The 288,358-nt window shown below is 40.5% G+C and overlaps 6 protein-coding genes across 34 annotated transcripts in view; 2 read left to right on the top strand and 4 right to left on the bottom strand.

Annotated features, from left to right (window-relative positions):
• The window catches only part of LOC121871773 (metalloendopeptidase OMA1, mitochondrial-like), a 19,400-nt gene extending 6,741 nt beyond the window's left edge, over positions 1–12,659 (top strand). For 13 of the 14 annotated variants that reach the window (XM_042374227.1, XM_042374230.1, XM_042374228.1 and 10 more), the window contains 5 exons: positions 1,307–1,480; positions 4,219–4,326; positions 4,591–4,794; positions 8,966–9,154; positions 12,416–12,659. In XM_042374227.1, coding sequence (XP_042230161.1) covers positions 1,307–1,480; positions 4,219–4,326; positions 4,591–4,794; positions 8,966–9,154; positions 12,416–12,562 — 822 coding nt within the window. In that variant the 3' untranslated portion in view covers positions 12,563–12,659. The remainder of the gene's footprint in view (positions 1–1,306; positions 1,481–4,218; positions 4,327–4,590; positions 4,795–8,965; positions 9,155–12,415) is intronic. The other variant, XM_042374239.1, reaches the window with a different exon arrangement.
• Positions 12,660–28,727: 16,068 nt separating this feature from the next.
• On the bottom strand, positions 28,728–57,897 carry LOC121871772 (cyclin-H-like). 5 transcript variants are annotated; one of them, XR_006089945.1, is made up of 11 exons: positions 57,834–57,897; positions 53,652–53,791; positions 49,319–49,369; positions 48,824–48,987; positions 47,039–47,240; positions 44,279–44,386; positions 42,595–42,721; positions 40,756–41,000; positions 35,594–35,735; positions 33,563–33,746; positions 33,137–33,372 (listed from the first exon to the last, which is right to left on the bottom strand). XR_006089945.1 is itself a non-coding variant. In XM_042374224.1 (9 exons), the coding sequence occupies exons 2-8, from the start codon at positions 53,766–53,768 to the stop codon at positions 40,771–40,773; spliced, it is 999 nt and encodes a 332-aa protein (XP_042230158.1). In that variant the 5' UTR covers positions 53,769–53,791; positions 57,834–57,897; the 3' UTR covers positions 28,729–28,935; positions 40,756–40,770. The 5 variants fall into 5 exon arrangements, 2 of the variants coding, with proteins under 2 accessions (XP_042230158.1, XP_042230157.1); XR_006089944.1 differs by lacking the exons at positions 33,137–33,372; positions 35,594–35,735 and adding an exon at positions 28,728–28,935; XR_006089943.1 differs by lacking the exon at positions 35,594–35,735.
• Positions 57,898–69,401: 11,504 nt separating this feature from the next.
• Positions 69,402–142,798, bottom strand: LOC121871770 (carnitine O-palmitoyltransferase 1, liver isoform-like). 5 transcript variants are annotated; one of them, XM_042374218.1, is made up of 19 exons: positions 142,690–142,798; positions 136,077–136,176; positions 129,382–130,171; positions 125,623–125,777; positions 91,451–91,573; positions 89,858–89,998; positions 88,877–89,033; positions 86,037–86,133; positions 82,950–83,089; positions 81,727–81,911; positions 80,081–80,220; positions 79,059–79,138; positions 77,644–77,763; positions 76,481–76,634; positions 75,289–75,422; positions 72,694–72,792; positions 70,854–71,010; positions 70,589–70,708; positions 69,402–69,615 (listed from the first exon to the last, which is right to left on the bottom strand). In XM_042374218.1, the coding sequence occupies exons 3-19, from the start codon at positions 129,507–129,509 to the stop codon at positions 69,412–69,414; spliced, it is 2,334 nt and encodes a 777-aa protein (XP_042230152.1). In that variant the 5' UTR covers positions 129,510–130,171; positions 136,077–136,176; positions 142,690–142,798; the 3' UTR covers positions 69,402–69,411. The 5 variants fall into 5 exon arrangements, with proteins under 5 accessions (XP_042230152.1, XP_042230155.1, XP_042230153.1 ...); XM_042374221.1 differs by lacking the exon at positions 125,623–125,777; XM_042374219.1 differs by lacking the exon at positions 136,077–136,176.
• A 5,433-nt stretch (positions 142,799–148,231) lies between these two features.
• LOC121871769 (peptidyl-prolyl cis-trans isomerase G-like) lies at positions 148,232–189,997 on the top strand. Of its 2 annotated transcripts, none has more exons than XM_042374217.1 (12): positions 148,232–148,403; positions 150,886–151,019; positions 152,345–152,497; positions 155,786–155,873; positions 167,962–167,991; positions 168,373–168,524; positions 173,039–173,162; positions 180,485–180,746; positions 183,634–183,735; positions 185,799–186,088; positions 187,246–187,304; positions 189,128–189,997. In XM_042374217.1, the coding sequence occupies exons 2-12, from the start codon at positions 150,893–150,895 to the stop codon at positions 189,754–189,756; spliced, it is 2,016 nt and encodes a 671-aa protein (XP_042230151.1). In that variant the 5' UTR covers positions 148,232–148,403; positions 150,886–150,892; the 3' UTR covers positions 189,757–189,997. The 2 variants fall into 2 exon arrangements, with proteins under 2 accessions (XP_042230151.1, XP_042230150.1); XM_042374216.1 differs by having other exon boundaries at positions 185,640–186,088.
• Positions 189,998–196,866: 6,869 nt separating this feature from the next.
• On the bottom strand, positions 196,867–227,362 carry LOC121871765 (retinol-binding protein pinta-like). 2 transcript variants are annotated; one of them, XM_042374206.1, is made up of 7 exons: positions 227,267–227,362; positions 220,440–220,623; positions 219,139–219,298; positions 211,462–211,720; positions 201,130–201,240; positions 198,526–198,631; positions 196,867–198,005 (listed from the first exon to the last, which is right to left on the bottom strand). In XM_042374206.1, the coding sequence occupies exons 2-7, from the start codon at positions 220,585–220,587 to the stop codon at positions 197,854–197,856; spliced, it is 936 nt and encodes a 311-aa protein (XP_042230140.1). In that variant the 5' UTR covers positions 220,588–220,623; positions 227,267–227,362; the 3' UTR covers positions 196,867–197,853. The 2 variants fall into 2 exon arrangements, with proteins under 2 accessions (XP_042230140.1, XP_042230139.1); XM_042374205.1 differs by lacking the exon at positions 211,462–211,720 and adding an exon at positions 217,481–217,739 and having other exon boundaries at positions 227,267–227,360.
• Positions 227,363–232,554: 5,192 nt separating this feature from the next.
• Positions 232,555–281,163, bottom strand: LOC121871766 (retinol-binding protein pinta-like). Of its 6 annotated transcripts, none has more exons than XM_042374212.1 (7): positions 281,068–281,163; positions 277,284–277,467; positions 275,985–276,144; positions 266,334–266,592; positions 236,586–236,696; positions 234,207–234,312; positions 232,555–233,698 (listed from the first exon to the last, which is right to left on the bottom strand). In XM_042374212.1, exons 2-7 carry the CDS (start codon positions 277,429–277,431, stop codon positions 233,547–233,549), a joined length of 936 nt encoding a protein of 311 aa, XP_042230146.1. In that variant the 5' UTR covers positions 277,432–277,467; positions 281,068–281,163; the 3' UTR covers positions 232,555–233,546. The 6 variants fall into 6 exon arrangements, with proteins under 6 accessions (XP_042230146.1, XP_042230144.1, XP_042230145.1 ...); XM_042374210.1 differs by lacking the exon at positions 266,334–266,592 and adding an exon at positions 248,187–248,445; XM_042374211.1 differs by lacking the exon at positions 266,334–266,592 and adding an exon at positions 242,423–242,681.
• Positions 281,164–288,358: the final 7,195 nt, after the last annotated feature.

The raw sequence follows: 288,358 nt of genomic DNA, 5'->3' as shown, positions 1-288,358 counted from the left end.
ACTGGCCATCTTGGACACAAAGGGAAGCTAAAATTAGCTGCTAAGGGCGTAGGTGACAACGAACGCTCACCATCACAACACGCTGTCCCCTTTATCTTCCTCCCTCAGCGCTGCCACGGAAGTTTCTAAAGGGTCAATATATAGTTTTTCTTACTTATTTTTTATTGTTTAACCCTTAGGCCCCAGATGACATTCCAGAACGTCCGATTAGCGCGGCCCGGGTGACGTTTCAGAACGTCCGCCTTTTTTTTCCGGCAATTTTTCTTATTACAAGGTACAGTATTTATTTATTTATTTACTTTTTTTATTATTATTATTATTTTTTTTGGAAAAGTTGAATTTTTTTCGCAATTTAACCCCACGGGGGGGGTACTGCCAGCAGCACCCTAACCCGGGGCTTAAGGGTTAAAAAGGTTAACAATTATTTTTGGAAAAGTTGCTTTTTCTCGATTTACCCCGCGTGGGGGATACGGCCAGCGGCACCCTAACGTGGGGTTTAAGGGTTAAAGTTTGGTGCCTGATTTCTGCTGAAGTGATTTATTGTAACTCTTAACAAAATTGATGATAGGCCAGTGGAATCTTTTGAATCAAGCTCCATTCTTTGATAAAACTCTCCAGGAAAATTACCAGCAAGTGAAACAAGCAACAGTAATATCCCTAGTGATAAGAGACCTCACAAAGCCATCACTTTATATGTTAAGTTGGAGGTGTTGAGGCTGGTGTAAACACAGCAGCCATCAATAAGTTATAGGACTACGTATCTCTCATTTGACTGTGGCAACTACCGTACAGTGCAATTTTTCTTCAAATGTTGTCTGTATATAAGTCTGTTATATTTTCACTTTTTATGCATGCAAATATTTAAGTTGTGTTGTAAAGTTGTTGTTTCTTTTAGCATATATCCTGATTTATAATGGTAATCAATGGACAATTATGATTTAATTTACAATTACTGTATTTGTTTTACAGAATGGTTGTCAAGAATGTCTGTACAACCATATTGTAAGTCATGATATATATCCACATTACAGTGTACAGTAGTGCAGTTGAATACAGAGACCCGTAATTCCCTCACATAAGTTAGCTTTAAAGTTTCATTTTTTAAATATATACTGTACTGTACTGTACTGTACTTCTTCTTGAACTTTACACAAGATAGAAGATGTCTTCTTTACTAGTTGTTTACCATGTTAAAACTTTGGTGTGCATTAGTTATGGCTCCCAAAATGTTACACTATACTGTAATTTATTCTTCTATATTCGAGTAAGAGAAACCCCAAAATTATGTTATTTACACTTTTGACAGGAATTAGCAGAATATGGACATCTCTTGTTACCAGAAAATCACTCCATGGTTGACAGAGTGAGAAGGGTTGGTAACAGGATACTGCAGGCCAACAACACCATCCCACAACTGTACACCAAAGAATGGACAGTTACTGTCATTGATCATCCCATGGTCAACTGCTTTGTCTTACCTGTAGGTCATTTTACTTTAAATTATCATTCAGCCATTACTGTAGATTCCACATCAGGGGTTAGAAAATATTTATGCACTGAAACTTATTTGATAACAGTACTGTATCCCTTGAAAATATTCCAAAGGTCTTATTAATGAGTCTAACTTCTCACTTTAACACTGTTTTTATTCACTAACCTAATTTCCCTTTGGTGAGATTTTGTTTATATTGTTTGTATTTCAATAAAAATATAAGCCTAGTTTAGCTTTATAATGAAGGATACTATTGTAGAATTATGTACAAAAGAACCTTGATGAAATGAATTGCTTATGACTGAAGGAGATTCAGAGAACAGTATAGGAATACTCCGGTTATCGCAGAGTACTATATGCGTTCCTAAAAGTCATTGTGAATAACAAATTTGTGAATATCTGGGCAACTTCCCCCATAAAAATTAATGTAATTAAGCTGACAATTTTCACCATACTGTATATGTTTTTATATACAGTACTGTACTGTATACTCCTCATTATCCGAAGCCATTAGGGATCAGTACCAGTAAATGTGAGGAGTAAATATCAATTATACTCATAAATAAAATCAAAGAAAAAATACTTCATTGCCAGTTGACAATAATTTCACTACACGCGGGACATGAGAGGCTGGAGCGGCCGAGATCCTCAACACTGCTCCATCCTCCTCCCACATTCTGTGGACTAACTATCGTGCACGTAAGAAATGTTTATTCATTTTTTTTATCTTATGATAATCATTTTTTACTTTTTTTTTTACACACACTGTATGAACAGTTGTGTGTAAATGAAACAGTTTAAAAAAAAAATTAATAAAAATACATATATCTACCCAAAATTAGGAGTTAAAATATAACAATAACTCAGCTCACAGCTTGGCCTGGTAGGGAGAGGCTGAAATCTCCGATGTCGCACCCCCTCCCTTCCCCTCCCACAATCTGCAAGCTAAATACCGCAGATTAAGCCTCGGCCCGGACACACGTGAGAAGGGTGTTATACAGTGTGACCTTCACTACCAAACACCACAGGTTTCCCAGTCTCTGGTTTCCTCCTGTACTAACACTGGATAGACAGCCCAAATGGCTAGTAAGGTGATAAGTGGTTAAAAAAAAGGGGGGGGGGGGCACAGAATTTTTTGGAAAATTCCAGAGGTGGCAAAAATTTTTCGAGGGGCACATTTTCAGTTAATTCTAAAAAAAAATCTGGTACCTGGAAAATTCCTGATATGGGGGATTTTTTCCAACTTTGAGAGAGAGATTACTTTTAAGCACATTCTGTGTGAATGATTGAGTCTGCATGTAACAGAGTAAACAAAAATTGAATAAAATTATGCAGGTAAACCCTTGATAACTCGGCATGCGATATCTCGGAATTTTGTATAATTTTGGCATGTACAGTACTGTATATGGTCTGGGAATTTATTATAAAATAACTTGGGGAAATGAGTTATATAAAATTATCTGGGAAAATCTTGGCATATTTAGGTAACACTCGCTGCACTTGGTCAGTCTGGTGTTTGTTATTGTTGTGGTCGGGTGCCGCTGGCTCACTCCACCCAGTACATGGATGTGGGAAGGGAGGGTCCCTGCTGTAGCACCCCAATATTTTGAGTATAAAGTACTATACATTGCACCACAGAGTATCTAAGGCACCAGAGTTAATATTCATCACTCCTTGGTAACATTTGGTTCCTGTGGTACTAACACAGTAACACCCAACAATCTAACCCAATCACGTCAACCCAGCCACTGTATGGAGAATGTCTCCACTATTACGGTAAATCAAATGTCATAGACATGAAACTGTGATAAAATTTATGCTAACGAGTAACTATTGAGAGTAGCACTTAAGGTAATTATGCTGTGTCAGCCTTTCTGTACCATCCCTGTTAGGCAAGATGGCTCTAACACTTATGATAAACTGTCACTATGTTTACAGTTACCTGGTAGTGCAACTCCGCAGATTTCATGGAAATTTTCCGTTAATATGAATTTTTCTTTCTGTCTTTTTAAATTTCTTTAATGTTAATTTCTATAACTCGAGCTTCTGCACCTTGACGGATATTGATATTTAGGTATTGATCAATGCAGCTGTGTTGATTATAAGGGGGAGAAGGAAGCAAGAGAGCACTTTGAAAATAATGATACTTTACATCACAATTTTTTTCTGTAATGGCTATGATACATTCTGGCATTTCACAAGCTAATATACTGTACATTAATTCCATCACGTGTTATAGAGCATCCAAATAGGAATAAAATAAAGTATGCACTCATCACACTTTCATCTCACATACATTACCGGTAATACAAATCCCACAGTTCGTGTAGATGTGTGAAATAATCCTTCACAGAACCAAGCTATCACTATTTTCTACTACATTTAACTTTTCTCTACCTAGGAGAGGAAAAAGTCATTTGTATGCTAGAGTTAACACAAAATTCATTTGGACAAAAGGCTAAACAGTATGATAGCAAAGGAAACACAGGACCAGAGAAACGGTTTTACTCCTGATGTTGTGTTTCCTTTGGTAGCATAAAATCATTTGGACATGTTACTTGAGCACTAATCATCAGGTTGTATCATTAATAAAAGGTGGAATTATGGATGAACTTATGTTGAATGTGGGTGTGTATGTGGAGTCACATGACCCACTTAATAGCTTGCATCAATAATTACACCATGCTAGTATCTTAAATTAACCCCTTTACCGATTCTTTGTCTAGAGTGGAGACATTGTAATGTTTCGAGGAATGATGGATCTTCTTGAGAATGAAGATCAAGTGGCTTTTGTTCTGGCACATGAAATGAGTCATGCTATCCTTGAACATTCTGTAAGTACAGTATTACGGTTTTGACAATAGGGAAATTGTTACCTTGACCTAAGGTGTATGAAAATTTATTATGTAGATGATACATGATTATTAACAAAAGAAGTGAGGATGATTCCCAATATATTTGTAAAGTAGTAAATAGTCATGCATTACTTGTACAGTCAAGGATTTTTGTAAATCACATCGTGATTTTTTTTTTCAGCATTATCCTCATCTAGTATTGACAAGACTGGTAACTACTTTTTGCCCCTTTTATCTTAACAGGCTGAACAACTCAGCCATGGATACCTTTTAGATGTCCTGATACTTATGCCATTGGCTGTGATCTGGGCATTTATCCCCAGTGATGGCCTGGCAGTAGTCACACATTGGTTCTTAAATCAAGTAGTTCAAGTTCTTCTTCAGCTGCCCTACTCAAGATCTTTAGAAAATGAAGCTGACTGTGTTGGTTTACGATTAGCTGCCAAGGTAAGGAAACAAATGTAGTTTTCCAGCTGTATACTGTATCTCATTTGAAAAGAAGGCTAAGAAAATATTGTCCTTCTTACAATAAATCAAGATACTGTAAATATATGCACAGAACTCAAATATTTACCTACATTACTCCTTTAATATCTTCACATCTTTAACCCACGTGATATTTCTTCTGAGGGTCTTATCCCACACGTCCTGGGGTGCTGACCGTAGGACCCTCTTAAGACTGTACTGTACCATGCTGTCTTGAGGTCAAAGCTGGTGTATGGATGTGAGCTGTACTCTTCAGCCACATCAACCAGGCTAAAGACCATAGAAACAGTACATCACGCTGGTATCCGTTTGGCTACAGGAGCCTTTAGATCCTCCCCAGTAACCAGTGTTCTGGTGGATGCTGGAGTACCACTACTGGATATGCATCGGCAGTCCCTAATGGCCCGCTTCTGGTACCGAGTACAGCATCTACCTTGATCTCCAACGTGGGAGGCCATATCTGATAAATCCGTGGAACATAGATTTAACTCCCCATCCAAACATTCCCTGATCCTTTGGCTTTGGAGTCCGGGAGCTGGTTAACATATTATCTCTTCCCCAACTCTCGGACACCCCAGTGAAAGTGCCGACCATGGCCCCATGGAACCTACCAGAGGTGCACTACTGTCGTTACTTCCCAGGGATCAAGGCTGATGTTAATGAAGTGATGGCCAGGATGTATTTCCAGGAATATGCAACTCAGCACAATGGCTCAGTGCATGTTTATACAAATGGCTCCAAATCTGACGCTGGTGTAGAGTTTGGAGTCATCTTCCCTGACTTCAACTGCATTGGGGAACTTCCCACCTTTGCATCTATTTTTACTGCAAAGTTCTCTGTTATATGCCTAACCCTTAAAGAAATCAGTACCCATAAGGCTGGGAGTTTTATTATTTTTAGTGATTCCAGAGCAGTACTGTCTTCTCTGGAATCTTTTAATCCCATCCACCCTCTCATTTCAGATATTTTTAACTGGCTAGTTAGTGGTCCTCTGTCAGCAGGGCCATAATGTGGATTTCTGTTGGGTTCCTTCCCATGTCTCTACAGGAGGTAGTGAGAGGGCTAACAAGGTGGTCACGTCTGCTGCCTCTCGTCATGCTCCTTATGCTCCCTCCCTCACAGAGATTTCTTTCCTGCAGTCAAGTCGGTCACCCGGACGTCCTGGCAGTAACAAAGGGACAATTTATCCGTTCCCAACAAGTTAGGAGAGATTACAAAAAAGATCTATCCATGGGAGTATCCTTGGATGGCCCGCCGCTATGAGACTGCCCTTACCCGTCTACATGTTGGACACTCACCTCACCCACAGTTTCCTTATGGCCAGAGGACCACAGCCTCTATTGTGATGACGACCTGGTACCACTGACTATGAGACAATTGCTGGTAGTGTCTAGGTCATGGGTACTTAAGGAGTCGTTTTTTGGCAGAGTGTCAGCAGGGGGATGGATCTTTTTCCATCTCAAAGGTGCTCAGCAAAAGAAGTTCAGTACCTGATGGTGGACTTTTTAAATTTTTACTTGCAATAAAGGTACTTAACCCCTTGTATTTTTAAATAAATACAGATTTTGATATATTTTAATTTTGATATTTAAGCTTAATAGGATTTTAATTTATTTATATCATAGTTTTAAATTATAAGTTTCATTTTCGGCATCAAATTGCCACAGGCTCTGACGCCAGACATTTTACCCAATCAATCAATCAGTTACAAGTATTCATATTCTGATTGGTGAATATTATTCAACCCCACACATAACAATAAAATTATGTATTTGTACACCATGTTCATATACACTGTCAACCTTAGCAAATTGTGGAGTAGTTAATGCTTATGCATTTAACTTCTAAAAAAAAAAAATCCGCTATTTGTTGACAGATTGTTTCCTCTTGGTTCACAAGATGGAGTAGGCTGATATGATCTGTCACCCTGATTTGAAGTACACCTACTGTAATTATATTTATATTTAAGATAAATACTGTGTAGAGCACACACATATTCATTCACTATGATATTGGGATATATTGCTGATGCAATGTATAACTTGTAAACACTGGTTATATTTGATTTAACGGATTCTGCAAACCTTAGATAACTTGTGTTATGACACATAGTCTATAAAGTACAGTATAAAAACCCGGGTCTGAGGACCACGGAGATGTGTGGTTGGTGTTAATTAGAGTAAGTCTCAAGTAACCAAAATTTACTCAACTACTTTTATACCGAACTGCTCCTCAGAGTCCAGTATGTATTACCTCTCTATTCCAAATGAATTTGCTGTACTCTATACCAAACCCTCTACTGAACCCATCCTCAAATATCTCGTATATAATTCTGTAATACAATGCTTTATGTGACTTAGGTATAAATAAAATATAATATAAAACTGTAAAATAAGAAAAAATAAGAGTGGGAAGTGAATTTCTGTGGGAGATGGGCAGCAAGGTTGGTTGCTGGTTGGACTGAATGGAAAATACCCTCCCTCAGGACCAACAACCCCTTTAAATCAACATAATACAATTTCACCATAATTCCCATATTATTTACTGTATTTAGGTTCATTTGGTGCCGGGCTAATAAATAATTATTGTAAAATAATCAGTTTTTATGAAGAAAAAAAACTCATACTCAACTAGGTTAATAGACTAGATTAGGAGGGGTTAATATCTCCTTCCATAAATTCATGTCACTGTCCAACCTCAAACTAAGTTGCTTTTAAACCTAGACAAGGATTAAATGAATGAATGGGCAACATCCATTGTAAAATGGACATTACCCTGATTAACAAGAAAGTGCAGCAAAAGCCCACAACTCAAGAGTCTACTTTAACCTCCCCCAAGTAATGATGAAAAATACTAAAATACTGCACTTGTATACTGTACTACCAATATTCTTACTTATTTCCCTATCTTCCTTCAGTATTCTCTAACACTTGCAATGATATTAAGTCTACAAATAAGCTTTCAGTGTGTCATCATTCTCATACAATCATCATACTGTATGAGGCACTCAGAGCCAGACTCCCGAGTCAGTCAACCCCCAAGTTTCCTGGTTTGTGTTTGAATATGTCCACTAAGCATTTCTCTACCATATCAGAAAGGGCCGGAAGATTTGTCTTAGCATAAGGTAGCTTCAGAGTCAGACTGACAAATAAATCTACAGGCAAGTGTAGCCAACCACCTGTGCAAAACAGCATGATGTCACATGTTTAGCCAGTTTGTCAAAACCACGTCTAACAACTTAGCTCGTTAGGCCTATTTCAGTTTAAACACAAGCATTTTGCATGCAACTGTTCTAAGTTTACTTTATCCTCTTCATCACTGATTGTCAGGTTATGTTATGTTTAGTTAAATTTAAGCTTAGCATAAAATAAATATTTTCTCTTATAACACCTGTAAATATACTGTGGCAATCACCTCCTATCCCAGTAGCTATACAGGTATAATGTAAAGGAAATATAAAGGTGTTGGGCCGAGATTCTGTATGTTGTTATGTATGTGCCGTAACTAAGAGAATATCACATATATGCCTGGCAGTTGTAATTGATCATTACATTAAACAACATTAGGTCTTGGTAACATGTTATGCTTGTCTGGAATGGCAATATAGGTTATGCTTGTGTATTCTGGATTTTTTTTTTACATAAACTGCCTTTGGGTATGAATTTGAGGAACTCGCCAGACTGTAAGCAGTTTCTAACTTCCTACCGAGACAAAATATAAGTCAAGGAGTCTGAATTCAATGGTTTTACTGTGTTTTTGTATAATTTTCATGAAATATTAGTTATTTAACATACCCACTAGTGGTCATTATCTGAGGCTGTATATGTGATTATTCTCAAAAATATCTCACACCAGATTCATAAAACCCACCTTGAGGATTCAGAAGATAATGAGAGGTAATCTGGGTTACAGCTAAAGAAGTACATAACCTGTATATCCTTGGAAACAAATCATGCAAGCCAAACTTGTAAAAAGGGTTGACTTGAGGTTGCATGATCATATGGCAGCAGGGTCCACCATTAGATAACACGTTATGCTTCCAATATCTTCCCAGGTGGTAGTACCTCCCTGTTTGATAGCTGTCTACTACATCATCTATAGCCAATAATGACCCAATAACTGTTATCTCCAGGCTTGCTTTGATGTACGAGAGGCCAGTGCATTTTGGGGTCAGATGTCAGTGATGGATAAACTCCGGGAGGCACGTGGTGAGGTAGGCGAAGAGCCTGCTTGGCTCTCAACACATCCTTCACACTCTGACCGACAAGAAATGTTAGATTATCAAATGTCTGAAGCTCTTATGCTACGAGAGGCTTGTCAAGTAAGTTATTACATCCGACTTTTGCGTTCTGCATTTTCAGCGCAACTACTGTACTGTATGAATTTACATGAAATATTTGAATGTTTGTTACAATGTTTCATTATGGGTACACACATGAGAGAGAAATATATAGGGTGCATACTCACACGGCGATATAATTTGAATCATTCATTACATTATTATAATATTGTGAATTTTGTTAGAGAAAAAAAAATTAAACCAAGTTGATGCCACATTCATTGTAAGCCTTAGGTTTTGCCTCTGTCCTTCCATTTGTACTAGTTAGCTTAAGCTTACTTGAGTTCCCTGATCCAATGTCAGTCATAAATGATAAATTGATCCTGAAATCTTATTTTATAACCAGAATGTTTTGTGCTGAACTGTGACTTACACCATTATGAGCCAGAATTTTCTTGCCACTGTTTTAAAATTGTGCTTGAAGAGTAGTGTGTCATGTGAAGTGAAAATTAAATTAAAAATTAACACTCATTTTTGGGTGAAGAATGCATCTCCCTTCAAATCTATTTCAGCAATCAAATGAGTTGGGAACTAAGGGTAATTGATCCTGGGGCCTAATTTTTACCCTTTGTGGGTCACAAAGTTCATTGGGTCACAAATGTAACCCTGTCGTAAACAGAGACCATATGTAGAGGCCCCAGCCCATCCCCCTGTCACCCCTGTATTAAGTAACAGTTACTTAGGTTTCAGCAGGAGGAGGGAAGGACTTAAATACAACATGACCGATGCATGTGTGTGCAACTTGGGGGAGGGGGATTGTTTTATCACAGTGGCCTATTATTTCGTAAATTATGGATAGTAAATATGCATACAATGGTTCAGATCTGTAGCACAAGCTGGGAATATTACCCTAATGTGTGGTAACATATTCCATTCATGATTTGTGATTTTTCCTACATATTTATATCCTTGCTTAATATATCCTGTGTTGTAACTGCTCAAATCTCTCACCTCACTAGTGCCCCCCACCCCTGATCTCTGACCTTTCACAACCCCTGCATTACCCCCACCTCCCATTCACACACTGGCTCCAGTCCTCCAAGGCTTCCCTCTCTTCCACACTTGTGAATATTTCTGATCCAAGAGTCGATACTCCCGGGGTTAACACCACATGTTGAGGGTGGATTGAGAACACTGTTATAGTTGGAAGTGGAAGAAGCTGTACAATAAGCCCTCCCCCAATGTGGGGTCAGATTCTTTGAGAATAACGTTAAGCAAATCTGTGTTGCAGAAACTTAACACTCTCTGGGTCGTACACATGTAAGTGGCATTTTGATATAATGAAAATGAAACTTTTGCCTCGCGATCAGACACACCAGTATGGCTTCTTTTTTTTTTGTCTCCTCTAACTTAACCCCCCCCATTTCAGACACCACCTACACACACCCCAACATGGGAATTAAGACAGCAAGCATCCAGTGAGGGGTCTTATTGTACGACAAATTTGCGTGCGTGTGACTGCGTGGTGGCGAGTTAAAGATCAGCTGTTCAGGAGCGTTGGCAACATTGATGCATGTTACCAATTCTTTCCACTCAATCTCTCTAATCACTCACACCTTTTTGCTTTCTCACTCCATGTTTTAAAATATGATGTAATGTAATGTTGAAGGAATGCAATGTTGATCATTTATATTTATATGTACTTACTACAGTCTCCCTCAAAATTACTTTGGCTTTTGTCTTTATTCAAGACATCTTCAGATCATGACCACTAATCCCCCACCCTACCTCCACCTAACATTGTGTCAGTTACATGAAACCCACTAATCCCCTACAGCTCCATGGGTGTGAAAAATAGCAGTCTTCGCTGTAACACAGCTTCATTCACAACCATATCATACAGATTTTTAGGTTTTAAATGTATTTCTTTAACCAAACTTTTGGATAAACTATTCTGGATTATTCTAGTAAAGAAATTGAGTTTCTAACTTGATTAGAATTGCTTTGACAGAGTCGGGTAGTTTAGACTCTCAGAAAACATTCCCTAGCACCCGGAAACATTCTGGGGATGTGGGCTAGAGTCTGTCTGTGCAAGATGCTTAGTTTAGACACTCGAAACATTTCCCAGTAAACGGAAAAAAATCCGGGGAAAAGGATTTTCTCCAGGTTTGAGAAAGTCGTCCGGTCACCCGGAAATCTCTCATCCCCGGAAGTCCTCTGCACCAATTGTTCTGGCTAATAGGGATATCACTGTATAGTGAAAAAGAGTTACATTCATCCTTCCCTTCCTTCTTTCATGATTTCCCTGCTTTCTGATGAACAACTTATATACCCCCCCCCCCAAAAAAAAACAGCCTTTCCCCCCCTCCACCCAACATGACTCACCATGCAGAAAGGACCCAGCAAGGCACAGCAGGGATTAGGTGGTGGAGTAGATGATTACTTTTGATCGCTACTGTACTGGGTAGTTATCGTTCACTGTAAATCACCCACAAAAATGCGTGAATTTTAACCCCTCAACATTATTACGTGTACGTACAGTTATATAGTTTGACCCCCTACCTTTTGCATAAATATTTTATCATAAAAGTTCAAACTCTACTGGCATATACAGTATTTAAATATACACACTTTCCTTCTTATTGGAGTCATATCTATTACATCTGGCATATTGATCATAACCGGATGTAAACTATACCAATACTGTACAGGGTATTTATATTTCCTTAAAACATGAGAAGTATTCATTATACTTACGAAACATCAACGTAGCATACTTGCTGATATTCAGCATGTATGGGGCCTCATTATTATCCCCCACACTCAACCAAAGCACTAGAGGCCAGCAGTTAGAATAGTCAGTACCAGATTGATTTGGGTCAGTCACCTTGTCTAAGAACCAGGTCCAGGTAGTAGATTACAGTATTGACCTAAGGTGAGTTCTTGCTCCTTAGCTGAACTTAAGCTTAACTACAGTAATTGACTACAGACCGGAAAAATTTATAAATTTTGGTGGTGTTGAAAGGTCTTGAGCAAAATTACAAAACTGAAACATGGAAAAAAATTCTTAAGATACCTACATCACTAGCTGTAACACAACTCCTTAGAGTATTATTTAGTACTTAAAACACTAGGACAGTACCTGATTCCCATCTGGTCATTGCCTGTGCAGAATCCTTTATCATTCACGGTATTATAATTGAACTTTTTTCTTTTTTAGTTTAAGATTCAAAAGAAAGTGTTATAAATACCCATTATCATAACATTTTCACTAAAATTCTACACTTTGTATTCTACTTTTAGTGTCCACGGCTGACAAAAAGCGACCCTAGACATTCCATATGGATGCTGCAGAAGAACTTGATCCATACATCATCAAAACAGTCACCTCAAGAATCAAGTGGCCCTGATCATAAAATCAGGACAAGAGAGCCAGCCAAGATCCAATAAAAATGTAGAAACTGTTTCTACACAATAGAAACATTCATATAAAAATAAGAAATTATAGCCACAGTGCCTTATTTATATATATATATATATATATATATATATATATATATATATATATATATATATATATATATATATATATATATATATATATATATATATATATATATATATATATATATATATATATATACTGTACAGTATTTAATATTAGAAAATGTCACATGATACAGGTATTTACTATGTACTTATTTTTTAAACATGTATGTTGGGAATAAATATTTTGCAGTTGTTATGATGGTAAAATTTGAGAAAAATATAAATTATCCAATGGAATATTGTTCACTTGGTTTTGACAGAAAAAAAGGGGATACATTACACAGGTATTTTAAACAAGGGTATGTCCATCTGCCTGGGTGTATGTACAAACCTTACCCTGTGGAGAGTATTACTATTGTAGTGACATTTTATAGACTAAATTTAAATCTATATCAAAGGTCAAGATCATAATTGAAGGTCAAGTGTCAAATCTACAAAAAGGCACACAATGTACGGTGTTTGTTTGTGTGGTTTTTAAGTACCTAATGTTGGGTACTGATACTGTATATAGCTTTCAGTCTGATTTACATTAAATAACAATAAGCCAGTTTCATTAGTACAAATTGGGATTATGTGACTCTCAATGCTTCCTAACATGTAGACTGGTCTTACATAGTTTTCTATTTCTCCTTTATTGTAAATATTCAGTGAGTACTCTTGGTATTATACTACAGTAAACCCCTGACATAATGGACTAATTTGGAAGGGGTAGGCCGATCCATTGAAGCCAAAAGTAGGTTATATCTGGATTCAGAAAAATGGACTTGGACCAATATCGTCTGAAGTGGCCATGTGGGTCACTTTTTACCACCACCAACAATCACCAACACTTATCATGGCCACTAACATTCACCACCACCAACTGGTGTTTACAGGATGCGAACACACAAATCAGTCATATAAAGAGTGAGCGTGTCAAGTAAGTTGATTGTTACCGGGAAATTTTTTTTGACACTGTGGTGTGGTGGATGTAATCCAGGACAAGGTTCTTGAAACTCCAATAGCACGAGCAGTAGGTATATTCAGTAAGTGTACAAGATTGGGCGTGATAGCCAACCGATACAGGAGCGATTACTAGGGACCCCGGACCGTAGGTAGGCCGAGGCCGATCTGAGGGAAATTAGCTAGCCAGGCAAAGAGAGTTGCTAGACATTCCTAGGACAATAAATGAGGTCTTCTAATTACTCGACTAGCGCGGTACAGACATAGTACATCGGGACATAGTAAATGAACATAGGCATTAGACATAAGCATGGACATCAGACATGCTATAATAATATGTAGTGATACAGACATGCGAATAAATGGTACAACGAATGGTAACAAGAGTCCTGGTGTCAGGCGCGTTCACACATCTTGGTATGTACATATCTATACACCTCCCTCCCCCTTTACGCTCGTAGTGCAATCTCGAGCGGCTACGGACTCTTTTTCCATGAGTCGGGGGGAGCGGCGAGGGACAATGGGAGGATCAACTGACGACCTTCGTTCCTGGTCTGGGCAAGGGGACACAGGGGACGGGGAGGAAGGTTCGTCACTAGAGGATGGCACTGGGCGGAGGTGGCGTCTGTTTCGCCACCACACACGACCACTGGGGAGGCGGACTTGGTACGAACGAGGCTCGCCACGGCCCATGACGACCCCGACCTTGTCCCAGCGGTGTGACGTCGGGTCCTGGATTCGTACTTGCTGGCCGACGGCCAACCTGGGAAGGGGGCGGGCTTGGGCGTCATAGTGGCTTGTCACTTGGGCCATCCGGGCAGCCTCACGGCGGTCACACTCGTCCGCCTTGATCTGCCATTCATCTAAGAAGGACTGGGGGTGGGCAGGCACACAAGTACGAAGGGGGCGGCCATACAACACCTGGGCAGGAGAGCGTCCGGCAGGGGTAGGGGTGTTACGGAGTTCCAGTAGGCCCCTGTCGAACTCCTCGCAGTCCAGGTTCCCCGTCGGTGCTGTCTTGAGGATGAGGTATTTTACGGACTTTACCGCTGCCTCGGCGTGGCCATTCGCCTGCGGGTAATGAGGGGAGGTGACGATGTGGTGGACGCCCCAGCGTTCGGCGAAGCTCTTGAACTCGTGGCTATTGAACGGGGGCCCACCGTCGGTTCGGAGGCGGAGAGGCACTCCGACTTCCCGGAAGAAGCAACAAAACATCCGGATGACCCTGGAAGAGGTGGTGTCCCGACCACAGGGAACTACCACGGGCCATCCAGAGAGCCTGTCGGCGACCACCAGGAAAGACTTTCCGGCCACATTAAAGAAGTCGGCGGACACGGACTCAAAGGGCCGCTTTGGGAGGTCATTGCACAGGTACGGCTCTTGTTGCTGGCTGGGTTGGAGTTGCTGGCAAGGCTCACAGGCCTCAACCGTGCTCTTAATATCGGCGTCAATACCAGGCCAGAAGACGGTCTGACGGGCTCTGCGCCTGGTGGCTTCAACGCCGCGGTGGCTGTCATGGAGGCGGGATAAGGTGCGCCGGCGGAGGGCAGCGGGAACGACGATCCTGGGGCCGTACAACACCAGCTCTCCGTCCGCATAGAGGCTATCCCTTAGCTTCCAGAAGGGGAGGGCGGAGGCGTGAATGTCGTAGCGGTTGGTGGGGAATCCAGCGGAGACGTAGTCGAGGAGTTGGACGTATGCCGGGTCTTGAGCGGCGGCGATGCGAAGCTCCTGGAGAGTCCTATCGTCTTCGATGGAGGGCGTCGTCGTCGTCTTGTCAGCAAGAGAAGTGGCTGTGTGTGTCACTAAAGACCGAACGTGAGCAGCGGCCGTGGTACAGTCGACTTCATCTTCAGGTGTGGGGCGACTAACAGGGGCTCGGGAGAGGGCGTCTGGTATGCACAGAAGCTTCCCGGCGCGCCACACAGCTGTAAAGACGTAAGGGGCGGTCTTCTCTTTGAGACGTTGGAGGCGAGGATTTTCGATGGCGTCCAACGTGTAGTGATTAAGAATGGGTATGAGCGGGCGATGGTCCGTCATGAGGGTGAAATGCCCAAGGCCGAACAGGTAAAGGCGGCACTTGGCCATAGCCCAGGCGACTGCCAGCATCTCTAGTTCAATGGTGGCGTATCTGGTCTCCGTGTCCGTCAAAAACCTGGAGCCACACTGAACTAAGCGCAGTCTACCCTGGCCGTGGTCTTGAAGGAGGGCATATCCGAGGCCGTATAGACGGGAGGCGTCGGTCTGGAGGACCACTGGTAAGGACGGGTCGAAGGGTGCCAAGGCTGGGGGTGACAGCAACGCCTTCTTAACATTCCTGAACGCTAGGTCGTGGTCAGGAGTCCAGAGGAACGAGCGCTTGGGGCTCATGAGGGGGCGTAGAGGTTGGGCTGATGTGGCGATTTTAGGGGAGAAGTCGGCCAGCTGATTTACCAGGCCCATAAATGAGCGAAGGTCGGTCAGGTTCGCTGGAGTAGGGAAGTCCCTGATGGCCTTGACCTTCTCCTCATCAGCTGAGATCCCCTCTGGCGAGATGTTGTAGCCGCAGTAGTTAACTTGGGAGGCGGCGACCACAAATTTATCTTTGTTCAGGGTGATACCATGGGCACGACATCTTGTGAGCATCAGATGAACTCGGTTCAAGTGGGCCGGGAGATCATCGTCGAAGAGCAGGATGTCATCTACGACCTTCACGCAGTTGGTGACACCCTGCAGAGCCATATCCCCACGGAGGCAGTACGCATCCCCCGTTGCTGCGAAGCCCATGGGTCCGCGGCAGTGTTGGAAGCGGCCGTAGGGCGTGATGAATGTAGTGAGGTGGCGATCTTCTTCCGCCAGGTCGACTTGCCAGTACCCATGTAGTGCATCCGCCGTGGTAAAGAACTTTGCAGACGGGGTGACGCTGCGGACTGCTTGGATGGGCGTAGGCGATGGATGGGCGGGACGGGAGACCTGCGAGTTGAGATGGGTGAGGTCCACTGTGATGCGAACACCTACAGGCTTGGGTGCCAAGACCATAGGGTGGCACCACTCGGAGGGCTCCTCACCGGCGTGTCTGATGATCCCCTGCTGCACCAGAGAATCGAGCTCCGCCTTCACCTTGTCCCGTATGGCAAAGGGGATAGGCCTGGGTGTGTGGATGGCGAAAGGCGTCGCGCCAGGCTTGAGGTGGATTCTCATCGGGGGGCCTGTCATCTTCTTGAGCGGCGTCTTCTGGAGGTCGGGCTTGGAGACAAGGACGTCGCTGAACTGACGAAAAAAGAACTCCCGGGCGGCAGCAGGTGTGGTCATGGCTGAAACAGGTATCTCTGCACACCTGTTGAGGTGTGTCACAGCGAGGATGGGCTTTGGGAACTCGGATGAGACGATGGCCAAGTCCTGACAATGGCCACATGACAAGAGAGGGGTTTGGATGCCCTCATGGACGTGGACTGTGGCAAGGCAAGACTTGGGACTGAGCTGTAGTGTTGCCTTGAAGCAACCCAAAGGTGGAGACATCGGGGACCCGTCCGCTGTGAGCACGTCGTTCATGGCTGTGGGTGACAGGCTACTCCTGGGGATGTTGAGGGCGTCCAGGTGTGTTGGTCCAATCACCGTGATGTCCGCGCCCGTGTCAGGTATCATCAGGAGGTTGGAAGAGTTGGTACCGTAGGACAGACGAACATTGACGGGCTTGGGGGACCTGTCACTCGAGGTATCATCCATGCGTCGGCATCCTTTGTTATTCTTGGGAGACGGTGGTGTGGACGTTCTGTCGGGCTGTGAAGAGACGTTTTGACCTGGAGATGGAGGCTTCTTGGTGGACCTGCAACACTTGGCGAAGTGTCCTTGCTTGTTGCAAGCGTTGCATGAGACCTTGTTGGCAGGACATCGAGGTGTGCGGGGCCAATGGCCTTGAAACCCACAGTTTCGACATGTACTATCAGCCGCAGGGCACTTTCCTGGACCATGCTGGTGCTGACAGTTTCTGCAGGATTCGGGAGAAGAAACTGGTGACTGTGACGGGGGCTGTGGAGAGGACGTCGTCTGCATCTGGCGTTGATTCCTCTTGTAGGTGGAGACGGCGTGGACTTGAGATGGCGATGAGTGTATAGCTGAGGCAGCCTCTCTTGTGGCCTCATACGACCTGCAACAGGTGACGAAGTCGGTGAGGGAAGAGGCGGTGTCGAGGGTGAGGAGTTTCTGAAGCAGGTCCTCGTCACGTACACCCATCAGCAAGATCATCTTGAGCTGGATCTCAGCACAGGTTACAGGATCGCCTGTACATAGGTCCACCTCGGTTGCTAGGTCCTTAAGTCGTGCATAGAAGTCTGAGAATGATTCCCCAGAAGCTTGTTTGCAGGATAGCAGTTCCCTACGACGCAAAGCTTCATTGCGGAGGCCACGGAAATGACTCTGCAAGGCGTTTAAAACCTCTGTCACTGACCTGGGGGAGTCAGGGGGGATGGCTAGCGTGTGCTCTAGGAGGCGTTGAACATCGAGGGAAATGCACGATCTTAATTGGATGAGTTGTTTATGAGGGGGCATTCGGTAGAGGTCAGACATAACAGCAAAGTCTTCGAAACGACGTCGCCATTGACGGTATACTTGATATGTTGCATCAGATTGAAGAGGTGGGGGGCTGGGAACTGAAGACTTGCTGTGCAGGGGTGTACTCGAGACGGCAGGCGGTGGAGGAGGCACGGAGAGGTCGACGAGAGTTGAGACTGGAACGGGTGGTTGAGAAGACACTGAGGCATACCTAGGGGAGATAGGTGACGTGTGAGGAGGCGTTGTCTGAAGGATAGATGAAGAGGCTGAAGCTGGCGAATTGGTTGTGGCAGCTGGTGAAGTCGTCCTCGTTGCCAGCAATTCCAATAGGTCCAGGAATTTGCGGTTATCAGCTTGGTGTTGTTGTTGAAGTTGAAGGCGGTAAGCTGATTCCTCTGACTGTCTTGACAATTCCTCTTGACGTCGTTTTTCCTCCTCTAATTGACGTCTTTGGGCTTCCTTCTCTTGAGAAACTTGTAGGAAGTGGATTAACCGACGTATATCCTGGCTCCCATCCTTTGAATTTGGCGCGCCCGGCGTGTGAGGCGTGAGGGGGGGTGGGAGGGTCTGTGAGGCGTCGTCTTCCTCATAATCCTCATATAAATTTCCCAGCAAATCGTCGTGGTCAGACATCTCGTGCTTGGTATTGTTGCGATGGGAAAGACAAGGAGAATAAGGTGAAGTGCTATATTTTCGCCAATGGATTTGCTTAAGTGCAGGAACTGGCTGGCAAGTAAAAGAGTACTGACTGTAATATTTGTGAAGTGAGAGGAGGCGGCTAGCGGCGGTGTATTCCTCCGCGCGCCCGGGCGAGATGCTGGTGATGTCAGTGGAGGGGACGCGGGCAGTGGCTTGCGAGCCTCCGTGGATGGGGGGTGTATGCCGGAAGTGCTGTCTTGGAAACTGGGCTGAAGGCGTGTCTGCTACCTGTAGGGCCGCAGAAACATAGCAAAGAGACATGAAAGGCACTGCACTTCACTTAGGGCACTTCACAAGGTCACAAAGCACTTTAAATCCAGGGGCACTGTGGAGTATATCTTCTGGGCGGGAAACAGACGAGGCCGGCTCTTGAGGCTTGTAAACTGTCGTGTTGGAGCTACTCAAACTGCGCCATGTGGTGTGGTGGATGTAATCCAGGACAAGGTTCTTGAAACTCCAATAGCACGAGCAGTAGGTATATTCAGTAAGTGTACAAGATTGGGCGTGATAGCCAACCGATACAGGAGCGATTACTAGGGACCCCGGACCGTAGGTAGGCCGAGGCCGATCTGAGGGAAATTAGCTAGCCAGGCAAAGAGAGTTGCTAGACATTCCTAGGACAATAAATGAGGTCTTCTAATTACTCGACTAGCGCGGTACAGACATAGTACATCGGGACATAGTAAATGAACATAGGCATTAGACATAAGCATGGACATCAGACATGCTATAATAATATGTAGTGATACAGACATGCGAATAAATGGTACAACGAATGGTAACAAGAGTCCTGGTGTCAGGCGCGTTCACACATCTTGGTATGTACATATCTATACAGACACGAGGAGGAGAGCAGACACTATAAACAAGCATGGCCACGGTCGGTGAATCCTGAGTGTTCTGTCGTGTAATTTCTGCCTTGTATAATGGATTTTTTATCATTTTGTTTTTGTTTTCCAGGAAAGGGCCAAAGAGCTCTGTAACAAATCAACATTATGCAGGGTAGGACTAAATGAGGTATGACTGTAATTGTGATAATTTGCACACGAATGGTCTGTTATTTTTTACTTAACGGACCCGAGTCCGTTATACTGTATGTATATGATCCTAGTCCGAACGGGTCAGAGTATCCACTAAAGCCGAGGTCTGATATAGACAGTGTCCATTTTATCAGGGATTTACTGTATTTAGTTACTTTATTTATTTAAAAGGTTTGTATACTTTCTCTAACATACTGTATGAACAGTTCGGTACAAAACAAAGAATACACTAAAGCAAAAACAAATTTTTAGTTTTTGTAACCCAACCAATCCCATTTTTGACCACAGATCCTAAAAATTTTAACCATGTATAATTAACAATGCTGTACAGCAAAGGTTTCATGGTGCCCTATCAATAATCCTTTAAAGAAAATAGGAAGATAATAAAATATTTTCTCTCTACCAAATTAAAAGATAAAGTAATGTGCAAGGGGGTCCCCGACTTACCGACGCCCACCGATACGAACGACGTCCCATAAGTACAACAAAAGTACAACTGGTTCATAGTAGTTACATACGAGAACTAGTTTGCACGGCGAAGAGGGGAGGCAGATCGGTGGGTGGGGAGTGATGCGGTGCACCCAGTCACTCGCCTTGGGGGAGTGGGAGCGTCAGTACGCTTTATCCTCACTGCCTTAACGTGCATGATCAAGTGCAAACTGTTATTCTTTGCTCACTAACTCTCTTTTTCTGTCCTCATCATGGCTCCCAAATACAAACCTGATGCAAGTGATAGTAGTGCATCCAAGAAAAGGAAAACAATTACATTGGAAGTGAAAGTTAATGTTATTAAACATTCTGAAAAAGGCAAAACACCCTCAGAGATTGGTAAGGCGTTGGGTTTCAGTCATGCAATAGCACGACATAGAGCTCCTTCCACACTCAAACCATCCACTGGGCGACGTGACACTGTTCAGCCAAACAGTCACCCACCGGACTCATAGATGTGGCTGTTGCCGCACTGTGTGTATGCCATGACATCACATTGAGGCAAGGAATATCTAGCTGGGGGTTGGGAGTCAGAGAGCACGGGGTCCGGACAAAACCCCCTTGGGTTAGGTTAGGTTTTTCAAGGGGGTTTTGTCCTTCGGGGGTTTTTGTTCTGGGGGGGGGGGTTGTTCTATACTCCAGGGAGCACAGCTGGGCCCTGGCAACGCAGATGCAGCCTACTGTCTCAACAAATACATTCATTTCACTCTCATAAACACATAAGCTTTTAAATTATCTTATTTTATAGTTTTATATTATATCTTCTTTATTTCTAAGCCACATTAGAATATTGTGATTCTTTTTTCACAACCTTTATAGTTTCATTACATGTAACAAAGGCAACATGACATCTCAAAGGCCACCTCATCCCCAGTTTTTCCCCTTCCCAGTAAGTCAAGAAACTGAATTTTGACCTAGAGTTAAGTATGTAAGGGTGTCAATTTTTTTTTATCACTAAACCAAATTAATGCTAAACGAGGGACACCTGTACATTATTGCAAATACAGAATGAGAAGTACAGTACAGTCAGTCCCCGACTTACGACGGGGTTAGGGACCGACGACCGGGTCGTAAGTTGAAAATGCGAAAATAATACATATAAAATCTAAAATGGGTGTCTCTTTTTCTTCTCAGCACCACAAGAACTCTCACTTTTACACTTGCCAGCTATTTTAAAGGGAATTACAAACGAAAATTTTGTCAGTACACAGCGCAATCACTAACGTCGGGATTCGAAAATACGTACAGTAATTTGAAAAATATTTTATACGACTGCAGTGGTCGTATGTCCGGGTGGTCGAAAGTCGAGGAGTACCTGTATTTGTACTGTTTTCCAAATACTGTACTGTAACAGCACAAACTCGCCTGTTGTGGAAACTCCAGCATCTGCAAATGTTGCCACACAATTGTCATTCTTTGCAGCAATATTGTTGGCTAACACTTTTCTTCCTACCAGCATTTTCAATACAGTAAATCAATGAATGCTTCAGATTCTACAATTCTAAAAAGTAAAATTTCATTCACAAGTATAATTTCAAGACAAGTTTGTTAACCATTTCTGGACTGATTTTATTAATGTGTGTCGCCAAAGGATTGCCCAACAGTAAGATTTAAACTTTGTCAGTGAAGCGGAGTCTAGTGGGGGAGAGTGAGGCAGCCTGAGACAGCCAATCACAACCTCCTTGGTCATGGTTGGCCAATAGGAGCAGTGCACGGGTGGATCACATGGGGAGGTGGGACACTATCTGGTCAGCATGTATGCACACGTAACATGCCACTTGTTGAGACAAAGATGGTACCAGAAAATAATTCTTAATACCAGTACAGGAAAACAAGAGATAATTGGGAAAGAATACCAGAACATTTTCTTAATTCCGGTTATCATAGATTTCCATTACCCAAAATTCTGTTATTGAAATATATTACTGTAAACCTCTATTTACGATGTCGCCATCTACGATAATTTGCGTTAATGATGCCAATACTGTATATAAAGGCCACTCCCCTATTTGTGATGTAAACACACCAACATTAACAATATTCATCATCCTGCCAACTTAGAATTTGAAACACATCACTTAATTCATTGGTCAGTTGAGGCATCATCTACCCGAACAGACATACTTCTTTGTTTTATATAGATAGATGGGTGGACCTGACACTGCATCAGGTCAGGTCAGTAACATAAGCCCCATTAATCCTCTACCGTACCTCCATCGCAAGTGTTAAATTGGTTGGTTTTGCTGGCCGTCAATAGCTCAGGTCATTACGGCCGTAGCACTTGTTAGGTTGATCTTTTCCTCTTCTTTTTTTCGTTTTTTTTTGACACTCCACACTTGATCTTGTTCACACAAATATTGTTCTTCTTTTTCTTGTTCTCGTTATCCATCGTTTCTTGTTCTTCTGGTTTTTGTTTATTCTTTTCTTGGTGTTTCTTAACTACAAGGAGAGCCTCCTTGTAGCTATGTCATTTCTGGATTCCCTGCACTCCTCCCTCCAGTTGGGACACCCTTGCTCAGAGGAGAAGTGAGGGCCGCCACAAGCTGGACATTTCTTGTTTCATTGTACACGTGGTGTGCTGGTGCCCGGTGGTCCTGCACATGGTGCAGACCTCTGGAGCCCTGCACGTTTTTGCTACATGGCCATAGCGTTGACAGTTGTAGCACCTCATTGGTCTTCGTATGTACAGCTTCACTGGGAGTGTCCCAACCCAGTGTAACCGTCTCTGGTATCTTGTGGAAAAAACCTACCAGAGCCGAGGTGGATTTCCGGTTTCATTTTTTCATCTTCCTCTCCACACATACTGTACACAAGGGCGGTGACCCCCCTTTTCATCAGAAAATTTCAATACTTTTTTTTAATGCATTATTGTACTCAGGTGTATTTGTAAGGTAAAAATAATTAATATTGACTTCAGAATATCTCTTAATATCAAGTGAACATGGCTCGCCATGTTCCCCCCACCCTTTGATATTCCTGGATCCGCCTGATACAACTCCAAACCTCTTGAATTTCTCGTGTTTCCAGGTGTTGTAACGCGGAGTGGGAGATATCTCCCTGCGCTGCGTTATCACTTCCACCTGGATGGGAACACCATTGATGCACATAATATTCTTTAGTTGTTGGACCTACCGCCAGTCACTGAAGGTAACCATGAGGCCACCACTCGGCCGGCAGACAACCTACTCTTGAAGTAAACTTTTTCGGAATGAGGTTCAGCGTCTGAGGAGAGGTTGAAGACAAGATACATCCCCACCGTCTTTACTTGCTCCCACATGACTTTAATGGCTGAAGTCTTGTCTCGGAATATGAAGTGTTAAAAGACTCAAAGAGTAATTAAAGTTACGCAGGAGATTGGACAGTGTACTCCTATTGTACGCTTAAAACGTCAATAGTAATGTACATTATTTGTTTATTTAGAATATATTGTACGTGTACAGTGGTGTTTACATAAACAAATACAATTCTTGTGTCCGTGTGAGATGCAAGAGCTTAGACTCTCAGGGAAACTTTCCCCAATACAGGATGGAAAATTCCACAGTGACAGCGAGTTGTAAAAAGTCCCTGACTGTTACTTAAATAAAAGTACTCTTTTGTTACATTGGCAAAATGTTACTCAAGTAAAAATAAAAGTGGTAAAATTGTTGTTTAGATCTAGAGATTTTTAATATATATTTTTTAATCATCGTGGTGATTGTGCTGGCATATCTCGTGTGTGTGTGTGTGTGTGTACGATTGACGGCTTGCGCAATCATGTCTGACGGTGTGTGGCAATAATTGCGCAATCATTTTCAGTCTAGTTTCTAGACTCTAGTACCAGCCATCGTGGCTCTCATTTGTGAGTTTTGGTATTTTCTAATGACACTCCTTCGTGCCCACTTCCACACGATAACTGACGATTGCACAGTCTCGTTATTAGAGTGTGGGCAAAACCAATAATTGCACAATCGTCATGATTGTGCAAGACCGTCTATGGGGAGTTTCGACACCTTTCTTCTATGGCATTTTGCCCGCTCATGATTACTCAAGAGAAAAAAAATCTAAGGATTTTTTCAATGTTTCTGAAGTTGAAATTATGTTTTCCCGATGTTTTTGATGCGTTTAGAACGAAGTCTGACCTTCATTTCTACCGCTAATCACACCAAACCTAACCTAGGCAAAATTAGCGTTACAGTTACCCGGCGATTTTTAGGATTTTAAGTTTGGGAATCAGTAGTGCTTTCCTTAATTAGACTCAGAAGACTGTGAGATGGGGTCATGGGCACTTGATGACAGTATGATGGTCCCATACTGTTACAATATGCTACATGATTAGAAAGTGAATGTTGAAAGATATATACTGTGTTAATTTTTGAATGTACTGACAGCTAGAGGTCAGGTCATGATTAACAACCATAAACCTAGAGCCTTGTGCCTCGTCTCTCCCTCAAAACCTCCACAATAAACTAGAAAAGTGAAGTGAAACACATACCTTCTGGAGCCAATGATTAACAAGTAAAATAATTTTCCATGGCTCCAGATGTACACCGTATAAAAATGTTCCGGTAAATATTCGTCCCTTTGGTTGCCCTCAGATTTTAAGACAAAAAAAAAATATATATATATATATATATATATTTTGGTGTATTACGGTGTTTTACTCAAATCTGACCTTCATTTACCGCTAATTTGCACCAAAATGGCAGTCAGGTTCGAGTAAAGCACACCATAAATCACCAACCCAAACCTCACCTAACGGGACGAAAAAACTGCATTAATTGAGCCAATGTGAATAGGACCTGGGAGTGTGTGTATGGTGACAATGACCCGAGGTTCTCGGACCATTACGAGAAGGTGAATTAGGCAACTGAATTATTAGGTCTTATAAGGTCGTCCAAGAGTGGGGAGCTTCCCTGACTGGAGTACTGTCACCCTATCTGGTCCCCAAGATGTACTAGGGACTGTCAGTTGATTGCAAATATACAAAGAACCAGACTTGACCAACACTGGAGCAGGTTCAGGTACATTCAGGAGCCGGTACTTGCCAACAGTGTGTAACAAGAGACATAACCGGTCACCCAAGTGCCTAACGAGCCGGTCAGTGGTGAAGAGGATACAAGTAAAAAATAAAAGTAACTTAACCATTTTTGGAGCTTACCTGCTCTTGTGGTGGAGGTTACCGCTGGGCGATCTAGTATTATTGATAGACAAGAATTTCTGCATTTTTTTTTTAATAAATAATTTCCACACATGACAGTCTTGATGTTAGTAATACACCGTGAGCTTGTAATATCTGGATTGCTTCACTGTTGTTCTGATAAACTCGCTTAATAACAGCTAGATAAGGGAGAGAACACTTTTTGCACGCCATCACTAACCTTCCAAAAGGCTCTCTCAAAATGATTGGCCAACCAGGTCACATGACACGACACTTGAAGATCATTGGTTGTTAGGTCGCAAAGACTATCAACGAAAGATAGGAAAGTGACTTATCTCTACCATTAAAAAAGATGTGCCGTCTAAATCCACGACAGCGCCATCTATTGAGCTGGTGCATCACTATACGGGCATTTAAACTGTTGCTAACGTGTCAAATTTTCATATGAAATATGCTTAAGATATGTTAATAAAACCAATTTTATATTTTCTCCATATAATACACATAAAATGTATAAATTAGTCGTTCACCTTGCTATGTTATACTAAGTTACTAGGAGAATTACTCCCTTTACTTTCTATTCATGTTTTGAACATATTTTTGCATATTTTATGTGTCATATAAATATCTTATTTCATGTATTCATTTCAGTCAACTGAATGCCAACTCATTTTCTAGGCTTTAGAATATAAAATATTACATTGTATTTTTAGGATCATAAGAAAGTCAGTATTTTGGGGGTGAAGGATATACATAAATAGTTTTATGGTTGATTTTCCACAAAAAATATAAATTTATAAATGTGGATAATAAAATAAAGTCTATAGACATATACAAATGTAAATATATTTATTTGCAATACTCTATATGATAATTGACATACTGTACATAATATAACACAATCCTTGGTTAATATCTGGACCTGCATTTTTACAAAGCCTTCCCTGCAGTGTGATTTCCTTCAGAAAAATGATGGCTGCATAATTTCGTGTTTTTGCTTATATTTTCTGAGCTCTTCCCTTTACGTTTCTCAAGCCCCAGTACAGGTCCTTGTACTTGTCATATCTTTTTACTTTTATCCTCTTCACCACCGATCGGCTCGTTAGCCGCTTGGGCGATCGGTCACGTCTCTGTCACGCACTGTTGGCAAGTACTGGGCATGCACCGGCTCCTGAATGTACCTGAACCTGCTCCAGTGTTGGTCAAGTCTTGTCTTGAAAGAGCTCACCCTAAGTGCCGTCACAACACTCTCTGGTAGATTGTTCCAAGAGCTTACAACCTTCACTCCGAAAAGGTTTGCCCTCAGTTTTCTGGACTTGCGGCTTCTTCAATCTTGAGCTGTGACCCCTTATGGGGCAAGCGTCCTCCAGCTCCATGTAAGGATACTCACATGAGTAGTGCCCCTGAGATGCTTATACACCTTAACTAGGTCCCCCCTTGCCTGTCTGTAGTATAAGCTAGGCAAGTTCAGGCGCTCCAATCTCTCAGGGTAGCTGAGGTGCCAAAGTGCAAGCCCCAGTCTGGTGGCCCTCCTTTGAACATTTTCAACCAACTGACAGTCCCTAGCATATCTCGGGGACCACACGGGGTGACAGTACTCCAGATGGGGAAGCACTTCACTCTTGAAGATCGTTACGAGGGACGGACCGTCTAGATATCTGAACGACCTTCTTATAAGACCCAATAATTTATTTGCCTGGTTTACCTTCTTGCAATGGCCCGAGAACTTCAGCTCATTGTCAACATACACACCTAAGTCCTTCTCGCATTCAGTCTCAATTAGTGCATTTTCTTCATTCCGTTGGGACATATGATACGCCTCCTTCCCGTTGGTACGCCCCAGGTGCATCCTCTTACACTTCGTGACATTGAATCTCAGCAGCCATTTCTTCGACCATTCCTGGAGCCCACAGAGGTCCTTCTGCAGCTCTTCACAGTCCGCTTGGTTCTTAATTTCCCGAAATAACTTGGCGTCATCAACAAACATTTATAAAGAGGAGTGTACAACGTCAGGCATGTCAATTATGAAGCAAACAAACAACAGCGGGCCCAATACACTGCCCTGTGGTACCCCTCTTGTGACAGGTACGGATGACGATTTCATGCCATTAATCACCACATACTGCTTGTGGTCATGTAGAAAGTCTTCTATCCACGCTAGGACATTTCCCCGAATTCCGTACCTATCCAGTTTGATTTTCAGCCTTTCATGGCGTACACTGGCAAAATCTAGGTAAATATTGTTGATATTACCACCCCGTTCCAGAATATGGGTCCAAATATCCAATAGCATGAGCAGTTGTGTTAAGCAGGAGTGCCCCGGCATAAAACCATGTTGGCAATCCTTTACAAGGTTGTTTCGTATTAGATGTTCCATTGCGGCATCTCTGATAATACTCTCAAGTACTTTACATATTATGCTCGTCAGGCTCACCGGTCTATAGTTATTCGTGGAGTGACGATCGCCCTTCTTGAAGATAGGACTCACATAAGCCACTTTCCATTCACTGGGGACCATTTGTTCATCCAGGCATTTACAAAACAGGATCTTCATATGTATGTAATTCAAAACTGTGCTCCAACCTTTCTTCATCCTTTGGAAATGAATGGTATACAAATTAGGGATGATCTTTCTTGGTTCTGTAGCATAACATGCATGGGTGTCCTCTTGCTGCCATTTTGACAGTAAATGAATTTCACGGTTGTGGAGTTATGAGATATTGGTTCACACTCAGGATGGGATGGAGAAAGGAAACTCACAATGTGCTCACTGTATACATATTGTATTGGATGTACAATGCAGCTTGTTGCTGGGTTGGTAGCATGGTAATAAGCGTTGAGTAGAGAGAGCTGGGTGGTGAGGGTGCCCAGAGTGAGGGCACGAGGCTTGAGGGACGCCAAGGTCGCTGGCGGGAGCGGCAGCCGCACGGCTGGCGCGGAGGAGGTGGTGTTGCTTGCTGGTGGCACTGTGTAGAAAGAAGGTGGTCACAGCGGTGTCAGGCCTTATAAGGCGGGAGTAGGCGTGGGTAGATAGTTGACCCCCGCTCCGTGAGCGGCGCTGGAGGCGTAGGCTGGAGAATTCGAGAAGGTTCGATGCTTGTAGGGGAGGAATCCACTACACGGTCACGTGACGTAAACAAGCACCGAGTGTGAGCTTATTCTAAGGCCAGACTTGACCATCACTGGAGCAGGTTCCAAAATATTTAGAAGCCGGTGCATGCCCAGTATCTGCCAACAGTGCATAACAGAGATGTGACCGACCGACCAAGCAGCTAACGAGCGGATCAGTGGCGAAGAGGATAAAAGTAAAAGCGTGACTACAGATGCACACACGCAGCAGATGCAGGGAGTCGGTTGTTAAGCTAGAGTGATGAGATCCATAATGTTGGGAAAGACTTCAGTAGCTCCATTCCATCCTCTTGGCATGCCAAGTAGCCCTGAAAAAGGAAATTTAGGTCCAAACATCCAGTACCTTGAGTAATTGTGTTAAGCAGGAGAGCCCCGGCATAAAACCATGTTAACAATCCTTTACAAGGTTGTTTCATTTCTCTAACACAATCACAGCAGATGTTGTTAACAAAAGTTTACACACTTTTTTGCTAACCATATATATATGTATTCGCTATTTAGCTTTAATCTTTATTAAAGACATCTTCAGGTCATAAGACCCACATAACAAAAGAATGGAGGAAACTGGAGCGGGCCTATTGGCCCATACTGGACAGTCCCGTTTACACCCAGCCCCTATTGCTCATATACCCATCCAACCTATGTTTAAAATTATCCAGCGTATTCGAGTTAATGGTGATGTTTGGTAACTTGTTCCACTCATCCACTACACTTATTTCAAACCAGTGTTTACCTATCTCGCGCCCAAATCTAAATTTGTCTTATTAAAAACCATTGCTACGGGTTCGTTTCTGGTTGGATTGTTCGAGTACCTTTGTTTAGCGGACTTCCATTTATACACCTCGATCACATCGCCCCTCACTCTATGTCTCTCGAGGGAGTGCAAATTATGATGCTTTAATCTGTCTGTGCATTCAAGGTTCCTAATGCCCAGGATTAGTCTTGTCATTCTTCTCTGAATTTTTTCTAGGAATTCTATATCCATTCTGTAGTACGGTGACCAGAGGACAGAACTGAACTGCATAATCCAAGTGAGGCCTCACGACCGCAAACCATAGGTTTAGGATATCCTCACTAGTCTTGTAAATAACACTCCTTTGCATGAACCCAAGTACTTTGTTAGCCTTGTTTCAAGCAAATACACATTGTTGTCTTGGTTTAAGATTCCTACTTATCATTATACAGTACTCCAAAATCTTTCTCACAGTCGGATTTCTCTATAACAACGTTGTTCATCTGATATCTGGTTTCTTCTTGACTAAATACAGTTGCTCCTCGACTTACGACAGGCTTAGGGATCCAAATCCAGGTCGTAAATCGAAAATGCGAAGATAATACTGTACATAGAAAATCTAAAATGGGTGTCTCTTTTTCTTCTCAGCGCCACAAAACTCTCACTTTTAAGCATGCCAGCCATTTTAAAGGGAATTACAAATGAAAATGTTGTCAGTACACAGCGCAATCACTAAAGTCGGAACTCGAAAATACGTAATTTGAAAAAATTTTGGTACGACTGGGGCGGTCTATGTTCTTCCTGTAGTTTTGCGGAGTCCTCGTCAAATTTAATTACACGCCCTATTTTAGCGTCACCAGCAAATTTAATTACGTTGCTGTCTATGCCAATATCTATGTCGTTTATGTATATAATAAATAGTAATGGTCCAAGTACTGTACTGAGCCTTGGGGTATCTCACTAGTGACATTACCCCAATAGGATTTAGTGCCGTTAATGCTTACTCACTGTTTCCTCTCCTGTAACCACGCCCTAATCCATTTTAGAATCTTTTCCAATGCCATGAGCCTCCACTTTTCTTATTAGTCTTTCGTGGGGAACTCTGTCGAAGGTATTGCTAAAGTCGAGATATACCACATCATAATTGTGCCCGTCGTCCACCGATTCGAAAACAGCTGAAATTTTTTTTAATAGATTACTCAGACACGAACACCCACTTGTAAGGCCATGTTGGGAATCATTGATCAACTTGTGCTTCTCCAGATGATTTTGAATACAGTAGTTTGAAATTATTGCTTCCAGCAATTTGCCTACAATTGATGTTAAACTGATTGGACAGTAGTCAGAGGATGGTGATCTATCTCCCTTCATGAAAATCTGTATCACATTTGCTATCCTCTAGGATTCTGGTACTACAGCCAATTTTAATGACATGTTAAAAAAATTTGCTCAGGGCACACTAAGCTCTTCCTTACATTCCTTTAATACTCTGGCAAATATCTCATCGGGACCTGGTGACTTATTAGGCTTTAGCTTGTCTATTTGCTTACTAACATCGTTACTAGTCACTACTATCTCGCTTAAACTATTTTCTTCACTATCTCTGTATATAGTCGGTGCCTCGAGCATCATGTTTAAATTTTCGGTGGTGAAAACTGCAGAAAAATATCTGTTCAGATTATTGTTCATTTCTCCATCGCTATCAGTTAGCTCGCCGGTATCTGCCCAATCTTGTCTCGTGTTTTAGTTTAATACATTTGGAAAAATCCCTTGGGGGTTTGCCTTTGCCTCCCTTGCTACCTTCAACTCATTATTCCTCTTTGCTTTTCTTATCTTGGTCTTAACCCTACCGGCCAATACCTTATAATAATCTTGAGGTAAACTTCACCACGATTTATTCTCCTACCTGTAGCTTTCATTTGTCCAATAATATTCTTTAAATAATTATAACTTATCCACTAATCCCCCACCCTGACATGGGTGACCTGACATTGCATACCATTCATCCCTCATCATCTTTTAAGTCAGGACGAAGGCTACACCTCCAGTCCCCCCTCTTCAGACTCCCCAAAGTCTGTGTGAGACTCAGGTTGATGTCTCCACTCCACCTCAAGAGGCCCCTTAGCCTTGAAGGATACATGTGATAACGACCAGACTCGTTCTTAATGGTGTGGTGAATGTTGTTTGTTTTGTACTGAGAGTTGTATTGTAGCATATTTTTTTCAGTGATACATGTGGGTATCCGACTGGCCAGGAACCTATCCCATTGAACCCCATGTATAATGATCCTGATTTATGATATTTCAACCTGCGATGAAGATTTCGGGAACCTAACCCCATCATAAATAGTTGTTTACATGTACTATCATACCTCTTAACAATGCCTTAGCTTTATGGATTTTTATTTAACAGACATAAAAAAAAAAGTAATTTAACAAATAATATACTGTATACCTGTAATTGTAAGTACAGTATACTGTAGTAACATTCAAGAAAAAATAATCAAACATCAGTGAAAAAGAAACAACAAAAAAGTGCACTGCCACCTCTGTTGTTTGCATCCTCTAAGCCAATCAGTGATCATCTCAGAAAGTATACAGAAGCTTGCAAATATTCATGCTAGTTCTCTTCATATTCACTATCTATGTTAACTTTGTGAACATTTTATGCTCATCAAGTCTAGGAAATGGCCAGCAAGTACCGGTAAGCATGTCAGTAAACCAGCCAAGGTGCCCAAGAAAGTCATTAATATGGACATGTAATTGACATGAAGGGTTGAGGTACGCTCCCTTCCTTTAAAGCATCTCTCAAAAAATATCTATTGTATAAGTATTAATATTTCTTGTAACACCTACTATATTTACAGTACCTGCTTTTATTGTACCATCAAAACCGTCTTATCGGAAATTATCATGATAAGAAATTCCCAATGCAACAAACATAATTGTCAACTAGACATAATCCTGACAGCTCTGTCCTCTTGTTCAACCTTAATACTGTACAACCCATGTAGTACTGCTTCCCCATTATACTTATGTTTTTCAATTCCACTGTAATTTATGTATATACTTATAAAAAAATAATAAACTAAAAAATAAAATATAATAAATAAATAAATATTGAAGTGATAACCGCAGTAACATTATGAGATGTCCTTATTACCACCATGCTATTGTACTTTTCCAGATGATACTAAATGTTACAGAATACTTCCTTGAGATAAATGTATGGTATATATCAGGTGCCTAAAAGAGAGCTCAGGTTCTCAACTGGCTCAGCCATGTTAATACTGTTATTATTATCCACTCTGTATCTGTGTTTTTCCGGCTAAATAAACTGTTTCAATTCAATTCAATTTGTTTGGCTTGGCTTCCTCTACTGTTAAAAGGATACAGTAATCAATAACAAGAAGACAAAATAGAACCAGCTCATCTATCACACCCTTAGAGGATATGAAGGTTTCCCGCACAAGGAATAATCTGCTAGAAATGATGAGCATGTGGATGGAAGACCCGAACCAGCGCCACGTGCCCTTAAGGCAGCTTATTATGGAGAAGGCAAGGAGCCTTTTTACCTACCTACAGGAGCAAGCAGACAAGGGATCTTCAACATAAACCTTCCTGGCCAGTCGAGGCTGGTTTGAGAAATTTAAACAAACACAATTACCTCAACATCTGGGAGGAATAGGTTCCTGGGACACCCAAGAATGTAGAACTTTGCAAGTATAACATTCTTTACTACCCTATTTTTAATATTAGTTTACCATAAATTTGGGGAAAATAATATATAAACTTTATTTAAGCCCTCTATACTAGATAGGTATGTACAGTTGCATTTTGTGTTAATAAGAAATAAATTAAATGAGAAGCATATAAATGTGGTGTGATATTAGGGAAGTCACTGGATTGCAGTAGCAGCAAAGCGTAATCTGCTGCCAGCTTCACATGGACAGTACCAGTACCACCACCGCCACTGAGCCATCAACACACGAATGCATGCCTGACACACAGTGCTGTGAATGAAATTGTGTACATACTAAATACAGTATTAGGTTTTCCTGTAATAAACTTATGACTGGGAAGAATATATTCATTTATCCCAGTCATCAGTGTAATATAAACATTATGGGAGCAAAATAATGAGCAGTGTTACTTATGTACAGGTATATAAGAGTTACTGTATGTAAAGTGTACTTTTCTTACTTCATAATGGCTGCTGTAGAAGTCTCAGTAATGATACTGAAGATATTACTGCTCCTCCTTTAAGACCTCTGAACTGGGATCATCCAGAATGTCCGATAAAGGGCTGGCAGGTGAGGAAGCCATATCAGTAGAGTGAAGAGGAGAGGCAGGCCGTGAGCATGGCAGTGATGCAGAAGACTCCGGGCTGGTTGGTGAGGAGAGAGACAGGAGTGGAAGGAGAGTGGAGGGGTTGGATCTCAGTGCACTATGCATTATGAGCAACATAAATTCAAATTTCCTTGTCTTTCATCTTTATGGAACGAATAGTCGGCTCATTCACTTTGAATAACAGTTGACACACTCATGCCACTATCAAATTTATCTAACACTTCAATTTTCTGTGTCAGAGTCATGACTTTCTTCAATCTCTTTGCACCAGATGCACTACCACCAGTTAATGGCCTTTCGGGAGCCATGATAGTTATAATTAACGTTAGAATTGCTCTGACGAGACTAGCTGGCGATGTGGGAGAACACAGATGCATGGGATGCAGCATGATACCATGAAGTCACATCATGGCAGATGCCTGGGTTTTTAAAATAAGCACCTTACCTTTTCATGTTAATTTAACAGACAAAAAACCTCTGAGGTTCATTTTGCAGATAGTCAAATTCGCGAGTTGAACTCGCATAAGTCAAGGTATTGGTGTAACAGCAACCTGCACAGCATCCATATCACAGGCAAAGCTGCAATATCTAACGAACAAGCTGTCCATGATAACCCCAACACATGTAAATAGCTCATCCAGCAAGGCAATTTCCCACTAGAGCTTGTTTTTATTATGGCCAAGACGGGCTTGTATTAGAGGCGAATGTCATCTCACACATTCATCCCATGAGATGAGACATTTATCTGGCTTCAAAGCAGCAAAGGACCAACTGACACTTCTGCTAGGTGGCACTGTGTTGGGGGATTTTAAATTCAACCCATGCTTGTGGTTCACTCCGAGACCCCGCAAGCACTTAAGGGGTTGTCAAAAGAATTCCTGCTTGTTGTTTGGCAAGCAAAGAAGAAGGCTGGGTGATGAAGGAATTGTTCCAGCAATGGTTTACTTCCTATTTTTGCCTTGCTGCACAGCTGTATGGTGAGGAGAAAACCCTCAACCTCAGAGCTTTGTTGTTGATGTATAAAGCTCCTGGCCACCCACAGTCCTTAGACAGCTTAACACTCTCGGGGTTTTCATATGCAAATTTGCGTAAGTCAGAACTTAAAATAAAATAATTTTATGTTTATGTGTAAACGCTAGACATGCAAGACGCACATTTAGCAATGTCAGCGCGATCTGGCAACTATGTAGACAGCACTCCAAGGTCACCACACCAGGCTCCCTTTTGTGTTTAAAGGACCCAGGATATAACATTGACCCACATTTCTCACACATTTTCTTGCAGTTTTTGCTGATTTCTCGTGCATCACAATGATTCATTTATTCATAACAGTGTTGTGAGAGTTTTGAACTATGCCTCATGTTGCTGGTGAAGATGGAGTGGGAAAATGTAAAATGTGCAAGGAGACTGTACCATGTGGTGCCTCCTGAGGCCTCTCCCAGTGTCCCTGGCCCTTCTAGTGTAAGTGATAGTTTGTCTGGCCCTTCAACAAGCAGTCCTAGTGCTATGACTCAATTTGTACTATTAACTTTTGCACCCAGAGGGAAAAAAAAATTAATAATCTGTACTTGGCCTGGGCGCACTCATCAGAACACAAAATCTACACCACTATTACCGAGCGAAATATTAATTTTTTCACAACCTTTCTTCTCCAACTATTTTTTCCTAAATATGTACGCTTTATATTGGAATAAGGTTCATATTACAATCAAGTGAAATAACGAAGGTATAAAGTGAAGTACAGTATAAAGAGTTTCATTAAGCGTAAACATAATTTTTGTGTTCTACTTGTGCTTAAATGTAGAAATAATTATTCTATTGTGATTACTCATATAAAGCTGTTTGTAAATAACTCATTTACAATGCTAATGCAGCACATCCCACCTTTTTATTTCAAATAGCAAGCTTGCTATGTCTCTGCTCGGGCATCAAGATGTGCGTGCCAATTTTTAAAATACTGTCCTTAACGCTCCCTAGGCCTTAGCCACTCACGATCCACTGTTCCGAGCGACCCTCGCATCACTTCCTGCCAAATTAGTGCATCAGTCAATGTTTATCAGGGATGGATTACATATGTCCCTCAACCTCTTGTGGCAGCTTGGCCACACCTAGCACTCCTCCATGTAAAAAATATCGACAAAAGTATCATACTGCTGAGAAAGCTGCTGAAATACTACTGAACATGAGTGATAGTGAAGAAAAAAAGAAATTGCAAATATCACAAACCAATCTAACGAATTTGAAGAATACAAGTGGGAGCGAGAGTGAGGTGGGGGAAACTGGAGCCCCGGTTCAAGGAACTCCTGTGATTGTGTGGTCTGATGGCCATGACTTTATACCAAAGTGTATGATTTTCATCATAGAAAACAGACATTCATGACCTGACGCCTCCACTCAACACCCCACCACAACCCTTCCTCCCAACCCCATGCTCACTCAGCTTCACTCTTCTGTGGTACACTCTCAAAGTGAGTTACAGCTTTTATACTCTGTATTTTATTTATTCTCATGCATATGTAACTGTGGATATTATCAAAATAATGCGCACATGAGGATGGGTCCCATTGATATAATGCACAGTTAAAGGGTTAAGGATGGTCCTGCCTGTGGGGGCTTTGTTGCTACCACCTAACATGACTTCCCTTATTCAGCCAATGGATCAAATATAATGCCACCTTTAAGAAATATTACCTCCAATGCACTTTCAGGCAGCTGTTCCTCTTACCCATGGTCCCGAGCAACAGTCAATCGCCAAATTAAAAAATACAAATAAATATCAAGAGTCTAAGGAACATGTTAGCAAAGCATGGAAAGAAGTGGCTGTAACCTGTATGAACAGTGCATGGCGGGTTGTGTGGCCAAGTGTGTCACAACTTCACGGGCTTTGATATGGAGGAAGGCACCACAAGGGCCATGGTCCAGCTAGCCACTCAAACTGGACTTGATGAAGTAAATGTCAACAATGTGGAGGAGCTGCTGACATCACATAGGAGCAGCTTAACAAATGAGGAGTTGGATGACACCATGCTAGTGAAGAGGCCGTAGATACTGAACCATAAAAATTCCTCAGTAAAAAGATTTTAAATGACACCTACCAGATGTTGTGATGCCCTGGAACTATTACCGAAAATAACCCTCGATATGGAGCAAAGCACAGAAGTGAAGAGAAATATTTAAAATGAATTTGCCCCCTAGGAGGAGATGCTTCATGAGAAGAAACGGAAAGGAGGAAGATGGGTCACAGCCTGGTCCGTCATCCCAGGAGTAGCTACTGTCTCTCATCTCCCACTGCTGCCAGGAAGGAGTAGTTGGTGTGCAGCAGGAGCAAGGCAGCAGTGGTAAGCTACACATCAAGCTCCAAAAATATTAACTGGAGAGTACTATTAAATTTAGTTTAATATATTATTGATGTTAACAAAGTTTTCATCTGAATTGTACAAAGTCAAGTACTGTCACCTATATCGATCACTGCAGCCATTTATGTTGTTATATTATCAGTGTACTGGAGTTGTTTGCTTCCCACTTTACTTTTTGTACAGAGACGGTGGTGGAAAATCATATTTCACTGTAACTGCAACTTATGTTTAAGACATATTCTGACATGTTTAATAATTTTTTAGTCATTTAGTAAAAATATAATAGTATTTAATGACATTTATTTATCATTCTGACTGACTTCAATATTAAGGAAGACCCCCATCTCCTTAAGCACCATGTGACGACCTCTTTTACCAGATTTTTGGCCGAGTGAACCAGCTGCTAGAATGTGTCATGTACGTTAAAAGATGTATGATAGTTTTTAGTCCACAAGAGTATACATCATCACTCAGGTTGATGTTGGGGCCATAACCTTATTATCCTGGAAACCAGACCTTTAATTGCACCCTGGAATAATTAAACACATAAGTACTGTAAAATATCACTTTCTTAGTTTTTATATAATTTCAAACTATCTTTTATAAAAACTAGATTTTTTAGACTATTATATCAGTATACTGAATCATAAACAGGTTCATTTTAATTTTACACACTGAACTGTACAGTACTGTATCTTCTACAGTTTCAAACATCCCCATCCAAATCCATGTCTAATACTTTAAACACACACATACTTGCACACACTTCCATGCTTGCTTTTTTCTATCATCAAGCAGTCATAGTGATCTAAGAGGCTTAGTCACTACACAGTCTGAAAAAGAATGGAAAGTATAAGTAAGGATGACATTACAAATACAACTGAAAAGGACATAATGGTAAACAGTAAACCGTCTCTACATGCAACAACGACTTAGGTCACTTGGGACACCCACGCCAGAGCTGAGGACTATCTACAACGCCTTTATTCTCCCCAAACTAATGTATGCGTCACCAGCCTGACCGTCTTCTCTCAACTCCACCCAACAACGTCGGCTAGAGAAGGTACAGAAAAGGGCCTGCAGAATCATGCTCGGCACAGAATACTCCGGCTACATCAACACTCTCTCCACCCTGGATATGCCATCCCTCAGTGACCTCCACCACCAAGCACTGGAAAGGTTTGGCAGCCAAATAATGCACCACCCTCTTCATCGCCACCTCCTGCCACCGGCAGCCCCCCACCCACCTCACGCAGTCCGCCACTACAACAAAATTCAGCCCATACGAGCCCGCACTGATAGATATAAGAATAGCACCATCCTATCTATTGTTAAAATAATAAACAACTCCTGATTTATGTACTGTACAGCCCTGTAAATGTATTCAACGCATATTAATATCATTATGTCTAAATCAAATGTAAGTCTGTATATTTTCAGCCACCGGCTGCAACTCTACTGTATTAATAAACCGTTTATTATTATTATTATTATTATTACTATTATTATTATTATTATTATTATTATTATTATTTTTATTATCAAAAGTTAAACAATGAAGAGGATTTTAGAAAACACATCTCTAAAATATTTTGAGGTGTTAAAACATTTCTTACAATATTTTGGGACTTGTTTTCCAGAAGCAACTTTAACCCCTGATCTTTGGGCTAAGTATGGTTTTCTAATACCTTTACTCCAATACAATTAAAAAAACAAAAATTGTTACTTATTACATACTCCAAACAAAGAGTTTTAATGTCTGTGGCAAACTAACACATATTTCTTCATTAATTAATTAATTGTTAACCATAGTAAAAAAAATGTATGGGGAGACACCATGAGGTCTCGTGAGGTAAGGTGAAGTTAGGTCAGGTCAGGTGGCAGTGGCCATGACAGCAGATTTTTCCTTTGATCTTCTTGTGTCCATTAGCACCTTAACCACCCACCTCACTTAGCTTACCCTCTTATCTCCCCTCCCCTCCCCCAGGGGCTTGGTCTCCCCATTAGACGTCAGTTGCTCTTTGCATATAACTGTACCTAAAATGAATTTCAAAGAGGCTGTGATTCTAAAATGCTTTACATAATTCCATCTTGGATGTAAAGCCTGTACCTATACCTATGTATCAGATGGAGGGTATTTTAAATTTTTAAATTCGGCTTAAATAACTAAATACCACTGCCCCCAACACCCTCCAGGTGTTACGTGGTGCAAAAAATTCAGTCACTCGTCAACTGGAATCGAAGAGTGATGTCACCACAGTCACACCCCAATTAGAGGGACAGTTCACTGAATCATAGTTAGACTCAGTCACTATGGAGGCAACATTCATCCACAAACTCCTCAACTGAAGGAACTTGATAGCTACTTGGCATGGCCAGGGGATGGAATAGAGCTACTGATGTCTTTCCCAACATAATGTCTTATCTCTCAAGCTTAACACCCCACTACCTGCATCTGCTGCTCGTGAGCTTCTGTTTAGTCCTGCTGGGCTTATTTTTTATTTTTTAATTAATTTATTACACCCAAGGGGGCGGCAAGCCTAGTCACAAGACGCTAATACATTGGTACTCATGTCTCGCAGGACACGCCATGACTTGTAATATGGAGACAATATTGATATGATTTAAGGACAATGGGAGTTAGCACCCACCAAAGTGTGGGTACCATACAAGAATTAAATCTAAATTATTACGAATAAGTTGATGGTGACATATAGTGGTCAGTGACTCTCCCTATGGTAGGAGGTCCCTGACAGTGAGACAGTCAAGGCAATACAGTAGTGTTGAAGGGTGTTAGTGTTGGGACAGTTACAGAGTTAACAGGAAGAGAAGTGTGGGTCCTCCCCCACCTCAGATACTTGACAGATAGGTCTGTATCCTAACCTAATGTGAGCAGAGACAACATTATATCTGTGGACCATAAGTCCACGTCGACGATACTTGTGTGGATGAGGAAGAAACTGATCATAGTGTTGGACGGATATACTCTCAGCTCGTTCACTATCCTTGCAATGGATTGTAGGGAGAAGAGCGGCTGAACGTATTCTCTTTCAGTAGGTCATGCCGGGCTTATATTTAGGCCTAAAAGATCCTGATTGAACAGCCATAATTTTAAGAATCAGTTATTGATTAATCTCAATAGAAATAGTTGCAAATAAACATGTGTGTAATGCAATGTGTCTTTTACTTTTATCTTTAGTTAATTATTTTTTATAATTTATTGTGGATTTATTTTAATATTAGACAAAATAATTTTGTTGTTACTTTTTACTTTCAGTACTTGAGTACTTTATGAATGAGAGACTTTTTACTTCTACTTGAGTACATTGATCTTTGGATACTTTTACTTCTACCTGAGTAACATTTTACCAATGTAACAATACTTTTACTTAAGTAACAAAGTCCAGTACTTTTTACAATTCTGCTAAGCTATGAGGCTAGTTCTTTGTAGTATTTTACCCCACATTTTCCCTCTAATGATTACACAGCATTATTAAAGATGATTTTTTGGACAACTGTTAATAAATATTAAATGACTCGGTGAAGCAGGTTGAGACATTAGTATTTGACCAAAGGACTGAAGTGAAAGCCTATTTTACCCTGATGGATTCACACAACTAACCTGAAAATGAAAAATTTGTATAAAAAAATTTATCTAGTAAATTTACACAACCTTGAAAAATCACTTACTGTAAATATCAAGAGTTAGTAAGTTGATGGTGATCGAATTCTCTCTACCCCTAAACCTATATCATCATTAAATGGTGAAGCAGCAATAGGTAAATCATCATCATCCCACTCAGAAAAGTGTGCACGATACTGTGATGAATTGGGATTATTTTGCTGGTTACGACACTTTTCCAGCTTGGCTTCTATTTCACGGCGGACAGCATCTGCCAACGGAGGCTCTGCATTCTTCACCATTTTCTTAATCTCTGCAAATAAACGATGCATATTATATTTAAAGTCCACACTGAAATAAAATGTAAATTTCATTTTCCCCAGTAAGCCTTTTCCCACTTAAGTGCACAGTGGCCAATATTAAGAGAACTGTAATATATTCAGTGTAATTTAGATGCAAACAATATACAGTGGAGTCTTGATAAAGTAATTCATGAAATACAAATTCGCCTTCTTAAACTTACGGGTACAGGTATAGTCTCGAATTACGACGACTCATATTAAAAAACACAGTTAATTAAGGACCTCATCCAATTTACATCATTGTCACATTTTATTTATATTTACTCCAAAAATATAAAAATATAATAGAATAAAATTCCATTTTCAGAAAAATAAAAACTAATACTGTATAGTATTGTACAAATATTAAAAAAAAAAAAAAAAGTCACATTGCGCAGGCACCATTCCGGGCTGCCGGGATGGCAACGTCGCCAACATAAACAGTTGCGCTAGGCGGGCTTTTCTTTTCCATGTTTATGAACCAGATAAAGATAAAAAACTTTTGCAGGTACGTATTTTACAGCATTTTTGTGCCCTTTTTCAACATGAGCAAGAGAGTAAGTGATGGTAGTGCTGGATCAAAAGCTAAGAGAGAGCCTGTCGCTGTAGGCGCTTTGTCGTCATCTAAGTGAAAACTCAGACAACATTGGTTGTGTCCTATGTTTTTGGCTTCATCACCATTAGTGAGTAGGATTTTTGTTTTACACTCATAAACATTAATTAAAACAAATATCGTATGTACAAAAAGTTCTCGCCTGCTCTAAGGGTCATAAAGTATGACAAAACGAACGAGAAATCTGATTACTCCCCGAGGAAGTTTTATTGTAAATACTATAAAGACGATCAACAAACTGTATATTATTACAAGTCACTTTACAACGAGGCATACCAACCATTCTGAGATGACACGAGCCATAGTGTTCATTCTGGAATCTGTCATGCTCGGCTGTTGGAGAACTTTTTGTGGCGTGTTTACATTAATAAACAGTAATAGGTGTTGCTTTCATATTCTTATGGAGAGAAATGATGCTATGTTTACACGTGTGCATACATAAATGCGTTGGTCTTCTGCCATCCACCTCAGCTTTTTTTTTTAACCACGAATGGTTCCAACTTTTGTTCTCTATACATTAATAACATTAATTAAAATATACATTTCATTTTTACATTAATTTTACTACAGCTGCAACCAAGGTCTTATCTGATAAAGTATCTGATGAGAAAAGCTGCAAGAAACCATGCAGGTTGGACAGCTGTCATCAAGTAATATTAACTAACCCACACAAGCATGGAAAATGGCCATAAAATGGGGATAATGATGAATATCTACAAAACTCAGTGTCCAACTTAAATGCAGGATGGCGCATGAACATAACTGTACATAACAGCAGTAACTGAAATAATACATCGCCAACATATAAAACAAAATGATAAAGGTAAATGACGAATGAGATGACATGGCATTTTCTCACTACTGTACTATGTATACTCGTACAAATTTTTTTAAATAATACAAAGCATTACCTGATGAAGAAACTGTTAAAATTCCTGGTTCTTGTAACTTACTTCTGACTGCTTCAATAAGAACTGAGAGATGCTGCTTCTGTTCATCTGGGAACAGTATATCAGTCACATAATGATCCAGGTTCTCTCCCAATCTGCTGACTGCATTTGTAACTGCTGCCAGGGCAATCTGTCAAGTAATTACACACACAGTACAGTATTGTATTGTATTGGACAGTTCATTTAAGAGGAGAAGTTAGCTTCCCTAATGTATGTCCTATCAATTACCCTATCATATTACAGTACAGTATATGCATTTTTTGTGTGTAAACATTATTCAAAAGGAAAATATGGGGTTAAAGACTAATTACAGCAGCACCCAGACCCAAGGTACAGTACAGGCAATGACCATTATACAAAGGGGTCGGGACCTCAAAAAGCCATAGATAAGTAACCGAGTATGTATCAATACAGGTATTAATAACTTATTGGGAAAAATTGGTTCCGTTCCTGAGCCCCTGAAGAGCCCAAACAAATTTTATATCCTGCTGTTATAATGATTAAATAATGGCTAAATAACTCAAATTATTTAAAATCAGACATAAAATAAAAAATCTATACAAAATAAAGACAAACAATAAATTTACAAAAAATAAAATTTATTTAAATTTTCCTCCAGCTGTCACTACAAGTATTATCAGGTAGACAGACTCTATGTAATGTTCTTAATTTTTGAAAACTTTGTTACAGGCACACAATCTTTTATACAGAATGTGCAAAGAAAACACATAATGGGACTCAACATTTCTTACATCCCCAGGAAGGGAAGGAGGGCGTGGGAGGAGGGTGAAAAGTCAGTATCTCAGCCTCACGTCAAGCTGTAAGCTGCATTAGTTATTTTTCTACTCTTATTTTTGGGAAGAAACAGTATATACTGTACATAATTTTTTATTTATTTTTTTACTGTGACATGTACACACACAATCATTCATACACAATGTGAAAAAATAAATAAATAAAAATAATCAAAAGATCAAAAATGTGTGGGAGTGAGCACAGAGAGTGAAGGAGAGAGGGCGCAGTGTTCCCTCACAGCTCTGCTGTCTCGTGTCAACACTGCCAAATGGCAAAACAGTATTTTTTCTTTTTTTTTATTCATAATATATGAGAGCCTTAGAATCACAAGGCCGCAAGTGCCATTTTTTAAAGTGAGAAACAAGCCCCTTAAGTTTATCGTTTGTTACTCCACAACCAATAAAGATATCGAGGTGGGGTTTGTTTTATTTTTAAAAATTTTTGTTGTGAAAGTTTTGTGTAGGCATGTCATGCATCACGGCCCATGTGCCCCAGACGCGCGCCCATCGGCCGAAGCGGGTCTACTTGCTGCGTCATTGGCTCAGCTGGGAGGTGTAGCGGGTGAAGCGCGCCTGTCATTGGCTGCTATGTGAGTTAAAGGGATGCGGTGCCGTGGGGTGAGATTTGCAGCCTTGTGTGACGAATGTGAGTTGAACACGGTCCTTTTAGGTACACATACCAATGTATTTCATTGCTATTTTGACCATGTGAGAGTAACACAAGGCTGAAAATCCAAGTTCCACAAGACAGAACTCAACTTGGCGAATACATTGGCACCAATAACTCCATTTCCCCCGTGATGGCGCTTGCGGCCTTGTGCTTCTGAGGCACACACGCACACACACTGTATATATATAAATGGCAGTCCTTTTCCACAAAAAACTGTTCTTACCTGCCCTGGAGCATACAATAATATGGCATCTGTAAGATTGACCTTCTCCAAAAACTCTTCTATGTATGGCCTAAGTCGCTCAGGGTCTCGCAGCTGAGGAAACCTTGTCTGTTGGTGACACAAGTAAGAATAATGCATGAATAAAATCCCCAACATTTTAATCATCTTAACATACAGTACATCAGTAATCTACTTAAAGAAATCTCTTGGAATATTTTAGTATGTAGAAAAAAACTAATCATAATCAAACAAAGACATTGATTCAGGTACACTGTCTAATAATTACTGTCATTACTGGAGACTGAATTATCTACTAAAATGGGGAAAGACCTCTTATAGATCATAAATTTTTCCTGATGACTGACACCATATAACAGTCATTGCAAAACACAAAATCTGAATATAGTACATAGCATAAAATGTTTAACAGTACATTACCAAACTGTAAATATTTCCTTCACTGACAATTGTGATTATCAAACAGTATAAGAAAATTTATTGCATTACCTACGTACAGGAGTGCTTCAATTTATGAAAGGGATACATTCCTGAAAAATCAATGTACGTAAATCATTTTTTTGTAAATTGAAGGCATTTTTCCCACTGACTACCATTATATAAAGGGAGATACATTCCTACCCAAAAATAAAAACAATTCCTCCAAATGTAAAAATACACATCACTGTCAGAGTCCTCCCTCCTGTTGTACTGTCCCTATGAAAAAACACTAACAGCATTACAGCACGTCCATGGTCACAATCAAGATCATTGGGTGTATCACATTCATTATCAAATTCCTCTTGTTGTTATGTGGGGCCTAGTAAACACCCAGAGCAATTGATGGCTATTATCATTATTATCAGCTGTGACATCAACAAATTCTTCCCCCCGTTGTGTGGGCCTCGGGTTATGGTCACTGTCATGGTATTGTTGGTATGTGTGAGACAGAGACATAGATTCATCAATTTCTTCCTCTATTAAAGCATTATTGAAGTAATTAGTTATAAATTTTTGCCTCTTATTTGGTGGTCAGTTCGCTATACTTTTACATCTATATACAGTAGCATCTACATATGACATCTTATCTATACAGTATATGTATATACAGGAATACCTCACTATTTGCAACCCCACTTATCTGCATAACACAGGCTAGCCTCAACTCTCCTATTCCGCTGTAAGGCCTGCTTCACACGAGTGGGTTTTTTACGCACGTGAGAACCCTTGCGGTTAATAAATTAATGAAGTTCAAAGGGAAGGTTCACACGGTGCACACATGTGAAAATTAATGCACAGGAGACGTTCACCCCACGCCTATACATGTACTTCCATGCCACGGAGTAAAAAAACACTGAGCATTCTAGAATTCTTCATATGGCAATGATAATGCTAGTTGATTAACTGACTGACTGTGGTACTTACATCTCTGGTAACACACCAACTTAGGTCATATGTCAGTGAATTAAAATAGAGGCTAAAAAGACTAAAATAAAATAATGCAAGGTGAAAAACATAAGTAATAAATGACATAAAACTTTCATAAAAACATTTAAACATTAATAGCGGTGAGGTGTTAAGGTTGTTTTTCATCTCGTATTTTTGGGTAAATATTCGTAACTTTCATTTATTTTTACTCGGTTACATGCACACACCATCCTTCATACAATTTTGTGTAATGTATATTTTCAGCCTTCGGGCTGCCAAACTTTTTCAATGAACCGTTAATTATTATTACATAATGTGAAAAAGTAAAAGAAATAATTGCCCAAAGGGTAAACACATAAAGGGAATACTATACATTTCTTTGCACACGAGTTAGCTGGCTCAGTGAGGGAGCGGGAGGAGGTGAGCCGTGTGTGGAGGGGGCATTGCTAGGGAATCAGTGGAGGTGGCATCTCCGTCACTATGGTGAACCAGGGGGTATATGCAAATGGCGACTGTGTTAAACTTTCATATGCTTTTTATTTACTGGTTTGGCAATACTGTACAGTATTTTTTGTTCTAACTTATTTATTGGTATTATTTTTATTTATTCCTCACATTTACTGGTAGTAAGTCCTCGATATACCTATGTGAGGGAGGCGTTCCTGATAACCCTCACATAACTCAAAATGGCATATATTGAATACTGTACTCCACTTAGTTAAATGGGGAAAATAGGATGCATTCCATATGCTGACTCGCATATAATGAGGACTTACTGTACACAGAATGCCCGGATAATTCGCAGATTTTTATTTTGTGGCCTTCTATTATTCACGGATGACACCCTGGACGTACTCAAGAATGTCTGTGGGTAGTTTTAACGTTGCCTCCATTTTCACGGCCGGTACGGGGAGCACGTGAGTTTTGTGGCGTCCTGCAAGGTGTCTCTCTTGTGATACAATTATGATATATAATAACTAGGAGGGGAGTAGGTTATACTACAGGGCATTTCAACATAGTGACAGTGCAAAAAGGTATGATTGGTTGGGAGTGAATACACTGGTTAATTACGAGTCGTTGATAATTTTTACGATGGTTGGGACTGGGCTGTTCTTATAGTGTGTATACAATACAGGTAAAAGAAATAATTGTCCTAAGGGCAAACACATAAAGGGAATACACTATACATTTCTTTGCACACAAGAAATAATGCCCCCTCCCGGTCAGCAAATGTTATTCGTGTCTGGTGTCAGGAGTTAAAGAAATACCCGGCAAGGGGAAGATGTATAAATTTTGTCAACCACAAATAATGCAGAAGAGGTCATTTTTACATACCTTAATATCTATAAGTAAGCCTTCAACTGGTCGGAATGGTTGATGAATAATAAGATGAAACTGTAATTCCTGTGTGAGCTGAAGTTCATTGTTAAGAATAATCTCAGCTGCTTTCTTCTTGTCACCTCGTACATTGTAAACAAAGTCATTGATAGTCACAAAAAACTCCTCAATTTTACATGCAAGATACACACAAGTCACTCTGAAAAACAGAATAATAAATTTAGACTGAAACACAAATACATAAATATCCAGTACACTAATAATCAAAATATGTCATGTAATACAAAGAAAAGTACAGCTTGAAGCGTTGTGGCAAATTTGCCAAAACACGCCCAAGCCCTTGCGAAAGTTCAGGCGGATGAACCCTTGTTTGGCCAGCTCATATTCGCACCGCTCGGTCAGCTGCACCTTGATGGGGCATTTTGTTTGCAACTTGCCATTGATGGGTACTGATGCAACGGCAGTTCTTCTACACTCCCCCCAGAATGAGGTTCAATGAAGTTGGGGCACCATCAAAAATTCGTGAAGGAATCAGTCACATGTGTGGCGAAGGCCAAGGAGTTGGCTTGCATAATTTTCAAGAAAGATTAAAATTCTTAAAAAAAAATAATTTCATCTTACATAAATATGGGCATGCAGGATAACGGGAAACAAAATATTAAATTTTTAATCTACCTCGGTTAAGCCGTAGTGAAGAGCTGAATGTTGTCATTGTGGTGGCTCAAACTATATACTGTGTGCAATTTTCAAGAAAAATGAAAGTTCTTAAACAAATACTGCATTTTCATCTTACAAACATATAAAAGTATGTATGCAAGCTTATGGGAAAAGAAAGAATAAATCATTTGTCTAGTTTGATATAGCCGTGAAGAGCTGTACGGTCGGTGAGAGTTTCACAAATTAGTCCATTATTGGGAGGGTTTACTGTGTGTGTGTGTGTGTATCAGTGTTGGGAGTAACGGCATTATGTAATTGGGTTACCTTTAAAGTAACGATTACAGTAATGCCGTTACTTAAGAAAATAGGTAACGATATTGGTAACGGCATTAGTTTTGAGGACAATTTCAATCATTACTCGTGACTTTCATATTTGAATAAATAAAAGTATGTCAACAGTGGAGAGTGCAATAACTCTGATCTCACAACTTCACCTCCTGCAGCACTCAACAACATTTCTGGTAATTAAAATTTGAGTGTTTTGTTCATTTATTATGTTACATCATGAATGACTCATTGTACGTTGTTAAAATCATTTGATTTCCTACATATATGTGCTTGTGTCACGTTTTTGGGCCTCAAAAATTTTTCCGTAGGAATGCATCTCAACTTTTATTATGGAAATACTGAATATGGGAAAAAATGGTTCCACATTGCAGAACCCTTCTATAACCCAGGGGATGCTTGTATAATATGAATTATATTAAGATACTGTACAAGAATACGTTTGGGTGCATAGCCCGGGAGAGGAGCAGTGACAGAGGAGGGAAGCGAGCAAATCACCTCTCGTACTCATCAGCCCATGATGCCTTTATAACAGTACAGTTGCACCCGAATGCCAACACCCCGTTGGCCCCCCAATTCGCATAACCGACGATTACATATAGGGGAAATACCCTGCAAGTTTAGTTGATACCCCGGAGATTCAACAATCGGCAAAGCTGTTTTGAATTTGACGGGTGGTGGCGTGGTATGAATTCTTGCCACCAGATATAAATTAGGCAATTGGTTTTATCAGCACATCAGTAATTTACCAAAGTATACAATATAATAAACTTTACTCACAGAATTTCTTTAGGATGGTAATCCATGACGGAGTTGTACAGGTAAAATCTCTTGAAATAATGCTGTGCTGTTGTTGTTACTGACGGCAGCATTCTGATGCGACTATCTCTTGGGTCTCTGAACTTCTTGCAAAATTCTCTTAAAGAATGTTCATATGAACGAACCTATGAAAAGAATTAAAATAAAAGGCATGTACTACTGTATACTATACTTGAACATACAAACTAATATGTATATACCAACTTTCATTTCTTTATGTCTCAACTATTTACTCTAACTAGAATTATAAAAAATTGGCAAACTTTCACCTTAAGACAATGGTATATACTGAATTTATAACTCATAATATTCTGTATTTTGTTCATCCTGTTGATACGTGACTCTCTCCTCTAGAACATATTTACTCAAACCAGTAATCTATGTGCTTCTATCCTCTCTGCTTTCCACATATTCCAATAAATACATCACTAGGAGAATTATTAAACTGATCATTACCATTAAATGCTCCTCTTCCGTGGTGAGGAAGTGTTGTACTCGCTCCATATTCTGTAAAAGTTAATTATCTTTTCAGTGAAAGTTATACTAAGCAATATATATGAAAATTAATTAAACCACATTTTTAAAAATGCATGCCACATTAAATATTTTACAGACTGTGGAGAACTTTTAATTATTTGCTAGTCTACTACTGGTACAGTATACAGTATGCAATTGTCAAGTATCCACCAAAATCAAAGTTTTTGCCAAGTGCTGTATGAGGTATACTTGATATTACCTAATATCAAAAGATGGTCTACACTGTGTATACAATGTGGCTAGAACCAAGAGCCAATCAGCCAGTATTGCAGGAAACAAATTTTACCAGGGGAGCTGAATATCAATTCTGGTGTCCTTGACATTCTTTGGTGCAATGTAAAGCACCGTATACCAAAAATATTAGGATGCTACAGAACCCTCAGCAGCCCCCTTCCCATCCATGCACTTAGCATTATGTTCAAACATTATGTTTTATGACCATGTTTCGGTCTTTTGAAAGTTCATTCTGCTCATACAAACACAGTTTTTTCAAACATAACGTCACTGAATGTAGAAAAACAAACACCACACAACTGTACAGCACATTCCATCTGCACATAAGAGTCCTCCTAAAATTCATTTACGTACTTCATTTGAGTGGTGCCAATCACTTTTTTGCAGTGATCATTTATTTGTTGATTTTTTTTTATGATATTAGCCATTAACAATGGGTGATACGCATGAAGCAAGTACCAATGACCATGGCGAAAAGAAGGTACAAAGCAGTTGTCTCTTAGAAAGGTGATATAATTAAACGTGTTGAATAGGGGGAAGCTTAGCTAAAGTTGGCAGGTCTTTGGGAATAAACTGCTCCACCATCACAAATGTGGTTAAAGATAAAGTGCAAATTATGAAACAGGCAACAGGTCCCACACCAATGCAGATAACAAATATTGAATCCCAGTGATTAGGAGGAGGTGGGGCGGAAACGGAGAAGTTATTAGTGTTGTGTTTGGAGGACCAACATGAGAGATGTAGTCCATTAAGTCTCCAAATAATTCAGGTGAAGGAAAGTTTTCATGAAGATCTGAAACATAATATGGGTGAACCCAATGATGCTGGACTTTTATGGATAGCCATGGCAGGTTTAATAAATTCAAGGCCAGGGCTAATTTACATTACTGTATATAAAAGTGAATGGGGATGCTGTTAGTGCAGACATGAAGCAGCATATAGCTTCCTAAGTGAATTGGCTGCAATAATTGAGAAGAGTGGCTGTAGTTGCAAAAATATCTTTAACTTGGATGAAACTGGCTCGTTTGGGGAAAAAAAAAAAGCCTGAGAGAAGTTATATTACTTGAGAAGAAACGATAGTGCCAGGGTTTTAGGATGCAAAAGACAGATTAACCCACCCTGGTAAAGCTGCTGCTAGTGTGTCATAGAGCAAATTCCAGAGCCTCAGAGGGTATTAGTAAACCTTATCCTCCAGTGATTTAGAGACTAACCCAATGATCTAGATTACTGGTGCTATGTTTGAGGACTGGGATGCTAATATTGCACCAAGAACAATTTATCTTTTAAGGCATTCATGATACTGAACAATGCTACTGGACACCCTACTTATTTAAGAGATCTTACCACCAACACTACTTTATGATGTTGCTGACAATATGTGTATTGTATGCATGTGCAGGTAATCATGTGGCTCAGCAAGGCTGGAAATGCTCAACATTGAGGACATACTGTATCTCTGGACTGTGTTGATGAATTTTACTATTTAGGTAACATGATCAGTGCTGTAGGTGGTGCAGAAGCAAGCTCAGGTGCAAGAGTCAAAAGTGGCTGGAAGAATCTTTGGGAGCTATTGCCTCGAGTGTATTCACATCTAGAGAACCCTTTCTTCACTTGAAATAAACAAAAACTTGCATGTAACCTGTATAAGAAATATGTTGTATGGCACTAAAACACTGGCAGTTAAAGAAGATGATATACTGTATATAGACCAAATTTAACTGAAATGATGATAATGTGATGAATGTGTAATGGGGCATTGAGAGATAGGATACCTTATTCAGAGCTAAGATGGTGACTGGGTATTTAGCATTGGTAAGGTTTTGTGTAGATATGGACTGAGATGATTCAAACATGTTGAGAGAATAAAGCAGAACAAATTGTTAAGAGATGCATGTATTTGAATACAGAGGAGGAGGAGAGCTAGGAGTCGGCAAAGAATGGCATACAGAGAGGTTGTGAGAAATGTGCTCAGGAATACACATATAATACAGTACTGATAATAATAATAATAATAATAATAATAATAATAATAATAATAATAATAATAATAATAATAACAACTGATATTCAATCAATTTGACTGAGGAGAGGTGACAAAGCCATGAGAAGAATGCTTCCAGTAGAGTTCTTATGCCAGCAGCATCTGGTGATCTTAGGGCCAGGCAGTTGCCCATCCAAGTACTAACCAGACCCAACGTTGCCTAACTTTACTGGGGTGTCTGGAAACCCTCTTTCATTAGAAAATTCCAATACTGTACTTTTTCTTTAATGCAGTATTGTACTCAGGCATTTTTGTAATTACTATTGCCCTCAGAATATCTCCAAATATCAAGTGCACATGGCCTCAAAATGCTTATGATATTGGTCAGATTTCAAAATATTTCTAGGGGGGGTCTTACAGCGCCCCCCAAAACACCCCAGTTGGGTGGGCTCGTTGTGCTCGCCATGTTCTCTCACCCACAACTTCTTGGACTCCCCCTTTTGATATTCCTGGGTCCACCCCTGGTTTCCAACGTGTTACCTGTACTACTAACTAGAGAGGTTGTAAGAGATCATGCAACCTGTGGAGATGCCATCAGGTAATAATGGCTAACCCACACAAGCATGGAAAATGGCCTTAAAACATTGGTGATGATGATGATGACAAATGTCTCATGATATTTTGTTAAGGGAAATAAAAACTAAAATGATCCAGTACAGTAATTTGTTTAGTGCATGAAAAGGTAAGTTGGAAGATGGAGTAAATAGTAAAGTGCTCAAGCCTACAAGATATACTGTACTTAATCTGACAAACAACATTGAAATTAGCAGTCGATATTGAGCAAAATATGATGAATAAAACTAATACCATTTTAGGAAAGAATTACACTACAGTATGTTCCAATTTTACAAGGAAGATGGTTTAGTGCCCCTCCAGCACTGACAAGTAGGAAAAGTGCATAAGTTGCCATAAGTCTGCATCAAGGAATAATAGCTTTGACCTCTGGGTGGATATGAAAATATAATTATAGTAAAAAAAATGAGTGGCTCAAACAAGCAAAAATCTACAGTAATATGTCCCTTCAGACTATACAACTCCTTTAAGCAGCTAAAACTCTTCATATTCTTCTATCTTTATTCATCCCTTAACTTTGCTCTTCCTTCCAACAGTCTCATGACACTCACTTAAAAACTTGTTTCTTCAGTCTTCCCATGTCTGTTTTGTATTAAATATCAACATCACCTTTATTTATTTTTCTCACTTAAGCAGCTACAGTGCTTTGTCAGGAGAACATTTTCCCAGTTATTCATTTTTCATTCCATTCACTCTCTTAACATCACACCACTCACTTTTTGTATCATTAGTAATGATTTAATTATTATTAATTTATATCTGATTGAACATGTCACAGTAGAGACCGTGTCGGAAATAACCACACTACTGACCTGACCTCTTACTGGACTGAACCACCTCACTCCCTGTATTATATGAAACTTATAGACAGGCCTTTAAGTAATCTGAGTTCATGATACAGAACTACTATACTGTATGTAAGGCAGCAAAGGTTATTATACAAATCAAGATTTAAACATTTGCAATTGACTTTATTTATAATTTATCTGTTACACACAAGGGTACACATCTAATTTTACAGTGTTTGTAAAGCAGCAAGGAAGGCACTGTACTAGAGAATATCATGGTCCATCAGAGGAACTAGTGAAGTGAGTCACTGAATTTCATTATATGGAATATTGACGTTCTGTAATAAAAATCAGTGAGGAGTTGTATGTTAAGTGGGTATCAAATGTATCAATTAGGTTTTATATATTATTATGTACAACTGAGTAAATTGTACTCATAAGTCAAAAATACTGTTAAGAAATAAAATTAGGACCCATTGTTTGGTGAACCTCTATTTCCTTTTGTCTCTTAAAAGATTCATCCATACTCTTTTAGTACTGGACACTCATACTCAGAACACAAATTACCTTATAAACTAAGCTCTGTGTGTACGATCTCTTAGAATGTAATACTCACGGCCATATTCTTTCCAAACTTCTCAATGAAGTCACAGTTGACCTGAAAACGCAATTTTGCCAATTCATGCTCATCCTTAAATGTCCAGCTCTGAAACTGGGTGCTGCTGCCATACATCTTGTCTTTTGTAACAACAGTACCTGCAAAAATCTTCTAATAATATTCTAATACAAACAGCCGTTACTGTATCCTAAAATCTTAACTTGTTTCAATCTGTTACGTTGGGGAAATAATATTATAAAATAAAATTATTAAATTAAAACACTGCTACAACTTTGGCACATAAGTGGAGAGGTTTCACAAAAGATAAATACTGTACTGTACTGCATGTAAGGTGACTCTGCAGACTTAATGGGTTATATTTTGGGGAACCTCTATAAAATGTTAGATTTAACACAGCATTTAATTCTGGGTAGAAGCAAAGATATAATTACTTTGACTTACAAGGAAAGAAATAATTCACTTAGAAAATAGCAAGCAGGCCATACCCTCTGCCAAATTAACAAAAAGGATTACTTTCATTTGGTAGAACAGCCCTGTAATATACAGTTTTCATAGTTCTTCCGACTAAAATATGATAGTATATACTTCAGGTTAACCAGGAACTTTAAAAAATTCTATAAAATATAATTTATTTCTTACTTTTCGGAAAAAAACGAGGATTTATAATTTCTGTAATAGAATAAGAGAGATGCAATCCTTAAAAAGTGTTCATTAGAAGAATTCTCGTTTGACGGGTTCATTTTCCCCATGAGATTCCTTGTTAAAAGCCAAGGTGCGTTCCAGACAAAAATCATTTGACTTAAAACCCCATGGCATAAACTTACCCAGTAGATGTGCTCCAGCCAAAATAATTTGACCCTGCAATGTGTTACCGGCTGAAGTGCCCAGTAACGAAGTATCTGAGTACTTAGAAGTGCATTACATTTTCTGTACAGTACTTTTACTTAAGAGGAGATTTTGTCACCTCACATATAGAGCCACTCACTTTACCTCACATGTAGAGCCACTCACTTCACCTTACACGTAGAGCCACTCACTTCACCTCACATGTAGAGCCACTCACTTCACCTCACACGTAGATCCACTCACTTCACCTCACACGTAGATCCACTCACTTCACCTCACACGTAGATCCACTCACTTCACCTCACACGTAGATCCACTCACTTCACCTCACACGTAGAGCCACTCACTTCACCTCACACGTAGAGCCACTCACTGACTTTGACTATAAGGCATAACATAATAACTGATATAGATCACCTGTTATATGAGTGAGTAATCCTGGTATTGTACTGTACACTGCTGACAGACGGCCCATTTAGACATTACCGGTATACCAACTGCTATTGAAACTTAAAGTGAAGGTTTCGTAAGACTTTATCAGTGACTGTACAGTACAGGAGTGTAAACTGTGGGTAGGTGCACTGTGCTGTGAGTTATGATGGTACTGCCTGGACTAGGGATGCACCGATATTCCTTATATACTTATTCCAGTCTGAAGTATAATATTTTACTCTAATCTGGTCTTATAGGAGGAAAAGTCTAGCTATCCTTACTACAGAGATTGTTATTGTAAATATATGGTTGAATTTCTCGTTAATCATCATCATGTTTCACGATAATCAACACCTAATGGTAGACCCTGCTGCCGTATGAAATAAAAATTTTTTTTTGACCAAGTCCCAGGTTGCTGATCTGTCTTTCTGCCCCATTTACACACAATTGCAGGGTCTCAATTGTTTATCTTACTATTGACAACACAGTACAGTATACATATATAATTTCTCACTCATGACATTTTTTAAATTCTTATTTCTGATTCATTATTATTATTATTATTATTATTATTATTATTATTTATAATTTTTAGTGTTAGTATTTTCTTTTATTATAATTATTTATTTATTTTATTTTATTATTATTGTTTCATTATATCCTCTCCCCCTCCACCCCAAGGCCTTGACGTGGGTCATTAAAAATGACCTGTGGCCAGGTGGAGCTAATGCCCATAAAAAAAAAAAAAAAAAAAAAAAGCACGAAACAACACTCACTGATTTAGTAGACCTTTTGCGTTGTATTTACAGTAAACAATTAATTTTATCACCATGTTTTACCCTGCAATTTCTGTCATCCTTCATGCTCTGCCCACTACAGGTTATTTATGATTGTAGAGGAAAAACAAAGAATTAAAAAATATATAGGTACGTACTTATAATTAATATAAAAAGTTGTCGCCTCTTTTAAAATACTTACTACAATGATAAGAACGCCAGTGGAAAAAATGAACAAAATTAAACTCCTCAGCAATCTTAAGCTTGAAACAATGTGTTAACGAGCTGTTTTGTACAATTTCGATCATGGTTTCTATTGCAAATGAGCTGTTTTTGAGTTATCACCACCTTTTCTGTAACCAATGGTTGACAAATAGAATGAATTTCCAAGGAAAGAATAGCCTTCAAGAAGTGCCTATATAGTCGTAAATGTACACTTCTTTCTTTTCAGGAATTTTAAGTACTTAGTACAACATGAGATCGAAGAAATGTCACAGAGTCTGAATGGTATTATCATCACTTTGGTCAACCAGCACTTTTGTAGGTTAAGTTAGGATTCATTTGAGGAGCAGCGCTGTGACCGATTTTTAATGATAGGTTAGGTTAGGTTAGGTTAGGTTCCAAATAGGTGGATGACTGAAACGATAATTTTACCATCTGAACTATCATGAAACCTTATGAATGCAGCCCAATAATGTAGATCGCATCCATCATTCATGAACCATGTTGATTATGATTCAGACTTAACCACTAATGGCACCTACACCCATACACACGTAAATTATTCCCAAAGTCTAGGAATCAAGCCCGTTCATTGGTTCAATAAGATGGGCAGAATGTCCCTTGCGCCTCGCCTGAATGCCGTACCAAAATTTTTAAATATCTCGCTTACATGTAATTTGTAATAGAAATGTCATAGAGAAACGTGATATAGATGGGTGAGATCTACCAATAGCAACCATTCATTTGCTAATATCTTTTGAGAGTCCACTTGTAAAATAATACCAGTTTATTTAGGTTGGGTCTAGTTAAGTTACGGCCTTTTTTTAAATAACTAAGCTATGTTTTTCCAAAGGTTTTTGGCGTGATTAGACCGTTTATGGGTATTAGTATTGTTTTGGTCATCCAGTGAATTTCAGGGGGTCGCAGGGAGAAGGTAAAGCCCCCTGGTTAGGTTAGGTTAGGTTACGGGTATTATTTCACTTGTAGCCACTCAACGAATCTAGAGAATTTTATAGTTGCAATCAGCAATTTTTACAATTTCAAGACACTTTTCTTCACTGGCATTTCTGACCCCAATTACATATAAGAGAGATATTTAACTTCTGGGTAAATTTTTACTTAAGGACATGAGTCCCTAGGGGTTGACCTATATGTTTTTCTAGTGTATTTTGGTGTTTTAAACGAATCTGACCATTTGGGGCAGAAATTTCTAGTTAGGTTAGGTTAATTTGGATACCTAAACACAGGGATGACAAACTATAAGTTTACCCATTAGTGTTGTAATTCACTCTTTGTGTGATTACCCGGTAAATTTTTACAAGTGGACAACCATGGATTTAAATTTCGGAAAAACACATTGCTCAACAACCAAAAATAACCTAATCTAGAGGTTCAGGTAAAATTGCAGATTACAGAAACCCAAGAATCTAATAATGCTAACTTACACAATATAACCTAACCTAAACCTTACTAGACCCCATTACTACCTAAACCTTACTGGACCCCCTTACTACCTAAACCTTACTGGACCCCCTTACTACCTAAACCTTACTGGACCCCCTTACCATCAATTTGCAAAGGAAGTGGAATATAAGAAAATGATCATAGAAAAAATAGATCTATCGAGTGAGTAGTTGCTGTTTACTGCAATATTACCGGTTGTCTACTAGTAAAAATATACCAATTTTCCCCCAACCTAAAGAACTTCCGGTCCCCACTAGGGTCTCACCTGGAGTCTTAGGGGTAATGGGGTTGATATCTTAAGTCATTTACATCAGAAGTTAAGGTGTAAAAAATATTTCAAAACACGATTATGGACCTTAAGGAAAAATATACCAAAATTCAGAATGGTGATCGAGTATCCAGAAAGTAAATTTGATGTAAAACCTGAACAAGTACTCACACCTCAGCCCTCACCAGCCCGTCTGACCAGTGTTGACTAAGAGACGTTTTCTGGGCCTAAAAGTTATTTGTCAATTTTATTTATAATTTGTAATTTTCCATCACTTATACGTGTCTTATTGGAATATTATGGTGGATTAATATGTGAATTTTCAAAACTCATAATTTCTATACAGTAATATTTGGACTTTGACTATTGCTTTGTTTGCAGGACAATTTTGGTCTCATTATTTTCAATACTTGATGCCTAATGCAATGAAGTTGAAAACCACGAAGTAAAAAAAAAACGTGTTTTTTTTTAGTTACTACGACCATTTTCCACTGAAAGTCAACAAATATTGAGGAAACTGATCCCTAAATTGTGGAAATAAATGATACCTGAAAATGATTTTTGTTATGGAAATCAGTTTTCTTTGGCGAGGAAAGTTATCGACTGATGATAGTATTGTCCCAAGTTAGGGTAGGGTAGGGTAGGTTAGGTTAGGTTAGGGTAGGTCAGGTCAGGTCAGGTCAGGTTATATTTGACAAAGTTTTGATCGATCAAGTTAGAAACTGGGGGGTCTGGGGGTCTGAGCCCCCAGCTATGTTTCCAGGTAAGAATTAGCAACAATTTCGGTTTCAGTTTCCTTAATATTTGTAATGTAACAGAAAAAACTGCATTATTTAATTAGTGATTCTCAACTCGGTAAATATGTATAAGTGCACCCAACTCCGTTAGAAAGTAAAATAATAAAATTTTCTAGTGTATTTGTGTGTTTAGATCGGTTACGACCTTCATTTCCGTTGGTAATTGGCCGGGGGTTTTTTTTATCGATTTTTTTGGTGGGGCGTTTACCGAAAAAAAATAATGGCTAAGCGAATACAAAAAAAAAAAACTATAAAAACAAGCCAAGGCTGAACACAACGAGGTCTGAGTAGAAGCTCAAGACCATATTTGATGATGCATCTGAGAAAACAGTCTCTCAACATTCCCATACCCACAGTAACTCCTGGCCAGGGAAGGAAGTGTAAGGTCCCAGCACAGCCACTCAAGTCAGCCACCACTTCAATATTGTGGAGGAGTACCCCAGGGCCAAGGTGTATTACCCGTAAGTGCCACTGACCCATAAAATCCTCAGACGGCGGGGGAACGCCTTCTGACACACTAATCCACTCTTTCAACTACCTCACAGTTACTGCCAACTGGGTAGGCAGCATAGATCCTGCAGCTCACCAAGCCATACACACACTGTGTTGAGAAGGAAGAGAAGCTGAGAACAGAACTAAAGGTCTTCCACACCACCTTCCCATCCATGAGGGAGATGCTCGACACACTGAAAGCAAACAGTGGCCATCTCATATTCCCAACCCTAGTTGAGATGATGAAAACCTATGCTACACTGCCTGTGTTTACAGCCACAGTGGAAAGGTTCTTCTCCAAATTGAAAAAAAAGCAAACTCAGAAGCCTCTGTAGAGAGGAGAGACTCTCTGACCTTCTTCTATTGGCAATAGAAAGATACATTGAATTAAGTCACAGCGAGGTCATAAATATATTCAAATATATGTCAACAAGGAGGATGCTCCTGTGAATCACTGATTACCTCAAGTTACATCGACTACCTCAGTGAAGGAAGAGAAAGATGTTCCTTTATCATAGTTTAGTTTTCTTTATTTATCTGTGAACATATTGGCATTTTAGCTTAATCAGCTACTGTATATCATTTACAATGATTACCTCAGTGAAGTATGAGGGATAGGTATGTTTATTTTTTTCAAACTGAGGATGAAAGAAAAGAAAAGCATATATATAATAATTATAGTAAAAGAATATGTGAAATGTTCTGTGCTCACTGTCAGTACAACACTGAATGATTTAACTTGTTTTAGCCATGGTTGAGCTGTAAAGTGGCATTCAATGACCCTGTTCCTTTAGTTTATGTTGTAAATAAATTGTCAAATAATGTTATTGTATGGCATATGTTTCTTTTACACATGAAGTTGAAATGCATATTGACAACCAGTATTTCGTAAAGAAGCAGTATGCGTATTACTTTTATTGCATATTAGCTATATTTTCATAAAAAAATTATAAACTATACCAAAATTCAAGGGACATTCATAGCAACTGCATATGGCCTCAAAATGGCCATAAAGGCTCGCTTCCCTCGCCTCCTCCCTCAGGGGATGGTGACCTTTTAGCAAACTCTCAGTCCCCCCTCTGATAGATCCTGTGCACAGCTTTGATGCACCGGCTCCTGAATGTACCTGAACCTGCTCCAGTGTTGGTTAAGTTTGGTCTTGAAATAGCTCACACACGGTGCCATCACAACACTCTCTGGCAGGTTGTTCCAGTGTACTGACCACACACAGACATGTTAGTTCACGTAAAATCAGATGATTCATGTTACACTCAATAGCCAATAAAACATGTAGCTATAATTTATTTCCTGAGTTCCCTAAATGAGACATTCGTTTTCTGTTGTCCGCTTTAGTACTCTACTGAGACGTCCGTTTTCTCTATTGTCCATTCAAAATGCGAAGAAATCTCATGTTATGTTTGTATTTTCAAAATTATAAATGAATATGTACATGTGTTACTGTAAGATATATATACCTGCTTATAGCTGAAACATTCAAGATACATTGTAAGTAATGTTGAAAGCTTCAACTGTATTTACTTTTAGGGAAATTGTCAAGTAAATCGAGTGTTAGTTTGCAATAGGAATGAGGATCCTGTCATTGCCATGTGAGACATTACGAGACTTTGATTCACCTCTGAAGTCAGATTGTTTTGAAATTATTGTCAGTTTTGTATATAAGAAAGTCATTAATCATACGAGAGAAACCCGTCAACTGCTCATTGCAATGAAATTTAACAGCTGAGCACCAATAGGCCTCTGTTGTATTTATGCCTATTCAGCACAAAGTGTTAGTGCCAGTCCACACACTGTTTGCATTACAAACTCAAACACTGATTAGTTTGTAAGTGCTAGCCTTAAGAAATAGATGTGACCCCTGAAACTTATTCTCATAGCCCAATGTGTACTGCAACCGAGTCAGTTCCTCATTTATGTCAAATTATGCAGTACTATCTGATTATCATCCTGTATATGAACAGTATATCTAATAGAAAATGGCCCATTATAGCAGTATGGTATAAAAAATTTAGCTAACATGGCTGTTGCTGACAAGAATGTGTGTTGAAGGATAAGACCGTCAAGAAGAAAAATTTCCCACTTATGGGCCAAAACTGATATTTTGGAATAACATCCCAACAATACACACTAAAGCTCAACACAGTCATACAAATTCAGTAATTTTTTATTTTGTGTTTTTTCTTGCTTTTATATTTCTCCGTACTTTAAAGGGTCCATTTATTTGTCATAGTTACTCACCAAATATTGCATCCTTGTTAGATGATTACATTGAATAGTTTTATTTTCATATTTCTAGCTTTAAGTCTTTGACACTGTCAGACTGGCACTGATTCATTTGTGTGAACCACATACAAACCCACAAAATTTCCTGGGAGGAAATTTGGTTACTAGGTCTCCCCAAAACAAGCAAAGCTGTTCTAAAAAAAACTTGGAAAGCATCCCATATGCAAATTTCTGCTTTACCCAATAAAAATATTCTTTCTAGAGATAAAGTGTACTGTCAACTTCATTTTCAGAATTACTTGTAGTACAAGTACTGTACGTACTTGTTATACGTACTGTATAGTCTAAATGAACATACCTATACTACCTGTACTGTATAATATAGAGAAAATAAGTTTATCAAATGAATAGATAGTATAGTATTCTTTAACTGTATTACATGTGCCAATTTCCCAATAATTTAATTAAGATGAGTGACTTAGTCACTATTGAATTTTGATTTATTTCTCATATTTTTCCTGGGAAAAGTAGCTTTACAGAATTCATGAGGTACAGTAATAATGCATTGCACTAAAGCATTTGCATGGCAGCAAATTCCTGCAATCTGTATTTCTTTAAATATAACTGAAGAATTGAAGTATGAAATCCCATTTTATAACTGAAGGGAAGACATGGGTAACCTATGAAATCAATGATATTAGTACACCCTCTGGTCTAATCTGCCTAATGCCAGGCTGCCTCGGAATGTTCAAAGACGGGTCACATTATCCAGACAAACAAGGCATGATAACATAACTGCTGTAAGCAGCACTTTCTAACCTATATGAACCAAATCGGGTACAGGTTATCCCTTGCTTAGCGATCAGGATGTGTTCCTGAAAAACCAATTGTTTAGTGAAATCATCACTAAACGAGGGAAAATGCGAAATATTTTACTTTTAATTTTATCCTCTTTGCCACTGATTGGCTCGTTAGCCACTTGGTAATTCGGTCACCTCTGTTACGCACTGTTGGCAAGTACTCCATTAAGATGGCATGTAATTTTGTGACTCAGTTGCCGACTCCCCACCCAGTAGCATTCAGAGTAGGTAAGGCTGAGCCATGAGCTATGTTATTGTTCAACTCGTAATTTAGGGTAGATAGACACAATTCTCCATTTTCATTTATACAGAATGTGCACCCCCCGCCCCCCCCCCCCAAAAAAAAAAATCAACAAAATAATCATATGGTCAAACACATACGGGTAATAAACATTTCTTATGTGCTCGGCATTTAACCTACAGAGCGAGGGAGGAGCGTGGGGAATCTCTCAGCTGTTCTCCGACTTGTGTCCCATGAATTGATTGCCAAATGTTAACAGAACCTTACATCGACTGGAGCGAGGAATTATTATCGAGGCGACATCGCAAGATGTGAAGAGTCCTATTATTGGCCTTAACAATGAGGGTATATGTAATGCCGATATGGCACAGCAAACTGGGGTTAGCGAGCCCACAGTATCACGATGGGTTAGGTACCATGAAACAACTGGTGCCACACTGAAACTTACACTCACAAATGTCTTACTATAGGTGGGCGGGGGGTTCTGTTGCCTACAAGTCCCTTGATTTTAAACCTTATTTCGGTGTTAAATCAATGCAATTTATAGATCATTAATACGGCAGATCCCCTGTAGACCGATATAATGCTGTAGCTGTTCACTCTAATATCAAGTACTACAGTATTTGCTTAGTCATTTCATAAATCAGACACAACATGAACAACATGAGTAAGCATACAGTATACATGTACTGTATTGTGAAACTCAGTATGAATAAACTCCGTTACTACAATGACATAATGGTGAACTATCCATTTCCAGGTCTGTCACAGTTATGAAGTTCTGAAATATTTCCATTTAATGTATATTTCCGTGTTACTGTAATCATCAGTCAATGACTTGTTTACACATGCCTTTCTTCTACCCAGCATGATACATACTGTACATTAATATAACTCAATGGATTTCTTGTTATATTGAAGTACTGTAACTAGTATGCCATACAAGGACGACTCCCTCCCCTAATCTCTAGCTGTTGCTGATATGGCGAGCAGGCATACCAACACATGATGATGTACTGGGATCTTATCAAAGCATTTCGTCTAGTATTAAAAATTGTAGCGATGGAAAATCTAACGATGCCTTTTGGGGGGACTGTACAGTAGGCTATCAATTGAAAGCAAACCTGTGGAGTGATCTGTTAATGCCAGTGTCTCAACCCCAAAAAATAAATAAAATAAAATAAATAAATAATTAAATAATAAAAAATAAAAAAATAATAATAAATGATTAGAGATATCGGGGATCCATCAATCACAGAAAATTTAATAGAGAATAAGGGGATACGATAAAGAGTCATGGTAAAATAAGCCATTATAAGCATGGTAAAAATAATGAGAAGTTGCTATTGTGGGTTTTGGCTAGACATAGAATAGAATAATTATCAATGAGCTTAAGTAGCTTTTATTTCTATATATTAAAAATATTGGTGGGAATTTAAGAATTTGTAGGGTCTGGAAATACATTCCTAGTTTCTCACAGAACTTAGCTTTGATTACGACTGATTAACTAGACAAGACCTTTTGTTACTGAACCATGCAAGCTGACCTACTGATAAACTCAAAGTTAAATTAAAAAAATACCTATAATGTTAATACATGTACAGCGTATGGATAAAATATAACAACTGTACAGTGTAGTACACATAAGTAGCCAATAATTGCTTAAATCGCCATTGTTTGTTTCAGCTGTCTCTATGCTTGAAAATTGGTTCGTGGATCTTTTTTACCTAAGATTTTCGGGTTAGATACCGGGTAATATAAATTGAAAGATTATATTTTTGAAAAATCTTTGGAGATGTTACATTTAGGGGACTGCATATAAAGAAATCAAGTAATCAATAAAAGTTTGACACAAATTCTTCTTCATGCTAAGTCCGGTAGTTGTATCACTACTTTGGATGATTTGTCTTACACGGGACAAAAATATAACAATCTACACTTAACATAAAGCAGCCACTTGATAATGTAACATCCTACCTATGTTGATGAGGAATATAATCTGTGGACGCATCCATCCTAATTTTACTTATACAGTAAGGCATCCACCTTTCCTTTAGTGGCATGCATTAATTACTCCAGGTTAGGTTTTGTCAAATACAATAAAGAGTTATTCTTCGTAGTTCTGTTTGGCATTAACCCTAACTAAAAGTGCTGGCTTTAGAAGTAGGGACAATATGCCAAGGAAAATGTGTATGTGCACCCTCATACAAAATTTTTTTGTGCACTTAATCCACACAAGGTAGAGAAGAAAACATATAATAATAAAATGATAATGAAAGAACGAATAATAATAATAAAAATCAGCAAAGACAGTCAATTTTCATCTCATGATTCACTCTAAACCCTTAACTCAATATTAATAACACTAGTGTGTTAAGGTTTCTCAGAACAATGTTGAATGCTTTAACACTTCATCTCATAATTATCTGCAAATATGGGTGTCATGCAAATCTTGAATTCCAAGTATCCTGACTCTAAAAACACTCCAATTACAACGAAATCTTAGCTAAAAATGTGTTGATATTTTCTTATATGAATATACCATCTTAGGATTAGTGAATTCCTGCACAACACATGAACACATGAAAGGCAAATGGGTTTAATAATCTCTATACAGTAGTTCCATACAGCTACAGTACATCATTACTCAACAACTGTCACTCGTGATCAACCTGCATCATTTTGCTACTATGTACAGTAATTATGTAACATTTACTACTAATGAAACAAATATGGAGGGTAAAGAAAAAATTTCTTGAAAATTTACAATTTGATGGAATAATGATTGTAAGTCCATGCATCAATATACAGTAAAGGACAAAACTGTATTCATGTATATGCTTATTAATACAGTATAGTACAAGTAGAATAAATGTTTAAGTATAAACAGTTGCCTCCACACGAACTTAACACAGCCTGGAAGTGTGTGTGTAAGGGTTCGGGTACGACATGTGGCAAGGCAACGCCGTAGTCATGGCTGAATGATTGTGAGTGAAACGGTGAAATCACCCTGTTTGTGTGGCCAGACATCAATGCTGAAGAACACTTATCACATAAATGCCTCATTTATGTTTGCAGCATTGTTGTGTACCCACAACCAAGTAACTAAGAGACAAGGCAATCCATGGTTTCACACCCATGACTACGGCGCTGCATTGCCACATCTCGCACCTATGCCCTCACACACTCCCAGGCTGTGGTGCATTCATGTGGAGGCAACAGTACTTAAGCAAGACTTTGCTTACAAGTGTTCTTACATACATGTGTGGATTTACAAGTAATATATTGTATCCAATGTTAGTAAACTTGTTGCCAAATGGGATTGCAGTTATCGTACAGCTCCCTCCTCCTCCCCCACTTTTTCTCTTACCCTACTTTTTTTCCTGATGTTTGGATTAGTAAAGGAAGGAAGAGGAGTAAATAGAATAATAAAGAAGGTGGGAGTGAAGTGGAGGAAGGGAGGTGGAGGAGGGAGGGAAAATGCAGGGGTGGTGGGGGGAGGGAGCTGAGTTTCATCATGTCTCTGGATGCACAGTTTCAACGTTACCAGACCATTTTCGGACCTTATAGCTACAGTGTGTATACTTATTCCTGTGGCCGACTGTACATACAGCAAAACCTTGATAAATCGGACTTCAATATATATTGGAATTCGCTTTTTTTCAGACTCTCCGAAGTGCTCCGTAATGTCTCTCTATTTATCGGAAATAGTTTTAAAAATTCCGGGAAATTGTGCATCATTCCCCAGGTGCCTCAGTCTGAGTCCCCACATTTATACGTACTCGTATCACTGTGTCTCGCTACCCACACTCATTTACATGAACTTAGGTGATTAACTACAAACTTTTTGTGTTGTGATGGTTTACCCAACCCCATCAATGTCTCGTGCCTCTACAGTAATATTAAGTTCGTACAGTCAACATTAAGTATAGTTTGCTAAGTGAAAAGACCCACATACAGTACCTGTATTATTTAAGTTGTATATAGAAAATGATTTCTATCCAGTTTAAATTTTAAGTGCCAAACCATTAACATATTGTTCTGTAAAAGTGCCTCAAACTAAAGTGTACCTGAACATCATAAGTGTGTCGTCTACTTCCATTACTGAGTCTACCATTTAGAGCATCTAATAAGGTAAATAAAAACATCTTTATCAGTTTTATATATTTTGTTCAGTTTAACCATAAATGATGGCGAGCATTTTATGTAGAGTATGTATTGTATTTAATGGGGATACTGTACAGTGGTGTAATCAGATTTAATATAGGACTAACTAATAGGTACGAGACATAACACTTTGTGTAAACGTGCTGGAGGTGGGGAAGTTGGGACTTCCCATTGTCATACTGTATTTGCCAGTCAGTTGTTTTTATTCATTCATTCATCATTATATTCTCATATGATCAGCCTCTTATGGTGTATGTGTTATCAATAATTATATAAAATATTAAATAATAGGAAAATGTACGCAATATCATTTGCAATTCGACCACAAAATATAATGGAGATTAAGATGGACTGCAGCAGGTGTGTGTGTGTGTGAGACGTTATGCAGTACATGCTTATCTACCATTTTCTGTAGCTGAATGTGTGTTGAACTTAAAGCCTGGGCTGACATTTTGTCGATAATAATCAACATTTATTCAATGCTCGTGTACAATATTAATTACTACACGTCCACTCACCATTTTTTCTTGTGTCGGTGGTGCCTCGGGGAGTCAGCCGATGAATATTAATCAACATTCATGCATTCTCATACAGGCTGAAAAACAGTTCAATAAAAAACCTTTAAAAATCATAGGAACTACTTACGAGGTCTCCTTCACTTTTGCATGAGGAAGAATTATAACTCGCCTGACAAACTCTTGATTTTTTAAACTGACTCGCTGAAGTAGCTTTCACTCGTCAGGGGCGAGTACCCGGTATGATTGGGCAGCCCTGGTTGGTGACACACTCCTACCCAGTACACATGGAGAAGCACTTCTACTATTTATATTATGGGTAAACACTTTACAGTACAAAAGGTCACATAGGTGAAAACAGCACATTACTGTAATTAACATCCAGACATGTCTGATTTTCTGGAAACAGTCCAGATAAGCAGGGTTATGTCTGGACCCTCATAAATTTGTTTTTTACGAACTTGGGTTTGCCACAATTAGTTCGGTTTATCAAAGTTCTACTGTATTAGAACATTAGTGGGCACATGTGTGTATGTCATTGTATCTTGAAAATAATATGACTTCATATAATATCAAGTGTTAAAAAACTAGTTTCTATATACAGTACTGTATTGTATTCATCTTCATATATTAACACCCAGTGTAGAGGCAGTACAGTACTGTACTGTACTAAAATACATCAATACACACATAAAAATTTAAAATCACTAAAAGTCACACACACAAAATGGAAATTTTTATACAAAAAGTACAAGTCAAACCAATTAGTCATACAGCCTTTATCTTTATATATACAGTATATATATATATATATATATATATATATATATATATATATATATATATATATATATATATATATATATATATATATATATATATATATATATATATATATATATATAAGGCCTGACATATTCTTTTGGTACTTATCTCAGTTACTTAAAGATAAAAAATATTCTTTCTTAATACTGCACTAGTTTCTAGTATTCATGTGATGAATGACTTTTCAAATCCTGGTAATAAAACTTTTATTCATTAATTCTACTGACCTTGATGAGCAGCAGTGACTTTGGTCAAAATAACATTACAGTATTTAATGCATTATTTATTATTTAATATGCTTACTTTGTATATGGTCATAAGATGATATAGAATGAATGAATAATATTTGTACAATATGAATATAAAAAAAGGGATGAAATGTGTACAGTATATTATATACTACACTTTCCCATCATTCGGCACCATTCACTCATTCTTTGTCTTGAAAGATGTGTTCTAATATGGCACTCCTCATCCACAACAAGGCCCCTTGACCTATCACTTCCCTCTTCAGCAGCACATTCTTTCTGATATACAACTTGAAGCAATAGTCTCTGCTCACTACTTCATCCTGAATGTCCATGCTCCATTACCCCTTCACTCCATCTCTATCTTCGTTTTCCTGCCCCCTCTAACCATCCATCTCTGAAATATACATCTAAACCAATTTTTCATTTCCCATTTTCTCACGTCTCAACATGGTCACCTCACCTAAACAGTCACTGATCTGCGCTCTGCCCAACACTTCCTTAATTCTTCCTTATAAAATCTGCATTGGATATTTTGCTTTCTGCATCTTATTTACTCAAAAGTATTTCCCTCAAATGTATACAGTAATTTCTTTCATTTCTTATTTGCTCCTTCTTCTTTAATTCATAGTCCACACTTCACACCCATATCACAATGGTAGCTCAACAAATCCCCATCTTAATGTCCACCTTTTAATTTCTTTTCTTCCTCTACTCTGTGGTTCAGTTTACCATGGATCATTCCATCTGCTGATAAATCCACTTCCTTATATCTGGAACATTGAACTTTCTCCAATCTATTTTCATTGAAGTTAATAACTAATTCCTTCTGTCTCCCCCCCCCCCTTTTTACCTATTTTCATTACATTACTCCTAGAAGTTAAGTTCATATTGTTCATATTCACTATGAATTATTTTCTCCTACTATACACTCTTCCAAACTTAATCACTAAATTTTAAAATTAGGCAAGTAAAATATATATATATATATATATATATATATATATATATATATATATATATATATATATATATATATATATATATATATATATATATATATATATATATATATATATATATATATATATATATATATATATATATATATATATATATATATATATATATATATATATATATATATATATATATATATATATATATATATATATATATATATATATATATATATATATATATATATATATATATATATATATATATATATATATATATATATATATATATATATATATATATATATATAACTCAAGTGTAAGACACAAAATTACTCTGTCACTTAAGTAATGAAATAAAAATATCTGCTACACTACTCTTGACTTAAGTTACTTAACCTATATTAAGATTCCAGTGTTGAATTGTCAAATAAAAGACGCATATCATCCATGCTTTTGAATAATATATCAGCAAACTTCCTGGAATCAGTTGTTGAACATGATTTCTTGGAAGATACATGGAAGAAAATGTTATATTCTGTAGGAAGCATGTAGGAAACTCCATAGCCTTCATCTGACACTGGACCAAAGCCTCCACCAGGTGAACACTGTTGATAAAAACCATGATACTATTAACATCAAATTGTCTTCAACACAAACTAATAAAACCTGAATGTTGGGAAGAATCATTTTTGCGATCAATAACAATGAAGGAGTTAGTGAACAGCCAATCTAAATACTTATTTTAAAATGACAAATATCTGCAGGAGGAGGAGGTTCATTTTCCATACATTTTCTAACAAGTGTATACCCCTTATAGTTCATATATGAAATATAATGCTGTAATAGAAGAGACAAGGTATGTACTGTATAGTACAGTACAATAATGAGACAGGTAGGGTATGTAAAGGTATCCCCTGGTATATGTTTGCTTAATAAATGAAAATAAATTTTACTGAAGTCACATTTTGTCCCTTTTTTCTTTAAACAAAAGCAAACATTTGCTTTAACAAATAACAATCATATTTTGACACCCAATTTTTCTTAATACAAATGTAAACATTTGTTTTAATGAATAGAAATAACTTTTTGTCATCCCTTTTTCTTTGAAGAATGCAAACTTTTAGACAGTCACCCAGCATGCTGAGATGTGTTTATGCTCTACTGTACCTGCACAATATTCATCATTTTCAATGTATTAAATTTCATTCTTTTCTATTATTTTTAAAGGATGTATAGTGGTGAACTTTGTGTGAAAAACCTCAGTTGACTAAAATTTTCCTAATTGAAATTTAATCCCAATTAACACACAGTCAGATCTACCATTCAATAGAGGGTTACTTTCATTTCCTTGGAATGTAACCCCAAACATACAAGGGTTCTACCATCCCAATATACATTCTTTCACTTAACACATGCAGTAGATTTCCAGAAACAGAACCTCTTTGCATATTGGGGGACACCTGTAATAATGGGGTAAATTTAAAGTCTACTGTACTTTCAACAATTTCAACTAAATATCTAATAAATATCCCTCATGCTTTTTATCTTTATTTCAATGAATAAGTAGTTTTAAAATACCATTGTTCGAAAAGGTTCCAAGTTAATGTCAGGAATGTTTGCTTGAATCTGCTGTTGAGGTTGCTGGGATGTTGACAGCGTCCACTGCCTGCGAATGATGGATTCCAAAAACTGACTTTCCTGTGTTGAGAGAAAGAAAAATAACTATTATATCCCAGAACACAATAAACTGTAAACTATTCCTTGCATATCTTAATATGTGTTTAAAATATCAACAACATTAACAAATAAACAATTTGAAACATAAAACAAAAGAAAAACTCACATAGCCAAGTCCCTTCGAGACAATATAAAGAGCAAACAGATGGCGATCAATTCCTAAGCCATTCATCGCATCACGGTAGAGTTTCTGGTGATGATTACCTGCTGCTCTCAATAATTTTAGCAGTTCTTCTTTTGGGAGCTTCCCATTCACCATTGCTCTAAAAAGTTAGAATGTTTATGAATAAGGAAATTATTCACTCTTAAAATCAAATACAAGATGTCCCCAGTTTATTAAAAAAATAAAATAAATTATAAGTTGTTCGTTCGAAAGTTGGAATTAAATTTCTCAAAGACACAATGTTATAAATGGTAGTTAAGTTCCCTAACCAGCCCAAAAAAGCCTATTTAACCAAACATCTTTTCTAATCAAGCTGTTCTGCCTAATCATTGCCAACATATTAGGGAACAAATTCTGATATTAATTGTTGAGTTTCAAATGTCCAGCACCCCCCCAGCCCCCCATCACCAACCCCAGTGGGTGAGCAATGGCAGTCCCTGCCACCTGTCAGCAGGACCTCACTTTAGAGGTACCGGTAACAAAACCATCTAAAGGTCGACCTAGGTGTGTCTGTTTATTGTACAACAGGAATGAATAGCAGGAGCCGTGCTATAAGGTGTAACTTGTGTGAAGACTGGGTGCATGAAAGATGCGCAGACTTTGTAACAAAGAAGGAATATGAGTCTGTCACCGAGTGGTCAAATTCCCGACTTTGTATGCAAGATGTGCCTAGATGACCAACAATCTATACCACAAGTACCATCAAACACAACAACAGACCGTGAGGGGGCTTGCATCTTGGGCATATTAACTCAAGGTCATTGCTGTTAAAGATGTCGGAATTCAGAATTCTAGCTTCTAAAACTAGGGTCGCCGTAGTCTGCGGTATCAAGGACATTTATCTCCTCTTGTGCATTACCCATCACTGCCTCAATTTTTACACCTGAGCTATGTGGCATTTTAGCTGCACTGCAGTGATTTTTTAGGTATAATGATCATTTTAAACATTACTATTTTTTGTGATTCGCATAGTGCCCTACAGGAACTTGAGTTTTTTAACTCGTTTCATCCCCTGATCGTCAAAATTTTAGAGTGGCTCTTTCTACTCAAGCAGCGTGGGTGGGTGGTCCAGTTCTGCTGGGTACCTGCTCACATCAGGGTTGACGGCAATGTGGCGGCCGATGCGGAGGCAAGACGTGCAGGGGCGGCGGTAGGCCAGCCCCAAAAAAGGCCTTTCCCTCACTGTGACATCCACCATGTACTCAGGGGGACTGTCCATCGCTTGTGACAGGACCAGTGGGCTAGAATGGGGATAAACAAAATGTGGAAGATAACTGATGTGGTGCATCCATGGAGGTACCTGACGATGCCTCGCCGGTTGCAGATTGCCTTGACTTTTCTCTGTATCGGCCAAACCCGGTTAATACACGGGTATTTTATGGACAGTGGCGCGACAACTGCCTGGTCCCCTTGACTGTACCACACTGGTTGAGTGCCCCAGTCTGGGGGACCGGTGGCATGGGCACCTCTCCCGGTGCCGTGGGGGAGATGGTTCTTACACTCTGTGGTGCTGGGGGAAAAGTCATGCTGTCCGGGTGGTGAGACTCTTATGTTTTAGAAGGAGGCCGGCCTCCTATATCTTTTATAGGTTTATTTATTCTTGTCGTTTCCTTCCTGGTCGTTTTATATCAGGTTTTGTTTTATTTTCCATCACTTTAATTTTAGTTCAACATTTTACCATTAAATATCTCCTGTACCTTATGATCATGGCTGCTGCAGCACTAAGATAATACAGTGTATTCATAATCATTCATTCAATTCTTATACCCCAAAAAATTTTTACCTGACAAATGTTGCAGCGTCCTCTGTACAGGATCTTACTGTTTCTGTCCGTCCATTTTGGTAAAGCCGTGTTGCTGATGCTTCATAAGTTTGACAAAATCTGAAAGATTAAAAAGAATTAACACAAGATGTAGCTAATCAAATCTCCAGGTGATAAAAGGGAGTAATGTACGTGTCATTACATGACAGCAAAGTGAAAAAAAGTAGATCCCCTAAGCTTGACTGCCCAAAAGGGACAGTATGGCTACAGCACACCATAGAGCCAGCGCCTGGCTACAGCACACCATAGAGCCTGGCTCCAGCACACCATACAGCCAGCGCCTGGCTACAGCACACCATACAGCCAGCGCCTGGCTACAGCACACCATACAGCCAGCGCCTGGCTACAGCACACCATAGAGCCTGGCTCCAGCACACCATACAGCCAGCGCCTGGCTACAGCACACCATACAGCCAGCGCCTGGCTACAGCACACCATAGAGCCAGCGCCTGGCTACAGCACACCATAGAGCCAGCGCCTGGCTACAGCACACCATACAGCCAGCGCCTGGCTACAGCACACCATACAGCCAGCGCCTGGCTACAGCACACCATACAGCCAGCGCCTGGCTACAGCACACCATACAGCCAGCGCCTGGCTACAGCACACCATACAGCCAGCGCCTGGCTACAGCACACCATACAGCCAGCGCCTGGCTACAGCACACCATACAGCCAGCGCCTGCTTAACGTTATGATTCGTCACGAGGACATACATTAGGCAGTGTTTGCCTAATTTCCCATCGAAACTCATGTTATAAATTGAGATATGTCCCAAAACATTCACTCTCTAACTTTACTTTACTCTGAACCATCGCATTGAATGACAGGATGGTGAAATATAAGCACACACGATACTTAGTATAGTTCAAAGAGTAAGTACTGTATACAACAGGAGTGTTTTCATGTACAGAAAGGTCAAAGAAAATGTGTTATTTTAGATGTGAAAATGGATGCACTTAGATGCTTTAAAAATGGAGAATGAACTTTGGACATCGCTAGAGCCCAGGCTCAACATTTCACATCATTTCTGGTGTTTTTACAATCATATTCGTTGAAGATAAATTATCCAAAATCTTTGTTAGGAGTAAATCTCAACATTTCTCAAGGTTTTAAAATCATTCCTCATATTTTCATATCTTCTTGTTTGATTTCCTTTTTGTTCAAAGAAGCTCTGGACGTTTAAAATAATTTTGTGTGTTTTATTATTTCTTCTTTTGATTTTTGTTTCTTTCAAAAAACTTAAAAAAATTTATTCAAAGTTTTATATTTTTAAGGAAAGAACGGGACCATTTATGTGAGAAAAATATCATAAAAAATAACTCATACGAATGTAAATACTGTACTACAATTAATAACATACTATTGGTGCAGTAGCAGTATGATTGAAATATAGTCCAGAACATTCTCACCCTAGTTTAACCTAACATTCTCACCCTAGTTTAACCTGAGTTCTTACCTAAATTCTTGTCATCTCTAAATATTCTGATTTTTTTCTACTTACAATTTATAAAAAGTCAATAATCAATCTCAGCAAAGCATGAATGTTGACCAAGTATAACGCCTACGATGAAGAGAATGAGTTATAGTCACCACTGCCACACTAAGGAGCTCATGGATGATACCCATAACACAAGCTAATTTTGCCTCCTGAATGATTCCTGCAAACTCTAAAGAATATTCTGATACAGGTAATTTATCTTTTTTTTACCTTAAATTACTGCTTCAACTTGCATACTAGACACGAAGAATAGTTACAGACAAAAAGAGATATTGCTTGAAGGTAGAGGGGGGGGGGGGGCTTCGAAAGGATTATTTCAAAATTTTCATTAAAAGTAACAGTACGGCTTTTTTTTTTCATACTAAAGGTTAGAATGGAACATTTGATCACAATACAATACACCCTGTACAGTACAATAATGCTGTAAACACAATTATGATCCAAGTGAAAGTAACAGCAAAAGAGAGTGACGAGTATCAGTGAGCAAGTGGTGGTGGACACCTTTAGCAGGGTGCAATGTACATATTTATGGATATACTGTACTGTACATACATATGATTGGATATATGGTAACATTATAAAACACATGTAAAGTATCTGTAAAAGTACATCCATTAAATGAATGTTAAGTGGGTGCTGTATGTATATTAAAGCCTTTTTGGTATGCAGGAAGGCAGTATGGATGGTGCTGCACTCAAACGACTTCACTTCCCAACTTGTTAAGTTAGATACCCATTTACAGCTGAGTGGACTGGTAGTGCTCTAGGATCAAACCACCAACCCTTAAGACAGGGGACAAGCACTGTATCCACTCGACTGCTGCACCCCCACAGCAAAGCAGTCATTGCTAAATTACTATACATGAATACAATTGAATCCATACATCCCCTTCTTTTCTGAACAATACAGTAGAGGTACTGTAAACATTACTTGATTTTACTTTCATTTCTCATTCTCTCTGCAATAACATGTAATTTATCTGTAAGTGAGGTATATACAGTACAGGGGTTTTCTGAAACACATAAACTGCAGTAATAACGAAACAAAAGTATTTACCTGCCACTATGGCGATAATATGCAAGCTGAAGTGCTATCTGAATAAAAGCATCTGGGCTGACCCGTGCCTTCTTCATTATACCTTTGCCAAACTTATTGTGATTCACAATCTCAAGGTCAAGGTCATCATTATTCTGTAATAGAATACATATATTTTTAAATTTTCTTCTATGTACGGCTGCCGACAAAATACTCTGGACACGTCTGCAAGCACAACTGTACTCGTATGGACGCTCAGATCATGTCACAATGTTTCACTCTTCTATCTTGTGCTCTATAAAGCAAGGCACAGGAAACTGTTAATTATAAGCAGAATTTTTGGCCTTTATGTAAGTTTATGCTGTCTGTGTTTTCTCAGATGCTACCAGATGTGTTGCGAGTATTCTGTGGGCGACTGTATATAACTTTTTATAAAATTTAGTGATTTACATGAACTCTGAAGTTCACATTTCATCTTTGTTTTAATACATTTTGTTTCAAGACATTTCAATGCTTAATGTTCAGTGGCTAGAAGCAAGAGAAAATATACAAACAAGTTTTTTCTTCATTCATCTATGATTCTATACAATACTTACTAGTGTAAAATATGTGTTCTATTATGGGATTTCCCTTCCAAGCAAGGTTTACCCCTGTTGCTTCATATAAACCAGCATCATCTGTTGGCACTATATTTGTTTTCTCTCTTTACTGATACCGAAGAACTCAGAAACCACATGGATGGTTTGAAAAAGCTCATTCCATCAAGGAAAGAATTATTTTATTTTATTACATATAATTTAACAAAGTTAAGTGTGCAGCTGTGCCTCCTCTAAAATGGTAGTGTCTGCCTCAAAGGAAAATTCCTAAACACAAAGTGAATCTCCAAAGCAAATACACATGACATGCACTCAATGTTAACTCTACTCAGCTGAAATGAAGTGCTCTGATAAGAACAATAATCCTTAGGTTGCACATCAGCTTAAGAGAGGGTTTCTTTATTATTAAATAAAGAAAATCAATACAAACTATGTAGCAATCAAGCTCTGTAATGTTGACTCACAAGAGACACTAACCAACAAATTGATGTAACATCATGAGAGCAGTTATTAAAATAAACTCTCCTGGTGACCTTTCTAGGAGTTAGGCAATAGAGAAGTTTTATACACACACTTACAGTCACACAAAACTGTTAGGTGGGCCACAAATATCTTACCTTCTGATTGAAAACAACTGCTTTATTAATTTCTTTCTCGAGTGCATCTGTAATGTCCCAGATGATTCGACGTGGATAGGAATAGTTGCTCTGTTTGAAAAACTTGGGTGGAGGCATCACTTGTCCATTGTCTAGATATCTTTTCTCAATTACTCTGTGTCAGAAAATTTATTTCTATAAGTAGGATTGCATTGTTCACTTCATATTTTGTATATATTGCAGTAACTGTGTGTTATAATGCTATAAAGAAGCACACTTGTAACTGTCAATAAGACTAAAAGATCTTAAAATTGTTTAAGGAAACATTTACCTATTTTTGCTCTATCTAATTAATTTACAGAGTGCCTCAAAATACCTCGATGTATATCTAAACAAACTACCCATATCTGAATCTCATAACACTTTTTTTAATAAGACCAACATGGCATGGTCAGATGCCCTGAGTGCAGCTATGTTGGAGAATAGAGAAAGAGGTCAGTGCATACTTCAGAAATAGTCATAGAACCAATGAATGAGGGTGAAAAAGTTATGCTCAATGACGGAGCCAGTCAAAATTTTAGATATTAGAAGAGACTGAAGAAAGAATGTGTGGTTGTATTTATGTAAGCTGGAACCCAAGGAAAACCTGAACCTCAGCCTGGCATATGCATGGTGAGTGAGGGTAAAATTGAGGCAGCTTTGTACTGATGGTCTAGGGTCCTGGAGTAAGACCTGCCTAAATGACCATATCATGGTGCTAGCACCACTATATTGTAATGGCTACTCAAGTCTTGCATGGTATTTCAACAAATGAGTCAAGGCTCAGCCAAATCTATTACATATACTTTTGGCAGGAGTTATATTTTATCTAAAAAATAAGGATTTGCTCCCATATTCATCCTACTTCATTACAACACAATCAAGATGAAATAAGAGTCTTGTAAGATACATCATCATTAAGCACCACGAGGCAGAGTCTATTTTGTCTCAGGGTTCAAGTTTACACTGTAGATAAATATGGTTATCCTGGCATAAGGCCTTCTATGCCCTCTATTGGATAATAGCAGGTTCTGAATAAAAGTACACTACTTGGTAGTACTGTACTGTATTCGCAATCAACCGCCCAAATGGCTGATAAGCGGCGAAATGATAATAAAATCAGTAAATGAAAAACAGAAACTCACTCCATGGTCATAGCGTACTCCCATACATGACCCATGGCAGGGGCATCAGCCATGGAGTGTTCTACATTCAAGCCACACTGTCCATCAGGGAAGAAGCATATGTTAACACTCTTGTCACTCCTGAAAATAGAAAACATTGGCAAGTTTTAGGCCAATACATTAGTTAAGTTCACAATAATATGCTATCCAAACTTGATGAGATAAATGCACTTATATTGGTTCATTCTCAAGAGTTGGACTGAGTCTCTAATATTCACGGAATAATAAGTAAGTAATGACTAAATAAAAGAAAAAAAGATGCATCAAATCTCCTTCCTAGATCATATAACATTAAAGGTTCTCGAGGGAGATGGATGATGGAGAACACAAAGGTCTTCATGTACAGTAATCTGTGCCTTAAATAACATTCTTTAGTAAAACAAACTGTGATAAAGTTAATTTGGGATAAACGAGAACTACCTGTACAATAATTGTGATTTTTGTCAGAATATGTTCAGTCTTCACAAGGGTAATCCATAATAATACCTGTGTTGAGAAATTTTGGGATGAAATGATGGCAAAGACAGAGTATTAGAGTGCAATAAACTCGGTAAGTTCTCCAGCATCCTGTGTGGATAAGTGACATACATAAAGGAAGGTTATATTGAGGTTTGAAAGGTCATGAACCAGAGAGCAGGCCATAAACTGATAGGGAAGTTTGGATTTTTTTTTTTTTTTTTGGTCTGGGCAATTCCCCCAGTGTGAGTTCTAACTCCTTCAGGGGAATGATGTGTTGGAAATATAAGATAGAGAGGCAGACAGAATGATTCACAAATAGCTCACACAATCTCTGACAGATTTTAATGCAACTCTTAACCCTCCGGTATTCATAGCCATAGTCAGAAATCTCGCCCCCTTGCAGTCTTTCGGTGCAGGTTGTGTCAGTAACAGGAATGTGTTATCCATTTAATAAACACTGTATAGAGTTCACCTTTAGAGATGCATCTGCCAGCCCATGAGGCCAGTGGGAGGAACTTAGGTGGTTGATAGGGCCGGTCTACTGTTCCCGCATTTTTGCTTACAGGAAGGGTGCTCTAAGTGTGAGATATGGCTGAGTGGGAAGGGTTGTGTCAGCATGAGAATGCTTAGCGGCACAATTTGCATTGAAGGACCACGAGAGGGTTAATACTGTATTTGAAAATCTTCTGTTAAGCTTATCACAAACTGTTTCTCAAGATATCCTACGTACTCACTCTTCTCTTCCAAAAGCTTAGAAAGAACATTCCCAAGCTAGGAATTTGATCCACATTCATTCTATCCTTTAATGTATCCTTCATCATCTCACAAAGAAAAACAGATTTAAATTCTGCTTACCATTTTACCATTCTTGTTATCTTATTTACTCATCCACTAACATTAGCATACAATAGACTCACCATAAAGTGCGACCATCAGAATGTAGAAGTGCTTTGCCTTTACTGGAAATGTTCTCTGGACATTTATCAAACAATATAACCTGGAAAATAAATAATTAAACATATAAGATTTTTACATGCATGCACACATATAAGCAACTGCATGTATTTTAATGCATACGTGCTCACACATGTACTTGAAAAGAAAAAATATACAGTATTGCAATTTGCCTTTTCAAAATGAATTTTTTAGCATATTGATTGAGAAATGCATCTAAATGTATCTACTGTAGGTAATGGTTACCAGATGTTACTTCTTGTCACACGGGATTCCATATGACAGCTCAGAGCTGGATTTTGAAAGCATAATGGTTCCCTGACAGTAACATTAGTAATCTCCTCAACTACTTTCTTTAAAAGAACAGTGAATGTGGTAGTAAATACTTTGTGGAATATATAGCTAAACAATAATAGTACAATATTATTCATTCTCTATATGCTTTCATACTTTAATTGCTCTGCTATCTATATAAAAAAACAGTTTGCAGCACCAGCAATTCTTGGACACCCCTTTTGATAATCCTGGATCCACCCCTGTGTAGCCTACTTGATGACTTAAGGTAAAAGATGGATGATCCCAGGGAAGAAAATTGAACCTAAGACCAAAGAAACCAAAAAATCCTGAAAATTGGTTCAGTCTTGGTCCCAAAGGTCATGGATTCGAGGGTCTATACCTGTACTGATACTATTATAGCAAAATTTTGTCCATCAAAAATATGCATATTGAGACATTACTCTACCATGAAGAAAGACACTATGTATTCATTCTCATCCGAATGGTCTTTCTCAATGTATTGTAATAGACGCGATACATAATCTATTCCTAGCACTTCTATTTTCCCAATATATTGTCTCGATAAACCACATAGGTCATCAGTTTTCACTCTATGACTATTACTTTATAGCCAATTAAGGTTCCAAGTGGAAAAGCAATTTGCTGATGATAATTAACTCTTCTGACTTAAAAATAAAATTATGCTAACCAAGAGCACTGCCTTGTCGATGAGGTCCATGTTGTCTTTATTGATTCCTGATGTGAAGTATTCTTTCCGGAATCTTGCCCAGTCTGTTCGTGGAAGACCCGTCAGAGATGCAACACTTCGTTCGCTCTCACTCACACTCTCTGTTGAGTATATAAATGGAGGATTGTGGCATGATTGGGGTAGAGAAGATGAGCACGTGACTGGTAAGAGACAGCCCACTGCCGTGTGCTCTTGGGCAGTACAGTACAGGGGTACTTACCTTCACAACATTGATGACAATGGTGGATGAGCATGATGTGGAGGGAAAGGTGACTGTTACAAGAAGAGGCAGAGGCCACTAATGCTATACTCTCCCCACACATTAGTCTATGGAACACTTCCAATTTTTATTCCAGTGTCATTACTTCCCTTGCCATTTTCACCTCACCGTTATCACTCAATGAATGCTTAGGGGGCCATAGTTAGGGGCAAAATCATTATTATTATAGTGGGAAATAAGTGAAAGAATACGAAGCAGTACAATATGTAATCAAGCTACAAGATCACAACACTTAGAGAACATGGAGAACAGTGGCAGGAGATGGGACGCTGTGCAGAGAAATACATTAGACCAGGGAGGGATAAAGATGTCCTGCTAATCCGGGGATACATAAAAGTAAATGATGCTATTGGGGAAATGGTACAGAGTGAAAACCATGGATACATGGAATCAGTGGATGGGACATCTGTAGTTGGCGAGGGTCTTCTCTTATTTCCAGCCATACCCCCCACCTGTGACCTCTAGGTTATGTTATGTTATGGTTATTTTTTTAACTAGTAATTTGGGTAGATATAGGTACATTTTTATTTTATTTAGTTACATACAGTAAAACCCGGTAAATCCAGAATCCAGTCTGGATTGAGCAATAATTCGGATAAGCCGAGTCTTTCTGTATTGGTGGACTAATCTTCCAGCTGGTGAGCAAGCCAAAGCATGTCGAAACATTTTCGTAAGAATTTCGTTAACTGAATTTTTGTTGGTTAACCGAAATGAAGATTCTTCATTAACCGAAATTTCGTTAACCGAGGCGTTCGTTAACCGAGGGACCACTGTACATGTCTCAGGAATACACCACCAGAATATTTCCAAAACATCCTGTATACTGAATAAAGTTTGGCATTGGATGACTTTTTCAGATTTGTTTTCTACTAAAAAATTCCCTAAAATGAACTGGCTGCCCACCAATAATTTCAGCAGAGAGGTAATACTGTACTGCATTAGAAAATTAGTTTGCTATGTAAAATATACTTCACATAAAACTATTACTGAAGTTACACAAAAAAGTAATGACCGGAGGCAATAAATACACGGGTGATGTCGTGCATCTGGCAGCTCTGTCTAAATTAAGCGGCCTTTTCAATATGAACCAGTTAATACCAAAGAAGTTGCTATATCCAACTGAATTCAACATTTCTTCACCAGGATTGAGAACGTTAATACTGTACTTATCAATGTTAAAACTGCTATTATATAGAGTAGAAACATTTTTAATTTTGTAAAGTCTACCACACAGGGGGAGGGGGGCTGGTGAGAGGGTTAAGACTACAGTATGTCTCAGAAGCTAAAATTAAAATATTCACAAGATGGACGTTGTTTGCTTACTTACCCTTGTGCTTATCAGCATCGTCAATTATTTCTTGGAATAGTTTCTCCAGTAAAGCTACAGACAGGATCTGGTTCTTTTCATCATAGATGCTCTGTTGGTAGAAGAGCCCTTGACGCCACACTACAATGTGACGGGATTCAACCGAGTCAAAATGAAGTAACTCATCAATTTCTTCACCTGGTACTCTGTTAGAAATAGTAATGAAATAAAAATGTTAAGTGATGACTTATAGGTGGAGCTCAAGACAACAAAATAATCAGTTGCTGTATACAACAGACAAAACATGAAAATGGTCATTTGCAAGTTAATCTAATTTGTGGTAACCTATAAAATATCAAAGTTAACTTAAAAAAATAAATTAAAATAAAAAATCAAGCAAGCACCTCCATGACTGTATGTCCTGGAGTCTTATAACAATGAGATTTAAGCAAGTGTTGTAAATGGAGGATATGAACAAGATGCATACAGTACTTGGTGCTAATCCACGAATTCACTTTCAGAGAATGTGGCTATTTTTCTATAGCAGAGGAGACAACCAACCGGTAGAGACAACACATAACGGCACATTATTAAATTACCTATAACCCCTACACACACACACACATTTTCCCTGCATACTTTGTCAATCTTTCAATGTTCATGTGACTGATGTTGTTCAGGATGTCAATGTCATACCTAACCAGTGAGCATATATGGAAGTGGAAGGATCCAGCCTCCTCTGCCAAAGCCTGAGCTTCAACTTGAGCAATATTATACTATCATTGAATACCTGTTTGTGATCCATCAATACCTTCCTTATTTTCAGTAGAATAAAATCTAACAACCTTTATGTTTTCCAATCTCATTTCAATCCATGACTTCGAAGTCAGATTAAGGCATTTGTTCAGAATGGTCCCTTGCTGTATTGCTGCTGAGAAAAATTAAGTTTCTGGGCATACCAAAAGCAACCAATGCCATCATAATAATGACTAAAAGTGTGTATTTTGTGTGGGTGAGTGGACATTTAAATACAAAGAATTACAGCAGGGGGAAGGACAGCCTGAGGTAAACATATGAGAGGACATATCAATGAACAAATTTACAGAAATATGGTTAGCCTATACTGTACTGGAGTTAGTGAGGTTGTTGTGCAAGATGTATAAAAAGTTAAATGTATATGAAATACCAGTACTGTACCTTCATTATGCTTAAGATCATGAATTACAGAAAACTTGACAACTTACCGAACAGTGGAGAAGAGTCGCTCATATTGTGCCATACAGATGGGGATGGTGTTACGTAACAGGAGAGGAGGAAGCTCTTCTCGATCAATCTGACGCTTAATGTTCAGAATGGAATGGACCACATTCGCTGCTCTTGATACCTGTGAATATTTAATATGAACTGTTTTGAAAAGATCCTGGCAAAAAGTGTTAACACAAACTTCTCTCACCCTTATAGAATACCAAACAGAAAAATGTGACTGGTTGGATAAACCATCAACACCAAAATCATGAACAGCATGCCCTTACAATTCGCAGAATTTTAATTCATGACCTTCGATTATTCGCGGATGACACCCTGGATGTATCCAAGAATGTCTGCGGGTGTTTTAAAGTTGACCACATGTTCGCGGCTGGGACAGAGAGTGCGCTAGTATTGTGGCATCCCACAAGGTGTTTCTCTTGTCCCAGGAAACTGGCCCACGCTAGCTCATTCCGCCTCAGTCTGGGATAAACACTTGTCCGTCTCGTGAGTGTGCTACTCTGCTCTCTTAACAAATGTGCTCCTCATGTTTGTGATGGTTCCCAGACACCCTCAACCACCTTCATCCAGCCACAGGAAGGCGCCCAAACAAGTGATGAGAGAAAAGAAGGTCATGACCCTCGTGGACAAGATACAACTGCTGGACAAACTTAGGAGTGGCCAACTGGAGCAGTAAGGGGAGTGAGTGACTTTGTCGTCTGCTCTTGTAACTCTCCTTCCTCCCTGCCCTATTTCACTGTTATTATTAGTGTTTACTGATCGAATAGTGCTTAATAGTTAGTAATCATGGCATTGTACCTAGGTTAGACTCATCACTGTAACCAGCAGGCTACTGGGCCAAGCTGTGAGGTGTTATGGTTGTTTTTAAACTTATATTTTCTGGTACTGTAGATATACATAACTTTCTTCATTTATTTTTACTCAGTTACATGCACACACCATCCTACATACATATTGAGAAAAGAAAATATTAATTGTTGCAAGAATAAACACGAGAAGGGAATATACATTTCTTTGTACATGAGTTACCTGGCTCAGTGAGGGAGGGGAGGACGGTCACAGAGTGTAGGGTGGAAGCGTTGCTAGGGAATCGGCATCCCAGGTGGTTTTCATTACTATGGGGAAGCGGGAAGTGTGTGCAAATGGCGACTGTGTTAAACCTTCATTTGGCTTTTATTTACTAGTTTAGCAATACAGTATTTTTTGTTGTAACTTATTTACTGGTATTATTTTTATTTATTCTTCACGTTTACTGGTACTGTATAGTATATTAATTTAAGAAAACTTTGGATACAGAAAGTAAATACACACCAAATTTTTTTCCTAAATACTGTACTCCCTGCTAAAATGAGGGACGTGTCTTATATGCCGTAAAATACAGTACCTACAGTATTGTATTTTTGGTGTTTTTCATATCATTATTTATTTTTGTATACATTTAGTACATTCACCAGAAGATATGGACATTCAGTTTTTCCAGACAGGTGGTCCCCTTTTCAGTCTGGATCTTCGAGGGTTCACCATACTTGAAGTAATGAAAATAATAATAATAATAATAATAATAATAATGAAAAAAATCATTTTTTTTTAACATACATACGGAAAATGTAACCCCCCTCCCGTCAGCATATGATATTCGCGGATTTGGCAATTCACTGCCATTTTGAGACCCAAACCCCCGTGAATTTTAAGAACATGTTGTACAGTGTTTAGTCAATCTACAGCACTTCATTAACTGTATGTTTTCTAATTGAAGTTTTGCAAAAATGATATACAGCAGTGAATACAGTATATCATCATCATACCAGACAATGTAACTACTGTATCAATAAAATGTACTTTTATTTCATCTGACGACTAAGGTAATCAATTACGAAAATCAAGATCCTGAAGCTGGAGACAGATTTGCTTGAAAGAGTCAGTCAGTGGTGGTGATGTATGTAACCTTTGAGAATATGATAGATACTTCCAGCATATGAACATTCAAATATAAATAAATTTGTTTTAGACAAAGTAGATAACTAAATGTAAAAAAAGGAGAATATTTGTTTCTGCAAATACTGTAATGTACTGCATTACTATTTTGTCCTAATTAGAAATTACAGTACAGCGTAGATCTATATTATAATAACAAGACAAGAAAAAGCAATAATTGGTCTTCATAACATAAAGCATGAAGGAATGCTCTCATCTGTCTTGCCTTACTTGAGTAATAATAATAGCCAGTCTTCTGTTTCTCAAAAGCACCAGGACTTCTAAAGAATTCACTAGCATTCAAAACACTACAAAATCAAGGACCTGAGATTAAAATTAAATATTGTACAGTACTATAACAAAATCTGACATCAAGGATTTCATTATCTCCTCAATATCCTCAACATTTATTACCTTCACACAAAGCTGTGAATTATCGGCGAAGAAATGGTAGGCAACACCATGAGAATCCAGCAGAGATGCAAAACTACTGGTATAGACTATAAACAAAAGTGATCCCAAAACTGATCCCTGTGGGACTACAAACTTCAAAGGGACCAGGTCTGAAATGGTTCAACCAACCATCACACATTGAGATTATTCTGACAAATAAGACTCGAGTAGTGAGAGTGAGTGCATTCTCAGACACCAAACAACCAAAGATCCTGAAGCAACAGATGATGATCCACCGTGTTAAAAGCTACAGAGAGATCCAGCAAGACCAGCAGGAGGACTTTCCTGTGCAAGTGTTCATTACCAAATAATAACTGTATGAATTTTACATAAGGCAGTTTCAGTTGAATGACAATTATTCTTAGAAAGTTGGTGGTGTAAAGTGGTAGAATACTTGCATAGTATCATATTAAATCATGCTTCACTTCCTCCAAGCAGGGTGTCCTCTTACACACAAAACACCACACGATGTTTAAAATGTAATAACAATTTGAGATTAATACGAATAACAAAATATAATTTTAAAAACACTAATACAGTAGAGTACTGTAGTGTATATTACATTTTTAATAATAAGAATTAAAACGAGAAAAAGTTGAAAACAGACTCAAGTATCAAATTAATGCACATTTACTAACCTGTTTATTAGTTGGAGTCCATTTGTAGTGGTCTAAGGCATAGTAGTTTGAATTGATGAGCAATGGACATCGAGACATCAGGTACACATACTTCTCCCTGAGAATGGTAAAGTAATGATATCATACTCTTGATTTCAATGATACTGTATACTTTTTGGCTGTAGTCACAGTGTATCTTACTTGACACCTTACACTGTACATGTACTGTACTTTGTAACTCAATTATTTTTTTTTCTAATTTAATGTTTCATATTTTCTTACCATTTATTGGATTATATTTTGCTGATTTTATTTTCCCTTTATGTTTAATCCTTAAATTGTCCAAAACCTTACTGTTTACCATCATTGTATACCTGGACTGTCAAGGTAAAGTCAAAGACAAAAGTTGTGTTACCCAGCGTTATGTTCCTGAAACTCATGATGAATTTGGGTAAAGTGACAGTGAAGCTTTGAGTCTCACCAGGGAACTTTACCCAAATTCTTCATTGTAGGTTTCAAAGTTAAGGTGAAACACGACTTTTTTTTCTTTGACTGTATCAAGGAAACTACTGTATCCCTAGTTTAGTGATAAGGATGCGTTCCTGAAAAGCCAACCTCTAAGTGACATGATTACTAAATTAGGGGAAAACGAGAAATATCCCAAACGAGGAATAATATCCGAGATATAGTACATAATTGTGTAGCCTAGTCGCTCAATTGGCCAACTAGCCTCCCAGTAGTACTACAGGATTCAGGATCAGGTCAGTGGACCCCAGACCTGAAACTGAATTCTGTCATCAGGAATATTAACCCTAATCTCCTCCCTACCTCTACTCAGGAGACAGGTCATGTGACTCAATTCCTTTGTTCTATGTCTTTCTCCCTTGTGTTCTGTTAGTTGGCTGAAGAGGGTCCTTGTATACCAGCTATAAGATTTTGTCTTTCATTTCTCCAATGTGAGTTTTTACTTAATTTACCAGTGTGGCCATTACTCTTTTGGAATATCACCTCACAATGTACAGTAAGTGATATATTTATTTATTGATGTATTATTTATTTATTATCACTTTAACTGTTGTATATACTGCACAGTACTGTATTGTATACAATACAGCATTTTCTTTGTGTATTTATAAGCCACATTACAGTACTGTAATGATGTGCACTTGGAACACACAATCCCCAGTTTTTCCGACTTCCCTCCCAAATTTTTCCCAGTGAGTCGAAGATCACTAAACCAAAAACTAACAACTGTAAAGCAACATACGGTGTTGAAAATTATAAATCGATAAACAAAAATATCACTAAGTGAATGATCACTAAACAAGGGATGCCTGTACTCCCATGGTCTATGTACACCATATACTGTACCTGCATTGTCTATACGGTAACCATGCTGAACTGTATACAGTACCTGTATAGTTTATATACTGTACACGCCTATCCAATTGTAAACCTGAATGAAAATTTTACCGAATATAAATTACAGTATTGTTGTTATTACAAACTTCCAACTCCCTATCTCGTATATGCAGAAAATCAACTACGTACAAGTATTTAGAAAAAAATAAAAATTAATAAATTAAGAAATATTATTACAGTACAGTATTCTATATAAAAATAGAGAATATTAAAATATAAATTGAATTCCTAGCTTCCCTGTGGCATATGAATGACCAGAACCTGTGGTAATGAAAACTCTGAAACAGTAACCATAGGTTCAGTAGGAGGAGCAGGAGTAGGAAGGGTAGAGTTGGAATCATCTGAGGTGGAGTTAGAGGAGAATAAGGTGCCAAAGAGATTGGCTTTATCAGGGGGAGAGTTGGCTATAGAGTTATCAGGTCAGAAAAGAGGAGGAAAAAAGGGAGTGCAGAAGTTATTACAGATGTTTTTGGTTAAGGACCAGAAGGATTTACTAGAAGAAGAGTTAGTCAGGACCTGCGGTCTTTCTTTTTGTAAAATTCTGCCTGACCCTACGAAGAATACCTTACAACGATTCCTAGAAGTAATGAAAGAGGAATGAGTAACAGGAGATGGAGATAAAATTGGATCTCAGGCCGCGAATGTTGGAAAAATTAAGTGGGAAAAAAGTTGATCCTCCAGCAACCGCGGTGACTTCAGTTGAGGCCCCAGTAGTTTGATGATGGTCAGGTCGGCCCTGAGGTCCACAACCTTCTCGGCCAGTGGGACCATCCAAGAAGGCCCTGCTTTAATGTTAATGTATTGTCAACTGATATCATAGGAGAATAAAAGAATAGAAAAAAGAAAACAAATCAAGAGTGAGAAAAGATACAGTATGTATGTTGTGTTGTTAAAGTAGGAGAAACAATTGAGACCCTACAATTGTGTGTAAACCAAGCAGAAAGTCAGATCAGCAACCTGGGACTTGGTCACATATGGCAGCAGGGTCTACCATTAGACAACACATTATGCTTCCAATATCCTCCGAGGTGGTAATACCTCCATTTGATAGCTGCCACTACCTACTTCATTCACCTGTATGTAAACATGCAACATCTTTTGTGTTAATTTAATATTTTTCTATAAATTTGGACCAAAAAGAGGCATCCAGAGCATAACCCAAATTTGTCATTACTGTACAGGTTATCAATTGTAAAATTGGGTTTTATTTTATCCTACGTTGTGTTGTCCAGGAACGCTCCCCAACATAAACAAAGGGCTTACCTTTATCTCTTATTAATACATGTGTTGTGGCTGAAAAACTACAGAAATAAATTTTTTATTTAGCATAAAGTTTATTGTATATGGTGTAACTTCCCAAAATGTTCAGATGACTAAACTCTACAAACAGTTACTGTATGAGACAATATTGTAGTTCACATTAGACCTTATTTACTCACCACCAATCAGACACATAATTTGGTGCCCACCAAGACTTGAGGTAAAGAAGACGTTGTAAACGAGGGCCAATACTGCTCTCAAAGTCATTTGCTTGTTTAGCATATTCCTTAAATTCTTCCTCTGAGCACAAAGGCTTCAAGCTGTCCAACAACTTACCTAAGAACAAGGTGAAAGAGAAAAGAGAATAAATTTAAGAAAAAAGGCTAAAAAATATAATAATTAATTTCATTACAGTACTATTACAGTAGTGTACTGTGTAATAGACTAAGAGAGGTGGGTCTGGCATCACATATCACAGACAGGTTGAGAAAGAATATGAAAAGGTAAATCTCCACTATGGGGAGAATATTTGTGAGCCAGTTGGGTTTTTATAAAAAGCTGGTGGTGATAAGGTTACAAGACTGGTGATGGCTCACACCAGTTATCAATCACACTGTGTACAGTCTCCTCAATGGGGATTTGAATCCAGGGCCAATGAACCGTCAACCCAGTACAATAACAATTTTGCTGCCACATCCTTCTGTGTTTCAATTGTTGTGCCAAAAATTTTTTGTAGATCTATGGTGTCATCAATGAACTGAAGGGAGGGGTAATAATGGTGATAACAATATATTCAATAATTACCCAGAACATCCACCATATCCATTCTGAATAGATTCATGTCTTCCTCAAACTATACAGAAAGAATTATTACACTACACATGATGTATACACTCAGTATATCCTTTAACAAAAACAGGCTGACAGATGGATGAATCCCTCCACAATATCCTCCTCTCCATTGATGGTGGATGGGATAAAATTTTGATTCATAAATTAGTGGCAATTTCATTCATCACTGTTAATGTTAATGAATATTTACCATAATACAATATACAGTATAATCAAATACAACATATGCACTAGACTTAGTTATCAATAAGTATTAGACAAGCATAAATATTTATTTTGTAAACTGATGATTTTACTATTTAACTTACTGAGTGTCTCATCAAGTGGAGGCACTGGCATCCGGGGGAGGGAACGCTGGCAGGAGTACAGAGAAGGCTGGTACCCTGACACAAATTTCACTGTCAGACCCCACAGTTTGGTCTTCAGTGACACTTCCCTCACATTCTCATCTGTTGGAACAACATAAAAGAGTTTAGAATTACAAATTTCCCATTAACTTCTTTTTGTTTGAAAATTTCACAGAAGTAATCACTAAAGCATAAGAGAAGCAAAACTAAAATATAATCTACTTGGACAAAATAGTATTAGTAATGAAGCTGCACAACAACAATGTTAAAATTAAAGTGTTATCTAATTAAAAACAAAAATAAAATAATTTGGATGACTTCATAGAGATGCAAGGACCCTCTACTTCAACTAAACATTTAGGATTACAGTAGTATCAAACCTTATCATGAGCCTAATATAGTACTGTACTGTACTGTGCATTTGGCCCACCTATTGGTTTCAAAAATTTCACTGGCTACTGTAGGTCATTCAAGACAAATGTTCCTGTTTAAATTAAAAAAAATAAGCTAAGGTGCACCATATGAGTCACCTGGCACTCAATATTGAAACCAGGCTGGAGAGAGAGAGAGAGAGAGAGAGAGAGAGAGAGAGAGAGAGAGAGAGAGAGAGAGAGAGAGAGAGAGAGAGAGGGAGAGAGAGAGAGAGAGAGAGAGAGAGAGAGAGAGAGAGAGAGAGAGAGGGAGAGAGAGAGAGAGAGGAGAGAGAGAGAGAGAGAGAGAGAGAGAGAGAGAGAGAGAGAGAGAGAGAGAGAGAGAGAGAGAGAGAGAGAGAGAGAGAGAGAGAGAGAGAGAGAGAGAGAGAGAGAGAGAGAGAGAGAGAGAGAGAGAGAGAGAGAGAGAGAGAGAGAGAGAGAGAGAGAGAGAGAGAGAGAGAGAGAGAGAGAGAGGAGAGAGAGAGAGAGAGAGAGAGAGAGAGAGAGAGAGAGAGAGAGAGAGAGAGAGAGAGAGAGAGAGAGAGAGAGAGAGAGAGAGAGAGAGAGAGAGAGAGAGAGAGAGAGAGAGAGAGAGAGGAGAGAGAGAGAGAGAGAGAGAGAGAGAGAGAGAGAGAGAGAGAGAGAGAGAGAGAGAGAGAGAGAGAGAGAGAGAGAGAGAGAGAGAGAGAGAGAGAGAGAGAGAGAGAGAGAGAGAGAGAGAGAGAGAGAGAGAGAGAGAGAGAGAGAGAGAGAGAGAGAGAGAGAGAGAGAGAGAGAGAGAGAGAGAGAGAGAGAGAGAGAGAGAGAGAGAGAGAGAGAGAGAGAGAGAGAGAGAGAGAGAGAGAGAGAGAGAGAGAGAGAGAGAGAGGAGAGAGAGAGGAGAGGAGAGAGAGAGAGAGAGAGAGAGAGAGAGAGAGAGAGAGAGAGAGAGAGAGAGAGAGAGAGAGAGAGAGAGAGAGAGACTGTTAGTCCCAACATACATCAATACAGTACTGTACTGTACCTACCATTGCTACCAGTACCCATATACCTGTAGGCCTTCAACTTGTAGCACTTGGTGATGTACAAAACATTCTTATACCAGGAATACAATGACCACCCCAGGGTGAACATACAACTATGCCAAAGAGCGGGAACTTACACATCCAACCCCTATAAGCCAGGAGGATCCTCAAGAGATACTGCCGCACTTTCATCAGTGTGATAAAGAATATAAAAGAGATGCCCATTGAGCCCAGTATATTGGCCAGCCATCGTGGAGTTTCTGTAAAGAAAGAAATACATTATATTGTAAATATTTACACTATGTATTATTTATTTATATAAAAAGACAAATTTATCTGTTTTGTAAATAGGCAAATGAGAAAATCAGTGGCAGAGGATAAAGTAATGCAGTACTGTCCTGTATAATTGACTGTACAGTAATTACCACTATTCAGTAATTCAGATCATGATTTAAAAACAAAAAACAATTAAAAGTAAAAATCCAATTCATTACCAAAATTTACCTTACTTCTGTCCATGTTTATCAATAAATACTGTACTGCACTCAAGTCAAAACAAATGTAATTCACACACAATTGTCTACTGTACAGTGCTTGGAGGTAACTAAAGTTGTTGATAAGGGTGTCCTCCAACTAGAGAGTGAAGACAGTGGGTGAATTACGAGTTAGAGCATAAGGTTTACTTGCCCTCAATATCTCCCCAATCCTTTCCCTCCTGATAAACCACGACAGTAGATAACACAACACACTAATGTGGTTGCAACTTTGAAGACTCAATGTTCATATACAGTACCTAAGAAAAAAAAGTACTTGTGCTTTGAAATTGCAGTCCAACAAATATAGTTTATTTGTCCATGATCAATTGAATAACCCACATTACTACTAGGTAAAAGTGGCAGGAGAGGTAAGGTAAGCTCTAATGCTCCATCATCTCACCTTGACCCAACATTGAAGTGGCTCTCTGTGTGAGGAGAGGCCTGGGGCACAGGTCAAGAGTCTCCTCTGCTGATAACTACATTGTAACAAATTACTCTTTTATTGTCATTTTAATTCTTTATATTTATTTAATTATACTCTTTCTTTTACTTATTCCTCTTAATCTTTTTCGTTACATTCGTGAGAGGTGGAAGTAATTGTTTATGATTGAGGTCGGCTGGTGATATACAATAGGCTTACAGTTGACCCTCCCATTAACACCCACACATCAACACCACCCACACACATCAACACCAACCCACACATCAACACAACACCACCCACATCTCAACACCACCCACACCTCAACACCACCCACACATCACCACCCACACATCAACACCACCCACATCTCAACACCACCCACACATCAACACCACCACATCTCAACACCACCCACATCTCAACACCACCCACATCAACACCACCCACACACCAACACCACCCACACATCAACACCACCCACATCAACACCACCCACACATCAACACCCACACACCTCACCACCCCACACATCAACACCACCCACACATCAACACCACCCACATCAACACCACCCACACATCAACACAACACACCACACCTCAACACCCACACCAACACCACCCACACACCACCCACCACACTCAACACCACCCACACACCTCAACACCACCCACATCAACACTCAACACCACCCACACCTCAACACCACCCACACATCACACATCAACACCACCCACACATCAACACCACCCACACATCAACACCACCCACATCTCAACACCACCCACACTCTTCTTGAGGAGATATAATCTACACCATATAACACTTCCTATGTTGTGTTGAAATTTTCTCCCCCAAACTGTGTGGCTGACGCGAATATGGCAACTCTTCCAAACACGTGACAACAGTGTTTATGTTATCGCTACTGTAATATCTAAAACAAAAATGAACATAAAGATCTATGCAAGTAATACCATTCTTTAATTATTAAGTCAGAAAGAATATTCTTATGCAATACAGAAATAAAGTTTCATGAAGACCGACCAATGTGCTCGTAAATAATAAGAAACTTGATATACAACTAAACAAAAAAATGTACCGAACATGAGAGGTGACAGGTAGAGTGAATGTTGGCCAAAGAAAATAATGAAATATTATAGAAGAAACTATGAGACATGAAGGTCACTGCTCAAGGTAAAACATATGTGTGGGCTTATATCACACTGCAGTATGTCAAAGTCGCGTGGATATAGTGATAACAATAATCTTAAGTGCGATAAAATGTGACTTAACTACTTTACTATCTTTCAAATCATTGACTGCGATATCTTAAGTACGTGTTGGACAGGTTAATTAGCCTCATTAATTTCACTTCATCCTTGAAACATTGAAAAGGGTTGATAGCTTCTAGGAATGTGTCCTTGTGTTCAGGTGGGACGATTCTCTCACTTGAGTGGTCGGTCCATAGTCCAAGTGACTTTATGATAGCACAACACATGTAAACAAACCTTGTAACCCCCAGTTTATCTAATCACTCCTACTGTATACGATGCTACTTGTATTAATATAATGTACAATGATCCTGTATTAAGACTTATGACGTACTGTACTTTCTTCAGTTATATTACAGTAGTATGTTACTGGTCAACATTCAACCAGCCTAGTAAGTTTCATTAAAATTAGGTCAAGTTTTTTTCTACAAAACTCTGCTCATTAACACACATAAGGGGTCACACAGATAACGGTGACTAATGAACACAAATAAAAAGAAAATAACTATTATGCCCTTTAGGCGATGTGAATAATTCGACATTTTAAAAGCAAGAGGGAAGTGAAATCTTTGAGGGTAGTGACGGGGCGAGGAGGTGGGGAGACACAGGTCACTCACTCCACACCGCGAGGACGGAAAATAATGTGTCATGTTGGTAACTCGGTAAAAACGTATCTTTCAGGAGGGTCCAATGAGTTGTCTCTCTAGGATTGGTAGGCGTGATTGTGAGGCATTTGCTACCTATTATGCTAGCTGGTAGGCTTAATTTAGTTATTTCATTCAAAATATACTAATAGTTCTTTGCATTATGATTGGTGAATAACAGTATGCCTCATGACCCTTTATTAAAACCTTCATGGTGTCATTTTGTTACGGCCAAGAAGTTTAAAGATAGTTTTTTACCGAGTGGATAAGTACCAGTGGGAAAGAATTTGAGACCATGGACGATAAATATTGGTATATGAGGGCTGTCACTCGTCACACGTAAAATTTCGGAGCATATCGACCCCCACCTGCACTGATAGTTGTTTTAGCTACTGTACAAGTTGATACACACCTGCCCTATATTGTCTCCCCCACCTCGACTCTCCTTTGTTACTTAACTTGAACACCAAATTTTGCAGTTTATGTTAATCTACACCACAAAGATGACGGACAACCATCTTTTTGAAGGGACAGATTGTATGAGTGTGGAAACAGAAGAAGGCAGAGCATTCCACAGTTTGGCTGTGTGAGGAAAGAAGGTTGTACTATAACGGGTTATTATAGTGTGACCGACAGCCACACAGAAACGGTGGGCAGCGCGGGTAAGACGATAGTTATGAGCCCACGGTCTTGCCGGCGGTACACAGGATGCCAAATCCACCGAACATTGTCCGTTAAAGTAACTGTAAAAGAGAGAGTGAAGCAACATTGCGGCGAAGAGAAAGGGAAGAGAGATATCGACTAGAGGAGGAGAGTTAATAAGACAAACTGCCTTTGATTTCACCCTATCTAACAGTTGGACAGGTCAAGTGTTTAAGAAAGTCGTCTCCTTTTTTTTTTTTATAATTCAACCATTTTAACATAATTTCAGAAGATTACTACTATAGTTATACATAAGAGGACTTCCTATGAGTTTTTAACGGCAACGTATAATAGTTACAATGATAAGACAGGAATACAATTTGCATGAAGATAAAGTAGACATAAGAGCGAGTGTGTCCTTACAACCTCACACGAGTGACCAAGTTTAATCTGAAATACAAGGCGAACTCCACACCACCACCACCACCACACTGTACCTGAACCTCTCCACACCACCACTGTACCTGAACCTCTCCACACCACCACACTATACCTGAACCTCTCCACACCACCACACTGTACCTGAACCTCTCCACACCACCACTGTACCTGAACCTCTCCACACCACCACACTGTACCTGAACCTCTCCACACCACCACACTGTACCTGAACCTCTCCACACCACCACACTGTACCTGAACCTCTCCACACCACCACACTGTACCTGACCCTCCACACCACCACTGTACCTGAACCTCTCCACACCACCACACTGTACCTGAACCTCTCCACACCACCACACTATACCTGAACCTCTCCACACCACCACACTGTACCTGAACCTCTCCACACCACCACACTGTACCTGAACCTCTCCACACCACCACACTGTACCTGAACCTCTCCACACCATCACACTGTATCTTAACATAATTAAAATATCAAAATTCGACCGTGAGAGTGACTGAACTAGGCACTCTCCTCATAGCACCAGTTTGGGGATAAATTTATGGTACAGAATATTTTCCAAAAGACAGTGTACCTTATCTTTGTCTAGTATTAAGTGAACGTATTTACACGAGGTTAAGTCTCTGTTTAATTTTACTGTTGTTTTGGGGTTTTTTAGGGGAAAGTCTAAACCTTTTTCATTTAGAGGAATATTTGCCGTTCCAATATTTCTCAATCCCCAGCCAAGGTAACATTACATGCTTCTTGCTTCTTCCACATATGTAAAAAAAAACTGTGGTGTAACAACTGGAGTAACACGTCTGGTAGGATTGTGGTAATTAAGAAGTGAGGAAGCCCCACAACCTTGGAGTGAAGCCCTGCCCTTCACCCCCCCCTCCCTACCTGCCCGCTCTCACACACACACACGTTACTTCACTACTTACAGACGAGGGTTCTGAAAGAGGCTGTGGCTCCAGTTCTATATTTAGTTCTAATACATAACTCATGGCTGTGGTGGTGGATGATCGAGTCAATCACACGTTGAATATGTTAGTTATGGTCTACATACAGTACAGTAATTATACTTCTGTACTTGTACCTTCCAAGCAGTGCCATCACGAAGGAGGGTACTGGTGGAGTGAAAACCCTTCAATACCGACATGGGTGGAAACTGTGTATACTGTACCTCTTAAGGGAGAACTGTACCCATAGAGCAGTTACATTTACACCGTACATGTTGGGTACACACCTTGGCTGTACCCACACTAACCCCCCCCCCCCACCTAACCATTCCCATGACCTCTAAATTCTCCACCAATTTATGGAAAAGGGAATTAGTGAATAGATTTAACCTGCCCTTACTTACTAAACTATATCCACTAAATACGGTGGTTGAACCTTCCCTAAGATCAAAATATCTCCACACCTGACTGTCGCACACCTGACTCGCACACCTGACTCAGTATTTCCAAAGTTCCTCTCACACCGCCCCTTTGACTTTTATCTATTAACGTTTAGGCTTTTTTTTTTTACTTCAGTTCTGTACTATTTATTAATTGTTTTTTTTGACCTAACATTATTTAATTTTAGTCTTCACAGTTTTTATTTCAATTCAGCGACATATGACCCAATCTATCACGTCACAGGGGATGTAAGTACCACAACCCCCCAGTCTCCACCTCCCTACCATACCTCCCTCACTGTTTACGTTGAATCATGTTGCTCGAGAATTTATGCTGAGCTCTGATGAGATGAAGACGAAGGCACTTGGGTACTACACTGAGCTGGAGGTAACTTGGAGACCGGGACAGGTTTGTGAACGTTACACTGAGATGATATGGAAAATTTATCTAATAATTTGATAATAAGTTAATGTTAATGACTCAATAACACACACACACACACACACACACACACACGTCTTATCCTCTAAAACAATTCAAATATACTACGGAAAAAAATAGTTTTAATGGGTATTGAAGAAAAATGAAACAGTAAGTAAAGATGAGGGAAAAAATAAGAATATGGAAAGATAACTATACAAACAAGCAAACTATGGAGGCATGGTTGAGCTTCCCACCAGACTCGCGTTAACAAGCTGTACCCCCCCCCACCCCACACACACGCTTATGAGTCCACTTAAATATAATGTCATCCACAGCCCTATAGATCACTTACCACAACTTTATTATGCAGGAAATAATACACAACCAAGTGGAAGGTCCTTTGTGTGGTACATCTCTCTCTCTCTCTCACACACCGGAGAAACAGGTCCGTGTTTGAGTGTTGACGTTTTTCAGTACTTTTCGCTTGTCGTAACCAGGTCTTTAAATATACAGTACTGTACTAGAATGAATTCCCGCTCCTCAAAAAAATACAAGAAGAACTGTGGAGAAAGATGGCCGCAGCAGACGAAAGCAGAGATTCAGCAGAGCCAAAGTAGCAGGTATTATCAGGTGGCGGGGAGCAACGTGCCAACAAAGAACTAAAACCACTTTTTCCTCTGGTGAAAGCAGTCATTCCGTCATGAAGCTTCTTGTTCGCTGTGCATGAAATATCGGTGGAAATAACCAGGAAAAGTGGCCAAGATCGGGTTTTCAAGGAGTATTTATCCACTAACAGAGAAATGTTAGGTTCATCAACACCGTCAGCAGTCTTGGTGAGTGTCAGGAGGATCTTCAGTCAGCAACAAGGTCAGCAAGCAGCCGCTCAACACCAGCCCAGACACACCTTAGCAACGGGTGACCCAAAATCTGGTTATAACCTGGGTCAGTGAGAGCCCGTCATAATTTCTAATCTACTGAGTCAGTCAAGATTATTACTCATAGGGCTGACTAGCAATAAGGGAGCATTCACACTGACGCCGGAACGGACATAATCTGACGAGTGAGTTAGTTAACTACACATATCTCACTATATTAGAATCATATCTAATTTGGATCTTTCACTTTTTACCCTGGAGGGAAGACAGTTTACCTCTCCCTAGAAAGACAGTAGTGAGTCGTGTAACAGGCGTTAGCTAACCTGAAAAAATCACAATACCCAACGCGGCGATTGGTGCCCCCACTTCCCCCGAGCAACGTGCTTGTGTACGTATTAGGCAGACAGCCGCACACTACATCCCGAGGTGACCCCACACACAACACCTCCCTGACGCTGACACCTGCTGGACCACCACCCAGTGACCTGCTGACGGAGGCACCATGCTCATTACCTGCATCCTGGTCAGATATTTTATTAATAATATTGATGTTATTTTGAAGGAATATCCTTCCTTCCTTCGGCCTTAGTAAGACCCTGATTATTACAGTATTTAATTTATATGTACTGGAAACTCCTGGCAGATGCTGCTGGTAACATTGTAGCGACAGCACTAGGATCCCGTTTACTATAACATGGAATAAACTGTTGAAATTGGAAATTGAACTACCCAAAGCGGCGTCACATAGCGTCTGTCTCCTGACAATTTGCGTCAGAATTTGTCTGGTTCCGGCCTTGGTGTGAGCGGGCCCTAAGGCAGGTAATGTACTGTACAATATCTGAAGTTTACTTAGCCTCAACTGTGACGATAATTTTATATATATATATTTTTTAAATATGGCAGGAGATACTTCTTCACGCAGTGTGGCAGACCTGTGGAACAGTCTATCCTTGATAAGAGGGATCCTACACTGCCCTCATCATGGTAGAGTGACAGAATGGTTAATAAGAGCACACCAGTCAACACTCAGTACACACGAGACGAGGACAACTATATAATAATGTACTATTATTACCTTGTGTCAGGTTTGACCTTGATGTCTGACGCTGACGCGGGGACACAACTTACACGACACACTGCCTAGCGATGCTGTACTGTCCGTTTATAGTTGGCTTACCATCAAGGAGTCACCATTTATGCAGCGGACGGTCCGACAGTCACAGCTACTATTATTATTTAAAAAAAATAATCATAAAACACTGACGGAGAGAAGTGATACAATAAAAATTATTAATGGGGATATACAGTATACTGTGGTGGGATGTATATCCTAGACAAGGTTCTTCAAACTCCAATAGCACGAGCAGTAGATATATTCCATAAGTACTGTAGTACAAGACTTGGCAGGATAACCGACAGGTGCAGAACAACAGGGACAAGCAAAAAGGACTCCGTATCGTAGCCAGGCCGAAGCCGATCTGAGGGAAGTTAGCTAGCTAGGCAGGGAGAGTTGCTAGACATTACTTAGGACAATAAATGAGATCCTCTAGTTACTTGACTAGCGCGGTACAGACATAGTACATCGGGACATAGTAAGTGAACATAGGCATTAGGCATAAGCATAGATATCAGACATGCTATAATAATATGTAGTAATACAGACATGAGAATAAATGGTACAATGAATGGTAACAGTCTTTTGCCGTCAGGCGTGTTCACATATCTTGGTATTTACATATCTACACATATACGAGTTGTACAGTTCAGTAGTACAGTACCTACTTTACCCAACAAGTGGCAGGGCAGGGAGGCCCATATTGTTCCCATACTCTTACCCTCGTTTATATTTAGTGCCAAATTTTGACTATTCTTAATGAAAGGTAACAAATATGGAGAAAATGTTTAAAAACCAAAAAAATATATATTTCCTGAGGAGTCAAAGTTTTACCCGAGACAAACACACCAGCCAAGTAGTGACAACACTGTACTGTGTAACTCGACTACTACGGCTTTCTCCACTCACAGGGAAAGGGGAAAAAAAAAGTGTTTCCTTGCTCCAGTGTCAAAGAAAACAGATATAAAAACCTGTTTCTCAGACTGAAAAAACTGGGAACTTGGGTGGAGAGGAAACAGTGTTGTAGGCATCAGGTTCATGTGCCGACTCTCACCCCATCACGGCCGGAGTCGACTTTCTGCTTCACCAACTTGAGGCAGCATGATAGTGTATTTGACCAACTTGAGGCAGCATGATAGTGTATTTCACCAACTTGAGGCAGCATGATAGTGTATTTCACCAACTTGAGGCAGCATGATAGTGTATTTCACCAACTTGAGGCAGCATGATAGTGTATTTCACCAACTTGAGGCAGCATGATAGTGTATTTCACCAACTTGAGGCAGCATGATAGTGTATTTGATCAACTTGAGGCAGCATGATAGGTATTTCACCAACTTGAGGCATGATAGTGGATTTCACCAACTTGAGGCAGCATGATGTGTATTTCACCAACTTGAGGCAGCATGATAGTGGATTTCACCCAACTTGAGGCAGCATGATAGTATATTTGACCAACTTGAGGCAGCATGATAGTGTATATGACCAACTTGAGGCAGCATGATAGTGTATTTGACCAACTTGAGGCAGCATGATAGTGTATTTCACCAACTTGAGGCAGCATGATAGTGTATTTCACCAACTTGAGGCAGCATGATAGTGTATTTGACCAACTTGAGGCAGCATGATAGTGTATTTCACCAACTTGAGGCAGCATGATAGTGTATTTCACCAACTTGAGGCAACATGACAGTGTATTTCACCAACTTGAGGCAACATGACAGTGGACTTGGGATATAGGTATAGTCACGGAATAACACTCCTGTTAGTCTACCGTCCCATCCATGAACCCTGAGACTCATGAACCAATGAACCCGAGACATAACACAGTGTTGGGTCTATAAATGATGCAACTGTGTCGGATTCAGAGGTTCATGGGGTCTCAGGGTTCATGGATGGGACGGAGGACTAACAGGAGTGTGTTTCCATGCCTGTACCAATGTAAGTACTGTACTCAGAGCCTTGTGGTCGACCTGTCACGCCACCCCTTCATGACCACCTTCTTCCCTGTACTGTATACCATGAGAGAGCTTAACCGAACAGGCACGGACTAGGAACTTCTTACACCTGATGAAAATACCATCATAGGTTAGGATTCACAAAGGTGTTTATGTTGAATTTTCCACGTTAACACTACACCACACCACACTACACTACACCACACCACACTACACTACACTACACCACACCACACCACACTACACTACACTACACCACTTTTGGGACATAATTAACGTAGGGAAAATGAATCCGGAACACGAATAACTTTTTCCATTATTAAAACATATTTCGACAAGGACATAATACAGCCGACCCTACGGAGCCACTTGACAATATCTATAGAGTGAGTGTGTGTGTGTGTGTGTGTGTGTGTGTGTTGAATGCTGTATATGCCAACAGTGTGGGCAAGAGGTGGTGTTGGCATGCCATGACAAATGACAAGCATGCCAGTACCTCGGTTAAATTTCTCGCTCAGTGTTTGTGGCTGATAACGTGGTGAACGAGTGAACTATTGCCGTCTCTGGCCACACAAGTCTCACACCTAATATACAAGTAAACCTATTTATGGTATATTAAAAAATGTCACACATCAGTCGACTACTAAAAAAACAATATGGGTTTCTATAACAGTAAACAGAGTTAACAGATCTAAAAGATGTTACAACTTTTTTCCCGGAAACCTGTATTAATTAACGCCATGATAATAACTACATATTCAACAAGACCCATTGTATTGTGACCACACAGTAGCCCTTACCCAGGACTCTTAGCCCATGGTATGTAATGCATATCCTGTACTTCAGGGTGTGGGCGGAGGTCGTGAAGATAGAACGCTCACGACCATTCCTAAGGGTTGCTAGTTCGCACCTGGGGCACCTCTAGTTAACTAAGCTGTGAATGGGTACCTAACTTTACAGCTGGTGAAGTAAGGCGGTGGAAAGATTCAGCTATAGGTCCTAGGGTTTGTTTCCCAGTGTTAATTATCTTCATATGAGAGAACACAAGCTGACGACAAGAGAGGCACACGACGTGGATCACGACAGTTCTCCTCCAGCCATATGGTGACAAAGGAATAAAAGTGAGAAAGTACAAAACGAAGTAGATCTTAATACATACACGCACCTCCATACCATACACATAAGGACACATGCTAGCAATCTAAGGTGCCAGGGACCCTCTCGCTAAAAACAGGGCTTAAAATACCCGTGACATAAGGAGCCATGTTGTGTGGTATGGGTTCACCTGCGGCCTGACTGGGCTAGTATGGGTCAGCATGATGTCTGTAACACAACATAACACAGCACAGCACCACACAATATTTCACCCTTGTCGATTAGAACAATTACTAAATTATATAAATAAACGCCCGGACAATATAGGATAGTGTAGCTACCAGCGTATAACGAGGAACTACATCGTGACGAGTTATTTTCATTACGATATTTAAGACAGTCAAACAAGTGTAGTAAAATATGAAGCCACAGTCTAGGAGCATCACTAACCCTAAATCAATTGAATATAAACATTGTATAAGGTTCCCTGACACAAGTATCGTAATTATGACCAACAGGTAAAATGTTCTTATTCGCTGAGTTAAAGAACACCATCTCCGACCTACTCTTGCCCTCTGTTGCCACCCAGTCACTCCTCTCTTCTGGTTTGACACAAGCTGGTAGTTCCCCTGTGAGCCCCCCCCCCCCTGCTCACGGCCTAATAAAGGAATGGACAGGCTGGATGAACTAACCCCGAAAGGTGACCGAGGTCGGAAGCCAACAGAATGTCCGCGCTCTCCAGTTCCCAATTTATCACCAGAGTACCGTGACAAATACACGCTGGTCAACTATGTACACGCCAACACGTCTTTAATAACATGATCCAGTGAGTCATAACGCACACAATAAAGGCGGTCCGAGCACCAAGACTTTGCCTCAGGTGGTGCAGACGAAGCTCACCTAACCTCAACGACAACCCTAAGCAGGCTATAACGTGCTCTCTGCCGTCCTAAATCTAGTGTTTGACTAGAATAGGTTGAGAAAGGACTGGAGGACTTGAGATAGGGCTGGGGGACTTGAGAAAGGGCTGGGGGACTTGAGAAAGGGCTGGAGGACTTGAGATAGGGCTGGAGGACTTGAGATAGGGCTGGAGGACTTGAGACTGAGGACTTGAGATAGGGCTGGGGGACTTGAGATAGGGGCTGGAGGACTTGAGATAGTGCTGGGGGACTGAGAAAGGGCTGGAGGATTAGAGAAAGGGGCTGGGGACCTGAGAAAGGGCTGGAGGACCTGGAGAAAGGGCTGGAGGACTTGAGAAAGGACTGGAGGACTAGGAGAAAGGGCTGAGAGGGGACTGAGGCTTGAGATAGGGCTGGGACTTGAGAAAAGGCTGGAGGACTTGAGATAGGGCTGGAGGACTGAGAAAGGGCTGAGGACTTGAGATAGGGCTGGAGGACTTGTGATAGAGGACTTGAGATAGGGGCTGGAGGACTTGAGATAGGGGCTGAGGACTTGAGATAGTGCTGGAGGACTTGAGATAGGGCTGGGGACTTGAGAAAGGGCTGCAGGTCTAGGGAAAGGAAGGAACTTTTGAGAGAAGATAAGCCTTTGGGAGAGCAGATAGTGAGAAGACTAGCGAGGTCGGGGGGCAGTGAGTCAGAAAGGGCGGGAAAACAGAGGGAGTATTGTGAGAGGTTCGGGAATACAGGGGGGAGCGAACAGTGCTGCTAGGATTTAGGACACACACACACACACACGAGAGCTTATATTTTCAACCTAAATTAATTCAGTCTAGACGCACACCATACTCGTTTTGTATATACTTGTACTAATTAATTTGGGTAAATACGGGACACAAAAAGCCTCACAAAACGTTCTGGTTATTTGAATAATTGTTAGTTAAATTATGACCGTATATTTTTGTTCAGATATATTGTGCTTTTTGAGTAGGTCTTTTGGTGATTCTAATAATAATAATAATAATAATAATAGTAATAATAATAATCATAATAATAATAATAATAATAATAATAATAATAATAATATAATAATAATAATAATAATAATAATAATAATAATAATAATATAATAATAATATAATAATAATAATAATAATAGTAATAGTAATAAATAATAATAATAATAGTAATAATAATAATAATAATAATAATAATAGTAATAGTAATAATAATAATAATAATAATAATAATAATAATAATAATAATAATAATAATAATAATAATAATAATAATAATAGTAATAATAATAATCATAATAATAATAATAATAATAATAATAATAATAATAATATAATAATAATAATAATAATAATAATAATAATAATAATAATATAATAATAATATAATACCGTACATAATAGTTATGATTTCCGTTGCCTCACTTCCCATGTAAACATCAGACACAGACAGTCATCTTCTCAAACTAGTAAAATATTTCTTTCAAGTCTATAAATTCAAAGACAGCATCAATGTTTTAAAATTAAATGTCATGTTAAAATTATTACATTTGTATTGACATTTCTAGTGCACCCAGAATAAGTTTGCAAATAATAGTCCTTTATTGTGTATCGTACGCACGCTAGTATGTTGTGTATTAAGTAGTGTAATCTAATATAGGTTTAATAACAAGATAAGCACCAGTTGTCAAGATTGATAACAGAGTCAGTGACCTCCTCATCCGTACTATCAACACGTCACACTGCTACGCACTCGAATATTTATAAACAAGCCTGATATATAATTCATGTATAGTGCCAAAATTGAATTCTGGTGCCGATATAGTGCAGAGAGCAGCCAAGCCAACTCTTCAATTTATAAAGACGGAAAACATATACTATGATGGCACAGTAGAAGTCGCCCTAATTCATAACCCGATAGCTTTACATCATAAAAACTACCAAACAACCTCATCCACCACACTGCTCTACACGCCACCACACTGCTCCACACACCACCACACTGCTCTGCACACCACCACACTGCTCTACACGCCACCACACTGCTCTACACGCCACCACACTGCTACACCACCACACTGCTCACACACCACCACACTGCTCTACACACCACCACACTGCTCACACATCACCACACCGTGCACGCCACCACACTGCTCTACACGCCACCACACTGCTCTACACATCACCACACTGCTCTACACACCACCACACTGCTCTACACATCACCACACTGCTCTACACACCACCACACTGCTCTACACACCACCACACTGCTCTACACACCACCACACTGCTCTACACACCACCACACTGCTCTACACACCACCACACTGCTCTACACACCACCACACTGCTCTACACACCACCACACTGCTCTACACATCACCACACTGCTCTACACACCACCACACTGCTCTACACACCACCACACTGTTTTCACACACCACCACACCGTTTCACACATCACCACACTGCCCCACACCACCATACCGTTTCACACGCCACCACACTGGTTTCACACGCCACCACACCGTTTCACACGCCACCACACTGGCTCTACACGCCACCACACTGTTTCTACACACGCCACCACACTGTTTCTACACACCACTCACATTGCTTCTGCACATACCACCACACTGTTTCACACACCAACCACACTGCTCTACACACCACCACACTGCTCTACACACCACCACACTGCTCTACACACCACCACACTGCTCTACCGTCGACAGGAGTACATGAGAGCCAGCGAGTGTCGGGTCAGCGTCCGAGACTGGAGGGAGGCGCCTGGCACGCATCCATTAGCTATTAGTCAGATTATGATGGTCATCGCCTCAGCCCAGTGCCAACTTGACTCTATCTCGTCGAAAGGAATAACTTTATAATCTAGTCACCCTAAAGCAGAGGAATGGGGAGATTGAATAAAAGGGGGGGGTATTTTAGCCTGGCGAGATAGGAGACGTGTTTAGGGCGTCCCTGTAAATGGTAAACCTCATGTTGTTCGTGCAGTGGGGGGGGTGAGGGTGAGAGGAGAGGGGGGTGAGAGGAGAGGGGGTGGAGGAGAGGGGGGTGAGAGGAGAGGGGGGTGTAAGAGGAGAGGGGGGTGAGAGGAGAGGGGTAAGAGGGAGAGGGGGGTGAGAGGAGAGGGGGGTAAGAGGAGAGGGGGGTAAGAGGAGAGGGGGGGTAAGAGGAGAAGGGGGTAAGGGTGAAAGGGGGTGGGAGGAAAGGGGAGTTCCAGTTTGTTATACCGCACCACAACAAAAAAAATCCGATAAAACCAAATTTCTCCGATATCCCCGAATTTTACCCGTGAAATGTGTATCAGTTTATACTTGAGTGACGAGTATTGGTAAGGAGTGACCTCATGTACTGGTGTTGTGTTACATCAGTATACTGTAAGTGTCCCCAGGGGTATACTGTATAAGTGCCCTGTGTTCTCTGGTTATCGTGTGCCAAGACATAATTCTTGGTATTATGATAAACCAGATGAATATGACAGTTTGACTGCATGTCCTGTATTGTTACTCTTAGTTCTGGATAATGATTCATGTAAAATGTACCTACGATGGTTCGCTCATTTTAATTCACAGTGTTTCATTCTATGTCATAACCAGTACATGTGAGATATATCTTCAAAACTACTTACAGGTTGCATTATGAATCAATCAACGGAAGCTCCCTTGATAAGTGAGGAACAAACCTTGGATATATTACTAAGTTACAACCAGGATCTTCCGACACACACCCTCAAAAAGCCTAACTCAAACGTACCACACTAAATACTGACGCGTAAATATGGTAAATAAAAGTTAGGTTGGCTGGCGTTGCTCTGTTGTGGGTGTGGTTTATTCTGTGGAGAGTTGGTCTTGCTGAACCGTATACTGTACCATTATAACGTGAGAGGGGGGCTCGGTCATAAGTCTAGTCGACTTATTGATATTAAAACAGTTTATTTGGCCAGAAAAATACAGAGTGGACAATAAGAAGAATATTGATTTGACTGATCCAACTGAGAGTCAGAGCTTTCTTCGTGGCACTGAGCCGGTAGCCCTCAGTTGGTGTCGGAAGGAACGACCCAATATACTTCCGGGGTGTGGATCACACGGTTTACACCTCTTTGATAATATATCCAGGGATTTTTTTTGGGGGGGAGGGAGGGGGGCTCTCCAACCGAGAAACTATGAGTTTAAAATAAGATCTACAATACAAACACTCACGAGTGCAGCACAACTCTGTCCCCCCCATGCCAGAAATATTTGTGTATCTCAACTTGTTTTAAGGAAGAACATCATAAATTTAGCGACAACTACAAACAAAAGGAAACGTGAAATGGAAGAGGAAAAAAAAGTAAAAGAGGAGGAGAAGAATTTTCAAAACTATAAATTGTTGTGGAGGCCAGGGTGGACCGCGGCCATAAAAACAGTATATATGAGACTCAGCGACGGCCACAGACCGGGAAACAATGCCAGATATGTCCGGCAACTACCACGCCTTACAGCAAGATAATAACACACGAAGCTACGAGTTGGTTCATTTGATTGAGACTGTTTGTGTTCAAGTTGAGAGTATAGTGTACAGCACAGTACTAAATATACCAAGAAGTAGCCAGCAGGCAGTTAGAGACACAACACAGCACACTCCTCCAGGGTGCATAACACAGCCTCAACCATACTGCAACTAAATTATGCCGGTGGCGGGGGGAATCTGGAGCATTGTGGCGCTGTCACCTCATAATGACTGTGGCCATGGTGGCTGCCTACCCATCACCACCACCCGTCATCTCCCCATCACCACCACCCGACACCTCCCCATCACCACCACCCGACACCTGCCCATCACCACCACCCGTCATCTCCCCATCACCACCACCCGACACCTCCCCATCACCACGCCCCGACAAACTCCCCATCACCACCACCCGACACCCCCATCACCACCACCCGTCATCTCCCCATCACCACCACCCGACACCTCCCCATCACCACCACCCGACACCTGCCCATCACCACCACCCGTCATCTCCCCATCACCACCACCCGACACCTCCCCATCACCACGCCCCGACAAACTCCCCATCACCACCACCCGACACCTTTAATGTGTAACACTATACCACACACACAAACACACACACACATTCTTGGCTACATCATATCCACTTTACTCATAGAAGAAAGATTATTTTTGTTGCCGCTGTAGCCCCTAAAGAAAGACCTCAGGACACTACTGTAATGTCAAGACTCGTGAAGACCTTTCCGATACCTATTGCCCCCACTAACACCTTTCAACCAGATACTTCTCAATAACAAAAGGATAAACCTATTTCTACCTTCTGTCAACAACTAAAATCAATACTTCCTCTGGTAAAGAATTCAGCAAGAAAGTTTAGCAGACTTTCGCTTATAATCGTCATGTTTTGGCCCAAATTAAAATAAATAAGTTACTGTGATAGAATTAAAGCTCATAATAAGACACGGCCTGGTTTACATAGCTGACATGTTGTTGTTGTGAATCTCTCCAGAAAATTTAGCTGCTCTAGTAACTGTATTAACCAACCCTGTACTCCTGCCCCTTACACACACACACACACACACACACACACACACACACACACTATTATTTCTCAATAAGCTAATCCATTTACCAAGATACAGTAACCGTATATAGACACTGCCTATCATAAAAGCATATTTCTCCCTCTTATCAGTCATTTAGATCGGTTTACTCTAAGATGATATGATACAAGACCTGCCCCTTAAAAAATATCTATTATCTAAGTATTAATATTTTATCGGAAATTATTATGTAGATAAATAACATTATGAGATGTTCTTATTACCACCATGCTATTGTACTAATCCAGATGATACTAAATGTTACATAATACTTCCTTGAGATAAATGTATGGTATATATCAGGTGCCTCAAAGAGAGCTCAGGTTCTCAACTGGCTCAGCCATGTTAATATTGTTATTATTATCCACTCTGTATCTGTGTTTTTCTGGCTAAATAAACTGTTTCAATTCATCTCTCTCTCTCTCTCTCTCTCTCACAAACACACACACACAAGTACAGACGCCCTACAGTAGTACTGTAGGGCGTCTGTACGTGTGTGTGTGTGTGTGTGTGTGTGTGTGTGTGTGTGAGAGAGAGAGAGAGCGCTTGACTGTCTCTCACTCTCACATGAACCACAATATTAATGTGTCACACAATCACAGCAATCAACTGAGAGTCTCCGCGTCATAACAAGTTTCAGTTATATACATTGCCTGAGGCCAGTGACCCCTCTCTCCCTCCCCTTCCTTCACTGGCTCACTCTCCCTTCCCTGACGCCCCCTCCTCCCCCCCCCTAACACCCCCCACCCACACCCTCCCTCCCACACCCTTCATGCGGGTAACAGCATCATAACCCACATACCCAGCTAAGTAAAATGGCTAACTACAACCCCCCGTTCCAATTGTTCCTTGTTCACTATACTTAAATTACTCGCCCGTCTTCACAATATAGAAGTGCCTCCCTCCCTCCCTCCCTATCCTACTGAAGAGATGGAGAGGCGGGTAATGGCGTGGAGGGGCGAGGCGGAGAGTAGGGGAGTGTGGGTGACGTGGCAGTATAGAGAGACCAAGGAACATCAAGAGTCACGAGGGGAAGAGGGTCCATCTGCCTCACTCCTCCCCTCACCACCATCTGCCTCACTCCTCCCCTCACCACCATCTGCCTCACTCCTCCCCTCACCACCATCTGCCTCACTCCTTCCCTCACCACCATCTGCCTCACTCCTTCCCTCACCACCATCTGCCTCCTTGATCATCACCACCTCCCCCACACTGCTGATCATCACTTACAGTACAGTACCCTGAACTATACTATACTGTACAAGCTCTACCTTAAGCACTGCCTTATAGCTTCTGTGTGATGTAAAACCTGTTGACTTGTAGACAGCTTAACACGACCAACTTTAATAACACGTGTGGCGGCAAGTGTCGACGACTAATGTGGTAAATATAAGTGGTGGACCACTGGCACAGGTCACACTGTGGGGTTGACTACTGGTACAGGTCACACTGTGTGGTTGACCACTGGTACAGGTCACACTGTGGGGTTGACTACTGGTACAGGTCACACTGTGTGGTTGACTACTGGTACAGGTCACACTGTGTGGTGGACCACTGGTACAGGTCACACTGTGTGGTTGACCACTGGTACAGGTCACACTGTGGGGTTGACTACTGGTACAGGTCACACTGTGTGGTTGACTACTGGTACAGGTCACACTGTGTGGTGGACCACTGGCACAGGTCACACTGTGGGGTTGACTACTGGTACAGGTCACACTGTGTGGTTGACTACTGGTACAGGTCACACTGGGGTTGACTACTGGTACAGGTCACACTGTGTGGTTGACTACTGGTACAGGTCACACTGTGTGGTGGACCACTGGTACAGGTCACACTGTGGGGTTGACTACTGGTACAGGTCACACTGGTTGGACCACTGGTACAGGTCACACTGTGTGGTGACCACTACACAGGTCACACTGTGGGGTTGACTACTGGGTCACACTGTGTGGTGGACCACTGGTACAGGTCACACTGTGTGGTGGACCACTGGTACAGGTCACACTGTGTGGTGGACCACTGGTACAGGTCACACTGTGTGGTGGACCACTGGTACAGGTCACGCTGTGTGGTGGACCACTGGTATAGGTCACGCTGTGTGGTGGACCACTGGTACAGGTTACACTGTGTGGTGGACCACTGGTACAGGTCACACTGTGTGGTGGACCACTGGTACAGGTCACACTGTGTGGTGGACCACTGGTACAGGTCACACTGTGTGGTGGACTACTGGTACAGGTCACACTGTGTGGTGGACTACTGGTACAGGTCACACTGTGTGGTGGACCACTGGTACAGGTCACACTGTGTGGTGGACCACTGGTACAGGTCACACTGTGTGGTGGACCACTGGTACAGGTCACACCGGTACAGGTCACGCTGTGGTCACGCTGTGTGGTGGACCACTGGTCACAGGTACAGGTTACACTGTGTGGTGGACCACTGGTACAGGTCACACTGTGTGGTGGACCACTGGTACAGGTCACACTGTGTGGTGGACCACTGGTACAGGTCACACTGTGTGGTGGACCGCTGGTAGAGGACGTCCAACACAGACAGCAACACTGTGCCAGGCCGCACATCACGCCATCATTCTTCTCCCACACCACGAGTCCCCCAGTTAACATTACGACACAAGTTATAGCAGACACAAACACACCACTACAGTATCACTCATGCTGGTCGATTTACACGTCGATTAGTGGCCTTCAATAATGTACTTATTGTTCCACTTTAACGTATGTATTGTTCCATTTACTGACTGTTCCGCTTTGGCAAATTGTGGGGTACTGTACTTGCCCTACTCAAATTACTAATGCCATGGGCCATGGTATGTTAAGTATCCAACTAGTGGCGCTTGTAAACATGCCACAAAAAAGTTCTCCAACAGCCGAGCATGACAGATTCCAGAAAGAACACTATGGCTCGTGTCATCTCAGAATGGTTGGTATGCCTGGTTGTGAGGTGACTCGTAATAGTAAATGTTGATCGTCTTAATAGTATTTACAAATGAAAAGAAGTATTTAAATTACAATAAAGTTTCCTCAGAGACCAATGTTCAGATTTCTCGTTCGGTTTGTCAAGGACTTTTTGTGGTACGTGTACTGTAAATCACTGTAGTCATCGCTGGAGACTGTCTCATCTCATCGTTTTCTTTAAACTTCAACAACACTCAGGTCTCATGTGGACATTACTCCTGGGTGTGGTGCTTTGACTCTCCACGTGGCAATTACGAGCATCGATTGTGAGTACTGTAGTGTTTGTGGGACGCCGAAAGGTTGGGGCTCCTCTAACTGTACTTACATAGCCAGACAGACAGACAGACAAGATAGATTATACGAATAAGATACATTAAATTGATCAGGTGGATATGAAACATTAGATTGATTAGATAGATAGACAGATAGGTCGATAGATGGATAAAGAACGAAAGACATACATGCAGCCAGGTCAACTGTTATGTTGGCCCATACCAACCCCCTCCCCTGAACCCTCCTCCCCACCGGAATATCACGCCAGAAGTTACTATTTAATTTACGAAAGGAATGGAACCAGCGTTGAACAGAGGTGAACAGTGCTTAAAGTCAGTGAGAACAACTCAACAGTAACAGCTGAGTCGTACCCAAGTTAACCTTCACACAGTAAGGTCCCAGGTACCCAGTGATAACTGCCCGTGAGACCCAACAACAACCAGCGATGTGTTAATCCGTCTACGATAGGAAGGCCTAAGACCAAACCTCACTCATATAACACCATCTGTGAGGGAATTACTACACCACATGTCCCTCATAACACCATCTGTGAGGGAATTACTACACCACATGTCCCTCATAACACCATCTGTGAGGGAATTACTACACCACATGTCCCTCATAACACCATATGTGAGGGAATTACTACACACATGTCCCTCATAACACCATCTGTGAGGGAATTACTACACCACATGTCCCTCATAACACCATCTGTGAGGGAATTACTACACCACATGTCCCTCATAACACCATCTGTGAGGGAATTACTACACCACATGTCCCTCATAACACCATCTGTGAGGGAATTACTACACCACGTCAAGTCCCTCATAACACCATCTGTGAGGGAATTACTACACCACGTGAGGTCCCTCCTAACACCATCTGTGAGGGAACTACTACACCAAGTGAGGTCCCTCATAACACCATGTGAGGGAATTCCTACACCACGTGAGGTCCCTCATAACACCATCTGTGAGGGAACTGCTACACCAAGTGAGGTCCCTCATAACACCATCTGTGAGGGAACTACTACACCACGTGAGGTCCCTCCTAACACCAGCTGAGAGAGAGTTACTACACTACGTGTTTGCTGTTCATCACCTCAGCGCACAAGATCTACGTGACCTCCACTGTAAACATTAATCTGTATGTTCACTGTATGTTCCTTCACCTTTCTCTAATGAAGGCTTTTATTAAACCACCAATGTATGTAATAAGTCATTTATGTCCAATGTATATTTTCAGCCTTCGGGCTGCAGAAATTTTTTCAATAAACCTTTAATTATTATTATTATTATTATTATTATTATTATTATTATTATTATTATTACATACATACATCCATCCATATTCAGTAAAATCGTCGTGAATTTATCTCTACTAGATGTTCCCGAATTCACAAAATAAAACGGTACAGTACTCAAGTATCCAGAGGACGTACCCCTCAGCCACAACACACCGGTAACTCCCTCCCTCTATCACAGGGGTCCGGCCGGCTGAGTGACATCTAAATATCGGGCTATGTGGCCGGTAAAACTATTATTATTCCATATATTTAGGGTGGAAAAAAAAAGCAGGGAAATCAACATACTGCTGAATCAACATACTGTACTGCTGTGAGCAGACACTCAGTGTTTACCCTTGTGAAGAACAAGTACCGTTCACCACAAGCAGTCACACCACACACCTTGTGAAGGCTGCTGCCCTCACACACTAGAACCAACTTTTTCTGAAATAGTAAATCACATCCCGGCTCAGCCCTCACGTTAGTTCTGGTATTGTTGTGTGTAGCTGTAGTTGAAGCTCTTATTGTCCTATACGAAAAGTAAACTTTATTTTACCTCAATAAACACATGGAGAACATTGTATGTCACTTATAATAACATCACATCAGTTTTAGGGGGGGGGGGGTATTGTACTGCAGGCTATCATAAAACTGTACTACTTCATAAAACAATTTCCCCTGTAAGCTTGTATTTCGGGAGCCAATCGGTTATTAAACCGTTATTTTGTACTGCTCCAGGACAGTTTCATATTTTATATTGTTAAAAGTTATGTTTCCCTAATGTTTTTACAGAACATTTAACTAAGCTAGTGACTAGTGCTATTATGACTATGTACAGTGAAAATAACAGTTATGTTTAGTCTTAAATATCGGTGTTGTATATAACAATTATCAAACAATAAAATATAGTCCTGCATTTATGATTTTACTTTAAATTCTGCGGACCACAGCGCTGACTTATGTTGGCTTAATACACCTGTGGCCGATCGCTGATTACTTGTACCATTAAGTGGCCGACTAGTGTGTAAAGGTTATGGACCACTGATCTATCATCTTTATCTTGAGGAGGCAGATGGGAGATGCAGGTCACCAGGAGGATGTCATAAAGTGGCGGAGACGAGAGGACGTGCACGGGTGGGGGAGAAGGGGAGAAGGGAGAGAGGAGGAGGATGAGAGAGAGAGAGGGTGGGTGGGTGGGTGGGTGAAAGGGGAGGAGGACGGATAGTGGGGAAGAGGGGAAGAAGAGGAGAGGAAGAAAGGGTGGGTGGGTGAAGGGGCTGGAGGAGAGACTGGCTTTAAAGGTGAGCCGGCACCAAGCGACTCATGACCAGCACACTGACACAACTGAAGACTGAGTGAGTGGGTTGTTGTGATCACTGCACAGGGTCGTGGCCAACAGTACACTCTATCACCTAACACACCGGACATGGCCACTTTACGACCGTATTGATGCGAGGCCATATGGACCCAGTTGAATCTCCTCGGTATAGCAGCCCGGCCAAACAAACAAGATTAATTATAATTGGTTAATAATTACATTGAAAGTACCTGTCCGAACACATGGAGAATATTATACTCATTATAGTTGAAAACATTTAGGTGTATAAGTTAAACAGTGGGGCTAAACTTGTGATTTTGATTGGAATTAAATATCCTGTTGTATTGGTGTTCAGTCGACCGCAGATGGATACTGTTGTAAGACTCGGGAAAAATCTAACCTGTTTGTCTGCTTTCTCTTGGTGTTGTCGGTCAATACGCGTAGATTAATATGTTTTTGTTAAGAACCACAACAGAATAAAAGTAATATAGTGATCATTATACTGGTATGTTGACTTGTATACGATACTATCATACGCCAGTATACTAGTCTTGATGACGATACTGACTTGTCATTGTAATCATACTGACAAAAACATCGACATTTTAGTGCTCTTTTCAACAAGGTGCAAAACAGGACCTGCCGTAGTAATTGATACAGTGTGTGTGTGTGTGTGTGTGTCCACTCCCCGTCAGTATAAGGATAGTAACGCTTGGAGGATCACCACACAAGACGGTGTCAATACTTTCGAATTAGCCCAACTGCATACCGAGGCAGACAAGCGCCAACGCCGGAAAGACGCTGCCGCCGCCCCTCCCGCACTAGATGTAGCCCTCCACCTGTGCAACATGTGAACGACTCTGCCGGTCCCGTATCGGGCTCTTTAGTCACCTCAGAACTCACCAACGTAGGTGACATCCTTAATAACTCATATCACTGTCTCAGAGCTCACTGTCTCATAGCTGGATGATCGTCATACTCGAGTGACAGCAAAGTAGCGTGTTACAGGTAGGACAGCGATATATGATGAAGGAGTGCCGTGTGAGGTGAGGACTAAAGGTGAGAGGACGGAGGATGTCGGTCTGTATGGTGCCTACCAGCTGCAGGCGACCGACCGTCTGAGTTGACAACAATGAATGAACCTCAGCAGAACACCGAGGACTAAATGAGAGACGCATTAAGATATACTAACTGAAGAAGGGAGCCACTCTGATGCACAACACTGATGAGTACTCTGTGTGTGTGTGTGTGTGTGTGTGTGTGTGTGTGTGTGTGTGTGTCCTTTAACAGTTGAGAGGACGAAAGACAGAAATAAGAGGAACATATTATTTTTTTGCAACACTTATCTGGTAGAACACAGTCACTCACTATCAGGTGCATGGTGGTTGTGTTGCAGGCAGCTGGGAGGACACGTTTGGGTGTGTGATGGTATCAGATAACAGTCGAGCACCTATCACCAGGTCACAGTGTGGGCAACAGGCAGTTTCTCCCCGGCGGGCAGTGGATCAATACTCACCCTCGTCATATAAAAATCAGCGAGGATGAGCTGAAATCATGGGTCATCCCCGTCGTTGTCATCTCCTTCATGGGTCACCCCCGTCGTTGTCATCTCCTCCATGGGTCACCCCCGTCGTTGTCATCTCCTCCATGGGTCATCCCCGTCGTTGTCATCTCCTCCATGGGTCACCCCCGTCGTTGTCATCTCCTTCATGGGTCACCCCCGTCGTTGTCATCTCCTTCATGGGTCACCCCCGTCGTTGTCATCTCCCATGGGTCACCCCGTCTGTCATCTCCTTCACCCGTCGTTGTCATCTCCTTCATAGGTCATCCCCTGTCATTGTCATTGTCATCTCCTCCATAGGTCATCCCCGTCGTTGTCATCTCCTTCATAGGTCACCCCCGTCGTTGTCATCTCCTCCATGGGTCACCCCCGTCGTTGTCATCTCCTTCATGGGTCACCCCCGTCGTTCATCTCCTCATGGGTCATCCCGTCGTTGTCATCTCATGGGGTCACCCCCGTCGTTGTCATCTTCATGGGTCACCCCCGTCGTTGTCATCTCCTTCATGGTCATCCCCGTCGTTGTCATCTCCTTCATGGGTCACCCCGTCGTTGTCATCTCCTCCATCACCCCATCGTTGTCATCTCCTCCATAGGTCACCCCCGTCGTTGTCATCTTCATGGGTCACCCCGTCGTTGTCATCTCCTCCATGGGTCACCCCGTCGTTGTCATCTCCTTCATGGGTCACCCCGTCGTGTCATCTCCTTCATGGGTCACCCCGTCGTTGTCATCTCCTTCATGGGTCATCCCGTCATTGTCATCTCCTCCATGGGTCATCCCGTCGTTGTCATCTCCTTCATGGTCACCCCGTCGTTGTCATCTCCTTCATGGGTCACCCGTCGTTGTCGTCTCCTTCGTTCATCCCGTCGTTGTCATCTCCTTAGGTCACCCCGTCATTGTCATCTCCTCCATGGGTCACCCCCGTCGTTGTCATCTCCTTCATGGGTCACCCCCGTCGTTGTCATCTCCTTCATGGGTCACCCCCGTCGTTGTCATCTCCTCCCGCCTACGACACAGCTCCTCTCGTGAGATGGCCGGGTGGAGATGCCTGGTCGTAATACTGCCACTCTTTTAACGACTTCCTGCACATCTTAGGCGAGAAATATTGGCCCATTTCTTCTAAAGAATATTTACGATTATTCAGGACGACAGGTGCTGGAATTTACGGTTCTTTCCTCTCTAGCACTCGGATTTTCAGAAGTTCGTACGTTAATGATGAAAATTATGCGTTATAGTATAGTTACAGTGTAGTTTGAACGTCATTTTGGCTGTTATGTATTTGTTGCATTCTACTGGTAAACCTATCATCATGCATGACTATGAGAACTCGGAAAGATTCGTACGTGCACAGTATTATCGTATCGTAATAAGGGCCAATTGCAAGAACGATTATGGGGTGTACGGCGTCATTTACGATGACCTTCTTGCCCTGGTCTTTTTCAGCAATATCGCCTTTAACACATGGAATTCTGCACTTTTCGAAGCTTTGGAGGAGTCTCGAAACAAGTTTACCTGGTGGGAATTATTAGCTAGTGCTGTACTCAAAATATCGAAACTTTGAGATCTCTCCAGAGTTTCAAAAGGATGGCATAACTGAAACAAGATCAGGGCAAGGTCATCGTAAATGGCGTCGTACACCCCACGACTGTTCTTGCAAGTGGCCCTAAGTGTTAATTTATATCTGATTTCACACAAAGATGAATGTGTGAAGGGCATACAGGTGGTTGGTGAGAGTGGGTAGGGACACCACCACATAGAGTCGCCACTGTCCCACATTTTCCCGCCAAACACTTTACCAAACAAAAAACGAACACTTTTTTTCTGGGTGTTGGCGGGAGTGATTTCCAACAAGTGTGAACATTAGCATCACAATAGCGTCCTGTAAGACATCCTCCCACCCGCCAGGAGCTGAGTTGTTTGTTAATCATCCACTGGTCAAGGCTACAATACAATAATACAGTCACTGCTCCACACTGTTCATTCCCGCGTAAATAATGGAAGTTCCTCGTACATTTTCAAGTATTTACAACAATTAAACTCTTATATAACAAATTACCTCACCAAACGTACTCTAAATAACTTTCCTCTCTTAAAGACAATAAATATTCAGTTAACTGTGTGAGGTAGATTTACTAGACGATATACTGTAGTCTGTTCATCCCGGAAGAACCTTTACCCCAAGCCTCTCGTTTCCACATTTTCCTGCTTTAAACTATTCACATTAGTTACACCAACCTCACTAAAACCTTAGACACACAGTTAAATTACCTGGTGACAGTCAAGCTTCCCATTTTCACAGCAGTTAATCATCACACAAACTCGATATTTTTATTATAATTGTTTATTTTTATAATTCCTGCTAAAAAGGCTTCCACATTAAAATAATATAGATTTACTATGATTACATCCAAATATATATATAATTTTTTTAATTCAATGAATACAGCAAATACATGCATGGAATTCTTACAGATCAACACACTGCCATGGAAGTTTTTTAACATTTACAGTTGTCGTAACAGACCAGTCAAGATTAGGCTGCAGTTACCAGAGGTCAACTTTCACTTGTTCCGGACAATCCGACAAACTTCACAGTCCACACAACACCACACCACACACAACTGGGAGAGCATCATCCACAAACACCAATATGTGACGTCATAAAAGACCTGAATAAAAGATTTCTGGAAATCGATTGTGGAAGACTGCTACTCTGACTGCCTGTCTATGAAGGCCTCAGGCAAACACTGTTATAACTACCTCCGTTGTGTGTGTGTGTGTGTGTGTGTGTGTGTGTGTGTGTGTGTGTGTGTGTGTAACATTCTCAAAACCTAATTTGTGTAAAGATTAACCAAGGGCTAGAGTTAAGAGTCACACACTTTAATCTTAAACATTACATCTTAAAAAAAAGTGACTATAACATTTTGGGATGGGCCAACTAAAACAAACAAACATATAATATTAATGAAAGACTTAACCAAATATACGGAGTCTCATCGCCCTGGAGGAGGATGAGGACCCTTGAGCCTTGACTTCTCCACTCCTCTGTCGACAAGTGGCCGCCTGAGAACACCCAAGTCTCTCTCCCGCCATAAACATAACACTTTAATCCCCCCCAAGACAAAACCCCGACCAAACAAAAGGTAAACACCACTAATTGTGTCCCCCGTAAAGTGGTTATTGGATGCATCTTTCCCACCTGATTAAACGAGGAACTACAGTAGTTATTAAGTTAGAAAGATTAATCCAATAAATCATTACTGGACAATATTTTCATCAGATTAAATTAACCAGGAAATTACCCTAGTAGTCTCTTGTAGATGACTCGAGTAAGTAATAATTATATACTGTATACCGGTACGAGTTTACTACTATCACACCACAATAATGAACGAGAAGACGAGCTGTACCTTCTGGTCTACTTCACAGAGACAGCCACAAAAGTCTGACAACTCCTTTAGGAAACACGAGATAAAAACTTATAACTTAACATCTGGAAGGAGAAGTGAAGGACATCTCAGTATCCCAAGGAAGGAGAAGTGAAGGACGCCACAGTATCCCAAAGAAGGAGAAGTGAAGGATGCCTCAGTATCCCAGGGAAGGAGGTGAAGGACGCCTCAGTATCCCAAGGAAGGAGAAGTGAAGGACACCTCAGTATCCCAAGGAAGGAGAAGTGAAGGACACCTCAGTATCCCAAGGAAGGAGAAGTGAAGGATGCCTCAGTATCCCAAGGAAGGAGAAGTGAAGGACGCCTCAGTATCCCAAGGAAGGAGAAGTGAAGGACGCCACAGTATCCCAAGGAAGGAGAGTGAAGGACGCCACAGTATCCCAAGGAAGGAGGTGAAGGACGCCTCAGTATCCCAAGGAAGGAGAAGTGAAGGACGCCAGTATCTATCCCAAGGAAGGAGGTGAAGGACACAGTATCCCAAGGAAGGAGAAGTAAGGATGCCACAGTATCCCAGGGAAGGAGAAGTGAAGGACATACAGTATCCCAAGGAAGGAGAAGTGAAGGACGCCTCAGTATCAAGGAGAAGTGAAGGACGCCACAGTATCCCAAGGAAGGAGAAGTGAAGGACATCAGTATCCCAAGGAAGGAGAAGTGAAGGACGCCTCAGTATCCCAAGGAAGGAGAAGTGAAGGACGCCACAGTATCCCAAGGAAGGAGAAGTGAAGGATGCCTCAGTATCCCAAGGAAGGAGAAGTGAAGGACGCCTCAGTATCCCAAGGAAGGAGAAGTGAAGGACGCCACAGTATCCCAAGGAAGGAGAAGTGAAGGACGCCTCAGTATCCCAAGGAAGGAGAAGTGAAGGACGCCTCAGTATCCCAAGGAAGTAAAGGACGCCACAGTATCCCAAGGAAGGAAGTGAAGGACGCCTCAGTATCCCAAGGAAGGAGAAGAAGGACGCCACAGTATCCCAAGGAAGGAGAAGTGAAGGACGCCTCAGTATCCCAAGAAGGAGAAGTGAAGGACGCCTCAGTATCAGTATCCCAAGGAAGGAGAAGTGAAGGACGCCTCAGTATCCCAAGGAAGGAGAAGTGAAGGACGCCTCAGTATCCCAAGGAAGTGAAGGACGCCTCAGTATCCCAGGGAAGAAGTGAAGGACGCCTCAGTATCCCAAGGAAGAAGTGAAGGACGCCACAGTATCCCAAAGAAGGAGGCGAGGAGCCGGTAGTATTAAGGAACCACTGGAGCGAAATAATTTGAAAGGAGCCGGTGAATAAAGAGATCGATACTGCACACGGGGGGCTGCTATATTTGAACCTGGTGAATAGGGGAGGGGATAATCACCCTTAACTGTAGGGGGTCGAGAGGCGGGTCCTGTGTTTACCTTAGCTATTAGGTGACCTATTCGTCTGAGCGAGTGTGTATGTGTGTAGGCGAGCACACACTGATCCATACGTCTGGACTTTCATATAAAATCTTGTAAATTCTAAATTCGTTTCGGAACTCAAAAATTTAATAAAAAGGGATAAGTTGCGCCCCTTTATAAAACATCTGGGTGCACCCCTTTATATACCTGCGTGGTACTCAGTTGCTCCTTATCTTTCAACTTAAGGTCGGGAAGATGATGACGTCGGAAAAAATAACGCCAGACCAAAGATCACGCAACGGTTACTAATTTAGTTTTAAAGTCAATCTAATCTTAAAGTTAAACTTTTAAAAATTAATTCTTCCTCTCTATTTCACGTATCAAACAACAATAATTTCTAAAAACTATAATAGATGACATGTAATTACTTCACTGGCCAAGCGTGGATGGACCACCACCACATGGGTGAGCACCATCCACATTTACCATTACAGTATTGTATCGTATTTGAGGGACATCTTGTGGATGACACAAACCAGCATCTAGCAACTGGTGGTTTTTAACACGTTTCCAAGATTTCATGTACGGAAATTTCCAAAAGGTTTGGATAAAACACAATTACAGTTACTTCTTAAACGAAGGCAGTTTTGACACATGATACAACAAATTAATACCATTTTGTATAATTTTGCCAAAATAGCATAAAGACTAATGTTACTCATGACTTCAACATTACTAAACTTGAGAAAAAATGCTTCTATGTAGTTTCCATTACACTGTACTGTACACCTGCTACCATCCTTGATGATGCAAACGGACACTTCCGTCTGCAGAGAAGAGTGTCCAGACTGTCCACTGGTGTGTGAGCGAGTGTGTGGTGGCCACGGCCCAGACAAAGGTCGTCTCACACACCCTCAATAATCTCCGCTCTGGCCCACCGCCTTTTTTTCCTCTACACTTATTGAGACATTGGTATTGAAACAGTTTATTTAGCCAGAAGAACACTAATACAGTGTCGATTAAAAATCATAATACGCATTAACATGGCTACGCCAGTTGAGAGCCAGAGCTCTCTTGTAGGAACCTGATTCTAGTATACTGTACATTTATCTCAAGGAAATATTATGTAACATTTGGTATCACCTGGAATAGTACACACAGCATGGTGGTAATAAGAACCATTTCATACTTTTCCTAAATTGATTCATTTAACAATCATCCTACGTTCCTTCCAACCTTGTGATGTAATTATGATTTTTCCTAAATTGTTTCATTAACAATCTTACTGCGTACTCGTAGGCTTGTTTCTAGTAGAGTCTTTACGTCAGACACAACTGTGCTGGTAAGAAGCGGCGGTGTTTCCAACGTGTTGGTGTTGATATTAGTGTGGTGACACGCGTAGCTCTAATCGATATGTCATGGGTTCGAAACTTTCTCGGCCCGAACACACGTGAGAAGGGTGTTATCTATTGTGTCCCTCACTACCAAACATCACAGGTTACCTCCTGTACTAACACTATATACCAACCGACCGAACGAACTGGAAGCTGGTAAGTGGTGAAAATTATTTTTAAAAAGTGATAGGGGTTGGGGTGTAAACGGGGCTGCCTAGTATAGGCCAATAGGCCCGCTGCAGTTTCCCATTACCCTTATAATCTGCGAAGACATTCGGCATGCATCTGCTGCTAAGGAACGAGGAGTAATGGGAACTGCTGCAGAGCCGTGCAGGAGCAGCTAAACTCTACACTACCACACACGTGACACTGATCACGATGTTCACACACCATACAACACAAAATACTGTGTGTTCAACACTAACCTGCACAAGCAACAACTAACACTCATCTTTACACCGACATTTAGTGTTGGGAGTTCAACCACCGTATTTTTAGAAATGTGTTACTAGAGGCTGCAAGGCAACATACAATTTGTCATTATAACACTGATTTATGGTGATATTGCGCCAAAGTAAGGTTGCCGCAGTGAATAACGTGTGACACTAACGGTAGCCACTGATTCTTCTGGATTAAGTTGGATAGTTTGACGCTGCATGAAACACGTCCATGATAATACCTTGAGTCACCCACATTCCACTTCGCTAGCATGAGTCACCAACTTATGAACAGGTCTCACACACACACACAGGAAGTTAAGCATACTGCCTCTCACCGCCCTACACCAGACCCAACACTGTGATTCACATACTCTAGTTAGTCTTGTGAATAGTGCGTGTTGACAATGGGCTCTACAGGCCGCCTGCCACCAGCCTGCCCAACACCTCAACCTTCACCACATTCTTTCACAGCATTTATGGTGACCAATCAAAATAATTTCACCACAAGAATTCAAGTGACCAAAACAAAATTAGAAATACTGTATTCCTTGATCATAAAGCGAGTCTTACTACGTACTGATGTAGTGGGTTAAAATGCAGAACAAAGTTGAGCGAATCGTAGGAAATTACAAGGCATCACAGTGGGCAGTCAATCATTATAAATTATGTATTTGGGCTCAAAACAAACTGGCTTTCGCCTCCTCCTAACATCCATCAAAACTACCAGCGACCAACACTACTAGCGACCAACATTACTAGCGACCAACACTACTAGCGACCAACACTACTAGCGACCAACATTACTAGCGACCAACACTACTAGCGACCAACACTACTAGCGACCAACATTACTACCGACCAACACTACTAGCGACCAACACTACTAGCGACCAACATTACTACCGACCAACACTACTAGCGACCAACACTACTAGCGACCAACATTACTACCGACCAACACTACTAGCGACCAACACTACTAGCGACCAACATTACTACCGACCAACACTACCAACACTACTAGCGGCCAACATTACTAGCGACCAACATTACTAGCGACCAACATTACTAGCGACCAACATTACTAGCGACCAACATTAGCGACCAACATTACTGCGTCCAGCACTGCCAGAGACTAATACTACTTGCGACCAACACTACCAGCGACCAACTTGCGACCAACACTACCAGCGACCAACACTACTAGCGACCAACATTACTGCGTCCAGCACTGCCAGAGACTAATACTACTAGCGACCAACACTACCAGCGACCAACATTACTGACCAACACTGCCAGACTAATACTACTAGCGACCAACACTACTAGCGACCAACACTACTAGCGACCAACATTACTAGCGACCAACATTACTAGCGTCCAGCACTGCCAGAGACTAATACTACTAGCGACCAACACTACCAGCGACCAACACTACTAGCGACCAACACTACTAGCGACCAACACTGCCAGCGACCAACACTACTAGCGACCAACACTACTAGCGACCAACACTACTAACGACCAACACTGCCAGCAACACAATGCCCTCAAACACACGCCAGTAACCAGGAGGTGAGTAGGTCAGTTGGTTGGTACTACTGGTAATATCAGAGAATTATACAGTAAACATAAACCGAATCAGTCATCAATGATGGCCCGGATGTGTAGGCACTAAAAAACTTGAAAATAGGCAGGCAAAATAAAGTGGCAAAATAGGCATTAAAAAGGCATTTATTCCCAGAGCAATTATAGAAATAAAACTAGAAATATAACTAAAGTACATAGGTTCCAAAACTAATTCTTCCTTACAGTAGACTCGCTCGGGATTTGCCGTTTTGTGTATTTTTCCAAGAATAACTTCAGAGACTTGTTCTCTAGCTTCCACAACGGAATACCAGCATCAACAAAGGCTCTACACAGATCTAATGAAAAGGTAGACTTGCGGCTGGAGGATGCACTGAATGTAGTCAGCAGACTCGTTTGCTGGCTTCCTGGTTTCGTTTTCTGAGCAGCAGTTTAATGTTTAGCAGTCTGCACATGCTGCGAAACGAAGTACTTTTTCTCGAAATTCACTGCTTTTTCACACACTTTGCAAAACAGCACTGATCCACCAGTGGAAAAAACGTCACATCCAAACTCCCGTAGAAGATCATTCAGCTTCTTGCCAGATGGTGCACTAACTTTGGGCATTTTTACTTTTTTAGAGCGCTGCCCTCAGCAGTCAGGTCTGCTGTTAGCCTAGTACTGTACTGAGGCAGTGCGTCGACTCATATACGTCTCGTGCCGACAAAAGCAGTGATGCCAAGTTTTATGGGTGCGGTTTGCTAAGTTTTATGGTGTTCCGAAACTTTAATTTAGTGTTTGGAGTGTTACTTTGTGGAAATATGTGCAAAAAAGCACAATAGGCTATTATTTAGTAGATTAGGCATTATCACTCGCAAGTCCCAAAAAAAGGCAAAAAGGGCATTTTATGGCATTTTGCCTAAACATCATTAATAGGTGTGTGTGTGTGTACTCAGGCAGTGGTTCCCCACGTGAGAGGGAAATAAAGTCAGTCAGTTGAGCCCTGTGTTTCCCTCCCACCCATGAAATCCACTTGTCATGGATCGATCACATGTTTGGATCAAATAATTACGAGTTAGTTGACCTTGAAAGTAATATAAGTACAAGATGTTAAGTTAATTAAAATTTGATTAAATTCATTTTAAAGAATGGAGGGTAAAACAAAAGGCGGCGGGCATGTAAACAGGTTTAGGAGCCACTGTGAGTCATGAGAGTGAAGATAAACACTGTACCGTACATCAGCAGTAAAGTGTGTACAATGACTGGGGAAGAAAGACCCATTAGTAATATAGATAGTACTCACTCTTTGGGAATGGGAGCGCTTGTACGGCCTCCTTGAGGTAGGCAGTGATGGACTGGGCGGAGGCGGGCTCGTACTCCAACAGGTAGACGGAGAAGGCACACGCCACTCCCAGGTTGTTGGTGGACGTTGGCCACACACCGTTACGGATCGAGTTGCTGCCGGGGTGATAACAATACCGTAAATAAAGTGCTAAAACAAAACGCACACACACACCTCGGCATATCCCCAACTAAAACAAAAGGGGGGGGGGGGAAAATGAATCTCTAACTTACATGTTCGTTACAAAACATCATTTTAATCCACTGCCAGTACCCGAGTCAGAAGGTCCATTTACACTAATTAAATCGTGTAGAAACTGTCTTTAGTCGACGACCAATTATCGTTCTTCTAGCGTTATCCAATATGACAACTCAGGTCTGACGCCTTCACTGACGTTGCATCTCTCGTACTTGTAACTGGACTACCATAAACCTTCTCTATCATGTATGCGTATTTCTATGTGCACAGTATAACCTTAGATCATCCACTTAGGTCGCTACACATTCTTATTCCGTGCCTATCCTACCACAGCACAGGTCCCCAACAGTCACCAATACCCCTCCTCCTCCTCCTCCACACAGGGACTTGCCACGCCTTGCCATAAATAGATGTATTGTACCGGGAATCTTCCTCCACACACTCATCCTCTCACTATATGTAACTTGCTGGCATGATCCATGGCCCTTCAGGCACTTACGCCCTTAAATGTCAAGAAGACAGACATGAACTCCACATGCTCCCCTGTTGGGCGCTGTAAACACTCGCGGGGGAAAATATGAATTACATCATTCCTTGCCCTGTCAATCCTCCCAGCTCTGACAATACAACCTGTAATTAATAAACTGTCAATCTCTGAAACAACAGTTTTATTTCCCTATATATGAGTAGGAAGATTCGTTAATTCATTATTTGTAGCCTCATTATGCCCGCAGTACTAACTATTCCCATATATTAATGTTCATATCGGACAACAACAATTACTTCTGTAATAAAAGTAACTGACGAAGTAAATAGGAAGTACTTGTTTGCACGTTTAAATGGGAGACCTATCACAATGGATAAAGTCGTATGTGGGTGAAAGTGCTCGACTCCTTGAGCATTGCCAACCACCCAAGCCCCGCGACCTGCACCCCACCCCACCACCCTCACTACACCCGTCACACTCACCCAACGTCTGCCACCCACTCACTACCTATGATAAAATTAAACGTTTTCAAAACACACACACACACACACACACACACACAATGACCGTCTGCTAAAGAGGAAGACGTGTCCTGGCGCTGTGTACTGAGGCTGCCTGGAGATCAAGTGGACCTCTTCCCCCACCAATAAACCAGTGCAAGGATTGACTATCCATTCACGAATGCTATAAAATTAACAATTTCAGTTCCTAAAGAATGGAAAACACAGTGTGAACAGTGTACACATCAGTGGTGGTAAACAAGGGTCGTCACTAGCATCTCAATCCCATGTGTGAAATGGGGACCGCTCCTCGACGACCACACGGCAACTGTCGTGGGTCGCCTTCCCCTTACGAGAGAACTAACATCGTGACAATAGCTCCCTGGACGACAGTGTCATGGTACTACTTTAAATCGTCTATCATGAGGCACTCAATACACTGGCTCTATCAGCTCCCTCTCAACTTCATTTTATCTCTAACTACCAGTTTAGGACAGGTCGCCACAACATCCCGTCGAGGAGCAGCTGGCTGACACCACAGTAGCATCAGCCACTGTGATGTACTGTAGTGTCTGTAACTTTTGTTAAATGACGCACACCCTAGTGTCATCACATGTATTCTGACTGTATTTCCATCCTTTGGATGTTATTTTCTCCCAGTTAATCGTTAATTATCAATATTATTACTGAATATATATATCACGGTCAATGTTGTTTGACGGGGCTCCCGGATACGCGGAAGTGTTATATAAGAGACATGCGAGCTGGGCACGTGGCCAAGGTGGCATTAAATAAGAGCTGGCAGATGGTCACCACTCCTCTTCCTCCCCCACACCAGCTTTATATCCCGTCAAACACTCCACTTATCACATCTCTATATTCTTTATCTAATCCTGCTGTAATGTAGTATATATATATATGAAACTTAAGCCGACAAACAACACAGGGATAATTACAGTACCTACATGTTAGCCTAAAAAAGGGAAAAGAATGAAGGAAATAGAGTAATTTAGTTATCAGGGGTTAAGATACGTCTGCATCTGGTGAGATACGAGATGAACCAAACCAAAGTAATGGAGATATCTAGAGGAATTGTTGAGACAACATTGTTATATAGGCGACAGAAACTACGTGTTTGACAATAGGTGAAAAGGATGAGGGAACAAAGAAATACCGAGAGGAGTGTTGGGCAGCGAGCAGATGAGTTATCTCCGGTAATAATTACATACTGAGAGAAGAGGCAGTGAAAGATTGGTTAAAAAGGCTTTATGATTCACAGAAAGGAAGGGTTTGACGTGAAGGTGTGCAGAAAAAGTGAGGGAAATGGACACCCAAGTGGCAGGAGTGTGAGTGATGAGGATAAGTTGTCTGAAGTGTGAGAGGTAAACAGTGTGTAAGAGTACAGTTCTGTACAGTACAGTACTACAGTGTTTTACGGCAATAAGGAATGGTTGACATGGAATGAAGGACAAATATGAATATGTATTTGATGTTTTCCGGCCTACCAGCACTGGGCAATAAACGGCTTTAAAGTTAAAGACGTCCTTCATTATCATTTACATAATCAGGCTGCACGGTTAGGTTATGGTAGATTAAACAAGTTAGTATATATATATATATATATATATATATATATATATATATATATATATATATATATATATATATATATATATGTATATGTATATGTATATGTATATATATACTGTATATAAATCCTTAGTAAGTGCTTCGGTATATTATTCTTTAGTGATATGATGAACTATTTATTTACGACAGCAACAAAAAAGAATATAAAGGATAAAAATAATTCTGGTGTGGAAAACAACACAGTGCTCCATACGATAAATAGGTCACAAGTACTGTAGAGGGTAGACCGCATTACTAAGCCAGCAGGTTGAGATAAGAGGCTGGCACAAGGAAGCCCTACACTGAGTGGTGGTGGTGGTGTCCTCCCACACACTACAGGACCCGCCCCTTTACTACATAACTCAGCCTCATTACATAAGGTATAGTTTTACAGCCTAATGACAATCTGCCAGGACCCAACTGCCACATGACACAATTACTACATATACAATACATCATACAGACATTACTACAGGTCCTCCCATGATACATTATTACAGGTCCTCCCATGATACATTACTACAGGTCCTCCCATGATACATTACTACAGGTCCTCCCATGATACATTACTACAGGTCCTCCCATGATACATTACTACAGGTCCTCCCATGATACATTACTACAGGTCCTCCCATGATACATTACTACAGGTCCTCCATGTCACCAACACCAACGGACTGATCGTAGGTTTCGTCATACAGTCATCCCACACCACAAGGTAATCAGATAACACTATCATCCCATACCCTAGCGACACATAAGACTTCTTATTTAGTTTTTGGCGACACACACATACTGCACTATACATTACGCGGATTAGTCAATAAAAAATAAAATTTTGGAGGTATATTAAAAACTGGTACCTGTGGACTAAAAATGCACTCTGTAATGTGTGGGTGTACTTACCGGAAGCGGAAGTAGTTCCTGATTATCATCTGCCGGTAGGATTTGACAAGATCTTCAAAGGAGTCGGTGGTACCCAAGTCCTTCCTCTGGACCCTGGGTGTGGCTACAGCGCTGCGAGCCTCCGCCATGGCGCTTTGGTTGTGGCCGCACCAGTTCTCGTGGTCGACCCTGCCCTGCTGTCTCCTTTCTGGTGGACTACCACTGACGAGGGCAATGCATTTGTAGCTCCTGCCACACTCACCCGCCTGGCTGACGTCCCCGCTCCTCTCTACACTGCTCCTCCTGTTACTTACGACGTAGTTATCATAGATGCTCTCTCCTGGCTCACATTTGACGTAGCTGTCGCCACTGCAGTTGTAGACTTTAGTGGTTTTAAAAACAACGTTACTGTTGGCGTCTTTGCTCCAGTTACTACTTCGACTGTTACAATTACGATCTTTACTGTTGGCGATTAAACTACAATAAACTTTTCTGTTGGTGTTTGAGCCACAATCAAAGTTTCTGTTTGCTTCTATATTAAAATCAACGTTTTTGTTAGCATCTGTGCTACAAGCGACGTTTCTGTTGGCAAATGTCCCACAATCAACGTTTCTCTTTTTTTCTATATCAAAATCAACGTTTTTGGTGACATTTGTGATACAATCAACGTTTCTGTTGATAACTGTGCGACAATTAACACTTCTGTTGACATCTGTGACACAATCAATGTATCTTCTGTTGGTGGTGTCTGTGTTGCTCTCAAGGTTGTCGTTGGCGTCCCTCCACACGTCATTAGCCTTCAACAACAAACCTATGGGTGAAAAAAAAAAAAAAACACTTCATAAAAAAGAACTCTTGAATACCTGTACCAGTCACAGTCTCGCAAATAATGTTTAATACTACCATAAAATGCAAGAAACATTACCTCAGTTAAAGTCAAACATCACGATAACAGAACAATGAGTCACGGAAGTTAGTGTTAGGGTGGCAAGGTCTGTCCCTTTTCCTATATTTTTGTGATTAAAAAGGACAGCCCAAAAACTACCTTGTCTGTCCCTTTTTAGCTTCTTTCTACATATAAAGCTTAATGTAATATAAAGCATAATATTTTACTAAGTACTATCCTGTTGTTCGTATCATTTGTTTAACTCCTGTTTGTGACGACCTGTACTGAATCCACGTCAAACACACGTTCATACACCCTCTCCTCTCCCCAAAAGATGAGCGCCGTTCAGTACACGCGTCGTAGGGGTCAGATTTGCCAGTACCGACCGACTCCCCAGCCACTCCTGTGTTGTGAAAATCATTCAAGACTCTGCCTTCTAACTTACTCTACCTAATTTCTGAAATTCCTCATTGGTTTAGTGTACATGTACGTTAGTGTACATGTAAGAGATGACTACAAACAAATATATGCGACAATGAACAATGGTAACGAAAACTGATAAATTCGTTACCCCCAGTGTCACTCGATGGGTTGTAAGAGGAAAATGCATTACATAATTTTAAATCAGTGGGAAGAACTGAAGGTATATTTCTGCTCAATTGTTGATAAAAACTACAATACACATCCTGAGAGATATGCTCCTTGATGAAGTTAACAAGCTTTACTTTACTTTTGTTTGCCCAATAGTTCAGAATTTTGAATCCCTCAATGCCCCATTCCAAGCACCAAATCCTGATTCCTGCAAGTTATTTCGAGATATTGAGGAAATTTAGGAACTTTCTGCTTCAAAAACTCTACAAAGATTTTCATCAGAAAAAAATTCCCTTGGTCACTGAGTGATGGTAAACTTGGAGATATGTTTGAATATGACTTAAGATTGAGCAAAATAAGCAGTGACTGCAAGCAAATGATTCAGCAACGCTGCCGCGGCTTCGTACTGCAGGCAGTAAGCGAGTTAGATGAAAGAATAGACAATACAACAATAAAATGGAATACATAAAATATTGGATCCCAAGATTTGTCTCGGCCAAGTTAAGCCCAGATTCTTAGAGGCCATTTTACGATTGAGAACACACTTGCACAATAAGGACAGCTGCTGCCAGAAATTTTAAGTTACTGAAAATTTTTTAGAACTCTTCGTAAGTCAAATGTACAGCAAGGAAAAACAAAAATTCGACCAAGGAGAGTAGTCAGCAACCTAGTACTTCCAGTTCAACCTGCACGATTACCGGAAGTGATGGAGAAAGGGAGGCAACTTCCTTAGATGAAATTTTGTCCATTTAATTTTAAAATGTCAGGTAAGTTACATTTTGACTGTAAAACCTATGCAACCAAAATATAACATATGGTTTTCTTTTTTTATTAATTCCACAAACTTGTGCTGGTAGTTGTCCTTTTTTCCTTAAATGTCCTTCTTTTTTTTTACGGAGGTTGTCCTTTTTTGGGGAGGAGTATCTGGCGACCCTGGTTAGTGTGGTGGTGAACAGGGCAACTAAACATTTATTTACAGCTAAACATTTACTTATCGCTAAATATTTCTTTTTTAAGTTAGAACATAAACAAACATATACTGTAAATCCGCAGGCTAGAAAACCGTCAATTTATTTAAAACAATATACCAGAAAACATGACACAAATCACACCACCATAAAAGTAGGTCGGTCTCCCTCTGTACCGTGAGGAGTGTATCCTCTTTGAAGATAATCTACATTACATCGAGCTATCCTCATGGCATTACTCATCCTCACGTGACAGTTGTAAACTAGGTTATCTTTCTCGAGTAGGTGTGTTTCAGTCCTCAAGATGGAGAAGTTATTGAGTGGTGTGTGAATATAATATTATCACAAAAAAGTCAAATAACAAGTGATAAGAGGTAAACCACATAGAAAGTTGGTGTTTATTCTCAGTTCACATCACCACTGGAGGCACCATGAATCATCACTATCAATACGACAAATGTGCCTAAAGCATTTACCCCACCCACAAGTGGTCATAATTAAGTTATCATTTCAATACAAGTTGGTCACCGCTATACTTACCTTATGTAAGTGCAGCTGATAACGCGGGGTCCAATTAAACCCTCGACTGTAATACCGTTAATACCGTTGTCAGAACCCTTAGCAATTTTAGCAAATGATGACCAAGCTGCTGACAGCGAATGTGACATATATTAATACAGGGTAGTTGTATCAATTACTGTATTACTGACCAGTCTCATAAAGGTCTAGTGAGGATCAGTGATAGGTGCAGGAGGAACTAAAGTAGCTACCCAAAGAAAACTTGACATGTTTGGTTGGATCACTCTGAACTACACCTTTCCCACATCCAATCCAAGCGGGTATCAAGCTCGTGTCAGAGTGAGAGGCAAGTCCAGTAAACTTCCGTGGTACCAAAGGCATCAAAACAGGATGAGGGCCGTGTAGCTTCACCAACCAGGCAAGACTGATAAATTATCAGTGACAATATACAGCAAATAACAATGGAAGAGAATCCGCGAAGAGAAACATGCATGAAAAAGTTATAATGAAACGGATCTAACACAAAATGAGCAATGCAACAATAGCTCCAGTCGCCTCATGATACCGAGAAATATTAAGAAACCTTGTAACACACTTCAATAATCAATGAGAGCTACTGGAAATAGTACACCCCCTCACTCCTCCTTGCACTAACACTGGCCTCACGGAGATAAAGACGAACACTATGATCAGGATACACAAGCCTGATCCCTTCATCCACATGCGGAATTCAACCTTATATTAGTCTAGCTGTTCTCGGAGGTTACACACCCCCACACGCACCACCCCACATCGCTCAGTCAGGACTCAAGGTAACACGACGAATTGGTATAAAATAAATTATAATAAATCACATAGACTGAACGTGACCACATTAGTGTAATTATGCTGACAATACACAACACTTACCAGCGCACACGGTAGCACGCAATTACTGTATGCTGTAATTTGAAACTCCTATTTACAACACACATAAACGTACAAGATAGAATACAACTGCTTGTATAAGGTAAATAATATTTAAACCCTGATATACTGTTTACAATAAGTGTGGACAATACTAGCCTTCAGTATACATGTGTGGACAATACTAACCTTTAGTATACATGTGTGGACAATACTAACCTTTAGTATACATGTGTGGACAATACTAACCTTTAGTATACATGTGTGGACAATACTAACCTTTAGTATACATGTGTGGACACTACTAACCTTTAGTATACATGTGTGGACAATACTAACCTTTAGTATACATGTGTGGACAATACTAACCTTTAGTATACATGTGTGGACAATACTAACCTTTAGTATACATGTGTGGACAATACTTACCTTTAGTATACATGTGTGGACAATACTAACCTTTAGTATACATGTGTGGACAATACTAACCTTTAGTATACATGTGTGGACAATACTAACCTTTAGTATACATGTGTGGACAATACTAACCTTTAGTATACATGTGTGGACAATACTAACCTTTAGTATACATGTGTGGACAATACTAACCTTTAGTATACATGTGTGGACAATACTAACCTTTAGTATACATGTGTGGACAATACTAACCTTTAGTATACAAGTGTGGACAATACTAACCTTTAGTATACATGTGTGGACAATACTAACCTTTAGTATACATGTGTGGACAATACTAACCTTTAGTATACATGTGTGGACAATACTAACCTTTAGTATACATGTGTGGACAATACTAACCTTTAGTATACATGTGTGGACAATACTAACCTTTAGTATACATGTGTGGACAATACTAACCTTTAGTATACATGTGTGGACAATACTAACCTTTAGTATACATGTGTGGACAATACTTACCTTTAGTATACATGTGTGGACAATACTAACCTTTAGTATACATGTGTGGACAATACTAACCTTTAGTATACATGTGTGGACAATACTAACCTTTAGTATACATGTGTGGACAATACTAACCTTTAGTATACATGTGTGGACAATACTTACCTTTAGTATACATGTGTGGACAATACTAACCTTTAGTATACATGTGTGGACAATACTTACCTTTAGTATACATGTGTGGACAATACTAACCTTTAGTATACATGTGTGGACAATACTAACCTTTAGTATACATGTGTGGACAATACTTACCTTTAGTATACATGTGTGGACAATACTAACCTTTAGTATACATGTGTGGACAATACTAACCTTTAGTGTACATGTGTGGACAATACTAACCTTTAGTATACATGTGAGGACAATACTAACCTTTAGTATACATGTGTGGACAATACTAACCTTTAGTATACATGTGTGGACAATACTAACCTTTAGTATACATGTGTGGACAATACTAACCTTTAGTATACATGTGGACAATACTAACCTTTAGTATACATGTGTGGACAATACTTACCTTTAGTATACATGTGTGGACAATACTAACCTTTAGTATACATGTGTGGACAATACTAACCTTTAGTATACATGTGTGGACAATACTAACCTTTAGTATACATGTGTGGACAATACTAACCTTTATGCATGTGTGGACAATACTAACCTTTAGTATGCATGTGTGGACAATACTTACCTTTAGTATACATGTGTGTGGACAATACTAACCTTTTAGTATACATGTGGACAATATAACCTTTAGTATACATGTGTGGACAATACTTACCTTTAGTATACATGTGTGGACAATACTAACCTTTAATTACATACATGTGTGGACAATACTAACCTTTAGTATACATGTGTGGACAATACTAACCCCTTTGAGTATACATGTGTGGACAATACTAACCTTTGGTATACATGTGTGGACAATACTTACCTTTAGTATACATGTGTGGACAATACTAACCTTCAGTATACATGTGTGGACAATACTAACCCTTTAGTATACATGTGTGGACAATATAACCTTCGGTATACATGTGTGGACAATACTAATCTTTAGTATACATGTGTGGACAATACTAACCTTTTGAAGTATACGTGTGTGGACAATACTAACCTTTGGTATCATGTGGACAATACTTACCTTTTAGTATACATGTGTGGACAATACCCAACAGCTGGTATGCATGTGTGGGCAGCCTAACCTTTAGTATGCATGTGTGGACAATACTAACCTTTAGTATGCATGTGTGGACAATACTAACCTTTAGTATACATGTGTGGACAATACTAACCTTTAGTATACATGTGTGGACAATACTAACCTTTAGTATACATGTGTGGACAATACTAACCTTTAGTATACATGTGTGGACAATACTAACCTTTAGTATACATGTGTGGACAATACTAACCTTTAGTATACATGTGTGGACAATACTAACCTTTAGTATACGTGTGTGGACAATACTAACCTTTAGTATACATGTGTGGACAATACTAACCTTTAGTATACATGTGTGGACAATACTAACCTTTAGTATACATGTGGACAATACTAACCTTTAGTATACATGTGTGGACAAAACTAACCTTTAGTATACATGTGTGGACAATACTAACCTTTAGTATACATGTGTGGACAATACTAACCTTTAGTATACGTGTGGACAATGCAAATTACATTTTTCTATGTCAGGTCAGTAACATTTTATAAAGTAATAATATTTAACCCTATGCACCACGCACCTTTACCTTCACTTATCAGTCTACCCACAGCACATGCATAGGAATCACACCTGAATTGGTTCGCCAAATGCTTGGCCGTTTGCTATCTCTCAAGTTCCTACCTGGTGGAGAACAGACGTCTCTCCTGTGCTCAGGTGGTACGAGAATTTATGTCAGGCTAGGAAGCTACTGCAGGCTGGGACCCAGGTGTTACTGCAGGCCCTATTTGGTAGAGAAGGGAACTTGTATATTTAAATGTAGAATTTGTGCCAGTGCTGTAATATAGGTTGTCGTTTAACCCCGAGGCTTCGAGTCACGGGTCACGTCACATGACGTTTTTATCTTTCACGGGGCTATTTGAATATAAAGGGCTGGTCTGGCTAGATTATGTTGCCACTCACACATAAGAGCCTCCCAGTCTCTTTTCACCTTTTGTGATGTAGTCATCTCGTCCTTGGTCTTGACTCACTTCACCATGTGTTTTTACCCCCCATCCCCCAACCACATGTCTAGTATTGTGATCAATTACTGGAGCATTAATAATTATTATTAATTGTGTAAATAGTAATAACATAGTAAAAGAAATGTCCTGTACCTCATACTGCTTACAAATTAGTGTTGGTTGTCTCACACTATTGTGTCACACACACACACCACGAACATTCTCAACTCTCCCTAGCCCCGGTGTTGCCAACCTGTGGTAAGGATATGTATATATTTCCTGTTTATATCATGTCGCTTAACTGTGTTAAATAATAAAGTTGCTATGTACTGCACTAGACATAACAGCAGCTCTGGACAGAGTTGCTGGGGGAACCCTCGACTCCCCCATCACCCAACTTCTACTCTGGGTTGCTGGTAGTCAAATAATTACAGACAATTTACAGAGTGAAATAATGTTGTGTCCTCTCATTTCCATCCGCTCTCCCTCCCGCTTACTGGCGAATACTTCGAATTCAGACTTCTGAGTTCTGAGGTTCAGACCTCAGGGAGTGGAGCCAACTGTACAATATGGAATACTTGAGAGGCCAATATTTAGTCAGGTTTACATGACTGAACAGCAATTAAAATTAAGTACACATGAACAGTGAGTACTGTACAGTTTGCAATCAAGTATAGTACAGTATACGTGAAGGGGTAGTATTTACTAATCGGTATACTGTATGTGAGATGGTACAGTACAATCCATACAATTTGGTTTACTTGAATGAATAATACACTTTGGTTTACTTGAGTAAATAACACTTACAATCTTGTATTCTGTAAACGAATAGACAGTATTTACAATTTGGTATACAGGTATTGTACTGTATTGTACTTGAGTGAACAGTATAGACAGTCTAGTACAGTGAACAGTCTAGACAGTCTAGTACATTATACTTAAGTGGATGGTATGAATAATCTAGTATTGTATACATGTACAGTACCTAGTGGGCAGTAAGTACAGTCTACTATACAGTACTTGAGTGGGCAGTAAGCACAGTTTAGTATAATTAAGTGGGCAGTATGTATAGTCTAGTATACCTGTACAGTACTTGCATGGGCAGAACATACAGTCTAGTTTACTTGTGTATGCCATAATGTGTTTACATATAAAGTATGCATAATCTTGTACATTGTAGAGGACACTTTATGCAATGTACGAGTCAGTAGTTTTTCCAACAATTATTACCCATGGTTCAAAATAATCTGGCTATGGAAAGTACCGACTGATTAAATTATAAAATGCAGTATACTGTATTGTACTCATATTATACAAAGTTGGTACCTACACTGGATGGGGTTGACTGCTGGTGTGCACAACTGGTTCTAAAGAGTACAAGACACAGTTACTGAAATGTATAGAGGGTAAGGTTAGGTGACAGTGTAAAGAGGAAGGGTTAGGTGTAAAGGGAGAGGGGGCAGCTTTACCCTGAAAAGTCTGGTGTGTTACAGGGGAGTTGGTGTAGATATCAGCCGTGGAGCGGGAGGAGCCATGTTGGTGCGTGGACATGCAATTGCACATCCTCAGACACGCGGCCATGCTCGCAAACATCTGCATCAGGTGAAACAACCAGTCAGCTGATATCTGCAACACCTTTGTTCACAATGGCATCGGTGACCAAGCTGCTACAACGCTACGTGATGAAAGCGAAACAATTGAACCTCTTCACACTTGAAACACTCTCTTCTCTAGGTGTACACACTAAAATAATTAATTGTTATCTCAAAACTTTTGTGACTATGTTGAAGGATTGATATACTGTATAGTATTTGTGTCCCAGGAAACTCACTTATAATACATCATTTAGGGTTTGATGGTGAATATGAAGAATTATTTTGCACATCCTGCATTTGTTTCTCTGTACTGTATTGGTTCTTTCCCTTTCCAAGAGCTACAACTGACCATCTTTATTTTATTTCAATACCGACTGCTTTAGAACTTGAAAACTTCCCTGGTCTAGTACAGTATACCAACACGATTTTTCTAATGTTCTCTTATTTGATGTAAACTTCCACTCAAAATTCCATAAATTCAGGGTCAAATAAAAATAATTATTTGCAGGGCTTTGGAAACTCACTTGCACGCTCGCCCGTGGCAAGTGGAAAATCCTTAGGACGAGATGAATTGTATATTTACTATTGTATCCCACCGGGTGTGTAGTAATTTTGCAGAATGTGAAAGTGTCTGACATTGTTTAGCTGTAAAGAAAAAATGGCCTGATGCAAAAAATTAATACTGTATTGTAGATATTTTTTTTTAAATTAAAATACTTGTACTGTATAGAAAAATAGTATCTCATAAGCAAGTGCATTTACAGCCGTAATAATTGGTGCAGAGCACTTCTGGGAATGAGATATTTCCAGAAATTGTCCATTACTGTACATCACCTCTCGAACCCAGAAAGATATCCCCCCTTCCTGCGAATTTTCACGGAATTTTCCAGAATGAGGCATTATTTCAACTTTCAAACCCAGAAAAAAAAATTACCCTTCCCCTGAATTTTCCGGGTACCAGGAAAATTTCTCAGAATTTTCCAGAAAATGTGCCCCCGGCTGTCAGAGAATTCCGGTTAAGAGGGATTCCAGGTAACAGAGATATTACTGTATAACCACTATACAAGTACTGTATTATTAACCTTCTCAGCCTCGCACAATGCCAACTGGAAACAAGCCTCTCATGGCCATGTCAGCTGGCCTTGGTGAAATTGACTGAATATCAATTTTTATAAATGACTGAATACCAATTTCTTTAATATTTTTTTAACAAATGCTTTAAAGTAGTAGTCAACGTTTTTTGTTACATAAACAATATTTCACTTGAAAGATGATGATGTATTAAGAACAAACCCCTATTTATGATAAAATAAAATTTGCGCGAACGCTGGTCATTGTCCGGCCAAAATCGCTGACTCATAGAATATGGAATGCATTTATCCCTGCACTCTTTAGCTGCAGTCACCCCGCGTGCTGCCATGCGGCCATCGGGTGCACTATAGTGCCAAGGTTTGTTCCATGGTGATCAAACATGTTGGTGATCATGTAGCTCAGTGATTCTCGGTCAGTATCGGTGTTTTACTTAACATCGGTGTTTTTTTTTTTTTTTTTTTGCTTTACAGTTGTAAGTAGCAGGAAAAACTAGGAAGCTAACCAACCACAAGCATTTCTTCATGTCTGGACCAATCACATGCATTTTTCATATAGTTCCATCTTTGTTCCCAAGAGACGAACACAAAGTTTAAGCACCCAAGCCGCCCTTTCTGCCATTTCCTTGTTAAGTGCTATGGAGGCAACAATCATCCACAAACTCCTCAACTGAAGGAGCTTGATAGCTACGTGACATGCCCAGGGGATGGAATGGAGCTACTGAGGTGTTTCCAACATTACGTGACTTTTCTTTTGAGCTTAACACCCCACTACATGTACCTGTTGACTGTGAGCTTGTTTAGTCATGTTGGGCTTATATCTAGGCCATAATTTTGAGAATCGGTTATTGATTAATCTCAATAGAAAGATTTGCAAATAAAAGTGTGGGTAATGCTGTCTTTTATCTTTTATCTTTAGTTAACTAGTTTTTTTATAATTTACTGTCGATTTATTTAAATATTTGAGATGATTAATATTTATTTTGTTGTTACTTTTTGCTTTCAGTACTTGAATAATTTATGAATGAGATACTTTTATTTCTACTTGAGTAACATTTTGCCAATGTAACAATACTTACTTAAGTAACAAAGTCCTGTACTGTACTTTTTACGACACTGCATTTTAGTGACTATGAAGTGAGGAGTGTAACTTTGAAAATGTCTAGCAAGAGTTTTGCTGAAGCTCCTGCATCTGGGAAGGCCAAGGTACCCAGGAATACTGTGTCCCTGGAGGTGCAGTTTGACTCCCCAGAGGCTGTGTGGGAATCAAAGTGACATCTCCATTCCACCTTCGATACTCCCCTTAGCCTTGAAGGGGACATGTGATGATGACTAGGCTTGTTCTTAATGATGTGGTGAGTTTAACTATGTTTTAGGTATCATATTGTAGGGTTGTTTTTTTTTTTTTAGTATCGGACTGGCTGGGAACATACAGTATCCCATCGAACCCCATGTTACAGGATATAATGCTCCCGATTTATGATATTTCAACTGGTTATGGGTTTTTCAGTAACATAATCCCATCGTATATCGGGAGATACCTGTAAACAGGAACCTACTGATTTTTAGGTTCTTCTTTATTGCACATCCTAAAATACAGAAATTATTTAGTGATCTTAAATAAAAAAATTCCCTCTACCCTGTACATGAATGCTCAGTTCACCATTAAAATAGTTCTTGGGAAATACTGTACATGAAAATAAAGATGGCTGGTTTTGAATTGCAGTACAGTAGAATGACTTAGATTTGTACCCGCTCCAGAGATGGTCAAGTCTGATCTTGAATGAGCTCACGCTCAGTACTGTCACAACACTCTCTGGCAGATTGTTCAAAAAGTTCACAACCCTCACTCCAAAAAAATTTGCCCTGACAGCTTTCTGAACTTGTGGCTCCTACAACCTTAGGCTGTGACCACCTAGTGGGACGGGCACCTGCCAATTTCATGTAAGAATGCTCCACTAAATAATGTCTTCTGTGGTATTTATAAACTTCTATAAAGTCACCCCTTGCTCACCTATAGTATAAGCTCGGCAATTGCAGACATTCTAATCTCTCTAGGTAACCGAGATGCCATAGTGAAGGCACCAGTCAATCAAATGAAAATCTCAGCATATTTCAGGGACCAGACAGGGTGGCAGTATTCCAAATGGGGAAGTACCTCACATTTGAAAAGGGATGGACCATCTAAATATCTGAATGCCCTTTTTATAAGACCTACTAGCTTAGTTGCTTCATTCACTCTCTTCTCTCAATGGTTCGAGAACTTAAGATGGTTGTCAACATGCACACCCAGGTCCTTTTCACATTTGGTCTCCATCAATGATGTTTCTTCGTCCCATTGGGACATGTGTTATGCCCCCTTACTGCACCCAACCAAACATTACTTTTTTACATTTTATTTTTATCCTCTTCACCACTGATCGACTCGTTAGCCGCTTGGGTGATCGGTCATGTCTCTGTCACACACTGTTGGTAATTACTGGGCATGCACCGGCTCCTGAATGTACCTGAACCTGCTCCAGTGTTGGTCAAGTCTTGTCTTGAAAGAGCTCACACTCGGTGCCGTCACAACACTCTCTGGTAGATTGTTCCAGGAGTTCACAACTCTCACTCCGAAAAAGTTTACCCTCACAGTTTTCTGGACTTGCAGCTTCTTCAACCTTGAGCTGTGACCCCTTGTGGGGCGAGCGTCCGCCAGCTCCATGTAAGGACACTCAACTGAGTACCGTAGTGCCCTTTGAGATGTCTATACACCTCAATTAGGTCACCCCTTGCCCGTCTGGAGTATAAGCTAGGCAGTTGCAGGCGCTCTAATCTCTCAGGGTAGCTGAAGTGCCAAAGTGCCAGCACCAGTTTTCTCCATTTTCTCTAGGTTTGGGCCTGTCGCACAATCAAGTTACATTGCATAACAATGAAAATTTATGGTTTTCTTACATTCCTGATTTTCTCACAACCAAATTTTGCATGATGAATTTGTACTCAATTTAAAATGGCCTGAGTTTTGAGACTTCCAGAATACTCTCGGTTATTAAAATTTTAAATCCATTTCATGATTTTATGATGAAAATGGCAGTTCTCAATCCTTCAAATTTACCTTAAGAAGCAGCAAGTATGTCTTCACTGTTGTGCCTTCAGCAAATAACTAAATATTCCTAGACTATGTCTATTTATGACAGAAACAGACCAGTGAGCCAGACATAACTAACACTGGTACACCTCACACCCAAATACACTCAAGCCCCTGTGCACACCTATTACTAGCCAATAGGGTAATAGTGACCTGACCAACCAACAACCTGGCTAGTAAGCTGACTAGTGGAAAGAGAGGATGAAGTAAGCAAAGTATACTCCTATACTTGAGTACACACAACCGTTAACCCCCAATATGACCTCACCAATTACCAGCAATATTAGTTGTTTAAAGTGGGAAGGGGTTTAGAGTAGAGGGAAAATGTGGAGTAAAATACTAAAAAAAAGAACACCAAAAAAACCTTTAAAAACCTGACCTAACCTATAAAAATCTAAAAAACTATAAAATATTTACCTTATTCATATTTTCACTCGTTTCTCACCAATAGTACTAACGATACTACACACACTGATTGCTTACCTTTAAAAAAATTGCTAATGAACTGTCACAGAATATATAATAGAGACACTACACAGCCTTCTGCCATGTCCAGCAGCACACACCAGAGAGCTTGTGAGGTGCTGGTGGAGCTGAGAGATCAGATGCCATTTATATCTTCTTCTTTACATTTGATCTAATAAATTTGTTAGTATAGTACATAGTTAATTTTTTTTTAATGAATTGTATATATATTTTTGTTTAAAGTTATGTTGAGGAAATATATATTAATATATACTGATAGCTTGGGAAATATACTCGTAAATATAATCAAGCGATAACTATCAACTCTACAAAGGGAAATGTGTACAGTATTATCGACCTCAGATAAAAAAATATATATAAATGTACAGTATTTATATATTTTAATAACTCGATTTATTAAACTAAAGATGAAACAGTAAAAATTTTCATCTTCATTATTGTGTACATTCTTCATATAAGAATGTACTTGATCTTAGCTATATAAACCTTCTGGGTATGAACTAACTTTAATACACTGGGGATATCTGCTGAATCTATCAAGGGTTAACTATCATTTATTTTGAGAAATATTACTCCTAAATAAAAAAGAAACTGCCATTGTGGAAGGAAATATATTCTAGAAAATTTGGTAAGCGAAATGTATATGTATAGAAAAATGCTTATTGATTGGTTGTAATTTGATAGTTTATTTATTCAAATGATTAGTATAAGGAACATTATCATTTTTGGATCCATAATCGGTCAAAAGGGAAATTAATATGGTATTTAAAATTCGCGGTGTTGATAGGGCTGGTTATCAACAAATAATATTGGAACACTGAGACATTACAGTTTCCTGAGCATCAGCTGGAGATTGTAGGATAACGACAATAACTAGTAATTAAGATTAACAATTTATTGATATTCACTCAATTTGACCAGGGATACCTAATAAGGCCACAAGAGGATTGTTTCTAATAGAATTCTTATGCCAACAGTATCTGGGTGTTCTTGGGGTTTGGCAGGCACCCATCCTAGTACAGTACAGTGATGGTCATCCCTAGCCTCCTCCTTATCATAGGGACTTGAACCATGGCGACATTGACTGGAGAAATTAGTTCACGCTAAATGACTTAAATAGCCCAGCTACTCTTTTTGTAGAAACTCGGAGAGATAATTTTCTGTTCCAACATTTTAAAGGCCCGACGCATAGCAGAGGGGAGCAAACACCGAAGGCACTGGAATAGTTTACCTGAGTGGGTAGTGAATGTGGAAAAGTTTGAAGCAAAATTAGATAAATACTGGAAAAATCAACAAGTATATAATTTTAGGGCACAATTATCCGCCACACACAGCCACCGTCTGAGTAGAGAAGAGGCTATTGAGCTGGAGTCACAGTCTCTTCCAGAAGATCATCTGTGAGTAGCCAAACTGGAACATGTAGCCCCTGTTGGCACCAGCCACCATGTAATGTTGTCATTCAGATTTAACTGTTACTTAGTTCACGACAAAACCAGGCCAAGGTGCAAATACTGCAAGGGAAATTACGACCGAATGCGGGAGGAGATGAGGCCCTCATAATGAGGGGTATCCACTGGCCTGACTCACTAAGGCAACAGTGCGTAACAGACGTGACCGGTCGCCCAAGTGGCTAACGAGCTGATCAGTGGTGAAGAAGATAAAAGTAAATATGAACGCAGACTTTAACATTTTTACTCTTATCCTCTTCACCACTGATCAGCTCGTTAGCCACTTGGGCGACCGGTCACGTCTCTGTTACACACTGTTGGCAGGTACTGGGCATGCACCGGCTCCTGAATGTATCTGCTGGTTAAGTCTTTGACATGTTATACACCTCAATTAGGTCCATCCTTGCCCGTCTGTAGTATAAGCTAGGTAATTGCAGGCGTTCTAATCTCCCAGGGTAGCTGAGGTGCCGAAGTGCAGGCACCAGTTGTCAACATACACACCGATGTCCTTTTCACATTCAGTCTCAATTAATGCAGTTTCTTCATCCCGTTGGGACATATGATACGCCTCCTTACCGTTGGCAAGGTAGGTTATCTACCTACCTTGACCGTTGGTACATCCCAGGTGCAGCCTCTTACATTTCGTGACATTGAATCTTAGCAGCCATTTCTTCTTCGACCATTCCTGAAGCTCACAGACTGGTGCCTGCACTTCGGCACCTCAGCTACCCTGGGAGATTGGAGCGCCTGAACTTGCCTAGCTTATACTACAGACGGGCAAGGGGGGAACCTAATTGAGGTGTATAAGAGGGGGGAACCTAATTGAGGTGTATAAGCATCTCAAGGGGCACTACTCAGTTGAGTGTCCTTACATGGAGCTGGCGGACGCTCGCCCCACAAGGGGTCACAGCTCAAGATTGAAGAAGCCGCAAGTCCAGAAAACCGTGAGGGCAAACTTTTTCGGAGTGAGGGTTGTAAACTCTTGGAACAATCTACCAGAGAGTGTTGTGACGGCACCGAGTGTGAGCTCTTTCAAGACCAGACCAACACTGGAGCGGGTTCAGGTACATTCAGGAGCCGGTGCATGCCCAGTACTTGACAACAGTGCGTGACAAAGACGTGACCGACCGCCCAAGAGACTAACGAGCCGATCAGTGGTGAAGAGGATAAAAGTAAATGGAGTTTGTAAATAATTTTCGCTTTTATTTCCAGAGACGTAAGTACTACATACCAAGTACTCGGCTTCCTTTTCTTCTCTACCACTTGGAAAACATTTGAAGTTTGTTTTAGTTCTGCAATGAATTTACATTTTCGTTTTGGCATTGTGTTTAGGGACAACAAAATACAATATCAGCAACACGCAACATCTCCTCTAACAAAGTTCCTTCACAGATACCTCCATGCGGCGGTCGACAAAATTAAGAAGAAAACCCAGAAATTCAAGACGTGGGTTGGGTCAAACGATGAGCAAGACAGGAGGATGTATGCAAGAGCCAGAAACCAAGCAAAGATAGAGTGTAGGAGGGCTGAAAAGGAGTTCCAAAGGCTGGTTGCACGCGAGGTCAAGTCAAACCCAAAGGCGTTTTACCGCTATGCAAAGTCGAAATTGAAAACGCGAGTAGGAGTATCAGACCTGAGGCTTGAAGATGGTAGTTACGCAGATTCTGACCAGGATAAAGCTGAGGCATTGAACAGCTTCTTTTCCTCAGTGTTCACAAGAGAGGATGCAACTAACCTTCCTGCGTTTGAGGACAGACGGTTCGACACAGCACTGACCCACATTGTGTTCACAGAAGAGGGTATTAGAAATAAACTGTCCAGGCTAAAGGTCCATAAGAGTCCTGGACCTGACATGGTGCATCCTAGAGTGCTAAGGGAGCTGTGCAACGAGCTTGCAGAGCCCCTGAAGATTCTGTTTTGTAAATGCCTGGATGAACAAATGGTCCCCAGTGAATGGAAAGTGGCTTATGTGAGTCCTATCTTCAAGAAGGGCGATAGGCACTCCACGAACAACTATAGACCGGTGAGCCTGACCAGCATAATATGTAAAGTACTTGAGAGTATTATCAGAGATGCAGCGATGGAACATCTACTACGAAACAACCTTGTAAAAGATTGCCAACACGGTTTTATGCCGGGGCGCTCTTGCTTGACACAATTGCTCAAGGTATTGGATATTTGGACCCATATTCTAGAACGGGGTGGTAATATCGACAATATTTACCTAGATTTTGCCAAGGCTTTCGACAGTGTACCCCACGAAAGGCTGAAAATCAAACTGGAAGGGTACGGAATTCGGGGAAATGTCCTAGCGTGGATAGAAGACTTTCTACATGACCGCAAGCAATGTGTGGTGATTAATGGCACGAAATCGTCATCTGTACCTGTAACAAGTGGGGTACCGCAGGGTAGTGTATTGGGCCCGCTGTTGTTTGTTTGTTTCATAAATGATATGCCTGACGTTGTACACTCCTCCATACAAATGTTTGCCGATGACGCCAAGTTATTTCGGGAAATTAAGAACCAAGCGGACTGTGAAGAGCTGCAGAAGGACCTCTGTGGGCTCCAGGAATGGTCGAAGGAATGGCTGCTGAGATTCAATGTCACGAAGTGTAAGAGGATGCACCTGGGGCGTACCAACGGTAAGGAGGCGTACCATATGTCCCAACGGGATGAAGAAAATGTACTAGTTGAGACTGTGTGTGAGAAGGACCTAGGTGTGTATGTTGACAATGAGCTGAAGTTCTCGGGCCATTGTGAGAAGAAGGTAAATCAGGCAAATAAATTATTGGGTCTTATAAGAAGGTCGTTCAGATATCTAGACGGTCCGTCCCTCGTGACGATCTTCAGGAGTGAAGTGCTTCCCCATCTGGAGTACTGTCACCCCATCTGGTCCCCGAGATATGCTAGGGACTGTCAGTTGGTTGAAAATGTTCAAAGGAGGGCCACCAAGCTGGTGCCTGCACTTCGGCATCTCAGCTACCCTGCGAGATTGGAGCGCCTGAACTTGCCTAGCTTATACTACAGACGGGCAAGGGGGGACCTAGTTGAGGTTTATAAGCATCTCAGGGGGCACTACTCAGTTGAGTGTCCTTACTTGGAGCTGGCGGACGCTCGCCCCACAAGGGGTCACAGCTCAAGATTGAAGAAGCCGCAAGTCCGGAAAACCGTGAGGGCAAACTTTTTCGGAGTGAGGGTTGTAAACTCTTGGAACAATCTACCAGAAAGTGTTGTGACGGCACCGAGTGTGAGCTCTTTCAAGAGAAGACTTGACCAACACTGGAGCGGGTTCAGGTACATTCAGGAGCCGGTGCATGCCCAGTATTTGCCAACAGTGCGTGACAGAGACGTGACCGATCGCCCGGGCGGCTAGCGAGCCGACCTTTTGGTGAAGAATATAAAGGAAAAGAGTCGTGACCGATCGCCCAAGCGGCTAACAAGCCGATCAGTGGCGAAGAGGATAAAAGTAAAAGTAAAACACACTACTCACTGAACGTGTCTTCTGAGCAAACTCCTCACCACACGGCATCTCCAGCACCAGACTGTCTTGTATATAATATATTTTATATAAGAAAACCACCACCTAGAGTTTCCATCCATCCATCCATCCTGAGTGCTAGACAACATAATATCTCTTCAAGAAACTATATTGTGCACAGTAGAGACTCGGATAAGGCATTGAAATTAGCTCTGTGGCTGTGCTTGAGGAGGAGGCTTTGTAAGGATTTTTATCTGTCCAGGATGAAAACTGAACTTGACAAGGCAGGACTCAGGACTAATAACACTTTTTTCTCTCTCTCTCTAATGATCAACACTCTCTTTCACCAAAGAATCAATTAATATTTTATTCCTAATTTTATATCATGGTAAATTTCGCATCAAAAACATTTGGAGAAAAATAATAAGAACAAAATCCTGGACGGTCTAATTTTAAATGATCCCCCTAAGTATTATCGGTATTTAAAACATATTAAACATTAATTTGAAATAAATACTGTAAGAAATGGTCAATGTTTATGGAGAAACATTTAAATAATTATATATACTATTTAGAAGACCATACGATGTAAAATATCTCCAGCTGTTGTCTTGGAAACTTTTATTCTCCATTCCGCTTCTTGTTACCGTTACTGTTAGTGTTTTCCTTAATAGTGACAAATATTCATTAATCATCTTACTTTAGTTCATTACCTGGTTGGGTTACCTGAACTAATAACCAATCTACGGTAGATGAAGAAGGAGAAGCTCTAAGGGTACTTGAAGGTAAGGTGTGGTAAACCATCCAATGGTGAACACAAAGCTGGGTGACTTATATTGTTTAATAAACGTCAAAGACTCATAGATTTTAAATTTGGTGACATTGTAGATAGATGTTTGGTTTATAGAATATAATTGTTTAGTTGGGGAGATATGTGAATATTGTGGAAGTATCTACCCTGTGTTATGTACTGTGAGTGTTATGTAGTGCTTGGTATTTGTGAAATCCAGATACTGTAATATATATTTGTAAATTTCTGTCTGGAAAGTTTTATGTAATTATATATGACTAACCCGCTTACGAAATTGATTGAAAACATTTGTGGGTATGAAGAACAGACCTAACCAACCAAATCAAACATACCTACCTAACCAACCAAATCAAACATACCTACCTAACCTTACCTAACTACCCAGTATATTAAACAGTAAGAACTTAATATGAGATGGTGAAACTTGATGCATTTTCTGGATGCGAGACCATTTGGCAGCATCAGCGCTTCAGTCCGGGCTGCGGAGTGATTTGTTATTGAGATGGCAGAAACACGAGCTACGGCGTCGATGAATGATTGTTTCCGATCAACAACTGACTTAACACACAAACCCAGATCTATTTCACATTATTGCTCTGAACAATGGGTCCGACTAATTACCCAAATGTACCCAAGTATATCCGGAATGAAGTCAAATAATGGTCCTAGATGAATAAATCGGACTGCTAATCACTTCTCGACTAGTATTTGGTGTCAGAAAGTCACAAAAAATTGGACAACTTACTTTAATCTGAGTTAATAGATCGCGTGCATGTACCGACGGAGCGAGGAATTACCCAAATGTACCCAAATGTAGTCGCAATGAAGTCAAATAATGATCCTAGATGAATAAATCGGACTGCCAATCACTTCTCGACTAGTATTTGGTGTCACAAAGTCACAAAAAATTGGTAAACTTAATTTAATCTGAGTTAATAGATCAAGTGCATGTACCTAACCTAATCTATTCTAATCTAACCTAACCTAACCTAACACAACTCAACTCAGATTAAATTAAGTTTACCAATTTTTTTTTACTTTATGACACCAAATAATAATCGAGAAGTGCTTCACAGCCCGAATTACGCTTGTACGACCATCATTTGACTTCATTGCGGCTACATTTGGGTAATTCCTCGCTCGGTCGGTACATGCACGCGATCTATTAACTCAGATTAAAGTAAGTTTTCCAATTTTTTGTGACTTTCTGACACCAAATACTAGTCGAGAAGTGATTGGCAGTCCGATTTATTCATCTAGAACCATTATTTGACTTTATTCCGGCTATATTTGGCTACATTTGGGTAATTAGTCGGACCGCTGAACAATACTTTCTACTTAAAGGAATGATGCCGTGGTGTTTGTAAAACTGAAGGGTCTCATTGTCTATATCCCTAAATTCGCAAATTACGTCCATATAAGACCGGCGACAACCTTCACACGTCATGCTGAAAATGAAACCATGAATTTATAGCATCACACCGGTCTTTATTTTTGTATTAAAAATATGTATCGTAATGTTTACACAATTCTAAGGCATTTTTCTTCTGTGATACTTCCACCAGAAATTAAGGATAACCGAGACATTAATTTTTCAAGATTATTACTTTCTCTCAGTCACAAGTGTTCCCATGATTTGTTTACTTATGGCGGGGGTGGTCTGACCCCCTGCTCGTGCATCGCTCCAGGCCTTCGTCTTTGCTCTTAAAGCGTCTGGGGCATGAACAACGGGTTAGGTTATGTTTTCTTGGTTGGTTGATAATGTAATTTATGTATATCCAACTTTTTCTGTTATGATTGTTGGGGAGGGGAGTATAAAAAACAAACAAACACCACCACCAACTGATCTTTCATTCTCTAAGCCAGTGAAGTCTAGTGGTAAATCATCTAACCTCACACACAGGTAAATCTTGAGCATTATCATCTACAGTGCCATCACCGTCTCTTGCTAAAACAGTAGCAGCAGCAGATAAGTTGGGTAGGTTACACCATACCTGTTCACATGCTCGGATCAAAACCACCCCGCTCACTGACATCATCAAGTTGGCTGCTCAGAGTGACTATCAACTTGCGCTACTGATTGTTATTGTGTTGAAATGTATCATTAATGTGTTGAGGCGTCGCATTTCATTACTGTCGTTAATATGATGAATCCTTAATGTGGAGTTTGTTAAAGTGAAGTATATACTGTAAACAATGTATGTAGTCCACATTTATATAAGCATTACTGTCTGTTTGACAGGGGCTAATACAAGCTTTGGAAGGATTTATTACTACTGGTAGAAAGTCTTTCAGTAGGTTTTTTTTTAGGAGTAGAGACTCAGCAACTCACTGATTTTACTTGTGTTTTTTTAGTAATGATTTAAATAGCTTAATAAATAATCATTTCTTAAGCATATCTGTCAATAGCTATTAACTTATGATTAAGTTGTCTGATGAGATATTTTTTCCTACAGTTTGAAGATGACGCACCGTGTTCGCTGCTTTTTTGATATTGAAATAGATGGGATTCCTTCTGGTCGAATCATCTTTGAGCTTTATAATGATGTTTGTCCCAAAACATGTGAAAACTTTCGAGCGCTCTGTACCGGTAAGTACATTTTATTTTATTATAGTTTTGTAAACTTTAACCAAATACAGTGGTCTCTTGGTTAACGAACACAATTCATTCCACAGAGTCGCTCGTTAACCAAAAATTCCGTTAACCGAATCCATTGTTTCAATGGGATATTGGGTAATTGGTTCCAACTCACAGAAAAGTACATACAAAGTAAAAAAAAATGCAGTAAAGTACACTTACTTTGAGATGTGTATGTAGAAGGTTCCTGGTTGATGATGATGATGGGAATTAGAAGTGGGGGTGGAGGAGAAGGGAGAAGAGAAGGAAGTGGGGATGGAGGAGAAATCACCTTTCAGGGGACCCATGCTTGATGCCGTCATTTCACCAATAAAATTTTAAGCTCCCTAGGTGTAATTCAAGATTATTTTATTTAAATCAACACTGCACTGCTCTATATATTATCAATATGTTAACTAAATATCAGAATGACCAATAATTTTAATGTAAAAATGCAAAAATATTCAAGACACCAATATAATCGATGTTCACTCCACTGTCAACAAAGCCAAACTGATGCCTGGTGGCTGAGTCAAGCGGCTGATGGGCGCACAAAAAACTAGTTCCCTGTACTGCATATACAGTATTATCAATATGTTAACTAAATTTAAAAATGACTAATAATTTTACTATAAAAATGCAAAAATATTAAAGAGCACAACTTTCTTGATATTTACTCCACTGGAAACGAATGTAAACATGGAACAGATTACTGAATTGGCAGACTTGTCCATCAGCTGATGCTCACAACAAAACGTGTTTTTCGTAAGTATTTCGTTAATCGAAGTTTTGTTCGTTAACCGAATTGAAGATCCTTATAGGAGGTAATTCGTTAACCGAAATTTCATTAATCGAACCATTCATTAACTGAGGGACCACTGTATATACTGAACAGTACATTATAAATTCCTTTCAGTCTTCTCATTTTACAACTGTATTACCATCCTGGGTAATTCGTATTTTACAACCAGCTAAGTCTGGGGTGGTTAATACCCTGTCAGATTCCACCATGAAAGAATGATTGGGACTAATTAGTACAGGTAATTAGTGGAGCCATTTAAATGAGGTCAATCAAGTTGTGTGCTAGGTTAGTACTGTAGTATGCATCCACCCAGTCACTTTACAGACTTATTCATTTAATTATCAGCAATTATTTGTTATTAATTCTTGCTACACATTTTGTGCATAATCATGAAACAAAACTAAAAATTTAGGGGGGACTTGTAATGTAATACTTAGCGATATTAATATTATTTAAGATGTGTAAAATTCTTTTTCAACTGTGTGATCATTTGCAGGAGAGATGGGAGAAGGGAAAACTACTACTAAACCTCTTCATTATCGTGGAGTGAAGTTTCACCGTGTGATAAAAGATTTCATGATTCAAGCTGGTGATTTCTCTGCTGGTAATGGTACTGGTGGAGAGTCTATCTACGGTGGTCAGTTTGAAGGTTTGTATTATTGGTTATGTATGGTCATCTTTTTCTTATTTTGGGGGTTACGGTAAATTATACTGTACAGTACTGTGTGTTATATGGTCTTTCTTTTTAACTGTACTAAGAGGGGGACATTGGAGTATTTTCTTCACGTACATACAAGAATGAATGAAAGCAATAACAGTGGATTTTTAAAGTTTAACTTGATTTGTAGGTAGACTGTCGTAATATTTTGGATGAACAGATTAGTAAATTGTGATTTGAAAATCCATGAAGTGGATGGGATGGACTGCCATGTTTTAATCATCGAATTTACAGAAGTCACAATATCCACTGAATCCTTGCTAATTTTATATTCCAGTTCAGTATTTTGGGAAAATTATATTTTTTGTTGAGGTAGATTTAGTGAGATTTTGTGATTTGGGTAAGAAATTCAAATTATAAGTAATCTCCCCATTAGCTGGAATTTCCGGAAAAATTTTCTCAATTGCTGGTGTGTGAAGAAATGTACAGGGAATTCCGAGAAATTGCATCATGCACCGCCGCATCACAATGTTGTGGAAGCACTGGTATGTCTATGAAATTAGTTCCCGAAAGTTTGTAACCGAGGCCATTTGCTGACACTGGCTGAGTCATACATGGCCTCCCTGAAGGCTCACCTTAGCAACCCGACCCAGCTGGGTGAGCAACGCCCCCCCCCTCCCGCTTTCGCACGAAGCAATGTTTAATTATTTTATGTACTGTATTCGACTTAATGATGATTATTTTTTATTTTATTTTTTGCACATTCTGTTAGTAGGATAGTGCATGCATGTAACTGAATAAAGGAAATATGAAGAATGTTATGTTTATCTTCCTGAAATTGCAGAATTGGTATTGCCCAACTAGATGATTTATGAAAAGGATGGCTGACCATTAATAGGTTAATTATTTTATACAATACAGAATTACACAAAGCTTGTCATATACTTGCACATATAATCATATTAATTTCAAAATCAGGTATGTCTTTAGTGCAGTACAGGCAGTCCCTGGGTTACGAACAAGATCCATTCCTTGGGACATTCTTAAGTTGAAAAGGTGCAGAAGTCAAAACACATGCTATGTGCATACTTTACTTACAAAACAATGTTTAAAGTCCCACTTTATCATAGCTTAAGTGCTTATATACATCTAAAATCACTTAATTTAAGAGAAAGAAGAAATTGAATGACAAATACAGTAAATGAAAGTAAAAAAATTTTCATCAGGTAAATAAAATACTGTAAATTTAAAGTTTAACCTCGTTCGTATTGGCGGATGTTCGTAAGTCGGACATTCGTAACCTAGGGACTGCCTGTATACTGTACAGTACATTATTTTTCAGATATAGTTTGGTTTTTCTCATGGTGGGCTTCACAGTATAACACCTGTCCTGAAACATCATAATATCCTCTTTAATTGTAAGGAAAATTGAAAGAAATCCAGATATGTGTGGTAATTTTGATGTGTTTGGATAATACTATATATTGTGGTAATTGATTAAGCCAGAGCTCTGACAGTACTAAATTAGTGAGGATTCAATGTAAAGTGCAGTGAACATTGTTTCTTATCTTTTTGAATCGCATTACACATCTATCACACTACGTTCTTACTTCAGCCAGCTCTAGCCTATGTTTAACATTCTCTTTACCTGCCCATGTTTCGGTGCCATATAACTTCACACTTTGCACCATAGTGCATTGCATAAATCTTTCTCACATAGAGAGGGTCTTCTTGCCACCAATTAGACATAAAAACTCCCTAAACTCATTCTGGCCACTTCTGACCCTTACAAGTGAGCTAGCTTTACCACCCCCTTCATCATTGATCATGTCATCCAGGTAACAAACTCATTGGCATCGTCCAGGAATATATCCTCTATGTTTGAGTTTCTCTATCTTTGCTAAGGCCACATGGTTACATGCACTTGCAGAACACTTAAGTCAGTAACATCATGCAATCTGCCAGTTACACCACTCTTGTGTGCACACCTACGCTCACTGCACATTGAGTTGCAGCCAATACCTTCCTTATAGACAGCACATAGCTGTTTTCCACTTTACACCACAGGTCCTTCACCTATGCAAATGATTAATATTTTCTTTTTGCCACATTCACACTCAAGTTCTTCGACTTCATTTCATTACTTAAATCTGTCCACTAGCTTGTCAATCTTTACTATTGTAGATACCATCACCACTAGTGCATCCAGCACCATAATAAACAACAGGAGGTTCAAGGTACTGTATACCCTTGATGGGCTCCTACTATCACCTTTAAATCTTCATTTCCTCATCATTTACTATGACAGAGGTTCTCGAGTCTTCTTGCAATGTCATACACACTTTTACAAAATGCTATTCGACCCCTAGTTTCTCATTGTCTACTGCTCAATAACATAGTAACAGTTATTATGATGAATAGTACAGGTTGAATTAATAACATTCAAGAAAAATAATTGTGAGCTCAGGAAAGATAAATGGAGGAATTATTAATTAAAAAAATATATTGAAACTGAGAAACTGGTTGAGGGTAAATATAGTAAGAATTTAAGTAAGTTCACAGGGGGGTACAGTACGCCCGGATAATTCGCAAATTTATATTTCACGGATGACACCCTGGATGTACCCAAGAATGTCTGCGGGTAGTTTTAAAGTTGCTTTCATTTTTGCTGCCGGGACAGGGAGTCATAACATTTTAGAGACAGTAATTTCCTTTACATGTAATGTATTTATGTGTGTGTGTGTAGACACACACACACACAAAACACATACCGTACAAGTAAATAATAATGGGAAAATCCTCTCACAAATACTCAGAAAAAAAATTTAGTTTTAAAAATGTTGAGTCTACCCTCAAGTCTACTCCATGCTTTGTTATTAATAAAGCATGGAGTAGACTTGAGTTTAAATTCAACATTTTTAAATAAATTTCTTCTGATTATTTGTGAGAGGATTTTCACATTATTACTGTATTTATTTGTGTGTGTGTGTGTCTACACACACACACACATATATACAGTTACAGGTAAAAGAAACAATAGTCCTAAGGGCAAACACATAAAGGAAACATACGTTTCTTTGTACAGTACACAAAATCCCCCCCATCAGCAAATGTTATTCGCAGATTTGGCGATTCGCGGCCATTTTGAGAACCTAACCACCACGAATTTGAAGGGCCTACTGTACTTGGAGACTAGATAAGAGTAAACACTGGGGATGTTATTGAAGTTTTGATGACAAAGTATTAATGTATTCTCCTTATTGCCTGTTTACTAATTAGATGAGACCTTTGAAGTGGACCATAGTGAACCCTTTCTGCTCTCCATGGCCAATCGTGGGAAAGACACAAATGGTTCCCAGTTCTTCATGTGAGTATATCATTAGTGTTTAATCCATTTTATGGATGTCTTATCCATTTTTTTTCCTAATGTGTCTCTGCAGAGGTAAAAAGTAATATTAATTCTTTTACAGGAGTTGGTGTGCCCCATTATTTAGGGTGGCAAGCTTTTGTGTGACAAATTCCTTTGTTTCTTCTTAATGTTCACTATAATGACAGTACAGGTCGACCTTGATTTCGGAAGTTTGATCCTCCTTCCCCCAAAGTAAATTGAAAATCTGTAAATTCAAGTGGATTTACCCATTGACTACCATTATGACTTGGCAGACACTGTGCATTCTTATGAGAAAAAAAGTTCTCAAACATGTAATAAGATGACAATAAACATTTTTAAGAAATTATTGAAGTGAAACTAATTTTGAATAATAATAAATAGTTGTAGAGTACAGTACTGTAGACACAATACTAACGAGTTTAAACTAAATTCAAATGTATTCTTATGAGAAACTGTGAAAGCTGGTGCTCGTGGTGATGGTATGGCAGAGGGAATACCATCTTCAACCATAAAGACATACCACTATGGGGAGGATCATCTGGGCCATCACTAAAGACATACCACTATGGGGAGGATCATCTGGGCCATCACTAAAGACATACCACTATGGGGAGGATCATCTGGGCCATCACTAAAGACATACCAATATGGGGAGGATCATCTGGGCCATCACTAATGAGAAGAGTTGACATAACTTTCATTGGAAGAGGTCATGCAGCCATTGCTTTAGTGAATTATGAATTTAGCGTTGTCTTCTGCTTAGCATGCATTTCATTTTATTTGAACAGTTCTTGTAGGAGCTGTGGGCTCTATAAATATTTCAAGAGCATTATTTAATCAAGTGCATGCTTCAGAGAGCATTTTTGTTATGAAATGTTGAGTCTGATTCTTCTTCCTCTTCTGAAGGTGTACGAATTTGCTCATTTGCTATTAAATCTTCACAGTTATTCACAATATTATGATATGTTGTTTGTATCACAGTTTTGATTAACAAAACCCATTTGATGGGCAAGGGTCACAAGCTCTCTTATAATGGGTGCAGTTTTGGAGAAGCCTCGTAAGTCATTCTCACACTGGCCAATATTGCCAATATTATCTACAGTACTGTATTTATATACAGTGGTCCCTCGTTAACCGAAACCATTGTTTCAATGGGTTTTTGGGTAATTGGTTCCAGCTCACCGAAAATTGTCTAAATTCAACAAAAAAGGTAGAAAAGTACACTTACTTTGAGGTGTGTATGTAGAAGGCTCCTGGATGATGGTGATGGGAATTAGAATGGGGGTGGAGGAGAAGGGAGAAGAGAAGGCATTGGGGTGGAAGAGAAGTCACCCCATGGCATCATTTCACCCATAAAATTTTAGTTCTCTTGGTGTAATTCAAGATTATTTTCTTTAAATCAACACTGCACTGCATTATATATTGTCAATATGTAAAATATATTTCAAAATGACCAATAATTTGCTTGCAAACACAGAAAAAAGCGTTTAGTTGAAAAGAGTCTCAAGCAAGATGTTACCTCCACTGAAAAGACACAAAGACTGACGCCTGTATGGTGTGTTGAGAGGCTGGATGGCGTGCATAAAACTAGTTTCATTACCTTCAATTATGTTGAATAATTGTTAAAATGACTAAAAAATTTAATATTAAACTTTTAAAATTATTGAATAGTATAAACTTCTTGATATTTGCTAAAATGGTAAGGAATTTAAGCCCTAGCACCGATTACTGTATTGGCGGACTAATACTACAGCTGGTGGACTGCCAAATGCAAGCGAAAACATGTTCAGGTCGGCTCGTAAGAAACTCGTGAATCGAGGGATTGCTCGTTAACCGAAGTTAAGAATCTTATGGAAGGTAATTCGTTAACCGAAATCTCGTTAACCGAGGGACCACTGTATATCAAAATCTTTCCAAAAATTTATAATTGAAATGTTACAGTCACTATCAACTGCCATGATCATCTGCTGGAATGTACACCTTTGATATTGTAGTAAGGACTGTAGGTGGCAATTGTCCTTTGTTCTATGGGTTGGGTCAAGTACTGTAAGTGGTATTTTTGGGTAGAAACTCCACTACATTGTCGTCAGAAAATGACTAAGGTGGTTTGGATGACTTGGGGTACTGTTGAGGAGGAGTAATGATTTATGGGTACTGTTGAGGAGGAGTAATGATTTATGGGTACTGTTGAGGAGGAGTAATGATTTATGGGTACTGTTGAGGAGGAGTAATGATTTATGGGTACTGTTGAGGAGGAGTAATGATTTATGGGTACTGTTGAGGAGGAGTAATGATTTATGGGTACTGTTGAGGAGGAGTAATGATTTATGGGTACTGTTGAGGAGGAGTAATGATTTAAGGGTACTGTTTTTCTGTTCACAATATCGATCATTCCAAATTAAGCATTAGGATAAATTTTTATGTTCTCATTCATAAAAACTGCAATGTTGAGTCATTAAACCATGTATGTAACGTGGATATAAACCATTAATGGCACTCATGTCATTGTTTTCTTCATTTCTTTATTACCGCTATCCTTACCCTAATCCACTATTTGTTTATTATCACCAACAGTCTTCTCATGTGTTGGGCTGATGAAATACGAACATAATTAGTCACAGTAATAATCACCCCAAACATTTTCTGGTATAACGTCACTGTCTATGTCACTCCTCTAGTGTTGGGTCAATAAAGCAGGTGTCACAATTATTGCCACAGTCTTTTTGTAACTTTCTTTGAGGTTCGGTGTTGTGTACCGTGGTAGAAGCGAAGTAGAATCAAGAATCAGAGTCAGAATATTGATCAATTTCTGGTTCCCCTTTAATGTAACTGAAGAACTGTACTGTAGTATAGTCTCAGTTATCACCAGCTGTCTCTTATCCAATCATCGCGTAGATATTCCTGTAAGGATTAAACCAGTCTTTTTTCCCCAGTTAATATCCTTATATGTATGAAGTTTATCTTGAGTATACACAAGCTCTTTAAACATGAAGCTATACACATGTCAGGTTTAAACTGCACTGATTACTATCCTTGTTCAGTACTGGGTGCTCCTAGATGCCTGTGTCAGGACCTCGGCATATTCCCATGTTACAGAAAAAATTTGAAAAAACTTCTGTTGTTCCGTGATTTTTTCCCCACATCTTTAAAAATCCGTAAATTGTGGTCGACCTGTATATGTTTACCTCAATAAAGTATTGTGTACAGGGATCATTTTTTTCTGTATTAATTGATATAACCATTAGAAGTTATGAGTGAGTCAGGTTAGTGTGTTCTACAGTATATGTGTTTGTGTGTGTGAATGTGTAGGGGTTAAATGGGAATGGGTATTAGGTGTCAGATTTCAGATTTTCAGATTTGTTCCATGCATTGTGGGGGCTAATTGATTGTGCACCTCCACACACACTTGCTTTGTTAGAAGAACTCTTAATTCATATCCTATTATGTAGGCCTACATGTATGTAATATGTTATTTAGTGGTATGTAAACATTCGCAACACTTATACCTGTTACTGTTCATCTTTTGTAATTTACTGTTTTAACACCAGATCTCATTTATCCTTCATTTACTCTCTGAGTCAGCCATTTATATCATCCATTAGACTTCCTTTAGCCATTCCCAAAGGTTTAGGTCGGTTTCTTCGATCTGTTTCTGCTACGTTCCTGTGTCATCCACAGTCCAATCTTCTACATGCTCTTCTTAACCATGTATTTCCATCTTCTTTCTCATGTTCAGCTCATTGTATACTTCTCTTCTCATTGCTTTCACAATACAGAAGAACCTCTCTAGTTCACTGATCAAGTCTTCATAGAATAGGATGGTTAAATTGACACTACATTAAGTTAGTTAAAAATTACATTAGTTTACTTTTCCTTGGGGGGTGGGTACTCAAATCATGGGCAAAGATTTTAACAAAGGAAAGGATAAAGTAGCAACAGTTATCTTGATGGTTATTATGGGTGATGAGAAGTTTGTGGATAATTTCCTCTCCCCAGACTTCATCACTGACCAGCTGATGTAAGTGTGGGTCACTGTGCAGCTACAGGCCACATTCCTTGTTATTTATTTTTAAAGTACAGTACAGTACATGTCCAGTATTTTATAATTATTCATTTTATTTGTGCAAAATTGGCCAGTGCTCATTGAAGCCTAAGTATTGTTATTTTTTTTTAATTACAGGTACAGTACAGTACAGTACTGATATTTTTATTCCGAATTTGTTCTTTTACAAGTTTATTTGCTAAAATAAATTTATAATATTTTTTCTCCAAAATTCACAAGTTATACAAACTTGATATTTGAATGGCATACTGATACTAATGCTCAGAGCATGGGGCCCCTGCTGTCACTTACGATCCATCATTGTCCAAAGAAAAATATCACCCAGAGACAAAATCATTTTTAAGTCTGCAATATCATTTTTAATCACATTAATAGAAAACTGAATATGATAATATACTGTTTTAGTAACCCCCAAAGCTATGAATTCAACTTGCCAGAAACATTGTTGATGAGTGAGTGAGGTGATAGTTCACGTCATGTTGTGGAATGGGAGTTACTGGGAGGGAGACAGAGTAGCGGTACAGTTCTCCGCTTACAGTACTGTAACACCCAGTTTACATCCAAGATGATGGCTTTATGGGCTTTTGTAGCACTACTGATGCCATTTGCATTTAATGACCTCTTTCCAGACACCTGGAACAAAGTTAACACTGTGCAGTCTTGATTACAATAAGTGTGAAACTGAGAGAGTGTACTTTATCCAAAACAAGCTGAGTCAGTTGTGTGTTTACATAAAACAGATATGGTGAGTACCAGAGTGATATGCAAACACAGTCAAATACAGTATACAGTAGTGTTATATGCATGCTAAGACAAACCATACAAAAAATTATTAATATCAGCCTTTTGTTTGGTTTGCATTTTTTCCTGTTGAAACCTTACCCCATTTTTGTAAAGATACATTTCATGCTGTATCTGGGAAATAGTGGTTATAATTTACAAGTTCCATGTGTGTGTGTGTGTGTGTGTGTGAAATTCTGCAATCTATAACAGGGAGATGACTGTAATCTACTTTATTTATTGTTCTAATGTTAAAATTGGGCTCATAGGGTTAGTGCTACTTTTTATGTGTACAATAATTTGTGTTTAAACATAAGTATTGTACAAATTTAATACTATAGTTTGGGTTCACGGTTCTAAAGTCCATTCCACCCATGTTATAAGTCGCTCTTTAATTCATTAATTTTACATTTTTACCGCAGTCCATCTTAGAGGTGTGTGAACTAGAGGAGGTTCTTCTGTATAATGGATTTTTACCGCAGTCCATCTTAGAGGTGTGTGAACTAGAGGAGGTTCTTCTGTATAATGGATCTTATTTCAGGTGCATAGTAGAGTATGATAGTGGATTCAAGTGGGTCGACCTTAACTTTTTGAATAATTGAATATTTCTTTAATGACTTACCTTTTTCTTTTCCAATTAAATGGGATAATAAATAAATTCTAACAACCAAAACAGGTGATGAAAGAAATTGACTGAATCTTAAGAATTGTCTTGTAAATTAAGGTGAGTGAGTGTTATTTGCTGTGGTGGGTATTTTACCATTTCTTGTAAAAATTAGTAATATCAAGTAGGCTGTTGATATTAGTTTTATTCCAAAAGTGTAGAATATTTAGAACTTCTTATATAAATTATTGGTCTTGCCTTGATGTAACAAAGGAGGGGACAAAGAGAATGAAAATAAGTAGAGAAGGGAAATTAAATACTTATATGAATGGAGATAGAAGGGAGGAAGTGGGTGTGTCATATGCGGGAGTGGGTGTGTCATATGCGGGAGTGGGTGTGTCATATGCTGGAGTGGGTGTGTCATATGGAAGTGGGTGTGTCATATGCGGGAGTGGGTGTGTTATATATGGAAGTGGGTGTGTCATATGTCTGATTGGGTGTGTCAGCAAATGGAATGATGAACCACAGAATAGTAGAAGAAAAGAAAGTAATTGGTGGATTGAGAAATGTACAAAATATAGAGAAAGAAGAGACCAAGATGGTGATGTACAGTGTAGAGGATACAAGTAGAAGGAACATAACGTACCAGAAAAAAATAGATTGTATAGATGAGAATAAAATAAGGAGCAGAGAACAAGAAATAATGAGCTAGGGAATACTTGTAGATATTAAAGGAAGTGTCTGGTGTAAAATTGGTGTGGATGCGCTTAAATAATGGGAAGTAAACGGTTGGTAAAAAAATAATAGTATACAGGAATTAAAATGTGGATGAAATGAGGGAGATGGAAAGATGTATTAAAAGCATGAAGCAGCAGTGTGTAAATCCATCTGGAGAAAAGACAGGTTTCTAAATTATGGTAACAGCAGTGAGAGAGTTGAATAATGGTTGTATATACTGAGCTAGCAACTCTTAGATGAAGATGTAAGGTTCTCTATGTGGCTGGTGAATGAGTAATGTCTAATTTCAGCAAGTGGTAACAGCATAAAAGTATATCCACAAATTTGTCATAAATATGCAACAGGTTTACAAGTCATCAATATTAAGTTGGAAGAGATATACCTGTACCTGTCCTACAGACCCAAGCAAGTCATGTCTCTCCTAAAGCTCTTCTGAGTGGCCTAACAAGCCCGGTCTTGGTGATTGGAGGCAACATGACTATGGAGAGAGGGTAACATAATTTTAGCCACAGATTTAAAAGCTTAAGAAATAAAATGCGACCAAGGCAGGGAATTTAGTAAAAACTGAAAAATTACAACTTCTTTCTTAGTTTGATAAACTCAGTCAGTCTGACGGTGCTTTGGGTTTTAATAAAATGGAATTGATTATTTTTATTCCTCTCCAGTTTTTAAGGTCCTTTATTACTAGAGTATATTGCAGGGTTGCCAAAACTAAGCAAACACATCCAGTACTCTCTATTTGGTTTGCTGTCATCCATTAAGTTAGCAATGGCAACACTCCAGGTCAAGCTCTCCTATTTTCCATATACTGTACTCTGCTGGACCCTGGATGAATATGTGTACAGGGTATAGCTATGAGTAAATAGCCAGATGCTTTATTTCATTTTTTTTTTCCTTTCAGAACTTGTTTCCAGTCATCATAATCATTTAAACCTGTACAGATTGATGATCCTTTTCTCAAAACCTTGGTGTTGGTTTTTATTTGGTTTTCAGATATTTTCGGTTTTTAGATGCTTGGGCTTACAGTACAATAGCCTAAGACTATGTAACTTTAAACAGGCCTGGATTTGGCTCTCAAATCTGACTAATAAATTTTTTCTGTTGACGCCACTGCTTCCTTCCTCTTATTTTGACAATAAACCTAATTTTGTTCAGGTATTCTTTAATATTTAAGGTTTTGGTATTGTTTTGTTTGATCTACTGTTGTAGGGCTGTAGATGAAATAATTATGTACATTTTGACAATAACATTCTCTCTCGCTAACACCACTACTCCTCGCCACATCCAGTTGTTGCTGATGAAGTTGTGTTTATATACTTAAGGATATTTACAGTAAACATAATTTTGTTTGAGTATATTTTAATAATGTTGCTAAACAATTAGCAGTGATTATTGTGAACATTGAAGTTTGTAGGTTACAGGTTAAGACGTCTGAGGCAGTGGCAGCCTGGTCAGCTGACTGGTCCAACCAGCTGCACCGCAGACTTGGCTTGTATTTAGTTATGCTGATGCAACTTATTGCAGCTGTTGTTTCATTGCAGGCTTTGTTATATCTGTGGGTTTCATATACAGGGGTTTGACCTGGGCCCATTGAATGATTACGTGACATTTGGCTTCATACTCACAGCAGGATCCATAAACATTGCGATCCATTAAATGTGCAATTCACTTATGGAATTTCAGATGAAGAATCCTTAACCGGTACTTATAGTTTTTTGCTATTTCCAGTGTGTGTATGTATTGTATATATGTATGTGCATGAGTGTGCATACATGTGTGGGTACATGCTCTCTAACACGTATCACCTTTAGGCAGCTGTAGTAACCTGAACAGTTGATGGCCAGGAAATCAACAGAAGCAAGAAGCCTTTAGGTCTTGAAAGTTATGTTGTTTGGCAGTACAGTACTGTAGTTCTTAATGAAAAAAAGATTAAGATGATTGCTTTTGTGATATTGTAATACAATACAGTACAGGGGTTACATGTTTTATAAGAGTGACTTGTGAAATGGCAAAAAGTTTATGGAAATACATGTTTGTGGAAATTACAGAATTTAAAGAAAAAACACATGATAAGAAATATGTAATATGAAAAACTGAATATATAAAGATATTCTATAAGTGTATTAGCATGGGTTTTGGGTACATAGTAAAAAGTATGGTTTTAACTCAGGTACTCTTGGCCATGGTCAGAAATCTCACCCTCTCGTAGTCTTCGACGCAGGTTGTCTCGGTAACAGGAATGTTTTTTCCAATTTAGTAAACAATGTGTAGAGCATTGCAGACCCAAATTGCACCATAAGTGATGCATCTGCCAGCCCACGAGGCTAGTGTAAGGAACATAGGTGGTTTATAGGGCTGAGCAGGAGGGGTTGCGCCTGCATGGGAGTAAAAACCATGAGCTGGTTAAAAGGCCTCAGGAAATGCGGTTACTGTTAATCAGTGAGAGTATTATGGCTGAACATAATACTATACTGTACAGTACTGAATTAACTGTAAAGTGTTAGAGACATTTGGGCTTTATTTGGATCACTGGGCTTGGAAGTAATTTCATGGATATGTGTACAGTAGTTTATTTTTTGTGGAAAGAGGAGATACATTACCAGCAAATAAAAGAAAGTGAAAGTAAAGAGATATGCAAAGAATATATTGAACAGCGGCTAAGTGCAACTAATGGCATAAAGATAGAATTAAAAAGTGTCTAAAGCTAAGAGAGGAGAGTATAAAGAAGGAGTAAGTGAGATTGGCTGTAAGTTCAAGAGTTATAAGGCACCGTGAATAAATGGAATCACATAGAATGGGTGGCAAGAGTGTATGAGGTATGTATGGCAGGGGGGAAGGGTACCAGTGACTTGGTAAAGGGATTGTATAGTTCTGTATAATGTGAAAAATATTAAGGAAAAACTCTGCACTTATTGTTGAGATCTGTTAGTGAAATACACTGTGAATTAGGGAAGAGTTGACCAGAGTGTTTACAGTATTAGGGGAAGACCTGGCCGGGGTGTGTGTGTTAAGGGAATGAAATAGCTGATGGGTGATGCTGACTTGTGTGAAGTGATGGTAGAAGCTAAGTTTATTGCCTTATGGAATGGGGAGGACTTTAATACAACACTACTTTGACAACAGTAAGAGTGAATGAATGGATGACAGCAATTGGAGGGAATTTTTTTTGTTATTTATTTATTTATTTATTTTTTCTGCCACCCAGCATTTAGTGAGTACTAGAGGCTTGAAAGTAAAACAAGATATTGTATTGTGAAGGTACATTGGTTATCAAATATCAATTTGCTAGATGCAAGTATGCATGAAAAGGAGACCATATATGAGGTACATAAATCGTATTTTATGTCTAGAGGGAACAACGAGTAGAAACAATACTGTGGTAAGAGTATCTAAGCTTGGGTACATGTGGCCAAAAATATTACCATGACTCCATCTTCAAATTATTATTTGAGGGGGACAAAGGATTGACCTGTAGTTTTATTTTTCTTCCATTCAATATCTAGCAAAGTTTACCTTCTCACAGTGGAATGATAAAGGTTTTACAAATTTATTACTTTAGTAATACAAGTAAAATACTACACTATTTGAATTTCCTGTCACCCTAATCGTTCATTAAGAAGACATTGATTCGTCTAGTAAAAGGACTGTCAACTCTTGTGAACTGTTCTTATTGGTGGCCATGAGAGTTATTCAAGCTTATAATTCTATGGTGGAAGTTACCCCTGAAATACAATTTATTATCTGTTGGTGAATTTAATTGTTCACTTTTTTCAGTAATTACTTCATGAAGAGATCCTTGTTACTGTACTCTCTCCTTGTCATCCTGTATACCAGTGGTCCCCAACCTTTTGGAGGATCTGGGCCACATTTATCATTGTAAATATAATGATGGGCGTCAAAACATTCAAGTAAAAAAAAAAATTCATATATACTATACAGTTATTTACAGTTTTACACATGTGTCTGTTACCAGTTACATACTTTTTACATTTACTCTTGGACAGTACCTGTGTGTTTACCTCGGTGAGAAGGCTGGCTCTCTCTCTCTGGGCCCGGTCTGGGGTAAATACACACGTCCTGTACACGACAGACTTGGGACAAACACTCGCTTCCTCTCTCTCTCTTTCAAACTATAAAGTTGTATCAAATATATTACATATTTTCATTAACATCACTCTTACAAAGAATCCCAAATGATTCTCAATGTTCTAATAAACCCTTACGGGCTCCATATTATGGTTATGCAGTGCCACGGTGTCCACGAACTACAGGTTGAGGACCACTGCTATACGCCATACTCTATGGACTGCACTCTACTTTTGCATCAGTTTGTTCTCATTGCTTCTACTTTATTGTCCATATCCTTCACCTTGTATCTTCCTCAAATAATATTCTCCTCAATGTTTTCTTTGTAAATTCTTCATTCTTATATTGAAACATATATTGCAGCTCCATTAATTTGATCTTCTTGTATACATTAGCAGGTTTTGCTACACATGATGACTCACTTTTACACCCCACAAAATATGCAGGAGAGGTGTATATATATATATATATATATATATATATATATATATATATATATATATATATATATATATATATATATATATATATATATATATATATATATATATATATATATATATATATATATATATATATATATATATATATATATATATATATATATATATATATATATATATATATATATATATATATATATATATATATATATATATATATATATATATATATATATATATATATATATATATATATATATATATATATATATATATATATATATATATATCTGTGTATTGATTTGCATCCATACTCTGAGCTCTCCTACAATTGTTAGATGAATTACACAAAAAGATTTTGTGTAATGATATATCACAGGCTTTACAGTATATCCAGCTATAAAATACCAAATAAAACTTTCAAGCTGTTTGCTGGTTTTTGCACTACCTTTATTAATCTGAAAATGCATTTGTAGGGGTTTTACAAACAACTGTAGTTACCATTTCATTCTATACTGTTCCTGGCTTTGAGAAATGACAGTTACTACCACTTCTATACACGATTATTGCTGAAAGTACTGTCCTATTTATTTATTATTTGTTCTTTTTTTCTTACTTTTGTGGAGTAAATCAAAGGTGGTATTATTTAGTAGAGTAGTGCAGGAAAAGTATATTATCCAAAATGAGTATTGTACAGTCAGGGACAAAAGTTGACTCCTGGGGTGAAACTGAGTTGTGGGAATGAGTCTCCGAACTTCCTTACCCTGACTGTTTCATCTCATTTGGGGTCGATGCTGCTTCATTTTGGGCGGGAGTGAACTTTTGACCCAGACTGTACAGCACTCTCAAACTTGTTACGTGTTTGCTCATTTAGCCTTATTTCAGACACCACAACTGAGATTTTCTGTACATCTTATGAAATCTGCTCATCTGCACTCTCAAATTTCTTCTCAGTCTTTTATAATTGTTTCTGTAATACTTTATCTTCTTTTATGATTCATGATCCCCAGGCTTTGAAAGCTTTCCAACTTCCATGTAATTCTGTTAGTATTTTTAGTGTCATGTAAAGCCTTTTTCATTGTCCCATTTGTGTTGATTAATCTCATACATTTTTACTGTCATTGTATTACCAGTTAACAATTTTGCTGTATTTTCTACTGTTGCATCAGCTAAGTTGTGTTCTGGATACACACTTCACTGTGGCCAGTAACAAAATGTTTCCCCTACAGTCAGCTAGCAAGACAGCGGCAGCCGGGTGCGGGGTGACATCCGCCCCATGCCTTTGTCACTGTGTCAGACATTCACATTCTTCGTTATTCTACCGTAATGATCGTTTTGTCCTTCCTGTAGAACAACTCAACCGTCGACGCATCTTGATGGGTGAGTGTTATTACTCTAACTCTTGCCACGATACATGCTTATGTTGATAATATTGAGTATTGGTGCTTTATACAGTACACTACAGTCTTTTATGTACCAATGATGTGTTTTCATAACCTTAAGGTCCAAACTTAGAGTTACCTAATATTTTGGGTTCATGCTCCTAAGATCCATTGTGCACACATTGAAAGTCACTCTTTAGTTTTGATAATTATCATGTTTAAACTTGAGAGGTTACATTTTATCTATTTTTGGCTATGTTGAGTTAATCTGGCTCTTATTAGTTGTGCTGAAAGAACATTATTCTCACCCTTAATAGTTTTGATTAGTTCAACATAAGCTTTTCTGCATTGTGCTTACATTTATTGTTATCTTTTGAAGGAAGCACGTGGTGTTTGGTCGAGTGGTGAGCGGACAGGAGGTCGTAGTGGCGGTAGAGAACCTTCCCGTTGACAACCGCAGTCGTCCCCTTCAGCCTTCAGTAATAGCCAACTGCGGGGAGTTAGTTCTACAACGATCCATCAAACCTAAAGGTAGATTTTATTTCTGCTTAAGTTCCTGCACTAGGAAAATATGTATGGTACTGTACAGGCATTGAGTAATTAATTTTGGTACAGTTTGGTGCAGTAGTATGATCATTAAGAGATTTATTATTGAAGGGATTGGCTAAAGTGAATGATTAAAAGTTTGGTAAAGAAAAGATGGTTTTAATGCAGCTAAAGTGTGTGTGTGTATGTGTCATCATTGTGCAACCATACTCCATACTTTTCCATACTCCAGTGGAATAACAGTGATTATTGGATGGTCACTCTCCATCCTTCATGGTCTTTTGCAGCCTCTTTTGGAGGTCATTTCTCACACCCTCTCCCCCTGCCGCTCTTGATCTACACCTAGTTCTCCTCAGTTCTCTCTCCACATGCCGAAGCCCACTTAGCACAAAAGCTTTCCTCAGTGTGAGTGAGTGGGTGAGTGAGTGATTTTTTTATATTTAAATGTAATAAAATTGAAACAAGAGGAAGTTGAGAATATTTGATTCTCTAGTGTTAATTTTTAATGGGAGTGGAGCAAAGATTCTAGATACTGTACCAGTATACTATATTCAGAATCTCCAATATTGTGTTAAACAGTGTTCCATGATCTTGTTGCTTACCAAATTATTTAGCATCGATCAATCAAAGTAGCATCCTTGTATCTGAGGGTTGGCAACGACAGTCCTCCACTCTAAACATTTTTGGCCTGTTTTTATCAACCCTCCAAGATCATATATCTCTCTGGGGATCTAGTTGTTAATTTAATTCATTGATCTCAGTCTCTGCTTTCCCCTGGCCCTCCTACCCTCAACTTTGCCAATCTTAGCACCTTCATTTGTTTTCCTGTCAGTGTGACTTACTTTTAACATTCTTATATAATATGTTTCAAAGGCTTCTAACCTGCTGAAAGTGTCTGCACCTTTGACCCATACAACAGTCCTGACCACATTTACCATTCCATCAGCCTTTTTCTCAAATTGAAGTTAATGTCCCTTTTTATTAAGTCTTAGATTATTAAACGCACATTTTACTTGACCTAGTCTTGCTTTAATTTCTTTTGTACATTTACCATCACAGTTAATGTTACTTCCCAAATACACAATGTTTTTTACTTGTTAGCATACTGTACGGTAAATTATTTTAAATTAAGGAGAACAGCAATTATCCTCATAGCCTACCTTTATATAACTGAAGTGTAGATACTGTATGTTGTTTCTTTAATTGAGGAATTTACAGTTGAATTTTGACTGAGTTACACCATAAGTATCTCTTCATTGTTTTGTCCTGTAGGGATGAACAACATTGCCCTATATCAAGGACCCGAAGATTTTTTATTTCTATTTTATATTTTTGTCGTGTTGACCTTGTAAATATATTTTGGGTACAGTGCCACTCACTTAGGAACATGCTGCAGACTTTATTTGTAGAATCATAAATAAATGTTTTGCAGAGGGCAATTTTGTGCGATCTGAGAAACAGGCTTTATTGCTGGATCAGTTACTTCCTCTGTTAGAGAGAAATGGAGTGATACCCTCTGGTCCAGTCAGCCTATAGGAAGCATCATTCAGCTGAAACTGCCTTGTGTAAAATTCATAATTATTTGGTAATGAACACTTGCACAGGAAAGTCCTCCTGCTGGTCTTGCTGGATCTCTCTGCAGCTTTTAACACGGTGGATCATCATCTGTTGCTTCAGGATCTTTGGTTGTTTGGTGTCTGAGAATGCACTCACTCTCACTACTCGAGTCTTATTTGTCAGAATAATCTCAATGTGTGATGGTTGGTTGAAGTTTGTAGTCCTACAGGGATCAGTTTTGGGTCCACTTCTGTTTAGTGTATACCAATTGTCTTGCATCTCTGCCTACCATTTCTATGCAGATGACACACAGCTTTATGTGAAAATATATGTTGAGGAGATAATGAAACCCTTGATGTCTGATATTACAGTAAGATTTGGATGGCTAGGAGAAAACTTAAGCTGTGATGTTTATACTTAAATATCTTGCAAGAAATCCAGCAATGCAAGTTATATTCTGTTAAGTTTAGTCTGTGACATTTTATATGGTAAAAACATTAAGCCTAAAACTACCTTCACCCTGGCTGGGGGGAGGGGGTTAGGTGAGGTGTTGACAGCTGGGCGGCGAAGGTTACCAAGTGCGTATTTCTCAGTCATATACCCTGTAGAAGGAGTTTATAAGTTTTTCGTTTATAAAATATCACCGAATTGACTTGACAGAATATAACGTGTATTGCTGGAATACTTGTAAGATAGTGATTAATTTGAGTACAAACATCCCATAGTTTGCACCTGATATAAAAATTTTAGTAATTAACATAGTACATTTGAGTACAGGTTTGCCCAAAGGAAAATTATTTCTTTTACTTTTTTCATTGTGTATTTAGGATGGTGTGTGCATGTAAATGAGTAAAAATAAATGAGGAAAGTAACTTATATCTACCCAAAAATACGAGTTGAAAGACAACCAAAACACCTCACAGCTTGGCCCAGTAGCCTGCCTGGTGGTTGCTGTGACGAGTCTAACTTGGCTACAGTGCTGCTCAGTTTACCCAGCCGGGTAGGCGGAACAAGCAGTGACGCGGTCTGTGACGTCTCTCGTGACGTAGATGCACAGAAACGTGTTTGTGAGCCACTCAGCCAGGCCGTGCACCCCTTCCCTACCTCCCCACCCCCCTCCCAGCCACCCTCCCCCTTCTCCAGTGTTTGAATCTGCTATCCCAGTTTGTCCGCTCGTACTAAATCACATTAATTTACTGTCATCTCTATACTGTACTCGGTGCTCGGGAATGCATCCCTATTTAACCCATGTATTATTCCCTCAGTAATAAGTTTTTGCTCTACGAGCAGACACCGAGGAACGTATTTACTCGTATCATGGAGATTTTACTGTGCACTATACAATCGCCCAAATGAATGATGTCATGATTTCCAGAAACTTTCAATCAGAAAGTGGTGCCTGGCAACTACCAGACCTGCTTTATTTTCACTTATTATTTTATTTTGTATTTTTACGGTAATGTCTCCGTTAGCCAGAATCCCTCAAACTCGGAACTCTCCGATAGCTGGAATTAAAATTTTCTCGGAAAATCGTTCCCAAAGTCTGAATTTTCCCGAAAATTCCTGCTTTGGGAATGATTTTCTGAGGGGCACAATTTCCAGAAAATTCCAAGAATTTTTCCCGATACCTGGAAAATTCCAGACAATTCTGGGAATGAGTGATTTTTTTCGGTTTGAGAGAGTCGTGTCGTTACCCGGAAATCTCTCATTCCCGGAAGTGCTCTGCACCAAATTGTTCCGGCTAACGGGGATATCACTGCATTATTATTGTTTTTTTTTTTTTAGGTGAATCAATTTTGTGAAATATTAACAGAAATTAATTAATAAATGTTAAAGCAGTTTTTCATAAGAATATTGTAAGAACAATAGTATTTTTTAAACTAATAATATGACATACAAGATTATCGCTCGGGGACATTCAGGAATAATTTGCGGATTCAATGAATGTCAATGAAGAGGTATATATTAATTATGTTAAACTGAAGTAGCATGTACTGTAATATCAAATAAAAAATATCAATTGAAATAATATTCACACTCACAACGTTTATGCCACCTCTTTAATGAATATTGTATGTAAAAAAATATTTTCTATATTCACCACATTGATGGATGATGACATAAGGTAAGAAACATTCACAAAACAATTTTTTGAGCTTTAGATAAACTATACTGTACTTTAAAAAAAAAAATTCTTGATACCTTCTCATGCATTTACAAGAAAACTAATTGTAATTTATACTCTGATGGTATTGTATTGTTTAGCACCCAAAAATAAAGTCTAAACCATTACAGAGTCCCATTCATCGGTCATTGATCACGGATGACAAAGTAAATCTTAGTTAAATTGGTCGCTTCTGTGAACTTTCAACTTATAATTATTTTAAGTAACAAATTTCTTTCATATTTTTCTAAAAATAAAATCTTCTAAACGAGGAAATGAGCCACATGCAGAATATTCTACACTAGACGTAAGGGTTATCGGCTTGTGTTGCTGTCATCTCTGACCGGCTCTCATTTTTTGAACACATATTCATCTTTCAAGCTTGGGGTCGGGATATAGCCTCTTCCATTTACAACCCATCTGAAGTGGTTTGCCTGCAAAAATATGGGGGAATGCCAGAAAAAAGTTAGGTAGCAAGAAATATGTTGTCCACACTGGTCGGTGTCACTCGCTGGGCTCCTGCTAAGTTGCCAGATACTACAGTACTGCTGTTTGAACTGATCACACTGTAAGCTGTGTCATTACAGTACAGTATTTTGTTGGATGATTGTACGTAATTCACACTCTGGGGTCAACACTGCTCATGGATACATAATTTTCAGAAATCTGCACACTGCTGTCTCAAGGTGTTCAGATTTTGAGCTTTGACGAAATTAATTACCTGATTATATCTCACATTTATGTTTTGTAACCTTTAGGGATTTTTTATATTTTTCAGAAAAAAAACGCAAAAAGAAAAAGGAGAACATACCTTCATCTGACTCTGAATCTGACAGTGAAAAGAAAAAAAAGAAGAAGAAGAAGAAAAAGGAAAAGAAACAGAAACATAAGAAAGCTGAAAGGTCAGTTCTACCATGTATCTATTTATTCTTTTATTCAGCATTTAGTAATGTAAATAAAAACCAAAATTGACCTAAAATATCAGTTACCGTAATATGTAGAGTATAAAAAAAATATCTGCCAGGATGGGTCTGTTGACTTCCGAAATGCTGCATGCAATTTGTAATGTCCCAGTAGGGTTGGTATGCATGGCTCTCTGGCGTACTGATCTTGCTACATTTGGTAACTAAACATCATATTAATTATGCAAAAATAAAGATGCATTGCATTAATTATATTAAACTGTATACCAAAGTAAATGCATGTCCCAATATCTATCATCCATGGCTTCATAATGTTTCACATAGTGTGTGGACAGATACTGTTTTATGATACTGTACTTTATTTTGTACAGGCATCCCCCGGGTTACAGAAGGGTTCCGTTCCTGAAAATCTTTCCGTAGTGCGAAACCATTTTTCTCATATACCCTATACTTCCATTATAAAAGCTGAGATGCATCCCTAAGGAAATTTTTTGAGACCCCAAAAAGAGACACAAGCACATATTTGTATGAAATCAGATGGTTTTAACAACATACAATGAGTCATTCATGATGTAACATGATAATAAATTAATTTACGTACCAGAAACAATGTTGAGTGCTGCAGGAAAAAAAAGAAAAAGAAAATAAGGAGTCTGTAATAGGCCGGTTGGCCTGTGCATGGCAGCTCCTGTCGAGAGTTACTACCACTCTATCATCCATGAATCTACCTAGCCTTCTTTTAAAACTTTCCAGCATTCCAGCACTTACTACAAAGTTGCTAAGCTTGTTCCACTCGTCCACCTCCCTATTTGTGAACCATTTCCTTCCTATCTCCCTCCTAAACCTAAACTTATCCAACTTAAATCCGTTGCTACGAGTCCTATCCTGCTCAGATATTATAAGAACTTTATCTATCTCGCCTTTATTGATTCCTTTCACCCACTTAAATACTTCTATCATATCTCCCCGCACTCTTCGTCTTTCTAGGGAATGCAAGTTTAGCTTCTTTAACCTATCTTGATATGGAAGGTTTCTAAGTCCCGGAATCATTTTCGTCATTCTTCGCTGCACCGACTCCAGTGAATTGATATCCATTCTATAATAGGGGCACCAGAAATGAACTGCATAATCCAGGTGCGGCCTGACTAGCGCAAGATATACTGTAGTTGCAATAAGAACTCTGCACTCTTATTACTTACACTTCTAAATATAAAACCCAATACTCTGTTTGCCTTATTTTGAACATTAACGCACTGTTTTCTAGGCCGTAGGTCCGGGCTTACAAGTACCCCTAGGTCTCTTTCACAAGTCGACCTTTCTAGGTTGATGTTGTTAAGGTGTATACATTGACAGTACAGTGGGGTATGCTATAACGAATGGATTCTACTACAAATATTCCTATAACGAACGGTTTTACCTATAAAATTGAGAATGCTATAACGAACGAAACTCCTACAACGAACTTTTTTTTTTTTTTTTTTACTAATTTATTGTTTTTTAATTACAAATATAAATGATATTCTTTATTTCAGAGGTTTAAATGCATATTTATGCACTTTTTTACAACTTTTACAATTTTATATTATATTTTTCAGTGTTAAGTGGTTGTATTTGGGGGCCTGGAATGGATTAATCCTATAACAAACGAATGCTATAACGAACAAGGTTCTAGAACCAATTAGATTCGTTATGGCATACCCCACTGTATTTGTTCTACCAATATTAAGTACGCTGCACTTGCTGGTGTTGAATTTCATTTGCCATTTCTCTGACCACTCCTGCAGTTTATTTAGATCCTCCTGTAGTGCATTTGCATCCTGCCCTGAATTAATCTGCCGCCCTATTTTGGTGTCATCCGCAAACTTGCTTATGTCACTGCTGATCCCAGTATCTAGATCGTTTATATAGATCATGAACAAGAGTGGGCCCAGTACTGACCCCTGGGGAACCCCACTGGTTACACAGCCCCACTCAGATTTGACACCATCTACACTGACCCTCTGTGTTCTATCGGTGAGCCACGATAGAAGGTTGTGGGATCAGAGTTACTGGGAGTTACCTCCCTAAAACATCAAGTTTAATGTCCAATTTAATTCCTTTATAGAATCTTTTATCACCACTGCTTTCACTTGAACTTGATGGCCTGAATAATGGTACACAGTAATATACTCTTGAACACAGATGCAAAACTGAACACAAACTGGGGAATGAATTCAAACTGAGCAGCACTGTTGTTGATGTTGTGGGTCCTCAACCACCCAGAATCCATACAAAAGAAATTTTAAAGTTTTGGTGAATTTCTTTGATATACAGTACAGTATATTGTGATTTATTTTATATATATATTTTTTTAAATTGTCAAAAATCCATAAGAGCAAATTTTTTATCCCTATCCCAATTTTTTGGTCTTAATTTCAAAATTCCGTAAGCACAAATTTCTGAAATGCGGAGGGATGCCTGTACTGTACAGTATACAGTATATCAAGGTATCAAGAAAAGGCTTGTAAGGTAAATGACAGGACACCATGCTCTCTGGTCATTCAGTTTTATCACTGCTGTCTGTACCATTGTCGGTAGTTTGCTAACTTCTGTATTATTATTCTAAATTTGAAGTTGAATGTCATTCATGAGTTATTTTTCCAAATAATGGTCAGACAATCTGTGTCCTACTTCTCTGAGCATGTTTCCAACCATTACATTTTGTTCTCCAACAAAGTATTAAAGCCCAGACATATAAGTATGTATCTTGCTTATTTTTGTCAACACATCCATGATACAAATGTCTTGGTGGTTGATGTTGCATGTTGAGAAGGAACCATATTAGTACTCCTTGTGGGCTTGAGAGCCTCATAAGTGATCGGTAAGAAACATACCACTACAGTGTGCTTCTGGACTGAGCCTTCCAATACCTACAAAGTGTATACCCTGTATACAGGTACTTCATGGCAGGTTCTCTGTCCGTACAGATTATTGTTATTTTTTGGTAGATATAGAGGAATTATTTGTAGACTTTCTCTTTCATTTGAACCACCTTCCATTTTTAGATTAATTTATTGTCTGATCGATGAGGCACCTATCAATTCATTTGGAATTGCACATAATTTGAACCAAGTTGTGAAGATGCTCTTCCTTTACTCCATTGGATACTTGGAAGGAAAATAATTACTGCTACACTTTTATTTTTAATTGACACTGTGTGTGTATTCTACAGTCTTAAATTGTATTGGGTGCTTCTGGTTTATGTTTTTACCCACCATTTTGCACATTTCAGGTTACATGGTCCTATATAATAACCCACTGATGATAGCCAAGCCTAGTAGGACTGGCAAATTAAAATAAAATAAATATTTTTGGTCTACTTGATGTTAATACATACCATTAATTTGGCCTCTCTGAATGAGGACAGTGAGCGGCAGTTGTGCTTTGGTATTGATGGCATCGGTGTGACCAATTATTATGAGATACATGCTCATTTGTGGGAGCAAGGAGCTCCACGGCAGTGTTCACGTGGTCCATGGCAGAGCTCAACACCTTCAGAGTCAGCGTCATGGGTGCAGGGTTTTCTTCCTCACCCGGTGACTCCTCTATTTCTGCTGCTGTTTCAGGAGCAGCAGGTTGTCTGTGCTGAGCTCCTTAAAGTGGCTCTCCAAGACCTCCGCCACATTGTCTTCAACCACCTCCTGAAAGCTGGCTTCCTGGGAAATGCTGGCGATGTCACAGTATACGTTTCCAACATCAGTGAAACTGCTAAAGTCGTGCATGCACTCGGGCCACACTGCACTCATGCAGCTTTGCATGACCTACTTCCACGACTTGTCGATGTTATTTATGGCATGCTTGATGTTGTAGCTATGCCAGAATTCTTTGATGGTCGACTTTCCCTCTCCATCTGTGGCCTCAAATAGTAGGCCTTGAAGGTAGCGATGACACCTGATCCATCAGCTGGATGAATGAGGTGGTGTTCGGGGGCAGAAAGGTCACACTGATGTTGTCAGTCTACTCGCCCATCATAGGTGGTTGCGATGGCCCATTGTCAAGGATCGGGCAAAACTTGTTAGCAATGTTCAGCTTCTCGGTGTACTCTTTGAGGTGCTTGGAGAGATACCCAACCATATAACTCTGGCACAACACCATCGTGACTGAGGCCTTCCTGTTGGAGCGCCAGATGACTGAGAGCTCTAGTGTTCTCGGAATGGTACTCCAGCATGGGAGTCAACTTAAGGTCCCCCTCAGCATTACTGCCAACCAGCAAAGTAAAGCAGTCCTTGGCTGCCTTGAAGCCTGGTGCAGTCTTCTCCTCCTTGGTCAGGAAACTCCTTGATGGCATCTTCTTCCAAAAGAGGTCCTTCTCGTTGAAGTTCAAGACCTGCTTGGTGGTGTTTCCTCCTTCCTCCACCTTGGTCTACAGGAGTGCAGGGAAGGCGTTAGCACTCACGACATCAGCACTGGCTGCCTCATCAGTCAGATGAAGGTTGTGGAGATTGGCATTACTCTTGCACCGATGAAACTACCCAAGACTTGCCTTGAAAGGGGCATCACCTGCACTGCTCTCACCGCTCTCTGTCTTCAGCATCACCCAGATGTTGCTGGCCTTCACCGTGGTGATCGCTGTGGAGAGAGGCAAGCAGCATTGAGTCTGGTCCTGAATCCATTCTTGGATTACTCTCCATCCTATCCATGATTGGTTCACGCTTCCTCATTAATCTGGAAGAGGAAGTTTGGGGACATTCTCCACTGCAGCCTTCACTTCCTGTGCCTTTTTGATGATGGTAGACACGATAGACTGGACCAGACCAAACACTCTAGTTATAGAGCACGCTCCTTCACCCATCTCATGTCACTTTACAGTTTTCCTGGGTGTTTTGGCCTTCTCTGATGCAGATGTCTCGGCAACATGCCTGCTAGCCATGTTCTCTAACTGTACAGGTACAGTACTACAGGAACCTGTCTGACTTTAGTCACAAAAACTGAGCAAAAATATTACTGTAATGTACAGCATTAACCTGTAGTGTATATCTGCACTGCACTGTATCACTTCACATATACATTAAATGTGCCAAAATATTACTGTAATGTTCAGCAGGCATGGGCAACCTTACCTCAGTCATGGGCCGCATCATGATTTAGGTATTTTTCTGGGGGCCACCCCACCAAAATTTATATCCTACCTAACGCAAAAGTAATGTTAATATTGTAAGAGTGAAACAGTTTATCATCACTTCCACCTTCCTATATTTTCAGTTTACAATCACAGTCTTTTTCCCATGTTTGAAACAAATCCATCATAATAATGTTTTAAGTATAATGTTAATGTTTTTTGGCATTTAACAGAAGAAAAGTGAAGCAGTCTGTGAATACGTTGATTTTATCTACAGTTACAGCATTTTTCTTACTTGTGAGACACCTACCAGAATAATGTCAATGATAATCTTGACATATGAGGAACTACAAGGAAACGACCTATAGGCGCATCTATTTATTTTACAATACACTGTATATGTAAACCCTCGATAACTTGACATTCAATATCTCAGAATTTCATATAATTCGGCATGTATATGGTCTCAGAATTTATTATAAAATAACTCGGGAAATGCCGAGTTATATAAAATGATCTGAGAAAATCTTGGCATTTTTGGGCACGTTGGTAACACTCGCCGTGCTTGGTCAGTTTGATGTTTGTTGTTGTTGTGGTCGGGTGCCGCTGGCTCACTCCACCCAGTAAGTCCTCGATATATGTGAGGGATGTGTTCCTGAAAACCCTCACATAAATCTAAATTGTCTATATCGAATACTTTGTTAATTGGGAAAAAATAGGATGCGTCCCATAACCCAAAATGAAAATGTTCCAGCCCCGTGTTCAAGACAAATAAACCATAAAACAAGTCATTACAATATGATTTTTAAAATAATAGATAAAGCAAGTGTACAGTACAATGTACTTAACAATAAAAGCAGATACATCACCTTGGGTAGACGAGATGATGGAGGTAGTGGTAAAGGTTTTACACAGTGGGTGATGGTGTTGGAGTGACATCTGCAGAGTCATCAGGGTTGGAATCCTTATGAGGGAGTATGACATCTCACATAAGGCTGAATTTTGCTCGCATTAATTGAATTCCTGGTAGGGTTAGGGTCATCGCAAATGCTGAACTCACATTTATTGAGGATGTGGGAAGGGAGGATGCCTGCTGTAGCACCCCAATATTTTGAGTATAAAGTACTATACATTGCACCACAGAGTATCTAAGGCACCAGAGTTAATATTCATCACTACTTGGTAACATTTGGTTCCTGCGGTACTAACACAGTAACACCCAACAACCTAACCCAATCACGTCAACCCAGCCACTGTATGGAGAATGTCTCAATTATTATCCAGTGTCATAGACTATTTAATTTACAGTGCAATTCATTTTATCTGAATTTCAGCTATCTGAACCTTCCAGGTATCCCAACTTTGTCCCCTTTGGTAAAAATTTTAATTTAGTCATGACAATCCAAGACCAACTGAAGTCATTTATTGTGTGTCTAACACCAGTAGCGCTATAACTGCTTTTTAAACAATAATTGCTATGTTAAACAAATTGATAAATAGCATATAAAATACAATAGCACATATTTTATGTACAAAAAATAGCTCCTTCCACACTCAAACCATCATCTCAGTGATGCCACCATTTGTCTGACAGTGAGAAGTAAAATGGTTTGAATTTTTTTTTTACCTTATATGTTACCAGAAAATTGAAAAACAAAACAGGAGATAACAGAAAATCACTCGTCCTTAAGTATGCACCACCTTAAAGAGACTGCAAAATGGAAAATAGAATTCATTGAAAGAACAAGACTGTACATTATGGAATTGGAGAAATTGTGGCATGCCACTGATGGGTGCTACAGAAAAGAGCCAACAGTGGGAAGAAGGCAAGAAAGGGTTGACAAAGGTAAGGGTACTGTAGTCTGATAGTGTTATTGCCTCCATCTTATATAAAAGTAGTCACAGAGGTTTGCTCAATTTTTGTCAAACGTGAGTTTATTAAAAAAAAAAATCATGTGTAGTATTCATATTTCAGCTCCAGTATTGCACACAACTAACACTGTATCCAATTATTGAGTATCAAATGTGTGAGAAAATGGTCTACACCACAATAGTTTTTATCTCTTGGCAGTCTGCCCAGTTACTGAATGATCCTGACAGGATTAATACATGTAAACATATTTTATACATTTAGTAACACAACTGGTCTTTAAATTATTTCCTATTTAGGCTATTATGCTCTTTTTTGTAATTTTTTCATCAGCTCTGGTGAGGAAGGTGAAGTAAAGGATGACACATCTGAAGGTGGTGACCAAGCCAAGTTTCAGAGCCATCCTTTAATATCTGTGTCCGTAATTAATCCTGATGAAATCCCAGATGTTCCCAAAAATCGATTTTTGTATCGTGCGGGACCAGAAAAAGATGGTGAGAATGAAGGACGTCAGGACCGAGGCAGGGAGAGGTCTCGGGCTACTGTCCGAGCTTATACAAAGAGTGGCCGCAAGGTCAAAGGAAGAGGTTCTTTGGTAAGATAAGAAGTTCTTTTTATTTTTATAGAAAAATTAAATTAGATTTCCCATGCACACATGCAACCTTCCCTTCCCTCCCAATTGAGATCCTCCGATACCTTCTCTTGACCCCCATCAAAGGGGGGGTGGGGGGCAAGAAAGTGGGGTTTTCGGTTAATGATAATTACAGAAAATGCAACTAGCTGTTTAAACACTTTCAGTATAATTCAGTAAACCTTGTAATGGTTTGGCAAATTCTTGGAATAATTTATTACTGCAAAACCTCTATCTAATGGACTATGGGGGTGTAGTCCATTAGACTTTATCTGTTGGGTGAAGGTTTCGGTGTACGGTATTGTATTGAACAAAACCCTTCCCCACAAACTAAACATACTGTATATCTTATAGCTGCATATCTGTTGTACTGAAGGTAAATCAATCATCTGATGTGTGTTACATTGGTACATTTAACCACCAAGGACCTTAGTTTCAGTGGTTCATCCTCTAAACACCTCTAACTTGTTTGGGTTTATTTTCTCTTCAGTATCCAGCATAATAATAACAAACACGCTCTACATTCGTTGATTTTCACAAAACTCAAGGGTTAGGTATCATGTGACTGGTGCAATACAATTGAACCCTGTAATATGGTTTTCTAGACCACAGATTCAATTACCGGTACCTTCTCCATGAAAAATTATGGCACTTATTGACTGAACATGGAAAAAAACTGTTTTTCAGTCAGTCTGACCCTGAAATTAGCAATTGCCTGGCACCACACCCAGCATGGTGTTAACCACCACTTGTTGGTTCCTATGTCATTTAATGGTAAGCTAGTTTTGCACCATTAACTGTACTGTGAGACCAAAACATAAAGACTGTGGATGGTAATGCAAAGAAAAAAAAGATGTAGACACTAGCTGAGAAGATAGTGATTTTAGACAAGTTATGCAGTGGTGTTATTGTAATGGCCATCAGTCGGGAGAAGAAAGTTAATGAGTCGAGTACGTTATATGTAGCATTTTGTTTGAATGAGGGCATGATATATGATAGTTTCAAGATTTCTACACTTGAAAATGCTAAGATGTTGCAAGGCCCCGGGAGAAATCCTAACTATGAAAAGATGTAAATGCTTTTAAGTGGAGTTAGAAGGGTTTGAGGCAGGTGAGGCCTCAAGACATTAACCCCTCACCCTCCAAAGTTCATCATTGTTACCATAAGAACATCATTATTATTTCATCGTGGGGTAAAACATGTTCTTTATTTGGTTGTTCATATACAGTATATGTACAGTACTGTACTAGTCTTCTCTTCTCTCAAGAGATTTATTTGGAAATAATCGTTATTAATATGTTACCATCAATACCCATTTCTCCTAATAATATTTTCCCCATAAAATATTGCTTATGCCCATTGCATATTTTCCAACACACTGTGTTCGAGGAACCTTATCTCCTTGATGGAAGAGAGACTATTCTAGTACAGTGGTCCCCCGGTTAACGAGCACAATCCGTTCCAGCAGGTTGCTCGTTAACTGAAAAACTCGTTAGCCGAAACCATTGTTTCAATGGGTTTTTGGGTAATTGGTTCCAGCTCACTGAAAATTGCCTAAATTCAACAAAAAAGGTAGAAAAGTACACTTACTTTGAGGTGTGTATGTAGAAGGCTCCTGGATGATGATGATGGGAATTAGAATGGGGGTGGAGGAGAAGGGAGAAGAGAAGGCATTGGGGTGGATGAGAAGTCACCCCATGGTGCCATTTCACCCATAAAATTTTAGTTCTCTTGGTGTAATTCAAGATTATTTAATTTAAATCAACACTGCACTGCATTATATATTGTCAATATGTAAAATAAATTAAAAAAAAGACCAATAATTTGCTTGCAAACACAGAAAAAAATGCGTTTAGTTAAAGAGAGTCTCAAGCAAGATGTTACCTCCACTGAAAAGACAGAGAGACTGGCGCCTGTTTGGTGTGTTGCCAGGCTGGATGGCGCACATAAAACTAGTTACCTTACCTTCAATTATGTTCAATAATTGTTAAAATTACAAAAAAAATTAATATTAATCTTTTAGAATTATTGAAAAGTATAAACTTCATGATATTTACTAAAATAGTAAGGAATTTAAGCCCTAAAACCGATTACTGTATTGGCGGACTAATACTACAGCTGGTGGACCGCCAAATGCAAATGAAAACATGTTGAGGTCGGCTCGTAAAAAATTCATTAATCGAGGGATTGCTCGTTACCCGAAGTTAAGAATCTTATGGAAGGTAAATCGTTAACCGAGGGATCACTGTAATAATGTTTATGTACATTGTAATTACACACAGTAAGCTTTGGCCCTATGCAAAAAATGTTGCACTTCACTGATTTATGTAATGCAACTTCATTTAACGAAAGTTCTATATTGCAGAAAATGTGACCTAAAACCTGTCCGTGGAACTTTTGGAAATGCTCAGAGTAATCTCAGAAAATGTATTCTGGCCAGTTGTAACTTTGTGGAAGGTCTACTGGTTATTTCTTTTCAACAAATATTTTTTTATTATGTTGTTTGTGTTTTAAAAAGTTGTACGAAATTAAATTGGTAAAAAAAAAGAAATAAATACAAGGCAAATTTGCTAGGTTCAGATTGTTTGTTAAGTCACTGAACATGAGGATCAATGTTTCCTTTGTGTCCCTCTGTAGTTTTTCATAAATATAAGTTTTGGGTTAATTTGAGCTTTCCATTATTTAATTAAGTTGGTTGGTGGTGGAAGTCATTCCATTCCCCAGAAACATAACTCCTGCAAAATCTAAAGTTTATTGTACAGGTATTCATTATTACTACTGTATTTTAATCCGCTCTTAATGCGAGGGAATTTTATTTATTTTCTCCATTAATTGTTATTATTTTTTTTAGCGATACCACACCCCATCACCATCCCAAAGTCGTTCCCGAAGCAGGACACCGCCCCACTGGCGACAAGCTCAGCGACGCACCATCTCATATGACCAGTTGCAGGTAAACATGTTAGGGAGAAGGAAGGAGGATGAGAAAGAGGTGATGTTTGTTTGCTCCTCTTGTAAGAAACACAAACCTGGAAGGATGGAAATATAATGAAGTGTTATATGGCAGTGAAACATAAGTAGTTAAAGAAGACGGCATGTGCAGGCTTGAGCGAACTGAAATGGGACTGGCGAGATGGATGTGCAATGTGACAATGAAAGTTGTGAGACCCTGTTCAGGGTTGGGTATTGAGAGTATGGGCAAGGTTTATGTAGAGGTAGCCTGAGGTGGTTTGGGAAAATTGGAGCAAATGGAGGAGACCAGTTGGATTGAAAAGAGGAGAATAAAGTCTAAATGTAGAGGAGAAGAGAGCCTGGGTAGACCAAGAACAACATGGGGAGAGGTTGTAAGAAATGACATTATAGTTAAAATCCTGATGAGAAAGGCTGCAATAGATTGTGCAGCATGGAGAACTACCAGTGGGTAATCATGGCTAATTTATGTAAGCATGGCAATTAACCGTAAAATGTTGTTAATTATAATATCAGTCTATTTAACATCATTTAGGTATTAATTTGTTGAATGTATAGTGAGCAATGATAAGAGGGTTACAGAGATCACAGTCTCAGCACAGGAATGTTATTACAATTAAGAAAATCATGATGGTTAATTTAGTTCAAAGAATATAAAACAGTTTAGTGATCGTGTTTAATCCACTACACAATAATGATCCCCAGGGAAAACTGCAAGGTCAAAAAACGTGTCTCGAGTAAAATCGTCAATGTCCTCTTTATGTTTCTTTTGCTACCACACTCCGATACTTTAGTCACAGTACTTGGGTGCCACCTTTCAACAAAGTACTTACATTCAGTTTTATGATTTATTTTAGGTGTTGGTCCATGAATCATAGTTCTGCATTGCTTAACCCAGAGATGGTCAATTAATAAAACCTAAGTCGTGCCCACATGGTAAAAAATAATTTCACATTCTTTTTGTTGGCTAAAACAACCCCAAAGGACCCTCAAAGTCATGTGGCAACAGTGAAAAGTACACCTATAAGTTTGTTACCAGGTTTAAAGGTACTGGGCAGTCAGGAATTGTCTTGCACACAGTGTTGTTCTGAGGTGCCAGCATGTCTGCTACCACTTCTATTTCCTTATGTTATTTATTTATTAATATAACTATATACAGTACTTAGTTGTAAATATACACTGTGTACACTGGAGGTACAAAGTTGCATGTCAGGTAGCATCCTGAAAGTTTTCACTGGGAGAAGTGATAAAACTGCAGTGTTGAAGGCAGGAATGTGATGCCCCACCCACCCACCCACCCACCTACCTACCTACCCACCTCCTCCCTACCCACCCACCTCCTCCCTACCTACCCACCTCCCTCCTCCTCCTCCCTCCCTCCCTCCCTCCCTCCCTCCCTCCCTCCCTCCCTCCCTCCCTCCCTCCCTCCCTCCCTCCCTCCCTCCCTCCCTCCCTCCCTCCCTCTGTTTATAGCCATGAGCTGCCTAGTCATAATATAAAATTAGTTATTTTACAGTTCTGGACCCATAGGAACCCTTACCAAAGCCTACAGAACCCTAGTTTAACATGACATAAACTATGTCAGTGACCAATTAGCATATCACAAGGCATGATGTAATTTACTTCAGTGACCATTAACGGGTTAAGCCAAGATGAGGATCGTTCCTCTTATGGTACAGTCATTTAGAACCATGAGAACAGAATGCTGCTTCCCTTTGTCCATGATGTCCTCCGTCTTTCAAGAAAAAGGAATTGTGTGTAGACCATGCTGTTTTGCTTGGTACCACGGACCTTGCTGTGTTGTAGATTAGAACTCAAGTTGGCAACATATTGTTTCAGGGAGCCTAGTGAATAATAGAGTTTTCTGTGCATATATTTCCTATTCAGAAATGGAATGAGGAAAAGATGAGAAGAGAGGAAGATAGACAAATGAGGCAGGACGAGCGAGAGCAAGAAATTGAGGAAAGACGGCGGCGACGAGAACAGCGGCATCGTGAAATTGAAGAAAGTGGTGGGAAAGATAATGAAAATGTTAAACGTGACCAGTTTCAGAGAGAGCCAGGGATGAAGGGTGATTGGCGAGATCCAAGAGATAAAATGAGAAGAGACTTTAGAGAGGGAAGAAATCAGCAAGTTTGGCGAAATGGCAGAGACAGGCAGCGCGGAGGAGACCAGGACTGGCGCGATGCTCGGGAAAGGACTCGCACTGAAGAAGACTGGAGAGAAGGAAGAAACAAAGATCAATGGAATGATAGAGGAGAGGAGTTTGGCCATCAAGATCTCAGGGAAAAATTACGTAGCCAACGTGAAAAACTTGAATCGGTTGTAAATGATAAGTAAGTTGATGATGCAGTAAGATAAAAGTTTCATTTCTTTCCCATATTTTTCTTAGAGATTTAGAATAACTGTATTAAATACATCATTAAAAGTTCATGAAGAGTTTTGAAATTTACAAATTAATTTCTGATTCAGCTAATTACTCTTAATATTTTTTATTCATTATCCTCTTTTATGGTAGCATTACAGAAGAAATAATTCAATGTTTTGCATTGTAAGCAAAGTAGCTTTTCTGTGAGTACCTTATACTGTACAATAACTTTCTCTGAATTACATACACTTGTACTGCCATTTACTCATATCCTGATTAGAAATTTCTTTATCAATAGATATTATAATAGACGTTATAGAGTATATAGAATAATAATTTCAATTGGTTTATTAATAATACATTTGATACTGCACCTTTTGGATGTGTGCAGAGAGTAAAATTAAAGTACCAACCAATTTGCTAGCAGACAATATAGGTTGCATCGCTAAGAGCCTAACAGTGGGCAGACCCTCTCACACTCACTCACTTTGAGCAGAGCCTCAACCCTCTGCATTGCTCACAGCCTGTCTAGCCACAAAATATTATGAATAACTCATTGTTGTGTTAATCCTGCATCATTTTTAATACCTTTGTGAGGATATATCTTGTACAAAGAGTTTATCCATTTCCCTGAATTAAAAAACCTACGACTACAGCACAGTGAAGGTTTATGAACAACAGATCAGGGTAACCAAGGGCAACTGATGCTCTGAGATGCTCCCTACCAGATGATTTGCCCAACTGTGGCATTTCATTCCATGATACTAAAGATAGGATATATACCTTAAAGCATTAATGAAAACTTGATAACTCTTATATCACTTGTAAAACCAGTACAGTACAGTATAAATATTCAAGTGTCTCTGTACATACTCTGCAGTAGCATACAAAAAAAAATAGAACCTATTTTGGATGCAGAGGTGACAGATTACTCTACGACTTGCTTATTAAACTAGAAAGACTGCTTCCACAATAACCTTAGTGATGCTGCAACTGTTTTAATCTGCTAGCAAGAGGGTGAGATTATTTTGACAGGCTATAATGCTAAGGGATATTGATGTAAATGTAGGTAATTTCCAAAGTTTTGTCTCAAGTACTCATTGAAATTATAATGAATTCTTACAGCAGCAGCAGACCACAGAGGGATGACCAAGATTCAGATGATGAACAAAAAATCAGGAAAGGTAAGCAGAAACATGATACTAGTTTACTTTTCCACATTAATCATGGAGATGAAAGAGAAGGCCTTCGGTGACCATCTTGTTCAGTAAATTATTATTTTATTGCAGAATCAGGAACAACACTCTCTCCCCATACTGATTTAATTTATTTTTAAACTCATTGAATAGTATTGATTAATCTTATCTGTCCAAATATTTAACTAAATATCATTCCTAACTCGCAGAAGTGGAACATTTACATCAAATCTCATAAGAAATAGACCATAGTTTGTTGAAAAGGGCAAATCCTTCTAAGAAATTATTTTCATTTCCAAAACATAAAGTGAATCAAGACTTCCACAGTGGTTGAAAGGATAAGTTGCTCACTATGCATACTCAGTTGGTATATCAGTAAGACTTGTGTTCATTTCCAGTAGATCCTTGATATTTATGGGGGTAGGGTTCTTGAAAGCCCCTGTCAGGATGCAGAAACCTTAGTTCAATGGGGAAAAGGGGATTAGGTTCCTGGTCCAACAACATGGGGTAAATGGTAAATTTTTAACCCATTGATGGTCTATTATGTAGATCTACGAACTCAAGATATTAACCCTGGCTGGGTCTAGTACTTAGATTTATGATATTGTATTTGATTTTAAAAATCCCGATAAGTGGCTTGGGTGAGGGAGCCGTGGTGGAAAATGGTCGTTTGCTCTCTGTAAGAAAGATGTTGGCAGCTACCCAATAAAAAAAAATAAATAAATAAATAAATGTGCAATGAGTTTGGAAGATGAGTACACAAGAGTCAACAAATATGAGTAAGCACACCTGAGTTCCATGTATGCTCAATATACACTATGTATTTTTAGGCATACTAAGCACATTTATGAAGTATATAGTGCTTGAGTAAGCTTGAAGAACAAAGTAAACCTTTTAGATTTCATACATGTCTTCTACATTAAAATCTGAGATCAGCTGATGATATGTGTCAGAGCCTATGAAATAATTATTTGTTACTGATTTGTACACCCATTTATAGGTGACTTTGTGTCAGATATTGAAGGTGGTAACATTGGAGGAATAATTGGGGGATCCCTCACTTCACCCACTCTAACTCAGTTGATACTGTAGGTGGGTCCTGGAGATCCTTTCAACTCTATTCATGGTATTGTGTTAACATGGTTCTTTTACCTGTGTTATTATAGTACAGAGTATTGAGTAATAGTTAAGGTATTAAAGAATTGCTCTGATGCATTTGGTTCCTACCTTGTGGTTTGTCAAGACTTGGGTAGAGAAATGCATTTTGATAAGCTAATAACCTATGATTTTCCCATGAACACTTGATAACCTAATTCATGAATTTATCTATATTCTGTATCTTGGTTCAAATTTGCTTATACTATACCTGTACTGTACAAATTTCATATTGATTTTTAGTAGTGTGTGTGTGTGTTGGGGGGTGATCCCATTCTAGTTTTACCAAACAGCTGCCAACAGATATGCAGGGACAAAGACCACAGTAGAACTAATTGTATATTAAAAGAAAAAAAATCTGCACCTCGACGGTGTTTTACAATATGACACACCGGACCGAGAATTCTGAACAACACGGGTTTTATATGTATTCCTGTTACTTTCTCTGTATTAATTAAACATGATATACAGGATCCATACATCATATTGGTTACACAATGCATCACACAAACAGAAGTACTAACCTTACCCATTGAACATGGCCTCTGTCAGTGATCATTGTAAAGGCTGTCAGACCCAAGGGTGCAGGAATTTTTTTATTGACTGGGCATCTGATAAACCATTTTAATTGTATTGTTTTTACATTTTTTTTCCAGAAAAAAATATCAAGAAAGAAAAACAAAGCGACTTAAAAGAGAAACACGATGTTGGGAAGAGAGACAAGCAAGATGACTTTGATGAGACTGCTCTTGACTATGAAGTCATGGACAATGAGGATGAGGAGGAAGAGGAGGACGAAGTAAATAAACCAAAAACTGTCAATGGAAGAGTAAATGAAGCCGAACGCTCAGGCCGCAACCCTTCACCAAGAGCGGAAGAAAACGGTGAATTGAAAGAAGAAAAATTGTCAGAAGAGAAAGACATTAAAAAAGAAAAAGAGTTGGATCATAAAAAAGTAAGTCGAGAACTGAAGGGAAGAAGCCGATCCCATGAAGGTAAAGGTAAAGATCGTTCAAGATCCCACGAAAGACACAAGGATAGGTCTAGAGATAGGCGCGGTAGATCCCGAGATAGACGCGATAGGTCGAGAGATAGACGTAACAGGTCACGAGATAGAAGAAATGGATCCAGAGACCGAAGGGGTCGTTCCAGAGAGAGAAATAGTCGACGAGACAGATCCCGGGACAGGCGGGAAAGGTCTAGGGACCGGAGGTCACGCAGCAGGGACAAGGGGCGTGAAAGGAGGCGCCATCGATCAGACACCAGCAGTAGCGACAGTGATTAAACTACTGTACAGTACTGTACTGTACTGTATATTACTTTATATATTCATGTAAAACTGAATTAAATTAGGAGGTAGGATACAGTTGTTTGACCTGACCATTGTGTATACCTGTATTGTGAAGAACTGTACAGTATTACACAATCCTTGACACATTATTATGTAGGATGACAATGAAGAATTTTTTACCCTTACATTTTCATTGCTTTCATGTCTACAGTTCTGTTGGGTATATTTGTTATGCTAATTTGATAATTTTCTTGCATACATACATACAGTATAGTCTCGGTTTACGCGGTCAATTAAACCCGTGGAGGTCCACGTAAAACGAGAAATGCGTAAATGAAATAACACAACATATGGGATTAATTGAAATAGAGACTGGGCCGACCGCCATACTACCCTTTTTCCGACACAATACGTACATTGTAGTAAAAAATAACATCTTAATTTTATGATGGTGTGCACACTTAATTAATATTTAAGAGAAATATCAATAATATTAGGTTTTTTAACACTTACGTTAGTAGAAGAGATGGCTGGGCACACGGGGATGGGGGGTTGGTTCTGAGGCAGAGGGCAGATTATTGGCCCTCACCTGTATCAGTTGTATCACCTGTATCACTATCCACCACAGAGGCTAGCAGGGCCTCCTTGTCAAACCCCTCAAAGTCCATATCCTCACTATCACTATCACTGACTTGGGCTGGCTGTGGTGGGTAGCGGGTGAAGAACTCGGTAATGTTTTGTTGACTGGGCGACCTAGTGCGCACCCTGCCCACGTCGCTTCCCGTGTAAATGATGGAATGTACCGCGTAACTAATAATTGCCGCATCTGACCAGGTGCCGGTTAAATGACCAACCGCGTAAAGGAAATCCTCGTAAATCGAGACTATACTGTATATACAGTATATAGTAAGTATATATATATATATATATATATATATATATATATATATATATATATATATATATATATATATATATATATATATATATATATATATATATATATATATATATATATATATATATATATATATATATATATATATATATATATATATATATATATATATATATATATATATATATATATATACACTCCTCGACTTACGACCGCCCTAGTTGTACCCAAAAAATTTCAAATTACGTATTTTCAAGTCCCGACGTTGGTGATTGCGCTGTGTATTGACAAAATTTTTGTTTGTAGTTCCCTTTAAAATGGCTGGCAAGCTTAAAAGTTAGAGTTTTGTGGTGCTGGAAAGAAAAAGAGACACCCATTTTAGATTTTCTATGTATTATTTTCGCATTTTCAACTTGTGACCAATTCGACTTACGACCTGGATTTGGGTCCCTAACCCCGTCGTAAGTCGAGAAGTGTTTTTGATCAAGTTTTGGGATAAGTTACTTGCTGTCGGTATTGTTATATTTTAGTTTCACATGAGGAGAACAACTGTATATCTAAATAAACAAGAATGATTATGGTTTAATTATATTTACTTCTAAATTCCATCAATTTAGCTCCAAGGATTGGTGGTTTTTGTCGTACAGTGGAGTCTTGATAATTGGTGGGTTTGGTAAAGTACCAAAACACATTGAGAATTATCAAACTGCAAATTATAGTTTAATTGATTTAAATGTAAAAAATTAGTTTGGTTCCAGAGGCCAAAAAATACCCCAAAATTATACAAAATGACCGTAAATAATTTGGGAATTATGGTGAAATTCTATAATGTTGTATTAATGAGGTCAAACGGGTACGCTAGGCTCAGTCCACCAGCTAACCGTCCTGCTTCCCACCGCTACTTTGAATTTTTCTTATGTTATTATTTTATATTTTCAAAAAAGTAAAAATAGGTTGTAATAGAGGCATCCATGAATTTAAGAATGTGAATTTATATTTCACGAATTATCGAGACTCCACTGTATAAGGTTTGTCTGTAGTGAACTGGTTTGTAACTGTTTGTAGTACAGTACTTTATGTTGATAGTAAGCATAAGAAATGAAGCAGTTACTTGAGACAAATAATCATGAAATTTGTTATAGACTAGGAAATTGTATGACTATAAAAACATTAATGGATAAAATGTTAACCATTGGATTTGTAAGTGTTTTAAGAGGTATACTGTATTGTACTTTTTAATTGAAGAATGCCAGTATATCATATACAATGTAATAAAATTGATAATTAGTGATATGCCTGTATTTGCCTTTATGAACCTGGGAGATGTTCGTAGGATGTTAAGAATGTTTCGTAAATGTGCCATGGTTTGTGTAGACATTATGTAGGAGAACTGTTAACTAGTATATAAAAAGTATACTCTATATACTTGAGTAAGAAGTCGGACTATATATGCTTAATATTTTTGAGGGGTTAACATTCACATGTATTCTTGGGTCATTTACGGTGAATGATAACTACCCAGTATATGCTCATGGTAGATCAATTAGCCTTACAAGTAAACACCTTTATCCTGGGTTTACTTACCTTACCCCTAGATCGTTTCTTTATGTTGCTGCATGAAGATCAGAACCTCATTAACTCGGTAAACCCTCGATAACTCGGCATTTGTTAACTCGGAATTTCATATAACTTGGCATGGATATGGTCTCGGAATGTATTAGTATAACTTGGGAAATGACAAGATATATAAAATTATCTGGGAAAATCTCGGCATATCTGGCCACCTGCATCACCTACCATACCTCTTTGTCACCTACCATCCCTCTGTGTCGCCTACCATGCACCTACATCACCTACCATGCACCTGCATCACCTACCATGCATCTGTGTCACCTACCATGCATCTGTCTCCTACTATGATGCTTTATTCTTCGCCTGCAGTCCTGGTGTCGGTAATTTTTTATTGTTGTATTTTTGAAGGGGAGTGCCTCGATAAGTCGGAATTAATTTGGGATAACTCGGCAAGGCCAGAGCCCCATATGTGCGGAGTTATCGAGGGTTTACTGTATATGCTGCTTTGAATCTAGAAATATCTGATACGAATGTAGATTTAGAGATAATTTTCATTTTAGTTGCATCTCTAGGATATTTTCTACTGTTTCCCACCTGTCAGCTACAGTATATGTTATGTTATGGTTATTTTTCAACTCAAAATTTCAGTAAGATAAACTGTACATAACTCTTTTTGTACTCTGTTACTTGCACATACAATCCTACATAAAGAATGTGAAAAAAATTATATGGTCAAAAACATAAAAGGAACAAACATTTCTTCATGTGGTAGAATTAGCATGCTGGGCAGGGGAGGCGGGTCAGTGGAATCGGGGAGGACCTTTGCTAAGGCTAAGCAGAAGCAACATAGCTAAGGTGAGTGTTGAGGCCAAGTGGTGAATGTTCCTTAGACTGCAACACTAACTTGTATCCTTTTCTAATGCTTTTGTTTTTGTTATTTATTTGCCTACAATATAAATATTGATGTTACAGGGATGAATCTAGCAAATTTATAAATAAAAACTGCTAATTGTAGGGAATTCAGTTTCAGAATTGATAACACTGTTCATAACGTCAGCTGTGGTGATCAAAGTCAAGACATGTTGGTAAGAATCTGGTGTCTTGCTACAAAATATGCTTATAAATTATACCTAATATTTCTCAAAAGCTAGAGTCTTTATACACAAGGTATATGAAGACATTGGGCTTTTTTACCCCAAAAATGAGGGTTGTATTATCCATGAGATAGGCTTGTACATGTACAGTCCTCAAAAAGGGTATCGTTACATTTCCATTGCTACAATTTGAAACACTATATGAAATGCTTCGAAATGATCCCCAGTGTATCTTTGTAAGTTGGTATGCCTGCTTGCCATATCAGCAACAGCTAGATTTGTGGGTAGGATTGGGGGATGGCTTTGTCCTTGTAGATACTTCAATATAACAAGAAATCCATTAATCTGTAACTACCTCATTAATTTTTAAAGTACGCGATCGGCGATGTTACTATCTCTGGTCGTACTTTTCCCGCGCCTTTGAAACCGAGTCTAGGTACCATAATATGTTGCCTGGCGTCTAATCATCTTGTGTATACGTTTCCCGCCAGTCTGCCTTAAGGGGGGCCCACCCTCCTGTCTCTCCCCACAGTCAAGGCTGCGGTACTACACAGTAGAGTCTCAATAGCCATGACACATGAACATAACCGGTCACTCAATCAGGATGAGGATATACTCTGAATTATATCGTAGGGATGAACATGAACATGGTATTGATAGTGATAGTGAGGATGATGATATTGATAGTGACCCGGACTACGTGTTTGAACAAGAGGAAAGCAACGACGATAATGATGAGTGGCAAGTAGAGGAGAGAGGGTTGCTGCTCTCCCTATCTCTGGGGGAATGTCCAGGACTCCCACTACTTCACTTTCCTCTTAACACTCCCAGACCCACTGCATGGCTTACATCCACCCACACTCCTTCCTCTCTCCTACAATAGCTCCCTCCTTCCCCCACATGCTCCCTCCCTCCTACATTAGCTCCCTCCCTCCCACACTCCTTCCTTCCTCCCACACTGCTCTCTCCCTCCAACACTTCTTCCTCCCTCCTACACTGCATATTGCTATAGTAATCAAAGTGCAATATAAGCAAATAATATGAAGAAAATAAACATATGGACAGAAAATATCTCCCCCGACCTGAGTGTGCAGCGGTGCCACTTGTAATAAAAAAACACCCATATGTTTATTTCATATTTTTTTTTTAGTTTCATTTGCTATGCTGCTACCTTCATGTTGTTGTTATTATTATTATTATTATTATTATTATTATTTTTAAATCGTGTATATACTGTATGTGGTTACAAGACCGCCTTGAAGTACTGTGACAACACTGGGAGTGAGTAGGCTTGACATACTGCACCACATTGCACCAGTCCAGGATTTAAATGCCGCACAGCGCTTAAACGAGGTGAGTTGCCACTTTTACGAGTACAGTACTGTATTTCTTGTTTTTTAAGTGAATTGGAGGTGTTTGAGTCATAAAGCAAAAATTAGATTTTTCCTGTCGGGGGGTTACAATGTACAGTATGTATAATAATGTGACGTTTTATGGGTTAAGCTATATTAATTAATGTAATAGGCTGGGTAGAAGGAAGGCATATGTGAACAAGCCATTGACTGATAATCACAATAACATTGAAATATACATTAAATGGTAGTGCTTCAGAACAACATAACTGAGACTGAGACAGATCTCAAAATGGACATTTCACCATTATGTCATTGTACTAACAGAGTTTTAGTCATTCTGAGTTTCACAATCTGCTCACTCGTGTTGTTCACAATGAGTCTGATTTATGAAATGACTAAGCAAATAGTACTTGATATTAGAGTGAACAGCTACAGCATTATATCGGTCTACAGGGGATCTGCCATATTAATGATCTATAAATTGCATTGATTTAACACCGAAATAAGGTTTAAAACCAAGGTACTTGGAGGCAACAGAACCCCCCGCCCACCTATAGTAAGACATTTGTGAGTGTAAGTTTCAGTGTGGCACCAGTTGTTTCATGGCACCTAACCCATCGTGATACTGTGGGTTTGCTAACCCCAGTTTGCTGTGCCATATCGGCATTACGTATAGCCTCGTTGTTAAGGCCAATGATAGCACCTCTCACATTCTCACATCTTGTGATGTCTCCCCGGTAATTCCGTGATCCATTCGATGTAAGATCCCATTGATGACTGGGATGGTGTTGATGTCCATTTACAACATCCACCCCGAGTCAGGAAATATGTATGTGATCTGAAGTCTCGGAGGATTCATATCATTCAAAAATGTCTATAGGAGGTCCCCAAGTTAGGTACGTCCGACTTATGAACATCCGACAAGTATTTTATTTTTATGGGGATTAGTCCACCCAGGCACATAAGACAACATTATGCTTCCAATATCTTCCCAGGCAGTAGTACCTCCCTGTGTGTGATAGCTGCCTACTACTGTACCTACTACCTTTACCTGATGACTTATTTTTTACTTTCATTTGTTGTATTTTGTCATCCTATTTCTTCTTTTCTCTTAAATTAAGTGATTTTAGATGTATTTATATAAGGACTTAGGCTGTGATATAGTGGGATTTTAAACATTGTTCTGTAAGTACTCAGATGTAAACAGAGAAATCAGATAGCAGATGAACAACGTTGTTATAGAGAAATTCGATTGTGAGAAAGATTTAGGAGTAATGATAAGTAGGAATCTTAAGCCAAGTCAACAATGTGTATTTGCTCAAAACAAGGCTAACAAAGTACTTGGGTTCATACAAAGGAGTGTTAGTTACAAGACTAGCGAGGTCATCCTAAAACTATACCTTTCGCTTGTGAGACCTCACTTGGATTACGCTGTTCAATTTTGGTCACCGTACTACAGAATGGATATAGAACCCCTAGAAAGCATTCTGAGGAGGATGACAAGACTAATCCTGGGCATTAGGAACCTTGATTACAGAGACAGGTTAAAGCATCTTAATTTGCACTCCCTCGAGAGACAGAGTGAGGGGCGATATGATTGAGGTGTATAAATGGAAGTCAGGGTTAAACAAAGGTACTCAAACTATCCAACCAAGAGCAAACTCTTAGCAATGGTTTTAAATTAGGCAAATTTAGATTTATGCGGAAGATAGGTAAACATTGGTTTGTAAATAGAGTAGTGGATGAGTGGAGCAAGTTACCGAACTTCATCATTAACTCTAATACACGCTGGGTAGCTTCAAATATAGGTTGGACAGATATACAGTACAGTATAAGCGATAGCGGTTGGGTGTAAACGGGGCTGCATAGTATGGGTCAATAGGCCCGCTGCAGTTTCCCCAATCTTACGCTCTTATTGGCTCTTTAACCCCTTGTACACGGGGTTCCCTCTGAGCTGAATAAAATCATCCGACTTTAGCTACATAAAATATTGAAAGTGGCGTCCCCCGTAGTGAAGGGGTTAAATAATTTAATGTGTTTTCTGTAACTAGTTACTAGATATAAGTGTGTTTTTAATGCTTTGTTTCACATTTTATTGAGTGCTGAAGCTACTGAATTTATTATACAAGTAACCTTTCAATTCAAAGAGAAAAGTGTTTTGTTAAAAGAAAAAAAATCAAGCTGAAAATGTTCAAAATTTTTATTTCCTTCATGACTCCTTTAACAGATGTGGTGTTGAACATGGAGAACAAGGATGTGGCTCCCAAATTATGAATTATCATTATCGATTTTGCTAATGGATAATTACATGTCCTTGTGATTCTTGAAAAAATTTCTACTCATTTTGCAACCCTAATAACTTTGTACTTGTTTATGTTGACTTTTGGTGTTTTTCTGTTATTCTGAAGTTCTGCACTGAAGTAGTGTATCATGTTAATAGTTGAAATAAACTCATTACAGTACAGGTATTTAATAGATAGGTGTGTCTGTGAGTAAATCTTTATATTGCAGTTGCATAAAGTTACCATAGTAGTACAGGTACTAAGGTATTTTGATACAAGAATAAGGAAAAGGGTCATAAACGGTGATAAATGATACATTTTTGATAGCTTGATTTTCTGCTTTTCTTAAAAAAAAATTTTTTTTGTACAATTTCATAAATTGAATAACAAAGGTGCATGGGGTAATCATAGTCTAAATTAAGCTACAGTATTCTTTAATCTCCTTTAAATATCAAATTAATTAACTAGTTAAGTACTGTACTTTATACAGTACTGTATAAGTTCACTATAATAATACAATCCTAACATCCTAGGATTGTTTATTTTATAATCATCTGCAATGCTGTATATATATTTTTTTTTCTTCAAGCTGATCTCATTTATGAGCAATACAGTACAGTGTACTGTCTAGGGCTTTAGACAATATGAGTGCCATATATTGTTATGATGTCCTCTCTTGTCTTACCTATAACTGCTGTTTATGTTTGTGTAAACAAATTGACTGTATTCATTAGTGTTCAAACTAAACTGAGTAATAAAGTGGCTAAAATATTTATCTTTAAATATGTCTTCACTCCATCTTCATTCTTCTGAAAAATCTTTGTCGCAAGTTATCACATGTATAACCTCTTCTCTCTACCAAGATCGTGTAAAACAGAATGACTGGAAGTTTAGTCAACATTGAGTTTCCTGAAGGATCCCTCAATACCAAAAAGGTCAGCTGAGGTCTTGGCTTTTCCAGGCCGCTTAGATTCGTCCACACCATATTGCTCATCCTCGATGAGCCAGTCCCGCCGAGCATCCACCCGCTGCAGCCAATATTCTGCCGACACAACAGTATTGTATTTGCCTGTGTTCTGCAACTTGTGTTAATAGGGTTTTGTTGGTCTAGTGATACTAATAGTGTATTACAGATGGTGTGTAGATTATGGTGTGCTGTACAGCACTGTACAATACAGTCGGTAATGAGCTGGCATGATAGTGTACTGTTGATGGTGTGTTGCTGGTGGTGTGTTGTCTGTGGTGTGATAGTGTACTGCTGATGGTGTGTTGCTGGTGGTGTGTTGCTGGTGGTGTGTTGGTGGTGGTGTGTTGTTGATGGTGGTGATGGTTGGAAATGCTTTATATTTAAAAAAAAATGCATTTCCTTATAACTATTTAGTAAAAATTGTAAATTAGTGATACCAACTTAGCTTAATAACCCATAATATAAAAACAAAACTTCTTAGGTTGACAGAGCATCAAATTTTACAGTTAGGTTAATATTAGTATGCAATAAAATTGAACCTAATACATTTTTTTACTTTGTTTATCAGATTTATAAGAATTTTTTTAAGACTTACTCTTAATATCTTCGATGGTCCCATTGGTGCCACCGTACTCAACTGGTAGGACCTCTTTGGGTACTTCTTTATGCAGACTGTCTAAGTCGCTGCCATGGATGTGGGTCTGCCAACACCACCAGTTTCATTACCAGCTCCCACATACACCATGTGTCCTTACTATTAATATTTTCATGTACAATACTGGTAATATGAATGACTTAATCATAGAAACCTAACCATCATTTGACACTTACCATTTCCTCCTGAATTACATTTAGTATTTTTAAGTATCAGTCATCTTGTTTAGTGGTCACAGAGACCTACACTGATTTAGAAAAAAATACAGGAGGAATATTGTAAAGTACTTCCATTTCATTTTAAATTTGCAGAAGTCACATATAATGTGCACATAAACCCAACCAAGACAATGTTGATCACCAAAGGAGAATTAGAGTATTGGAGTAGCAGGGAAGGACAGAGAACAGAATCTTCACTGGAGTATGAAAATGGGCATCTGAGACCTGATGGCCAGTTAGGGGAAGTGCCAATACAACACACTGAACGTCAAGGCTTTAGTACACATGGAGGCAGCGTACTGGCACTACATACAACTACCTCTACTTTCTCAGGCTACTACTGTTGTGTCCAGCTACTCCTGTTGTGTCCAGCTACTACTGTTGTGTCCAGCTACTACTGTTGTGTCCAGCTACTACTGTTGTGTGTCCAGCTACTCCTGTTGTGTGTCCAGCTACTACTGTTGTGTCCAGCTACTACTGTTGTGTCCAGCTACTACTGTTGTGTGTCCAGCTACTCCTGTTGTGTCCAGCTACTACTGTTGTGTCCAGCTACTACTGTTGTGTCCAGCTACTACTGTTGTGTCCAGCTACTACTGTTGTGTCCAGCTACTACTGTTGTGTGTCCAGCTACTCCTGTTGTGTGTCCAGCTACTACTGTTGTGTCCAGCTACTACAGTGTCCAGCTACTACTGTTGTGTCCAGCTACTACTGTTGTGTCCAGCTACTACTGTTGTGTCCAGCTACTACTGTTGTGTCCAGCTACTACTGTTGTGTCCAGCTACTACTGTTGTGTCCAGCTACTACTGTTGTGTCCAGCTACTACTGTTGTGTCCAGCTACTACTGTTGTGTCCAGCTACTACTGTTGTGTGTCCAGCTACTCCTGTTGTGTCCAGCTACTACTGTTGTGTCCAGCTACTACTGTTGTGTCCAGCTACTACTGTTGTGTGTCCAGCTACTCCTGTTGTGTGTCCAGCTACTACTGTTGTGTGTCCAGCTACTCCTGTTGTGTCCAGCTACTACTGTTGTGTCCAGCTACTACTGTTGTGTCCAGCTACTACTGTTGTGTCCAGCTACTACAGGGGGTTCTCACTATAAGTGCCTTCATTATAAGTGGTTTCGCACTTAAGTGGTGAAAAAATTGTGGATCTCCACGTAAAAAGTCCCCGCAGTTAAGAGGATTCAAAGGCTGAAATCTGTCAATCTTTGGGAGCACAAGCGATTGAAATTCCTGCCCGCCTCCCACTCTCTTAAAGGTCATCATTCTCTCGTGCTATGCATGCTCAGTACCAGTCGCCTGTGTCCACTGCTCCAAGAACTATAGTTATCAACTTTGTTGCATCTTTGGTGACATTGGTGGATTATTTTTGAACCCATCAGTTCCAAACTGAAGCAAGGTGATGTAGTGGTTAAAGGAAGCGTAGTAGCTATGGGATGGATATGAAATTAGAAGTTACATGTTGTAAAAAAAGTGGTGTGTGTGTCTCAGTGAACTACTTACACTGAAATGAGTGAGTGTGTGTGGTTTGGTAGCTTGTGCTGCATCAACACACTGACCCCAAATGAATTTTAAGTACTTTAAATAAGTTGTAAAGTTAAATAATTTAATAAAATAATGTGTAATCAAATGTTTAAAAATGTTTCTAATGTAATGTATATATATTCCAGTTAAAAGACACCAAATTAAACTTTGAGTCTTCACTCTCTCTTTTACAAGTACTTGTACGGGCAATTTTCGGTGGATTTGGCATCCTGTGTAACACCGGCAAGACCGTGGGCTCGTAACACTCGTCTGGCTTGCGGTGCCCACCGTTTGTGTGGATGTCGGTCACACTAGAATAACCCGTTATAGTACATCCTTCTTTCCTCACACAGCCAAACTGTGGAATGCTCTGCCTTCTTCTGTGTTTCCATACTCATACAATCTGTCTCCCTTCAAAAAGCTGGTTGTCCGTCATCTTCGTGGTGTAGATTAACATAATCTTTTTCTTTTCTATTTTTAATTTCTTTATACAGTACTCCTATTTTTTCGCCCCCAGGCCCCGTTGTGGGTCGATGACCTGTGCTCGGGTGGGCTATTCCCCGTAAAAAATAAAAAATAGAATTACAATGTGTTGGTCCCGATTAGACCCTATTCCTATTACCGGCAATTCTTCTGGGAATTAATTCCCCTTTATAAGTGGTTTCATTATCAGTGGCTTTTTCTGGTTCCTATTAACCACTCATAGAGGACCCTCTGTACTATTGTGTCCAGCTAATGTGGTTGTGTGTCTTGCTACTGTTGGTGTTTGTCATGTATTATATATACTGTAGTCTTGGTTGACTTACCCTCCTCTTTATCTTCTCGTTCATGAAAGATTTCATGATATTAAACACAGTGTCGAAGGCAGCGGGGGTGTTGATGTAGTTAACTCCCTTGGGCCGCAGCGGGTATCCCTCCTGGAAACAGGAAATACTATATTCACTACTGTGCAGTGTTTAATAATTCTAGCTTAAGGAATATGTTCTCATATTTCAGTATTTCACTCAAATCAAATGTAAACGATATTGTACATATAATAAGTTAGGGCTTAACAAAGAATGTGCTAAAGTTCTGGGTTTGTGACAAAGTTATATGACTGCTCACTAGTGGTGAATGTAACCTACCCATCAGTCAACTTTTACTTCTCATCAACATTCTGCCTTACTTTTGTTATTTTTATTGTCACCAGTAATGTGAATTTGCCATTATCGTAAACACTTCTCAGTACCAGCATTACAGTACAGTTCAAGATTGTGTATACTGCATAATTACCGGGTAATATGTGATTTACTCGCAATTGATCAAAGGGAGAGTTTGTTACACTGAAAGTATTATATATTATATATTCCAATTTTTTTTTCAAATGACGCACGCATTTTCTATACAGAAACGTTTCCAGTTAATGTAGTCTCCATGTATAATTAGAAAATTATGGGGGCCCCATGTGCATTCAGCTGACTACATTAAAGGTAAGTGCTCAGTCACACTGTATCCATTCCTCATTATTTATTACTTTCACTGTACTGTATTCATTGTAGATTTTTTATAAAAAAAAAAAGATTTTTTTTTATCAATGTCAGACTTACGATCATTTGGACTTACGACCTGGATTTGGGTTCCTAACCCCGTCGTAAATCGGGGAGCACCTGTATATATATATATGTGTACAGTTTTACCCCGCCTAACGCGGTTTCACTTAACGCGTTTTCGCATATACGCGGTGTCTTGCCAAAGCTGAACTTTCACTTAACGCGGATTTTTTCCACATATTCGCGGTGAGTGTCCGAGACGCTATTTTTAGATTTGCCCCACCCGCCACCCTGCCTGACTGCCTGTTTTAGCTCATAAAATTCATACAAATTACCAGGCCAGAATATAATTTACATTGCTGGAATTCTTATAATTTGGTGATGATTTTGAATATAAACATCATATATTTTGCTTTAAACTTACAATTTTTAGATAAAAATTTTTCTCTAGGTAACTATGGTATCTTTTGTGCAAAATATATGACATTTATATTCAAAATATTCCTGGTCTTACAAGGAATCCAGCAATGTCAATTATGTCCTAGCGTGGATAGAAGACTTTCTACATGACCGCAAGCAATGTGTGGTGATTAATGGCACGAAATCGTCATCTGTACCTGTAACAAGTGGGGTACCGCAGGGTAGTGTATTGGGCCCGCTGTTGTTTGTTTGTTTCATAAATGATATGCCTGACGTTGTACACTCCTCCATACAAATGTTTGCCGATGACGCCAAGTTATTTCGGGAAATTAAGAACCAAGCGGACTGTGAAGAGCTGCAGAAGGACCTCTGTGGGCTCCAGGAATGGTCGAAGGAATGGCTGCTGAGATTCAATGTCACGAAGTGTAAGAGGATGCACCTGGGGCGTACCAACGGTAAGGAGGCGTACCATATGTCCCAACGGGATGAAGAAAATGTACTAGTTGAGACTGTGTGTGAGAAGGACCTAGGTGTGTATGTTGACAATGAGCTGAAGTTCTCGGGCCATTGTGAGAAGAAGGTAAATCAGGCAAATAAATTATTGGGTCTTATAAGAAGGTCGTTCAGATATCTAGACGGTCCGTCCCTCGTGACGATCTTCAGGAGTGAAGTGCTTCCCCATCTGGAGTACTGTCACCCCATCTGGTCCCCGAGATATGCTAGGGACTGTCAGTTGGTTGAAAATGTTCAAAGGAGGGCCACCAAGCTGGTGCCTGCACTTCGGCATCTCAGCTACCCTGCGAGATTGGAGCGCCTGAACTTGCCTAGCTTATACTACAGACGGGCAAGGGGGGACCTAGTTGAGGTTTATAAGCATCTCAGGGGGCACTACTCAGTTGAGTGTCCTTACTTGGAGCTGGCGGACGCTCGCCCCACAAGGGGTCACAGCTCAAGATTGAAGAAGCCGCAAGTCCGGAAAACCGTGAGGGCAAACTTTTTCGGAGTGAGGGTTGTAAACTCTTGGAACAATCTACCAGAAAGTGTTGTGACGGCACCGAGTGTGAGCTCTTTCAAGAGAAGACTTGACCAACACTGGAGCGGGTTCAGGTACATTCAGGAGCCGGTGCATGCCCAGTATTTGCCAACAGTGCGTGACAGAGACGTGACCGATCGCCCGGGCGGCTAGCGAGCCGACCTTTTGGTGAAGAATATAAAGGAAAAGAGTCGTGACCGATCGCCCAAGCGGCTAACAAGCCGATCAGTGGCGAAGAGGATAAAAGTAAAAGTATATTATCCTAACTTTAGTTTGAGGTATTATTTATTAAAATTTAGTGGTTATCCCACACATCTCCTTGGGACGGTTGGTGGGGGGTGGGGGGGAGGGAGGGACCGACCGACCATCTGTTACCCTGTGAAGAATTATTATTTTTTTTTATTAACTGAAGATATTTGTTTTAGCTCATAAAATTCATACAAATTACCCGGTCAGAATATAATTTACATTGCTGGAATTCTTATAATTTGGTGATCATTTTGAATATAAACATCATATATTTTGCTTTAAACTTACAATTTTTAGATAAAAATTTTTCTCTAGGTAACTATGTTATCTTTTGTCCAAAATATATGACATTTATATTCAAAATATTCCTGGTCTTACAAGGAATCCAGCAATGTCAATTATATTTTCCTAACTTTAGTTTGAGGTTATCCCACACATCTCCTTGGGACGGTTGGTGGGGGGTGGGGGGGGGGAGGGAGGGACCGACCGACCATCTGTTAGCCGGCTGTGTAGTGTGAGAGGGGGAGGGAGTTGAGTCCATTATTTGAATGGACATTAACTTGGCGACTGTATTTCTCTATTTCTCTTAAGTATTAATTGTGTGCATGTACCATCATAAAATTAAGATGTTATTTTTACTACAACATAGGTATGTGCCTTCAAAAAGTGGAGTTTGGGGGTCGGGCCGGTTTCTATTGGAATTAATCCCATATGTTCTGTTGTTCACTTAACGCGGATTTCACTTAACGCGGGACCCTCTGGGTTCAATTGACCGCGTTAAGTGGGGTACAACTGTATATATAATATATATATATATATATATATATATATATATATATATATATATATATATATATATATATATATATATATATATATATATATATATATACACACACACACACACACACACACACATTATTACCCCGCCTAACGCAGTTTCACTTAACGCGTTTTATCATATACGCGGTGCCTCGCCAGAGCTGAACTTTCACTTAACACGGATTTTTTCCACATATATGCGGTGAGTGTCCGGCTCCGGCTCGAGACGAGACGCTATTTTTAGATTTGCCCCACCCGCCACCCTGCCTGACTGCCTGTTTTAGCTCATAAAATTCATACAAATTACCCGGCCAGAATATAATTTACATTGCTGGAATTCTTATAATTTGGTGATCATTTTGAATATAAACATCATATATTTTGCATTAGACATACAAATTTTAGATAAAAATTTTTCTCAGAGTAACTATGTTATCTTTTGTGCAAAATATATGACATTTATATTCAAAATATTCCTGGTCTTACAAGGAATCCAGCAATGTCAATTATATTATCCTAACTTTAGTTTGAGGTATTATTTATTAAAATTTAGTGGTTATCCCACACATCTCCTTGGGACGGTTGGTGGGGGGTGGGGGGGAGGGAGGGACCGACCGACCATCTGTTACCCCGTGAAGAATTATTTTTTTTTTTATTAACTGAAGATATTTGTTTTAGCTCATAAAATTCATACAAATTACCCGGTCTGAATATAATTTACATTGCTGGAATTCTTATAATTTGATGATCATTTTGAATATAAACATCATATATTTTGCATTAGACATACAAATTTTAGATAAAAAATTTTCTCAAATTAACTATGTTATCTTTTGTGCAAAATATATGACATTTATATTCAAAATATTCCTGGTCTTACAAGGAATCCAGCAATGTCAATTATATTATCCTAACTTTAATCTGAGGTATTATTTAATACTAAATGTTAAAAACTCTGGAAGGGAGGATTGGTGGGGGGTGGGGGGGAGGGTTGGGACTGACCGCGCGGTTGGAAGAGGGGGGGAGGCAAGGTGGGGTACTTTGATTGACAGATAGTGTCGTGAAGATTATTATTTTTTTATTAACTGAAGATATTTGTTTTAGCTCATAAAATTCATACAAATTACCCGGTCAGAATATAATTTACATTGCTGGAATTCTTATAATTTGGTGATCATTTTGAATATAAACATCATATATTTTGCATTAAACATACAAATTTTAGATAAAAATTTTTCTCTAGGTAACTATGTTATCTTTTGTGCAAAATATGACATTTATATTCAAAATATTCCTGGTCTTACAAGGAATCCAGCAATGTCAATTGTATTATCCTAACTTTAGTTTGAGGTATTATTTATTAAAATTTAGTGGTTTTCCCCCAAAAATTTCTCTGAGAGGGAAGAGCCGGCAGTGTAGTGTGAGAGGGGGAGGGAGTTGAGTCCATTATTTGAATGGACATTAACTTGGCGACTGTATTTCTCTATTTCTCTTAAGTATTAATTGTGTGCATGTACCATCATAAAATTAAGATGTTATTTTTACTACAACATAGGTATGTGCCTTCAAAAAGTGGAGTTTGGGGGTCGGGCCGGTTTCTATTGGAATTAATCCCATATGTTCTGTTGTTCACTTAACGCGGATTTCACTTAACGCGGGACCCTCTGGGTTCAATTGACCGCGTTAAGTGGGGTACAACTGTATATATATATATATATATATATATATATATATATATATATATATATATATATATATATATATATATATATATATATATATATATATATATATATATATATATATATATATATATATATATATATATATATATATATATATACAGTTAACCCTCACTTTACGCGGTCCCGCATTCCGCGTTTCCACGTTAACGCGGTGCCTTGCCAGAACCTCACATGCTCAAATTACGCGGTACGTGAACCCCATTACGCGGAGTGTGTCCGGCGCGACGCTATTTTTAGATTCGCCCCACCCGCCACCCGCCCGCCTGCCTGCCTGTGCTCCTCGCCTCCTCCCTCCTCTTGGGCAAGCGGCGCGGTAAGGTTGCGCAGTGTGTGTCTTTGTTGCGTTATTACTGACGTCATATGACGTATCAGACATGTGATTGGCCATGCATCCCTACCCCCCTCTGCTGCTAGCTGTAATTGGCTTAAAGTATTATGACGTGTCCACCCGGGGGAGGGAGGGAGGGAGGAAAGACGACGCTTGACCTAGCTGCGGCAGTTTCATCCCTCAAGGCCACTCCGTGTAAACGCGCATCCATTGTTCCGTAAAATGGCTTCCGCCGGACCACCACCCCCAGAGAGAAACCTTTCCTTACCTGGACCCAGCGGCACTAAGCCAAAGAAGACATGACGTTCCTTAAGCTACGAGGTGAAGTATACCATCATCCAAGAGTTGGAGAAAGGAACAAGGCAGGTTGATTTGGCACGCCACCATGGTGTGAACGAATCTACGATCCGGACTATAAAGAAGGATGCAGCCAAGATAAAGGAGCACATGAAGATCACAAAGTCTACAGGTGCTTCTATGATCAAGTATTTTCACAACCAGGTGCTTCTCAAGACAGAAAAATTACTTGTGAGGTACTTGGTGCGTCAGGCGCGACGGAACATGGCGGTCGACACTCGCTCTGTTAAGGACTACGCACGTGAACTGTACATCGCAGTGGCACGAAAGATGGGAATTACAGAGCCCAAACCCTTTAATGCTTCCTCTGGGTGGTTACAGAGGTTTAAGATCCGGAACAAGATCACCAATATAAACATTGGTTGTGAAGAAGCGAGTGCTGACCGTGCTGCGGCTCGGGAATTTCCTCCGTTTTTACGTGAGATTATGGAGGAAGGACAGTACAGTGACGACCAGGTGTTTAACATGGACGAATCTGGTCTTTTCTGGAAAAAGCTACCTTCCAAGTCCTTCGTTGTAAAGAATGCCAGCAGGATTCGGGGCCGGAAGATGCAGAAGGAACGCATCACCGTCCTGTTTACCACCAATGCCTCCGGTACCAGTAAGCTCAAGTTATCGGTGATCCACACAGCACGCAAGCCGCACGCCTACAAAACCATGGACATGACCAAGCTAAATGTCCACTGGCTGACCGCACGTAAGGCGTGGATGTTCTCTACACTGTCCCTCTCCTGGTTTGATGACTGTTTTGTTCCCGATGTAAAAAAATTCTGTGAGCGACAGAATGTGCCATTCAATATTTTGTTGCTGCTGGACAACGCACCAGGACACTCGCCCCTACTGTTAGATCGTCACCCCAACGTAAAAGTGGTCTTCCTTCCTCCCAACACTACGTCTATATTACAGCCCATGGACCAAGAGTTAATCTGTAATGTAAAAGCTGCATTCTCAACAAAAAATTCCAGCTCCTGAACGACTACACCAACACCAGGGAAGAGTTGCGTAACCTGAGTGACACCACCACCGATAGCAAGAGCGAAGAAGATGAGGATCAACAGTTGGAACAGCAAAAAATACTGTTCAAACAATTCTGGAGAGTATTTAACATCAAGAAAGCTGTGGACTTCTTGGTGGAGTCATGGGATCAGCTGTCTATTGCTACAATTCGTCACGCATGGAGACATGTGTTGCATGGAATACCAGGTGAGAGGAGGAGTCAATCTGTGACTGGTGAGGTTCAGAATGTTGCAGTAGCAGGGGACCTTGCCAGAGAAGCTGCGCAGACTGTTACAGTTCCAGGCTTCTCCGAGACCACCAACGACGACATCCTGGAGGTGATCAGAGATCCTGAAGTGACTGCCGACGAGATGATGGAAGAAGAACACGTCAGTGAAGAGGAGGAAGAAGGTGCGTCAGTCTCCGAAGAACACAGTTTAAGTCATAGTGATATTAACCGCGTAATGTGAGGACCAACTGTGTGTATATATATATATATATATATATATATATATATATATATATATATATATATATATATATATATATATATATATATATATATATATATATATATATAAATAGTTTGTGTACCATTATAATATTACTGTACTTTCACATACTCAAATATAGTATGCTTTAAATACACACCAAACATACTTAAACTTTATAAGTTTCCTTAATCCTCAACAGGTTACAGGTTGTGTGTGTGGCGGGGGGGGGCGCATAGCAAGGGTGTAGCTCATGACGTGGCCGTGATGATGTGGGTCAGGTGTTAGGTCAGACACGACAAGGATTAACTTGCCGCCGATACAAAGGGATGGATTAACGTCTCCAGTAGCTGCAGATATGGGTGATGAGCAGACCCAAAAGTGCCGCCCGGGGCGGACCGCCCCCCCCTAGCTACGCTAGTGATCAGAGATCCTGAAGTGACTGCCGACGAGATGTTGGAAGAACACGTCAGTGAAGAGGAGGAAGAAGGTGCGTCATTCTCCGAAGAACACAGTTTAAGTCATAGTGATATTAAGGGTGCCATGGAGTGTGCAGAGAAAATGAAGTCCTTCCTTTCCCGCGACAATGACGATGACCGCTATGAAGTCTTCCATACCCGGCTGGTGCAGGCTATGGAGCCGTACATCAAGGTGTATCACGACAACATCAACGCCAGCCTTCAGCAAAGCATAACAGATTTCTTCGCCCGCAACCCACCACAGCCAGCCCAAGCCAGTGATAGTGGTAGTGAAGATGACTTTGAGGGATTTGTCAGGGAAGCACTGACAACTGTAAGTGACAGTGATGGTGATTCACCTGAGGGCCAGTAATCTGCCCTCTGCCTCGGAACCAGCCTCCATCCCCGTATGCCGACCCATCTCTTCTACTACCGTAAGTGTTACACCTAAGTTTTAGTTTTCTAACCTAACCCTTATTTTTCCTATGTTAACCTTTATTTTTCCTAACCTAACCTCTTCTATATTACTTGTTTTTTCATACCATCATAAAGTTAAGATAAAATTTTTACTACAACATAGTTATGTGTCGTCAAAAAGTGGAGTTTGGGGATCGGCCCGGACTCCATTTCAATTAATCCCATATGTTATGTTATTCACTTTACGCGTTTCTCTTTCCGCGGTACCCTCCGGGTTACATTAACCGCGTAAAGTGAGGGTTAACTGTATATATATATATATATATATATATATATATATATATATATATATATATATATATATATATATATATATATATATATATATATATATATATATATATATATATATATATATATAGTATATATATATATATATATATATATATATATATATATATATATATATATATATATATATATATATATATATATATATATATATTATATATATATATATATATATATATATATATATATATATATATATATATATATATATATATATATATATATATATATATATATATATATATTTTTTTTTTTTACATCCAGGGCAGCAGCTCAAACCTTTCACCATTTAACTTTTCTTGAGGAAGAATTAATTCCCTAACTATACTGATTATATACTGTGGGGTACGAGATTGTTTGGTGTTCACTCAGGATGGGGTGGAGAAAGGAAACTCACGATGTGCTCTCTATATACATGTTGTATTGGATGTACAATGCAGCTTGGTGCTGGGAAGGCAACATGGTTACAAGCGTGATGTAGAGAGAGCTGGTTGGTGAGGACGCTCAGAGAAGGACAGCTTGTGGGTCGCCATGCTCGCCAGCGGGAGAGAGGACCGCCAGGCAGGCTGAGGAGGTGTTGCTGGCTGGTTGGTGTGGGTAGTAAGAGAGAGATCACCACGAGGTCAGGTCTTAAATAGCGGGGGTAGGCGTGGCTTAGCAGTTGACCCCCGCTCCGTGGTGTATGGCGGCGCTGGTTGACCTAGACCACGAGGCATACACTGGGGAATTGGTGGGGTCGGCTAGGCAGCGACAAACAGCGTTTGTAGGAGAGAATTCCACTACAATACAGTACTTTGTCTTATTCTATGAACTGATTGATGATGTAATTCTGATAAAAGAAGGTTTTTAAGTACGTATATTCATAATATTGTACAGTACTGTATTTTCGTAAATCCAAAATGGGCACGAAACCCAAAGACTAATGAATGCTTTTTAACAATTCTGTAAATTCCAACCACAATGACCTTAACTTTAATATTAAAAGGGAATGAGTTCAGTTTTTCTAGAGCTTATTTTTGCAGCATTTAAGCTAATCAAGAATTTGATGCTGAAGCTTTCAGCCTACTGCTTGATTTATAGATGTGTAGGAGTCTTAAGTACTGTAGTAGAAACAACCTCGTGAACATGTTCAACCCCTCTAATGCGGCACTCTTGGAACCTCACCAGAGCCAGACCACAGAAATTTCGGAACAACAAAAGGTCTGTTAAAGTGTGGTGAAAAAAATTCCTCAACTCCACCGATCCATGAAACACAACACATTACAGGCTTATAAAAAATAAAACAGCTTGAAGCAGAAGAGGGAAGATTCGATGAGGAACGGGGACGGATTTACACGGGTTATATACAAGGGGAAGGTAGTGGAGGCAAGAGCGCCAGTATAGAACCAGGGGACAGCGGGACACCCCCTACCCAGGAGAAGGGTCAGCACCATGTAATCTTTGTACAGTATCTATACATTTTGTACCGTGTGGGTATTTCTGTATATTTCAACACAGTTAGATAATACTGGAAATGTATTATTACTAAATATACTGTGCGTTTATCAGTCTGCACAATAATTACCTGCATGAGTGTGGACCAGCGTGAGTGTGGACCAGCGTGAGTGTGGACCAGCGTGAGTGTGGACCAGCATGAGTGTGGATCAGCACGAGTGTGGACCAGTATGAGTGTGGATCAGCATGAGTGTAGATGATCATGAGTGTGGATCAGCATGAGTGTGGATGAGCATGATTGAGCCAGCATGAGTGTGGATCAGCATGATTATGAGCCAGCATGAGTGGATCAGCATGAGTGTAGATGATCATGAGTGTGGACCAGCATGATTATGAGCCAGCATGAGTGGATCAGCATGAGTGTAGATGATCATGAGTGTGGACCAGCATGATTATGAGCCAGCATGAGTGTGGACCAGGACAGGTGTGGACTAGCATGAGTGTGGACCTGAATAAGTGTGGCCATCTTCTTCATAATTGTTGGCGTCATCTGTGCCGCGTGTTGGAAAGTTATCTCCCCCGTGTCCATTACTACCAGCATTCCTGTCACCCCTATTGTCTCGTCTTCCTCCAGTAGTAAGTCCAAGGTGAGGAGTATTGTCCGAGCCACATCGTCCATGGAGGTAGTGGTCGGGTCACGGTGTCCAGGTCGAGCCAACATCACCCTGCGCTGACTCTCGCTCACTGGTGGAAGTGGCATGACCAATCTGACCCACATGGTCTTTGGTTATTCATTCATTCAGACATGTCCGATTACACCGTGCACTGCTTCCCTCTCACATTCCCTAAGATATGTGATAACCCGTACTGTATACTCTACCTAAAATGTCAAGAGTTTGTAGTTTGCGAAAATAAATTAAAGATTCGGCCTTACACACACACACACACACACATACACATACACACACACATGCAAATGTTGATACGCGTAATACAACAAATATAGTTCAGTACACCTTCTCAACAGGATTATTGGATTTAAGTCCCTAACATAATTTAAGATGCATACACTACCACATACATAAGATACATATAAGGTATACATTCTCACACATTTCCCAACAAATACAAAGCACACTCCCAAATTTCCCAAAACATACACGGTATAGCTACACATACAAGGTATAAACTCGTCCACACTCCCCAACACATACAAGGTAAACTCGTCCACACTCCTCAACACATACAAGGTATAAACTCGTCCACACTCCCCAACACATACAAGGTATAAACTCGTCCACACTCCTCAACACATACAAGGTATAAACTCGTCCACACTCCTCAACACATACAAGGTATACACTCGTCCACACTCCTCAACACATACAAGGTATACACTCGTCCACACTCCTCAACACATACAAGGTATAAACTCGTCCACACTCCCCAAAACATACAGGGTATAAACTCGTCCACACTCCTCAACACACACAAGGTATAAACTCGTCCACACTCCTCAACACATACAAGGTATAAACTCGTCCACACTCCTCAACACATACAAGGTATACACTCGTCCACACTCCTCAACACATACAAGGTATACACTCGTCCACACTCCTCAACACATACAAGGTATACACTCGTCCACACTCCTCAACACATACCAGGTATACACTCGTCCACACTCCTCAACACATACAAGGTATAAACGCGTCCACACTCATCAACACATACAAGGTATAAACTCGTCCACACTCCCAAATTATATATGAAATCTACATAATATGCACTCTGTAGCACTCACTATCACCCCTTAATTGCTTCCCTTCAAGCACTCAACAGCATACAACCTCTATAAACAAACCAATACCGTGCAATAGAACTAACTCGTTGTACACTATAAGAGAACAATAGACCTGAGCTATATAATAACAGGAAACAATACAGTTGTATAAAAGGCAAAGACAACTAAATATTTATTATGGACTTGTAGTGGATTTCTCCCCTACAAACGCTGTTTGTCGCTGCCTAGCCGACCCCACCAATTCCCTCGTGGTCTGGGTCAACCAGCGCCGCCATACATCACGGAGTGGGGGTCAACTGCTAAGCCACGCCTACCCCCGCTATTTAAGACCTGACCTCGTGGTGATCACTCTCTTTCTACCTACAGCCGCAGCCAGCAACACCTCCTCCTCCGCCGCTGCCTGGCGGCCCTCGCTCTTCCTCCGCCTGCCTGGCGGTCCTCTCTCCCGCCGGCGAGCATGGCGACCCACAAGCTGTCCTTCTCTGAGCGTCCTCACCAACCAGCTCTCTCTACATCACGCTTGTAACCATGCTGCCTTCCCAGCACCAAGCTGCATTGTACATCCAATACAACATGTATATAGAGAGCACATTGTGAGTTTCCTTTCTCCATTCCATCCTGAGTGTGAACCAAACATCTTGAACCCCACAGACTACAGTACATGTAACAATACTATACTGCCAGATTCTGGGGTCACTAAGTCTAAGGGGATAACTTAACTCTAATCTTAATTTCTAAGGGTCGCTGCCACCAGACCCCCTCTGGACAGCATGTAGCTCGTTAGGTAGGGGGCAGAGTGGACTAGGCATTGGGTTAGGTTTTTCATTGACCAGATCGATAAGGGTAAAGAAGGGTGAAACCATAACATGTCTTAATTGATTTATTCCTTATAAAACATACTGGTAAAAAACACATACAACCACACTGTGGACCATAATTCCAAGGCCTGTCCCAGGGTATAGCACTGGCGCCTCTAACAACTGCTGTTGTGGTCGGTTACACTCCGACCCGAGGTGGGTTTGGGGTCCTCGGCCCACGAGGTAGAGTAGAGCCGATTAATCATGCCGAATCAGCGCCATCACTCCTATATTGACCACTGCTGGGTATCCACCGGCTCCGAGCGACCGGTGGGTTTCAATTAAGCCCACCCTCGATCTGGAGACAAACGGGGCAGCGTCAGGGGATGCTCTCCCTGGCCATCTTGAGTTTATATACCCCTGAGTTGCCAGTGATCGCTACTCACGCAATGACAATAATCACAAACAAACTAACTGCTACTCATTCAAAGATGACCCTCAGTTGACAAAGGTCTGGCGAATTGCTGAAGTTGATTTAAACAGACTAATTCAAGGTTGCGTTTGCCAGTAGAGAGTGCAATAAACGTAGTGACAACTGTGTTCGAAGGCGGGACTTACTGGGAGTGATCCTGAGGGTAAAACAGGTGGGAAATACACGTCTCTCCTGAGATTCTACAAGCGCGGTGGATTTGAATATTATGTAGCGTAATATGAATTAAAACGGGTTTTTAGGAATGACAATGAGGTGCGCAGTACAATACACCCAACCTTTCCAAACACAATATTATACACACATGACTTGCATCAACACTGGAAAATCGGTCTGTAATACTAAAAAACAAACAATACATCTATTTTATGCGTTAAACACATCATACTATACAATATGTGCATTATGTATTTTTGTACACATAAAACAATACTGTACACAAAGTCGATGCACCAAGCCACATAATGTCCAAGTGTACGATATAATTGACTCCTCGTCAACCTGTCGTCCCTTGGCATACAATTTACAAATTCAAGCATCTCTCTACACTGATGAACCTGTTACAAGCCTCTCTCTACACGGATGAACCTTTTACAAGCATCTCTACACTGAACCTGTTACAAGCCTCTCTCTACACTGAACCTGTTACAAGCACCTCTCTACACGGATGAACCTGTTACAAGCATCTCTACACTGAACCTGTTACAAGCATCTCTACACTGAACCTGTTACAAGCCTCACTCTACACGGATGAACCTGTTACAAGCACTTCTCTACTCGGATGAACCTTTTTCAAGCATCTCTCTACACTGAACCTGTTACAAGCTTCTCTCTACACTGATGAACCTGTTAGAAGCATCTATACATTGCCCAGTATGTTAAAAAACAAACAAATGTGCTTCGCTAAGTTTTTTCCATCCTAATGTTTTCTTCCCATCAATGACTAAAAACAGTTGAGGCTATTTTGTCACTTGTTTTACAGTACATCCCACGCCAGGCAGATGAGAAGCGTAATATTATTTTCACTCACTCCCTATTGTATTTTTTTCTCTGAGACGCATTAAGTTTCAAATCTATTATCAATAACGGCAATGTTTGGTGGTTGAAAGTAAAAAAAAAAAACAACTGATTAATTATCAAGCCTGCACACACATAATGAACTACACCTATCAACACGTACAGTACATGCATACACACATACACACACCTGTCAACACATATACACACACACACACACACACACACCTACCAACACATACACACATTTACCAATAAACACATATTTACCAAAACATATACATCTACCAAAACATACACACATGGTAACAAACAAACATAATGTGATGATTGTGAGACATGATAACTACTGCCCCGAGAGAACACTAACAAACACTTCACAGGTACAAGTGTTAAAACAAACTGACTCAAACTAGTAATCTTTGGACAAAAATAATCTTGATTAGGGCCAAGTGGTGTTTGGTAGCGGTGGAAGTCTATAAAGGACACACAGAAGAGCACAGCTTTTGTATTTCTACTCTTCTCCTGTACTCTTGTAGTCTGTTAATCTGATGAGACATACCGGTACAGTAATTCATTATGGGCCACTGTAATGCAACTGATTTAGTTCGAATTAATTTAATAACAAAACTGAATTTTCTTGATGTTCATAAATATGTGTTATGTGAAAGGGAATGAGAAGTAAAGCTTGGGTCAGCATTTATTATGAAAGTTTAGAGAAATCGTTTAAATATGGTATTTTGGAATGTTAACTAACCTAAAGTATTGTGTAAACAGATACAGTACAATGATTGATAATCCCCGTGACATAGTTTTGAAGTCTTAAATCACTGTGACTCAATGAGAAAATGCTTAAAGAGAGCTAATATCTTATTGTTTGATCCCACGGTGACTGAAATCGTACTTATTTTTTTTTTCGTCGCTAATCGGCTTTCAAGCTGGTCGGGCAGTCGGTCACGTCTCTGTTATGCGCTGTTGGCAAGTACTAGCCATATACGGGCTCTAGAATGTACAGTCCCCTGCACTAGTGCGTTTACAGGGGCCTGTCATATAACTTTCCACTGATAATTACATTGAGATATTTGTTTTAATATTGTTTTGTTTTGATTCCAAAGTGTGTTTACTATAGCGAGTTTCCTTCTGTCGAATGAAACAAACACAGGCTGCCACACTGCACAAAACCAATCGCCCCCCTGTAAATGCACTAGTGAGGGGGACTGTACCTGAATATGCGCCAGTGTTCTTTTCTTTTCTTTATCCTCTTCACGGAATGATCGTCTCGTTAGCCGCTTGGTCGATCGGTCACGTCTCTGTCACGCACTGTTGGCAAGTACTGGACATGCACCGGCTCCTGCCTGCATGTACCTGAACCCGCTCCAGTGTTGGTCAAGTCTGGTCTTGAAAGAGCTCACACTAGTTGCCGTCACAACACTTTCTTGTTCCAAGAGGATCAAGTCTGGCCTTAAATTAACTTACACTCGGTGCCACTACAACACTCTAGCAGGTTATTCCAAGAGTTGACAACTTTAACACCAAAAATTAGCTCAGATAATTTTCTGAACTTGTGGCTTCTTTAACATGAGGCTGTGACCTCTGGTGGGGCGGTCATCCGCTAGCTCCAAGTCGGAACCCCTGATTGAGCATTGTCCTCTGAGGTGCTTATAAACATTTATTAAATCAGCCATTATCCGTCTATAGTATAAGCTGGGCAACTGCGGGCGATCTATTTTTTTTTTAGTTGCTCTCTTTTGGAGGTTCTCAATCAACTGGCAGTCTCTAGCACATCTCGGGGACCAGGCGGGGCCCCCGACAGTACTCCAAGCGGGGAGGACCTCACTATTGAAGAGCGCTATGAGGGACAGGGCTTCTAGGTATGTACCCCTGGTTATCTAGGGTTCATTAAATCTTGAAAAAGCGCAGTCACCCATGATAACTAAATAATAATACCACAGGTGAGCGGACTGAGAATTTATGCTTTGGCAGTTGTCCTACTAAATTTACTGGTGTTCCTACAGCTTGAAATAAGCTGTACTGTACATATACTTTAATGGTTGAAATCTAGTCATAGTTTCCTTGTGTGGTCAGTGTTAATGTGACAGAAGATCTACTCTAGTTCCGGACATTTCCAGTAAATTCATTATCATCATTGGGCTATATATTACACTATAGTTTTATGATGTTAATTGATTTTAAAACTGCATGGATTCGACCTGAGGGAAACATTCACCGACAACAACATTTATAATAACCTTATACCTTAATAAAGTTCAGTCATGTACTGTACAATACAATTATAAGCTATGCTTAGGACGAGATATTTTCCCACTATACTTCCCCACCAAAGGAAATAAGTTATACAGTTTTAACGAATTTCAATTGTTTTTGTACACTAGTTAAAATTGTAGTTAGTTCACACCTGCCATATGGTTATGGCCTTCTTGAGAAGGGCTGGGGACATCTGCAAAACATGAGCTGCGGTGATATTCTCCATGTCCATCATCTGCACTACACCTGTGATCGACATCTGTTCATCTTCCAGCCAGAGGATGTCATGGATGAACTGTGTGGCCTTGAACACTTCGTCCATGGAGGTGACCTTGGGGTCATGTTTGGCTGTGCGGATGATGACCACCTTCCGACCTTGGTTATCATAACCAGGAAGTGGCAGGAACATACTGGGGATAGCACCATCTCACCCATAAGTCCTCGCTTTCCTGCACTCCCTTACTCCTACACCACAAAGCTCCCACTACTCTACAAAATCACAGCCATGTAAATATTCTAATCAAGACACTGACAAAGGTTCCATGACGACGACACCACTACAACACAGAGACAACAATACCTCAACACCATTCCGGGACTTAGAAACCTTCCATATCAAGATAGATTAAAGAAACTAAACTTGCATTCCCTAGAAAGACGAAGAGTGCGGGGAGATATGATAGAAGTATTTAAGTGGGTGAAAGGAATCAATAAAGGAGATATAGATAAAGTTCTTATAATATCCGAGCAGGATAGGACTCGTAGCAACGGATTTAAGTTGGATAAGTTTAGGTTTAGGAGGGAGATAGGAAGGAACTGGTTCACAAATAGGGTGGTGGACGAGTGGAACTAGCTTAGCAACTTTGTAGTAAGTGCTGGAACGCTGGAAAGTTTTAAAAGGAGGCTAGATAGATTCATGGATGATAGAGAGTGGTAGTAACTCTCGACAGGAGCTGCCATGCACAGGTCAACCGGCCTATTACAGACTTCGTGTGTTCTTATGACATAAATGCAGACAATATCAGACGAAACTTTAAAAAAAAGCCTTAATCGAATTAAATTAATCCAAGTATAACGCCCCTTTGCGGGTTAACAGAAAACACATATAAGAAAGGAATGCAAACTAAACCAAACATGAAAATCACAAACTTCTTCTCATTGTCTAAGATCCAGAATAATAGTTTGGTTAAAGTATATACAGTACTGTACCTGCTATGATGTTGGGACTTCATAAAACAACAACAACAACAAACACATTACACTCATGTTACATAGGACTCCTAAATAAGCACCCACATCATTATATATATATATATATATATATATATATATATATATATATATATATATATATATATATATATATATATATATATATATATATATATATATATTCTTGCAATATTAATAATTACTGTACAGCTTCTTGTTATCATTGCTAAAGAATGAAACCCTAATGTGTTCAAATTGTGAAACAAATCTTGAATAAAAGGTTTTATTCTTTTCATAGTAAAGAATTAAGAGTTTAAATAATAAATAATTAAATAATATAATACAATGTTTGTACATCTCAAGACACTAATGTACAGTATACAGTACACTCGGTACACTATATTAATTTATGATAATTTACTATTTCAAATATCATATATATTTGTGTAATTACTTTATGAATTTTAATGTGTTTAAGTTTCATTTATATAATCATAAATGGTGAACTTTTCTTTATGGAGTGATTAAATTATCGGCATGAATTATATACTGTAAGGTCAAAATGAAAACTGTACAAGAGAGATATTGTAAGCTTACCCAAGTTCGAGGATGGCACGCATTTTCTTGTCCTGTGGGTCGCGGTTTTTATACCATTCAGGGCACAGGGACTTGCACGTGTAGAACATTTCAGTCTTCTCCTTAGTGCGCTGTAGTGAGAACTTACATCCTCGCAGGAACCTCAGTATGGTCCAGTCATCTATTGGCAGGAATCAACACTTATTTACATATTCATTGTACAAAATATGTCACATGTTATTTATTTCATAACAGTAGATATTTTACACAACATGAGAGCTCACCATCTCTATTCCTATATTAAAAATATATTATTGCAAATGTGTTGGATAAGTTAAATCTCAATTCAATTATAAAAAAAACATAATTATAAATTATATTAGTGACAATTATAGTGAGTTTTGTCAGACCAAATCTATTCAAGCCAGTAGAATAACATACTCGCATACGTATATCAGTAACTACAGTCTACAGGTATAAAGGAAACGCTACCGATAGGCGTATCCCAGCCAGTACACCAAAAGTCATCGCCATTGTGAAGGAACTCCACGATGGCATGAACGGCAATGGCACCCAGTCTGAGTTCTTCCCCATCTAAACGGGGGTAAAACAAGGGTGTAAACTAGCAATAACTCTTCTCCATTTTCTTAGCTTCCTTCCTTAGTCATACCAGTACCAATTTAGCCGGCTGAAGCCAGATGGAGGGACTTTTCAACTTAAGAAGACCCCATGCAGGAACAAGGGTGACAGCCGCTTTTCACTGAGCTTCATTCAGTATGCAGACGATCTCAGTCTTGTCGCTCACACTGAATGCAGCCTACAGGAGATCCTGAACACCACCTGCCACAGGAACTTGCTTTATATTTATATGTGTATTTTTATTATCTATGGGCCATGCCTTTTTTTTCTGTGAGGATTTTCCTATGTGATTACGTCAGCCTTCCTACCACATGGCCCACTGTGCTTGGGACAACGTGTTACCGAGAGATGAGCCTCAGCCAGGGCGTGGTCAGATTTCTTCATACCGGAAAGGGTGTGGTCCTGGTCCCCAAGTCAGATGGGTGCAGCCATGTGCCAGCACTGAAAAGACGCTGCCACCACCCCAACCACACTAGATGTAGCCCTCCACATATGCAACATTTGCAGACGGCCTTGCCGGTCCCGTATCGGCCTCTCGAGTCATCTCAGGGCTCACCAGCGAAGGTCACATCATTAATAAATCATATAACTGTATCATAGCTGGATGATCGTCATACTCGATTCCAAGTGACAGCAAAGTAGTAGCAGTAGTGTGTATCCTATTAAGACAGCCACAGACTCACCTGTCCTGGCCTTGATGTGCGGTTGGTGTTTCAACCAGTCCCTGATGTGCTGGATGTCCTCAGCTCGCCGTTCTGGGTCCTCGTTGATCTCCTCTTTCGCCCGCTTCTGCAGCTCCTCGCTCAGTGTGCATACATATTCGCCCACCATCTTGACTCTCACACTCGCCGACACAAACTGTAGTACCTGCCAACACAAACTGTAGTACCTGCCTGTAGACGTGTGTGGGCGTCTGTAGAGATGTGTGGGTGTTGTAGAGATGTGTGTGGGTGTTGTAGAGATGTGTGGGTGTTGTAGACGTGTGTGGGTGTTGTAGACGTGTGTGGGTGTTGTAGAGATGTGTGGGTGTTGTAGACGTGTGTGGGTGTTGTAGAGATGTGTGGGTGTTGTAGACGTGTGTGGGTGTTGTAGAGATGTGTGGGTGTTGTAGAGATGTGTGGGTGTTGTTGTGGGTGTTGTAGACGTGTGTGGGTGTTGTAGAGATGTGTGGGTGTTGTAGACGTGTGTGGGTGTTGTAGAGATGTGTGGGTGTTGTAGAGATGTGTGGGTGTTGTAGAGATGTGTGTTGGTGTTGTAGAGATGTGTGGGTGTTGTAGAGATGTGTGGGTGTTGTGAGATCTGTGGGTGTTGTAGAGATGTGTGTGGGTGTTGTAGAGGTGTGAGGGTGTTGTAGACGTGTGTGGGTGTTGTAGAGATGTGTGTGGGTGTTGTAGAGATCTGTGGGTGTTGTAGAGATGTGTGGGTGTTGTAGACGTGTGTGGGTGTTGCAGAGATGTGTGTGGGTGTTGTAGAGATGTGTGGGTGTTGTACAGGTGTTTATATTGTGATGGGAACTAGGTAGTCAGCTCGTTATGTTATGTTTGCATTATATTTGATTGTGATATGTATTGTTGTAGGTTATATAGTATATTATATTGTAAATTATGTATTATTTGTGTTAATGTTTACATCCTTGTTGTGAGTAACAAACAACCTGGCAACTCTGTGAGGCTAGTTGGTAGGTCTACCTGTAGCAGTCACTCACTCCCTACCCTGGCTTCTTGACGTGCTGTTCTGAGTGGCTCTGACTTGCGCTGTGTACGAGTTCCCGGTGGGCGGTGACTCTGAGGGTTTTGTGTTTGTGCTACTGAGTGGTCACCTCACAGCTAAGTTTACTTTGTGTTTATGGATTAGGATCATAATTATAATGTATATTGTGATAGGTAACCTTATTCCATGTGCTAATTGTAAGATTGGAGGTTCTTGTCTTTTTGTTCCTGGTGTTGTTACTCAGTTATAGTTGATGTGAATTCATTTTCACTTTACTGTGTATGTAGTGTAAATATGTTTAATACTTAATATATTATAGTAGTTTCTAGTGGATTATGAATATTCCCGTTCCCCACTTATCTTCCCCTGTGTTCTCATGTTGTGGAACATTATAATGACCCCTAGACAAGTATGTCCCATAATTAATTTTTAATTTAATTTATTTTTGCCACTTACAGCGGCTAGTGTATTGTACACCCTATATTCATCCTGTGAACGGTAGCACAAAAGGATTCCTGAGTAGAGTTCACAAACGGTCTGTATAACTAACCCCGTGGTCAGGATATTATAGCATTGAATGTTACACAATATTTTAAATAAATTCTTTGTTTGGTTCTATACAATAACTGATGTAACTACTAGTGCAAAAAAAAAGTGGATACAATCTTAATATATCGGCTATCTTGCCATTAGAGATGAAGTGTTGTGCCATTTCACACACGGTGTGCTTGGACCTGTCCCTTAAAAGTTTTATCTTCACACAGTCGAGGACGTAGTGTTCGAGTGTGTGGTCATATGTCTGGCCACACACCTTACATTTTGTCTTGTTCACAGCTGCTTGAGGGATATACTGCCAGAGGTACTTGTATCCTAACCTTAGTCTAGCGGTTACAACATCTTGCAATCTAGTGATCTTGTTACTTGCTCCATATACATATTTCACGTGATACATCTCAACATGGTAAACAATGGATTGACTAGTGCCTGTTTGCACTTGTCTACTTGCGTCAAATTCATCAATAAGTTTGTAGTGGACGTCTCCCCTACAACTGCTTACAACTGCATAGCCACAGCCACCACCTGCCACCACATTCCAACGTGCTGTTGCCTAGCAACCAAGCGAGAGCTGTCCCCAGATGTTACCGTTGCTTAGCAACGAAACTAGTCACCGGCAACTTTCTGGGTTTTCCCAACATGATTCATAGAGGACTGGCGGCTGCTGCGGGGTATATAAGCTCTGTCTCTCCATTGAGATTCATTCAGACCATTCTTCTTGAACAAGCAACACCTCCTCCTCCGCCGCTGCCTGGCTGCCTTCGCTTCTCCTCGCCTGCCTGGCGGTCCTCGCTCCCGCCAGCGAGCATGGCGACCCACCAGCTGTCCTTCTCTGAGCTTCCTCACCAACCAACTCTCATTCTGCCCATATTCCTGAACAAGCAACACCTCTTCCAGCACCAGACTGTCTATCATATAACTTATATTATACAAGAAAACCACATTAGAGTTTCCTTCCATCCTGAGTGCGAGACAACATTAATATCTCGATACCCCTACAAGTTCCTTCCTAATTACAGTTTTAATGGTTCTTTTTGACAGACCCAGATTGTATTCAACAGTGCCTTTGCTAGACGCGGGTTTGGCGAGGGCATCAACAGTCATGTTCTTTGAGGCCTATGTGAGAGGAAATCCACAACAGTTTGATCTTGACACCCCGGTCAACAAGGTACTGTACGCATATTTGTGTCTGGCTTCAGAGACAAGCGCGTGACAACTTGAGTTGAGGGTGTCAAGGGCAAGTAGTGAGGATAGAGAATCACTGATGATGAGACTGTCAGTGACAGTGGTTCAATAAATTGAATAGCTGTGAATATGGCAACTAATTCAGCACTTCCTTCCACCCTTACGGACAGTTCCCTTCGATATCACAATACCGACATATTCGCCTATACAAAGAATATATCTCCAACACACTGCCAAAGTGAGAGCTCTTGAACACATACACACTCTACAGACTGATATCACACAGACCATCTACACTGATGGATCTCTTAACACCGCCTGTGGGAGGGCTGGAAGTGCTATCGTTGTTACTCAACCTGACGGTAATACAATTGAGAAAGAAGTTAGAATTAACAACTGGGCATTCACTCTACAAAGGTCTCATAACAATGTTCGTAGAGGCGTTTGGGTGTCCGTAGAGGTGTTTGGGTGTCCGTAGAGGTGTGTGGGTATATGATTTACTCCAATAACTCAATACCAGATGATGAGGTGTAAGTATAAGCCCCTGTCAAACGTGCAGCAATACTTATATAAATATGGGCTATATACATTGTTTTTATAATTACATCACCCACGGTAACTAGACTATGATCAGTGAGTAGTCATAATTGTACGTACATGTGACAGTGTTATTCCACTGATTGCACCTTGAATACGTGGGTCAGCATTTAAGTACCTGGTTTCTAGCCTGTCTCTCACCCACGGCAAACGTGTGTTCACGAAGTTCGTTGTACAGCCGCTTTATCCTGTATTAATACTTACGGCTCATATCATTAATTACGGTGATATCCTAGTTGTTGTGCAATAGTTTATTTTCTTAATAAATAGAGAAAAGATCAGTTGGGTCTGAAAACTTAACCCATAAACATCTATTCATGCTACTTCCAGTGTACCACTAATATTGATTTCATCAGTGATTACCACAGGTAAATGGAAGGTAATATGTAGAAGTACAGTAAGTTAACCTTATGACTGAACTTTTGAGAATGCCAACACGTAATGAAGTAATAACCTGGACAAGTAATATATAAAGCTAACTGCGTTCTCTAGCAGAAGGCAAAGAAAGAGGAATAAGAGTAGCAGGAACAGGAGGTGGGGGAGCGACAGGAACAGCGAGGAACAGGAGGAACGACGAACTGGAGGAGGAGGAGGAGGAGGAGGAGCCGTAGGAAGAGCAGGAACTATAGTTGGAGGAACAGGATCAGGAGAAGCAGGAGTCGGAGCAGGAAGATGAGGTGGAGGAGGAACAGGGGGACGAGTAGGAGGCATCCTAGAGTGCAAAGAGAGTTGTGCAACGAGCTTGCCGAGCCCCTGAAGATCCTATTTTGTAAATGCCTGGATGAACAAATGGTCCCCATTGAATGGAAAGTGGCTTATGCGAGTCCTATCTTCAAGAAGGGCGATCGTCACTCCAAGAACAACTATAGACCGGTGAGCCTGACCAGCATAATATGTAAAGTATTTGAGAGTATTATCAGAGATGCCGCAATGGAACATCTACTACGAAACAACCTTTTAAAGGATTGCCAACACGGTTTTATGCCGGGACGCTCCTGATAACACAATTGCTCAAGGTATTGGATATTTGGACCCATATTTTGGAACGGGGTGGTAATATTGACAATATTTACCTAGATTTTGCCAAGGCTTTTGACAGTGTACCCCACGAAAGGCTGAAAATCAAACTGGAAGGGTACGGAATTCAGGGAAATGTCCTAGCGTGGATAGAACACTTTCTACATGACCGCAAGCAGTGTGTGGTGATTAATGGCACAAAATCATCATCCGTACCCGTCACAAGCGGGGTACCACAGGGCAGTGTATTGGACCCGCTGTTGTTTGTTTGTTTCATAAATGACATGCCTGACGTTGTACACTCCTCCATACAAATGTTTGCCGATGATGGCAAGTTATTTCGGGAAATTAAGAACCAAGCGGACTGTGAAGAGCTGCAGAAGGACCTCTGTGGGCTCCAGGAATGGTCAAAGAAATGGCTGCTGAGATTCAATGTCACGAAGTGTAAGAGGATACACCTGGGGCGTACCAACGGTAAGGAGGCGCATCATATGTCCCAACGGGATGAAGAAAATGCACTAGTTGAGACTGTGTGTGAGAAGGACCTAGGTGTGTATGTTGACAATGAGCTGAAGTTCTCGGGCCATTGTGAGAAGAAGGTAAATCAGGCAAATAAATTATTGGGTCTTATAAGAAGGTCGTTCAGATATCTAGACGGTCCGTCCCTCGTGACGGTCTTCAGGAGTGAAGTGCTTCCCCATCTGGAGTACTGTCACCCTATCTGGTCCCCGAGATATGCTAGGGATTGTCAGTTGGTTGTAAATGTTCAAAGGAGGGCCACCACACTGGTGCCTGCACTTCGGCACCTCAGCTACCCTGAGATTTGGAGCGCCTGAACTTGCCTAGCTTATACTACAGACGGGCAAGGGGGGACCTAGTTGAGGTGTATAAGCATCTCAGGGGGCACTACTCAGTTGAGTGTCCTTACTTGGAGCTGGCGGACGCTCGCCCCACAAGGGGTCACAGCTCAAGATTGAAAAAGCCGCAAGTCCAGAAAACTGTGAGGGCAAACTTTTTCGGAGTGAGGGTTGTAAACTCTTGGAACAATCTACCAGAGTGTTGTGACGGCACCGAGTGTGAGCTCTTTCAAGACAAGACTTGACCAACACTGGAGTGGGTTTAGGTACATTCAGGAGCCGGTGCATGCCCAGTATTTGCCAACAGTGCGTGACAGAGGCGTGACCGATCGCCCGGGCGGCTAGCAGCCGATCTTTTGGTGAATAATATAAATGAAAAGAGACGTGACCGATCGCCCAAGCGGCTAACAAGCCGATCAGTGGCGAAGAGGATAAAAGTAAAAAAAAAAATAAAAGAGATCCATTTTTCTTCTTTCACACCAAGAACATTAAGTTTTGGGGGGGATCGGTGGTAGATTCGGTACCGTTCTTGCCTCGCAAGCGAGATGTCACGGGTTCGATTCCCGGGCCGGTGGAAGTTGTTTGGTCTTACTTCCTAGCCCCCATTAGTCCCTGTTCACCTAGCAGTAAAGTAGGTACCTGGTGTAAATCGAAAATTGCGAATTCGTATTCAGGGAAAGTTGTTGGAGCTTCCAATAACTTGATGACATAAACCACTAACTCTTCAGGCTTCTACGCCCTTGACTCTTCAGGCTTCTACGCCCTTGACTCTTCAGGCTTCTACGCCCTTGACTCTTCAGGCTTCTACGCCCTTAACTCGTGAGACATAAAGGCAAGCATGAACTTAGCATGCTTCCCTGTTGGGCGCTGTAAACGCTTCTGCGCTTCACCTTACACAAGGATGTAGGGGAGTGCCCAATAAAAAAAAAAAATAAAATAAAAAAATAAACTTGGTGGGGGGGGAGGGGTAGTTATATTTGTGTGCAAGTATTTGAGAAGTTGAATGGTCAGGCTTAACAAGAACACGACAAACTGTTTCATGTCGCATTATTATTATTAGTGTTTTCTGGCCGCTTCTTCTGATCTGACTCCGAAACATTCCCCACATAACCAGCCCGTTCTTACCTCTGCTCCTTATTCTATTCTACACAGACTAGTTCTTAATTATGTTTGTTTAGATTATACCATCACTATAGTTATTGTAACAGTCAGTGTAGTCACTACACAGTAGGTATATAATTTACTTCATTGGCATAACACTTTAGACAACATCTCAAGCTAATGAACCTGTGATCTCAGGGGCTGTGGACATAATTTACCCACAGTAGAGCAATTGATTATCTCCACATAATATACAGGTTGTTCTATGGTTCACAGTGGGGTACTTAGATGGTGGCCGAAAGGCGATCAAAGGGTCAATTTATGGCAGTAGCCAGGTTTCGATTAAAAAAAATCGAACGAATCTGACCTTCGTCCTACCCAACTTAACCTAACCGAAACCTGACAAATATCCTAAATTGACTGATCAAAGTACAGGTAATATTGTATATGATGGTGGAGGTGAGAGCAGTGGAGGCAGCCAAACATACCTGAGTCTGTAGTAAGAGTGATGAGAGAGGTCGCCAGCTGACACCGGTACAAAACGCCCCAAGAGTTGTTACCCAACTAACGGAAGGTCGATTCTCTTTCACCAGTCATGTGTGGGACGTCGCACCAGAAATGCGCTCCTTAGCTCACCTCACTGACACCTACAACGTTAAGCTTATCTAATTTTGATGTTTTATTGTCTTTAAACTATATATAAGCCTTTATATATATTCATGAACGACCAGCAACTGCCATCAATTATAGACGATAGCACATGGAACAGGACGACAACGAGAGAAATTGGTTATATGTAATCAACAGATTGTGTTATCGGGATTGTCTGATTCGTTATCTTGTGAACTGCAGTGTTCTGTCACTCCTCCACACTCCAGCCTCTCACTGCTTTGTTTTATGTAAATAACTAAGTTGTTGGTCTTATCTTTCTTTATGAGACATTAACTGGTTTAAGTCTCGACAAAATCTGTTTTCCTCTAAAATGAATGAACATGCATAAGATATTCCACACTAAGCTATAGGTATATAGGAAAATTATGTCGAAAAATAACAAAGCTCTATACTGTACGTTTCTCCAAATTCTCTGTTAGATTTTGCCAAGGCTTTTGACAATGTACCCACATGAAAGGCTGAGAATTAAACTGGGAGGGTACGGGATTCGGGGAAGTGTCCTAGCGTGAATCGGAGATTTTCTGCATGGCCGCAAGCAGTGTGTGGTGATAACGAAATCGTCACGTCTACCTATGACTAGCGGGGTACCACAGGGCAGTGTATTGAGCCCGTTGTAAGTCTGTTTCATTAATGACATGTCAGTAGCTGTACACTCCTCCATACAAATGTTTTCGGACGATGTCAAGTTATTTAGGGAAAGTAAGAACCAAACAGACTTTGGAGACCTTCGGAAAGATCTCTATAAGCTTCAAGAATGGTCGAGGAAATGGCTGCCAAGATTCAATGTTACGAAGAGCAAAAAAATGCATCTGGGTCGCACCAACAGTAAGGGGGTGTATCACATGTACCAGCAGGACGAAGAGACTGCATTGAGACCGAACGTGAAAAAGGCCTCGGTGTGTATGTCGACAATGAACTTAAGTTCTCGGGCCATTGTGAGAAGGTGAATTAAGCAACGAAACTAGCAGGTCTTATAAGAAGGTCGTTTAGATATGTGGATAGTCCGTCGCTCATGATCTTCAAGAATGAGGTGCTTCCCCATCTGGAGTATTGTCACCCCATCTGGTCCCCGAGGTATGCTAGAGACTGTCAATTGATTGAGTGTCCAAAGGAGGACCACCAGACTGCTGCCTGCTCTACGAAACCTCAGTTGCCCAGAGAGATTGGAGCGCCTGCAACAATCTAGCTTATACAACAGACGGGCGACCCAATCGAAGTGTATAAACATCTCAGGGGGATGGAACTGGTGGACGCTCGCCTCATAAGGAGTCACAACTCAAGGTTGAAGAAGCCACAAGTCCAGAAAACTGCGAGGGCAAATTTTTTTCGGAGTGAGAATTGTGAACTCTTGGAATAATCTGCCAGAGTGTTGTGACGGCACCGAGTGTGAGCTCATTCAAGGCCAGACTTGAACAACACTGGAGCAGGTTCCGATATAATTAGGAACCAGTGCATGCCTAGTATCTGCCAACAGTTCATATCAGAGACGTGACCGATCGCCCAAGCGGCTGTAATGTAGTGTATGTGGCGCAGTAGTCAAAGTTCCCTTTCTTATGTGTCAATTTTCTTTTTCTTTAGGACAACATACAGACGTACATAAAGGGGATCTCGCACCCAGGATGGAGGCAAGAAAGAAAACTCACAATGGCGTTTTCTTTGCGTACAGTATATTGTATGTACAGTGCAGTAAGATGTTGGGGAGTTGTTGTGTTGTAGAGGAGCTTGTTGAGAGGAGGTCTTGTCGGATTGAGAGCTTGTAGTAGAATGAGAATCTCGGTTGTTGTTGTTGTTGAGATTGTCGGACCGTAGTCGATACGGGCCTTTGCCTGTAGGTGGCCCGTTTGATGGTTCCGACTGGAGCTCTTGGAGCAGCCAGATATGAAAGGATACTGCAGGTTTGCAAGTGTGAGCGGACCCTCGGTCAGTGAGCCCTTACCACCAAACCCCACCGTTGACCCCTCTCCCTGTACCCTCACCTGACTGGCTCTAAGGTCTTGCCTAGCATAGATAACCACACCCCTCTTGCTAGTTTCTTGAAAGGTTCGTAAATAAGCCATATTCGTCAATACTGAACTCGCATTCCTCTGGGTTGAGTCTCCTGTTCTTGTAGAACAGTTCTAAAACTCCTACAATATCTGGTTGGTGTACCTTCAGTAGTGTTTCAAACACCTCTCTCTTATCAAGGAACGTGTCAGTATTAGTGTACATGACATTCAAGCCGGAATTTGTTCTCGGTAACGTCTCTGCTGTTGGTAGTAACCCCGGCCCACCTCCATTCTCAGCAGCTGCAGCATTTGTTAAATACACTGTATTTTGCAGGGTGTGGTTAGAAATGTCATTGTTTACACGGCGCTCGCCTCCTCCTGGGTGGGAGGTAGAGTGGGTGGAGGGTGTACCGCTGCCCCCTGGCTCTGTGCTGGCGCTCTTGCTTCCACTACCCTCCCCATGGATATAACCCATGTACACCCGTCCCCATTCCTCCTCTGCTTCAAGCCCTGCAGGAGCTTCTTGTGCTGTACCCTCTGCATTACCGTGCAATGTGGGTGAATGAATACATTCCAAAATGCCTTGCTCCTTGCCAAGTTTTTTTGCCTGCTGAATAACTCCCATTTCTTTTCCTCACTCACTAGTGTGATCCTGAGGGGGCGATGCTTGTCTTCCTGCTTTTGTCCCAGCTTCCTCACATACTGAGGGGGGGGGGGGGATGGCATATTCAGAACCTCTGTACAAATATTCTCAAACTGCAACTTATTGTGTGTTTTCCTACTCTCCGCTTTCTCCGAATGGCTCTCGGGGACTCCATAAACTATTACATTGTTCCTGTTGTTCCTCCTCTCCCCTAACAGTAGGTCTGCTAGTTGCCATCTCTTCAACACCCTTCTTCAGAGTCCCTAGCTGCTGTAGAACTTGTTTGGGTCCTGCATTACTCTCTGCCCCCTCCCATGGCCCCGTTAAGGCCTGAGCATAACTCTCTTCACTTCCACCTCCATTCTACCTGCTACTTCCTCAGTCTTAGCAAGGATCTCTTTCCCAACTTGTTATAGTTTGGCAACCAGCAAGTATCCAGCTTCATCTATTTTTGTCCCTCGGAAACTCGCTCCCCTATAGCTTGCACTCGCCTCTTTTACTTTGGCTATACAGTCAGGGCAATACCAGCAACAGCCTACATGCTTTACCGCATTCTGTAACGCAATACAACAAACTTCTTGGTGCCGCTTCAGCCCCCAAATCCCTACACCTCATGGTTGTTGCTGTTTAGGAGAGAGGGGTGGGGTGTGCAGACTGTACAGATCTACTCAGCCTTAAGCCCACCAGTTTACCATGTGATGAACTTCTAATCGTCATCTTAATACTACTAATATTGATCTTTATTAATACAATGGTAATTTCTTTTAATCCGTGTCTTGGTAGCAGGGCTTGAGGTCAAGGTCCCTTTAAAAGTCCCGAAGGCTTGCTGCTTGCTTCTAGGCCGCTATGACTAGTGCCACCCACCGGGCTAGCACACTTAATTTCTTCTGATAAAGAAATTTACCCCTCAGTGGAGTAATGATAAGTAGGAATCTTAAGCCAAGTCAACAATGTGTATTTGCTCAAAACAAGGCTAACAAAGTACTTGGGTTCATACAAAGGAGTGTTAGTTACAAGACTAGCGAGGTCATCCTAAAACTATACCTTGCGCTTGTGAGACCTCACTTGGATTACGCTGTTAAATTTTGGTCACCGTACTACAGAATGGATATAGAATCCCTAGAAAGCATTCTGAGGAGGATGACAAGACTAATCCTGGGCATTAGGAACCTTGATTACAGAGACAGGTTAAAGCATCTTAATTTGCACTCCCTCGAGAGACAGAGTGAGGGGCGATATGATTGAGGTGTATAAATGGAAGTCAGGGTTAAACAAAGGTACTCAAACTATCCAACCAAGAGCAAACTCTTAGCAATGGTTTTAAATTAGGCAAATTTAGATTTAGGCGGAAGATAGGTAAACATTGGTTTGTAAATAGAGTAGTGGATGAGTGGAGCAAGTTACCGAACTTCATCATTAACTCTAATACACGCTGGGTAGCTTCAAATATAGGTTGGACAGATATACAGTACAGTGTAGGGGTATCGAGATATTAATGTCGTCTAGCACTCAGGATGGAAGGAAACTCTAATGTGGTTTTCTTGTATAATATATAAGTTATATGAAGACAGTCTGGTGCTGGAGATGCCGTGTGGTGGGGAGCTGCTCAGTAGAAGACGTTCGGTGAGTAGCGTGTTGAAGGAGGTAGATGTGCAGGAGCTTCGTTAGAGAAGATGTTGCCTGTTGCTGGCCTCCTGGTTGAATAAATGTTAACAGCTAGGAGCTTGCTGGAGGAGGTGTTGCTTGTTCAGGAAAATGGACAGAATGAGAGTTGGTTGGTGAGGAAGCTCAGAGGACAGCTGGTGGGTCGCCATGCTCGCTGGCGGGAGCGAGGACCGCCAGGCAGGCGAGGAGATGCGAGGGCTGCCAGGCAGCGGCTGAGGAGGAGGTGTTGCTTGTTCAGGAAGAATGGTCAGAATGAATTCTCAATGGAGAGACAGAGCTTATATACCCAGCAGCCGCTATGAGTCATGTTGGGAAAACCCGAGAAGTCGCCGGTCTTTTGGCTCGGTTGCTAGGATACGGCGGCATTGGAATGCGGATACGCTTGGTTGCTAGGGAAGACGGTAGCAGGTGGTGACGCCGCTACGCAGTTTGTAGGGGAGACGTCCACTACAACAGTATAAGCGATAGCGGTTGGGTGTAAACAGGGCTGCATAGTATGGGTCAATAGGCCCGCTGCAGTTTCCCCAATCTTACGCTCTTATTGGCTCTTTAATCCCTTGTACACGGGGTTCCCTCTGAGCTGAATAAAATCATCCGACTTTAGCTACATAAAATATTGAAAGTGGCGTCCCCCGTAGTGAAGGGGTTAAATAATTTAATGTGTTTTCTGTAACTAGTTACTAGATATAAGTGTGTTTTTAATGCTTTGTTTCACATTTTATTGAGTGCTGAAGCTACTGAATTTATTATACAAGTAACCTTTCAATTCAAAGAGAAAAGTGTTTTGTTAAAAGAAAAAAAATCAAGCTGAAAATGTTCAAAATTTTTATTTCCTTCATGACTCCTTTAACAGATGTGGTGTTGAACATGGAGAACAAGGATGTGGCTCCCAAATTATGAATTATCATTATCGATTTTGCTAATGGATAATTACATGTCCTTGTGATTCTTGAAAAAATTTCTACTCATTTTGCAACCCTAATAACTTTTCTTTGTACTTGTTTATGTTGACTTTTGGTGTTTTTCTGTTATTCTGAAGTTCTGCACTGAAGTAGTGTATCATGTTAATAGTTGAAATAAACTCATTACAGTACAGGTATTTAATAGATAGGTGTGTCTGTGAGTAAATCTTTATATTGCAGTTGCATAAAGTTACCATAGTAGTACAGGTACTAAGGTATTTTGATACAAGAATAAGGAAAAGTGTCATAAACGGTGATAAATGATACATTTTTGATAGCTTGATTTTCTGCTTTTCTTAAAAAAAAATTTTTTTTGTACAATTTCATAAATTGAATAACAAAGGTGCATGGGGTAATCATAGTCTAAATTAAGCTACAGTATTCTTTAATCTCCTTTAAATATCAAATTAATTAACTAGTTAAGTACTGTACTTTATACAGTACTGTATAAGTTCACTATAATAATACAATCCTAACATCCTAGGATTGTTTATTTTATAATCATCTGCAATGCTGTATATATATATTTTTTTCTTCAAGCTGATCTCATTTATGAGCAATACAGTACAGTGTACTGTCTAGGGCTTTAGACAATATGAGTGCCATATATTGTTATGATGTCCTCTCTTGTCTTACCTATAACTGCTGTTTATGTTTGTGTAAACAAATTGACTGTATTCATTAATGTTTAAACTAAACTGAGTAATAAAGTGGCTAAAATATTTATCTTTAAATATGTCTTCACTCCATCTTCATTCTTCTGAAAAATCTTTGTCGCAAGTTATCACATGTATAACCTCTTCTCTCTACCAAGATCGTGTAAAACAGAATGACTGGAAGTTTAGTCAACATTGAGTTTCCTGAAGGATCCCTCAATACCAAAAAGGTCAGCTGAGGTCTTGGCTTTTCCAGGCCGCTTAGATTCGTCCACACCATATTGCTCATCCTCGATGAGCCAGTCCCGCCGAGCATCCACCCGCTGCAGCCAATATTCTGCCGACACAACAGTATTGTATTTGCCTGTGTTCTGCAACTTGTGTTAATAGGGTGTTGTTGGTCTAGTGATACTGATAGTGTATTACAGATGGTGTGTAGATTATGGTGTGCTGTACAGCACTGTACAATACAGTCGGTAATGAGCTGGCATGATAGTGTACTGTTGATGGTGTGTTGCTGGTGGTGTGTTGTCTGTGGTGTGATAGTGTACTGCTGATGGTGTGTTGCTGGTGGTGTGTTGGTGGTGGTGTGTTGTTGATGGTGGTGATGGTTGGAAATGCTTTATATTTTAAAAAAAATGCATTTCCTTATAACTATTTAGTAAAAATTGTAAATTAGTGATACCAAACTTAGCTTAATAACCCATAATATAAAAACAAAACTTCTTAGGTTGACAGAGCATCAAATTTTACAGTTAGGTTAATATTAGTGTGTAATAAAATTGAACCTAATCCATTTTTTTTACTTTGTTTATCAGATTTATAAGAATTTTTTTAAGACTTACTCTTAATATCTTCGATGGTCCCATTGGTGCCACCGTACTCAACTGGTAGGACCTCTTTGGGTACTTCTTTATGCAGACTGTCTAAGTCGCTGCCATGGAAGTGGGTCTGCCAACACCACCAGTTTCATTACCAGCTCCCACATACACCATGTGTCCTTACTATTAATATTTTCATGTACAATACTGGTAATATGAATGACTTAATCATAGAAACCTAACCATCATTTGACACTTACCATTTCCTCCTGAATTACATTTAGTGTTTTTAAGTATCAGTCATCTTGTTTAGTGGTCACAGAGACCTACACTGATTTAGAAAAAAATACAGGAGGAATATTGTAAAGTACTTCCATTTCATTTTAAATTTGCAGAAGTCACATATAATGTGCACATAAACCCAACTAAGACAATGTTGATCACCAAAGGAGAATTAGAGTATTGGAGTAGCAGGGAAGGACAGAGAACAGAATCTTCACTGGAGTATGAAAATGGGCATCTGAGACCTGATGGCCAGTTAGGGGAAGTGCCAATACAACACACTGAACGTCAAGGCTTTAGTACACATGGAGGCAGCGTACTGGCACTACATACAACTACCTCTACTTTCTCAGGCTACTACTGTTGTGTCCAGCTACTACTGTTGTGTCCAGCTACTACTGTTGTGTCCAGCTACTACTGTTGTGTCCAGCTACTACTGTTGTGTCCAGCTACTACTGTTGTGTCCAGCTACTCCTGTTGTGTCTGTGTCTACTACTGTTGTGTCCAGCTACTACTGTTGTGTCCAGCTACTACTGTTGTGTCCAGCTACTACTGTTGTGTCCAGCTACTACTGTTGTGTCCAGCTACTACTGTTGTGTCCAGCTACTACTGTTGTGTCCAGCTACTACTGTTGTGTCCAGCTACTACTGTTGTGTCCAGCTACTACTGTTGTGTCCAGCTACTACTGTTGTGTCCAGCTACTACTGTTGTGTCCAGCTACTCCTGTTGTGTCCAGCTACTACTGTTGTGTCCAGCTACTACTGTTGTGTCCAGCTACTACTGTTGTGTCCAGCTACTACTGTTGTGTCCAGCTACTACTGGGGTTCTCACTATAAGTGTCTTCATTATAAGTGGTTTCGCACTTAAGTGGTGAAAAAATTGTGGATCTCCACGTAAAAAGTCCCCGCAGTTAAGAGGATTCAAAGGCTGAAATCTGTCAATCTTTGGGAGCACAAGCGATTGAAATTCCTGCCCGCCTCCCACTCTCTTAAAGGTCATCATTCTCTCGTGCTATGCATGCTCAGTACCAGTCGCCTGTGTCCACTGCTCCAAGAACTATAGTTATCAACTTTGTTGTATCTTTGGTGACATTGGTGGATTATTTTTGAACCCATCAGTTCCAAACTGAAGCAAGGTGATGTAGTGGTTAAAGGAAGCGTAGTAGCTATGGGATGGATATGAAATTAGAAGTTACATGTTGTGAGAAAAGTGGTGTGTGTGTCTCAGTGAACTACTTACACTGAAATGAGTGAGTGTGTGTGGTTTGGTAGCTTGTGCTGCATCAACACACTGACCCCAAATGAACTTTAAGTACTTTAAATAAGTTGTAAAGTTAAATAATTTAAAAAAATAATGTGTAATCAAATGTTTAAAAATGTTTCTAATGTAATGTATATATATTCCAGTTAAAAGACACCAAATTAAACTTTGAGTCTTATTAACTCTCCTCCTTTAGTTGATAATCTTTCTTCCCTTTCTTATCACCGCAATGTTGCTTCACTCTCTCTTTTACAAGTACTTGTACGGGCAATTTTCGGTGGATTTGGCATCCTGTGTACCACCGGCAAGACCGTGGGCTCGTAACACTCGTCTGGCTCGCGGTGCCCACCGTTTGTGTGGATGTCGGTCACACTATAATAACCCGTTATAGTACATCCTTCTTTCCTCACACAGCCAAACTGTGGAATGCTCTGCCTTCTTCTGTGTTTCCATACTCATACAATCTGTCTCCCTTCAAAAAGCTGGTTTTCCGTCATCTTCGTGGTGTAGATTAACATAATCTTTTTCTTTTCTATTTTTAATTTCTTTATACAGTATTCCTATTTTTTCGCCCCCAGGCCCCGTTGTGGGTCGATGACCTGTGCTCGGGTGGGCTATTCCCCGTAAAAAATAAAAAATAGAATTACAATGTGATGGTCCCGATTAGACCCTATTCCTATTAATTCTTATGGGAATTAATTCCCCTTTATAAGTGGTTTCATTATCAGTGGCTTTTTCTGGTTCCTATTAACCACTCATAGAGGACCCTCTGTACTATTGTGTCCAGCTAATGTGGTTGTGTGTCTTGCTACTGTTGGTGTTTGTCATGTATTATATATACTGTAGTCTTGGTTGACTTACCCTCCTCTTCATCTTCTCTTTCATGAAAGTTTTGAAGATATTAAACACAGTGTCGAAGGCAGCGGGGGTGTTGATGTAGTTAAGTCCCTTGGGCCGCATCGGGTATCCCTCCTGGAAACAGGAAATACTATATTCACTACTGTGCAGTGTTTAATAATTCTAGCTTAAGGAATATGTTCTCATATTTCAGTATTTCACTCAAATCAAATGTAAACGATATTGTACATATAATAAGTTAGGGATTAACAAAGAATGTGCTAAAGTTCTGGGTTTGTGACAAAGTTATATGACTGCTCACTAGTGGTGAATGTAACCTACCCATCAGTCAACTTTTACTTCTCATCAACATTCTGCCTTACTTTTGTTATTTTTATTGTCACCAGTAATGTGAATTTGCCATTATCGTAAACACTTCTCAGTACCAGCATTACAGTACGGTACAAGATTGTGTATACTGCATAATTACCGGGTAATATGTGATTTACTCGCAATTGATCAAAGGGAGAGTTTGTTACACTGAAAGTATTATATATTATATATTCCAATTTTTTTTTCAAATGACACACGCATTTTCTATACAGAAACGTTTGCAGTTAATGTAGTCTCCATGTATAATTAGAAAATTATTGGGGCCCCATGTGCATTCAGCTGACTACATTAAAGGTAAGTGCTCAGTTACACTGTATCCATTCCTCATTATTTATTACTTTCACTGTACTGTATTCATTGTAGATTTTTTATAAAAAAAAATTGATTTTTTTTATCAATGTCGGACTTACGACCATTTGGACTTACGACCTGGATTTGGGTTCCTAACCCCGTCGTAAATCGGGGAGCACCTGTATATATATATATATATATATATATATATATATATATATATATATATATATATATATATATATATATATATATATATATATATATATATATATATATATATATATATATATATTTTTTTTTTTTACATCCAGGGCAGCAGCTCAAACCTTTCACCATTTAACTTTTCTTGAGGAAGAATTAATTCCCTAACTATTCTGATTATATACAGTACTTTGTCCTATTCTATGAACTGATTGATGATGTAATTCTGATAAAAGAAGGTTTTTAAGTACGTATATTCATAATATTGTACAGTACTGTATTTTCGTAAATCCAAAATGGGCACGAAACCCAAAGACTAATGAATGCTTTTTAACAATTCTGTAAATTCCAACCACAATGACCTTAACTTTAATATTAAAAGGGAATGAGTTCAGTTTTTCTAGAGCTTATTTTTGCAGCATTTAAGCTAATCAAGAATTTGATGCTGAAGCTTTCAGCCTACTGCTTGATTTATAGATGTGTAGGAGTCTTAAGTACTGTAGTAGAAACAACCTCGTGAACATGTTCAACCCCTCTAATGCGGCACTCTTGGAACCTCACCAGAGCCAGACCACAGAAATTTCGGAACAACAAAAGGTCTGTTAAAGTGTGGTGAAAAAAATTCCTCAACTCCACCGATCCATGAAACACAACACATTACAGGCTTATAAAAAATAAAACAGCTTGAAGCAGAAGAGGGAAGATTCGATGAGGAACGGGGACGGATTTACACGGGTTATATACAAGGGGAAGGTAGTGGAGGCAAGAGCGCCAGTATAGAACCAGGGGACAGCGGGACACCCCCTACCCAGGAGAAGGGTCAGCACCATGTAATCTTTGTACAGTATCTATACATTTTGTACCGTGTGGGTATTTCTGTATATTTCAACACAGTTAGATAATACTGGAAATGTATTATTACTAAATATACTGTGCGTTTATCAGTCTGCACAATAATTACCTGCATGAGTGTGGACCAGCGTGAGTGTGGACCAGCGTGAGTGTGGACCAGCGTGAGTGTGGACCAGCATGAGTGTGGATCAGCACGAGTGTGGACCAGTATGAGTGTGGATCAGCATGAGTGTAGATGATCATGAGTGTGGATCAGCATGAGTGTGGATGAGCATGATTGAGCCAGCATGAGTGTGGATCAGCATGATTATGAGCCAGCATGAGTGGATCAGCATGAGTGTAGATGATCATGAGTGTGGACCAGCATGATTATGAGCCAGCATGAGTGTGGACCAGCACAGGTGTGGACTAGCATGAGTGTGGACCTGAATAAGTGTGGCCATCTTCTTCATAATTGTTGGCGTCATCTGTGCCGCGTGTTGGAAAGTTATCTCCCCCGTGTCCATTACTACCAGCATTCCTGTCACCCCTATTGTCTCGTCTTCCTCCAGTAGTAAGTCCAAGGTGAGGAGTATTGTCCGAGCCACATCGTCCATGGAGGTAGTGGTCGGGTCACGGTGTCCAGGTCGAGCCAACATCACCCTGCGCTGACTCTCGCTCACTGGTGGAAGTGGCATGACCAATCTGACCCACATGGTCTTTGGTTATTCATTCATTCAGACATGTCCGATTACACCGTGCACTGCTTCCCTCTCACATTCCCTAAGATATGTGATAACCCGTACTGTATACTCTACCTAACATGTCAAGAGTTTGTAGTTTGCTAAAATTAATTAAAGATTCGGCCTTACACACACACACACACACACACACACACACACACACACACACACACACACACACATGCAAATGTTGATACGCGTAATAGAACAAATATAGTTCAGTAAACCTTCTCAACGGGATTATTGGATTTAAGTCCCTATCATAATTTAAGATGCATACACTACCACATACATAAGATACATATAAGGTATACATTCTCACACATTTCCCAACAAATACAAAGCACACTCCCAAATTTCCCAAAACATACACGGTATAGCTACACATACAAGGTATAAACTCGTCCACACTCCTCAACACACACAAGGTATAAACTCGTCCACACTCCCCAACACATACAAGGTATAAACTCGTCCACACTCCCCAACACATACAAGGTATAAACTCGTCCACACTCCCCAACACATACAAGGTATAAACTCGTCCACACTCCCCAACACATACAAGGTATAAACTCGTCCACACTCCCAACACATACAAGGTATAAACTCGTCCACACTCCCCAACACATACAAGGTATAAACTCGTCCACACTCCTCAACACATACAAGGTATAAACTCGTCCACACTCCTCAACACATACAAGGTATAAACTCGTCCACACTCCCCAACACATACAGGGTATAAACTCGTCCACACTCCTTAACACACCAAGGTATAAACTCGTCCACACTCCCAACACATACAAGGTATAAACTCGTCCACACTCCCAACACATACAAGGTATACACTCGTCCACACTCCTCAACACATACAAGGTATAAACTCGTCCACACTCCTCAACACATACAAGGTATAACTCGTCCACACTCCCCAACACATACAAGGTATACACTCGTCCACACTCCTTAACACAAGGTATAAACTCGTCCACACTCCCCACACACAAACTCGTCCACACTCCCCAACACATACAAGGTATAAACTCGTCCACACTCCCCAACACATACAAGGTATAAACTCGTCCACACTCCCCAACACATACAAGGTATAAACTCGTCCACACTCCCCAACACATACAAGGCATAAACTCGTCCACACTCCCCAACACATACAAGGTATATAAAATTCCACACTCCCAAATTATATATGAAATCTACATAATATGCACTCTGTAGCACTCACTATCACCCCTTAATTGCTTCCCTTCAAGCACTCAACAGCATACAACCTCTATAAACAAACCAATACCGTGCAATAGAACTAACTCGTTGTACACTATAAGAGAACAATAGACCTGAGCTATATAATAACAGGAAACAATACAGTTGTATAAAAGGCAAAGACAACTAAATATTTATTATGGACTACAGTACATGTAACAATACACCCAACCTTTCCAAACACAATATTATATACACATGACTTGCATCAACACTGGAAAATCGGTCTGTAATACTAAAAAACAAACAATACATCTATTTTATGCGTTAAACACATCATACTATACAATATGTGCATTATGTATTATTGTACACATAAAACAATACACAAAGACGATGCACCAAGCCACATAATGTCCAAGTGTACTATATAATTGACTCCTCGTCAACCTGTCGTCCCTTGGCATACAATTTACAAATTCAAGCATCTCTCTACACTGATGAACCTGTTACAAGCCTCTCTCTACACTGACGAACCTGTTACAAGCATCTCTACACTGACGAACCTGTTACAAGCCTCTCTCTACACGGATGAACCTTTTACAAGCCTCTCTCTACACTGATGAGCCTGTTACAAGCCTCTCTCTACACGGATGAACCTTTTACAAGCCTCTCTCTACACTGACGAACCTGTTACAAGCATCTCTACACTGACGAACCTGTTACAAGCCTCTCTCTACACTGACGAACCTGTTACAAGCCTCTCTCTACACGGATGAACCTTTTACAAGCATCTCTACACTGAACCTGTTACAAGCTTCTCTCTACACTGATGAACCTGTTACAAGCACCTCTCTACACGGATGAACCTGTTACAAGCATCTCTACACTGAACCTGTTATAAACATCACTCTACACGGATGAACCTGTTACAAGCACTTCTCTACACGGATGAACCTTTTTCAAGCATCTCTCTACACTGAACCTGTTACAAGCTTCTCTCTACACTGATGAACCTGTTAGAAGCATCTATACATTGCCCAGTATGTTAAAAAACAAACAAATGTGCTTCGCTAAGTTTTTTCCATCCTAATGTTTTCTTCCCATCAATGACTAAAAACAGTTGAGGCTATTTTGTCACTTGTTTTACAGTACATCCCACGCCAGGCAGATGAGAAGCGTAATATTATTTTCACTCACTCCCTATTGTATTTTCTTCTCTGAGACGCATTAAGTTTCAAATCTATTATCTGTTACGTATTTCCATGACCCCAAAGATCATGAAACTCGACAGTATATTTTTAAAAACTTAATTTAAATAGGTTGCCTCTTAAACCGCGTGAGTCAACCATATGTCTCGTAACATCATTTGAGGGAAGTGAAGACCAGTTTCCCACAATTCTTTTAAATATAAGTTTTACAGTATTTTAAATCATGGTAACGGGTATTTTGTTCTCTCAAAATGACGCCAGAGGACAAATTCTGGACAAAAATGACATATTGTAGATGCCAAAAAAACCTGTTTACATGTCTCAAATCAAATCTGCTTAATGAACTGTGAAAATCCCCTTGAGTGCCACACAAGAAAATTACCTTGATAAGTCAAAGGTCTAGGTCACACGAACCAAACTAAAAAAGACGATCATATACACCATGGTCATATACACCACCATGGTCATATACACCACCATGGTCATATATACCACCATGGTCATATACACCACCATGGTCATATACACCACCATGGTCATATACACCACCAGGGTCATATACACCACCATGGTCATATATACCACCATGGTCATATACACCACCATGGTCATATACACCACCATGGTCATATACACCACCATGGTCATATACACCACCATGGTCATATATACCACCATGGTCATATACACCACCATGGTCATATACACCACCATGGTCATATATACCACCATGGTCATATACACCACCAGGGTCATATACACCATCATAATTATATATGACATCCTTACACCAGCCGTTCCATACTTCAGTGTCCATCTGTACGACATGACCTTCCATTCTACCATTACCATCCATACTACCACAGCCATCACATTTACAGTTTCAGTTGCAAGTACAGCTGCAACACGTGGTTATAGACACAAGCCCCAGGATACCGTCAACATAGAGATCTGTGCATATAACCTGCATGATGGTCGAAGCCTTCTTTAATATCGTTAGGTTCATCTGGGCGGTGTGTTGGAGCGTCATAGAGGAACCATCCAAGATCATCTCAACGCCTGTGATAGCTACGGTCTCGTCCTCCGCCAGCAATACTTCCATCATGAGCAGGATGGCCCAGGCAGAGTCGTTCATGTCAGTGGTGTTGGGATCTCTGAGGGTAGGGCGGGCCAGCACCACCCGTGCCCCCCGGACCGACAACCCGTCCAGCGGCAACAACAGTCTGATGCACACACCCACTTACTCCCTCAATAGTTCTTCTTGATGAAATATATACACGACTATACATTATACATTAGAGAAAGACTGTGGTCAAAACTCACAAGCTTAAACACCACGACACCTTTATTCATGGACGTCATTACAATTCATTGCCTGTATCAACAAACTTAAATCCATGCTAATGACGAAAAGGAAAAATATAATGATGATTTGATAAATGAATGAATAATGAAACACTATGAAGCAGAAATACAAAGTAGCATGCTTCACCACCCAGATAACAGTATAATGCTTCATCACACAGACAGCAGTAGCAGGCTTCACCACACATGAATCTACTTCACTGCACATTACAAGTTATGTTGTGGTTAACATTGTACTACTGGTGATTAAGTTTCTAACAAAAAAAATATAGATACTAACTGAAACACTTACATTTTCAGCATTTAATGTTATGCCATGCAATGGGCCCTAGCGAAACTACCACAATTAGTGCAACAAAAATTACAGTGAAGCACATAACCGTTCCATTAAGTTGTGTAAGCAAAGTGTGACGACTCTGTTCCCTACTCACTCTACCACCATAGCCATCACTTGGTCCAACTTGTCACCAGGAGAAGAAACTGCTTCACGAAGCTACTCGACCCCAGTGAACACCTATTCAGAACCAGTTTCCCATCTGACTATGAGACCAGTTTCCCATCCGACTATGAGACCAAGGTATCAAGGCAAGTGTGTCTGTCTGGTATGCTGGTAAAAGTGTTAAGCCCAGTCTCTTCTCTGCGGCCTACGGTGTTCTTCTCCCGGGGTGTGGACGATGAACTGAATTAAGGACTGCTGCTGGTGATGTTGTGGTTTGATGGTAGTGGTCTACGGCGTTAATCCCTGGTTCCTTGTGGTTGGCCATCGCAACCTAGACTTGCTACCTGAGCTGCTAAGTCTATCAGGTTTTTGAGTTGTTTTATATAGTATGTGTATTAATGTTTAAAGTAAGAATAATTGGGCAATATTCTGGTGTGTTTTGATAAATGCAGAGTCGTGTCACTTTTGATAATGGCATATTTTATTTTTTACTTATGTAACGTTCCTAATAAGCTATCTTAACCAATACTTAATATAAATGTTATTTCCCCATTTACTTGATAATCTTATCCCTTTCATAAATTTGTCTGTCACGATAAGCGACTCTTGTGTGCGTGCTCCTTATTTTTACTTGTCAACTTTGCCTTTCCTCAAGGCTCAATGTTGTGGGTAGCAAGGAGGGACATCACGAATGATAAATGCAGGTCGAAGTGCTAAAAGTGAAGAAAAGGAATGTGTGAATTATGGTTTTGAAGTTACTAGTTAGGAAGTAACTGGAAATAAGCATAAATATGCTTTATCGACTGCCCTTGGTTGAATTGCCTTACTGTTTGCTAATGTTGTATACCTGCACTGTCTAGGGCACATTGGAAACTATATTCCAATGTGTATGTGTCAAGTACTGTTTCAAATTCCCGACAGTCAAGGCCAGACACCACTGCCTCGAGACAACTTCCGGCACAATAGGATACTTCAGTAAGCTTAAGTTCATAATTATGGCGAATCCTCCTATCCTACAGTATTGTATTTACTACCCAGTATCGGCTTACTTACGGTTCTATATACAACTAAATTATGATGTAAACATAGAAACACATTTGTTAAAACAATTATGTATCAAAATAATTTTTTAGTGAAACAACTGGGACCCCATACATACAAATACGCTAGGTAAGAAAACGAGGTCCTACACTACCGCAGTTCTAAATTGTCACGTTACTTTTCACGACCGATGAAACGAGGCAATATACCAATCAACAGCTATTTTTCCACTGAACTACATTTAGCGCCATGCATCTCTAAATACCTCGGTAGAAACACACTTTTTCATCATTACAGTATATCAATGATTTACTTCACACTACAACTAATTCTATCCATTCTTACGCTGATGATTCTACTCTTCACTCTTCCTCACATTTTCCCCTTCCTCCTAACTCTCAAACTAGATCTGTTTCTAGAACTGATATCATTACTTCTATCAACGCGGATCTGTGCAGCATCTCTGAATGGGGAGATACAAACTTGGTTAAGTTCAATAGTAATCTAACTCAATATTTACCAATTACACTTTGTAAATAAGACGATCTCCCACCAATTACATTTCAGGACGCTATCATCCTCCCAAATTCTGAAATAAATATGTTAGGCCTCACCATTTCCTCCAATATGTCCTGGAAATCACACATCCTTAGTATAACTAAAGCTGCCTCCCGAAAGTTGGGTATGCTGTACAGATGCCGCAGCTACTTCACTCCTGAGCAGTTGCTCCAAGTATATAAGGGATTCATTCGTCCTAACTTGGAGTACTGTTCTCATATCTGGGGTGGCTCTTCTTCTCTCCAACTGTTAGATAGGGTGAAATCAAAGGCATTTCGTCTTATTAACTCTCCTCCTTTCGTCGACAATCTCTCTTACCTTTCTCTTCGCCGCAATGTTGCTTCACTCTCTCTCTTTTACAGGTACTTTAACGGGCAATGTTCGGTGGATTTGGCTTCCTGTGTACCGCCGGCAAGGCCGTGGGTTCGTAACACGACGTCTTGCCCGCGGTGCCCACCGTTTCTCTGTGGATGTCGGTCACACGAGAATAACCCGTTATGGTACCTCCTTCTTTCCTCACACAGCCAAACTGTGGAATGCTCTGCCTTCTTCTGTGTTTCCATGCTCTTACAATCTGTCTCACTTTAAAAAGCTGGTTTTCCGGCATCTTCGTGGTGTAGATTAATACAGTATAATCTTTTTTTTCTATATTTACAATTTCTTTCCGTTCTTTTTTTTTCGCCCCCCAGGCTCCGTTGTGGGTCGTTTGACCTGTGCCCGGGTGGGCTAACTCCCGTAAAAAAAAAAAAAAATAAAATAAAATTAATGGATTATTAACCCCATTATATCGGGGCTCATAACTCGCCTATCTTATATGATACGATGAAAAACATAAAACGGGAGCATGGGACGTAGATGGGTATCGGTCTTCCAGAGTATACAAATGCTCGACTACAAGGGTGTTGCACCTCTATTGCTTGGCGCCAGATTCGAAATTATTTGACTTGCCGAATTTCGATTCATTTAGCGATTCATGCAATGGTTCCTGAATGTATCTGTACCTGCGTCAGTGTTGGTTAAGTTAGGTTTTGAAAGAGCTCACATTCGGTGCCATCACAACACTGACAGATTGTTCCAAGAGTTCACAACTCTCACTCCGAAAAAGTTTTGTCCTCACAGTTTTCTGGACTTGTGGCTTCTTCACCCTTGAGCTTTGACCCCTTGTGGGGCGAGCGTCCACCTGCTCTAGGTATAGACACTTAACTGAGTAGTGCAGTCTGAGATGTTTATAAACTTCAAATAGGTCTCCCCTTGCCCGACTATAGCATAAACTAGGCAGTTGCAGGCGTTCTAATTTCTTTGGGTAACTGAGATGCCGTAGTGCAGTCACCAGTCTGGTGGCTCTCATTTGAACAGTTTCAATCAACTGACAGTCTCGAGCATATCTCGGGGACCAAACTGGGTGATAGTACTCCAGACGGGGAAGCACCTCTCATTCTTGAAGAGACCAAAAACTTCAGTTTGTTATTAACATACACATCCAGGTCCTTATCACATTCGATCTCTATTTTAATACAGTTTCTTCATCCCGTTGGGATGGTACGACCGAGGTGTATCCTCTTACACTTAGTGACATGAGCTGTGAGCTGCAATGTGTAGGCAGTGGAGCACACTCATCGTCTGCTTCCTCTTGCATGGAGCTCAGTTCCTCAACATCTTCTGAAACTGTCTTCTGCCCATCAGCACTCATAAAATAGGTGCACTTCGTCTGCACAAAGTAGATCTTTCTGCCAGTAGCTTCTGTGGATATGTGTCCTTTTTACATTCGTTCACAAGGAAACCGGTAAGGCTTTGCTTGTTTAGCAAGAAACTTTTCCAGTCTCTTGGGACCTTTGTCAAGGGACCTTTGATCAAATTTGCTGTGGATGAACCTCTTCGATCTCTTTCAATACTCTTGATTGAGAGAGGATGGCAGGTATCGGTTTTTTAATCCAAACGTGGTTCTTTTGGAAGCTGTTCATATAGACTCTGATAGTTCCCCAGATGTGGTAGGCACGGTCACTTGTGCTTGAAACAAATCATTACCATCAGAAAGGAGTTATTTTTGTTTAGAGGAGGCTTCCGTTGTGTGTGTTTCTCCTTCCAGTAGGAACATATCAATATATATGTTATCGCCACTGGCTTCAACTACAGTGCTGGCGTCGGTGCTGGCGTTTGCTGCCTTACCCGAACAAACATTAAGGAGGGGAGGGCGGTGTTTACAGACAAGAGGTCCTCATTATGCTGAGTGTGGTTTAGAGGGTGGCGTGGCCGCCTGGCCTCCATGATTCAGATCACCCTCTGGAATGATGCTGTGAGGACCAGCCCTCGGCTAGCAATGGTGAACACCAACTCCCAATCCTGGCTGAGTTTTGTGCTGGAACAATTTACACAGTACTATTTCCCCTTGGAACACCATACTGGTTCGCATTGACCCGCACTTGTAAATACAGCCAGAGTGATGACATACCCCTCAGTACTGAAATATTGTGGACTAATTATGCTTACTCGTTCCTGCCTTATCTGGAGCAATAAGACAACGTGGAATGAAGTGTAACTAAGGTTAATGGAGTTATGAACTTTGTATCATGTCATTATGCTCAATTATCAATTATAATTAAGATAAATCGTGTGAGACTAACTAATTGTGTATCAGATAGACCACCATGTAATACTAATGAACGCCTTGTTCTCTACAGGTTTTGATCTCATCAGTAAATATTGAATGCGTCAAAAGGCGAGTTTCAATCATTCCCTTCGACTTGCCCGTCACATGAACGTCATTTACCAAGGCGTTTACTATATAAGTTGGGTGATAAGTTCGCGTAAACCACCAACATGAGAATTCCAAAGAAATCTACAAATTCTGAACTATGTTACTACTACAGGTCACCTACCCTGAAAGATACCAAAAAACGTTTTTTTTGAGCGCGAGAAAAGCAATATCACAGTGAAGCGTCAATCGGTGAATACTGTACAGGTAGTGAGGAAACCTCAATCCATGTGCCATGGTGGCTACATACGAGTACCAATATTTGTTAAACAAAATAGTGCCTGGTAACGAAATAATTCTCTTAACCTATTTTAGAGTATAATTCATTCATTTGCACAACATTTTAAAATAAAACCTATTTTAAAGAAGTATTTCATTTGGGTAACCCAACTTTTGGTTCACAGTCATTTCATGATTAAATTTCATGACATTCATGCATACTTCTATTGGAAAAGGTCGTTACGTACACCACCTGTACAACTTAGGTTCTTGTGTGAGATAGACAGAATATTAGTCATGATCAAGTGTGATACATCAGATAGAGAGAGATTATGAAATATGCCAGATAAAAACCTGCATCATTGTCATGGCCTTCTTAACGAAGACGGGTGTCATCTGAGCGACGTGGGTGAGAGTCATGCCTTCTATATCAATGATAATCTCGAGCCCCGTCACGCTCACCGCCTCATCCTCCTCCATGAGCAGGTCTATCATGAGCTGGTTGACCTTGGTGAGCTCGTCCATGGTGAAGTTGACTGCTGCTGGCAGCCCCAAGCGAGCTACCACCACCCGCGCCCCGCGCACCGACCTTCCCTTCAGAGGCAACATCCCCCTACAGTACACAGAGAAGATCAATCACATCCTCACCCCAGCTGCCACAAGCTGTACTCATCATACTACTTGTCTTTAAGAACCTTTATTACTCTTCCTAATTAATAAAAATGCAAATTAATCGTTGCATAGGTTTGCAATGTTTCTTGTTGTGCGTTGACTTGAATATATATTTTACAGGCTAAATAAGATTAGATAAACCTTTCTCATGGACGTCCTTACTTGTAACATTACTGACTGAAAACCAGTGGCACAGTACTATTAGTACTTATTAAAATATTGTACTGTATTATATAAATGTCTATAACTTATTGCAGTAGTACATCAACCTAGACAACGAAGGCCTCAGCCACCATAATGTATTATACTCCGTCACTTTTACTTTTATCCTCTTCACCACTCATCGGCTCATTAGCCGCTTGTCCGATCGGTCACGTCTCTGTCACGCTCTGTTGGCAACTACTGGGCATGCACTGGCTCCTGAATGTATCTGAACCTGCTCCAGTGTTGGTCAAGTCTGGTCTTGAAAGAGCTCACACTCAGTACCGTCACAACACTGGCAGATTGTTCCACGAGTTCACAACTCTCACTCCGAAACAGTTTTCTAGACTTGTGGCTTCTTCAACCTTGAGATGTGACCCCATGTGAGACAAGCGTCTCGACCGAGCAGTGCCCTTTGAGGCGTTCTAATCTCTCTGGGTAGCTGAGGTGCCGAAGTGTCGGCACCATGGTCTGGTGGCCCTCCTTTGGACATTTTCAATCAACTGACAGTCCCTAGCATATCTCTGGGACCAGATGGGGAAGCACTTCGTTCTTGGAGATCGTTACGAGGGACGGACTGTCTAGATATCTGAACGACCTTCTTATAAGACCCAATAATTTAGTTGCTTAGTTCACCTTCTCGCAATGGCCAGAGAACTTCAGTTTATTGTCACATTAGCATTACACCCAGAACCTAGAGCAGATTTTACCGATGCTGATTGACTGGCGAATGAGGTGTTTTGGAATAATCTAGAGCTCTTCTTTATATTTTCTTTATATAATGCAATTGCAAGTAATATTAGTGTTGATGCAGAAGGATATCCAAATCCTGAGAAGTAAAATTTAGCATGCAAAACACCTTGATAACGTGGTTATCTTAAAGGTAGGCATTTATCTTTCACGCTCCCGCTTGCGAGCCTCTCAGTCTCGCTTAAGTTCTCAGTTGTTACTTATTTTTTTGTGATTTAACGGCAGTAATGACCCTCTCTCCCCAAGCGCTAGTGTAGTACGGGTCTTGATCATCAGCAGATTCGTGATCAATTTCTGAAGGGCAGTAATGATAATTTTAAATACTAATAACATAAGAAAATAAGTGTCCTCCTGTACCTCATATTGCCCCACAAATTAGTGTTGTGTACCTCGTACTGCAAACCTCACCTCACTGCGTCACACACACACACGGCACTTAACATGAATTCTCAACTCTTCCTGGCCTCTGTGATACAAACCTGTGGTAAGTGCAGCACAGTGCGTGTGTTTCTTTAATGTTTATATCATGCATGACCAGTTTGCAAGATTTGAATAGATTTTTTGTTTATTTCATGAACATATCCGCGTGAGAGTACTAGCCTGGTGCCTGGGGGCTTTTAAGGAAATGCACATAAACACCAGGGCTGAACCTTGGATGACTGGATAGATATCAAAACTATTAAATCCGGATATCAATTCGTGTAATAAAAAAGATAACTATAAATCACAGAAAACATCAGAGAGAGAGAAAAAAAAAAGTTAAGTGATGTAAAGCAAGTACAAGCAGAATTCCCAGACATCTGGTTTTGGGAACTTACACATAGTCGCCAAAAAGTTCTGACAACACGTAAAAACCCTTGGATATAGCCATAAACTGTAAAATCACTTTAACCTAGTGCTAAATATTAATACGGGTTAACCCTCTCGTATCTAACAACTTTGTGACCAGGGCCATACCAGATAATAGAAATATCCCTTAAGTATAGGGTCAGGTTACTGTATATTGTAGTGGTGCAGTACAGTCAGGCCATGAATAAGCTTTTCCCCTTTTGGTGTCGAATATAACAAACGGGGGAAAAATATTGTACAAATCTTTCTCATCTGGCTTCCTTTTTCTTTCCATATGTGGAAATACGTGGCGCTAAGAGTGACATACAGATATTTCTGTCACTTATCATGATGCAATTACCTATTCTGTGTAATCATAAAATACTTACTTTTATTGGTAATCGAAGATAAAAATCTAATGTAAACAAATAATGGTATACCTTGAAGTAAATACAATTGTGCGAATGTGTACTTCTGTATACGCACATGTGCTTACATATCTTTACAATAAAGAAAGGAAATAAAAGTGTTGTACTACCACAGTTACACTTTACACTCCCAGTATAAGGCACAAACAATCAGCAGTCAATAGACGTCCCACACAGTGAACACTTACCAACCACCGAGCAACTGTACAACACAACACAGTGTTCCTGCACTGTTACACTAAATAGGGAAGATAGCAGTGGTACAAAGCCTATCCCTTGGTACAATGGCTCCCCCCTTGGTACAGTGGTTCCTCTATGTTACAGTGGTTCCTCTGGTACAGTGGTTCCACCTTGGTACAGTGGTTCCTCTATGGTACAGTGGTTCCTCTGGTACAGTGGTTCCTCTATGGTACAGTGGTTCCTCTATGGTACAGTGGTTCCCCCTTGGTACAGTGGTTCCTCCTTGGTACAATGGTTCCTCCTTGGTACAATGGTTCCCCCTTGGTACAGTGGTTCCCCCTTGGTACAGTGGCTCCCCTTGGTACAATGGCTCCCCCTTGGTACAGTGGATGCCCATTGGTACAGTGGCTCCTCATTGGTACAGTGGCTCCCCCTTGGAACAGTGGCTCCCCCTTGGTATAGTAGTGATTTCTTTGAGCACACCAGCGCTCCCTGTGTTTGGAGGTCTCGTTTTCTTCTAGTTTCAGTCAACAATACCTGAACCATTTTGTTTTAGATATGAAATACATTAGCCCCTGATGCTGGCGAGTACAGTAACATTAGCCCCTGATGCTGGCGAGTACAGTAACATTAGCCCCTGATGCTGGCGAGTACAGTAACATTAGCCCCTGATACTGGCGAGTACAGTAACATTAGCCCCTGATACTGGCGAGTACAGTAACATTAGCCCCTGATACTGGCGAGTACAGTAACATTAGCCCCTGATACTGACGAGTACGGTAACATTAGCCCCTGATACTGGCGAGTACAGTAACATTAGACTCTGATGCTGGTGTTTTCGCTCCATCAGTTTTTACATTGCCGGTTTAAATCGGCAAGTTAAGATTAGCTAATTTATACTTTACTGTGGACGGGCTACCTAATCGACAAGGCCCATGAGAAATATTCAGCGTATATTTTTGATCGAATGTTATAAATATTATTATTTTGTTATGCTATGAGATCAACGTCATGGTAATATTCCAGGGCATTGAACATGAAGACAAGTACGTAACAGAACATTATTATTTATAGCTGGGGAGGGGGTACTGTCTCGGGCGATGGATATGTCAGGTCGTGTCTATAGCGAGGAGGGTATGGTGGCCAAGCTAGAACATCTAGACCCCGTTGGCACCAGCTAGCAAACAGTATGACATTATTCTTCAGATTTAACCTTTACCCGGTTCATGATGAGAGCCGGCCAAGGCTCAAATATTACAGGGGCGATTACAACGGAATGAGGGAGGAGATGAGGGGTATCCACTGGCCTGACTCAATGAGAAACAGAACGCAGACACTACACTGAATATCATAGCCTGAAAAATTAAACTATTTGACTGATAAAAATATACCCAAGACCAAACCCATTGGCTCCAGGAATACAAGGATACCGTAATACATGAACCACACTATGGTTGACAAAGTTAAGAAAAAAATCGACAAATTCAAGAGGTGGGTCACGATAAATGATGAAATGATGAGCGAAGTTAAAGTGCAGAAGGGCTGTAAAAAGAGATGTAGAGGCTGATTGCAAGCGAGGACAAGTCAGACCTAAAGGATTTCTAACGTATCGCAAAATCAAAATTAAAAACAATTCAGGCGTATTGGATCTGGAGCTTGAAGATGGTAGTTACGCAGACTCTGATCAGGACAGGGCGAAGGCATTAAACAAATTCTTTTCCTCGGTGTTCACAAGAGAGGATGCGAAAAATCTTCCTGCGTTTGAGGACAGACAGTTTGGTACAGCGCTGACCCACATTGTTTCTCAGAAGAGGTTATAATAAACGAGTTTGCTGATAAGATCCAGTTCTGTCGATGCCTGGACTTTCTTCATGACCGCAAGCAGTATGTGGTGATTAATGGCACAAAATCGTCAAGCGTACCTGTGACAAGTTGGGTACCACAGGATAGTGTACTGGGTCCGATGTTGTTTGTTTGTTTGCTTCATAAATGACATGCCAGATGCTATACACTCCTCCATACAAATGTTAATTAAGACCAAACAGACTGTGAAGAGCTGCAGAAAGATCTCTGGCAGCTTCAAGAGTGGTATAAGAAATGGATGTTAAGATTCAATGTCACGTAGTGTAAGAGGATGCACCTAGGTCGTACCAACAGTGAGGAGGCATACTACATGTCCCAGCGGGAAAGAAACAGCATTAACAGACATCGAATGTGAAAAAGACCTGGGTGTGTATGTTGACAACGAACTGAAGTTCTCGGGCCATTGTGAGAAGAAGGTGAATCAATCAACTAAGCTACTTGGTCTTACATAAGAGGGTGCTTCCCACCCTGAGGTATTGTCACCCCTTCTGGTCCCCGAAATATGCTAGAGAAAACCTGTTCATTGAAAATGTCCAAAGGAGGGCCACCAGACTGGTGTCTGCGTTACGGCACCTCGGTTACCCAGAGAGATTAAAACCCCCGGAATTGCCTAGCTTATACCATAGGTGGCCGAGGGGTGACATAATTGAAGTTTATAAACACCTCAGAGGGCATCACTCAGCCGAGTGTCCATACCCGGAGCTGGCGGATGCCCGCCCCACAAGGGGCCATAGCTCAAGGTTGAAGAAGCCGCAAGTTTGGAAAATTGTCAGGGAAAACTTTTTCTGAGTGAGAATTGTGGCGACACCGAATGTGATCTCATTCAAGACCAGACGTGACCAACTGCCGCATGTACAGGTACATTCTGGAGCCTGTACACGCCCATTGCTTGCCAACAATACGTAATAGAGACGTGACCGTCAGCCCCAGCGGCTAATTAGCCGACAAAAGCATGTTGGCATTTGGATTTTTGTTTATCGAGCGACAAGCAATGATCTCATATTGTCACCGAGATCGTTCTGGTGAATTATTGTGTCAGGTGGTGTAGCACATTTGTTGATGTTTGTGATTGAATATAACTTACATTTTTTGGGGAATGGAAAACAAGTTGTTTGAATACAACTGAAACAATTTGGTGCCACATATCACAATACTGATGATTGAAATTAACTGTGTCTAATTCTGTGATTCACCTCCTATAGGAAGATCAGGAGTGGGGTGAGTAATACTTTAAATGCAGCACATAGTGATGCCAACAACTGCTGAGGAGAACCGGAAAAAATCGGGAAAAGTGAACTTGCCAATATTCAGTGAGGCTCAAACAACAGAGCAGCAAAGTTGACTCTTAAATAATATTATATTGCCACTAAGACACAAAGGCTCCCTCGATCTTAGTATTATAGATACTGACTATAAAGAAATTGTGATTAGAAGTTATCACAGTAGAGAAAAGATTCTTTCTTAAAATAAAGATAAAGATCAGAGAAGTTAGCATTATCACCCCAGTCAGGCACTGAGGTCTAGGGTTGTCCTGGTGGTGAGGCCAGTTGGTATAGTCTAAAGGTCCTCCACGCTGTCTCAACATATAAGGTAAAACTATATTACCTCGAGTGTTTGCTCGGGACAAAGATATTTCCATAAATAGAAGAATTTTGACTAAGGGACAACGCAGGGATCACTGTGATACAGCGGGAGGTGTAGGTGGTACAGCGGGAGGTGTAGGTGGTACAGAGGGAGGTGTAGGTGGTACAGCGGGGGGTGTAGGTGGTACAGCGGGAGGTGTAGGTGGTACAGAGGGAGGTGTAGGTGGTACAGCGGGGGGTGTAGGTGGTACAGCAGGGGTGTGGGTGGTACAGGGGAGGTGTGGGTGGTGCAGGGGTGTGGGTAGCAGAGGGAGGTGTACAGCGGGAGTGTGGGTGGTACAGAGGGGTGTAGGTGGTACAGGGGTGTGGGTGGTACAGCAGGAGGTGTAGGTGGTACAGAGGGAGGTGTGGGTGGTACAGCGGGGTGTGTAGGGGAGGTGTAGGTGTGGGTGACAGAGGGAGGTGTAAGTGGTACAGCGGGGGTGTAGGTGGTACAGAGGGAGTTGTAGGTGGTACAGAGGGAGGTGTAGGTGGTACAGCGGGAGGTGTAGGTGGTACAGCGGGGGGTGTAGGTGGTACAGCGGGAGGTGTAGGTGGTACAGCGGGGGGTGTAGGTGGTACAGCGGGAGGTGTAGGTGGTACACAGGGAGGTGTTAGTGGTTCAGCGTACCGCGCATTTCTCTCGCCTCCCTGCCCGAGACACACTTGGGAAAGGAAGGGTGACCCGACCAAACGGCGCAGGTTTCCCCCGGGTACATCGGCATCCTCTTGTACTGGACAAGTAACGTCACGCACATTGCATATACATATAAGTAGGCGAGGCGTGCAGAAGATCATTGATCCCGAGTGCAGGACCCCGGGGACAGCAAAGGGTCTTTTGGCAAGGAATTACTATGAAAAAGAGGTTTTGCAAAGATTTTGTGGACATGGCGGTACTGGATATACGGAGGGGAGTAGCAATGATTTCTTCAAGGGATGGTCACTGTTTCACTTCAAAATTTGCAAATAAATACCTTGGTAACATATTATGTGCTGTATGGTGTTGCCCCATTTGTCCCGGGCCAGGGATTAAACCCAAGACACACGAGTTACTTGGTACTCTAAAACAATACTTGTTAAGTTTTTAAACAGGTACTATTTTTTTCGAGTAATCAAACTACCAGAATCTAATCTAATACGAAAAAAACAGCTCATTTAAATGAACAAATAATTTTTACTCACAGCTTTAATTTGGTTGTTTTAGTAGAGATGCAATTTTCAGTTTCAAAAGTAAGGAAAAGTATTATACAATCGCTTGACGGTTGGGTAAAAACCAGTTACGCCTCTGGTGTGCCTTTAAAGACGTTAATCATCTGTGGTTTTACTCTGAACGTTACACAGTGTTGATATACCTGGATAATCGTGGAGGCCTTTTTGGCGAAGGTAGGGGTAAATGTTGCCAAATGGGAGAAGGTGAGACCGCCACAGTCCTCCACCATTACCATGGCTGTCACGCTTGCCTGCTCATCCTCCTCCATCCATACATCTAGCACAGCCAAGGAAACTTTCATCAGGTCGGACAGTCCTATGTGTGAGGGGTCAAACTCCCCCCATCGGGTCAGCACAACCTTACGGCCCCTGCTATCATAACCCGGCAATGGAAGACAGGTGCTGAGGGTGAGATGGAGTACATAGGATCATTACCTCACACTGTTGTCTAGGTGGCGAAATTAGATTAGTACACCGAAAAAACAGATATTTTTCACGTTTCTACTGTACAACATGAGGCAGTGCTAAATATAAACACAAATTATGGCAGCGTGAACTGTATACAGTACATGGAAGATGAGACAATTGACCATAGTTAACCCAGCACCATGACAACCACAACCCAACACTGTGACAACCCAACACTATGACAACCACAACCCAATACTAACCAACCTATCAAGTATTATAATACTGGGGCCTCAATTGAAGTCACCGCGGTTGTTTGAGGATCAGCTTTTTTCCCACTTCATTTTTCCAACATTCGCGGCCTGAGATCCAATTTTCCTTCTGTGGAGCACCATCTATTAACCTCCTCCCCTGTTCTCTTACTACTATCTGAACTTCAACTGACCAAAGCAGCTTCACCCAAACCTTTTCAAGTCTCCACCTACAACCTTTATACCTCCTTCCGTTCTAAGGGAGGTGTATGGGCCTACTGCAACACACGTACACCTATAGCTCGACTCACGGATCTTGAATCTCCCCTTTATGATGTCATCTGGCTCAAAATATTTCTACCAACTGTGACTATTTTTCTTTGTTTCCTATACTGTTCTCCCAACTCTACCAACTGGATGGAACTCTTCGACTATCTCACTTCTTGCCACGAGTCGTTGCTATCCACACACCCCAACACCGAGATCCTCTACCTAGGGGATTTCAATATACATCACAGAGAGTGGCTTGGCTCTATAAGGGATGACCCAGGTGGAGTTGAGGCACCTTACTTAATGATCTGGAACAAATAACGAAACATCCTATACGACTTCCAGATTGACACGATCAACTTGCTAACATTTTTGATCTTTGTTGTACCTCTAACCCCTCACACTACTCATACTCAATTTCCATCATGGCTAAATCAACACCCAGAGCGGTTAATAAATGTGGCAGCTGGGGTTAACGTAACACAAAACCTACAAGACGAGTTGATAGAATAATTAGAATAAACGCAGACAACCTCATTATAAGGAATTTGGGGCGGAAAGAGGGAGGGAGACACATGAACAAATAATTATACAGATGCTGAAAAATGTGGTTGACTTTGTAGACGAGTTGCACATCACAAATGTGGAAAGACTTCATAAACGCAGAATGCAGTTAGTAGGATCACCATTCCTAAACACAAGCACAGGAACCTCTAGCGATTAATAGAGTACATCAATGTCTACATAATCCCCGACCTGACAATTCGCCCCCCCTCCCCCCCAAAAAACGGCAAAGAGCTCAAAGACAAAATGAATGAGTTCGCAGCGACCCACAACACGGGAATGTTCAGGAAAGTCTAAGTAATCTGGGTATAGGAAGATGGAGAGGCCGGAGTAATGTTCCAGCCAGGCGAACTACCTTAGACTGTTGTCGGCTTTGGATCCGATTCTCTCGTTCCCCTGAGGCAAAGCAGTGCGGACTTAAGCAAAGAGAAGGACAGTCGACATCTTAACCAGGCTGTAACATAACTTCTGGGCTACTGCTTCTGTTCAGATAACACCTCAGCCAGTCTTGCACAGAAGAATCTTGCACTTGGTCGCATCCCGCCAGAGGTTGTGAACACCAGAAGAGTGAAGCTGCCCTGATCAACGTTTTAAATTCTCTCCCCATATGCCCTGATCTTGTCATTCTCGTTCCTCGGGTGTGCAGCATCCAGAGCTAGGTTACGGTGACATGCAGCCATAGGATCGAAAATCCTAATGTCAAAGAAGTCTCACTGTCCCCACGTCCAAAATCCTCGAGCACTGACGTCCACACGGGCTTCGTTGGATGTGTTTGAAGTCCTGTGACGGAGGTTCTCACCGTCCAATGGAAGGAGGGGCGGTTCCCCCATGACGTCGTGGCAGATTTCCTTCAGTAAATTTTCTGTTAGATCCCTTACTTCGTCATGCCTCATGCATGAGAAGCCCCCTTTCTTGTACACCATGGCGTGGTCAATGCCATAAGATGAGCCACACACGCATTGGGAGAGCAAACCTTCTACTGGCCTACTGTACCTTTGTAAGGGCGGAAAGGATCTTCCTGCTCGTTACCGCTGCTCACTCGCTCGTTTGCTGGCGCGACCCCCACTTGGGGGGGGGGGGTTAGATAGAGGTGAGAACGTCACTGCTACCAGCGACACCGGATCTGCCCATCCGTCAATGCAGTCACTACCTCCCCGCTGTTCGTCAAATACTGGCTGTGATCTCATCAAAGGCTCTGGACTCGTGGGCTGTTTGCCTAGACCTTTCACAATTCGACTGTCAATCTCCGGACACCTATCCCAAACCACTACAGCAGCCGCCACGACCGCCAGCTCATCTCCACAGTCTGTGCCCCGGTGTTTCTCCTGCTGTATCAAGACATCGGCCGCTGTCGCTCGAGTGAGGAGCTTGTAGTGGACGTCTCCCCTACAACTGCCTACAACTGCATAGCCACAGCCACCACCTGCTACCGCCTTCCCTAGCAACCAACCAGATGTTACCGTAACTTAGCAACGAAACTAGTGACCGGCGACTTTCTGGGTTTTCCCAACATGACTCACAGCGGCTGCTGGGTATATAAGCTCTGTCTCTCCATTGAGATTCATTCTGACCATTCTTCTTGAACAAGCAACACCTCCTCCTCCGCCGCTGCCTGGCTGCCTTCGCTTCTCCTCGCCTGCCTGGCGGTCCTCTCTCCCGCCAGCGAGCATGGCGACCCACCAGCTGTCCTTCTCTGAGCTTCCTCATCAACCAACTCTCATTCTGCCCATCTTCCTGAACAAGCAACACCTCCTCCAGCAAGCTCCACGCTGTCAGCATTCATTCAACCAGGAGGCCAGCAACAGGCAACATCTTCTCTAACGAAGCTCCTGCACATCTACCTCCTTCAACACGCTACTCACCGAACGTCTCTACTGAGCAGCTCCTCACCACACGGCACCTCCAGCACCAGACTGTCTATCATATAACTTATATTATACAAGAAAACCACATTAGAGTTTCCTTCCATCCTGAGTGCTAGACAACATTAATATCTCGATACCCCTACAAGCTGAATGGATACTTCCCCCTGAGAGTGGATCACAGCGTTCCAGAACCTTCCCCAGGGCTGCTGCCGTAGGAAATATCTGTTTATTGTTTGATTCTATTGTTGTTTGATTCCATTAATTGCTGACTCCCTTTAATTGTTTGATTCTATCAGTTGTTGACTCCCATTAATTGTTTGATTCCATTCATTGCTGACAAACAATTAATTGTTTGATTCCATCAGTTGTTGACTTCCATTAATTGTTTGATTCCATTAATTGTTTGCTTCCATTAATTGTTTGATTCCATTAATTGTTTGACTCCATTAACTGTTGACTGCATTAATTGATTGACTCCCGTAATTGTTATTTCATGTTGTTGAGTGGTGTTAGAGTTTTGTGTTATATTTTTTTAGTAAAGTGATATCAATCTCAAACGGTTGTTTGTTATTCCTCAGAAAACCATGGTCCTTGACTTTCCTTTTATATGATCCTGATTAGGCTGGTAAGGGATTTATATCCCTAAGTTCCAGGCCTTTACAACCTTAGAGCAATGGCATCTGTGAATTCTTGTTTATTGAGGATGAAGCCTTTTTCTCCTTATCGGTAACGTTGTTAGCCAGTTCGAGGCGCCCACCTCCTGCGCTATAGCTACTTTTTTTTTTCAAGTTCTCCGGCAATTGCTGTTAAGTTGGAGGTGTTGAGGCTGGTGCAAACACAGCAGCCATCAATAAGTTACTTTTACTTTTATCCTCTTCGCCACTGATCGGCTTGTTAGCCGCTTGGGCGATCGGTCACGTCTCTGTCACACACTGTTGGCAAATACTGGGCATGCACCGGCTCCTGAATGTACCTGAACCCGCTCCAGTGTTGGTCAAGTCTTCTCTTGAAAGAGCTCACACTCGGTGCCGTCACAACACTCTCTGGTAGATTGTTCCAAGAGTTTACAACCCTCACTCCGAAAAAGTTTGCCCTCACGGTTTTCTGGACTTGCGGCTTCTTCAATCTTGAGCTGTGACCCCTTGTGGGGCGAGCGTCCGCCAGCTCCAAGTAAGGACACTCAACTGAGTAGTGCCCCCTGAGATGCTTATAAACCTCAACTAGGTCCCCCCTTGCCCGTCTGTAGTATAAGCTAGGCAAGTTCAGGCGCTCCAATCTCTCAGGGTAGCTGAGGTGCCGAAGTGCAGGCACCAGTTTGGTGGCCCTCCTTTGAACATTTTCAACCAACTGACAGTCCCTAGCATATCTCGGGGACCAGATGGGGTGACAGTACTCCAGATGGGGAAGCACTTCACTCCTGAAGATCGTCACGAGGGACGGACCGTCTAGATATCTGAACGACCTTCTTATAAGACCCAATAATTTATTTGCCTGATTTACCTTCTTCTCACAATGGCCCGAGAACTTCAGCTCATTGTCAACATACACACCTAGGTCCTTCTCACACACAGTCTCAACTAGTACATTTTCTTCATCCCGTTGGGACATATGGTACGCCTCCTTACCGTTGGTACGCCCCAGGTGCATCCTCTTACACTTCGTGACATTGAATCTCAGCAGCCATTCCTTCGACCATTCCTGGAGCCCACAGAGGTCCTTCTGCAGCTCTTCACAGTCCGCTTGGTTCTTAATTTCCCGAAATAACTTGCCATCATCGGCAAACATTTGTATGGAGGAGTGTACAACGTCAGGCATATCATTTATGAATCAAACAAACAACAGCGGGCCCAATACACTACCCTGCGGTACCCCACTTGTTACAGGTACAGATGACGATTTCGTGCCATTAATCACCACACATTGCTTGCGGTCATGTAGAAAGTCTTCTATCCACGCTAGGACATTTCCCCGAATTCCGTACCCTTCCAGTTTGATTTTCAGCCTTTCGTGGGGTACACTGTCGAAAGCCTTGGCAAAATCTAGGTAAATATTGTCGATATTACCACCCCGTTCTAGAATATGGGTCCAAATATCCAATACCTTGAGCAATTGTGTCAAGCAAGAGCGCCCCGGCATAAAACCGTGTTGGCAATCTTGTACAAGGTTGTTTCGTAGTAGATGTTCCATCGCGGCATCTCTGATAATACTCTCAAGTACTTTACATATTATGCTGGTCAGGCTCACCGGTCTATAGTTGTTCGTGGAGTGACTATCGCCCTTCTTGAAGATATGACTCACATAAGCCACTTTCCATTCACTGGGGACCATTTGTTCATCCAGGCATTTACAAAACAGGATCTTCAGGGGCTCAGCAAGCTCGTTGCACAACTCTCTTAGCACTCTAGGATGCACCATGTCAGGTCCAGGACTCTTATGGACCTTTAGCCTGGACAGTTTATTTCTAATACCCTCTTCTGTGAACACAATGTGGGTCAGTGCTGTGTCGAACCGTCTGTCCTCAAACGCAGGAAGGTTAGTTGCATCCTCTCTTGTGAACACTGAGGAAAAGAAGCTGTTCAATGCCTCAGCTTTATCCTGGTCAGAATCTGCGTAACTACCATCTTCAAGAAGTTATAGGACTACGTATCTCTCATTTGACTGTGGCAACTATCGTACAGTTTGCCTTCACACAGTTCCCACAGAATAGTTGTTTGGGCATCCTATTTTCGTACATGCGGGCCACATGGCCCATACAGCATAACTGTGCTTGATGACAAGCACTTCGGTGCAAGTACACTCGCTCCAAAAAGTATCTTTATGATTTTGTGTGAGACAATATGACACAACGGACGAAGAATTTTGACAACCTTACCGAGACATCAAGTGGAATTAAAAAAAAAATCACGTATCTGTTGTTGATACGGAAACTTTTGCATTTCACATGCTATTTTAGTCCACCATTGTTGTTCTTCATTTCCCGAAGTTTGAACTTGAGCATTGCTCTCTGCTGACGGACAGAAGCATACACGCACATATGATCCAGTTTAATGAGTAACCAATTAATGAAAATTCGGTATAATGGCCTTTGTTTAATTAAAAAAACTTCTATTAAGTTTAATGAATTTTGTTACAATTGAACCTTTTATAATTTATTGGCTCAATCAATACACAGAACTATTCAGTAAGCTCATATCTTAATTAGATTTCCTACTCATGATGTCTGAGAAGGAATAATAACAACCTAAGGTGGCTGGGGATTGGTTATTATTAATCTATGTTGTATAAGATTCCGAATGTCCTGTTTGACTTGTGTGCTCCTCTATACACACACACACACACACACACACATAGATGCCTGTAACCCATAAATTCCAATGTTTATACTAAATACTGCAACGTGTTTAGCTTCAAAATTAAAGAATACACGAGCAAAAAAGTTTCACTGTAAAAATAACTTAAATGCATAAGATGGGAAGAAGTGTATACAGTTGCCAGTGTCACATCAGTATTCAGGTTTGATATTATGTTTAGGTTTTGGAGATTAAAATTCTTTGGGCTGGAGTGTATCTTTGTTTATAGCAGAGTTCTTAGGTCTTTAGAAATGGGATCCTTTGGGAAATTAGGTCCCACTTAGGGAGAATTCATCTTAGAAACACTTTCAGCAACACACATCGCGCTAAGAACATATTAAAGAGATTGGAGGGAAATGGACAGCGTATATGAGTTTGGGTCTTACCTGCCATAGTATCATGGATTTCTTAACCAGAGGTGGTGTGTAGCCCACCACATGACCCATGGTCATGCCTTGGCAGTCAATCACAAGAACACATCCAGTTATGCACGCTTGTTCATCTTCCTCCATCATTACATCGCTTACCAAGAGGCTTGCCTTCGTTATGTCATCCACAGAAGCTTCTTGATGATCATAGGATCCCTAACGGCCTAGGACCACTTTACGTCCTAAGTGGTCATACCCGGGGAGGGGCAGGACCACACTGCAATACCACAGTCAGATTGGTAAGTTTCACTCCCCATTACTGACCTCTTTAAGCCACACCGATAATGAAAGATGTACTTAAAGTAAATATTGAATTTTCAGAACGAAAAAATGCTTTTGTCTCATTAACTTTTCAAGCAAACTTTACACAACCATTAACTAGATCTTACAAGATATAGTTTTAGAAAAAATCCATAAAAAATCTACATTACTTTGCACACCAGCAAAACTCCATCACCAAAGCATTACCTTCATTATCTGATGATCACAGATAAGAAGTATTATTACAACGAGAAGCACAGCAAAACCTTAGTACTAAAATAACAAGTTTATATATTTAATAACACTGCTACAATACCTTTCAGAAGAAAGGAAAGGAAGTGGCTCCCATAGGTCTGACAGCCCGTCAGGGATAGGGTGGCTACACCACTTGTATAATAAGCATTCATAATACAAAAGGTGGAAGCGTGGCCAGCGCTGCACTCAATCGCTTTTACTTCCCAGTCTTGAATAGTTTAGTTCCCATTTACAGCTGAGTGGACTCGGAGTGACCCAGGATTGAATTAGCGACCCCAAGGACAGCAGGTGGGCACTGTAGCCACTAGGAGCCACGGAACAAGGAAGCCTGGGCCCTTTAGTACAGCGAAGCCCCAAGGGAATGCGAGGTGCACTTGATGCAGCTCCTGCCTCACACTTTTTGGTTTCCACCCACACCTGCAGCCAGTGATCCCAGCTGCCCGAGGGACGAGGCCCTTGCACCTACCACCAGGTGTAATCTAATGTGTGAAGACACCTCTCCTGAATAACTCAGCGTAGTCCGCAAACATCTGTATTGCGGGACCTGGTTATCATTTACGAAGCAAACGAACAGCAACTGTCCCAGCACACTGCCCTGTGGGACCCCGCTTGTCACGAGTACACATGACAACTTTGTGCCATTAATCACCACACACCACTTGGGGGTCATGAAGAAAGTCATAGATCCACGCCGGGGAGTTCACCTGAATTCCGTACCCCACCAGTTTAATTATCATCCTTTCATGAGATACAGTTACCTCCATTTATAACAGATAATTGTTTTAATATTAACCTCTGGGCTTCGGGCTATGGTCGGCAACACCAATCACCCCCCCCCCCTCACGCGGGTATATTCAGGAACATTTACAAAAGAAATAAAAAGCGATTATAGTCTTAAAAGTTGGTCATGCATGATATAAACATGAAAAAAATATGTCCTTACCACAGGTTGACAACACCGGGGCTAGGGAGAGTTAAGAATGTTCGTGAAGTGGTGTGTGTGTGACACAATAGTGTGAGATAACCAACACTAATTTGTAAGCAGTATGAGGTACAGGACATTTGTTTTACTATGTTATTACTATTTACACTATTATCAATAACTGATCACAATACTAGACATGTGGTTGGGGGGTAGAAACACATGGTGAAGTGAGTCAAGACCATGGACGAGATGACTACATCACAAAAGGTGAGAAGAGACTGGGAGGCTCTTATGTGTGAGTGAGTGAAAGATATATACCTACTTGGCAACATAAGAACATAAGAAAATAAGGAGTCTGCAATAGGCCGGTTGGCCTGTGCATGGCAGCTCCTGTCGACAGTTACTACCACTCTCTATCATCCATGAATCTATCCAGCCTCCCTTTGAAACTTTCCAGCGTTCCCGCACTTACTACAAAGTTGCTAAGCTTGTTACACTCGTCCACCACCCTATTTGTAAACCAGTTCCTTCCTATCTCCCTCCTAAACCTAAACTTATCCAACTTGGATTCGAGTCCTATCCTGCTCGGATATTATAAGAACTTTATCTATATCCCATTTATTGATTCCTTTCATCCACTTAAATACTTCTATCATATCTCCCCGCACTCTTCGTCTTTCTAGGGAATGCAAGTTTAGTTTCTTTAACCTATCCTGATATGGAAGGTTTCTAAGTAAGGGAATCATTTTCGTCATTCTTCGCTGCACCGACTCTAGTGAATTGATATCCATTCTATAAGGGCACCAGAACTGAACCGCATAATCGAGTTGCGGCCTGACTAGCGCGAGATATAGTTGCAATAAGACCTCTGCACTCTTATTACTTACACTTCTAGATATAAAACCCAATACTCTGTTTGCCTTTTTTCGAACATTAACGCACTGTTTTCTAGGCCGTAGGTCCGGGCTTACAAGTACCCCTAGGTCTCTTTCACAAGTCGACTTCTCTAGGTTGATGTTGTTAAGGCTGTATACATTGACAGTATTTGTTCTTCCAATATTAAGCACGCTGCACTTGCTGGTGTTGAATTTCATTTGCCATTTTTCAGACCACCCCTGCAGTTTATTTAGATCCTCCTGTAATGCATTTGCATCCTGCCCTGAATTAATCTGCCGCCCTATTTTGGTGTCATCCGCAAACTTGCTTATGTCACTGCTGATCCCAGTATCTAGATCGTTTATGTAGATTATGAACAAGAGTGGGCCTAGTACTGACCCCTGGGGAACCCCACTGGTTACACTATCCCACTCAGATTTAACACCATCTACGCTGACCTTCTGCGTTCTATCGGTGAGCCATGATTTTATCCAATTTAAAACTTTCCCCTCGATACCATGAGCCTTAATTTTTCTCAGAAGCCTCTGATGCGGTACTCTGTCAAATGCTTTGCTAAAGTCTGAGTAAATAACATCGTAATTTTCGTCATTATCTACTACCTCGAAGACTTTCCTAAAAAATGTCAGCAAATTTGTTAGACAATGTCAGCAGATTTTTTAGACCCGCCTTTTTTATTCAAATAGGCCCGTGAAAGATTAAAATATCATGTGACGTGACCCAAAGCTCTACAGATACACGTAACAGGACCTGACCCGAATCCTAGGGTCATTGTGTTGACAGCGTTTGACCATTAAACACAATTGAGCCCACCCTGCACTGGTCTTCTTATCCAGACGTCGCACACTTCCCGCTTCATTGGCTGTAACACGTTATGATTCTCACATGATAGATCTGAGCAAATGCTGTAGTCTACGAAGTTTCCCGACCCGACCACCACCACCACCACAGAACCTCACTCACCGTGATCACACTCCATTATAAAGCCTGCACTATCCGGATATATTCTAATGTCTATACACTATGCTTGTTGGTGGGTCAACATTACATGAACACTGATATAACGTCTGTACCACCAACAACCACAACTCTGCCTTCCCTGTACCACCAACACCCCCTACCATGGGGGGCCAGTACCATCAGCAACACATGGTTTTGCTGCAGCAACAATGAAGCACATCACGCGCCCTTCAATGGAGTGATGTGTCACAAAGTGTTGAGTTCACAGAAAAAGGATTCCCTTTATGGTTATATACCTACTAGTGTTAGCAACGTACCTGCCAGAAATACAGGCACTTCCTAGCATGCCCCGGGGTGAAGGCCAGAGCATGCTGCAGCGTCAGACCCGTGCAGTCTCCTGTTAGTACCACGCCTGTGATGCACGCTTGCTCATCTTCGTCCATTAGTAAGTCAAATATAACGGACAATGCTTTTATCAATGCGTCCATACTCACATCATTTGGATCGTAGATGCCCCATCGACCAAACACCACTTTACGTCCAAGGTGATCATACCCAGGAAGGGGTAACAACACACTGTAATGTCCCAGCAGAGATTTTTGTGCTAAACAAAAATTTAACTGAAAAATATAACTCAAATGGAACAAAACAGAGCAAATTCAGGAGTCAAGATGACGTAAACGCACTGACATCCCCAAAAAGTCCCGAGAAGATGAACACACTTCCACGCAATTGTTTATCAATAACGGCAATGTTTGGTGGTTGAAAGTAAAAAAAAAAAAACTGATTAATTATCAAGCCTGCACACACATAATGAACTACACCTATCAACACGTACAGTACATGCATACACACACATACACACACCTGTCAACACATATATACACACACACACACACACACACACACACCCCTACCAACACATACACACATTTACCAATAAACACATATTTATCAAAACATATACATCTACCAAAACATACACACATGGTAACAAACAAACATAATGTGATGATTGTGAGACATGATAACTACTGCCCCGAGAGAACACTAACAAACACTTCACAGGTACAAGTGTTAAAACAAACTGACTCAAACTAGTAATCTATGGACAAAAATAATCTTGATTAGGGCCAAGTGGTGTTTGGTAGCGGTGGAAGTCTATAAAGGACACACAGAAGGGCACAGCTTTTGTATTTCTACTCTTCTCCTGTACTCTTGTAGTCTGTTAATCTGATGAGACATACCGGTACAGTAATTCATTATAGGCCACTGTAATGCAACTGATTTAGTTCGAATTAATTTAATAACAAAACTGAATTTTCTTGATGTTCATAAATATGTGTTATGTGAAAGGGAATGAGAAGTAAAGCTTGGGTCAGCATTTATTATGAAAGTTTAGAGAAATCGTTTAAATATGGTATTTTGGAATGTTAACTAACCTAAAGTATTGTGTAAACAGATACAGTACAATGATTGATAATCCCCGTGACATAGTTTTGAAGTCTTAAATCACTGTGACTCAATGAGAAAATGCTTAAAGAGAGCTAATATCTTATTGTTTGATCCCACGGTGACTGAAATCGTACTTATTTTTTTTTTCGTCGCTAATCGGCTTTCAAGCTGGTCGGGCAGTCGGTCACGTCTCTGTTATGCGCTGTTGGCAAGTACTAGCCATATACGGGCTCTAGAATGTACAGTCCCCTGCACTAGTGCGTTTACAGGGGCCTGTCATATAACTTTCCACTGATAATTACATTGAGATATTTGTTTTAATATTGTTTTGTTTTGATTCCAAAGTGTGTTTACTATAGCGAGTTTCCTTCTGTCGAATGAAACAAACACAGGCTGCCACACTGCACAAAACCAATCGCCCCCCTGTAAATGCACTAGTGAGGGGGACTGTACCTGAATATGCGCCAGTGTTCTTTTCTTTTCTTTATCCTCTTCACGGAATGATCGTCTCGTTAGCCGCTTGGTCGATCGGTCACGTCTCTGTCACGCACTGTTGGCAAGTACTGGACATGCACCGGCTCCTGCCTGCATGTACCTGAACCCGCTCCAGTGTTGGTCAAGTCTGGTCTTGAAAGAGCTCACACTAGTTGCCGTCACAACACTTTCTTGTTCCAAGAGGATCAAGTCTGGCCTTAAATTAACTTACACTCGGTGCCACTACAACACTCTAGCAGGTTATTCCAAGAGTTGACAACTTTAACACCAAAAATTAGCTCAGATAATTTTCTGAACTTGTGGCTTCTTTAACATGAGGCTGTGACCTCTGGTGGGGCGGTCATCCGCTAGCTCCAAGTCGGAACCCCTGATTGAGCATTGTCCAGTTCAAGTTTAGAAGCTCCAAAAGTTGTTGGTAGCGAAAGGCAGAGCGGGGAAGATGACAGAGGAAGGAGCAGGAGGTTAGGAAGGGAATTGTAGTGGGAGAGATAGTGCCGTGGCTTTACACGACTGCGTTTATTTGGTTAGCGCATAGCGCACGTATTTGGTTTTGTCTGTGTTGGGTGTGTGATCCTCGGGTCACCACTCCTCCGGATTGTGTCAGTTCAAGTTTAGAAGCTCCAACAACTTTCCCTGAATACGAATTCGCAACCTTTCGATTTACAACAGGTACCTACTTTACTGCTAGGTGAACAGGGACCAAGGGGGCTAGGAAGAGTGTCCAAACAACTTCCGCTTGCCCGGGAATCGAACCCGTGACATCTTGTTTGCGAGGCAAGAGCGGTACCGCTTCTACCACAATCGCCCCATGCATTGTCCTCTGAGGTGCTTATAAACATTTATTAAATCAGCCATTATCCGTCTATAGTATAAGCTGGGCAACTGCGGGCGATCTATTTTTTTTTTAGTTGCTCTCTTTTGGAGGTTCTCAATCAACTGGCAGTCTCTAGCACATCTCGGGGACCAGGCGGGGCCCCCGACAGTACTCCAAGCGGGGAGGACCTCACTATTGAAGAGCGCTATGAGGGACAGGGCTTCTAGGTATGTACCCCTGGTTATCTAGGGTTCATTAAATCTTGAAAAAGCGCAGTCACCTGTATGTATATTATGGATGCTGTATTATATATTATGTATGTATATTATGTATGTGCTCCATTTATGTACTATTTATTCAGCCTAGCTAGCAGTGTGTGGCAATGTATTTAAGATATCCCACATGCTTAATTAATGTGCCTGGCGACGTATGGAAGCTGCTAATGTCTCACTTGCCATACGTCGTCTATAGCAGTTGACAAGGAGCCAAGCTGAGGAGCGTTACTTCCCTCTGTGTACATATCTCTGATCCAGTAACTCGAACCTACAAAACTATACAGGTGTTTGTGTTCTCTCCTGTATATTGAACTTATTATCCAGAACCTAACATGGCGCAGTGCGTAGTTTTACTGGATAATTACGAGTGATAGTGCAAAGTTTGTGGAAAGCCGGCTTATGGACCCTCGCCCTGCATCAACCGCCGCCCTCCATCCCTCCTCGAAGAATTTAGCAACTTTGAGCAGTGTCAGTGACAGTGATTTTCTGTGAAGTGTTTAGTGCATTGTGTGTTTCGTGCCATTCATGTGTGACCTTGTTCTAAAGGATTCGCAAGGTATACGGCATGTTCTGGGCATTTGTAAGGAGTAGAGTTCAGTGCACCCTTCTCTGACCACGTCCAGAGGGTGACTGACGCTCCTCGCCGTCTCCACACCCCCTCACAGCTCGAGGCGAGACGCTCTCCCTGCCCGGGACACACATACACACATACATGTACTAACATTCTCTGACCGCGCGGCTTTCTTATATATATTTTATATATATAATCTACTTATCTGTGTATTTAATTAATTTTTTTTGTCTGAAATCTTGTTGATACGACGGGCTGACCGGTCAACACTGATTTAAGACACAGTACACAGATGAAGTAGTTATGTCTCGTGCCTTACGTAGCCGTGGAGCCAGCGCCGCCCGGATGAGTGAGGCGGATGATAGCTCGGCAGAGATGGATGACATGGCCGACCACGACGCTCCAGCTCCCACAACATCGCGCAGCCCTTCACCTCAATATTCAGCGTTGTCTCCAGAGATAATTGCTTTAATGAAGTTTATGAGAGATGAAAGGCGCGAGGATGAAGCTAGCAGACGTGTGGCGGATGAACACAGAAGGCAAGCAGAGGCAGAACGAAACCACCAACGGAGAGTGGAAGACAGTGCACGGTTTGAAGCCTTGATATCTCGCCTCACTGTTAACCAAGCCCCTGGCTCTAACATTGCCTCGGTACTGACTGGTTCAGATACCTCATCAATGCTTCCTTCACGCCCCCCAGCCCCACCTAAAGCAGCAGCTCAAACACCGCCCATCTTGAAGCCTGATGTGATTTTCCAGACTTTTCGTCAATGGCGGCGACGGTGGACTGATTATTCTACAATGGTGGACCTCCAGAGTTTGTCACAGCCAAAACAACTCATCCAGCTGCGTATGTGCCTGTCCTTGGAAATTCAGCGTGTCTTGGAACATACGTTGCAGGTACCTCCGACCTCTTCGTTGTCTGTAGAGGAGGTACTGGACATTCTACAACGGCACATCAAAGGACAGCAGAATGAAGCTCTGCTCAGGAGGGAATTGTTTAGCTGCAGACAGATGGAAGGTGAGACTTTTGACGCCTTTTATGTACGTCTTAAGAGAGCCTCGGAAGAGGTAGATATATGTCTAGGCCACCACCAGCAGTGCGAGGAGACCCAGTTGAAGCAGGTGATCTTGATGGGTGTTAAGGACGAGGAACTTGTCCAACGCCTCACCTCCCTCGACTCTTCCTCTTCTCTCAAGGATGTGTTGACGATATGTCGCTCCTATGAGGCTGCCAGGTGTGCCACCTCTGCCATCCGAGCTCCCCCTACAGCTGTACGCGCTGTGTCCCGGTACAAGAAGGACAAGAAGTCTGCTCCTACGCCTTCGCCCACCACGTCCACGCCCGGTTCATTTTGTAACAACTGTGGTAAGCAGCACGGAACACAGGTGTGTCCAGCTGCTGAGTCTACCTGCAACAGTTGTGACCGTAAGGGCCACTGGCCACTCACAGTACGGTGCCCAGCCAAGTACGTCCAGTGCAATGTGTGCGGTCGTCTGGGCCACTACGACAAGTGTTGCCCTTCCAACAAACCCAAGGGACAGCGTCGGCGGAAGCTTCAGCGCCCTTCCACCAGAGAGGGCCGCCCACAGTCTTCCAATCAGAAGCATGACGACCCTGGACAACGCTCGAGCCAAATTAGGAATGTGTGCTCCCCCCCGCGTCCCAGGACCAAAGTCCCCCAGTACATCAGTGTCATTGTGACCTACCGCAGTGTGTCATCCCGTCTTCAGATGTTGCCTGACACCGGCGCTGATGCTACAGTCATCGGTCCCCAGCATTTGCAATGCTTGGGGCTCTCTCCAAGTGATCTAGGACCGCCCCCCAAGGATCTCTGCTTTATGGCAGATGGTTCACAGATGACCCCGGCCCTGGGTTCACTCTATGCACATGTCACTTTTGGCAACAGGTCGTGTCAGGCCTGGATTGACGTGCATAATGGTGTCCCGACTCCTTTGCTGTCCTACAGACATTGCCAAGAGTTGGCCATCATCTCCCAGGACTTCCCAACACCGATTCTTGAGGTAAAATACGCCAACAGGGTGCACGAAGGGAGCAGCAACTACCCTGCTGCCGCCCTACCCCTGCCTCTGGCCAGTGACACCTCTCCTTCGGTAGTTGTCCCTGCTGCTTCAAGTCTCCATCCCTTGGCCCGCCTCCACGACAGTCACTGTGGAGCCGAGGCCACCAAACGGCGTGCAAGACAGACTGTGTTCCGGCCTGGCATCGACCCCGACATCTCCAATGCTGTCCAGGTGTGTAAGCCCCGCCACGTATTACAACCCAGCCAGCAGCAGGAACCCTTCATGAGTGACGACAACCCCACCCGCCCCTTTGAGTCTGTGTCGGCCGACTTTTTCTGTGTGTCAGGAAAGTCCTTCCTTGTTATCGTCGACCGTCTCTCTGGTTGGCCGGTTGTCATCAAGTGCGGTAATGACACGACGTCTGCCGCCACCATCAGCAAGTTCCGCCACTACTTCCGTGACGTGGGCGTTCCTGTACGCCTGCGAACCGACGGAGGGCCTCAGTTCACAAGCCGGGACTTTGCTGTGTTCCTTGACCGATGGGGAGTCCGGCATGTGTTGTCATCGCCCCATTACCCGCAGTCCAACGGCCACGCTGAGGCTGCTGTCAAATCCCTGAAGCACCTCATCCTTAAGGTGGCCCCTTCTGGGAACATTGACTGCGAGGCCTTCGACCGGGGTCTTCTTGAACTCCGCAACACACCTAACTACACCGGACGCTCCCCTGCCCAGGTTTTGTATGGACGCCCCCTTCGTTCTTGTGTCCCTGCTCACCCTCAATCCTTCTCCAAGGAGTGGCAGGCCAAGACAGAGGATTGTGATCGCCGAGCCGCCGAACGTGTTCAGGACGTCGTCGCCCGCTACAACGACCATGCCCGTTCTCTCCCCAGGTTGAGTGTCGGCACCCAAGTCCGTGTTCAGGACCCGACCTCCCTACGTTGGGACAAAGTAGGCGTAGTCATGGGTCTCGGTAGGTCACGGGACTACCAGGTGCGGTTACCCAGTGGTCGTGTGTGGTGGAGGAACCGCCGTTTTCTCCGCCCCGTAACAATGCCTTCTGCTGGCCCAGCCACCAGTGTTGAGTCCCATACCCTCCCTAGTGATGTAGTCCCTCGACGCTCAGAACGGATCCAGAAGAAAAGGTCCGCTCAAGACTTTGCTATGAGCGTATAGGGGGGAAGGAGGTGTATGTATATTATGTATGCTGTATTATATATTATGTATGTATATTATGTATGTGCTCCATTTATGTACTATTTATTCAGCCTAGCTAGCAGTGTGTGGCAATGTATTTAAGATATCCCACATGCTTAATTAATGTGCCTGGCGACGTATGGAAGCTGCTAATGTCTCACTTGCCATACGTCGTCTATAGCAGTTGACAAGGAGCCAAGCTGAGGAGCGTTACTTCCCTCTGTGTACATATCTCTGATCCAGTAACTCGAACCTACAAAACTATACAGGTGTTTGTGTTCTCTCCTGTATATTGAACTTATTATCCAGAACCTAACATCACCCATGATAACTAAATAATAATACCACAGGTGAGCGGACTGAGAATTTATGCTTTGGCAGTTATGTCCAACTAAATTTACTGGTGTTCCTACAGCTTGAAATAAGCTGTACTGTACATATACTTTAATGGTTGAAATCTAGTCATAGTTTCCTTGTGTGGTCAGTGTTAATGTGACAGAAGATCTACTCTAGTTCCGGACATCTCCAGTAAATTCATTATCATCATTGGGCTATATATTACACTATAGTTTTATGATGTTAATTGATTTCAAAACTGCATGGATTCGACCTGAGGGAAACATTCACCGACAACAACATTTATAATAACCTTATACCTTAATAAAGTTCAGTCATGTACTGTACAATACAATTATAAGTTATGCTTAGGACGAGATATTTTCCCACTATACTTCCCCACCAAAGGAAATAAGTTATACAGTTTTAACGAATTTCAATTGTTTTGTACACTAGTTAAAATTGTAGTTAGTTCACACCTGCCATATGGTCATGGCCTTCTTGACAAGGGCTGGGGACATCTGCAAACCATGAGCTGCGGTGATATTCTCCATGTCCAACATCTGCACTACACCTGTGATCGACATCTGTTCATCTTCCAGCCAGAGGATGTCACTGATGAAGTGTGTGGCCTTGAACACTTCGTCCATGGAGGTGACCTTGGGGTCATGTTTGGCTGTGCGGATGATGACCACCTTCCGACCTTGGTTATCATAACCAGGAAGTGGCAGGAACATACTGGGGATAGCACCATCTCACCCATAAGTCCTCGCTTTCCTGCACTCCCTTACTCCTACACCACAAAGCTCCCACTACTCTACAAAATCACAGCCATGTAAATATTCTAATCAAGACACTGACAAAGGTTCCATGACGACGACACCACTACAACACAGAGACAACAATACCTCAACACCATTCCGGGACTTAGAAACCTTCCATATCAAGATAGATTAAAGAAACTAAACTTGCATTCCCTAGAAAGACGAAGAGTGCGGGGAGATATGATAGAAGTATTTAAGTGGGTGAAAGGAATCAATAAAGGAGATATAGATAAAGTTCTTATAATATCCGAGCAGGATAGGACTCGGAGCAACGGATTTAAGTTGCATAAGTTTAGGTTTAGGAGGGAGATAGGAAGGAACTGGTTCACAAATGGGGTGGTGGACGAGTGGAACAAGCTTAGCAACTTTGTAGTAAGTGCTGGAACGCTGGAAAGTTTTAAAAGATGGCTAGACAGATTCATGGATGATAGAGAGTGGTAGTAACTCTCGACAGGAGCTGCCATGCACAGGTCAACCGGCCTATTACAGACTTCGTATGTTCTTATGACATAAATGCAGGCAATATCAGACGAAACTTTAAAAAAAAGCCTTAATCGAAATAAATTAATCCAAGTATAACGCCCCTTTGCGGGTTAACAGAAAACACATATAAGAAAGGAATGCAAACTAAACCAAACATGAAAATCACAAACTTCTCATTGTCTAAGATCCAGAATAATAGTTTGGTTAAAGTATATACAGTACTGTACCTGCTATGATGTTGGGACTTCATAAAACAACAACAACAACAAACACATTACACTCATGTTACATAGGACTCCTAAATAAGCACCCACATCATTATATATATATATATATATATATATATATATATATATATATATATATATATATATATATATATATATATATACAGTTGACTTCTTATCGAAAGTACCGAAAATCGAAAAAACTCTGTAAACCGAAAGTTTTTTTTTATTGAACATTTTTTTTTTTTTTTTTGTTTTTTTTTACAGGATTAGCCCACCAGGCATAGATCACTGACCCACATCGGGGCCTGGGGAGCGAAAATGTAATAGTAATTCTAATTATAATAATTATTATAATAATTATTCATAGTAAATAAAAATTTTAATTAAAAAAATACACCAAAATAAAATAATAATGATAACAATAATAATAAAATATAATAATAAAATTTATAATAATAATAACAATAATACTGTATTAATAAGATAATAATAATAATAATAATAATAATAATAATAATAATAATAATATTAATAATAATAATAATAATAATAATAATAATAATAATAATAATAAAGAAATACAAGAATGAATAAGATAAAAAAGTGAGAAACACGACCTAGACCTATGAATTATTATTATTATTATTATTATTATTATTATTATTATTATTGTTATTATAGTTTCGCCCCTCAGGCCCCAATGTGGGTCAGTGACTTGTGCCTGGGTGGGCTAATACACAAAAAAAAAAAAATAAAAAAAAAATAACCATTCTGAAAACCGAAAAATTCCGAAATCCGAAATGCCTCTGGCCCCAAGGATTTCGGATAAGGGATTGTCAACCTGTATATATTCTTGCAATATTAATAACTACTGTACAGCTTCTTGTTATCATTGCTAAAGAATGAAACCCTAATGTGTTCAAATTGTGAAACAAATCTTGAATAAAAGGTTTTATTCTTTTCATAGTAAAGAATTAAGAGTTTAAATAATAAATAATTAAATAATATAATACAATGTTTGTACATCTCAAGACACTAATGTACAGTATACAGTACACTCGGTACACTATATTAATTTATGATAATTTACTATTTCAAATATTATATATATTTGTGTAATTACTTTATGAATTTTAATGTGTTTAAGTTTCATTTATAAAATCATAAATGGTGAACTTTTCTTTATGGAGTGATTAAATTATCGGCATGAATTATATACTGTACGGTTAAAATGAAAACTGTACAAGAGAGATATTGTAAGCTTACCCAAGTTCGAGGATGGCACGCATTTTCTTGTCCTGTGGGTCGCGGTTTTTATACCATTCAGGGCACAGGGACTTGCACGTGTAGAACATGTCCAACTTCTCCTTAGTGCGCTGTAGTGAGAACTTACATCCTCGCAGGAACCTCAGTATGGTCCAGTCATCTATTGGCAGGAATCAACACTTATTTACATATTCATTGTACAAAATATTCACATGTTATTTATTTCATAACAGTAGATATTTTACACAACATAAGAGCTCACCATCTCTATTCCTATATTAAAAATATATTATTGCAAATGTGTTGGATAAGTTAAATCTCAATTCAATTATAAAAAAACATAATTATAAATTATATTAGTGACAATTATAGTGAGTTTTTTCAGACCAAATCTATTCAAGCCAGTAGAATAACATACTCGCATACGTATATCAGTAACTACAGTCTACAGGTATAAAGGAAACGCTACCGATAGGCGTATCCCAGCCAGTACACCAAAAGTCATCGCCATTGTGAAGGAACTCCACGATGGCATGAACGGCAATGGCACCCAGTCTGAGTTCTTCCCCATCTAAACGGGGGTAAAACAAGGGTGTATACTAGCAATAACTCTTCTCCATTTTCTTAGCTTCCTTCCTTAGTCATACCAGTACCAATTTAGCCGGCTGAAGCCAGATGGAGGGACTTTTCAACTTAAGAAGACCCCATGCAGGAACAAGGGTGACAGCCGCTTTTCACTGAGCTTCATTCAGTATGCAGACGATCTCAGCCTTGTCGCTCACACTGAATGCAGCCTACAGGAGATCCTGAACACCACCTGCCACAGGAACTTGCTTTATATTTATATGTGTATTTTTATTATCTATGGGCCATGCCTTTTTTTTCTGTGAGGATTTTCCTATGTGATTACGTCAGCCTTCCTACCACATGGCCCACTGTGCTTGGGACAACGTGTTACCGAGAGATGAGCCTCAGCCAGGGCGTGGTCAGATTTCTTCATACCGGAAAGGGTGTGGTCCTGGTCCCCAAGTCAGATGGGTGCAGCCATGTGCCAGCACTGAAAAGACGCTGCCACCACCCCAACCACACTAGATGTAGCCCTCCACATATGCAACATTTGCAGACGGCCTTGCCGGTCCCGTATCGGCCTCTCGAGTCATCTCAGGGCTCACCAGCGAAGGTCACATCATTAATAAATCATATAACTGTATCATAGCTGGATGATCGTCATACTCGATTCCAAGTGACAGCAAAGTAGTAGCAGTAGTGTGTATCCTATTAAGACAGCCACAGACTCACCTGTCCTGGCCTTGATGTGCGGTTGGTGTTTCAACCAGTCCCTGATGTGCTGGATGTCCTCAGCTCGCCGTTCTGGGTCCTCGTTGATCTCCTCTTTCGCCCGCTTCTGCAGCTCCTCGCTCAGTGTGCATACATATTCGCCCACCATCTTGACTCTCACACTCGCCGACACAAACTGTAGTACCTGCCAACACAAACTGTAGTACCTGCCTGTAGACGTGTGTGGGCGTCTGTAGAGATGTGTGGGTGTTGTAGAGATGTGTGTGGGTGTTGTAGAGATGTGTGGGTGTTGTAGACGTGTGTGGGTGTTGTAGACGTGTGTGGGTGTTGTAGAGATGTGTGGGTGTTGTAGACGTGTGTGGGTGTTGTAGAGATGTGTGGGTGTTGTAGACGTGTGTGGGTGTTGTAGAGATGTGTGGGTGTTGTAGAGATGTGTGGGTGTTGTAGAGATGTGTAGAGGTGTGGTGTTGTAGAGATGTGTGGGTGTTGTAGAGATGTGTGGTGTTGCAGTGTTGTAGAGGTGTGAGAGGTGTGAGGGTGTTGTAGACGTGTGTGGGTGTTGTAGAGATGTGTGTGGGTGTTGTAGAGATCTGTGGGTGTTGTAGAGATGTGTGGGTGTTGTAGACGTGTGTGGGTGTTGCAGAGATGTGTGTGGGTGTTGTAGAGATGTGTGGGTGTTGTAGACGTGTGTGGGTGTTGTACAGGTGTTTATATTGTGATGGGAACTAGGTAGTCAGCTCGTTATGTTATGTTTGCATTATATTTGATTGTGATATGTATTGTTGTAGGTTATATAGTATATTATATTGTAAATTATGTATTATTTGTGTTAATGTTTACATCCTTGTTGTGAGTAACAAACAACCTGGCAACTCTGTGAGGCTAGTTGGTAGGTCTACCTGTAGCAGTCACTCACTCCCTACCCTGGCTTCTTGACGTGCTGTTCTGAGTGGCTCTGACTTGCGCTGTGTACGAGTTCCCGGTGGGCGGTGACTCTGAGGGTTTTGTGTTTGTGCTACTGAGTGGTCACCTCACAGCTAAGTTTACTTTGTGTTTATGGATTAGGATCATAATTATAATGTATATTGTGATAGGTAACACTTATTCCATGTGCTAATTGTAAGATTGGAGGTTCTTGTCTTTTTGTTCCTGGTGTTGTTACTCAGTTATAGTTGATGTGCATTCATTTTCACTTTACTGTGTATGTAGTGTAAGTATGTTTAATACTGCAGCAATCTTTTTTTTGTAAATATTCTCCCAAATAGCCACTTAAACAAGAGTAATGTTGTTCATTAAAACCTAGACTCATGAGTTACTAGAATTTAGTGTTCAAGTCAGAGATGATAGATTCACAAAAATTTTCATCAAACATTTGTATACTCATGGGCTTCCTGTGAGCTTAACACTTGACACAAACTAGAATTTTTTGCTCAGCATTTATACCACCTGAAGATTAAATAACTCGGCTTATTTTACTTGATTAACCATCCTAACCTAACATAACCTAACCTAGCCCAATCTAAGATAACGTAATTCAACCTAGCTTAATCTAACTTAATGCCAACCCAAAGTAAGTCACTCTAACCTAGTCTAACCTAACCCAAACTAACATAACGTAGATTAATCTAATCTAGCCCCCTAGGTAATGTTATGGTGGTTAATATTTAGGTGAAAATAAATGGGGGTGTCTAATCTTTCAGAGACGCTTATTTTGTTTAGTAATTGTACATATCAATGTGAAGTTCAGAGTAATTATATATATCAAGGTCGATTTTATAGATAAGGCAATGTCCACGGAGAGCCACAGTGCCTCATCATAATAGAGTAAATAAAATTATGTGTTTTGGTGCATCTCGTGAAGATTAGTAAACAGCTTATCCCACCCATTGATTAAACACAATACTAAATTGGGGGTTAGGTTAGGTCGGGTTAGGTTAGATTTGATTAAAATTCCAGTGAATGAAAAGTGGCTTATGTGAGTCCTATCTTCAAGAAGGGCGATAGTCACTCCACGAACAACTATAGACCGGTGAGCCTAACCAGCATAATATGTAAAGCACTTGAGAGTATTATCAGAGATGCCGCGACGGAACATCTACTACGAAACAACCTTGTAAAAGATTGCCAACACGGTTTTATGCCGGGGCGCTCTTGCTTAACACAATTGCTCAAGGTATTGGATATTTGGACCCATATTCTGGAACGGGGTGGTAATATCGACAATATTTACCTAGATTTTGCCAAGGCTTTCGACAGTGTACCCCACGAAAGGCTGAAAATCAACTGGAAGGGTACGGAATTCGGGGAAATGTCCTAGCGTGGATAGAAGACTTTCTACATGACCGCAAGCAGTGTGTGGTGATTAATGGCACGAAATCGTCATCTGTACCTGTAACAAGTGGGGTACCACAGGGCAGTGTATTGGGCCCGCTGTTGTTTGTTTGTTTCATAAATGACATGCCTGACGTTGTACACTCCTCCATACAAATGTTTGCCGATGATGGCAAGTTATTTCGGGAAATTAAGAACCAAGCGGACTGTGAAGAGCTGCAGAAGGACCTCTGTGGGCTCCAGGAATGGTCGAAGAAATGGCTGCTGAGATTCAATGTCACGAAGTGTAAGAGGATGCACCTGGGGCGTACCAACGGTAAGGAGGCGTATCATATGTCCCAACGGGATGAAGAAAATGCACTAGTTGAGACTGTGTGTGAGAAGGACCTAGGTGTGTATGTTGACAATGGTGGTAGATGCGGTACCGTTCTTGCCTCGCAAGCGAGATGTCACGGGTTCGATTCCCGGGCCGGTGGAAGTTGTTTGGACTTACTTCCTAGCCCCCGTTAGTCCCTGTTCACCTAGCAGTAAAGTAGGTACCTGGTGTAAGTCGAAAATTGCGAATTCGTATTCAGGGAAAGTTGTTGGAGCTTCCAATAACTTGATGACATAAACCACTGACTCTTCAGGCTTCTACGCCCTTGACTCTTCAGGCTTCTACGCCCTTAACTCGTGAGACATAAAGGCAAGCATGAACTTAGCATGCTTCCCTGTTGGGCGCTGTAAACGCTTCTGCGCTTCACCTTACACAAGGATGTAGGGGAGTGCCCAATAAAAAAAAATAAATAAATAAAAAAATAAACTTGGTGGGGGGGGGGGGTAGTTATATTTGTGTGCAAGTATTTGAGAAGTTGAATGGTCAGGCTTAACAAGAACACGACAAACTGTTTCATGTCGCATTATTATTATTAGTGTTTTCTGGCCGCTTCTTCTGATCTGACTCCGAAACATTCCCCACATAACCAGCCCGTTCTTACCTCTGCTCCTTATTCTATTCTACACAGACACAGCTGATGACTAGTTCTTAATTATGTTTGTTTAGATTATACCATCACTATAGTTATTGTAACAGTCAGTGTAGTCACTACACAGTAGGTATATAATTTACTTCATTGGCATAACACTTTAGACAACATCTCAAGCTAATGAACCTGTGATCTCAGGGGCTGTGGACATAATTTACCCACAGTAGAGCAATTGATTATCTCCACATAATATACAGGTTGTTCTATGGTTCACAGTGGGGTACTTAGATGGTGGCCGAAAGGCGATCAAAGGGTCAATTTATGGCAGTAGCCAGGTTTCGATTAAAAAAAATCGAACGAATCTGACCTTCGTCCTACCCAACTTAACCTAACCGAAACCTGACAAATATCCTAAATTGACTGATCAAAGTACAGGTAATATTGTATATGATGGTGGAGGTGAGAGCAGTGGAGGCAGCCAAACATACCTGAGTCTGTAGTAAGAGTGATGAGAGAGGTCGCCAGCTGACACCGGTACAAAACGCCCCAAGAGTTGTTACCCAACTAACGGAAGGTCGATTCTCTTTCACCAGTCATGTGTGGGACGTCGCACCAGAAATGCGCTCCTTAGCTCACCTCACTGACACCTACAACGTTAAGCTTATCTAATTTTGATGTTTTATTGTCTTTAAACTATATATAAGCCTTTATATATATTCATGAACGACCAGCAACTGCCATCAATTATAGACGATAGCACATGGAACAGGACGACAACGAGAGAAATTGGTTATATGTAATCAACAGATTGTGTTATCGGGATTGTCTGAGTCGTTATCTTGTGAACTGCAGTGTTCTGTCACTCTTCCACACTCCAGCCTCTCACTGCTTTGTTTTATGTAAATAACTAAGTTGGTGGTCTTATCTTTCTTTATGAGACATTAACTGGTTTAAGTCTCGACAAAATCTGTTTTCCTCTAAAATGAATGAACATGCATAAGATATTCCACACTAAGCTATAGGTATATAGGAAAATTATGTCGAAAAATAACAAAGCTGTATACTGTACGTTTCTCCAAATTCTCTGTTAGATTTTGCCAAGGCTTTTGACAATGTACCCACATGAAAGGCTGAGAATTAAACTGGGAGGGTACGGGATTCGGGGAAGTGTCCTAGCGTGAATCGGAGATTTTCTGCATGGCCGCAAGCAGTGTGTGGTGATAACGAAATCGTCACGTCTACCTATGACTAGCGGGGTACCACAGGGCAGTGTATTGAGCCCGTTGTAAGTCTGTTTCATTAATGACATATCAGTACCTATACACTCCTCCATACAAATGTTTGCGGACGATGTCAAGTTATTTAGGGAAAGTAAGAACCAAACAGACTTTGGAGACCTTCTGAAAGATCTCTATAAGCTTCAAGAATGGTCGAGGAAATGGTTGCCAAGATTCAATGTCACGAAGAGCAAAAAAATGCATCTGGGTCGCACCAACAGTAAGGGGGTGTATCACATGTACCAGCAGGAAGAAGAGACTGCATTGAGACCGAACGTGAAAAGGGCCTGGGTGTGTATGTCGACAATGAACTTAAGTTCTCGGGCCATTGTGAGAAGGTGAATTAAGCAACGAAACTAGCAGGTCTTATAAGAAGGTCGTTTAGAGATGTGGATAGTCCGTCGCTCATGATCTTCAAGAGTGAGGTGCTTCCCCATCTGGAGTATTGTCACCCCATCTGGTCCCCGAGGTATGCTAGAGACTGTCAATTGATTGAGTGTCCAAAGGAGGGCCACCAGACTGCTGCCTCCTCTACGAAACCTCAGTTGCCCAGAGAGATTGGAGCGCCTGCAACAATCTAGCTTATACTACAGACGGGCGACCCAATCGAAGTGTATAAACATCTCAGGGGGATGGAGCTGGTGGACGCTCGCCCCCCCCCCATAAGGAGTCACAACTCAAGGTTGAAGAAGCCACAAGTCCAGAAAACTGCGAGGGCAAATTTTTTTCGGAGTGTGAATTGTGAACTCTTGGAATAATCTGCCAGAGTGTTGTGACGGCACCGAGTGTGAGCTCATTCAAGGCCAGACTTGAACAACACTGGAGCAGGTTCCGATATAATCAGGAACCAGTGCATGCCTAGTATCTGCCAACAGTTCATATCAGAGACGTGACCGATCGCCCAAGCGGCTGTAATGTAGTGTATGTGGTGCAGTAGTCAAAGTTCCCTTTCTTATGTGTCAATTTTCTTTTTCTTTAGGACCACATACAGACGTATGTTGTGTTGTGTTGTAGAGGAGCTTGTTGAGAGGAGGTCTTGTCGGATTGAGAGCTTGTAGTAGAATGAGAATCTCGATTGTTGTTGTTGAGATTGTTGGACCGTAGTCGACACGGGCCTTTGCCTGTAGGTGGCCCGTTTGATGGTTCTGACTGGAGCTTTTGGAGCAGCCAGATATGAAAGGATACTGCAGGTTTGCAAGTGTGAGCGGACCCTCGGTCAGTGAGCGCTTACCACCAACCCCCACTCTTGGACGTGGTCAGTTTCGGAGTGGCGCCCCCCCCGAACCTGGGTCCGCACTTGCTGGGGGAAATTACCTCCTAAGCTATCTGGGTGGTGGTGAATGTGGTTTGTTTAGGCCTTTTGGGCTAGAGTGGCAGCTGGTGTTGTGTGTGCTTCTTGGGAGTTTCGAATTCTATTCGGAGACTTTGTGTGACTTCGCAGTCGAGGAGATAGTGTTCAAGTGGGTTGGCTGCTGGCTCCTGACAGTAGATGCATTCCATGACGACATTTCTGATCGTCTGCCAGGTGCACTTGTACCTTAGTCATAGTCGATGAAGGCTAACTTGTGTTTGTCTTGGTGTTTTCTTGTCCGCGAATGGTGGTTCCCCTTTTGTAGTCACCAGGTACCATTTGGCTGAATGGGAACCAGCGTTGAATGCGCCGAGGAAGCTCTTTTGGATTTGGAGCTTGGTAGTCTTTCTGAGGTGGTTCTTGATCTGTTGCGCGCTTGCTGGATCTTGAATGTGTACGCTTCTAAAAGTGTCGCTGCTTCGTCTGCCATGTCATTTCCCCAGATCCCTACATGACTGGGAATCCAGTGTAAGACGACTGGGCGATTTTGTCTTTGGAAGTCCTGTAGCTGTGCGAGGATCGAGGTTATGATGTGGACGTTGTCTCTTGATTGACTGTGTTGCAGCGCCTCAATTAAGTCCCCACTTGCCCGTCTGTAGTATAAGCTAGGCAATTTCAGGCGCTCCAATCTCAGGGTAGTTGAGGTGCGGCCGTGCAGGCACCAGTCTGGTGGCCCTTCTTTGGACATTTTCAATCAACTGACAGTCCCTAGCATATGTCGGGGACCAGACAGGGTGACTACTCCAGACGGGGAAGCATTTCACTCTTGAAGATCGTTACGAGGGATGGACCATGCATCTAGATATCTGAATGACCTTCTTATAAGACCTATTAACTTAGTAGCCTGATTCACCTTCTTGCAATGGCCCGAGAACTTCAGCTCATTGTCAACATACACACCTAGGTCCTTTACACATTGTCTCAATAAATCCTGTTTCTTCGTCCCGTTGAGACATATGATACGCCTCCTTACCGTTGGTACGTCCCAGGTGCAGCCTCTTACACTTCGTGACATTGAATCTTGGCAGCCACTTCGACCATTCTTGAAGCTCAGAGATCCTTCTGCAGCTCTTCACCGTCTGCTTGGTCCTTAATTTCCCGAAATAACTTGGCGTCAACCACAAACATTTGTGTGGAGGAGTGTACAACGCCAGGCATGTCATTTATGAAGCAAACAAACAATAGCGTGCCCAGTACACTGCCCTGTGGTACCCTGCTTGTGACGGGTGCACATGATGATTCCGTGCCATTAATCACCCCACACTGCTTGCGGTCATGGAGAAAGTCTCCAATCCACACTAGGACATTCCCCGAATCCCGTACCCTTCCAGTTTAATTTTCAGTCTTTCATGGGGTACACTGTCGAAAGCCTTGGCAAAATCAAGGTATATATTGTTGAATTTGGTTCCAAATATCCAGTACCTTGAGTAATTGTGTTAAACAAGGAGAGTCCCGGCATAAAACCGTATTGGCAATCCTTTACAAGGTTGTTTTTTTAGTAAATGTTCCATCATGGCATCTCTTATAATACTCTCAAGTACTTTACACACTATGCTGGTTAGGTTCACCGGTTTATAGTTATTCGTGGAATGACGATCGCCTTTCTTGAAGATAGGACTCACATAAGTCATTTTCCAATCACTGGGGACCTTTTGCTCATCCAGGCATTTACAGAACAGGTTCTTCAGGGGCTCCGCAAGCTCGATGCGCAACTCTCTTAGCACTCTGGGATGCACCATGTCAGGGCCATCTTATGAACCTTTAGCTTTGACAATTTGTTTCTTATAACCTTCTGTGAACACAATGTGGGTCAGTACTGTATCGAACCGTCTGTCCTCAAATATAAGATTAATCGCATCCTCTCGTTTGAAGACCGAGGAAAAGAAACTCTTCAATGCCTCCGCTTTGTCCTGGTCAGAATCTGCATAACTACTATTTTCAAGCCTCCGGTCCGATAATCCTACTCGTTTTTTTAATTTCGACTTTGCATAACAGTAAAACGCTTTTGGGTTTGACTTGACCTCGCTTGCAACCAGCCTCTGGAACTCCATTTCAGCTCTTCTACATTCTGACTTTGCTTGGTTCCTGGCTCTTGCATACATCCTCCTGTCCCGCTCATCGTTTGACCTAACCCACGTCTTGAACTTCTGGGTTTTCTTCTTAACTTTGTCGACCACCACTTGGTTCATGTGTATGGGTCTCCTTGTATTTCTAGAGGCAATGGGTTAGGTCTTGGGTATATATTTCTCGATCAAATGGTTCACTTTACTAATACTAGCCATGATATTCAGCGTAGTGTCTGCGTTCTTATGCCTTAGTGAGTCAGGCCAGTGGATACCCCTCATTTCCTCCCTCATCCCATCGTAATTTCCATTGTAATATTTGCACCTTGGCCTGGTTTTGTTGTAAACTAAGTAACAGTCAAATCTGAATGACAACATTACATGGTGGCTGGTGTCAACTAGAGGTAGGTGTTCCAGTTTGGCCACCATACACTCCTCGTTTGTTATGTTGAGGTCCAGTGGCTTGGGTGTCTGCTCCCCTCTGTAATGTGGGGTTTTTAACATGTTGGAACAGAAAATTATCCCCGAGTTTCTACAAAAAGAGTAGTGGGGTTATTTAAGTTGTAGTGGATTCCTACAAACGCTTTTGTCGCTGAGTAGCCGACCCCGCGAATTCTCCAGCTGCACCTCGTGTCTAGGTCAGCAACCAGCGCCGCCCTACATCACGGAGGTCAACTATTAAGCCACGCCTACCTCCGCTATATAAGACCACACCTCGTGGTGACCTGCCTCTTTCTACCCACAGCCACCAGCCAGCAACACCTCCTCCGCTCCTGCCTGGCGGCCCTCGCTCCCGCCGGCGAGCATGGCGACCCACAAGCTGGTCCTCCTCTGAGCACCCTCACCAACCAGCTCTCTCTACTCAAAGCTTGTAACCATGCTGCTTTCCCAGCACCAGGCTGCATTGTACATCCAATACTACATGTATACAGAGAGCACATTATGAGTTTCCTTTCTCCATCCCATCCTGAGTGTGAACCAATATCACGTACCCCACAAAGTCATTTGGCGTGAACTCGTTTCTCCAGGCGATGTCGCCATAGTTAGTCCCCCATGATAAGGAGGTGGCTAGGGTTGAGCATCGCTGCATTGTCTATTCAGGCTCTTAAGTTCCTTTGGTTTGGTGAGCTACAGTTTAGGGATCTGTCGATACACCCGACAAAAAGTAAGTCTCCTCCCTTTAATTTAATTTTACACCACTTGGATTCTTCAACAACATCCTCTCCCGAATCCAGGTAAAAAAAGTCACAGGAAAAAGAGTCACCTGACCCAACCTAACATAACCTAACCTACATGCATCATATATATAAATTGTGTTGTCAGTATGTAAAAGTCATGTATTGTCAGTTAATAACCGTTTTAAAATATTTTTAGTTTTATTACCTTAAATGTGACTTTTTTCCTAGCCAAAACTGTGACTTTTTTCTGACTATTTTCCTGTGACTTTATTACCGTTCACCCCTCTCCCTGTACCCTCACCTGACTGGCTCTAAGGTCTTGCCTAGCATAGATAACCACACCCCTCTTGCTAGTTTCTTGAAAGGTTCGTAAATAAGCCATATTCGTCAATACTGAACTCGCATTCCTCTGGGTTGAGTCTCCTGTTCTTGTAGAACAGTTCTAAAACTCCTACAATATCTGGTTGGTGTACCTTCAGTAGTGTTTCAAACTCCTCTCTCTTATCAAGGAACGTGTCAGTATTAGTGTACATGACATTCAAGCCGGAATTTGTTCTCGGTAACGTCTCTGCTGTTGGTAGTAACCCCGGCCCACCTCCATTCTCAGCAGCTGCAGAATTTGCTAAATACACTGTATTTTGCAGGGTGTGGTTAGAAATGTCATTGTTTACACGGCACTCGCCTCCTCCTGGGTGGGAGGTAGAGTGGGTGGAGGGTGTACCGCTGCCCCCTGGCTCTGTGCTGGCGCTCTTGCTTCCACTACCCTCCCCATGGATATAACCCATGTACACCCGTCCCCATTCCTCCTCTGCTTCAAGCCCTGCAGGAGCTTCTTGTGCTGTACCCTCTGCATTACCGTGCAATCTGGGTGAATGAATACATTCCAAAATGCCTCGCTCCTTGCCAAGTTTTTTTGCCTGCTGAATAACTCCCATTTCTTTTCCTCACTCACTAGTGTGATCCTGAGGGGGCGATGCTTGTCTTCCTGCTTTTGTCCCAGCTTCCTCACATCCTGAGGGGATGGCATATTCAGAACCTCTGTACAAATATTCTCAAACTGCAACTTAGTGTTTTCCTACTCTCCGCTTTCTCCGAATGGCTCTCGGGGACTTCATAAACTATTACATTGTTCCTGTTGTTCCTCCTCTCCCCTAACAGTAGGTCTGCTAGTTGCCATCTCTTCAACACCCTTCTTCAGAGTCCCTAGCTGCTGTAGAACTTGTTTGGGTCCTGCATTACTCTCTGCCCCCTCCCATGGCCCTGTTAAGGCCTGAGCATAACTCTCTTCACTTCCACCTCCATTCTACCTGCTACTTCCTCAGTCTTAGCAAGGATCTCTTTCCCAACTTGTTATAGTTTGGCAACCAGCAAGTATCCAGCTTCATCTATTTTTGTCCCTCGGAAACTCGCTCCCCTATAGCTTGCAATCGCCTCTTTTACTTTGACTATACAGTCAGGGCAATACCAGCAACAGCCTTCATGCTTTACCGCATTCTGTAACGCAATACAACAAACTTCTTGGTGCCGCTTCAGCCCCCAAATCCCTACACCTCATGGTTGTTGCTGTTTAGGAGAGAGGGGTGGGGTGTGCAGACTGTACAGATCTACTCAGCCGTAAGCCCACCAGTTTACCATGTGATGAACTTCTAATCGTCATCTTAATAATACTAATATTGATCTTTATTAATACAATGGTATTTTCTTCTAATCCGTGTCTTGGTAGCAGGGCTTGAGGTCAAGGTCCCTTTAAAAGTCCCGAAGGCTTGCTGCTTGCTTCTAGGCCGCTATGACTAGTGCCACCCACCGGGCTAGCACACTTAATTTCTTCTGATTAAGAAATTTACCCCTCAGTGGAATGACTTCATTTATAATCACTTCTACTAATTGAAGTCTTAAGTGAAGCGAGATGT

This window comes from Homarus americanus, unplaced genomic scaffold (assembly GCF_018991925.1).
Source record: "Homarus americanus isolate GMGI-L3 unplaced genomic scaffold, GMGI_Hamer_2.0 scaffold39675, whole genome shotgun sequence".
NCBI lineage: Eukaryota > Metazoa > Arthropoda > Malacostraca > Decapoda > Nephropidae > Homarus > Homarus americanus.
Note: the sequence above shows the minus strand (reverse complement) of the source record. Positions and strands in the feature narration are given on the sequence as shown.

What these genes read in the sequence shown, in the direction of transcription:
- LOC121871772 (XM_042374224.1), bottom strand. Translation starts at nt 53,768, where the DNA reads ATGTATGGCAGCAGCACCCAGTTTCAGAGCTGGACATTTAAGGATGAG. An exon ending in CGGAAGAGGAGCATTTAATG is followed by an intron (nt 48,988 to 49,318) that starts GTAATGATCAGT and finishes TTCTTTTCATAG; the next exon opens with GTTCGTTCATATGAACATTC. An exon ending in GCTTACTTATAGATATTAAG is followed by an intron (nt 44,387 to 47,038) that starts GTATGTAAAAAT and finishes TGTCACCAACAG; the next exon opens with ACAAGGTTTCCTCAGCTGCG.
- LOC121871770 (XM_042374218.1), bottom strand. Translation starts at nt 129,509, where the DNA reads ATGGCGGAGGCTCGCAGCGCTGTAGCCACACCCAGGGTCCAGAGGAAG. An exon ending in AGGAACTACTTCCGCTTCCG is followed by an intron (nt 125,778 to 129,381) that starts GTAAGTACACCC and finishes TCACCCCGGCAG; the next exon opens with CAACTCGATCCGTAACGGTG. An exon ending in CGACTCTTCTCCACTGTTCG is followed by an intron (nt 81,912 to 82,949) that starts GTAAGTTGTCAA and finishes TATTTCTAACAG; the next exon opens with AGTACCAGGTGAAGAAATTG.
- LOC121871769 (XM_042374216.1), top strand. Translation starts at nt 150,893, where the DNA reads ATGACGCACCGTGTTCGCTGCTTTTTTGATATTGAAATAGATGGGATT. An exon ending in CTTTCGAGCGCTCTGTACCG is followed by an intron (nt 151,020 to 152,344) that starts GTAAGTACATTT and finishes GATCATTTGCAG; the next exon opens with GAGAGATGGGAGAAGGGAAA. An exon ending in ACGATCCATCAAACCTAAAG is followed by an intron (nt 168,525 to 173,038) that starts GTAGATTTTATT and finishes TATATTTTTCAG; the next exon opens with AAAAAAAACGCAAAAAGAAA.
- LOC121871765 (XM_042374206.1), bottom strand. Translation starts at nt 220,587, where the DNA reads ATGGTGGGCGAATATGTATGCACACTGAGCGAGGAGCTGCAGAAGCGG. An exon ending in CGTGCCATCCTCGAACTTGG is followed by an intron (nt 211,721 to 219,138) that starts GTAAGCTTACAA and finishes CATGTGGGTCAG; the next exon opens with ATTGGTCATGCCACTTCCAC. An exon ending in GACCATCGAAGATATTAAGA is followed by an intron (nt 198,006 to 198,525) that starts GTAAGTCTTAAA and finishes TTGTGTCGGCAG; the next exon opens with AATATTGGCTGCAGCGGGTG.
- LOC121871766 (XM_042374212.1), bottom strand. Translation starts at nt 277,431, where the DNA reads ATGGTGGGCGAATATGTATGCACACTGAGCGAGGAGCTGCAGAAGCGG. An exon ending in AGTGCCTGTATTTCTGGCAG is followed by an intron (nt 236,697 to 266,333) that starts GTACGTTGCTAA and finishes TCCTGTTTCCAG; the next exon opens with GAGGGATACCCGATGCGGCC. An exon ending in AAGAGAAGATGAAGAGGAGG is followed by an intron (nt 234,313 to 236,585) that starts GTAAGTCAACCA and finishes TGGTGTTGGCAG; the next exon opens with ACCCACTTCCATGGCAGCGA.